Source organism: Pleurodeles waltl, chromosome 6, assembly GCF_031143425.1.
Source record: "Pleurodeles waltl isolate 20211129_DDA chromosome 6, aPleWal1.hap1.20221129, whole genome shotgun sequence".
In the NCBI taxonomy this organism is placed as follows: Eukaryota; Metazoa; Chordata; class Amphibia; order Caudata; family Salamandridae; genus Pleurodeles; species Pleurodeles waltl.
The window spans coordinates 584783101-585071458 of NC_090445.1; the positions used below are offsets into that span (position 1 = coordinate 584783101).

Below are 288358 nucleotides of genomic sequence, written 5' to 3' on the forward strand. Positions count from 1 at the left end.
TGTACTACAACCTGGCCTTGAGACGTCAGGTGCCTTTTCTGCAGGAGGATGAGGCTGGAGATGGTCTTGTGACAGCGGTGGAGCCTGTGGACAGTGAGGAAGAGGAGGCAGATGAAGAAGATGTGGACAACAAAACAAACATTATACAGCAGTACTTCCAGTGACACACAGGTAAGAGACTGTGACTCAACTTTACATTTCAGTAATCGTTTGGACATTTTACATGGCAGCCTCTTATCCTTTGTCTATGGACACTTACTGTACCCTTTGGATTCTCTATTTTCAGATCTGTGTGCCCCATTCTGGCTCCTGCTATATGTGCTGCTGCCCACCAAAGGTCATCCTGTAGTATATTTCACTGAACATATACGTTGCAATGCTTTGAGAATGTTGTACTAATACATTTTTCTATTTGTTATACTGACTCCAGTATGGTATTTGTTTCAAGGGTGTGTATTTCTGTTGCAATAAGTATGGGGGTATGTGCAAGGGGCTGGGGTGATGGTGGAGGAATGTCCAGTTGGAGTCCAGTCTATTGGTATCACAGGTGCATTGTCCAAGGGGGTATAGGAAGTTGAGCAATGGCAGTTCAAGGTGGACAGGGTGACATAGTGGGACAGAAGGGTGACAATCAGGAGAGTCTTATTTCCTGGCGGGGGTCTTGGCAATGTTCCCTGTCTCCTGCCTGGATCGCAGGGACCGTTTGCGGGGTGGTTCTGCAGGGTGTGGGGTGCTGGTGGCCTGTTGGTCCTGTGGCGGGCCTCCTGTCCACTAGCACCGGTGGAGGTGGAAGGCTGTTCCTCGGTTTGGCTAGTGTCAGGCACCCTTTGTTGTCCCACTGCCTCCCTCATGGTTTTGCCATGTCAGTCAGCACCCCTGGAATGGTGACCAGGATGGTGTATATTTTTGTTAGGTCCTCCCTGATCCCCAGGTACTGTCCCTCCTGCAGCCGCTGGGTCTCCTGTAACTTGGCCAGTACCTGGCCCATGGTCTCCTGGGAACGGTGGTATACTCCCATGATGTTTGAGAGTGCCTTGTGGAGAGTGGGTTCCCTGGGCTTGCCCTCCCCCTGTCGCACAGCAGTCCTCCCAGCTTCCCTGTTGTCCTGTGCCCCTGAACCGTGTGCCCACTGACCCCAGGTCCCTGATCATCCTGTGCTTGCGGGGTTGCCTGGTGTCCCTGTAGTGGTGGACACACTGCTGACTGATGCGTCCTGGGGACAGTGGCATGGGCCCGCTGGGTGGGTGCTGTGCTGGTGTTTCCTAAGGGGGGAGTCTCTGTGGTGGGTTGGGAGTTTGGCAGGGTAACTGACTGTCCAGAGGTCCCTGATGGGCCAGGTTGGTCATCCAGATCCAGGCGTGCAAAGCTGCTATTATCACTGTGGGCCTCTTCGGGTGGGGGACTAGATGTAGCTGGCACCTCCTCTCCGGTGACGCTGGGTAGGGGTCCTGTTGGGATGCAATGGCATTGTTAATGTATCTGTGTGTGCCCTCTTGTGCATGGCTGTATTTCCCTCTATGATTGTGATTTCCCTGTCGGCTTGGCCTTGTGTGAGTGGTGATTTTGTGGGCTGGGTGAGTCTCTCTATTGGGCATGCTGGGGTGATGGGTGCCCATGCAGGTCTGTGATGCGGGTCCATGCATTGGGGGTGCATGCAGGGCTTGGTATTGGGATGGGTGGGTTGTGCTAGTAGGGTATATGCGAGTTGGTAGAGTGATGGGGGTGGGGGTAGGAGTTTGTGATGGCACGCAGGTAGGGTGGGGGGGATGAAGTAGTAAAGATTTGCCTTACCAGAGTCCAGTCCTCCTGCTACTCCTGCAAGGCCCTCAGGATGAATGATTGCCAAGACTTGCCCCTCCCATGTTGTTAGTTGTGGGGGAGGAGGTGGGGGTCCACCGCCAGTCCTCTGTACAGCAATCTGGTGTCTTGAAACCACAGAACGCACCTTCCCCCTTATGTCGTTCCACCACTTCCTGATGTCATCCCTTGTTCTTGGGTGCTGTCCCACGGCGTTGACCCTGTCCATGATTCTCCGCCATAGCTCCATCTTCTTTGCTATGGATGTCTGCTGCACCTGTGATCCAAATAGCTGTGGCTCTACCCGGATGATTTCCTCCACCATGACCCTTAGGTCTTCCTCTGAAAACCTGGGGTGTCTTTGGTGTGCCATTGATGTGGTGCAAGTGATATGTGTGAGGATGTGTGGGGTGATGTGTTGGGGTGTATGCTGTGATGTGCGTAGATGGTGTATGTGTGACGGTGTTCTGTGGCTCAGATTGAGTGGGTGCTCCTGGCTTGTGTCTCTCTCTGTTGGCAATTGTTTGTAGTCGTAAAGGGCTGTGGGTAATGTGGGTGTGTGTTTTATAGTGGTGCGAGTGTGTGGGTGTGGTATGTGTATGTGTGTCAGGTGTGTGTAGTTTGAATTGTCCAATGTGGTGGTGTTTTGTAAGTGTGTGTGTATTTCAAGCGCGGCGGTGTGTACCGCCAATGGTTCACCGTGGTTGAAAGACCACTGGGTTGATTCGTGGGTCATGATACTGTGGGAGTATTCCTGTTGGCGTAACGTGTGGGTTTTGCTATTGCCAGTTTATCACTGACCTTTGGTCTGACGGACTTGTGTGGGTGTCTGTATTGTGGCGGTATTCTATGTGTGGGTCATTATACCCGTGGTGGATTACCGCCGCGGTCACGGTATGTTGGCAGCCGTCAGCACGGCGGGAGGTGGCGTTTACCGCCAGGGTTGTAATGAGGGCCAAAATATCCAAAACTCAAGAAAGATGTCACCAAATTCTCCCATGAAAAGGCATACCCTTACATCAGAGAGGATTATATCTCCTCAGGGAGGAACCCAGGGTACAAAACTGAGTCGGACTCATCCGACTCAGGTTTCATGAATTCTGACACCAATACAAAATCATTTTTTTCAAACAGGGGCCTTAATAGGAGAGCAAGGAGAACAGGTTTCAGCTTTGAGAGGGGGTGGCCTATGTACCCCATATACCTCTGCATGTAATGCAAGGCCCTTTTATACCGGTCCCCTTTCCACAAGGTCCCATGCCACCTCACGGGTATCCCCTTCCTTTCGAACAATGGGGCCCCCAGGGAGACCACCAGCCATAATACCGGCCTTTTTTAGGGATGGGCCAGGGACGTCCGAGGGGCAGGACCAAGAAGCAGTCACAAGTCCACTGGGCACAGGATGCACAGCAGGGGAGGATGCTGACCCGCAGCATGACAATGGAAACCTCACATGGTCGGGACACTCAGGCGGGCCCAAGCAAACACACAACCTAATTGTCAATCTAAGTAGCCTGACACTTACCCCTGCACAAACTAGTGTCCTGGAGAAATGTTTAGGCTTTGTCCCTACTATCCCGCTAGACAAATTCAAGCTGTGTATTGAGGTCAACTAATTTATAAGGAAGGTCAAACTGAGATCCTACCTCGGGGACCGCTCATCAAGTGAAGGCCCCAATTTGTGTGACACTGGTCTACGCAACAAATACTCCTTTACACCACCTAGCACTCTTATTCCAATAGAGATCTTGACATTCGAACAAGCAGTTATGAAGGATATCAATGACATCGATCCTACCTCTCTGAGGGTATTTCACAATACCACTAGGGAAGAAAAGAAAGCGCTTGAAGACCTGGCCAACAATACAAGCATAGTTATTAAGCCAGCAGACAGAGGAGGCGCCCTGGTCATTCAGACCACAGACAACTACAGGAATGAACGCTTAAGACTGCTGGGTGAGGCACGGAATTATGAGAAACTTCAGGAAGATTCCACAGGTTTCCTGCAAAAAAAGATTAGCAGTATGGTTGAGCAAGCACTGGCACACAACTGGATTTCCCAGAAAGAGGGTGGTTTCCTGATAAACAAGAATCCAGTGACCCCATACTTTTACACCATACCCAAAATGCACAAATACCTGGAATCACCACCAGGGAGACCCATTGTGTCCGGTATAAACTCATGCTTTGAGCCCTGTCCCATTTCACTAATGCTTTCCTAAGGCCTATAGTCCAAAACACGGACATGTATCTGAAGGATACAAAAGATGTACTATGCCTCCTTAAAGACAGGCTGTTCGACCCCACTAACGAGACACTTTTGGGTTTAGATGTAGAGAGCCTATACACCAGTCTACCCCACTCTGACACACTACGTATCATAGAAGAGGTCATATTCGATATAGACAGGGAATATCAGACCCCACGCAACCTGGTTCTGGAGTGCTGTTTCTGGGCACTAACCAAAAATTTATTTGGTTTTGAAGACACCCTGTACCTACAGAAACATGGCACCAGCATGGGAAGCACTTTTGCTCCAAGTCTAGCAGGTCTTTGTGTTCACCATCTGGAGAAAGAAATAATTCTTAAAGCCACCAACCCATATAGTTGATACATCAACGACATCCTAGTCATTTGGAAAGGGGAGGAAACACAGAGAGTCCCTTTCTTGGCATGGCTAAATGCACAGGATCAGTTCCTGAAATTCACTCTAACAAAGAGCAAAGCCCAGTTGGTTTTCCTTGACCTAAACATCATAGCAACGAATGGCACTCTCAAAACCATTACCCATGAGAAACCAACTGTTTGCTACTATTTGACAGCGCACACCCTCGCCATCTGAGAGAGAACCTCCCCCTTTGGCCAGTTTCTCAGACTCAGGAGAAATTGTTCAGAGGTGTCAGATTATAAGCAGCAAACTCAGAACCTAGCATCTAAATTGGTGGCTAGAAACTACCCCCCAAAAATCATCAGCCGTGCAATGAAACGAGCACGCAACAACAACAGGGAGGCCCTTTTGGACCCCCCCCCTGTGAAAGAGAAAGAAAAAAGGCCCATATGCATCACCACATTTAATGTAGCCTCTAATCTGGTACATAAGATTATCAATAAACATTGGTGCATTCTGAACAGCGGCCGCCTGGACCTTCAGAAACCCATGTTTTCCCATAGACGCGGCAAAAGCATAAGGGACATACTGGTGCACACCCGACCACGTCAACCCAAGAGAAGGCTGAACACCGCCAACCTCCTACCACCACCCACATGACATTATCCATGCGGTACCTGTAGTGTATGCCATTGACACGTGCGACCAAGAAGGTCACTTTAAACAACGACTCCACATGGGAAATCAGGAGTTTTACCAACTGTAATACCCAAGGAGTAGTTTATATGATTACATGCCCATGCAACCTTCACTACATTAAAATGACTACCCGCAAAGCAAAGATCCGCATAGGGGAACATCACAGCAACTTAAGGTGTGGCCGCACTGTGACAAAAATGTCCTCCCATTTCATCGATAACGCCCACACAGTAGATGACTACCAGTGGGTCATCCTTGAACATCACAAGGAGGTTAAGTCTGAGTCCTTCCTTCTTGAAAGGGAACAACGCTGGGTCTTCAAATTACGCACTCATCAACTAGGTCTGAACGAAAACATCCCATGGGACAACTAATGCAACATTAATTACTGTTCACACCCCTTGAGCAAGACACCTAGATGTCCAACACCATATGTGGACTTAACTTTTGTGGATTCCTCGATTACCATCACCCCTTTTTTACAGCCTTAACGAATGACAATTTTTTCTGTTACTTGCGTAAACCTCTGTCTCTCTCCTTCTCCTTTTTTTCCCACTTTTCCCCTCCCTTTTTCCCCTCCTTTTTCCTTTACTTGCTCCTCTCCCTCTCTCTCTTTTTATTTGGATTGTTTATTTTTTATATATTTTTTAATATATTTTTATATACTTTTTATTTTCCCTCTTCAATCTCCTTTTTCTTTTCCATTAGGCCCCCCCCTTCCCCCTCCTTTTTCCTCCTTTTCTTCGTTCCTTTTTTTACCCCTCTTTATTTTTTATTTATTATATTTTTTCTATATTTAGTATATATTTTCAACTTCTTTTCTTTTATTTCTTTTCTTTCCTTTTAGTTACTATATTATATTTGTTCTTGTCCTTTTTCTTTTTCCGTATGCCCCACTCCCACCTTCTTTCCCCTGTTTTTTTTTCACCCTCCCTCTCCCTTACCCGCCAACCCTCTCTCTCCCCCGTGACTTTTCCCTGTGTGTCGCCTTTCTTTTTCAAAGAGACAGGCATCTCGAGGGGCATCCCCTATTCAGGACCCTTCTAGCCCTTCACCGGGCCACCGATGACCGCCATCTTTGGAAGGTTGTCGGTCTAGTGTTCTCAGGTGCCGACAAGCCTGGTCATGTGAGAACTTCTCCAATACTTAAAACGGATCCCTAAAGGGATCGCAGTCTTATTTCGGCCACGGCGAGGTGAGGGGTAGGTTTTAAGTCGGGAGTGTCGCTTTGGGGAAGTAAGTACTTTGTATGCCCTAGACCACCAGCAGTGATTAGAACGTGCTCGTTGAGCTTGACCTTCACCGCATTTTCATTTGTGTATATTTTACAGCGTGTGACTATAAGCACACCCCCCTCCCGGAGGACCTATGATGCAATTAGCATAGACACTTAAGTAGGTCACGCATGCACCACGTGTGTTTTCCTAGATGTGCCTTACGTGTTTTAAGTGTTTTGTAGTGTTTCCTATATGTAGTACGTCTTGTATTCGTTTTTATGTATGAACTACTGAAGCCATTTGGCTGGGTGATGGTGACAACTCCACCACACCTCTGAGGGATGCATTTACGTCTACTATTTTCTCTTTTCTTCCACAGATTTGCCCAGGAGAGCATTGACACTGATGGGTAGTATTTATTTAATTTAATTTTAATGGTATATATCACCTTACCACAGTAAATAGTAAAAGTACTTCTACTTGTGTAAGGCGCACGAGGAGTGATACTAGGGAGATCACTTTGGTCCTGAAGAGGAGTTTAGGGGAAAACTCCGAAACATGTAGACCACTAAGGAGGACAGGTACATAATATACCCACCCTTTGACACCCCTTTTTAATCATACCACCCCTGTGAGACATATTAAACTAGTAATATCATCCAGAGGGGGGTATTTTAATTTACCAAGACCCTACCACTCCTATCCTTTTCTAGCATCCACATCGTTGATACCAATAGTGCTCCCACGTATTCTGTCGGTCGCAGCACGCCTCGTTCTGCAGCAGAACGGGTAGAAACCCAATGATGAAGCATGCCACCAAGGGGTAACCTTCGTGGGTGAGGGTATTTCTAACAAAAACATTTTTTTTCTGAGGAAGTTTTTTCCCCTCTGGGTTGGGTCTCTAAATACGTTTACTGAAGCTTCAAGTAGGATAGACCCTCCCCTTTAACCGTCCTTCTCCCTCTTTTGTTTTACCATGTAGCTGTTTTATGGCCGCTTATGTTCAGATTAAGATTGAAGAGACCTTCCTGATTGGAAAGATAATAAAGGTTTTCTGATGTAGCTGTTTTATGTGGACTTATGTTCACATTAAGATTGAAGAGACATTCCTGATTGGAAAGATAATAAAGGTTTTGGAAATGGTCTACACGTAAGAAGAGGTGTTCTTCTCAGATCACACTGAAGCAATATTCCCTATGGACACATATCTGGTTGAGGGGCCAGGGATCTGGGACTTTTGCGCTGGGCAATTATATCCTGAATTCCTCACTTTTTTATTGTAAATCAACAGCATTGTTTTTTTATCTTGTAGTATAAAGGGGGATCCGTCTGAGCCGAGTAAATACGCTGAATTTGTCCCAGTGTAATTTGCACAACACCAGGACACAATTCTGCAGCGCCCACATGTTGTCTGCTTTCTGTTTGGCGCAGCAATGGGCAGACGACAAGTGAGCTTCTTTATTTTTAATTAAAGCTGAACCTAAATCAAATGCCAAATTTAAACCCTTTGGTGCCTGGGACGTAACGGTTACGTCCTGGGCAGCACCGCTCGGGTGCCCAGGATGTAACCGTTACGTCCTGCACCCGGCCCTCGGGTGAAGCGCCCGTGCTCCCTCCAAGGACCTCCCTCCCAACCTGCCAGGGCAGGGCTGGAAGGGGAATTGCTTCCCCTTCCACCCCCCCCCAATCTAATGACATCAGCGTGCGATTACCCACTGGCATCATTAGAGGCCAACTGACATGCTAGAAGCCATTTGCTTCCAGCGCGTAGAGGGAGAAGAAGGTAAGTTTCTCCTCCGGCCGGGGCGTATTCTTCTAAAAGAGGCATCGGGGGAAAGGAAAGGGTTTTCCGTTCCCTCTATGTCACTTTCACCATTCCTGCTGCCCGATCGTGATGTGATCGGGCAGCAGGAATGCCCAATAGACACCAGGGATTATTGTTTATGTGTTTATTTTTTATGTTTCATGTGTCGGGGAGTGGCCCCTTAGGCAAGGGTCGCTCCCCTAAGGGGGCATGATGTTTTTCGCCGTTTCTGCCCTCCTTGGGGGCAGATCGACCTCTTATTTTTAGGCCGATCTGCCCCCAAGGGGAACAGAAGCCACTGGAATGCTTGGGATTTTGTTTTTTGTGTGTGGGGTTGGCCCCTTGGGCAAGGGTCACCCCCAAAAGGGGGCAAAGCATTTTTGGGCAATTCTGCCCCCTTGTGGGCAGATCGGCCTATTTCTTTTAGGCCCATCTGCCTCCAAGAGGGGTAGAATCCACTTAGCGCCATGGATCTTGTGTGTGAGACGCCAGGGATTGTTTTTGTGTGTGGGGGCAGCCCCTTGGACAAGGGTCGTTCCCCTCCAAAGGGGGCAAAGCACTGTTGGGCAGTTCTGCCCCCCTTAGGGAACAGAGCAGCCTATGTCTTTAGGCCCATCTGCCCCCAAGTGGGGGCAGAATCCACTTAGCGCTAGGGATCTTGTGTGTGCGTATTTTGTGTGGGGGGTGGCCCCTTGGGCAATGGTTGCCCCCAAAAGGGGCAATATATTTCATGCCATTTCTGCCCCCAAAGGGGGCAGATTAGCCTATTTTTTTAGGCCCATCTTCCCACAAGGCAGAAACGACTAAGGTGCCAGGGATTTTTTTTGTTTCGTTCTTTTTGTGGGGTGGGGGATCAGCCCCTTGGGCAAGGGTTTCAGCACAGTACTGGTGGCCATTTTTGCCCCCCTTTGGGGCAGTTCGGCCTAGTTTGTTTTAGGCTCACCTGCCCCCGAGGGGGGTAGAGACCACTAGACACCAGGGAAAATTTCTAAATGTTTGGTGGCGGGGTGTTTGTCAAAAGTATTTGCATTTGTGATTATAATAGTTTATTCCTCCTTTGTGTTCTAGTTCATAGCTTTTGCTTCCTTTGTTGTGGATTGTTGCGGTTTTGGTAGTGGTTGACCTGTGGTTTGCGTGGTTGCATGTTTTAGGTAAGTAAAAACAATTTACTCCAAAAGAGTATTGTTGCCATGCATGAATGGCATGTATGCAGATGGTGTACTAAATGCAGGATTGTGTGTGAAATTGTCCTTAGATTTGTGCACAATGATATTTGTGTTGTTTTATGTCTAATTTGCTTTTCTTTGTTCTTTTTGGTGGGATATCATTGGTGATTGCTGTGTCAGTGCAGAGTAGTTGCTGGTGAGTCTAGCTTTTTCAGACAAGTGAGAGGTATAGTTTTTGAGTACATAATGCTTTATGATAAAGCCACAGTTTGTTTATTACTTATTTTAGAGAGTGCTGGTTGTTGTTGGCACATTTGTCAGGTTACACTTCTTAGAAAGGATCATGGCTAGCCGCAGAGTGACCGCTCAGCACGTTGTTGGCATGCTTTTTGAGTCGTCTTCTGACCATTATTATGAGACTGACTCTGCATCTGAGGCAGAGGAGGAACTCCTGAGAGAAATCTTCTGATGAGGAAGCCACTCTCAGTGCGGATGAAGGGCCTGTTTTAGAGGAGGACACCGATGTGCTAATAGTGCAGCAGCCTGGGCTGAAAGGTTTCCCCACTGGAAGACCTGACACCTGGGTTGCCCCAAACATGGAGCAGCCACAGTTGCCTGACTTTACGAGCCTCCCAGGGTGTAGAGTAAATACGGAAAACTTTTTGCCTGTCAATTTCTTTGAGTTGTTTACGGACGATGTATTTTTGGTAGAGATTGTTGAGCAGACTAATTTGTATGCGGAGCAGTATTTGAGAAAGAACGCTGACAGACTTAGGCCTCTGTCTAGAGCTACCCAATGGACTCCCACAAATCTGGAAGAGATGAAAAAGTTCTTGGGTTTGACTTTTTTGATGGCGTTAATAAGGAAGCCGTCACTAGCTTCTAATTTGTCTACTAATCCCTTGATGGCAACATCTATATTTTCTGCAACCATGACACGTAATTGGTATTTGCTTCTTTTTGTGATGCTGCATTTTGTCTACAATGCTTTAGCCTTGCCACAAGATCACCCTGATTATGACCGTCTTTTAAGATTAGGCCTATCCTTGATCACTTTGTAGATCGGCTTTCAGAGGTGTATGTTCCAGGCAAAGAAATACGTATGGATGAGTCTTTGGTCCTGTTCAAGGGTCTGTGACAGGTAATAAGTCAGGATACTTGTTAAGGGTCCTTGGTATTCGTTTTTCTTTCTTTCTTTATGTCCTTATTTTCTATTCCATATTAATCAGTATATTTTACAGTCTTTATTTATATCCTTTGGGCATTCCTTTTCTCCTGGTAAGTCCCTCACATATCTTCCTTTGGTTCTTCTGTCTAGGTGCAGGTATTCACAGGCTCCGGAACGTCATCTAGACCATGAGTGGGAGAGAGGGAAGAAAAACACAAGGCCTTTAGTAGGTAAGTAAGGGGTGGTTTGATAATTTGTCACTTTCTTTATACTTGTACTTTCCCCTAAGAATCCCTTTTAACTTTTTGTGCCTTTGGGTGAGTTGTGCACTTGTTAATTCCTGTTGCTTCTTGCTCTTTTTGTATGTTAGTATTATAGGGTAAATTGTTTTGTTATTTTTCCCTTTTCTTTGTTTTCTTTTCTTAGACGTATATAACCATTTTTCCCTCCACCTTGTCCCCTTGTGCTCTTATTCTTTTCTTGCTTTTCTGTGATTGATTAGTGCCCAGCGCCTCCCCCCAGCCTCTCCCCGATCTCCTTCTCCCTCCCCTCTGATAATTCCACCTCCTTTCCCTGCCAGTCCTCGTACCTGGATAAGCCATGCTGCTCCAGGAACGTGACTGGCTTCCTCGTATGACACTCTCCCTATCGACCTCCTTTCGACAGACGCCCTCTGCTTTCCACGGCGTCTTCCTTCCAAAGCCACCTACTTCCCTTTGTCTTCCGTCTTCTCTGACACATCAGCACCTCGATGTGAGTCGTCCTGCTCTTCCAGGATGCACATCTTCCTCCTCGCTCTCCCCTCGTCAGCTTCTCTCCTTCTGGGCCTTCCGCCCCAGTTGTCTGTGCCCTGTCACAGGGTCGTTTGGTTTTTAGGCAGTACATTCCTAGCAATTGGGCACGGGATAGAATGAAATTGTATATGCTGTCTGAAAGTAGTACAGGATATGTTTATAATTTCCAGGTCTACACTGGTAGGGATTCAAGTATTGACCCCCCTGGTTGTCTGCCCACTTTTGGAGTTAATGAGAAAATTGTGTGGAAACTTGGTAGACGACTGTTTAACAAAGGTCACCATTTGAATGTAGATAACTTCTACACTGGAGTGCAGGTGTTCAGGGAATTGTTCAGAGTGGACACTGTTGCTTGTGGCACAATCCGCTCTAACCGTAAAGGCTATTCAAGGGAGCTTGTCTGTAGAAAACTTCAGAGAGGACAGTGCAGTGCCTTGTGAAATGATGAGCTGCTAGCTCTGAAAGACAGAAGGGATATCTCCATGCTAACTACCATCCATGATGAGAGTACTTCACCTGTGGCTGTTTGAGGTCAGTTGTTGTGGTGCGCAAACCTGCGTGCATTTTAGAGTACAATAAGCACATGGGTGGTGTTGACAGAGTAGATCAGAGGTTGGAACCTTACACTGCTGTTCGTAAGTCTTACGTTTGGTATAAAAAGTTGGCAATTCATTTGTTTAATCTAGCAACTTTTAATGCTTTTATTGTGTTCAGGGATTGTTCCCCTTAGTCAAGGATGAAATTTGATAAATGTCAGGAGTCAGTGATAGAGAGCCTTGTTTTGGTGGCTCATGCAAGAGTTCCTAGAGTAGCAGTGGTGGAGGATGTGGCTAAATTGAAAGATCGCCACTTTCCTGATCAGATTCCTCCCACTCCCAAAAAGACTTTCCCGCTAAGAAATGTAGAGTCTGTGCCAGAAGAGGTATCCGGAGGGAGACTTGGATATACTGCCCAATTGCCCTTCAAAGCCTGGGCTGTGCGTGGCCGGCTGTTTCAAGAATTACCACACCAAAAATAACTTTTGGGAAATACCATGAGCGTAAACAACCTGTTTTGTATTTTCATATGTTCAGTTTCACGTTGGCATTACTGCCATGTATTTAGTTAGAGCTTTTGTATTTGTAGTTTTGTACTTACTTATTATTAGTTAGTGGTTTCTTTGTTGTTTTAAAAAAATATTATGGCGGTGTGCGTGGAGTGGCGCTTGGCTGGTGGTGTGCGTGGAGTGACTCCTGGCTGGAGGTGTGCGTGGAGTGGCACTTGGCTGGTGGTGAGCGGAGTGGTGCTTGGCTGGCGGTGTGCGTAGAGTGGCGCTTGGCTGGCTGTGTGCGTGGAGGGCGCAAAGCCGGCGGTGTGCGTGGAGTGGCGCTTGGCAGGTGGTGTAAATAGTGACTTGCTGTTGGCGACTGCAACACACTGCTAGCCAAACACAAGTCCACACACTCCCATCAGCTGGTGTGATTGCTGTATCAGGCATATGGGCGTATGAAAGTGATGGGCCCTTGAATGGTGCTGTCTGTTTATGCAAGTGTTGTAACGTGCTGGGCCCGCTTGGCAGCGTGAATGGTCTTGTGCATGTCATGTATGAAAGGTGTGTGAATGGACTGTAAAGCGGTTGGTGCCATGACGCAGCTTTACAGCTCATGAGCTGTGAGTCATTGGTTCAGTTTTTTGGCCTTTCAGTTATTAACAGTGCGTTTCATTTTTGTGAAATCTCTTGTTAATACAATTTGATCTACTGAACCATCACTCACCTTCGTGCCAAATCCAACCATTATGCGTGGTAAAAATAACAAAATCTGCTCTGCTGTAATCAGGCGTCACAGCATGCTCGTGACATACTAGGTGTATCGGGTGGGACCCTGATGATGAAGCATGCCACTAACTTGGTTGGTGGGTAAGGGGTCTTTTTAGCATAACCTAAGTGCGTTTCTTTTCACAATTTTAGTGTTTGGAACATCACAGAAGGATGTGGATACATCAAAATGATCTATTACAAAACTAGTGCTTTTTCCAGGGGGGTCGGGGCACCTGCATTTTTGGTGCTGGGTGCGGCCTTCATCTAGGGAAACCCACCAAACCCAGACATTTTTTAAAACTAGACATTCCGTAGGATTCCAGGGAGGTGTTGCTTGCATGTATCCCCTAACATTTTCGTACTCATACTTCCTGCAAACCTCAAAGTTTGCTTAACAAAACATATTTTCCTCACTTTTCTTTGTAGGCTCACCATGCCGGCACAAAGTTCCCCTCAGCCTCCCAAATAAAATGATACAGAAATTTGAGGAAAAAGTGTTTTTGTTTGCCAAATTTTGAGGTTTGCAAAGGATTCTGGGTAACAGAACCTGGTCAGAGCCCCACAAGTCACCCCATTCTGAATTGCCCTGGGTTAGTTTAAAAAAATATATAGGTTTGCTAGGTTTCCCTAGGTGCCGGCTGAGCTAGAGGCCAAAATCCACAGCTAGGCACTTTGCAAAAAACAGGTCAGTTTTCGTTGGGAAAATGTGATGTGTCCATGTTGTGTTTTGGGGCATTTCCTGTCACGGGCACTAGGCCTACCCACACAAGTGAGGTACCATCTGTATCAAGAGACTTGGGGAAATGCTGGGTGGAAGGAAATTTGTGGCTCCTCTCAGATTCCAGAACTTTGTATTACCGAAATGTGAGGAAAAAGTTGTTTTTTTGCCAAATGTTGAGGTTTGCAAAGGATTCTGAGTAACAGAGAGCCCCAGAACTCACCCCATTCTGAATTCCCCTTGGTGTCCAGGTCTGCTAGGTTTTCCTAGATGATGGCTGAGCTGGGGGCCAAAATCCAAAGCTAGGCACTTTGCAAAAAAAGGTCAGTTTTCTTTGGGAAAATGTGATGTGTCCATGTTGCGTTTCCTGTTGCGGGCATTAGGCCTACCCATACAAGTGAGGTACCATTTTTATCAGGGGACCTGGGGAAACACAGAATAAAACAAGTGTTATGGCCCCTTGTCTTTCTCTACATTTTTTCCTTCTAAATGTAAGACAGTGTGTAAAAAAGACGTCTGCTTGAGAAATGCCCTGTAACTCACATGCTACTATGAGGACCCCCAGGATTCAGAGATGTGCAAATAACCACTGCTTCTCAACACCTTATCTAGTGCCCATTTTGGGAATACAAAGGTTTCCTAGATACCTATTTTTGACTCTTTATATTTTACCAAATAAAAAGCTGTATACTCGGTATACAATGAAAACCCATTGCAAGGTGCACCTCATTTATTGGCTCTGTGTACCTAGGGTTCTTGATGAACCTACAAGCCCTATATATCCCCGCAACCAGAAGAGTACAGCAGATGTAACGGTATATTGCTTTTGAAAATCTGACATGGCAGAAAAAAGTTACTGAGTAAAACGTGGAGAGAAAAAGCAGTTTTTTCCGCCTCAATTTCAATATTTTTGTATTTCAGCTGTTATTTTCTGAAGGAAAACCTTGTAGGATCTACACAAATGACCCCTTATTGAATTCAGAATGTTGTCTACTTTTCAGAAATGTTAGCTGTCCGGGATCCAGCTTTGGTTTCACACTATTTTCGCTAACTGGAAGGAGGCTAAAAGTACAAAAAAATAATAACAAGCATTTGCAATGCACTAGGGTCTCACATTTGTCCTAGTTACAGCTGTTACCAGTTGTAAACTCCCAACCGGATTTTTCTTGCCACGTTAAAAGAAAAAAACAGCGCAAACGCGCTGCTACAGTTCACTCGTAATGAAACCTATCGACAAAAGTGCAATTATGAACGTAACCGGCAAAAGTGCAATTAACTATGTAACAGGGTCAATATTATGCAAAGCACTCGACTTCTGCCAAGCGAGATTGCGCTGCAAAAATAGAGAAAAAGTAGTCCACAAACCTGACGGGAAACAGCGAGCCTCGCATGTTTTCAGTACTTGGTTGCTGCGCTCGAGGAGGGCTAACCACCGGAAAAGCCATGACGTATGCGTGCCACCCAGTAATTAAAGCAAGCAGATTTTAACAGGCAAGGCCACGAACCAATAAAAGACACTGACGTGACGTGGAAGGGGCTCTGAGCCCTTTTCTAATTCCTAAAGCGGCTCGCAAGTGATACATGCATGCGACGCAGGCTCGACCCTAAAAATGGGGTATGTCCCAGTAAAATGCCAAAATTGTGTTGAAAAATGTGGTTTTCTGATTCAAGTCTGCCTGTTCCTGAAAGCTGGGAAGATGGTGATTTTAGCACTGCAAACCCTTTGTTGTTGCCGTTTTCAGGGGTAAAAACAAAAGCTTTTTTCTGCAGCCCTTTTTTCCAATTTTTTGGAAAAAACTACATTTTCACTGTATTTTGTCTAATTTCTTGGTCTGCTTCAGGGGAACCCACAAACTCTGGGTACTTCTAGAATCCCTAGGATGTTGGAAAAAAGGACGCAATTTTGGCGTGGGTAGCTTATGTGAACAAATAGTTATGAAGGCCTAAGTGCAAACTGCCCCAAATAGACAAAAAAAGGCCTGCCACCTGATGGGGAAAAGGCCTGGCAGCGAAGGGGTTAAAGGGCCATCAGTCCTCCTTTTGTTTGAGTATAATCCTGGATGGGAGCTATTTGGAGCCTAACACCTAGACGTCCATGCGATAGAGGGGAAACAAAGACACACAGCTTTTGACTTTGTTCAGTCCCTGTACATAAGAGAAATGGAGGCACTTTAATATGCCAGAAGTACAGGTCTATATGAGTGTTTACACAAATAACAATTTAAAAGCACTTACAATTTTTTTATTTAATTCTTAAATAGCACAACTTATCTTAATGTAGGGTGTCTGAGCGCGCAACATCACAAGCATACGTTATACACTGACAATAATTCATACAAGTGTATAAATTAATATTCAGAATGTTACATAAAAACAATGAGGGCTTTAAGATGTAGGAGTCACACATCATCTTTATTGGTAGGAAATTATGTCAAAAGTGCATGGCCGGGAAAACACAGTTAGAATAAAAAATGTAACACAGTACATGGGGCTGTTTGTACTAATAAGACTTTGCTACTACGCAAAGAAGCTCATTTTAGCAGCCTTCTAATAAAAGATTGAAATAAAACAATAAGGTTCTAAACCTTATTGTTTAGAACCTTATTGTTGAAACAATGGGGTTCTTGAAGTTTGAATGCAGGCCATTGATGCTGGTTCATAGATCACTGTGCTATGTTAGAAGGATTGTGTTAGACCTGACACCCTTGGGTGGTAGTTCCCCAACTTTTTGCCTTCACCCCGTCCTGCTTTTCTGAATTAATTTTTGTTGGCTCTAGGACAATTTACCACTGCTGACCAGTGCTAACGTGATTGTGATCACTCCCTAAAATTAGCTTACATCCAATTGGCACATTTAATTTACTTATAAAACCCTGGTAAAGTGGTACTACATGTACCCAGGGTCTGTAAATTAAATGTTACTAGTGGGGCTGCAGCGCTTATTGTGCTACCGACTTAAGTACCTGTTAGAACTTGGTTCTTTAGTTGGCAGAGGCATGCACTGTGTCCAAGTCCAAGTAGGGACCACAATCCTAGTCAGGGTAAGTCAGGCTTACTTTAGACGGCAATGTGTAAAGTATATATACAATAACTCATACAGTAACACAGTGAAAATACCACAAAAAATACTCCACACCAGTTTAGGAAAATTGATAATATTTATTTTAATAAAATAAGACCAAAATGACAAGAATCCAATATGCACAAATCAAGATAGTTTTAGGAAGGTCTTAATCAATAGAAATCAATGGTTGTATCTTTTTAGCACAAAGTAACTGGGATGTGTCAAGCGGGCCGCAGCGGTGGTGACGCGTCGGAAAGTAAAGCGATGCAGCGATTTTTCTGGCTCGGCAGCAGTGATGGGTCGACTTTATCTTAACGGACAAGGTGATGTGTCGATTTCTGGGTGTGCAGCCTTGGCTCCATACTGCGGAGTGGGAATATTTTGACACCCAGGGACGATGTGTGGAAAATCCAAAATGTGCTGCGACGATAAAACAGGAGCTGCATCAATTTGGGAGGCACTGCAGTAATTTTTTGCCGCAAGACAGGTGCTCTGTCGATTCAGCAGGCAATGCATTGATTTTTGCTGCTGTTGCGTCGGTTTTCCCGTGCAGTGGATTTTCTCCCTCTTGTGAAGTCTTTGATGGCCCTGAGACTTCTTAACAGGAGGCAGGCTCTGTAAAAGCCCTTGGAGATCACTTGTGGGAGAAAGCAAAGTCCTTCCAGCACAGTTAGGGGGCAGCAGGGCAACAAGCAGGAGAGCAGCCCTTCCAGAAAAGCAGTCCAGATGAGTCCTTTGGGCAGCACGGCAGTCATTCTGAAAGAGTCCAGTTGTAGGTCCAGAAGTGTTTGATTTTAGGGGGTCACGACCCAGTACATATACCCAAATGTTCCTTTGAAGTAGGGGAAACTTCAAACTGTGGTTTTGAAGTGCCCCAGTTCCCCTTTCAACCCAGCCCTATCTACCAGGAGATCTGTGGGGGTTTATCAGTCCCTTGTGTGAGATCAGGCAACTAACCTTTGAAGTATAAGTGCGAGTCCCTCCACCCTTCCTGTCTAGGAAGACCAATCAGTATGCAGATAAATGCTGATGTAGCTGAGTGTCATTTGTTTACTGCATACTGGGTGGCATGCCCAAGGGGAGCTGTCAACCAGCACAGACCAGACATGGATTGGAGACAGGCTGTAGGCACAGAGGGCAGTAGGTTCAGAGACATGCCTACTTTCCAAAAGTGGCATTTCTAAAATAGTAATGTTAAATCCAACTTCTTCAGTAAGCAGGATTTCTCACTGCCATTCCAACCATTCCAAACATGACAATGCCACTCCTTTCAGATCAGAAATTACCACTTAAAAATATATAAGGACATTTCCAGTGCTGGCCTATGAGAGGAGCAGGCTTCACAGTAGTGAAAAATGACTTTGGGAGTTTTTCACCACCAGCACATGTAAAACTTACAAGTACATGGTGTGCCTTTTACTTACATAGCAATCTGCCATATGGGCTACCTATGGCCTAACTTAAGGGTGACATATGTAATAAGAGGTGAGTTTAAGGATTGGCAAGTAGATGTAATTGTCAAGTCGAAGTGGCAGTAAAAGTGCACACACAGGCCTTGCAATGGCAGGCCTGGGACATGGTTAAGAAGCTATTTATGGGGTGCATTTAATTTGCAGGCCCTGGGCACATGTAGTACAACACTTTACTAGGGACTTACAAGTAAATTAAATTTGCCAATTGGGTATGAGCCAATGTTACTGTGTTTTAGGGAGCGAGCACATGCACTTTAGCACTGGTTAGCAGTCGTTAAGTGCCCAGAGTCCTAAAGCCAACAAAAACAAGGTCAGTAAAAGAGGAGGAGGAAGGCAAAAAGCTTGGGATGACCCTTCAGAGAGGGAAATTTTACAACAATACCCTTGTTAAACATGTCTCAACCTGCCACTGCAACCTGTGATCAGTTTTAAGCTGCAAGTTCTAACTGATAAAATAATGCCTTGCCACGCATAAAACTCCCCTATTAAGTCACCCCCAGGGTAAACCCTATACAACCCATACATGCAGTGTATTTAAAAAGTTGGCCATGTACTTTTATGGTTTACATGTCCTGGTAGTGAAATGTGTTTTTCCCTACTATGAGACCTAACTCTCGCAAAGGACAACATTGCGTTACCTTATTACATTAAATAAATGATATTGTTTCTTTGGGAGAAAGTAGAAACTTCCTGTTGGCGTCTAAGAAATTGTAATTTAAAACACTCTTTAATGGTAAAGTAAGTTTTTTTTAGTCACAATTCTGATAATGCCCCTTTTAAAAAGTTGGCATTTTCTTGTTTTAACCATTTGGTGCCACCAGCCTGTTTCGGTGTAAAGTGCCTAAGGTCCGACTCCATTTTATGACACCTTGACTCCATCTTGTATAATGGAGGTCACCATCTTCTAAATCTTTCCTGACTTATGCAGAATCATTTGTCACATCTGCTATTTGACACAGATGTTGTCTGACAATATATTTTTAAGAACTGTGAACGCGTCAAGTCATTCGACTACTGACACTAACATCCGATGCAACATTAGTCTGGGACAGGTATCTACCCTTCACCATGTCAAGGCTGAATAAGAACAAATACAGGCATATAGTTGAGGTAGTGTAGTCTGAACTGACGTCCTTTTGCCTTATATGTTCATAAAGAAATGTCTGTGTTGCACACCTTAATGCACGTAATTTATGTCAGACGTTCCGAAACTTATGTCAGAAGTTACAATTTCTAAAAAGATTTAGTATATAAGGACTGCCACTTGGCCACTTCTCATGAGAGGTCCTTCACCTAGATTATCACACAAGATTCTGCCAGAGACGGCCTCACCTACTACCAGCACACTTTGGGGGTTATTCCAACTTTGGAGGAAGTGGTAATCCGTCCCAAAAGTGACGGTAAAGTGACGGATATACCACCAGCCGTATTACGAGTCCATTATATCCTATGGAACTCGTAATACGGCTGGTGGTAAATCCGTCACATTTGGGACGGATTACCACCTCCTCCAAAGTTGGAATAACCCCCTTTGTACTTCGCATATGCTACATCTTGCCTGAAGTCAATAAAGCAGAGTCCCGGAGGAAGACCGCTACCAAAGCATGTATCTACCCTTCACAAGTGACACTGTCATCATGCCTCCACTGACAAACACAGCCTTTACTCACCCATGCGCATGCACCCCCTACTATTATGTTATTTCCTTCTCTGCTGGCACTCGAGCACCGAACTACTGGGTTTTCCTCCATGAGGATTTGGACACACCCCCCTCTGTAGCAGGCTCGTCTACTGTATAGCATATCCATGGCCTAGCTGAGCGTAGTTATTCCTGCTGCCTCATCTACGCCACACTCGGCACCCTCTTGGCTCACTTTCCACGGCATGCCCAATTTTCACCTCACACAAGGCCATCCTGATTTCCCTGAGGTTGCTCGTATACATCAGCACAACATTCAACAATTTTGTAAGTGGGGTGATTCTGTATACTGCTGTTTATCTGTAGCCTTCCCAATTGATGTCTGTAATAAGTTGTTATTGTTTTTTTGCATTCAGGCCTCACACCGCCCCACCGAGGGTGAGAGTATAGTTGTTGGTGCCATATTGTCTGGCCTACTTTTTGATGCATTGCACTGCCTGATTATTGCTACTTACTCATTTGCTTGGGGTTGTTTTATCAGATAATTATACAGGCCCTGTTTTGCATGCATGATTTCATTTGTGATTACAGGTGCCATTCTGCTTATTACGGAACATGGAGTTATTAGTTTATTTTTTTATTTTTTCACTATTTCTTTCACACCGTGTTTGAGTCTGCGACTCTGTATCCTGGGTTTAGGTGCTGAGAATCAATATTTACCATCACAGCCTCTCTATTTATTATGGCCACCCACTGTATGTTTCGTGAACATCGTGCTTTACACATTTGACACAGGGTGATATGGTGTAAACTCTTGGATGATTTTACCTATATGCCATTAATTGAATTCTTCTTCTCTTTTCTTCTTTCTTTTTTACTTTTTTTCTTTTCTTCTCGTTTCTATTTTTTCTTCCTAGATTCTTACTTTAGCAGGCACTGGGATATGTGTTTTTATGTCCTGATGATGATTCCAGCATTGTACTAAGGGATCGAAACGTTGTTGACTGAAATACCTTGACTCCTTTTCTGAACAATTTTCTAAGTGTATATGAGCTAGGATACTGTATTACTGTGACCCCATCTCTTGATTTGCAATTTCTGTCACATTTGCAATGCCTGAGTATTTGTACTTTGTTTTTTACATGTTTGTTTTCTACATGTTGTATGTTATTTTTTGTGTGCTTGTGGTTCCCCACTACAATTGTTTTGAATTTAAATATATGATTTTACTTTTTACATTTGTACATTGAGCATAGATTCCAATGCATTTCTGTGGGACATTTGACTCTTACATTTTCACTTGAGGAACTGTTACTCCATTCATAAATAGCTTCTCTCACTGCACTACAGGGTTAGGAAAATGTCCGTCTCAACTAACGGAACTGTATTTGAAGAGCGCAAATTCCCATCCAAAGGCTAGATGTTTTTTGCTGTCAAGCTTGAAGCCGTGAAGTACGTGGGTCTGGAGTCACGACTCCTTTTCCACCATTTTGGAGACAACACCTTTTGCCATCTTCTTGCCTAAGACTAACCTATGTGCTTAGTTGGTGACCCTCCGGAGGTTATCAAGAGCATGCGCTATCGCCAAGTGTTAAGTTCTACTCAAGTCAGCTAGATATTGCACCCACTGCAGAGTTCTTGACAGAACGAGAACGTCTCAGATTACAATCCTGACATAGCTTTCTCACCTCTTCATATCTGCAAGGTTGATGTAAAGGAATTATAGCAATTTTGTTAAGAATGGCACCTGCTTTGCAGCACTATGAAATGGAAGAACCTGTATTACCAAGCGCTATATAAAAAAATGAGTTATTTCCAGACTGCCCCAACACGAACCAGATAAAGAACCATAGGGGAAAGGATGTGGCCTAAGGGCCAGCGCTGCTGACGTTGGAGTTTGGGAACATGGTTTGAGTCTCTGCACTGTTCAACATCCTGTGATTCTGGGCAAATCACTTAGGCCCTCAATATGAGTTTGGCGGTAATTACTGCTGGCGCCCGCCAAAAGATCTCCAGTAACAGCGGTAACCATACCGCTGTACTAAAAGGACAAAAACACAACCTTCCAAAAAACAGCCAATTTCATGAAACCACCAGGGCCAACAACGGCGGAAAGCCAGAAGTCAGCAACCCGCCATCACCATGCCAAGGACAGACCGCCCACCAAATTATGACCCACAAATCAGCACTGCAGTCATTCAACAGCGGTCCTCCATTGGCGGTAAGGACCGCCACGGTCAATAACAGCACCCACCAACAACAACTGCACACATAGGACATTACGAAACCCTCACACCCGAGACACATACAGACACTCAACACACCCACACACCATCATAAAACCATCATAAAACACACACACATCCCACCATCCTTTGCAACACCAATTTGATGGCAGCCAACTACTGGACACTCACTACACCCACAGACCATAAACCAATAACACACAAGTGCACACCACACACCTATCACACAAGTCTCACACACAAATCAACACGCACTACACAACAACAAACACCCACAATCCAGAACTTCACGTACACACACTGCACTATCTCCACTAACTCCCCTTCACCACACTACTCACATTACACACATTGGCACCCCGTAAGCACCCCCGCTTCACTGACAGGGAGCTGTGGACCATGGTGGACGACATACTCAGGGTCAAGTCACAGCTGTTTGGAGCACAGATACAGCAGACATCCATCGCCCAGAAAATGGATCTATGGCAGAGGATTGTCATTAAGGTCAATGTAGTGGAAAACCATCCACGCACAAGGGACGACATAATGAAGAGGTGGAACAACCTGCGGGGGAAGGTATGTTCCACAGCATCACAACATCGACTTGCAGTACAGAAGACTGGCAGTTGTCCCCCCTCCTCCACTCGAATACAGCAACTGGGAGGAGAAGGTGTTGGCTATCCTGCACCTGGAGGGCCTCAATGGACTCACTGGAGGACTGGACTCTAGTCATTTATACTCCCCTACCATTTGGTACGTATGTAATGCATGTCTCACCCTACATCGGTCACTATCACTAAACACCCTATCCTATACACATCCCCTATACACCCATACCCATATCCCCTGCATGCCCACACCTCACCACTAACCCCCAAACCATCCGTGTATACACAATGACCATCCCCAGCATGAAATGTAGGGTACACTACATTACCCACAATGAACCACCAGTCCCTCAACTAACAATGCATGACACCCATCCCTAAGGGCCCCTGCATGCAGACTACTGGGGATGTAAGCACACCAAACAGGTGGCAAGTACTGGAAGGGATATGGCAATGACAGGATAGGGTGCAGAAGACAAAAGATTTACATGCCATTGGCAACAACAAATACATAAACACATATACCACGTCTATGATACAAAGGGACAGTACTGTCAATGCCATATCCCCTCTACAACTACTACAACACTATCATCCACTAGCCACAATCCCATACATTGCTGGAGTCACAAAACAATAATTTTACTACCACACGGGTACCACTGGCCATGCCACCCAGCCGGAGGTGTCAAGAAGTGCCAGTCCACCAGCAGAAGAAGGTCCCAGTGACGACAGTCCAGCTGGATGTCTGGACCCAGATGACTACCCTGGCCCATCCCACAGCCCTGGACAGTCACCCTCCAGAAGCCACACCCAGGATACCACTGACAGCCCCACCACTCAGCCACCACCATCAGCTGTGGCCTAACGTCCCCACACCAGTGTCTCCAGGTCACTGACTGTCTGCCCACCTGTACAGGGACTGGAGTCACCACCCACTGCCAGGCAGGACGATGAAGGTGCCAGTGCAAGTGGGACTTGGCGGCCTATGCTGGGGACACAGGCACACGGAACTAGGACCACTGGGAGGGTATCAGTGGTCCAGGGGGTTGCTTCAAGGAGGGACTCGGCTGCCCATGAGGCCATCTCAGAGGTCGTGGGGGAATACCACCACTCCCAGGACAAAACGGGCCAGATCCTGGCCATGTTGCAGGAGAACCAGAGGCTGCAGGTGGCACATCAGCAGGGGGTCATGGAGCAATGGAAACAAATGAATTCCGGCATAGCCTCCATTGCACAAGTGCTGCTGAGGATGCCCAACATCATGCCTGAGTCCTCCACCCACCAGCAGGCCCCTTCCACTAGCCAGGATATAGCCCTGCTCTCAACATCAGCAGCAGCTAGTGGAATGGGGGCCCTGCCAGAGGACTCACAGGCCACCAGCACCCTTTCCCCTGTAGCCCAGGAACCCCCTCGCGAATGTGGCCGGAGAGAGCCAGACAGCACAGTGACACTGTAGCCAAGTCGAGGCCCACCGCAAGGAAGAGACTCTGCCCTGAACTCTCTCCCATGTGTGCCACTGATCCACCTTGTTGACTATCCACTGCCATATCTCCATTTACCTATGGCCCCATGGACTCTGCCCCTGTGCTACCAGCAGCTGTGGACATTAAACTGAGTATATCATTCACCATCTGCCCACTCCGTTGCACTGTCCCATCCCTTTAGTTTCACCCCTTTAATAAACACTGTTTGATCACACCAACAGATATTGTCATTTATTCAAAATGCATGCAACTGTAAAGTATCATTCATTGTCAAATATGTACATATGCAGGGAAATGTTGCAGGGATCCAATATACAGAGAGGGGTTTGGTAAGTTCTTGTCACAGCTTTGGCAGGAGTGTCCACACACATCACCTTTTCCTCCATGATGTAGCCATAGCAAAGGGGTAGGCACCGCTGCAACACCTGTCAGCAAAAGACATGTAACACATATTTACTGCACTATACTCATACAACATATGCCACATATGTAGTATGAAATAAACACGCAGCCCATTGCAGCATCTGATGCCAGAAGATATGTAGTAACACTCACAATTGTGCCCTACTCACTACACAAACCTGTTACATTACACTTTGGCCAACATAATCAGGTACAAAGGGCAGTAGAAAATGAAACACATCGACAACCACAATACTGTCTAGCCATTCCAGTAAGTGAATATTACTGTCACCCCTCATCGACCACAAGTAATGTATCCATAGCAACTATATACATAATACCTTCACACAAAACCCTTGTCATAAATGCATGGTAAAATAATACATACTGTCTCATGCAGCAATAGTTGCTGTGTAATACTACAGTAAGCAGTCTGAATATCATTCAGCAGATGGCTAACAGTGGGTCCCCACAAAATCTGACATACACAAACTCCTGCCCACACACCACAGTGTAGGTACAATGTCCACCAGCAACTGAAATCCTGCCCAGTGTAGTCAGATTCACAGTGCAACATTTACCTGAGACTTATTGGAAGTAGAGCTGAATCAGCTGATTCCTGGAGTCCACATCTTCCCCCTCTCCTTCTCCATCACTGTGCTCCATCCCCTGGGGCCCCACGGATGGCAGTCCTCCATCATCCACTTCCAGTAGTGGTACATGTCTCCTGATGGCCAAATTGTGCAGCGTACAGCAGGCTACTATGATCTGACACACCTTGTTTGGGGAGTAGCACAGGGATCCTCTGGACATATGCAGGCACCTGAATCTGGCCTTCAGGAGCACAAAGGTCCTCTCAATCACTCTTCTGGTACAACCATGCGCATCATTGTACTGGTTTTCCCCCCTGTCCTGGGATTTCTCACAGGTGTCAGCAGCTACTGCATGTTAGGATAGCCAGAATCACCTGGGAATAGGGGAGAAAGATAGCACATGACATACAGTTGTACAATGCCAAACATGAGAAAGTCAGGTAGCACTGCAGATCTGTCACATGCACACTCACCGTCTCTCCCTGTAGTTGTGCATTGAGTTGTGGGACACTGCTGTTCCTCAAAATGTAGGCATCATGGACTGATCCAGGGAATCTTGCTGCCACCTGTGAAATGTATTGATATGCAAGACACACCACCTGCACGTTTATAGAATATAAGTTTTTGTGATTCCAATACACTTGCTCAGTGGCTCTGGGGGGCATAAGGGGAATATGTGTGCCATCAATGGCACCAATCACATGAGGGATGTTGGCGATAGCGTAAAACTGCCCTTTTTGGAAATTGTATGTAATTCTGGAGGTGTTGCAATAAGGCAGTCAGGACATTTCCCAAGATGTTGCTGGACATTGGTTGTGACACACCAGATGCCAAGCCCACAGTCGCCTTAAAGGACCCAGTAGCCAAAAAATGTAGGACAGATATTACCTGTTCTGTGGGAGGGATAGCATAGGGGTGTCATTTGGCAGGCAGTAGATCAGACTCCAATTGGGAACACTGCTTACGAATTGTGGCATGGTTCAGTCGATAGCTGATGATAATGTGGTGCTCTTCCATGGTAGACAGGTCCACAAGGGGTCTGTACAGTGATTTAGCCCTCCCTCTCCACATGGGTCAATGGCTAAGTTGGAGAAAAACACAAGGTATCACATACATTCATATGTGTTGAATGCACACATATTACTGTTGAATGTTGAGTGTAGCCATTGTCCACATATATGACATGTGTAGAGATTGGTGTGCCAGGGACATATATACCTGTAGGCATACGTGCTACCATTATATTGGTCATGGCATATGTAATTTCACCTTTCAGACACTCATAGCTCCGCCATTAACACTGTGCCTGTACTGTATTTCCACAAGTTACCCTCTTAAAATAGCAGCCGCCTGTCCTACATGTGGTGGACAGTTGGAAGTGACATCATTCCGCTGGCGTTAGTTGTCATGGCGGTAGGCGGTCAGACCAGCCCTGCAACTCCTCATTGGTTGACATTGGTCTCTATGGGGAAGAGGGGCCAATCATGATCACTGCCGTCGGTGACGTTGCACACCGCTGTGGTCCTCACTGCCATTTTGCGTAGCCCTTGCCACTTGACTCCTGCACCTCGAAACAGCCACTACTCCACTGCGTGTGCTGCTGTGTACAGCCTCCGGGGAACGGGCCCCGACCTTTACCTCAGAGGAGTTGGAGAAGCTTGTGGACGGGATCCTACCCCTGTATGCCAAGCTATATGAGCAACCAGAGGACCAAGTGAGTGGCATTATAGCGTCCTAAGAGTGTGTTCCAATGCAGCGGATCCATGTGAGTGTGACTGTTGGATGTCCCAATGGATAGGTGTAGTGTGACAGGCCGTATGTGTGTACGGGCATGATTGGGAGTCATTGTTAGAGGTACAGATACAAGTTGTGTTGTGTCCCAAGTGCTAATAAGGCAGCTAAACCATACAGTAATTGTCTTCTATGTGTCCCCATGCAGGTTAGAGCCCATCAGAAGAAGGGGGTGTGGCGAGCCATCACCAAGGAAGTGCAGACCCTGGGGGTCTACAGCGGGCAGAGCATCCACTGCAGGAAGCGGTGGGGGACCCGAGACGCTGGGCCTGTAAGACCGCAGAGGCCCAGCTGGGAACGGCCTCCCAACGAGGAAGGGGTGCACATCGGACCCTGACCCCCCTAATGGCCTGCATACTGGCAGTGGCCAGTCCAGAATTGGATGGGTGCTTGAAGGCAGCACAGCAGCCACCAGGGGGTGAGTACCACCACTGTTCTGATTGCTCTTTGTACAGTGTAGCTGGGTGCAATAAGGTGGGTAGCAGGTAGTATCAGGGTCACGGACAGGTGTGGGCATGCTGCTGGCCCTCTAAGTCACTGGGATTGTGCAGTGATCTGGGAATGGGTGGGAATGTGGCCATGTAATGGGTCCTATGGGTAGGCCTGTGGATCTGATGTACCACCTCTTCGATTTGTCATATTGTAGTGCCACTGGATCACTCCCAGACTGCCACAGCGTGTCTGGATGGTGATGTACGGACTGGGTGGTGATGCGGTTGGCCAGTATAGCGTCAGTATGTCAGTGTAATGTGGGAGCTGGATTTCCTATCATAGGTACTTACATTCATCAGTAGTTGGTAATGGTGAGGGATAGGTTTTGGGATGTGAATTTCTGCATTTATTCCCACATTAAATATGTACAGTTATTGACAGCCTGCATCCCTTTCTTTTTCCACCCCACCCTCTCTGTCATCTCATCTCCTTGTGTGCATTAGCATCATCAGGCGAAAGAGAAGGGGCACCGGCGAGTGGGGATGCTGCAGCCCACAGGACCCAGGTGGCAGAGACCACCGACACCGAGGGGACCAGTGGGTTGGAGGGCGAGGGGAGCACCAGAAGGAGGAGAATACCACTGCTGGTGGTGACTCTGATACCTCCTCCGATGGCAGCTCCTTGGTGGTGGCAGACCCTTCTGGGACCACCCAATCTTTGTCATCCTCTGCCACCCCCGTGTCAGCACCGCCCTCCCAGTAGCTCCCCTGAGTTGCCTGTGCCCACTCCCCCAGGAGGGTGGGCGTCTCCTTCGCCCCAGTCAGCCCCGGTGCCCTCACTGAGGAGGCTATTGACCTGCTGAAATCCATCTCTGTAGGGCAGACAACCATCGTAAATGCCATCCAGGGGATGGCATCCCAGAAGCAGCAATGCAATGCCTACCTGGAAGACATTCACTGTGCCATGTCTGGCCTACAGAGATCTTTCAGGATCTGGCCTCCTCTTTGACGGCAGCCAGTGTTCCTGGTCTTTCCGTCCCCCACTTCCACCACCTCTGCCCCTTCCAGCACCCCTATCCCCTCACCCATCCCAAGCACACATACAGACAAGCATGCACCCAAAACAACATACAGGAAACACAATGGGAAACAAAAGCACCACATGTCCCACAACAAGCATGCACAAACTCCACATACAACTGCAAACACAACATCCACTTCCCCCACTGTGCCCCCCTCCTCCCTGTCTGTCACCTCACCACACCCCCCCACATTCACTGCACCCTCAGTCACTGCACCTGCCCCATTAGCAGTCACCACAACAGAAGTCGCCACACATGAACCCCAGACACCACACCCGCACTCACCACAACAACCTTCACAGACACTTGCAGCACACTCACCACACCAAGAGACACCACCACAACATCCATCTACACTAGCTGCCTGCCTTCTCCCACTCTTTCTACCTCCCTCCTCCCAAAAAACAAAAACGCTCACAATCATTCACTCAACATACATCCTCCAGACATAAGCAGACTCAGCATGTACCTGCATCCACTCACAGCAAACCTACACCACCTACAACCACTCCCTCAACCTCCACTCCCAAACCTGTCTCCAAAGCCCCTCCACCTGCACCTAAAACGCTTTTCTTTTCTCAAGTTGACATATTTGAACCCACTGGCCCACCCCGTCTTGTCCCCAAACGTTCCCATGGCCTCCCCAAATCCAGTCCTCCGTTCCTGGTCCCCTGCCCCTTCCCCAGTAAGAAAAATAATTTGTAAGAGGCCTGATCCCTCTCCCACCCCTCTCCCCAGTCCAAGACCAGTCCCTCTCCTTCCAAGGGCAAGCCCATACACCCACCCTCTCTGACTCCTAAGCCCAAATCCCCCTCTTCCAAACTTGAGTCCCCATCCCTTCCACCCCCTGAGGTGCATGCCTTGCCCATTGATGCCCCTTCCCTGTGGAGACCATGGTCGTGATAGGAGTCAAGTATGTGCCTTGTTGGCACTATCGGACATTTACTATGGACTGGCCTGTGGCCTTGTTTGTACATTGTTTATTTTTAGTTCTCACTATCATTTAATATATCTGTCCTACAGGCATGTTGGTGCAATAATATTCCATTGCCCTGTGTTTTAAAGTGGGAGGGTCGTGCACACAGGTATGTGCATCCATTCATTTATTTCTCTGCATGTGTGTGTGTGTATTTGTGTATGTGTGTGTGTGTGTGTGCGCCTGTTAGGGTGTTGGTGTAGAGGGTGTGTGTGTGTATGAGTGTTGGTGTGTGTGTATGTGGGCGTGGTAGTCGGTGTGGGGAATGCTTGTGGGTGTGTAATTGTCTCCTTCCCTCCCTTGTGTGCTAGGCACCTGTACTCACCATTGTCATTTTTGTCAGCAGTCACGGTCCTGGAGATGAATCGCAAGGATTAGCACTGGAAAGATCTCAAGAATACGCTCCATGTCGTCATTGGCCTCGTCTGTGTCCTTCTGGTGAGTGCTTCCTTTTATACAGGTCCGTTCCGCCAGGCTTTGTGTGGTGGTGGTTCCACCCCGGAAATCGTGGCGGTGTGGTGATTCGTAATATGGTGGGCAGGATGGACCTTTCCGCTGGCCTGAAGATGCCCTCCGCCGTCGTCGGCAGTCGTACCACACTGGCAGTACAGGCGGTGAAGTGGCTGTATTGCTCACAGTACACAGCTGCACTTATAATACGGCGGTCCTCACCACCACCCTGTTGGTGGTTCGCACCGCCGGCGGGGCAGTCCAGTACCGCAGTACCGCCAAACTCATAATGACCACCTTAATCTCCCTTTGCTACCAAAAACAAACGTGTTCTTGTGTAATGTAATTGGTGCTCTTGTAAAGTGCTGTAAAACTTTTGTATTGGGTTTGCGCTACATAAAACTGCAAAAAATCAAAATAAAGCGCTCCAATACCTTTGTGTCGAATTTGCAATACATAAAGTTGCAAAACAAAAAAGCACTCCAGTACCTCCGTGTCGAGTTTGTGCTAATATAAATATATATTTTTTTTTAAACGCAGATATCACAAAGAAACAGCAAGATGCCCGAAAACAAAGAAAAGGAAGAAAAAACATATGGTCACTCAGTGCGAAGCGGCGAGGCAAAAGAGAAAAATAGTGCACCACATTCATTTGCATGCCTAATCGTGCAATAATCCATGTAACAGGGTCAGTCTCCAAGGCGGTAACAAACCAGCCTCAAGGTGTCAGAAGATTATCTATTAATCAAACTTTCACAGGAGCAGATGCCTTTTACCCAACTCCCTCCAACAGATGCGTGCTCAGACTTTAACTGATTATCTGAACCCTGCATCTGCTACAGGGAAAGGGGAATGGGAATAGAAAAAGAGAGACCGCCTCCAGATCCAGTTCCAACCTGTGATTCCCACTTGAAGATAGGATATTCAGTGTGTGCCTCTGTAACCTGCACCTTTCTTCTTATTGGGATTTCTTTAAAGGAAGGACCTGCAGTTGGGTGCATAGATAAGTACATTCCTACTGTGCATTCAACTATTCAGCCATTCACATTCACCCAATTATATTGTTCTCCTAACCTGGATCTTTTGAGAGACTAGCCTAAGAGAACAATGTTAACTTAATATATTATTTTGTCCAGGAGTCAGAGGTTTCCAAGGTTCTCTGGAGAACAGTTCAAAAGTTCACAAATATAAAAACTACTAATGTCTTTTACAGGAAACGAAAAGTCCTTCTCTAGGTTCAGTTTTCTCAATCGCAATTTCTGGGAATAGTCTGAGCACTGAGGTTTGTCTCTAAGACTGACAAGTCTGCAAAGCAAATAGTTCTTGAATATATATGTACATATATATATATATATTGGCAAGTCTGGAAATCATACAAAAGGATTCCTTACTGCAGTTGCTTGAAGTCCTGTTAAGCCAAAACAAATTCTCTTCAGAAAGCCGATAGCCAGTTGTTGGAAGAAGGAAAAAAATCAGCTTTTTCAAAAGGGAAAAAGTAGCTGGTGCGCACACTGTAACAAGAAACATAATTATTTACTCAAAACTGGAAGAATTCTCTATGAAACGAAGCGCCTCAGGAACACTGCTCAGGTAGAAACATTAGAGCTGACCTCACAAGGATTTGCGGCCACCATCTTGAGCGGTAGTTAAACCTGAAGAGGCTAATTCTAAGAACAGCCTCCGCAAGAGCCACCGGGAGTGAGGACGCCGCTGCAACCAACGTGGGTACAAGGAAAAGGGGAATCGTTTTTGCTGAGGGAAGAACTTAACAACGCTGGCAATAGTTTTCCTGACAGCAACCCCCACCAAAGATCTCCCTCCCACAGAAGGTTTGTTGGGGAAAGTGTTGTGATATTTCTTTATCAACCTTGGGGCATGCACATTTTGGAAGGCTTCCCAAAACCTTTCTTCTGGGCCAAAACCTTTCCAATCAATGAGGTTATATAATGTTCCTTTTTTAAACTTTGAGTCTAAAATTCTATTCACTTCATATTCTAAATGTGAATCTACTTGGATAGGATCTGGAGGGGTGGTTGCCCTAACATTGGGAGGGCTTCTTTTAAGTACTGATACATGGAATACTGGATGAACCTTAATCTGAGGGGGCAAGGCGAGTTTGACTGTTACTGGATTTACAATTTTCTTTATTTTAAAGGGTCCTACATATCTAGGCTGGAATTTTTTGTTCCCTCTTAAATGTAAATGTCGAGTGGATAGCCAGACCTTCCCACCCTCGCAATAACCAGAGTTGCCTCCCCTCTTTTTGTCAGCATGTTTCTTGTAAGAGACCTTCGCCTTGGTCAAGTGTTCTCTAGCGGATTGGTAGGTCTTTTGAATTTTCGTACTGAATTAATCCGCAGCTGGAACCGAGCCTCCCGACCTTGGTAAGATAATGTTTGGGTGCCTACCAGAGTTCAAATAGAAAGGACAATAACCAGTGTAGGTATGAATGGCATTGTTGTACGCAAATTCTGCTGTCCAAAAAAAATCTGTCCAGTCATTATCTTGGTCCAGGAGATATAAGCGTAGGTACTGCTCTATCTCCTGATTAACTCTTTCTGTCTGTCCATCCGTTTCCAGATGATAACTGATAGAATGACGTGAGTCTATTCCAAGTTGTTTCATAAAGGCCCTCCAGAATTGGGAAACAAATTGGGGACCTCGATCTGAGATTACAACCACTGGAATGCCATGAGCTTTCACAATGTGCTGTGAAAATAACTGTGCTAACTGAGAGGCTCGAGGATCCTTCTTCAGAGGGATGAAATGACGCATTTTAGAAAAGGTGTCTACAAAAACTAGGGTTGTGTCAAAACCTTGACTTGAAGGTAAATCTACAATCAAATCCATAGTAATGGTGTGCCAGGGATATGGTGCAATGGGAAGAGGCTGAAGCTGACCTTCAGGAGCTAATTGTGTTGTCTTTCTCCAAATGCATTTATCACAGGTATGAACGTATTGTCTTATTTGAGGGATCCCCATCTTTGCTCCTACCAGTTAGCAGGGTTTTCCCAGGCAGTCCGTGTTGCTGCCATCCTACAGACAGGTTTCTGCCCTCCTGTTGCTTGATCAGCTCAAGCCCAAGACGGCAGAACAAAGGATTTCCTTCGGGAGTGGGAGGCAACACCCTCTCCCTTTGGGAATAGGTATTACATGGCTTGGGAGGGGTAGCCACCCCAAGCCACCAGTATGATTTGAAGGGCACATTTGGTGCCTTCCTTGCATAAACCTGTTTGCACCAGTCCAGGGACCCCTGGTCCCTCCTCTGGCGTGAAACTGGACAATGGAAAAGGGAGTGACCACTCCCTTGTCCATCACCTTCCCATGGGTGGTGCCCAGAGCTCCTCCAGGTGGCCACTTGATTCTGCCACCTTTTATTTATTTATTTATTTTTGCATTTATTGGTAACAGAACCCAAACAGAACAAAGCTCTGAGGTCAACAAGTACAGATTATAGTCAGCGTAGAGTACAAGACACAACTGGAGTCGCATGAACCATCATAAGTATAAGTCAAGGAGAAGGCGACATGTTGCCGCTAATCAATGTGTAAACAGAACCGCATCACTGCAACATCCTGATGCAGACAATGAAAGGAAAAGGTTAGGAATAGGAAAGGAGGAAGAAGAGAAAGATGAGGAACAAGAAAAAGAGAAAAAAAGGGGGGGGGACAAAGGAACACCACAGCCTTGAAATCACCAACATAAATGCAAGTAGTAATTGAATGGCATTTAAGGGGAACGTAGCTATTGCATAATCAGTGGGAAGGGTTGGGCAACCGTATGTTGTTCGATGCTTGGGACTCCAAAAAGGATCGCAGGGGGCCCATATATATCTCGCAGTCGGGAACCTTCAGGCATAAGTTCCCAGTATATCATTAGTTGTTCCTGACAGTACGCAGCGTCCTGTAACCAGACACAGCAACAGGAAGCCCGCCGTCGCCCCCAGCACATCGCGACCCTATGCTTAGCAGGCAGCAGTCCCCCAAGCCTCCTGTGCGCGGGGGTGATACCCTCGACACATCCCAAAAGAGCAAGCTTAGGGGAGTGCGGCAACAGGAGTCCAGTCATCTCCTAGGTCGCCCGCAACACCTACGTCCAGTATTCTCGCAGTGCCGAACAGCTCCATGCGAGATGCAAGAAGTCTGCCTCAGGAGCCAGACATCTCTTGCAGCGCGCATCAGCTCGAATATCCATACTCTTCAATCTACGGGGTGTATAATACAAGCAATGTAAAAAATTGAAGTGGATAAGGCGCAGTCTATAGTTAGGGGAAAATTCTATCATATGCACGCAGCATCATTGCCACACGTCATCAGGAATGATTTCGCCTATGTCCATCTCCCAGTGGGTTTTAGCTTTAATCTCAGCCTCAGACACCGCGTTCTGCATGCAAACATATAGACTCGTGAAAAGCCTGCGCAGGAATCGCATTTGATATATAAGTTCCAACACTCTGCACACCGGGGGCATTGCAGGAAAGCAGGGGTAATGCGCGCGTGGAGCATGGAACGAATTCTGAGAAAGAATAAACGGTGCAGTACAGTGTGATGCACATCATCAAGTGCAGCCTCCAAGGAGATAAACATCTCATCTGAAAACCAAGATCCCAAAGTATTTAAGATTGACTCTGGAAGGAACTCACAGACACGGACATCTTCCGACAATGGCATGTCTGCAACATCGTGCACTGACATCGAAGGTGCAAAGGGCTCCTGCACACCAGCGCGCCACTACAGCGCAGTCCAGGCCCTTGCCGTACAAGCCACAGTATCGACCCCTCGCGGTCTGGGTCTGATCGGGCCACCAATCACCCGCGGCAGCCTATCGGGCCACACTGCGTCACACTCAAGTGCCAAGTGTGACAGGTAACGTATAGGGTGCAGCCAAAAATGCGCAAAAGGAACCTGCGTGCAGTGACAATAAAGTTTTAGATCCGAGGCTGCCAAACCACTCAGTTCTAACGGAAGTGTCAGTTTTTCCCATGAAATTCTGGGCTGACGTCCAGCCCCGGCCAGAGTCACAAACACAGATTTGAGCTGCATCAGAAAACTCATCGTAAGGACAAGAGGCAGATTGATAAATAAATACAGGAATTTGGGCAGAATAGCCATCTTCGTTATTGCTATGCGGCCCGTCAGCGAGAGCAGCAATAAACACCACACCTCCACCTTATCTTCCAACCATGCAATAGCTTTGCCGTAATTTACTGACCAAAGCGTATTAATGTCCCTACTCAGCCAGATACCCAAATACCGCACCAGTCCATCAGACCAGCTGAGGGGATATCTAGAGGGTCACTGTACCATAGCCTCAGACAAGGGCAGCACCACCGACTTGGACCATGGTGATCCCAGAAATCTGCCCAAAGCAAACTATCTTATCTAGCAGAGCGTCAATGTGCAACTGCGGATCGCGAACGTATAGGGCGACATCGTCCGCATACTCATAGATCAGTATTAGACGCTGTTGAAATGCCAATCCCCTGTGGCTACAGTGCTACCTCAGGCATGCCGCAAGTGGTTCCATTGCGACTGCAAAAAGCAGCGTAGAGAGTGGGCATCCCTGGTGAGTGCCCCTAGCAATCGAAAAGGGGTCAGAAATAGTCCCATTGACTCTCAGCCGGGCTGACGGCTGTGAGCACAGCAGGCGAATCAGTTGAATGAACCTAGGACTCAACCCTACCCCAGCTAAGAAAGCAAACATATACAGCCATGCAAGAGAGTCAAAGGCCTTAGTGGCATCAAGGAACACCGCCGCACGGTCATCAGGATCGATCATGCTAGATATTGCAAAGTAGGTGCAGAGATTATACAAAGTAGAGCGCCCGGCACAAAGCCGGACTGATCCTGCAGCACCAAGGAAGGGAGCAGGGGCTGCAATCTGGCTGCAATAAGTTTATCCAGAATCTTATTATCTATGTTTATTAATGATAGGAGCCGATATGAATCGCAACAGCACGAGTCTTTCCCAAGCTTCAAAATAGTCATGATGAGAGCCTCCTGCAACGAGGCTGGGAGAACACTGTTCTCAAGTGCCTCCGCATAGATCTCCAGGAGGTGCAGTACTAATATATCTGCATATTCCTTATAGAAGGACGGTGTCAGGCCATCCAGCCCAGGGGCCTTATCACCCGGCAGACTGCGCATAGCCTGAATCACATCGTCCACCGAGAAGGGAGGGTCCAGATATTGCTTATGTGAATTCTCAAACCACAGCAGGCTGATATCCTCAAAGCAGTCAGTGGCAGCCGTGGATCTCAGCTCGAGTGCTCAGCCTACAGGTCAGAATAGAAGTCAGTGATGGCTCGCCTGATCTCCTCAGTGCCGGTATGCTGCACGCCAGTTGAATCAGTCACCTCTACAATATAATTACTTGCCCACAGCTTACGAAGCATTGCTGCCAGTGTTTGGCCGGCCCTCTCACCCTCACCATATCTCCTCGCCGTAGCATCTTTCCCTAGAAAACAAACCTGGCGAAGAGCGGCCTCCTCAGACTGTGTCATCTTTCCTCTCAGTTCAGCCAGAAGGTCACCAGAGCAGTCAGATACCAATTGTTTTTCGAGATCAGTGAGCTGGGCCTCCAGATTTGCTAAGTCCCGCCTTAGCACCTTCAGCACTCTGTGCTTTTTAGAAAGGCAGAGCCCGCAAATTACTACCTTAAAAGCCTCCCACACGGTGCCCGCAGAGGACACAGATCCCTGATTCTCAGCAAAGTAGTGCACAATGGCGTCACGGATCTCATCCCTAAAATCCTGATCTCTAAGCGCACCATGGGGCAGCCTCCACATAAAGGCACAACCGGGGCCTCCAGGAACAAGCAACTCCAGCATGACCAGCGAATGGTCCGACAAGGTACGGGCCTTATGCTCAATTGACTGCTTCCAGAGCTCTACGTCCCTGATGCGAGCCATCTATCTATACGGGACCAACTGCCATGCACATAATTGACACAGGTACCCTCCCTGTCAGTTCCATGTTTTGCCTCCATAAGTCCACCAAAGCACCTGCGACCATCACAAGAGACAAGGCCTTAGCAGCTGCCACGTGCTGTGGTCTAGCCTGGCTTTCAAGGTCTGCCACAAAGTCCAGTACCACGTTGAAGACCCCACCTCCCCCACAGCAGGGACCCGGAACCCAGTGAGCCAATCAGCTGCCACACTTCCCCCCAAAATTCAGGGCCATCAGTATCTGGGCCGCAGATCGATACCAACCTACATGGTCTATCTAGCAGTGTTCCTCTCAACATGACATAACAACCATTCGGATCCACAAGCATCTTTTCAGTACGCCATTGCAGCCCCTTCCGGACCAAGATTGCCACGCCCCGTGCATACCTCGAACATATCGCAGCATGACACTCACCAATCCAACCAGCTTTCATCCGGTGTTTCGTGGCTTCCACCAGGTGAGTCTCCTGCAGCATACAGATGTCTATTGCATGGCGCTGCATATAGGCAGATAGCAACCTCATATTTCGCCCATCATTCAGCCCACGAACAGTCCAAGTGTGGCAGCGTACAGGCATCACGCTTTTTCGCGCCATCCCAGCAATCTACCAAAACACACAACTCCCCATTCCATCTCATTTGAGGCATTGGCTGCATGCAAGGGAAGAAACAGGAGAGAAAGAAAAAAGACAAGGAGAGTAAACCAAGTACAAAACATTACAGACCCCCACCCATGCTGACCCCCCAATTGGGTCAGTACTACAATCCCGCCCAAACCCAAACACATATCCCACAACATGATAATAAACAGCTTGAATGGACTCATCCAATGGGGCGTCAGCGAGGCCATCCCGAGAACCATCCCAAATGGGATGGGTGGGCAAGGGGACTCACAATGTAAGGTGTATAGCAGAACAGACCGGACCAACATTTAAATCAACAACAAATTTGCATGCCTCAAAACACCGGACAGGGCCATGGGGACCCCAAACAGTAGAAAGAATTCAGTCATTGTCACTAAGAGCATCACCCTCTCCGCCAGCAGCTCGTGGGCACTCCAACGGTGCCTTTTTGGGTCAGATTTAGCGTCAGCCAGTTTCAGGTCAGTGAAAAAGTGCAGCTTGCCCTTATGCTGCACTCATAGTTTAGCAGGATAAATGAGGGAGTATTTGGCATTGGTCTGGCTCAGAGTGCGTTAAGCCAGTAAGAAAGCCTTACGGGCCGTCTGCACCCCAGGAGTGTAGTCTGGGAAGATACTCAGTTCAGTATTATTGTAGATCACAGGACGACACTCTCTGGCCAGTCTAAGTATGGTATACCTATCTCTGTAGTTCAGTAAGCGTACAATAATAGGATGTGCCAGAGCCCCCGGAGGAGGCTGCGGCCCCAGAGATCTGTGGGCCCTTTCCACCACTAACACCCGGGAGAGCTTGCTGGGGAATAACCAAAAAGCATGGTCTCAACATAGTCCTCCATGCACCACATGGGCGTCGACTCCGGGAGGCCCAAAATGCAGATGTTATTACGGTGGGAGCGGGCCTCAAAGTCCTCATTTTTATTCCGGATCACCTTCAGCACGCGCTCCATGCGCAGCAACTGTTCCCCGTCGATTGTCCTCCAGATCCGAGGTGCGTGATTCCAGCTGCTCAAAGCGGGCGTCATGAACCATCTACCCGTTTCCTTTAAACTACCCATTTGCTCAGTTAAATGGTCGAGTTTGGCGTAAATGCTGGCCAGGCTATGCTTGAGGTCTAAGAATATAGCCTTCACGGAGGACGCAGAGGCCTCCTCCTCAAGCAGCACGTCATCCGCCGACCAGCCGGCCTGGCCACTCTTCTTTTTCCCACCATCAAAAGTGATCTTTGGCTGCGTCTGGTCCGCCTTCCCCATCCTCTACGCAGCCGACTAGGCAAGCAGCCAAAGAGACGCCCACCACTCCACACCAGTAGAAGTCACCAGATAAGTAGGGCCACCAAAGGACAGAAGCTCCTCGCGGGCACTCACTCCCGCCCGTCGCTCACACCATGGCAAAGAAGGAGGGAGGGGAGGGCGCCAGGCACCAGAACTAGGCCCATGTCCGCCACCCACAGAAGTCCTTCACAGCACCCTACAGCAGCAACACTCCCACCCTCGAACCTCGCCATCGATCAGGCCCCGCAGGTCACCAGTAGCAGGGCCCCAGCCTTTCCAGAGAGGTCAGGCCCATGATCACCGGCCGCCCCCCCAGGAGAAGGGGAGGTGGGTAGGTCCACTCTTCAGGTGTCTCCAAGGGGGCCCTCCACGGCTACAGGCCACCAGCAGCCCCCTCGAGTCGGCCGAATAGGCTGGAGGGGCAGCCGCCGGGGTCCCCCGATTGCGGGGGAAAGAAAAGAAAGGGAGAAAGGGGCCCCACCCCAAGCCACTCACCAGCTCCAACCCCGGCAGCCGAAGAAGCAGGAGTCGCCGAGGCCTGCGCGGACTGCGCGCCAAGTTATAGCCTGCCCCGCAGGGCCACACAGGCCAGCGCGGCCCCTGTCACCTATCCAGCACCTCGCTGCGGCCTGCATCCTCGCCGAGCCTTCCCCTGCATCACTCGGGAAGGATTATGAGGCGGGCGGCCGGTCTTTAAGGATAAATAGGCCAATGAAGTCCCCCGCCAGGCAGAGCCTCAAAGTGTGGTGGCCATCTTGCGGGACGGCCAGGCCATGGCCCCCGATTCTGCCACCTTGAATGCCAGGTGGGCAGATGTCCCTGGGAGCAACTGAGTGGTCAGGTCAGGCAGGTGACGTCACAGCCCCCTCCTGATAGGTGGTCACCCTGCTAAGTGACCAATCCCCCTCCTTGGCCTATTTAGGGTCTCCCTCTTGGGTTGGTCCTCAGATTCAACATGCAAGATTAAGGCAGGACTCCTCTGATTCATTTACTTCATCTTCTGGCAACCGGAACTGCAACTGGACCCTCCAGGAACCGACAACCTGGAACTCCAGCGACAACTCTGCTTTGCAACATTGTTTTTCCGGCTCCTTCCCGCAATTGCAGCATTTCCCTGGCTGTGCACCCCTAAGGGCGACGAGTCTTCAGCCTGCACAAGAAGAAAGAAGGAATCTCCCTTGGAGTGAAGGAGTCACTCCCTTGCATCCGCAGGCACCAACTGCAACGACAACCGGCTGCGTGGATCTTCTCTCCTGCAAAACTGTGTGGATCCTGAAACACAGGTGGTGGTCTGGAGTGGTCCCCTTGGTCCTCTCTACCAGCTGTTTAAATTGGGAGATAGTAAGCCCTTGCTTCTCGTTGCAGGACAGTACCCCTGTGCACTGCCACTCTTGCAGCTACCAAGAATCCTTCTTCCACCGGATCTTCAGGCTCCGTGTAGCCTTGGCCTCCAGCACTCTTCCCTGCAAAGCACAGTCTCCTGCCTGCTGCTCCAGCGACATGGAACTCAGTCTCCAGGTGTGCTGAATGGGCCTCACTGCGACTCCTGTGCCTGCTGCCTGTGAGTTGCCTGTAGGGATTGCATCCTTGACTTCTGACACTCCTCACTGCTGAGGGTCGCCTGGGACTCCCTGCCTTGGGTTGAGTCCCCCCAGGCCTTCCTGGTCCCCAGCAGCTTTGCAACTCTTCTTTTGCAACTCTTGCCTTTGCCAAGGTTTTTTGGTGGTTTTTCCACACCACGGACTGATTGCAACTCTTCTTCTGACATGGGACATCAACTGCATCACTTCTAGAACTCTTCTACTGCTCCTGTGCTGAATAGCCGACTCCTGGTCTTTACCGTTGACCTGGTCCTGCATCTCCAGAAGGGTGGGTAGTGGCTCATGCCCCAACCGGAAACTCCAATTGGAACTGGACTTGGATCCCTTCATTTGCAGCCCCTCTTCTGTCAGGATCCATCTTCTGTTTCTTCCAGTCTTGTTTGAGTCTTGCACAGTCCTTTACCAAAGTTTACCTGTCGGTTTGGGGAAAAAAAACAGGTACTTACTTCTTTTCTTCTGGTCACTGGGGGGCACTCTGGTACTTACCTTTTGGGGTTCCTAGTTCCTCCAGCTCCCCTTTACAGGTTCCACTTCCTTGGGTGGGGGTCTGCCTTTCTCATTCCATTTATTTACTATATGGTTTTGTCTCCCCCTAGGCTCTCCATTATTTTCTGTTATTTCACCGTTTTCTACTTCTTTCTATGCCTATTCCTGATTACTAATGTGTGTATATGGTTACTCACCTGCTAGTAGAGTATTTCCTATACAGTATTTTAGTATTTGTGTTACCATAATGAAGTACCTTTATTTTTTAAACACTATGTGGTTCTTTCATGTGTGTAAGTGCTGTGTGACTACAGTGGTATTGCATATGCTTTCCATGTGTCCTAGATAAATCTTGACTGCTAATCCACAGCTACCTCTAGTGAGCCCTGGCTTCCTAGACACTATCTATACCTCACTAATAGGGGATACCTGGACCTGGTATAACACCATATGTGCTCAGCACATACCAGGCCAGCTTCCTACAGTGATGATTCCCCCCCCCTCAGGGATCACCATCTCACCCGCTGAGTCTATCTCTGAACTAAGGGAGATTATGGCATGGTCTATGACCTGCTCCTGGGGACTACTTTCCCCCTAAGGCCACATTGGCCACCCCTGTAGCAGTCCCACCAGTGGGTGGTTTCTTTGGACAGAGTCCCCCTGCTTGTCCTAGTTGAGAGCACTCAAAACAGCGGGGCTGGAAATGGGTGCCCTGGGTCACCACCCACCAGAACCACCACCCTGATTCTCAGATGGGGCAGGGGAAGCCAGTCCTCTCCCTTTACTTTGGGACTTGTCTGGTTTATCTTTAACCTCCCCCTCACTCTGCTGCGGGAGAACCTAAACCACCCTTCTTGGGGTCACTCCCAGGTACCTTCTTGGACACTCTGGTGCTAGCCCAAAGGTCTGCATCCTCAGAAAGCTTCCTGGGATCAGTCTGCTTACTGTCAACTAGGTGCTGGTGCACCTCAACAAAACAAATACTGAGCATGTGCTCTGTCAGAATTAAATTGTATAACCCAACATAATCACTGACTTTGCTACCCCACACCCAGCCAGTCAGTGCCTTACTTAAAAAATCAATTAAGTCTACCCAGGAGTAGTTGGGGAGCTTGTTACTATCCCTGAATGTTTGGCGATACTTCTCAGGGGTCAGTCTAAATTTAGCAATTAAAATGGCTTTCATAGGAGTGTACATGTTTGGTCCCCAACCTCTAATGTTAGAAGTGTGTCCCTTCAAAGTGTAGAAATGTGTTTCCACAGACATGCCCCAACGCAGTGCTCTTCAGGAACTCCATGTGCCCTCAGTGCAACTTCATAAGCAGAAAACCACTTGTCAATATCATCTCCCACCACTTAACTGGGCACCAAATCCTTGGGTATACAAACCTTCTTGTCTTCAGCGAGCCCTGCATGTGTATGCTGCCAGTATCACTGCTGGACTCAGACTACCTAGCCTTGAGGTACAGCTCTTTTAGACTCAGTTCATGAGCAGAAGTAATTTCTTTTCTGCCAAGGCTCTCTAAGCCTTCCTCTCCTCTGCCTCCATTTTTAATCTTGACAACTGAAGCCTGAATTCTCTCTCCTCTCCTATGTGTGCAAAAGACCTTCGGCTGGGGTACTGTGTACTCCTCCAGTTTAGCCAGGTCAAACTCCCCTGCTCCACTTGTGGACCCAGCCAGAGACATGATGTATGGGATTGATTAAAAAATATCAAGCGGGGAAAGACTGCAGAAGAAGAAAAACAAATCAATTTGATCTTTAAGTGTGGGTGGATAGTGTACACATAGCTATTGTATGGCACTGCACAAACACTAGTCCTATCCTCATCGTTGATCACCAATGTTAGAAATGAGGATCTCTAGTTGGCAGAGGTATACAACCTTGTCCAAGTAGGGACCACAGTCCTGGTCAGGGTAAGTCACAACACAATCCAAATTATCCTGTGCCCAACCTCTGGTAGCTTGGCACTGAGCAGTCAGGCTTATCTAAGAAGGCAATGTGAAAAGTATTTCTGCAATAAATCATAGAGTAACACAGTGCAAACAGTACAAAATACACCACACAGGTTTAGAAAAATAGATAATATTTATCTCAATAAAATAAGGTAACAATGATGAAAATCAAATGTACACAGGCAAAGTTATGAATTTTTAACAATTGAATCCCACTAAAGCGCTTAGAATCCCAATAGCTCCAAGTGGGGCTATCATGGTGTCGTTGATGGATTTGTTCCCAATAATCTGACACCACAGGTGCCGGTCACGGAGTTGCACCAACCCCCAGGCACAGTACCTTTGAAAACGAAGAAACAAAGACATTGCATGGAGTTGTGGAGATGAAGCGTTGTTGGAGCTGGTGAGGCGTCAGTCCCTTAAGGCGTTCGGGGAGGTGAGGTGTTGGTTCCGTAATGCGAGGCAGGGCAGGTGAGGCGTCGGTTGTATCTGGCTGTAGGGGGAGCTTGTGACCCGCCGGGGTCGATTAATCCAGTCAGTCAAGACATGATAAGTTGGCTTCGCACTGTCACGTTCATAATGCCTGACGTCAGTGTGGCCGAGGTCATTGCGTGCGGCGAGGACCACGGAGCCGGAGCAGGCAGTGGTGTGGCATCGGGCAGCTGCGCCTGTGCTGGAGTCGCTGAAGATGGTCCTAGAGTCGCCGAAGTTGGAAAACTAGCTAGAAGCTAGCAGGTGAAGTCTTTCACCTGCTACTTCAGAACAGGAGGCAAGCTCAATCCAAGCCCTTGGAGAGCAGTTTTGAGGAAGGCAGAGTCCTTCCAGCAAAGTCAGAGGCCAGCATGGCAGCAGGGCAAAAAGCAAGGCAGCAGTCTTTCCCAGCAAAGCAGTCCAGATGAGTCCTTTGAACAGCCGGGCAGCTCCTCTGGCAAGAGTGCAGGTGTAGATCCAGAAGTGTCTGATTTGGTGGGGTCAGAGACCCAGTCTATATACCCCAAAATCCCTTTGAAGTGGGGGAGACTTCAAAGAGTGGTTTAAAGTGCACAAGTTCCTCTTTCAGCCCAGTATTTTCTGCCAGGATCCCGGTGGAGGGTTATCAGTCCTTTGCATGAGGGCAGGCCACTGGTCTTTGAAATGTAAGAAAGAGCCCCTCCACCCTTCCTGCCCAAGGAGACCGATTCAGTGTGCAGATGAATGCAGATGTGACTGAGTGTCCTCTGTTTAGGGCTGTCTGTGTGGAATGCACAAGAGGAGCTCTTAACAAGCACAGACCAGATGTGATTTGGAGACAGGCTGTAAGGCGCAAATGGCAGTAAGTGCAGAGAAATATCCACTTTCTAAAAGTGACATTCCTCAAATAGAAATATTTAATCCAACTTCACCAATAAGTAGGATTTCCTATTACCATTCTGGCAATACCAAACATGACAGGGCCAGATCAGAATCTACCACTCAAAAGTATATGAAGGCAGTTCTAATGCTAGTCTATGAGAGGAGCAGGCCTCACAATAGTGGAAAACAAATTTATGAGTTTTTCACTACCAGGTCATGTAAAGCACACACGTACATGTCCTGCCTATGGGTTACTTAGGGCCTACCTTAGGGATGACATATGTAGAAGAAGGTGAGTGTAAGGCTTAGCAAGTAGTTTTGAATGCCAATTCGAAGTGGCAGTGAAACTGCACACACAGGCCTAGCAATGGCAGGCCTGAGACATGGTTAAGGGGCTACTTATGTAGGTAGTCCAATCAGTGCTGCAGGCTCACTAGTAGCATTTCATTTACAGACCCTGAGCCCATGCAGTGCACTTTACTAGGTACGTACAAGTAAATTAAATATGCCAATTGGGTATGAGCCAGTGTTACCATGTTTTTAGGGAGAGAGCAAATGCACTTTAGCACTGGTTAGCAGTGGTAACGTATCCAAAATTAGGTCAGAAAAAGAAGAGGAGGAAGGCAAAAAGTTTGGGGTGACCCTTCAGAGAGGCCATTTTCCAGCAATGACCACAAGTGTGAAATGCCCAGTGGGTAGTTCGAGAAATAAACAAAGCAATTTGGACGCCTCCCTCTAAAACCCTAGCAGTCTGACACATCTAGATTTGGCTAGTAGCAGAGGATGTAAATCGGAGAATACGTAAGTACAGAGGGCATGTCAATTCCGTAAACTCTTCCGACAGATATCGGATACATAGACCCCACATTTTATCAAAAAGGGCCAGCAAGCCAGCCGCAGCTGCAGTCAGTTTTTCCATCCCTAATATGTTCCATAATTTATGTAGCTAATTAGTGTGTGGGGGGTTTCATCGAAGCCCCAATGGGAGAGTAGCAGTTGCTTAGCCGCTCCTACAGCCAATGTGATAGCATGGCCTCTAGGAGAGCCAAGAAGATAAGATTGCGGGTTTTCAGAATCCTAACAACACTTAACTGGGGAATCTTGGTATGGCGGTATCATAGATATCATCTACAGCTTGTAAGACGGCTTTCCAAAAAGAATACATTTTTGGGCAATGCCACAGTATGTGTGTAGGTGTGCCGTCTTGGCCACAGTTATGCCAACATTTGATATCGCAACTCGTTCTCCACCTAGCAAACCTCACCGGTGTATAGTACCAGTAGTGGGCTATTTTAAGAAACGTTTCTTTAGTATTATTCGTGATGCGTGCGGTGACCTGTGCCGGATGTAAGATATCACGCCACTCTTTATCGGTAAATGAGCTGCCACACTCCAGCTCCCACCAACGCGATGCTGACGTTTGGGGCAGGTAGGGGAGGGTAATTAAAAAAGTGTATATGTCGGACAGAATTCGTTTATCAGATTTACGAGTAAGCAATCATCTTTTAAATTGTGTGAGGAGGCTGCTCGCATGTGGGCGAATTGTTGAGGAAGACACCCAGTGGCAGACAACCAAATACTCCAGTATGCTGTTTCTGGAAGACTGTGGGCCTGATTCTAACCGCGGCGGGCGGCGGTCGCCGCCCGCCATGCGGTTACCGCCAAATGACCGCACCGCGGTCACAAGACCGCGGCGGCCATTCTGGCTTTCCCGCTGTGCTGGCGGGCGACCGCCAAAAGGCCGCCCGCCAGCACAGCGGGAAAGACCCAGCAACGATGAAGCCGGCTCCGAATGGAGCCGGCGGAGTTGCTGGAGTGCGACGGGTGCATTAGCACCCGTTGCGAATTTCAGTGTCTGCTAGGCAGACACTGAAATTCCTTTTGGGGCCCTCTTACGGGGGCCCCTACAGTGCCCATGCCATTGGCATGGGCACTGCAGGGGCCCCCAGGGGCCCCGCGGCACCCCCTACTGCCATCCTGTTCCTGGCGGGAGACCCGCCAGGAACAGGATGGTGTTAGGGGGTGTCAGAATCCCCATGGCGGCGGAGCGCGCTCCGCCGCCATGGAGGATTCTCAAGGGCAGCGGAAAGTCGGCGGGACACCGCCGACTTTCCGTTTCTGGCCGCGGCTGAACCGCCGCGGTCAGAATGCCCAGCGGTGCACCGCCAGCCTGTTGCCGGTGCTACCGCGGTCATTCGCCCTGGCGGTTTTTACCGCCAGGGTTAGAATGACCCCCTGTATCCCTTATGAAGTTAGGCAAAGTCCATGATAACGTCTGTGTCAAAGAGGTCACCAGTTCTTTTACAATTGGCTTCTCGCCAGACAGCGAACAATGGTTTGTTCTGTGCAGGTGGGAAATCTGAGTTTCCAACGAGTGGGGTCTGCAAGGAGACTAGCGTGGGTAGCCCTTTTCTAACCTGAACCCTATCCCAGGTCCTTAGCGTAGCTTGCAAGATGGGGAAATGTGTACACCTGGTGGACAGTGTTTCTTTGGCAGCAAGGGAATCTTCCAAATATGTACACCGGCCACGGCTTGGTCATTAAAAGACCAATGCTTCTCAGCGTATGGGCATGACCATTCTACCATATAGCGTTGTTGGGCAGGTTGGTAGTAGCTCAACAGATGTGGGATTCCCAGCCTCCCTTGGCCTTGAGCCTTCCCCATTCTGGCTTTCTTGACAACCCAGATATAGTCCCAAATGTGCATTTGTAATTTGTCCAGTAAGTTGGGGGGGGGCAGTTGCAGGGGTAGGGTTTGCATAATATAGAGCACTTTAGGCAAGAGTGTCATCTTAACTGCGTCCAGGCGGCCAAGCCAAGAAAGGCCATATGCTTTCCACCCAGTTAAGTTCACACGGGGAATCTGCATAATCGCTTTATAATTGTGCTCTGCAGTGGCATCCAATATGGGGAGGATCTGCAGACCCAAATATTTAATCCCAGGCGTGGCCCAGGAGACAGGAAGGGATGCCTCCAGGGATGTCCTATCCGCCTCTGGTATAGTAAGATTTAGAATGGATGATTTATGTAGTTTAGTTTTTAAAACAGAGACTCCACCGAAGGGTGTCAGCTCCTCCATGACATCCAGGAGGGAAGTCCGTGGCTGGGACAGATGTAGTAGTACATTGTTTACATATATGGCCATCTTATGTGTTCTGCCACCCATAGTAATGCCTGTTATGCTTGGATGTTGTCGTATATGTTCAGCAAAGAGCTACATATGCAGAGCAAATAGTAAGGGCGAGAGGGGGCAGCCCTGTTGTGTGCTCCTAGAGGTAGGGAATTGCCGGGATAAAGTTCCATTCACACTCGCCATGGTCCTGGGCGAATCATATTTACAAATAATCCAGTTACAGAAGCTAAGGCCTAAGCCACAGTGGCCCAAGAGTGCATGGAGATATGGCCAGTGCACGTGGCCAAAGGCCTTCTCCACATCAATAGAAAGGAATAGGGTGGGTAATTGTGAGTGTTGAATTTTATTCAGTAGATGGCAAAAACGATTAGTGTTATCAGCACAAGATCTCTCTGGAACAAAACCGGTCTGGTCTGGGTCCACTAGGACTTGCATGTTAGGGCCCAGCCTCGGGCCAGTATGCCCATGAAGATCTTAGCGTCCACATTTAACAAGGTGATGGGACGGTATGAGGAGCACAGCCGTAGATCCTTCCCAGGCTTAGGGATGACTGTTATCGTACCCAGTTGCATCGTGGTGGGGGTAGGTAGACATGCTTGAGGTGGGATACAGCCTAGCCAGTACTAGAGCTAACAGTTTTCCAAAAATCCTGTAGAACGCCGAGCCAAAGCCATCAATATCTGGTGCTTTCCCTACTTGGAGGCATTGAATGGCCATGAGTACTTCAGTAGGAGTAATGTCTTTGTCTAGGTTTGTACTAGCCGACGAAGTGTCTGGGGCAGAGGGACTGAATCCAGGTAAGCCTCCACATAATCTAGATCATGCTCTCCCTGGGGTATAAAGGGCAGCACAGAACGATTCGAATTGCTTAAGAATCAAGTCTTCCCGGCATGTCAGGGTATCATCAGTCAACCTCAGCCCCCCCACCCTCCGCTTCATGGCCTGAGAGCAGAGACGATGGTCCAGCAAGCGACCTGCTTTATTCCCTCCCACGTAGTACTTCTGTTTTGTCCAGAGTAAGGCACATTCTGCCTTATCCATATATAGGTGGTCAGTACAACCCTGGTGGTCGGTGTTAAAGCGGCGGTAAGACCGCCAACAGGCCGGCGGTAAAAAGAAAATGTAATTACGACTGTGGCAGAAACCGCCAACAAAGACAGCCACTTTAACACTCCGACCGCCACAGCGGTACAGACAAACAGCTTGGCGGTCACCGCCAACAGACAGGCGGAAGACAAAGTAACGCCCACAGTATCACAACCTACCAATCCGCCAGCTTTTCCGGGGCGGATTCACCGCGGATAAAAACACGGCGGAAACAGGAATTTCGAAGGGAAAACGCTCACCTCTACACACTCCACGAGGAACGACGACACCATGGACCCGAACTCCAAATCCTACCTGCGATAGTCTTCCTGCTCCTCTACCAGGAGCACCAACGCCGGCGGCGAAGGCCACGGTGAGTACTGCACCTACGACATAGAGGAGGGGGGAGGCAAAAAACAGGGACACACACACGCAACACCCCCACCCACTACAACACACACACTAATACATATCTATACATTATAGTAACACCCCCCAACTCCCCCCCCGGAAGAATGCAAAGACAAAAGGAAATGAGTGTAACCATTGGAATATATTAAAATGCAGTACGCAAAAATATACATATATACACTATTAACAAAATATACACCAAGAATAGTAGTCCAGGTATTGCACCATTTATAGTCCGTGGCCCAAAATGCATGGGCGAGGCCCACTGGATGAGTGCACGACGCCAGATCCACGAGGGGGCTCCATGCCCAATGATGTATCCTGGGGAGTGCAAAGCCACAGTCTCTCAAGTCCATACAGTGGGTGGTTTGCCCACTGTTCAATCCTGGGGAGTGCAAAGCCACAGTCTCTCAAGTCTCTACAGTCGGTGGTATGCCCACTGTTACATCCTGGGGAGTGCAAAGCCACAGTCTCTCAAGTCTCTACAGTGGGTGGTTTGCCCACTGTTACATCCTGGGGAGTGCAAAGCCACAGTCTCACAAGTCTCTACAGTGGGTGGTTTGCCCACTGTTCAATCATGGGGAGTGCAAAGCCACAGTCTCTCAAGTCTCTACAGTGGGTGGTTTACCCACTGTTACATCCTGGGGAGTGCAAAGCCACAGTCTCTCAAGTCTCTACAGTGGGTGGGTTGCCCACTGCTTCATCCTGGGGAGTGCAAAGCCACAGTCTCTCAGGTAGATGCCTTTCTCCACTGGTTCTGGAGGGGGCCTTGTGCCCAGAGAGCTTCATCCTGTGAAGGACAGAGGTAGTGGATGCATGTCTCCACTGGTTCTGGAGGGGGCCTTGTGCCCAGAGTGCTTCATCCTGTGAAGGACAGACGGAGTGGATGCATGTCTCCACTGGTTCTGGAGAGGGCCTTGTGCCCAGAGTGCTTCATCCTGTGAAGGACAGACGGAGTGGATGCATGTCTCCACTGGTTCTTGAGGGGGCCTTGTGCCCAGAGTGCTTCATCCTGTGAAGGACAGACGGAGTGGATGCATGTCTCCACTGGTTCTGGAGGGGGACTGGTTCCCAGAGTGCTTTATCCTGTGAAGGACAGACGGAGTGGATGCATGTCTCCACTGGTTCTGGAGGGGGCCTTGTGCCCAGAGTGCTTCATCCTGTGAAGGACAGACGGAGTGGATGCATGTCTCCACTGGTTCTGGAGGGGGACTGGTGCCCAGAGTGCTTCATTCTGTGAAGGACAGAGGTAGTGGATGCATGTCTCCACTGGTTCTGGAGGGGGACTGGTGCCCAGAGTGCATCACGCACCCCGTCACGGTCCCAGTTGCGTCGGTGCCCCTGCCGTTCATGGGCTAGCAGTGCTTGAGTTGGCGGTGCCCTGTTCAGCGGTGCTTGAGTTGGCGGTGCCCTGTTCAGCGGTGCTTGAGTTGGCGGTGCCCTGTTTAGCGGTGCTTGAGTTGGCGGTGCCCTGTTCAGCGGTGCTTGAGTTGGCGGTGCCCTGTTCAGCGTTGCTTGAGTTGGCGGTGCCCTGTTCAGCGGTGCCTGAGTTGGCGGTCCTTCATTGCCCAGCTGGGCTGGGGCTGGCGGTCCTTCATTGGGCAGCTGGGCTGTGGCTGGCGGGGCCCTCCTGGGCAGCTGGGCTGTGGCTGGCGGGGCACTCCTGGGCAGCGAGGATGGGGCTGGCGGTGGCCTCCTGGGCAGCTGGGCTGTGGCTGGCGGGCCCTCCTGTGCAGTGAGGATGGGGCTGGCGGTGGCCTCCTGTGCAGCGAGGATGGGGCTGGCGGTGGCCTCCTGTGCAGCGAGGATGGGGCTGGCGGGGCCCTCCTGGGCAGCGGGGATGATGGCGGTCTTCTCCGCCGTGTTGCTCCTCCCAGACTTGCCGGGTTTCTTGTGGCCCTTCCCTACCTTGGGAGGAGTCACAGCTGAGTCCACACTCCCACTGGGACCCCTGGGAGCGGCCTGGGTGCCTGGAGTCTTCCCCCTCTCCCGCCGGGCACTGGCCAACTTCTGGTGCTTCACGGGGGGACTGGCTGTGCTGTGGCTCTGTGCCACACTGGCTGTCCTGCTGGCCGGTGCACTCCACATACCTGTGACCACAGGCACCACTGGTCCCGGAGATGTTGTGACTGAGGTGCAAGTTCGGGACCTATGAGTTGGACGGGGGTGGTAAATAGGTCAAGGCTGGACAGGAAAAGTTGTTTGGACACACTGGGACGGGTAGCTGGAGGGGGTTTGGGAGTGGAGGAAGAGGTGGTGGTTGTAGGAGGTGTACGTTTTGTGGCTTTGGGTGCAGGTGCAGGTGCATGCGCTGGAGGCTGTCGTGAGGTGGATGGCTGTTGGGTGAGTGTGTGCCTGCATTTGTGTATCTTCGGAGGGGGCGTCACAGACACACTGGGAGAGGACACAGGGGACGTGTGTATGGTAGTGGGGGTGGTGACTGCACGTGAGCGGGGTGTGCTGGTGGGTGTGCTGGTGCGGGACGTAGTGGCTGTAAAGGTAGTGCATGCAGGTGTGAGTGTAGACGTGACTGGGAGGGAAGAGGGAGACGACGACGAGGGGGACACAGTGGAGGCAGTGGATGCTGGTGTGTCTGTATGAGTGTGATGCTTGCCTGAGTGCCTGTGGGATGTGTGGTGCTTATGTTTGCCTGAGCTTCCCTTGTGTGGTGAGATGTGTGCAGGCTGGTCTGATGGTGTGCTTGGGATAGGCAGAGGTACAGGGGATTGGGTCTGGGTGGAGGAAGTTGGAGGGGGAAGGCTAGACACAGGGACAATGGCTGCCATCAGTGCTGAGGCCAGAGTTTGAAAGGCTCGGTGAAGGGCCATCTGACCAGAATGAATGCCCTCCAGGAGTGCATTGGTTTGTTGCAACTGCCTTTCTACACCCTGGATGGCATTCAAAATGGTAGACTGCCCAACAGTGAGGGACCTGAGGAGGTCAATGGCCTCCTCACTGAGGGCCGCAGGGGTGACAGGGGCAGGGGCTGAGGTGCCTGGGGCGAAGGTGATGCCCACCCTCCTAGGTGAGCGGGCATGGGGCGAAGGCTGAGGGGCTGCTGGGAGGGCGGTGCTGGTAGGGGGGTGGCGGCTGTACCTGTAGATGCGGGGGGCACAGATGTTGCCGCCACCACAAGGTAGCTCCCATCGGAGGACGAGTCCGTGTCGCTGGTTTCAGCTCCTGTCCCCGCCATGGTGCTCCCCTCTCCCTCCGTCCCAATGGTGTATTCTGAGTCCGTAGTGTGGCCCTCCATGGCCATGTGGGATGCAGCTCCCTCATGCTCCGGTGCCACTGCTCCTCCACCTGATGATGCTAATGCACACAAGAACAGGGAGACCACAAAAAAGGGGGGGGGACGGAACAGAAGAAAGACATGTTGAGTGCATGGATTACCGCTACCATTGGCGGACAAGACAGACACAGAAGCCCCCTGCACTACGTCGCGCTCTTGGGCTCTACATTGCAATTCCTGGGAAATGGCCTACAAGGCTATGGACGACATCTGCACACATAGATGACACAGGTGCATGAATAGCTGTACTTGGCACTCTACAGAGGTGGGTTGGGGGGCCACAGGGCCATGCCTTACGGAGGGGCCTAGCCTACGGAACTCGCCCTGGCCTAGGGAAACCCACAGTCCTCCTCCCCCACCCAGACACCTCCACTGCGCGCAAAGTCAGCTGAATGAGAGTGTACTCACCCCCTTGTGTCTGCTGTGATGCCCTCAAGCGCCCATCCAACTCCGGGTAGGCCACCGCCAGGATCCTGAACATCAGAGGGGTCATGGTTCGACGGGCACCCCTCCCACTTTGGGAGGCCATCCCCAGCTGAGCCTCCGCCGTCTTCTTGCTCCAGCGGCGAATGTCCTCCCATCTTTTCCGGCAGTGGGTGCTCTGTCTGTGGTGGACCCCCAGGGTCCGGACGTCCTTGGCGATGGCACGCCAAATATCCTTCTTCTGGTGGGCGCTGACCTAGATGAAATGTACAGGGCAAGAAGAGAAGTCATTACCAACTGCGCTGTCAAAGTGAGTGGCCCCCATCTCTACCCTTGCCATGTGGCACATGCACCCACCGTCTTTCATGCACGCAGAACTCTGCCCCCTTCCTTCTTACAACCAGCCCTCTCCAAACAGGCATAGCCCATACAACATGCTCCCTGTGTACTTACCTGTTGGTCTGGAGGACCGTAGAGTAGCGTGTACTGGGGGAGGACCCCATCGATGAGCTTCTCCAACTCCTCCGATGTGAAGGCAGGGGCCCTTTCCCCAGACGCACGAGCCATTGTCTCTTCAAGACCGAGGTCACAGCAGCACTTGCAGTGTAGGTCCTCTCCTATCGAAGATCAGGTATCGAGTGATTATACAGATAGAAAATGGCGGTCACGTCCGCGGCGGTGCGTACCATCACCGCCGGCGTACATCGTCATTGGCTCCTGGGACCCATAGGGTCCAATGTTAACCAATGCAGCATTGCGCCGCGGTCTTCGACTGCCTACCGTGACGGTGTACAACGCCAGCGCAGTTACCTCACATCCCATTGTCCCACTTTACAGGTCAGGCAGCCGCCATTTCAGGGGCCCACATGGCCTAATTACCAACTGCGTCACACATACCTAGGCCTAGTCTCACACACATACAGGCCACATTTTGTGTATGATTGGTGTTCTGTCTAGACTGTGGGTACATACCTCTGAGTTGTTTGACTCTGTGCTCGCTGTTGTCCTTCATAGGCACCGTCCGCTGGGACATGTGAGGAGATGGCGGAATCCTCCGGTGGACCGACCACTGGTGGACCTGTCGACAATGGAGGAAAGAAATTTGATTATCACCTACAGGTTTGACTGTGCCACAATCCAGGAACTGTGTACACAGTTGGAGCCTGACCTGATGTCAGCAATCCACCATCCCACAGGAATCCCCCCTCAAGTGCAGGTGCTATCAGTGCTCCATTTCCTTGCAAGTGGGTCTTTTCAAACAACTGTGGCCATGGCATCAGGGATGTCCCAGCCTATGTTTTCCAACGTATTGTCCAGAGTGTTGTCTGCCCTGCTGAAACACATGCGGAGCTACATCGTTTTCCCTCAGGTGGAGGATTTGCCTACAGTGAAAGGTGATTTCTATGCCCTTGGACATATCCCCAACATCAAAGGTGCCATTGATGGGACCCATGTAGCTTTGGTCCCCCCCCCACAGGAGTGAACATGTGTACAGGAACCGGAAGAGTTATCATTCCATGAATGTACAGATGGAATGTTTGGCATCTCCCATGTGAATGCCATGTTCCCTGGCTCAGTGCATGACGCCTACATCCTGCGGAATAGCAGCATCCCTTATGTGATGGGTCAACTCCAGAGGCACTGTGTGTGGCTATTAGGTGACTCTGGTTACCCCAACCTGTCATGGCTACTGACCCCAGTGAGGAATCCCAGGACAAGGGCAGAGGAACGCTACAATGAGGCCCATGGGCGAACTAGGAGGGTGATCGAGCAGACCTTCGGCCTCCTGAAGGCCAGGTTCAGGTGTCTGCATATGACAGGTGGATCCCTATTCTACTCACCAAAGAAGGTGTGCCAGATCATCGTGGCCTGCTGTATGCCTCACAACTTGGCTTTGCGACGACAGGTGCCTTTACTGCAGGAGGATGGTCCAGATGGCGGTGTTGTGGCAGCTGTGGAGCCTGTGGGCAGTGATGAGGAGGAAGCAGAGGAAGAAGACATGCAGAACAGGGACTCAGTGATCCAGCAACATTTCCAGTGAAACACAAGTGAGAATACATTCCTGCCTACTACATGTACTTTTACACTTCTACCTCTATCCTGTCTGTCGTTTTCACACAGTGTATAGTCACTGAGTTGTCACTTTCCCTTACGGTTTCACAGGTGTGGGTCCCAACGTGTGTCATCTGCTTAGATTCCTCATGGACTAGAGCTGTGTGACATAGGTATGTTGACATAACTATTTCAAGAACATTTTGTCACTGTAATTGCAAATACACTATTTCGAAATCACAGACAGACTCCAGATCTTTTGGTGCTTTAGGTGTGTTTATTTAAATGAAAAGATATTGGAGGGGGAAGTTAAATGGTGAGGGGTGATGGCGGAGGAGTGTCCATGGCAGAGTCCAGTCTATTAGTCTCACAGGTGCATTGCCCATATGGGCATAGGAAGTGGAGCTGGGGCAGTTTAATTATGGACAGGGTGACAAAGTGGGACAGTGGGATGACAATCAGGGTGGTCTCATTTCTTGGCGGGGGTCTTGGCATCGTGCTCTGTCTTGTTCCTGGATCTCAGGGACCGTTTGCTGGTGTGGTGGTCTTGTGGCAGTGCCTCCTGTCCACTAGCACCGGCAGAGGTGGTGGGCAGTTCATCGTCCATGCTAGTGTCAGGGGCCCCTTGTAGTGCCACTGTGTCCCTCCTGGTGTTGAGTACTTCCTTCAGCACCCCTACGATGGTGCCCAGGGCGGACCTGATGGTTCTGAGTTCCTCCCTGAACCCCAAATACTGTTCCTCCTGCATCCGCTGGGTCTCCTGAAACTTGGCCAGTACCGTAGCCATTGTGTCCTGGGAGTGGTGGGATGCTCCCATGATGGAGGAGAGGGCCTCGTGGAGAGTGAGTTCCCTTGGCCTGTCCGCCCCCTGTCGCATAGCAGCCCTCCCAGTTCCCTTGTGTTCCTGGGCCTCCGTCCCCTGGACATAGAAGAGTACACAAAGTGGGATCCAGATTTGTGAAATGGAAAGCTAATGTGACATGTCAGTGTCCATACACAGAGGTTAAAAGGCAGATTTATGCTATGTTCTACAGTAGTATGAAATGTGAGAAGCAGTGCCATCCTCTTACCTGTGTCTCACTGGAAGTATTGCATGATCATGTTGTTTCGGTTGTCTATATCTTCTGCCTCCTCTTCTTCACTGTCCACAGGCTCCACAGCTGCCACAAGACCAGCATCAGGCCCATCCTCCTGCAGAAAAGGCACCTGGCGGCGCAAAGCCAGGTTGTGCAACAATCAGCATGCCACGATGATCTGGCACACCTTCTACGGTGAGTAGTATAGGGATCCACCTGTCAGATGGAGGCACCGGAATCTGACCTTCAGGAGGCCGAAGGTGCGCTCTATTATCCTCCTAGTTCGCCCATGTGCCTCATTGTAGCTTTCCTCTGCCCTTGTCCTGGGATTCCTCACTGGGGTCAGTAGCCATGACAGGTTGGGGTAACCAGAGTCACCTGCAAATATCGAGCAACAACTGTTAGACAATCTCCAACCCTTAGGGACTCTCCCATACTCAGACACCTATTTAATCTGTGTGGGGACCTTGGGCTCACCTATTAGCCACACACGGTGCCTCTGGAGTTGCCCCATCACATAAGGGATGCTGCTATTCCTCAAAATGTAAGCGTCATGCACTGAGCCAGGATACTTGGCATTCACATGGGAGATGTACTGGTCTGCCAAACACACCATCTGCACATTCATTGAATGGTAGCTTTTCCGGTTTCTGTACACCTGTTCATTCCTGCGGGGGGGCAAATGCCACATGTATACCATCAATGGCACTAATAATGTTGGGAATATGTCCCAGGGCATAGAAGTCACCTTTCACTGTGGGCAAATCCCCCACCTGAGGGAAAACGATGTAGCTGCGCATGTGTTTCAGCAGGGCAGATAACACTCTGAACAACACGTTAGAGAACATTGGCTGTGACATCCCTGATGCCACGGTCACTGTTGTTTGAAAGGACCCATTTGCCAGGAAATGGAGCACAGAGAGGACCTGCACTAGAGGGGGGATACCTGTTGGATAGCGGATAGCTGACATCAGGTCTGCCTCCAATTGGGCACACAGTTCCTGGATTGTGGCACGATCAAGTCTGTAAGTGATAATGATGAGTTTGTCTTCCATTGTCTACAGGTCCACCAGGGGTCTGTACACCAGAGGATGCCGCCATCTCATCACCTGCCCCAGTGGACGTGCCCTATGGAGGAGAAGGGTGAGCAGAGGGTCATACACCACATAGGTTTCACAAGGCTGTTTAGCACAATCGTGAAATAATCTCTGTGTGCCTTTGTCTGTCCGTATTCCTGGCCAAAAGTGCTGTGACGCAGTTAGTTGGCCTGCCATGTGGCCCCCTGAAATGGCGGATGCCTGACCTGTACGGAGGGACAAGGGGAAATGAGGTAACTGCACTGGCATTGTGCAGCGTCGCGGTAGGCGGTCGAAGACCGCTGCACAATTCAGCATTGGGTATCATTGGGCCCTATGGGTTCCAGGAGCCAATGACGATGTACGCCGATGGTGATGGTACGCACCGCCATGGACGTGACCGCCATTTTCTATCAGTTCCCTTACTTGATACCTGACCTTCAACAGGAGAGGACCTACACTGCAAGTGCTGCTGTGACCTTCGTCTGGAAGCACCAATGGCTACAGTGTCCGGGGAAAGGGCCCCTGCCTTCACTGCGGAGGAGTTGGTGAAACTGGTGGATGGGGTCCTCCCCCAGTACACGCATCTCTACAGTCCTCCAGACAAACAGGTGAGTAAACTGTGTGCTGGCACATGATTATATGGAGTGTCGTGGATGGAAGAGACGGCGGGGGGGGACAGGCCAGCATGTGAGGATGGTGTGTGTATGTTTTTCTGGGCCAGGGTGGGAGGTTTGTGGCCAATGTGTGAGAAGAACTGTACGGGGGTAACATCCATTTTTCCTTCACTATTCCTCTAGGTCAGCGCCCACCAGAAGAAGGGTATTTGGCGTGCCATTGCCAAGGAAGTGCTGACCCTGGGGGTCTACCATAGACGGAGCACCCACTGCCGGAAAAGATGGGAGGACCTGCACCGCTGGAGCAAGAAGACGGCGGAGGCCCAGCTGGGGATGGCCTCCCAACATGGAAGGGGTGCCCGTCGCACCATGATCCCCCTGATGTACCGGATCCTGGCGGTGCCATATCCTGAGTTGGATCGGCGCTTGAGGGCATCACAGCAGCCACAAGGGGGTGAGTAGTCTTATTCAGCTGACTCTGTGCGGTTGATGAGGTGTCTGGGTGGGGAAGGTGGGCTGTGGGTTTCCTAGGCCAGGGCAGACTCGCCCAGGTACATCCATTGTTTTGCAGTCTCAGTGCCAGTCCAACCCCAAAGGTGGTAGTTGCCCTCTACACCTAGTCAAGCCCCTATGGGTTCCAGCCTTGCATGAAATGGGTCTAGACAGAGTCCCCCATGGGCATGTGCTTTTCCACTGCACTGTTAGTGCATGCGTTAGTGCATAGGGCTGCTCCCTGTGTGTTGTGTCTGCCAACGGTAGTGGTGTTGCAGGCACTGACCATGTGTCTATTGTGTCTTTCCCCCCCTTTTTGTTTTGTCACCCTGTCCTTGTGTGCATTAGCATCATCTGGCGGAGGAGCATTGGCACCGGAGCAGGAGGGAGCTGCAACCCACAGGGCCCAGGAGGGTGAATTTACAGAGTCTGAAGGCACCAGTGGGACGGAAGGCGAGGGGAGCTCCACGACGGGGACAGGAGCAGACACCAGTGACTCCTCCTCTGATGGGAGCTTCCTTGCGGTGGCGGGCACCTCTGTGCCCACCGCAACAACAGGTACAGCCGCCACACACCCCTACTAACACCTCCCTCCCAGCAGCCCCTCATCTAGTTTCCCATGCCCGCTCACCCAGGAGGATGGGCATCTCCTTCGCCCCAGGCACCTCAGGCCCTATCCCAGTCAGCTCTGATGCCCTCAGTGAGGAGGCTATTGACCTCATGAGATCCCTCACTGTTGGGCAATCAACCATTTTGAATGCCATCCAGGGTGGCGAGAGGCATTTGCAGCAAACAAATGCATACCTGGAGGGCATTCATTCTGGCATGGCGGCCCAACAGAGAGCATTTCAGGCTCTGGCCTCAGCACTGATGGCAGCCATTGTCCCTCTGTCCAGCCTCCTCCCTCCAACTTACTCTACCCAGACCCAATCCCCTCTACCTCAGCCTATCCCAAGCACACCATCAGACCAGCATGCACACTCATCAACACACAAGAGTGGACATGGCAAACATAAGCACCACACATCTCACAGGCACTCAAACAAGCACCATACCCATGCAGACACACCAACATCCACTGCCTCCACTGTGTCCCCCTCCTCCACGTCCTCTTCCTCACTCCCTGTCTCGTCTCCACTCACACCTGCATGCACTACATCCTCAGCCACTACCTCCATTACCAGCACACCCATCACCACACACCGCTCACGTGCAATTACCACCCCCACTACCATGCACACGTACGTCCCCTGTGTCCTCTCCCAGTGTGTCTGTGAGCCCTCCTCCCAAACTACACAAACACAGGCACACACCCACCCAACAGCCATCCACCTTACAACAGCCTCAGGCCCATGCACCTTCACCCAAATTCAGCAGACGTACACCTCCTACAACCACTACCTCTTCCTCCACTCCCAAACCCCCTCCATCTTCCCGTCCCAGTGTGTCTAAGAAACTCTTCCTGGCTAACAATGACCTCTTCCCTACACCTCCCCCCCCGTCCTTCCCCTAGGTCCAGGATGTCCAGGTCCCAGCCCAGCACCTCAGCCACCAAATCCTCCAGCACTGTGGTCTCAGCAAGTCCGGTCACATCACGGGCGGCACCCATCAGGGATGCCAGTGTGCCACCTAGCGAGGCCATGGATCAGCCCATTCCGCCACCTGCCAAGGTGAAGAAGGTGCCCACATGCCGTAGGGAAAAGCCGCACCAACCACCTAGCAAGGACTCGTCCAAGCCAAATGGGGACAGTGCCAATGGACCAGCGGCAACATCCAAGGTGGGAAGGGACACAAGGCAAAGGGGAAGTCAGGAGAGGGCACGGAGCCTCCGGCTGAGGGACCAGTCACCCTTTCTGGCAACCAGAACAGCAACCTGTACGGCACAGACACCGCCGCAACCACCGCCACCAGCCACCCAGTGGAGAAAAGCATCCACAACCCCAGTCCTTGGCAGGATGAAGCACTCTGGAAACAATGCCCCCTCCAGAACCAGTGGAGAAAAGCATCCACTCACACAGTCCTTGGCAGGATGAGGCACTCTGGCCACAATGCCCCCTCCAGAACCAGTGGAGAAAAGCATCCACTCACACAGTCCTAGGCAGGATGAAGCACTCTGGGCACCAAGCCCCCTCCAGAACCAGTGGAGAAAAAATCAGCTTGAGAGACTGTGGCTTTGCACTCCCCAGGACCAAACTGTGGGCATGGAGCCCCCGTGGAGCAGTGGCCTTGTCCGTTCATCCGGCAGAGGTGCCCCCCTCCCCCTGAGGTGCCTGTTTATTTTTGATCTGATGCCCCAGCAGTGTTCTCTCCGTTTCGAGTCAGGTATCATGTGTGGGCTTCGCCCATGCATTTTGGGACCACTGGTCCAAGGACAATGATTTCAATACTATCCGGACTTGTGTAGTTGCTGTACATATTTGTATATACTGATGATTTACATTTATCTTGGCCTATCTGATTTTTCAATGATTACACTTGTTCCGATCATTTCATTTTGTCCTTGCGTTCTTCCAGGGGGTGACGGGGTGTAAATGTAATGTTGTTGCATGTATTTGTGTGTATGTTGTTGTGGGTGTGGGTGAGGGTGGGGGTGGGGGTTAGGGTGTTGTATGTTGCGTGTGTGTGTCACTCTCTCTTTCCTCCCCGCCTCCCCTGTGTGCTAGGTGCAGTACTCACCGTGGTCATCGCCGGCGTCTTTGCTGCTCCTGGTAGAAGAGGAGGTAAACCAACATGGGCAGGACCTGTAACTCAGGCTCCATGGCGTCCTGGTTCCTCATTGGGTGTCGCGAGGTGAGTGGTTTCAGTTCCAAGTCCTGTTTCCGCCGTGCTTTTGATGGCGTTGGTACCACCCCGGAAAAGGTGGTGGATTGGTGCTTTGTAATACAATGGGCAGTACATTGTGTTCCGCCTGTCTGTTGGCGGTTACCGCTGCAGTGTTTGTTTCTACCGTCGTGGCAGTCGGAGTGTTAAAGTGGCTGTCTATGTTGACGGTTTCCGCCATGGCCGTGATTCCATTTTTTTTTACTGCCGCTTTAACACCAACCGCCAGGGATGTAATGAGGGCCTTAGTCTTAATGTCAGGGTCCTTAATGCTCTGGTGAAGCGGCTGCCCCTCCTCTCCTTATTCCGAGAAACGAAAAGCAACGTATGTCTATGCAGGAAACCTACTTGTTGAGAGTTGACTGGAAACAGTTGTGGTCACAATGGTATGACCGTCAGTACCACTCATCAGGATCAGGAAGGTGGGCAGGGGTGGTGATCTTGCCGGCTACACATTTCCCAGGGAGGGTGGTATACACACAAGCAGAGATACCTGGGATGCTTCTCTCTCTACACATCAACATACATGCTTGTATGATAATGGTAGCAAACTTCTATGGACCTAATAACTACCAAGAAAGCTTTCTTAAAGACAGGATAGGGCGAGTCCTCACCACACCAGATGTAGATATAATTGTAGGAAGAGATTTTAACATAGTTCCGGACTCCTAAATAGATAGATCTTCCCAATGACATGGTCAGACGGTGCCTTTTCAAAAGGTTTCCGGGAATGGCTGTGTGAGGCTGACCTGACGGACCTATGGCGCCTGTATCATCCCACAGACAGAACCTACACATTTTTCTCAGCAGCCCATCAAACGTACGCTCGCATAGTTCTCTTCCTCACCAAGCCATGCGTTACTAGTGCAGTGTCACGCTCAGAGATTGGGGTGTCCTCCATTTCCGATCATTCTCCTATTACCTTACATCTCACCCTCCCTACCTCCACATCGAACATGCGATCCTGGTGTCTCAACACTAAACATCTAACCTATGAAGACACCTTAACGGAAATTTGTGATACAATAGGCCAGTATTTGCTCACAAATGATACCCCAGTGACCAACATCACCACAGTATGGGAAACCCTCATGGCAGTTATCAGTGGCCAATTTATAGCATTAGCGGTGAGATTTAACACAATCAGATGCAATAGACAACATCAGCTAGAGGATGCTATTTGGGATCTGGAAGCCTCACATAGGCTTACGGGGTCGATGGCAACCAGGAGGCTCCTTACCACAACCTGGAAACGCTTGCAGGGTGAGGAGTTCTCGCTTGTGGCTGTCCAATTCTTCTTTGTGAGTGTTGTGCGTCTGCGCCAGTGATTCCATGCGTTGTCCCAGGTCGACTACATCTCTCCTAAGATCCTTAACTTCAGTCGCTATTTCCTGCTTCAATGTGGCAAAGTCCTCTCCAAGAAGACCGAAGAGTTGCTTAAGGAATGCCTTCGTTATTGGTGCATCATCGCCCTCTGAAGGCCCCTCCTGCAGCGCTCCCCCGTTCTACAACCGAGTCTTTAGGAGGATCTGTCTTTTTAGCAGAAGTCTCTGCGAAAAGATCCTTCAGAGGGCCTTCCTTCTTGGCATGTCTTTGTGAGGCCAAGTGCAGTTGGAGAGGAAAGTTGTTAATGGCGGGACAGCAATGTATCCAGGCTCCTGCAATCTGGGTATCTTAGGCTGTTGCGTCACAGCTAGGCGATCAGTGGGTCTCCCAGACTCTGCCAGCCCCGCACCATAAGGCAGGCAAACACTGTAGGAATGCACAGGCAGCTGTTAACTGTGTCTGTGAACTGGATTTCGGTGCTGATCCACTGGTGGGGGTTGGTCCACGCTGTCTACAGCAAGACCAAGGGGTAGGCCAAAATCACATCCACTCTTTTGTAGAGGAAGCAGCATATGAGGCTCTCTGTAGAGCATGGGGGGGTAGGAGTTGCCGTTAATTGCAGGTATGATTGGGCCTGTTTCTGCCCTACTGAGGAAGCTGTTACCGCGTCCTAGAGAAGTGCTTGTTTGCTGTGACTAGGCTGCACTGGCATCACCAATGTCGATCCAGTCGCCAGAAGGGCCCCGCAATGTTCAGCACCATTGGGCCAAAGCGTTCCAGCACTGCACCACTAGTGTCCTTTTTTTAAACAGAAATGGTTGTGTTGGAGCTCCTGAGATTCGGCCGAGTTGCAGGTCTACCGACATCTAGCGTGGAACCACTTGGTGTGGTGTGGGTGACACCCAGAGCATGGCGAGTGCTGACACCCAGAGCTTAGCTCGTTTTTTAAAGGGGGCAGTGTAATAATCTGTGCCGCCCCTCCCTCACCGTCCTCAGGCGCCCCTGTCCATAGCTTATTGCCTGGGTTGGCCCCCATTCGGTCGCCGATCCACCATGTGCTGCTCGGCCCAGGTGCCCAGGCCAGCCGCAGTGCTGAGGAGCTTGCCACCTTCACCGTTGGTTTTGCGTCTTGGCCTGTTGTGTAGCCATTTTAGTTATAGCTCCATGCACATTACTTTAACTTTCTAGGCCGCTGTGCACTTTAACCTAGATATATTTTATTTGGCTTTGTCTTATTATTGTTACAATAACCATTTTTACTGTCTTGTTTTATTTTCCGTTTATCTAACTGTTTTTACCTAGGCCAGCACTCTGTTCTCAAACAAGACATTCTTGATCAGTCTATGCCTCTTCCAAGGCTACAGCACGGTACATTGCCGGTGAACATGGTAGAAGTTTAGTCTTCAACATTCATAGAAAACACACATCCTTACGTAGGGACATTTCTCAGAACATCAGCTGTGTTATTATAAAAACACTTCCTTGTCCCTTACACGTTAGAGGGAGATTCCAGCCAGTGAACCACGACTCTATGCTGATTGCTGAATGCTTCGCTACAGATGCTAATGCAGACCGCAGGCCTTTGCTCAGGTATGGGGGTTGATGTCTTCCCAGGGGAACCTGAAGGGCAGAATTAGAGCTTAACATGCTGTGCTCTATCATAGCCTTGGTAGGAATTAATCCATTGATTATAGTGACAATATGATAGCGTTGTTCTTATGCTTCACCCTTCTCGTCACAATTTTACTACTGTCATGTTGTGTTGTCCTGGTTATTGCAGCACACACTTTGCTATCTAAGATGCAGTTGTTTTATTAAACTCATTATTGAAACCTATACTGCCTCTGTTTGTCATTTATATATGAGACTGAATTGTTAATGAGAGAAACGGATGAGACCTGACTGACCACGACTTCCCTGAGAAGCCAAGTATGTCATGCGCTCGGCTGCCCAGTCATCCCTATCCTTGGGTAGGGATGAGGCACTGCTAGTTAGCCGGAGCAAAACCTGCATTGGAGCGACAGGTGTCACCCGCAGTGGGTTAGACTTAGTCTCCCACACAGCGAGCGATTCTGCCGCTCAAAATCCAGTAGTCTCATTAGAATAATGAGAGCCTAAGCGACATGGTGTCCCCAACGTTTGGTCAGGCTCTAATTTTCGGGTGCTCCAGAGTATCTCTGTCTCATTATATACAATGACACCTCAATACAGTATGCGGAGACGTCCATGGTACTGAGGATTTCCACCCCAGCTACAGGGATAGGCTATCCTATCTGAGGCTGGAGGTTGTTCAAGCTTGAACTTTCAAAGGAAAGAACCCCATTTGGTGTGCCTTCTCTGAACATATAGTTTGTCTATGATGGCGAATCCACAGCAGATACAAATAGAAGTTAATATGAGACAACCTTTGACTGCACATTTATTAGCAAATGGCCTAACAGTCCAGGGGGGTCCAGTCACATTTGTGGTGGATGCCAATGCAGCTTATAGAACAGAATTGTTTTATTCTTGGGTCACATTTCCAGCAGTTGATGGGAACACAAATACATTTCATCATTATACACTTGCAAATGCCCCTGGACAATACAGAGCATACACATATTTAGAAATACCATTATCTTATCAAGAACATAATAATTGGCTTGATGGCGCCCTACCCCACACAATTTTACCAGTAAGGTTAGGTCCTCTAAGTAACGATGGTCCAACCTGGCCTTTATTGGCCACCTATACACTGCATCCTGCAGTTGGTAATTTAGTGGTAGCTGAGGTTCGTCGTTTATATACAGAATTAACAGCGATATATAGACGATTAGTACAATTCATAATGCAAACATTAAATACAAACCCAGCACGTGCTGCTCCAGCACATCCCCATGCAGTAACGCCAGGTATAAATCCTGTACATTCTATTATGGGTAAGGTACCCGCCAAATGAGAGGAAACTCCATTTTGGTTAGCACAGAAAATAAATGCGCTAGAGGCAGTATTTCCCCATACGGGATCTCAGGATAAACATAAAATATTAACGATGTGCTTGCTTTTTGGGATGGTCCCTACAGTGGATAACTGTAATACCTGGGGCACAGTATTTGCCACGCTCTATACAACTGCACACGGTACACAACACTTGCCAATTTACCAGAGGTGTTAAAACAAATTCAAGATGAATATGGGGCTGCCATGCCCTAGATTTGGGGATGCAATTGATGGGCAACTTTGCCACAGTATCCTCAATCATTTTAAGTGACCTTAAAGGGGAAGCGGTCACACTAGCAGTGTGCATGCAGCTACGTGACGTTCCGCAATAGAATCAGGAACACGAGCTGCCTAAGATAATCGCAGAGACCTATTCTAGCATTGGTCGAGACAGTTTAGGGGCCAGATCATCTAAACCACAATTTCAGGGCAAATCTAATAAAGATTTTCCCAAGCAAGCCCCTGAGGGTAATAAGAAATGCTGGGATAAAAAACAACAAACTCCTAAGAAAGAGAGGGGAGAATCTCCGCATACAGAGACCCCACAAAATAGGTATAATCTCAGAAATAGAGATAGTTTTAAAACGCCTGATGGATATCAATATACTGATACACACCAATCTCGTTCCTTTCAGGACTCATCGGAAAAAAGAAATGAGAGAGGTGGGCGGTCAGAGCGAAGAACAGAGTATGAGAAACTGAGACAGGAGTCACAACGCTCATCAGAGGTTTCTGTAAAAAAGGAAGAGAAACCCGCACAACAAAAATCCCAATTCAAAAAGAAAAAAGTCGCAGCAGTCACAGTCCGACATGCCACTCAGGAAGAGGGTCCTCTTGTAGAACAAGAAGTGGGCACTAGCACTGCTAGACAGTGCGGCAGAGGTCACAATAGTTCACCGGAGTCTTCTAGAGCAGCTGGAGGGGAAAGCAACTGATGACTGTATTCAAGTAGAAACAGCGGACATGCGTGTCTCCACGCCTAATAGGGTGTATAAAGTAACGCTACAGTTAGAAGGAGACATTGAGTGCATAATAGACGCAATCTTTTGGGATCGCGTAGTAAACATATATAATGTTTTATTGGCTGAACAAGATTGGCCGCCTGAATTTGTCCGTACCTGCCCATATGGAGAAGATGTCATTAAGCCTTCCTTCTCACCCCTTTTTCCAGAGGAAATCGCGAAATCCTATGCCATCGATTGGGCTTTGGCACAGGCACCTGCGTTTTACCGAAATCACGTAGGATGGGATAAGGAATCCCCCTACCATGTAATTCCAATTAAAAATGAACCTCAACCCCAACCTCAGTATCCAATAAAACATGAAGCAAAAGCACCTGTGAGAGAAATACTCACACAATTAGAGTACCAGGGCGTAATTGAACCCTGTGTCTCCCCAATGAATAATCCATTGTTCCCAGTAGCTAAACCAGACCATTCATATAGAATAGTCTTAGACTACAGACACTTAAACAGTCATACACGCACCTATGCTATCCAAAATTCACATAGCACAGCACTAATGAACAATATAATGTGTAGAAAATACAAAACAACACTGGATATTTCCAATGGTTTCTTCTGCCAGAATATAGCGCCTGAGAGTAGAGACTTAACAAGTTTTAGTGCACTAGGCTCCCAGAAAAAATTCTGTTGTTTACCTCAGGGGTGTAAGAAAAGCCCAGGACTGTTTGCAGCTTGTGTGACAGCAATTTTGCACAAGATTGATCCTGAAGCACTGTCCAATGTAGATGATATACAGGGAGTGCAGAATTATTAGGCAAGTTGTATTTTTGAGGATTAATTTTATTATTGAACAACAACCATGTACTCAATGAACCCAAAAAACTCATTAATAACAAAGCTGAATATTTTTGGAAGTAGTTTTTAGTTTGTTTTTAGTTTTAGCCATGTTAGGGGGATATCTGTGTGTGCAGGTGACTATTACTGTGCATAATTATTAGGCAACTTAACAACAAAAAAAATATATACCCATTTCAATTATTTATTATTACCAGTGAAACCAATATAACATCTCAACATTCACAAATATACATTTCTGACATTCAAAAACAAAACAAAAACAAATCAGTGACCAATATAGCCACCTTTCTTTGCAAGGACACTCAAAAGCCTGCCATCCATGGATTCTGTCAGGGTTTTGATCTGTTCACCATCAACATTGCGTGCAGCAGCAACCACAGCCTCCCAGACACTGTTCAGAGAGGTGTACTGTTTTCCCTCCTTGTAAATCTCACATTTGATGATGGACCACAGGTTCTCAATGGGGTTCAGATCAGGTGAACAAGGAGGCCATGTCATTAGATTTCCTTCTTTTATACCCTTTCTTGCCAGCCACGCTGTGGAGTACTTGGACGCGTGTGATGGAGCATTGTCCTGCATGAAAATCATGTTTTTCTTGAAGGATGCAGACTTCTTCCTGTACCACTGCTTGAAGAAGGTGTCTTCCAGGAACTGGCAGTAGGACTGGGAGTTGAGCTTGACTCCATCCTCAACCCGAAAAGGCCCCACAAGCTCATCTTTGATGATACCAGCCCAAACCAGTACTCCACCTCCACCTTGCTGGCGTCTGAGTCGGACTGGAGCTCTCGGCCCTTTACCAATCCAGCCACGGGCCCATCCATCTGGCCCATCAAGACTCACTCTCATTTCATCAGTCCATAAAACCTTAGAAAAATCAGTCTTGAGATATTTCTTGGCCCAGTCTTGACGTTTCAGCTTGTGTGTCTTGTTCAGTGGTGGTCGTCTTTCAGCCTTTCTTACCTTGGCCATGTCTCTGAGTATTGCACACCTTGTGCTTTTGGGCACTCCAGTGATGTTGCAGCTCTGAAATATGGCCAAACTGGTGGCAAGTGGCATCGTGGCAGCTGCACGCTTGACTTTTCTCAGTTCATGGGCAGTTATTTTGCGCCTTGGTTTTTCCACACGCTTCTTGCGACCCTGTTGACTATTTTGAATGAAACGCTTGATTGTTCGATGATCACGCTTCAGAAGCTTTGCAATTTTAAGAGTGCTGCATCCCTCTGCAAGATATCTCACTATTTTTGACTTTTCTGAGCCTGTCAAGTCCTTCTTTTGACCCATTTCGCCAAAGGAAAGGAAGTTGCCTAATAATTATGCACACCTGATATAGGGTGTTGATGTCATTAGACCACACCCCTTCTCATTACAGAGATGCACATCACCTAATATGCTTAATTGGTAGTAGGCTTTCGAGCCTATACAGCTTGGAGTAAGACAACATGCATAAAGAGGATGATGTGGTCAAAATACTCATTTGCCTAATAATTCTGCACTCCCTGTATATCTTACGGGTGATGAATTGCTACAACATTTAAGACGGGTAGTCCGCATTGGTGTAGGATTTGGTGAATTTGGCTACAAATTCAATTTAAAAAAACAAAAATAGCCTTCCTTAGCGTCCTGTTTCTGGAATATGAACTGTCAAGTGAAGGAAAGAGCCTAGCGACACAATTCGTAGAAAAATGCGCGCAGTTACAACCACCAAATACGTTTAAAAAACTTCAATCTCTACAGGGTTTCCTAAATTTTAGCAGAACTTACATTCCAGATTATGCTACATGCATAAAACCCTTAAATGATCTCATACGTCCTGATTTTTCAAGCAAATTTTGGACAATTGAACATACACGCATACTCAGAGAACTGCAAACAGACATGCTTGCAGCACAACACTTACACACAAGGGACAACAAAACACATTTGGTCATCAGAGTAATAGCTGGTGCCATTGGTTTCACCTATATGATATTTAATGAAGGTGAGACAGTCCTGATTGCGTACAAATCACACTTATATTCAGCGGCAGAACAACGCTTTGCTCCCACTGAGAAAATTCTTGCTTCTGTACAGATGTCTGTCATTAAAGAACGACCTCTTGCCCAAAAAAAACACATTATTGTCGTTTCTCCGATACCAGCTCTGGAGGCTGTTACAAAAGCCAGCGTTCCAAACGCAAAAGCATTACATCCACATTGGAAAGAATGGGCTACGTCTTTGACAGCCACTGATGTAGACTACATTTTTGACCCAAAGTTACAAACTCAAGAATGTTTGCAGTATGAAGTAGAATACCCAGTTCCAGCAAATACATTGCCTATCAAACAATATCATAGAGTCATGTACACCGATGGCTCAGCACAACCTGCGATTGGCACAAAACACCAATATTCTGCTGCTTGCGCGGTCGCAAGCGGCTATATGGAGGATGATAAATTTTGTCCCCTACATACATTTACGCAAACCCTAGATAATTGCACAGCACAATTGGCATACTGATACTGCACAGCCTACGCTGATTGTTTGTGATTCATATTATTGTGTCCAGTCCTTCAATGAATATCTGCATTACTGGTGCCAGAATGGGTTCAGAGATTCCAAAGCCAACACTATTAAACACAGTCTCCTGTGGGGAAAAGTAGCAGATCTGAAAGAGACGCTACCAAATGTCCATGTTGTACATGCACTTGGACACCAGTGAATTGGGATACACATTGCTGGAAATACATTGGCTGATGAAGCCGCAAAGTCAGCAGTGGCTGTGGCTGCTGTGGCTGCAGTGACTCATTTGAGTTCAAAACCGGACGCAGACATATGGGCTGCCGTGACAGCTACGGCTGATGGTACGCCCTATCCAAAAGGATTTCCTAACAAATATTCCTACTGAATGGGAGGTATGCTGAACGCTGAGGTTAAGATACCAGGCGTAGGGGTACGAGACATTCCCAATAGAGATATAAGATCACAATTGATTAAAGCAGCGCATGAGGGGGTGGCATCTGCCCATGCTGGTGTGGCGGATACAATTTCGATCTTGCAAGCCCGTAATTGGTGGCCAGGCCTCTACAAAGAGACCAAGCAGTAAGTCCTTTGCTGTGACATCTGCCAACAAATTCAAGTTTCCACTCTAAACGCCCGCCACAGACACCCCTCTTGATTTCAAACAAACCATTGCAGTGGTGTACTTGGACCATTGCGGTCCCCTAACACCGGATAGTGCATACAAGTATATATTAGTCGCTGTTGATTCATGCTCCAGATTTTTATGGGTGTGGCCACAACGCTCAGCTGACGCTCGGACTGTTATTAAAGATTTGTGAGTCTTTATCAGTACATATGCGGTTGCGGCTTTCTACTCGGGCCAGGGCCCTGCTTTCGCCTCAAGGGCATTCAGGGACGCCATGGCTTCGTTGGGGTCCAACTCCAGTACTCTTCTCCATTTCATCCCGAGGGAAATAGCGTTGTAGAGCGATTAAACCGTGATTTAAAGCAATCCTTAACGGCCAGAGTCTTGGGTACAGGTCATAGTTGGCTTAATCACCTGTATGGAGTACAGAGAGCACTTAATAATCTGCCTAGAAGGTCCCTGGAGGGTCGTACTTCATATGAGTGCCTGTTCGGAACGCAAATGTAGGTTCCTGATCTTGATAGTCCTGGCGTGGAGGCAGAGGAAAAACCTTTTGACATAAATGAAGGTGTCACTGTTTTACAAGAATTCCAACAGTTGGAATTCCAACAGTTCGGTGACGATAATTCTTCTATCAGTGCTGCCTCTACAGGAATCAAGGATGTGCCTGTAACATCCACCGGCTGGATTCCCAGAGTTGGGGATCTTGTATGCGAGAAGGTCGCTGTGAAAAAGGAATTTGGCCCTTCTTATCGAGCATCAGTCCCAGTATTGGGGATACACGGTACCAGAACTGTAATTCTACCACTGTTGGCAGGTGCCAAAGAAAATCGTTTTGTCTCCATCAACAATGTCAAACTACACCATGTGACCGATCCTCCACAGCAGACCAAGAGGAACATCCAGCAGTTCTCGAATCCCTTTTACTACTGGTCAAGAAGTCCCTCTACAAGTTGTTTATACCAACACTGACACCTCTCCGAGCTTGGGGAGGGTGCAAGATGATCTTGCATTGGTTCCACTAACATCGAACAATACAGAAATAATTGACCGAGTTGACTCAACTCCAACACAAAGGGATGGTGCTATCTATTGTGTGCCACCACAGGAAACACCAACTCGACCAATGGCCACAGCTCCAGCCTTTGCACGTACTGCTTCTGGATATTATGCCGACTTCAATGATGACATCTCAGACTCATTCGCCTCTTCGACACCTGAATTGTCAAAAACATGTAAGCTAACAAACTGGCTTAAAAAAAATATTTTATTTTTCCATTTTATTTTTCCATGGAACTTTGACTGTCTTAGCTTTCCTACTTTGGATTGGTTTTGTTATTACCTTTTTCTTGTTAATCCATGGTCATTTTCTCCCTGAAAAACAGTTGGACTGGTGGAGGAGGTCTTAAAACCACATTTTTCATCACACAAGGTCCGAAGAGACTTATCATTTGTGAACATTTCCGCAGTACCACTTCCTGATGGGATTGTTTGGGACAAAGTAATATTTGAAATATATGGTCCCGCAGAAGTAATTCAAATACCATATGTGTTCAAACTATCAATGAACGATATTATAATACCAGGCATTGTTTCTGATGATCGGGATGTGAAAACATTTGATTTGATGATGACTGAATTCCAGTATTACACTGTATTTGAAAACTAAGATGTTTATCAATCTAAACAGAATTATGGTGCTTTGTTTTGCTATACTTATTATGGCCACCATTTCATACATAGAGCAAGCAGCCCCAAAACTGTTTTTAATTATACACAATGGGAACATTGTCCGACTCCACCGCAAGGGAGTTCCAAAACATATTCTGAAAAGTTTACATATTTTTCTGGGCACAATGTGAAAAATGCTGAGTCTTATTATTGTAAAGTACCACCTACTAAAGATATACATATGCTATTGACGAATACTAAATTTATATATTCTGATTCCTTTGTTTCCCGGTTGTCTATCAAAGGCTATGAATATTAGCAGAAATCGATTGATCTGAAAAGTGTGGGAAACTAGAAATTGGTAAATTAGGGGAAAGGAAGCTTTATTTAGAGCATGCCTTATACCTGTACAAATGATATTCTTAAATGAAACAGTACAACAAACAAGATGTTTAGGCTTAGCTAAAATTAAGGAATTAAATATACCCAGCATACCTGCCCCTGCAAAGTTTAATAAATGGCAAAAATATACAAATGCAACTGAAGATCAGCTCGACGAATGGGTCCAGAATGGCACATTTAATGGCTCACTGACAAGTCCTGGCGGGTTGGTAGGCCGGACCCTCGCTATATATCATCAGAACATGCGGGTATAGTTACGACATATAGTGTAGGGAAATTATTCCAGCAGTGGTTAAGAACTTCCTCACTAGATGCGGTTAGAGAACACCTCAGTCTCCTGTCTAATAACACTGACTTACAGGACTTCCTGTTAGGCCCCAGCAAACACCGTAGGAAGAGTTTCTTATATGAAGTATATAATGAAATTTGGAAGCTTTCCCAACAGGAAGCAGCTACCCGGTTAAGGCAAATAGACCAGGAATATCTGAAAAAGGCATTAGCTGTTATGGATAATGGGATTAATACCTTGTCCGACCGGATATACACTTTACATAACATTGTTTCTTCTGCTATAGACATCATACAAACTGATATGTCTTCCTTATATCATGGACAAAGTCAGCTAAGGTCCGTTATGCAGTTGGGTTGGACACTTCAAACACTGAAGGCGGGTCGCGTTCCCTGGCAGCATGTCAGCGCGAAGGAGATTTTTGCTCCTTTAATTTAATGCGGCACAACAACTAATGGCTTAGAAAGAAGCGACTTATGTCATGCTTAATGTTGAAAAATTAGAAAAGTTGCCTTTTACTGTGGCTGAAATACCATCTGCTGAGTGGCTAATACACGGGGTCATCAATCTGCCTATTTCTACACTTCAGTTCACCTCCTGTTTAAAACACATTCCGGTAGGCAGATATGAAAGGCTGGGAGATAGTTACATCCATGAGGTGAGGGAGCTTCCCTCTCGTACAAATGTTTAAGTGGCATGAAAGAAGTCTTTCTTAGCGGTAGTGAATGCAAGTCTTCAGTCAGCCATTCGATGGTTTGTAAACAGCTGTCCTTGCATGGGGCGTGTAACGCTTCTGCAGCAAACTTAGCTTGTTATCTGAAGGGAGTTCCAGTCCCTATGATTAGACCTACGTTCCAGGTGCTTTCAAACGGCAGCTACGTCCTCCTCAATGGTGAAGACTGTTCTGGTATGGGCACCAGAATAGTTTACGTTGTTTCGGTCTCTAAGGTAGTTACATGCTGCAGGAACGTACTTTTTCCCCCCACTAAAATTAAGGAGGTAGCTGACATTTGGCCTCATATTGCTACTTCAAATGTGAATTTTGACAAGTTGAGCAGACTCAAGGCTTTACTGTTTCAAAAGCATGTGGCCCTTACATCTGCACGCGAGAACTACGCACTTCAGGTGGCAAGGTCATCAGCAGAAATACAGTCCCTTTTAAATAAAAACTTTCCGAGACACTTTGGTGAACTCGTAGGATGAATATTTAATGCGTCCAGTACAACTGGAATCGCACTTTTTTTTTTAAAGCTGTTGGTTCTGGTTTCATTCACACCTTCTCCGCTGTATTCGGTGTAATACCATCAGCAATCCACTGAATTTTCTCTAACATTTTCGGGGGATTTCCGATAACTTTGGCTTTATTAGCTGGCATCTTGCTGTTGCTATTTTTCATGCGCAATAGCTGCCCCACCTCAACAAGGAGGAATGAGGACGCTCCTATCAGCGCAGCTGTGTCGTGAACGAATGATGCAGTATTTTGGAGCAACACTCCTGGAGCAATTGGTGTGTGGCTGGTCTTTGTCATTCAGACTGGTTTTGCATTGTGTGCGGCCCGTGTTTCGGTACCTCTGGTGCTCTTTCGAACACGCACTGGAAGTCTGCCTTTCGACGCAGCGCTTGCCTACATTGGACACTGATCTGTTGATATTCTCGCTGAGGGTTCATTACCGGACATGGGCACTGAGGTTGCGTTTGCTACGAGAAGCTACTTATGAGTTGCCCTTCCTGGAGGATGTAGCACACGACTCATCACTGGGCACACCACAGAATGCCGCCTTGGCTGATGCTGAGGCTACGGAACACACCTGCTCCTTGACCCTTCTTGGCGATGACTTTCCAACTTTAACATCGACCGAAGTGGAAGATCGCCTGTCCTCTATAGTTCCAGAATCGATTGGAACTTTTCAAAATTGACTTTGCTTTTTGAAAATTGGTTTTATGCCACATGCTCATGTTTTAAATTGTCCCTTTACATACTCACGTGTCCCTTCGACTTGTCATCATTGACATTGCTTTTATATGTATATCTTAGGTTGAGCTTTTTAGTAACAAATTTTTATGCTTTTAGGCTTTGAACCACCTTCAACCGACAAGGGGAGGGTGTTGTGTAGCCATTTTAGTTATAGCTCCATGCACGTTATTTTAACACAATAGGCCGCTGTGCACTTTAACCTATATTTTATTCTGCTTCGTCTTATTATTGTTACAATAACCATTTTTACGGTCTTGTTTTATTTTCCGTTTATCTAACTGTTTTTGCCTAGGCCAGCACTCTGTTCTCAAACAAGACATTCTTAATCATTCTGTGATTCTTCCAAGGCTAAAGCACGGTACATTGCCGGTGAACATGGTAGAAGTTTAGTCTTCAACATTCGTAGAAAACACACATCCTTACGTAGGGACATTTCTCAGAACATCAGCTGTGTTATTATAAAAACACTTCCTTGTCCCTTACATGTTAGAGGGAGATTCCAGCCAGTGAACCACGACTGTATGCTGATTGCTGAATGCTTCGCTACAGATGCTAATGCAGACCGCAGGCCTTTGCTCAGGTATGGGGGTTGATGTCTTCCCAGGGGAACCTGGAGGGCAGAATTAGAGCTTAACATACTGTGCTCTATCATAGCCTAGGTAGGAATTAGTCCATTGATTATAGTGACAATATGATAGCGTTGGTCTTATGCTGCACCCTTCTCGTCACAATTTTAATACTGTAATGTTGTGTCATCCTGGTTATTGCAGCTCACGCTTTCCTAAGATGCATTTGTTTTATTAAACTCATTACTGAAACATATACTGCCTCTGTTTGTCATTTATATATGTGACTGAATTGTTAATGAGAGCTGAGTGACCACGACTTCCCTGAGAAGCCAAGTATGTCATGCGCTGGGCTGCCCAGTCATCCCTATCCTTGGGTAGGGGTGAGGCACTGCTAGTTAGCTGGAGCAAAACCCGGATTGGAGAGACAGGTGTCACCCGCAGTGGGTTAGACTTAGTCTCCGACACCGCAGGCGATTCTGCAGCTCAAAATCCAGTAGTTTCATTAGAATGAGAGCCTACGCGACATGCCAAGCCCACTGGCTCCAGGAGTCCCTAGAAAAGTGGATACAGCTCCGGATGGCCACTTTGGGTGCTCGGTCTAGTACCCAACAGATGCCGATGGCGGAGCTCCAGGGAAACGTTCCTACGCAGCTGCTACTTGGCCACACCCCCATGCTATTTTATGAGTGAAAACTGTAACTACACAAAACGCAGATCTCGCTAGCATGTGCATCAACCACTAGTTATTTTACCTTTATTATAATTCCCTGAGATTTTCTGGGCACACAAACACCACACACTCAAAACTGCTGTCTATCTAATCCCCAAGTCCTTCCATACTTCTCTGTCCACGAAGGCCAGCACAAGGGCATACCCACAATACTTTAATTAGCAAATTTAAGGAGAACGCACTTTAAAACGTGTTCTAGAGCAGCCTTAACAATCATAGACTGATAATTAAAGTAAAAGACAGAAAAGCTATTCTGAAAACGAAAACAAGCGATGCTATATAAAGTCTTACTTTAGCATAATGTCATGGCGTTTGCAATATCATAAAATGTGAACGTCTGTCCAGTATTTTCGCCTGTGAAAAGTGGCAACCACAGCAGTGACTGTCAAAAGTCTCACTTCTATATCTGTGGCATAACCAGTTTTTTTGGGGGAGGGGGCGGGTGTGGAGGGGCAGGTGGTCTGTCCACATTTTATCACCTGTCGTGTGAACCGCTTTTCGGCGAATGTATTTTACCAGACATCTTGATCAAGAAGACACAAAATGGAGGTGACAAGCACCACGAACAGGCGAGTAAGCAAACTTCCGCCTCTATCACTCCTCTCTGTCCGCACTATAAATAACGCATTTAGTCTTCCTATTACGACTTTACGTCAGACGCTCCCGCGCTGGACAGAGGAGAAAGCGCCGCATCCTTTGGTTACCATGGAGAAAGGGGCGGTTTGTTTTCAAAACATAGCCCGCCTCAGTGGGCGGAGCAGCCATTGTTTAGGGTAACTGTCAGACTGTACCATTCTGTTTCATAGATGGTGAATTATTCACTCCAACGTTCTCTTCAAAGCTCGCGAGGTGGCTAGAGAATGAAAATAGCTCCACTACCTATCCTTTAAGTGCCGTTTCTATTCGAATCCTTCGCGCACTCAACCAGCCTTCTTAGTCACCCCCGTTTACCGTAACGAGTAGTCGCGCCTGTTTTAAAGGGCTTTGTGGAGGTAAACAGAGCTTCTGTTCTGAATGTGAAGGTGAGTCCGAGGTTTGCGGGAACAATGCGAGAGTTTAACGTGATCTATGTGGAAGGAAGAAAGTGGTAGTCTTTCGGCGAGGACACTAAAGTTTTTTTTGGACAGAAAGGGGTCAGATCAGGGACCAATGGAGGGTTCCAATGTCCTTAGTAGGGGAGTGTTTGGGACGCTGGATCTTTACATATAAGTCAGCGTTCCTTAAACGACAAACAGTCGAAGCATTTGGAAAAAAACGGTAATGTGGCATACGTGGAATTTATGAATGTTTCTCTGTGGGAATAGGGCAGAGGAATTCTGGGAACATTGGAAGGTTCCAATGTGTTATACGGTCTTCCGAATCATCAACTATAGAAAATATGGGCGCTCAGCGACGTAATAATTGAATCTTTTAATGTGCGCTAATGCGCTTGCGAGATCAAGGTACCTGTATGTTCTCATGTCTCTTGTGATACACAAATGAGTCTTGGGAGCAGCTGGGGTTTCTATAAATACACTAGTGTCGTGGTTGGGAGCAACCGAAAAGTCTGCTTATTTTGGCTCGCGCGAATCTCGGAGTAGCAGGTTGAGGTGCTTTTACGGGTGAAAAGGTTTGTCAGAGTAGCTGGAAGGTCCTGTATCCTTGGGAGTAACTGAGTTGTACCACTTGTAAGTTGCATGTGAGTCCAGGAGATGGCTGTAGTTCCCATGAATGCCTCGGTAAATAGCTGCTCCTGGAAATTGTAGGTCACCGTGTACAGTGGCTCTTGTGATGGCAAAATGTTAGAGCAAAGGAGTGAGCACAATAATCCTGCGAGGGGTTGGGAGGGTATGTTGTCAAGGCCATGCAGGTTTCTCAACTCACCTGCAGTATTTAACTTGTGCAATTTGGAATTGTATTTATTTATATAGCGTTTACGACCCCTGACGAGGCATCAAGGCGTTTTTTGGCAAGTAGCACGCTACTCTCGTCCCCAAAAGGATTAGTGGTGGATTAGTATAGGGAAATAGGATTACAGTATTAATATAGGGAGGATTGAGTTAATTTGAGTGGAGGACATGTGAGTCTGCTAGTTGGATTGAATATAATAGTGGATGGAAAGAAGAGTGAAGAACCCAGAAGTGTTAATTGGGAGATCATAGTAGTAAAATGAGGTTTGGGATGAGTAAAGGATAGGTGGAGGAGCCAGATTCTGTAGAAAGAGATTAGGGAGATCATAGTAGTAAAATGACGTTTTGGACGAGTCAAAGGAGAGAGATACATAAGGGTTATTTGGGAGATCATAGTAGTAAACTGATGGTTGGTGAGCCAGGAGGGGTAGAGGACGGAATAGTCTAGGAAATATTATTTTGCAGATCATAGTATTAGAATGGGTTTGGGATTAGTCAGAGAGTGGAGATAGAGGATAGATTAATAGTGGTATAGGTTGATGGTGACACAGCCAATTTACCATTAGGTAATTTTCAACAGAATTGTCTGCACGTCTCAGCTGGTTCCCAACCTTTGATGAGGTATGCCAACTAAGATTTGAACCTCGCTGTATCCCACAAGCGTAGTACCTAGGCACAAAAAGAGACTGAGGGCTACTGGAACGGTCCCCATGTTCCGCATATCTTCTCTCTGCAGAGTTTAAGCCTTTACTGTTTTGCCCATAATATTTTTACATCTATTGAAACAAGTTACACTGATCTGACGAGGGCATTCCAGATTAGATCTGAATAGTAACTTATGTTTTTTTGTGCCAAAAGTGTTGTTTTAAACAACTCCTTGAGGCAGGCACAGATCTTAATTTAGTTGCAGTGCACAGCGGCTAAAATTAACAGAGGGATTGCATCTTGTCATAGTCTTAATGTCTTAACATTGCATACTTTTATTGTTTTCTTCGATATGGTAGTGCTTGGTGTACAGTTACAGCTATAAAAGTACCCAAGTAATATTTTCCCAGGAGTTTGATTCTATTTCTGTTGATGCAGACTCGTTCAGTTATGTTGAGGCCATCATTTTAAGAGGCCGCATTGTCTGGCATAAAACAGAGTACAAAAGAAATTAAACTGAATCCATGTGCAAGAGAGCAAGTGTGGGCCATAATCAAGAAGACACCAGGATACTCTTGGCTGCAAGCTTAGTTTATGGGTGTGGGAACCTAATATGTGGAGCTCAACCTGATGGCTATATATTAAGAATGTTATTTTAACAGTAAGCGAGAGGCACTTTAAGGATTGCCTTTAAAACCGTGCAGCTATTATCAGTGGTGCTTGTTAAATCTGATTTATCAGGTAGTTCACACATAATTCCCTTTGTAACAACGCTACCCCCCCCACCTTCTTTAAATGTAAGTATTTCTTAGTTTGTTCCTAAATAAATTACTAGGTGGTAACCCTTCAGACCTATATGTAAAGTGCTCTTCAAAATACATAATTTACCACTTATTTGATTATGGGATTGCTACTACCCATTCTCTTGTGACTCCGCCAAGGGAGTTTATAACAACAAATAAATATCCCCTAATTACCATCTGGAAAAGTTGACCGGTATGCCGGGGGGGGTGGGGGGGGGGCGTACAGTATTTCCAGTTCTGTTTCAGGCAAGTTCCGGAGAGCTGCAAAAGCAGGCGGAAAGCCCTTAATGTTTTAAGATCTGTGTCCCCCTAGAGACAGGCATGTTTTCTTAGTACTTCAGGATTCAAATGTTCCTGGAAAAAAGTGTGAGAGCTATTGTATGGTCGGTCTGACTGTTGAGTGGAGCACTCGGGGTTTGACCAGTGGTGGAATTAAGTTATGCTTGTTATGGGTCAGGTAATTTATAACGAGAATTGACAATCTTGTATTGCGTGATTGTGGAGTCACAAGGCATGTGGCAAGGTCTTATTGCTTGAGGCAGAGGTGAGACGAAAGAAGAGATTCAGATTTTCCTTTTTTTAAAATTGTTTATGTTTGTGTGTTTTGTGTTCTCCCCTTAACGTTTCCTAACACGCAATTTAATTTATTTTCTTAGGTGGGTAAGATGGCAGACTCTGGAGATGAACCTTCCACAGCTAATCAAATAGGTGTTGACTTTGAGCCTCAGGAAGGGGAGCAGCTTTCACACCATGATCTTCCAAGCCTCAACAAACCGGAACCCCCTGCATGTGAGTCCAGCTGATATGTTACCTAAGTTTGGAATTTTTTTATTTTTTATAAAGAACTTTATTGTTTTTTTGCAAAAACGGTGAATACACAATACAAAACAGGTCACATCCCGTACCCCTGAGCAAGCTACCATGCAGTACCATACATCAAAGATAGTTAGCACAGACACATTTTGAATGACAGGTAGCTTCTGCCTTAACTTCTCACCCTGCAACAGGTCGTTCACGGCCCAGGCGCAGACCTGGCACTGCAGGTGGCTTCCCACCTGTAAGGAAATGCCACCTTGGCATGGTTACCCCCTAAATGTTTGCCTTTGCTGATGCTAAGTTAGGATTTGAAAGTGTGCTGGGATCCTGCTAACCAGGCCCCAGCACCAGTGTTCTTTCCCTAAACTGTACCTTTGACTCCACAATTGGCACAACCCTGGCACTCAGGTAAGTCCCTTGTAACTGGTACCCCTGGTACCAAGGGCCCTGATGCCAGGGAAGGTATCTCTAAGGGCTGCAGCATGTCTTATACCACCCTGGGGACCCCTCACTCAGCACGTGCACACTGCCTCACAGCTTGTGTGTGCTGGTGGGGATAAAATGACTAAGTCGACATGGCACTCCCCTCAGAGTGCCATGCCAACCTCACACTGCCTGTGGCATAGGTAAGTCGCCCCTCTAGCAGGCCTTACAGCCCTAAGGCAGGGTGCACTATACCACAGGTGAGTGCATAAGTGCCCCTACTGTGTCTAAGCAAAACCTTAGACATTGTAAGTTCAGGGTAGCCAAAAGAGTATATGGTCTGGGAGTTTGTCATACACGAACTCCACAGTTCCTTAATGGCTACACTGAAAACTGGGAAGTTTGGTATCAAACTTCTCAGCACAATAAATGCACACAGATGCCAGTGTGCAATTTATTGTAACATACACCCAGAGAGCATCTTAGAGATGCCCCCTGAATACCAGCCAGACTTCTAGTGTAGGCTGACCAGTTTCTGCCAGCCTGCCACACCAGACATGTTGCTGGCCACATGGAGAGAGTGCCTTTGTCACTCTGTGGCCAGGAACAAAGCCTGTACTGGGTGGAGATGCTTCTCACCTCCCCCTGCAGGAACTGTAACACCTGGCGGTGAGCCTCAAAGGCTCACCCCTTGTGTTACAGCGCCCCAGGGCATCCCAGCTAGTGGAGATGCCCGCCCCTCCGGCCACTGCCCCCACTTGTGGTGGCAGGGCTGGAGGAGATAATGAGAAAAACAAGGAGGAGTCACCCACCAGTCAAGACAGCCCCTAAGGTGTCCTGAGCTGAGGTGACCCCTGCCTTGAGAAATCCTCCATATTGAGTTTGGAGGATTCCCCCAATAGGATTAGGGATGTGCCCCCCTCCCCACAGGGAGGAGGCACAAAGAGGGTGTAGCCACCCTCAAGGACAGTAGCCATTGGCTACTGCCCTCCCAGACCTAAACACACCCCTAAATTCAGTAGTTAGGGGCTCCCCAGATCCCAGGAAATCAGATTCCTGCAACCTGAAGAAAGAAAGACTGCTGACCTACAAGCCTGCAGAGAAGGAGGAAGATGACAACTGCTTTGGCCCCAGCCCTACCAGCCTGTCTCCAACTTCGAAAACCTGCTTCAGCGATGCATCCGACAGGGACCAGCAGCCTCTAAAACCTCAGAGGACTGCCCTGGACTACAGGACCAAGAAACTCCAGTGAACAGCGACCCTGTTCAAAACCAGCTACTTCTTTGCAACAAAGAAGCAACTTCCAAGGACTTCACGTTTCCTGCCGGAAGGGTGAGGCTCTACACTCTGCACCCGACGCCCCTGGCTCGACCTGCAGAAAACCAACACCTCAGGGAGGACTCCCCGGCGACTGCGAGCCCGTGAGTCACCAGAGACGACCCCCCTGAACCCCCGCAGCTACGCCTGCAGAGAGAATCCACAGGCTCCCCCTGACCACGACTGCCTGTAACAAGGGACCCGACGCCTGGAACCAACACTGCACCCGCAGCCCCCAGGACCTGAAGGAACCGAACTTCGACACAGGAGTGACCTCCCAGGCGACTCTCTGCCTTGTCCACATGGTGGCTGTCCCTAGAAGCCCCCCCCCTGTGCCTGTCCTGCTAGAGTGACCCCCCGGGGCCCTCCATTGAAACCTATACAAAACCCGACACCTGCTTTGCACACTGCACCCGGCCGCCCCTGTGCCGCTGAGGGTGTGTTTTGTGTGCCTACTTGTCCCACCCCCCCCCCCCCCCCCCCCAAGTGCTCTACAAAACCCCCATGGTCTGCCCCCCGAGGACGCAGGTACTTACCTGCTGGCAGACTGGAACCGGAGCACCCCTGTTCTCCATAGTCGCCTATGTGTTTTGGGCACCTCTTTGACCTCTGCACCTGACCGGCCCTGAGCTGCTGGTGTGGTAACTTTGGGGTTGCCTATGCCCCAGGACTGAGACTTGTAAGTGTTTTACTTACCTCCTAAGTTAACCTTTACTTACCTCCCGCATGAACTGTTGATTTTTGCACTAAGTTTCCACTTTGTAAATAGCTTATTGCCATTTTTACAAAGACTGTACATGATATTGTTTTCATTCAAAGTTCCTAAAGTATCTAAGTGAAGTACCTTACATTTAAAGTATTAACTGTAAATCTTGAACCTGTGATTCTTAAAATAAACTAAGAAAATATATTTTTCTATATAAAAACCTATTGGCCTGGCGTAAGTCTTTGAGTGTGTGTCCCTCATTTATTGCGTGTGTGTGTGTACAACAAATGCTTAACACTACCCTCTGATAAGCCTGCTGCTCGACCACACTACCACAAAATAGAGCATTAGAATAATCTACTTTTGCCACTATCTTACCTCTAAGGGGAACCCTTGGACTATGTGCACACTTTCTTATTTTGAAATAGTATATACAGAGCCAACTTCCTACACCACCACCCCCACACTCTCCTGTACTTGTTCGGGCATCCTCTCGCTTCATATACAAGTTTCTCTCGCTGGGCACACCAGTCCACCCCACGGCGCCACTTGGCCAAAGTCGGTGCCACCTTCGCTTTCCAATCTGCCACATTGTCTCTTTTGGCCACCAGACATGCCACTCCCAGGAAGATTCTATCAGCTCTTTTAGACCCTACTCCCTCCATAACCCCCAATAAGAGTGGCAATGGGGCCGCGACCACCTCCTCCTGTAAGACCCTGGAAATCTCTGTCACCACCGTTCTCCAGTAAGAGGCGATGATCGGACAGGACCACACCATATGATAGAAATCAGCATCAGGGCCAGAACATGGGGGACAATTAGCGTGGGGTCTGAGACCCGCCCTATGTAGTCTAATGGGTGTGAGGTAGGCTATGTGTAAATAGTATGTCTGTAATGCCAGAAAGCGGGTGGCCATGGCCAGGGCCCTAGGAACCATCAATGCCTCCCTCCAGTCCTCATCTTCCATGGGGCCCAGCCTCTCCTCCCACCTTCGACGGAGCTTGTCCAGTGGCTGAGTGATGTTAATAACTAGGGAGAGGTAAATCCGCGACCACTCCCGACCCAGACCCCCCATCAGCACCTTCACCTCCATGGGAACTCAGGAAGGATCTCCCCCGCCCAGACGTAATCGTGTAGCGCATGTCCGAGTTGCAGGTACCTATGGAACTGGGTTTTATTAAGTGAAAAGTGTAGTTGAAGCTCTTCAAAGGAGCGCATGTGCGACCCCTCCCAAGCATCGCCTGATTCCTATAAGGTCCCATCCTTGAAATCCCTCCAAGGCCGAAACTTCTGCCAACCACTCCTGTGCCACAATGGAGTCTGCTGGGTGAGACGGCCCGACACCTTCGGGGCCTCACGCCAGCCCATTAAAACCACCCTTGTCACATCAGGATTGCACGGGGGACGGGCAGCCATAGAGCGCCTCAAGCACTGTGGGGTAACCCATCGTCTGGAGTTCCAGTTGGTATGCCGGGTCTGACCAGCCCCCTTCCATCCAGTCATTTATCACCAGTAGGGGCATTGCGAGATAATAATAATAGATGTTAGACATCCCCAGTCCGCCCTCATAAACATCCCTCTGGCAAATGCCAAGGGCTAGCCTTGGTCCGGTACCACACCACAAAAACTGATTCGCTACTGCTTCCATGTCTCTGAACCATTTTGCGAGGTATTGGGTAAGGGAAATTCTGCAGCAGATAAAGGAACCTGGGGAGGATCATAATTTTATAGAGTGCTATTCTGCCTAGCAGGCTAAGGGGCAGGGTCTGCCAGCTTTGAAGATCCTCCTTGACTCGTTGGGTGAGTGGGGAGACTTTAAGCACCCAGGCCAGCTCTGGCAACAAGGCCACCTGGACACCCAGATATTTGAAACTGTTGTGCCTGATAGGAATGTCCTGCTGCCAGTCCACACAATCTCTGGAAGAGTGCAGAGGCACCAGCAGGGACTTGCTAGGATTGAGAGTCAAACCGGAGGACTCGGAGAACAGGCCCAGGATCTGCATCGTCCGGGGACCACTGCCAGCGGGGTTGGCCAGAAAAAGAACCATATCGTCCACGTAGTGTCACACGGTCTTCCCGCTCTGCAGGCCAAGACCATCCATCTATCCGGGGATCTTCTCTAAGTATCTTTGCCAAGGGCTCTATCACCAGCGCGATGAGACGCAGGGACAGGGGACACCCCTGGCGCGTGCCCCGACGTATGGGGAATGGGTCTGAGGTCACTCCGTTCACCTGCACTCGCGCAGTCGGATTGGAATAGAGAAGTTTCACTAGGCCGCGAAACCTGGGCCCGAGCCCAGTGCTCAGTAATACCTGGTCCAGGTAAGTCCAGTCCACAGTATCAAAGGCTTTCTCGAAGTCCAGTAGGAGGAGTGCTAATAGAGAGGTCAGGATGCTACGATGAGCCACTGCTACATGTAGGCGCCTAATGCAGTGCCTTGTGCTTCACGTGGGCATGAATCCGCATTGGTCTGGGTGAATCAGCGAGGGCAGCTCCCCTTTTCATTCTGGTTGCAAGGATCGTGAACAATACCTTGATCTCGGTATTGAGAAGGGAGATGGGGCGGTAGGCAGAGCAATACTGTGATGGGGGACGAGTCTTGGGAATCACCACTATGGTGGCTTGATCGATGCCCGGGCGAAAGCCGCCTGTCTCCTCGGCCTCCTCATACATAGCGAGCAAGTGGGGGCCTAGGATATCACCACATTTAGTATAAAGTTCTGCCGGGAAGCCGTCCGGTCCTGGCGTCTTACCCGATGATAGCTTCGCAATTGCATCCCCAACCTCCTCGAGGCTAATGCCCTCTATAGGAAGTTGGCTCTGTATGTACTATTTCAAAGTAAGAAATAGCATGCACAGAGTCCAAGGGTTCCCCTTAGATGTAAGATAGTGTCAAAAAGAGATCATTCTAATGCTCTATTTTGTGGTATTGTGGTCGAGCATTAGGCTTATCAGAGGGTAGTATTAAGCATTTGTTGTACACACAGAGGCAATAAATGAGGAATACACACTCAAAGACAATTCCAGGCCAATAGGTTTTTGTATAGAAAAATATCTTTTCTTAGTTTATTTTAAAAACCACAGGTTCAAGATTTACAATCAATACTTCAAATGAAAGGTACTTCACTTAGGTATCATAGGAACTTTGAATCAGCAAAATAGCATGTACAGTTTTGGCAAAAATGGCAATAAGCTATTTTAAAACTAGACAGTGCAAATTTCAACAGTTCCTGGGGAGGTAAGTATTTGTTAGTTTTGCAGTTAAGTAAACCACCTACAGGGTTCAAAGTTGGGTCCAAGGTAGCCCACCGTTGGGGGTTCAGAGCAACCCCAAAGTTACCACACCAGCAGCTCAGGGCCGGTCAGGTGCAGAGGTCAAAGTGGTGCCCAAAACACATGGGCTTCAGTGGAGAAGGGGGTGCCCTGGTTCCAGTCTGCCAGCAGGTAAGTACCCGCGACTTCGGAGGGCAGACCAGTGGGGTTTTGTAGGGCACCGGGGGACACACAAGCCAGCCCAAAAAGTACACCCTCAGCGGCACGGGGGCGGCCGGGTGCAGAGTGCAAACAGGCGTCCGGTTTGCAATGGAGTTCAATGGGAGACCCAGGGGTCTCTTCAACGAAGCAGGCAGGCAAGGGGCGGGGGGGGGGGGCTCCTCGGGGTAGCCACCACCTGGGCAAGGGAGAGGGCCACCTGGGGGTCGCTTCTGCACTGAAGGTCGGATCCTTCAGGTCCTGGGGGCTGCGAGTGCAGTGCCTTTACCAGGCGTCTGGTTCTTAGAAGCAGGCAGTCGCGGTCAGGGGGAGCCTCTGGATACCCTCTGCAGGCGTCGCTGGGGGGCCCAGGGGGGTCAACTCTGGCTACTCACAGGGTCGCAGTCGCCGGGGAGTCCTCCCTGTAGTGTTGTTTCTCTGCAGGTCGAGCCGGGGGAGTCGGGTGCAGAGTGGAAAGTCTCACGCTTCCGGCGGAAAACGTGCAGTCCTTTAAAGTTTGTTTCTTTGTTGCAAAGTTGTTTCTTCTTTGGAGCAGAACCGCTGTCCTCGGGAGTTCTTGGTCCTTTTAGATGCAGGGTAGTCCTCTGAGGCTTCAGAGGTCGCTGGAGCCTGGGGAGCGCGTCGCTGTTGCAGATTTTCTTGAAGTGGGGAGACAGGCCGGTAGGGCTGGGGCCAAAGCAGTTGGTGTCTCCGTCTTCTCTGCAGGGCTTTCAGGTCAGCAGTCCTTCTTCGTCTTCAGGTTGCAGGAATCTACCTTGCTTGGTTCTGGGGGCCTCTAAATACTCAATTTAGGGGTGTGTTTAGGTCTGGGGGGTTAGTAGCCAATGGCTACTAGCCCTGAGGGTGGCTACACCCTCTTTGTGCCTCCTCCCTGAGGGGAGGGGGGCATATCCCTAATCCTGTTGGGGAATCCTCCATCTGCAAGATGGAGGAGTTATAAAAGTCAGAGTCACCTCAGCTCAGGACACCTTAGGGGTTGTCCTGACGGGCCAGTGACTCCTCCTTGTTTTTCTCATTATCTCCTCCGGCCTTGCTGCCAAAATTGGGGCCGTGGCCGGAGGGGGCGGGCATCTCCAGTAGCTGGAATGCCCTGGGGCGCTGTAACAAAGGGGGTGAGCCTTTGAGGCTCACCGCCAGGTGTTACAGTTCCTGCAGGCGGAGGTGAGAAGCACCTCCACCCAGTACAGGCTTTGTTACTAGCCACAGAGTGACAAAGGCACTCTCCCCATGTGGCCAGCAACATGTCTGGTGTGTGGCAGGCTGGCAAAACTAGTCAGCCCACACTGGAAGTCGGGTATGTTTTCAGGGGGCATCTCTAAGATTCCCCCTGGGGTGTATTTCACAATAAAATGTACACTGGCATCAGTGTGCATTTATTGTGCTGACAAGTTTGATACCAAACTTCCCAGTTTTCAGTGTAGCCATTATGGTGCTGTGGAGTTCGTGTTTGACAGACTCCCAGACCATATATTCTTATGGCTACACTGCACTTACAATGTCTAAGGTTTTGCTTAGACACTGTAGGGGCATAGTGCTCATGCACCTATGCCCTCACCTATGGTATAGTGCACCCTGCCTTAGGGCTGTAAGGCCTGCTAGAGGGGTGACTTATCTATGCCATAGGCAGTGTGAGTTTGGCATGGCACCCTGAGGGGAGTGCCATGTCGACTTAGTCATTTTTCTCCCCACCAGCACACACAAGCTGGCAAGCAGTGTGTCTGTGCTGAGTGAGGGGTCCCCAGGGTGGCATAAGACATGCTGCAGCCCTTAGAGACCTCCCCTGGCATCAGGGCCCTTGGTACCAGGGACTTACCTGGATGCCAGGGTGTGAGAATTGTGGAAACAAAGGTACAGTTTTAGGGAAAGAACACTGGTGCTGGGGCCTGGTTAGCAGGCCTCAGCACACTTTCAAATCATAACTTGGCATCAGCAAAGGCAAAAATTCAGGGGGTAACCATGCCAAGGAGGCATTTCCTTACAGCCTCGTCCAGATTGCACCTTTCCATCGGTGAAAGCCGAGGGAGGACAACATCTCCCAGGTGGGGGTGGGAGGGTTGCCGCCGAAGTATGAGTGTACTGCCAGTCTCTGGGGTGCCACATTCGCCATACCTTGCACAGGCCAAGGCTCTCGGCCCGACGCCCGATGAGGGCGACTTGCGGACACAGGACCAGAGATATCCAACGTTGTGTTTAGAACAGAGTTGAAGTCTCCGCCCAGTAGAGTCAGCCCTGGCGGGAGCCCTGATAACACAGTGCGAAGAGCGTGCAAAAAGCAATCAAACGCGCTAGGAGGAGCATAGGTGCTTATAATAATCTGTTGCCCTCTGAGCATGCCGGACACCACAACATAGCGCCCTTGCGGATCTGACTCGGCAGCAGTTATTACTATGGGCAGGGAACGGTGCAGGAGAACCGCCACCCCCCTGGAACTCCTGGAAAACCCTGCATGGTAGACTTTGTCATATCCACCCGTGTGAGCATGGGGCATTTCGTGCCAAGCAGATGGGTCTCCTGGAGCAGAACCACGGAAGGGGCATACCTGCGAAGAGGATTAAAAACCGCGGATCTCTTGGTGTTGTCCAAGAGCCCGTTCACGGTCCATGAAAGGACCTGCGTCAACGAGGGCTGCGCGTGGGGTGCACCAATGAGGTTATGTGTTGCATGCCCGCCAGTGGGCCCAAGAGTGGCCGTCCAAAGAAAAGGGAAAGGGTAAGGTAACAACGGTTGAACCATACTGAAACATCACAACATAGTATCCTAATTAACTCCTCGCCCCCCCACCCCATACTTCTACCCTTGAAGCATCTGTCGCCCAAAGACCCAAGCAGAACCTTAGGACCAAATGGCCTGTCATTGGTGTGGAGTGGTGGACCCCTCCATTCAGCCAGATTATCTGCAATCTAGCCCCCGCCCATCCGCACCAGCTACTACCAGGGAGGATGAGCCCTCAAGTGAGTTCGGCGGTCGGAGACCATGTTTCTGCCCATCAGTTGAGCGCAGGAGTCTGGCTGAGATGATCTTCCTTCTCCGCTTATGCAGAACCCTGAACTCCGGGGGTGTCCAGGGAATTTTTTCCTATCGGGCGACCGGGTCCTGGTCCTGAATCCCTGTCAGCCGGGCTGGCCGGACCACTTCACCGCCTGCGGCAGGATCTGGTGCGTCTGCGTCCCCCTTGCGTGCCCGTCGGGGCAGCAGGGCCGTGACCTGAGGAGCCCCCGCAGTCCGGGATGGACCCCTCTGAGCTAAAACGCCCTCCTCAGTCAACCAGTCCCATACTTCCTCAGGGTACTCAAGGAAAAAGGACTTCCAAACCATAAGGACTTTCAGGTGAGCGGGGCAGAGGAGCGCATATGTGAGCTGCATCGCCCTGAGTTTTTGCTTAACACTTTCGTACGAGCTGCACCGGGCCTGGACCTCACGAGTGTAGTCTGGGAATACTAGAATCCTGTGGTTTTCTCATCGGAGGCCTGGACAGAGTCTGGCCTCTGTAAGGATGATATCACGGTCCTTAAAGTTTAGGAAGCGGGCGATCATTGGTCTCCTTGGTCCACCAGGTGGCGTTTGGGGTGCCAGAGCCCTATGCACCCGTTCTATTACAAACCAGGGGGAGAGATGCTGCTCCGGCATCCAGGATCGAATCCAGCTCTCCAAGAACTCAAGCACCTGGTTCGCCTCCGCCCCCTCCGGGAAGCCGACGAAGGGCAGGTTGTTACATCTGGAGCGGTTCTCCGTCTTCTGCACGGCAGTGCAACTCGCCTGTGCGGGTCAGCAGGTGGGCCACTTCAGTCTTGATCCCAGCAAGCTCAGCTGCGCTTGGGAAACACGGCCTTCTACCTCCGTAACTCGACCCACTGCAGTCCGGAGGTCTTGCCGCAACAAACCCATGTCCTCACGCACCTCACCAATCTTAGTTTCCACTGCGAGCTGCAAGGACTGGATGGCCTGGAGGATCGCGCTCACTCCTTCCAGTGCAGAATCCCCAGATGCCAGGTCTCCCACACCCTGGGGTGGTGCTTGCGTGGTGAACTGGTCAATCCACTGCTGGGTTGTCGGGGGCTGTCTTCCAGCTCTGTCCTTCCCCATATTGTCTCACTGAGCCAGGCAGACACCCCAACACTTCAACGTTATGATCTCCTCTCAGGGCCACCTCAACCGCTGCTACCCAGTATCGCAAAAGCAACGGATTCCGGGAAGGGGGGGATAAGTCTCCTTCACCTCTGGCACCCCTTACCGCACGCCTTGTATTTCACTCGGAGGGGCCTGCCCGGCCACAGCACTCCTCTTGGTGGCTCCCCTGCTTGCAGTCCCAGCGCTCCGGGTCCACCCCCCCCCGGGGGGCTTGTTTCCTTGTATGCTGGGTCCTCGACCCACCAGCCACGCACTCGGGCCCCCAATAGTACCTCAGGGCCCTGGGGGGCAGTCGGGCAGGCTGCCGTGGCCTCAACACCTCTGTTCAGTGCCCTCGTCCCATCCACAGCTTCCTCTCGCTCCTCTATCGCACGGGCTTGTGATAGAGGAGCGAGTCACACCGCCGCTGACCAGGCCCCTGCTCCTCCGCTCTCACCCACCTGCCTCTTGGGTCTTCTGCATTCGGCCACCCCAGCTTTGGGCTCAGTCTCAGGAGACTGCCACTTTGCCACTCCACTCCACAACCGAAGGGGCCGACCTGCCGTCGTCGCACCGCCGCCCACCAGGCCACGGGACCGGCCCCACTCCTCTCATGGGGTCCAGTCCGGCCCAGTCGGGATCTCAACTTGCCTCAGCGACGCTCTGGCTCCGCACCGCCTGGCGCGCCTCCGGATCGGGCCCTGGTCCACGGGCCGCCTCCACGCCTCCTCACCACTCTTTGAGGCAGCCGTGCCTCCGATGGACGGGCCCCGGCGTGGCGCTCGGGGGGGGGGGGGGGGGCGGCCCGCCCCAGTCTCCAGCCACTGCCACTGCCACCTAGGCCGTAACACCGGCCCGGGCCTCACGCGGCACTACTATCGCACCCTCGCGGCACTCACTCAACCAATACCGCCCCCACCAACTCAGGGATTGTCGGGGGCAAATTATAGTGCAGGATGGCAGGGGCTTCTGCCGGCGCATGACGGAGGGGTCTGGAGCACTCTTAGAGTGCGACCGCCATCTTGACGCCCAAAGCCACGCAATCAAAGTTTGGACAATTTTAAGGCATGAAAATAAATGTCTAAATGATTCCAAAATTAAAGCCAGAAAGTAAATATCACTGCCTGACTTGAGGTGTCGTAAGTATTCTGAACCCTTTTGCAGTTGCATTGCTGTATTTATGTAGCTTATGAGAAACCTGACAGCAATTCTACACACTTAAACTATATTGCCCTATTACATTTGTTAATGTATGTCTGTTATTGTGATCCGGCCACACAGGGATCTGATAGTTAAGAGTTTCTTGATCTAGCAAGCAGCCACCATTGGTAAATTATAGACTTTACCTGAGGTCTTGCACTCACTGTGACCAACAGCAATTAAATCGTAAAACACAGGATCCTGAAACCTTTGTGGTTCTGTATTCACTTTGAAATAACACATAACCTGCACTATCCTGAAAATTTGGTACCCCACTTTGGCGTCCTTTTTGTTTACTTTAGGATATTACATGTCTTCAAATTTGTGCATGCCATATGATTTAAAAAGCAGTTTAGTCTCATAATGTGGCATGTGTTGTGGAGGGGGGGGGGGGTCTCCTACCTCCAATAGATGTAGTCCAAGATCTGAATGTTAGTCACGTCTAACATGTTGGTAGAAGATGGTCAATTCCAGATCCACTTTTCTTTTTTGTTTTTTTTGTTTTTTTGTTGTTGTTGCTTACAGTGATGCTCTTAGAGGGTCCACTGGCAGTGTACTGAAAGGTTAATAGAAGCCTCTGTTGCCCTTGAAAAGTATGCTTTGGTTGGAGAGGTTGTAGACAATGCGAACTAGTCAAAAGATTTACAGCAATGATAAGTCAAAATTATTTCATAAAACTGAATCAACGGTATTGCTACCTCTCCCTTGTCATTAACAAAATCATCCAGGGCTATGGAGGTTTATTTAGCTCAAACCAAATCTTAAATGATTTTTTTTTTCTTCCCCTGTAAGGGCATCAAACTGGCCCAGACATCACCATTGTGTTTTGGACAACTCTAATCATGTGTAAGCTGTTTCTAACCTTGATGCAGTGGGTGTGTGTTAATGGCAGTTGTTACTTGATGGTTTGGAAACATAGTGGAATCTTGGTGATTGTTAAATCGGGGTTATGTGAAATGTGGGAGGAAAGTTAATCCCCCCCCCCAGTTCTTTTTGTTACTTGCTCAAACAAATGTTGTTATGAGTTACACGCAAGTATCCCCATGGCGAGTATGATGTAAATGTTTGTTGTTCTCATGATTAATCTGTACGTCGGTGACTGGAACAATGAAAATGGAGTACATGCAGTAGTCCCATAGTCTGGTGAAATAAAGCCTCATACAATTACCATTATGTTAAAAGGAAATGTGCTAATCCTTGCCTTGCTAACAGAGGTCCTAGACTCATACATTTCCTGGCTGCTATGAAGATTTTACTGTGTTGTAACAACTAAGGACTAGTTCTACAAATAGGTGGCTTAATCCGACATTCTTGGCAAGTCCATAGTAGAAGTGATTAAAATGATAAAGCAAAGGATGACTTTTAATCCTATATTTAGTTAAAAGTTGATGGTGATATTCATGGTTAGGATAAAGATTATGAAAAACAATATCATTAAAATTTTGGATAGTAAGCTTTAGGCTATCTACATGGGGAATTGCTAGGGAAAGGGGTAATTGTTACGCTTAGGCCTTTTCTAGGGATAGGGTGAGGGTCATGGTTAGGCTTAGGGGTCAAGCAAGTGAAGGTGTTACTGCGAGGGTGAAGGAGTGAGGTGTTTTACATCAATGGGTAGATGATGAGGTTAAAGGTAAAATAACTTTACAGCATGGATGAATACCAAAACGAAATATTTGACAAACTTGAAACTGTTGGAACCTTTGGCTTTCAAACAGAGGCATAATCACATAAACCATATAAATTTCCATACCTTTGTTTCTGGCATTTTATTTCAGATTTTCCAACATTTAATTTGGAATTTTCACTACTCGTACTCGGTATCCTCCTTGTTTCTCCCTTGGTATAGGTGGTTAAACACCAAGGCCAAAGTCAACACGAGGGAGGTAATGTCCATTTAGAAGATTTCCCTAAAAAGTAATTGCTCATTTAATCATACTTGAAAGTAGCACACAATGAAAGCATGTCAGTTAAAACAAGGTATCTGTAGCGTTAGCACTCCAAAGATCTGACCCAGGGTAGATTGGAGTCACTGGAATTAAATAGGGAGGATGGGGTGGAATGGCATGCTACTTTATGCTTTGATGCAAAGGGTAGTTCTTTTCATATCCAAAACACAATTGTTTTATTTAGAGTGCTGCAGCAAGGTGTGTGTTTTTTTTTGTTTGTTTTTTTTGGGTTATTTTATTTTTTATTAAAACAAAATTAAGAGCTCTTAAAGTTCTTTAGAGGCGGGTGTCAGAGAGCTGGGCTGCAAGATCGCTGCATCTTGGTGAGGCCCTACTGGCTGAGTCTGCGATGCAACATTAATCCTAGCCTGAATCACCTAGCCCTGCTCTAAATTCATGATCACAGAGATTATATCACACTGTATCTTATAGACCCCTAGACTAAAATCTCACTGACACTTCGGGAATTCATTAAATTGTACTGTCTCGCGGGGATAACTATAAACTGGACTAAGTTAATCATGTTCCATCTTACACATGCCACCAGCATGGTTGCTCCTGAATTCCTGCTGCGATGGTCGGACTCTACTGTCAGATACTTGGGAATATGGATTAGTTGAGACCTAGATGATTTCTGATGCAAGAATTATGGGAGGACACCGACCTGGTTATAAGACAATGTCTGTTTGGTTGAGACTGCAGATATCAATGGCAGGTGTCTTAATCTTAATTGCTAAGATGGTATTTCTCCCTAAGTTCCTACACCTTTTTGTAAACATCCTTATACCTTTCATTAGACACTACTTCAACCAAATACAGTCAAATCGTATTAGTTTAGCATTGACAGGGAAGCAGCTGAGTCACCTGGGTTTTGCTTAGACTACAGATTGAGCAGGGAGCACTGTGTACACCAGATTTGGAGTTATCTTATTACTGCCCCCCCCCCCCCAGCCTAGTTTGCTCACTGTTTGCACCACCACCACGCTGTTTTAAGTTGCATGTTGCTGTTGAGACCGATAATGCGGCACCACACCCACTCAATATGGCGTGCCCTACAACCGAAGGAGATGCGGTGAGATGCATGGTATGGGCATGAAATCACCTTCTGCAGTAGGCAAAATAAGACAACATATTCATGAGCATGATACCTACCATACAGAATCCGGCATTGCCACCGACTGAGGGTTTCAAAGTCTGCCTCCAAATGAGATGTTTAGCAGAAAGGAAGGGGATATCCCATTAGTCACTGTTCCTCTGGCAACCATGGGAAGCAGGGATAATCAATCATTTAAACCAAAAACGTTTAAGACAAACACACCCGTAAAAATTGTATAGAGGAATTATTATATAATTAATCTGGAATTGGCAACCACAGTACTTTGTTTTCAGCCTTTCATTTATTTAAATTTTTTTTTTGTCTTTACTATGATAACGTTGAAACACTTTTCTTACACTGTGGTACTGGCAAGGAGACCACCGGCACAAGTTTAAGTACCAAACCTTCCTGAATAGAAGACAAATGTAGTGTTTTTTTTAAGTTGCTTCCATCCTGATGTTTTTTTTTTTTTCCATCAGTAAATCAGTTATTTAGCTGATGCTCACAAAGTTTTTTTTTTTTATTAATGAGCCCCATCGAGCGTCCTGAAAGAATATACTATTTAATATATAATGTGGCTTAGACATTGTGATGTGTCAAGAAGTAAAGTCACCTATCAACCTTGGGTCCTGATGAGGCCTTAAATCTTTATACAGGCCGAAACGTGTCAACCCCTTTTTTTTAATTTTATTTAAAGGAGCCTATTCAAGATGAACAATTACAATCATTGTTGCTCAGTGAATTGACAGAAAAGAGGGTTTTGTGTCTTCTCTTTAGGCTTCCTTTTATGTGTATCATATTTTTGAAGGAATTTGTAGAACTGCTATGAATACACTGCTCCTGAAATAAGGTTTTAATAGGTTGTAACAAGTCTGTTTATTTTGTAACTATATAAGTCCTTGTGTTGTGATGTCTATATGAATGTTCTGAGCAATAGATGGGATTTTTAAAATGTTGTTGTATAATTCACAACTGTATCGTGGTAAAGGCATTTTTTTAATGAAATAAGTGAAAGGCTGAACAAAGTTTTGTGGTTGCTGATTCCAATTTAATTATAGATTAACTCCTTAACACAAATTTGCCTTGTGTCTCACAAACAAACGTAAGGGGGTTTGTCTGAACTGTTTTTGTTTTGAATGATTATCCCTGCTTCTAATGTTTTCATGGTCCAAATGAGGTGCTTGCAGCTGACCACCACACTGGGAAAGTCATTTGCGGATGCACCTTCATCCCAGTACAGGATATTAAAGAGTATTCCAGCTTTTTGCTGTTAAATGTCTTTATGTTCCGTAGACTTTGCGCCATTTGCAGAACAGTGTATAATGTTTCCTGATTGTTAGACCTGTCAGCCCTAAGGTGATCAACCCTAACCTCTTCCACCCTCCACCCCCCCAAACTTTTTGCCTGCTTACCTCGATTTTTGCTCTGTTGTCCTTAGGACTCTGTGCACTTTACCACTGCTGACCAGTGCTAAAGTGCTAACTATCCTCATCATGGTCTGATTGGCATACACCTGATTGGCATATTTAATTTACATGTAAGTCTCTTGTAGAGTGGTATAACATGTATCCAGGGCCTGTAAATTAAATGCTACTAGTGGGCCTGCAGTACTTATTATGCCACTCACTTAAGTAGCCCCTTTAAAACTAGTCCCAGGCCTGCCATTTATAACCCCTTGCCAAGCCTTAAACTCCCTTTTTATTAGGGTAGGCCTTAGGTAGCACATAGGGCAGGGTGTTGTGTTAAAAGTAGGACAATCACTTTTTTCCTCCATGTCCTAGTAGTGACTAAAATCTCACATTTGTTTTCTCCCTACTGAGAGGCCTACCCCTCGCATAGAGTAACATTGGGGATACCCTATTAAAAATAATAACCTGTATTACCTAAACCAGAGGTGGTAGATATGTCATGTTTGGTACCTATAAACTTACAATGATAAACCCTCTTTAATGGTAAAGTCATATTTATCATTACAAGTTTGAAAATGCAACTTTTAAAAAGTTGGCATTTTCCTACCCTTAGCGTTCTGTGCCTATAATCCACCTTAGGTCACATGACTGGGTCTAACTGATAGTAGGGACTTTGTGAATTCACCCCCCCCACCCCCCAACAGTCACACAATAGGGGGATTAGCAGAGCCTGAATGGACCATTAACTGACTTGATGGGGGGCCGAGCTAGGTACAGCTCCACTTGCTACTGAATAGACTAGTCTCTGCCACCACACAGTAGGCTTAATGGCCCTGCATTGTCAGACCAGCCAGGAGCTGGGGAATTCCTGTAACTTAGAGAACTCCTTTGGAAACTGTTCCCAACTTCTAGGGGCACCAGGGTATTAAATTGTGACTCTCAGAACTTCTCCTCAGTTCACTACCTGACCTGTGGAAGGTTTCCTGGAAGTTTGCCTGCTGTTGTGACCTGCTGTGCACTCTGCCAAACTGCTGTTGTGCCTGGAAGGACTGCTTCTGCTGCCTGGAGCCTGCTTGGGACCTTCAGAGCCCAGCCATGCTGCAGAGCCCTATGCCACCACCTACACCCAGAAGTGACTCCAAGGGCTAGTTCAGCTGGTCTCCTCTTTTGAGCTACAGGTACATAACAGGCTTCCACCATCTAAAACCTGCCCCTGGACCCAGCCCGAGTGAGTCTTGCACCCTAAGAGATCTCCACCCTCTCCTGGACCCTTAGTTGTGGTGTGAAAGGTGGCCATTTTCTAAAACTGAGGACTTGCTATTTTGACCTTAAAGATTAAAAATGTATACCTCTGGTTTTGCCAATTGGATTTTGATGGTTTTGGTGTCTAATAATGTATTATAATTTTCTCTATTTTTCTAAATTTGTTTGCAATTCTTTTTTTATTGTGTTGTGGTTTCATTGTGTTGCTGTTGGTGTACTGCATAAACACAATACTTAACACGTTGCTCAGGGTTAAGCAGAGGTAAATTTAGTGGTTTTTTTTTTTTTTTTTTTTGTTTTTTTTGGTGGTTCACCTTGCAAGGGGTTGTGGCTGTTGCTTGACCAGGTCTTCTTCCCCAGTCAACCAACAACCCAACTTCTGACAATGTTGTGTTCATCGTCCCCAAAGCAGTTTATTACCTGTTTAAATGCAACCATGTAGGAAAAAGCCTGTCTGTAAACCATAAGTGAGAGAGAGCCTTGTGGTAACTTAATCTAAACTCTGAATTTACAGATGGCTGTACTGCTGCACCCATACAAGTGCAGTCTCACCTAATGACTGATGCACATTAAATGCCTTAATAGAATGTACCACACCCATACTCCACATGACTCTCAAAATCTACAACTCGCATTGGCAAGTCTTATTTGATAAGATCGAGCTATTTTATTTAGGAATTACTCGCTCCTGGTGAGTTGATACTGAACATGTGTTCTGTTCTGTTGAAAAGTGGGAGGGCAATAAAAAAGACTTTAAATCTTGTTCTTATGTCACATTTGCTCTGTGTTGGCAGACAAAGGTCAAAAGTCAGTTTTCCTTACAATTATTTTTCCTTCTGACTGCAGAGTTCCAGGACTTTGTAAGGTGAACTGTGTGGCCTGCTGCTTAGAATGTAAAATAAAAGGATGTCAGGCTTTTCTTAACACCAATATTTAAATGACTAAGTCAACTGTGCAAACATTTCAAAATATATTTCAGTAGTAGTGAAAGCCCTTTTTTATATTTCTGTGTGATTGAAAAAAGTATTTTAATAGGATGAAAACAAATCAGAATACTTTGTGTTGATGTGCAAAGGATATGTTTTCTGAAACCCAATTTTTACAGATTGTTAATACACCATATAGTTTATATCATTAGAGCTGCAACTTGGTGGAGAGGTTTTTGGACATTTCTTGGAAAGTTACTGTGTGTAGATGGCAATATGTTACCACATTGTGGTTTAGTAATATATTTATTAAAATTGAGTGTTTAAACAAATTGGGAAACACTCCTGCCCTGATGACAATGTTGTTAGTAAAATAAAAGAAGTCCTGGGTTATGGGGCTAGACGTCATGAGGATGTGGGCTGGATTATTGTGATGCATGCAGCAAACTTTAGTCTACTTAATCAAACAAAAGAGGGTTTTTTGTACTGCAGAAATGCTGATCTCACATATTGGATGGTGCAATCATTTGTGGATCACACAATTTAAGACCTATTTATGGGTCAAGTACATTACAGTTAGGTCGAGTAGATTATTTGAGTTACTTGACCTGTAGGTCTAGTAACATTTTAATTATTTTTCGAGGACTGCTCTAATTTGTAAAATCGGCCTGGTGGAGGATATCTGCTGCAGGAGATGAAGTGTACTAGATTCACACTTTTTTGCTCTTTCCATGGGAGTGCCCTAGTGTTGCTGTTTTCTGGGCATCAGGGTAACAGCACCACAGGGCCTTTCCACATGCAACCTTGGCACAGGAAGGCACTGCAGTGAGCTATATTATTTTTGCTTGAGGTAATGGGAGAAATGGTACATTGAGTGCACTAATGACTAGGCAGAATTGCACTTAAGTAAACAAAAAAAAAGTGATGGGTGGGATGCTTGAGTGTTTGCCCTCAGTGCTACTTTAGATAGGACCCGGCCATACGCAAATCAGTCTTGATACTGCTCCGAATGGAACATTCCAGCACAAACGGCCAAGCCAACTCCTCACTGTACTGGAACCCAAGACATGTTTCACCCTAGTTTGGGCTTTTCAGTTGGGTGCAGGTTGGTTCCAATGTCCAAGTGAGGATGGGACCGACATCTGGGCATTTTCTTCCCACTTAAGTCTTCGCACCAAAGTGAACTGCTTAAATGAACCTCAGCCACTGTTTATTCCCTGGGTCTGCATTCCAGTCCATCAATTTTTTTTTATATGCCCACAATACCATCTTAGATTAGACTCCACCTAGATGTGGTTCCGTGCTCAATGTTCCCTATGAGTCCAGCTGCACCCAGTGATGTAGGTCAAAACCGGTTGGGGGTTGCCTCTGGTCCCTTCTGGAGGGGGCATTGCCTGGCAGTTCGGGATAGACTGTACCCGTAAGGAGCAGGGTCGGTACTTATTTGCACAAGGTAAGCCTTTGCCTAGAGTGACATAATGGGTGAAAATTTTAATATATTGTGTTATGGGAGCAAATAAAATTAACTTGAACAAACCAAATATCTTTGCGGTATAATTGTATTAGTAGGTAAGATTTAATTCTGCCCTACTGCAATGCACCCATTATTCTTTTGGTAGGAACCCTTACAATGCCCTCTAAAATCTAATGGGAACTGACATTTGGAGAGAAGTTCCTGGCACAGCTGTTTTTTTGGAGCAAATTGCTGGGCTGAATAGGGGAGCAGCAGGAACTACTGACCTTGAGAGTCCTCCAGAGATGGAACCAGGCCATACAGGAAAATGTAACTGCGACTACGATGGGGAACTGTGGACTGTGTGCCTCTTCACAGAATGCTTGTGCTTATACCACATCTCCCAGACCTCTCTATTGAGTCAAAGCCGTGTCTGAATGTAGAACACCGTTCTGAACACTCCAGCTCCTAGGAATCCTCCAGCAGTTAGCACTTTGGAGAAAAACATGACCGTAGCACAGAGTAGAAATCAAAGGCAGCAATTCAGACGTCACAAGTAACAGCAAGAGTTGCAGCTGGCCAAAACGACCTTAAAGACGCAGTTGCATAGGAAATATCAGAAATGTACGGGAAAAACACTTAGCCTTCAACAAACCAGCACACCAACAAATTAATAAGGTGCCCAAATCAACAGATTCACAATTGTCAAAAACATACCAGTGTTGCTCCAAACAACGAATAATGCTGGCTTTTCCAAGTTGCTTCTCATATAAGGCAGGTAAAGCTCTTTGTGTACTATAGCAGAATCAACCATTCCACTTCTCAGAGCAGCTGTTTATCCACTTGTAAGCAGCAATGTTGCCTGAAATGAGTTTCAGACTTTGTCCAAAGTGATTTGCTGCACCAGGCAGCAGCCCAAACTTCAAAGAGTCCATATAACCACCAACAGCCAAATGGAAACAGCGATACGGCATTTGAATGAATTTTCCTGGCCACCAGTAGCTTCTTGACATAACAAGACTCCACATCTCAGTCTGCTTCACTCCTGTGGCAACCCCCTCCTCCCATCATTATGCCCAGGATATCCTCCACAAAACACAGTCAAATCGATAAGAACATGGTGCAAGGTAGAGCCACTGAAGCTTCCGGGTCTCACACACAGGAGCCAATGACTCCAGGTACTGTGGTTGGGCTGAGCACCCATAAAGTAACAGCAGCAGAATACGCATCAAGACCTGCAGAGTTTAAAAAAGAAAAAAAAAAAACTTTAGACTTTCTGATGGATACAACTACCTGTGGATTCCTCACCTAATGAATACTCCCATGGCGCCAGCATTCGACGGAAATCTTCTTACTAGTCTCTGCACGTCGACGAGGACGTCACTCTAGCCCACGCGACGCCGTCTGACGTCATACAGGCAATAAGAGGTCCTCGCCGACGTGCCGATGACAGTTCCCTTTTTTCCGTGCATTCGAAACGGTTATCTTCGAGGGAGATACTGTTACGTTCGGGGTTACAGTGTATTGTCTGCTGCGTAGTCTTCTCTGCGGTAATAATGTCTCAGAGGAAGTCGGGTTTCAAGCCCTGTCGAGAGTGTGGGGGCAAGATGTCAGTTACAGATCCTCACTCCGACTGTCTATGGTGTTTGAGCTCCGACCACGACGTCTCGACTTGCGATTCATGTCAACACATGAATCCGAAGGCCCTCAAAGAGCGTGAGACCAAGTTATTCATGGCAAAGTCAAAGAAGAAGGAGAAACATCATAAGAAGTCTTCTTCGCCAAGGTCTCACCGGCGTCATCGAGACTCCCGGCGCCGTAGAGACTCACGACGTCATTCCAGCAAGGAGTCTCGTTCGCGGTCACCTTCGGCTCGGCGTCGGAGGACTTGGGAGGTCAGCCCCACGGTCACGCCGCATCCATCGACGCCGTTGCCCTCTCCGGCGTCACCGACTTCGCCTGGTCAGGCGTCGGTGATTGAGGTGGTGCAGCCTCTTGTGTTTTCTCCGGCGTCGCAGACGTCGAGGCCGGCGTCGGGGTCGCCCTCGATCCAGGCACCCCAGTATCCAGCTTTTCCCACTCCTGGAGCCGATAGTACCGCGTTTCTTAATGCGATGTATACCATCTTTCAGCAGATGGCTCCAGGAGCTGCTCCGGCTGGTCCTTCGGGGCCCTTGGCCTTTTCGTTGGGTGATCCTGCGCCTCTTCGGCCGGCACCCTTTATGCCCTTTCTCCCTTTTGGGAATGTGGGCTCGGCGCCGGTGCCGGCGTCGGTGGCCGCTCCGGTGGCTTCGGATGTTTCGGCCCCGGAGGTTGCCCTTCCGTCGAAGTTTTGCCCTGTGACTCCGGTTGGTCCATCGGCTCCAAGACCTCGTCCTCCGGCTCCTACCTCGGCGCCGAAGCTGCCTGTGGCGCCGGACGCGGCGTCAGATGCTTCTGGAGATCGGCGCCGTTCTTCGACGTCGGCGGAGGCCATGTCGACTCCGCGTATCGAGGAGAGACTTCATTCGAGGAGGCGTGCTCTCCGTCTTTTAGAAGAACAGGAGTACCAGCGAGTCTTAGAGGAGGGAGAGATTGAGGACTCTGGAGACGGACTACATGGTCTGGATACAGCCAGTGGGCTGGACACTTCCCCTGAGTGGGACCTTTCATCTCCAGGGGAATATACGGAGGAGGCTGCTTCCTTTCATGCTGTGGTGAGGAAGGCAGCGAGCTTTTTGGACCTGCCTTTGCCGGTGGCAGAGGCGAAGCAGAATTTGCTGACAGAGGTATTGCATCCGGCCTCTGCTGCAGCTGAGCCTCTCTTGCCATTTAATGAGGCTTTGCTGGATCCGGTGTTGGAGGTGTGGAAGAAGCCGGTGTCTTCCTCGGCCGTTCATAGGGCTGTGGCCAGGAGGTATCGAGCTGCACCATCTGACCCTGGCTTTCTCTCTAGACACCCTACGCCGGAGAGCTTGGTGGTGCAAGCCTCCTGTTCCTCAAAGTCAGCGCCTGGTTCCTTCCCGACGGTGCCTGGAGACAGAGACTCCAAGAAACTGGATGCGCAGTCCAAGAAAATATTTTCGTCACGCAGTTTGGCGTTGAAGGCCACCAACGCAACGTGCATTCTGGGGAGGTACATCCATGCTCTGATGGATGATATTTCGTCTTCATTTACGGAGCTCCCCCAGGGTCTCTTGGATGTGGTCTCGGACGCCCAGGCTGCCGCAACCCAGATTATCCAGTCTGGGCTGGACACGACCGACTCGGTGGCCAGGGCGATGGGCACGGCTGTGGTGGCAAGAAGACAGGCCTGGCTCCGAAACTCAAGGTTTTCTGCGGATGTGCAGTCGACCCTGCTGGACCTCCCGTTTGATGGGGACAGACTGTTTGGAGCCAAGGCAGATTCGGCCTTGGAACGATTTAAGGAGAGCAGAGCCACAGCCAAATCGTTAGGACTGCAAGCTCCTTCTTCCTCTGCCTCTTCTAGATTTTTCAGGAGGTTTCGGGGATTTGGGCGTGGCTCTTCTTCCTCTTCCTTTCGGGGGAGGTTCCAGCAACCCGCCTCTTCCCTCCCCTATAGGTCATTTAGAGGGAGGGGGAGGGGTGGGGCCCGTACCAGAGGAGCCTCTCAACAGCACTCTGCCTCTTCCTCGTCCTCTGGAGGGGTGCAGCAGGGGAAGCAGCCTTAGGCTTCCACCGTTTCCCACTCACTCCTCTCCTGTAGGGGGAAGATTACAGCATTTTCTCCACAAGTGGAAGTCTATCACAACGGACACTTGGGTTCTCGGCATTGTGGGGAAAGGCTACGCCCTTCCCTTTCGGGAGTTCCCGCCCCTCATCCCGCCCCGCCCATCTTATTGTTCAGAAGAACACCTCCTGTTGCTAGAACAGGAGGTTCAAGTCCTCCTTTCAAAGGGCGCGGTAGAGTTGGTCCCAGAGCATGAAAAGGGTCGAGGTTGTTACTCAAGATACTTCCTGATTCCCAAAAAGGATGGTCAGTTGAGACCAATCCTGGATCTGAGGATCTTGAATTGGTTCCTCAAACAGGAAAAGTTCAAGATGCTGACCCTAGCACAGGTGCTTTTGGCGTTGAACAAGGAAGATTGGATGGTGTCTGTCGACTTGCAGGATGCTTACTTTCATATCCCGATACTCAAGTCGCACAGGAAGTATCTCCGGTTTGTGGTAGGGTCGCAGCACTATCAGTTTGCGGTCCTCCCGTTTGGTCTTACTTCAGCACCTCGAGTCTTCACAAAGGTGATGTCAGTGGTTGCGGCGGAGCTCAGAAGGAAGGGGATAGCAGTATTCCCTTACTTGGACGACTGGTTGATCAAAGCCAAGTCCCCGGAGCTTGTGTCGCATCATCTGCAGTCAACAACCCAGTTGTTGTTCGACCTGGGCTTTTCGGTGAACGTGCCCAAATCTCACCTGTAGCCCTCTCAGCGCCTCCTGTTCATAGGGGCAGTACTGGATACAACATTGGGTCGAGCCTTTCCTCCGCCTCAGCGGATTCAAGATATTCAGGAATTGGTTCCAATGTTTCGAAATGGAGCGGTAGTTCCAGTCCTCAAGGTCCTTCGTCTGCTCGGTCTGTTCGCCTCCTGCATTCTGTTGGTCACGCATGCTCGCTGGCACATGAGGGCTCTTGAGTGGTGCCTCCGAAGGCAGTGGTCTCAACACAAGGGAGATTTAGAAGGTACTGTCAAGATCTCCAGAGATGCTGCTGTGGAATTGAAGTGGTGGATTGCGGGCAACAATCTTTCACAGGGAAAGCCGTTCGCGCAGTCGCCACCAGTTGCCACGGTCATAACGGATGCTTCCACCCTAGGATGGGGAGCTCATCTGGGGGATCTGGAGATCAAAGGGCTTTGGTCTCCAGAGGAACAGGTGTTTCATATCAATCTGTTGGAGTTACGGGCTGTACGTCTGGCTCTCAAGGCCTTCCTCCCATCCCTTCGTGGTCAGTCGGTACAGGTCCTGACGGACAATACTACCACGATGTGGTACATAAACAAACAGGGAGGAGTAGGGTCGTACCTTCTCTGCAGAGAAGCTCTTCGGCTATGGTCCTGGGCAAAGGACCATCAGATTTGCTTGGTGGCAAATCATCTGGCCGGGGTCTTGAATGTACGTGCGGACAGTCTCAGTCGCCAATTCTCGGCAGACCACGAGTGGCGTCTCCATCCAGATCAGGTCTGTCTAATCTTCCAGATATGGGGGTTTCCTCGAATAGATCTGTTTGCCACTCTAGAGAACGCGCATTGCCCGTTATTCTGCAGCCTCCAGTATCCGATGCAGGGAGCGTTGGGGGACGCGTTTCAGATAACCTGGTGCGACCAGTTGCTTTACGCGTTTCCCCCCATACCCTTGATTCCTCAAGTGTTGAGGAAAATTCGCCAAGACCGGGCCCAAGTCATCTTAATAGCTCCGGATTGGCCAAGGAGGGTATGGTACTCCGACCTTCTCCAACTCTCACTGTGCCCTCCGCTCCGTCTCCCTCTCAGGGCAGACCTCCTCTCGCAGTCGCAGGGGCAGGTTTTACACCCCAACCTCCAGAGTCTGCACCTACATGCTTGGAGATTGAACGGGGCAACCTGAGTTCCTTCTCTCTCCCGCCTGATGTAGTGGATGTTATCTTAGCGGCCAGGCGACACTCCACTAAATCTATCTACGCTAATAGGTGGTCTAAATTTGTTATGTGGTGTGGAGAGAGACAGATTGATCCTTTACATGCTCATCTGTCACATGTTTTGTCTTTTGCACTGTCTCTAGCGCAGAAAGGTTGTGCAGTGGCTACCATTAAGGGTTATTTGTCGGCCTTGTCAGCCTTCATTTGTCTTCCAGACCAACCATCGTTATTTAAATCCCCTATTGTTCTCAGATTCTTGAAAGGTCTTCTGAATCAATATCCTCCAAAACCATTCGTTATGCCTCAATGGGATTTGTCCTTGGTCCTGACTTTCCTTATGGGGTCCCCTTTTGAGCCTATGCATTCTTGCCCCTTAAGGTATTTGGTTATTAAAACAGTATTCCTGGTAGCTATAACATCTGCAAGGAGAGTGAGTGAGTTGCAGGCCTTATCGGTTAAACCCCCTTATATAACGTTTTATGGGGATAAGGTGGTGTTGAGGACCAAGGCTGCTTTCCTTCCGAAGGTTGTTTCACCCTTCCATTTGGCTCAGACAATCACTTTGTCCACGTTTTATCCTCCGCCTCATCCTTCAAAGGAGGAAGAAAGACTACATCGCCTGGACCCAAAAAGGGCGTTGAGCTTCTATATCGACAGAATGAAGGATATCAGGCTGGAGGATCAGCTGTTTGTCGGATACGTGGGCAAGAGGAGAGGAAAGGCAGTCCACAAGAGAACACTCTCCAGGTGGGTTGTTCTTTGCATTAAAATCTGTTACTCTTTGGCAAAGAAGGATCCGCCTGAGGGCATTAGGGCTCACTCCACCAGAGCTAAGTCGGCCTCTTCGGCCTTGGCCAGGGGTGTTCCTGTGGTCGACATCTGCAAGGCCGCAACTTGGTCGTCCCTTCACACTTTTGTGAAACATTACTGTTTGGACTCTGAGGTCAGAAGGGACGGTCATTTTGCACGGTCAGTGCTGCAGGATTTCTTGGTTTGACCATTTAGGCACCCACCGCCGGGCGTGGTACTGCTTTGGGACTCTATTCATTAGGTGAGGAATCCACAGGTAGTTGTATCCATCAGAAGAACGAGTTACTTACCTTCGGTAACGATTTTTCTGGTGGCTACATTAGCTACCTGTGGATTCCTCACGGTCCCACCCGCCTCCCCGTTGCCTTTTTGGTCTCTCCAAGCAATCCTTGAGTGTGCTCCTTTTGGTCTTCAAAGTTGCAATACATTTTGCATATATGATATTTGTATATATGTGTATATTTATATATAAATCTATATATATTGTGTATATACATGATTCGTATGTATAAATATATTTATTTGTTTAAAAAAAAAAAAAAAGTTATATTAAATCTACAGCTATTTTATTGCAATGTTGTGTGATTTACAATATTAAGAGATGTTGCTTTGCTCTTTCATTACATTGGGTTATTATTATTCTCATGCACGTAAAAAATGTTGGTACTGTCATCGGCACGTCGGCGAGGACCTCTTATTGCCTGTATGACGTCAGACGGCGTTGCGTGGGCTAGAGTGACGTCCTCGTCGACGTGCAGAGACTAGTAAGAAGATTTCCGTCGAATGCTGGCACCATGGGAGTATTCATTAGGTGAGGAATCCACAGGTAGCTAATGTATCCACCAGAAAAATCGTTACCGAAGGTAAGTAACTCGTTCATCTGACCCTGCCTGTAAATGACTTATGGGTAAGGAATAAAATGGGAAGTGAGTAGGAGCATATGGTCTCTTGTAGGGAGGCTTTAGGGTCGAGTTATGTTTAAATTCCATTCTATCTGCTTGTTATTTGTCTGTGCACACAAGGTAATACCTCATAAGGACTGGCATAGGGAAGAGTGGACAATAGGGCAATGGCGTTTGCTTTTCTGAAACCGTAATATGTTACGTAATACGGTCTTGCTAAAATTCCACAACTGAAAGAAATTAAATTGTAAACGGAAGTTCCAATTATAATGCAAGACAATTTGGTTCCAGGACACAGGTCAAGCATAACCGCATACAAATTACTGCCAGTCCTTGCCTTACATGCTCAAATCCTTTTGATTTCCTTCTCCCCTCATGTACTCCTTACTTCAAGTAACTTGGATATTATATTTTGACTCATGTTTGGGGTTTTGGGAGTATGCATGTATACAAATGCCAAGGTTTCCCATGTTGGGGAGGCCTTGTTCTAAGAACGAACAAAAGTTGAGATAACCAGTTTCAAACGAAGGATCACAATATTGATATCTAGTGTTTTGATATATTTTTTATTAGGTTCTATTAGGCCTGGAGAAAGCTTTAATATAAGTAGAATGCAATGTGCCATGTCCTGCCTGTGCCTGGACTCTGGCAACCAGTGTTACAGTACAAGATCTTGCAATGAAGGTCCATTTTCTGACTCTAAAATAAAAAATAAAAAAAATACTTCCAAGATGTTGAGCTTAACTGTATAGAAACTTTGAGACCCTTTTTTTTTTTTTTTTTTTTTTTTTTTTTAAACTTTCCTTCCCACTATGTTATTTGCCACAATGAATGTCCTTAAGCATTTATTCATATGTTTTGACCAGTTACTCAAACAGATTACTCCAAGTACCAGCATTTATTTCACACCTGCCTCTGACAAAATTGGTTAGCTGTACACTCGCCTTACCTCTGATTTACACTGGGGCACTGATACCTCCTTATTTATTTAGAGTCTAAGAACCCGAAACCCCAGATTTTTTTCATTGCCCACACAGTTCCTTCTCTACCAGGAACATTCCTTTAAGTTCCCTAGCATTGTTCCATATCTGTGAGGATAAAATACATGTGTTGTAGATACCCATACCCACTTGCTTTTGAAACAATTCAGTAGTGTAAAAAAAAAAAAAACAAGAGATCAAGTATTTTTTAGAGATTTTTTGGGAATAGAGCCAAATACACAGCGTCCCTCTTACCTCTCGCATGCTTGCTCCCTCTCTCTCATAGGCCCCACACATGCATATGCATGAATAATCTCTGTTCTAGTTTATAATTTAATATCTAATTTCTTCTCTTGATACAGAAAAACACATAAGCTATAACAAGAATGCAAACCCATAGGGTATGGTGGATCATACAGAGCATTTCATGGAGCCTCACAGTGTACTTATAGCTCAAGTCCTCGCTTGAAATCTGCTTCTCCCATACCTCTGTAGTCACTAAGCTACAGTACTCCAGTCATCAGAGTTGCGCAACCATGGCTGGCAGCAAGACAATGTGTTGAGATTGACACACTCACCCAAGCTGCACTTATCTGTGCGTTTTCCCTTACTGTGCGCTCGGGGATAATCCTGCCTGCAGCTAGCACAGGCTTCATGCATGCACTTGTGTAGTTGACCATGCTCACTCGCTGTACATTTCCATTCTCGCTCTTTATCTGTGACAGAGCCCAGCCTCAAAGGTACCCTCTAAATAGCAGCCTTTTTGGAGCATAGTAATATAATGAAATATTGTTTTTCTTCCCGCAGCGGATTCTACTCAGCTTCTGTCAGCCAATGACCTAATGGAAATAGCCCAAGGAGTCTCTGATCTGACTATTGCCCACGAAATAATAATGAACAAAAACTTCCAGCTGAAAGAAATAGTCTTCCCTTCAGACAGGTAAGTCCTAAAAACTAAATGTTCATCCTGCTTTTTCAAAACTGTCTTTTATTTATTTACCCATACAGACTTGTAAAAAAGTGCCATTGTCCTCTGAGTCACTTCTGAGCGCCGCACTTATCCTATTCAAAACTTTGCTATAAATATTTTAAGGCTGTCCTCTAGTACGGTGTGGCTGCAATCCAGCCTGAATTACATTTTAGAATTATCAGAAGGGTTAAAAAGTGTAATTCTTCTAAGGAGTCTGAGGTGTTAGGCTTCTCTAGGTAAAATATTGAAATGGTTCAGATTCAGAAATATTGAAATGGTTCAGATTCAGGCTATTTTCAAGAATGAATCATAGTGGCAGGACATAGCTCAGAATTGAACATGTTTCTTGTGCGCTTCTCATCCAATCTACTGATTTGGGGGTGATTTTTCCTAACACTGGAGATCTTTAGCACCTCAGCGTAACCTTGCTGGTTGGTGAAGAGATTGTGGTTTCTTGTACGCAATCCATACTGGCAGATATGCTCACCAACTGATTAACGAACACTTTAAGCCATTGCTCCCCAGCACATTGAAGGGCTCTTAAGACAGCGGCTGCAGTCAGAACACAACAATGCTTCCCTAAAAAGTGACCTCTTCACTGGGAAGGTGTGTGGTGTTGACCATGAGAAGTGAAGCTAGAACAGTGAACAGGTGATTAAGGGTGGGGGAGAACTCTAAGCATCCTGCATGTGTTTCCGTGACTGAGACTGCGCTCCACACCAACTCTCTAATCCAGTGAGTAAGGGTTTATTATGTTGCTCCTAAAACTTGGGCATGGAGATAGTTCTGCTATTAATGCCTGTGGGGATGCCCTGGTGTAGTGGGTTCAAAGATGCTGGGAAAGCTGATTCATGGTGTATTTCAGTGACAGTGGTGACAGCGTGGATGTCTTTTAGGTTGGCGCTCTATGCCAAACTTGCTCTGTGGTCCCTTGAGGCAGTTTTTTGATGGAATGGGTGAACCTTTTTGACTGCTTACTGTGAAAGACAATGTTGTGATCGTAGGCACTGATGTCCATCTGGAAGCATTGTTCTGTACTTTTTCTGGTGTCACTTTGAATATTCTTGGCTGTATTATAGTGGCTATGCTTAATATTGCTGTTTCATTGACTTGAGTTCACTGTTCTGTACCCTAACCAGTTCTGATGGAATGGCATCTGACACCTGTCATCTCTGCATGGTGCCATCTTCTGGGAGCTAGACGCTAATCTACCCATGAATGTGTACAATGATGAGTGTGCAGAAGGGCTTGCTGAGATATTGCGCACCAGCAAGATAGACTAAATCAATGTAGTGCGGTGTGAGGGCCTTTGGCATGGAGACATGTTCAGCCTTCAAGGAATCCATTATAGCTATAACCAAGACAGATCTCCGGCACTGTCAAACTTTAAAGGAACACTGCTGAAGGCTGTCATCCTAGAAGGAATTTCTGAGATAGAACTTCGGATCAGGAAAACAAAATCACTCAAGCCTCACAGGTTCAGAGGCATCCTGAGTAATTGAACTCCTACAGACTAAAGCATACTTGGTACTTGTGACAAGTGAGGAGGTGGAGAATCACCTCAAGAGAGCATATATGAGAGGAGGAGCAGAGGGTCCTGAACAAGAGTTGTTTATTGTGGGCATGTTATCCCTTTTGGGGAACGATCAAGTGTAATTTTGATGGAACTAACCCAAAATGCCCAGAGCATGACCAGGAGACTGACGGATGTCCTAGCAAAATTCCATCATTACCTAAAGTGGTATTTAAAGCTACCTGAAAAGTCGAGAAGATCTCCATCCTAGAATACTTGCGCATGCTTTTTGTGGTCATTTCCACAGTGACCGTACAAAGGAGACTTTTGTAAAAGTCCATCGCAGACTAGCTTAAAGAGATTTAGAAACCACATCAATGGACATTTACATTTTGGGACCACTTTCAAGGAGGATGATCAGACTCTTCACTTTTGAAGTTAGGTGGCAGCTGTCCAATTCCTGTATACCTTACTGCAGGACATTGGTACTGCTGAAGTCTCCAGCTCATCTGATCTCTTCCTTCTTTCACAACACCATATTCTGTCTCTGCTGCATGTGCCACCCCTTAGGGAATGCAGTTTTAGAGGTTCCTAAGCCCACATGCACATTTATACACCCAATAACAATCATGTGGGATACAGCACTTCCAAATATACAGGAAAAGAATATTGGGAGTTGTGGAAGAGTTTGGAGCAAGTTGGAAGAGCTTCATCAATCCTGATCAGGCTGGAGCAGAGAATCTACTACTTCTTCTGGTATGCTCTTTATGCTAACTAGGTAGGAGCAGTGTGTGGATATGGTGGATCGCTGATCACATTGAGTCTTCTTCACTGTTTCATATGATTTGTGTTGCTTCCTAACCAGCTTTGTGCAGTCTGTGAAGACCATGACACAGACAGATGCAAACATTTGTCTCATCTTCCTGGCCATCCTTAGCACACTGTTGGAGTAGGTCTATTTTAAGACTTTGACAATGACAAGCTTGCCATAGCTGCAGAAGGGCTGAGTTGTTGATACCCCATTGGATCTCTCAATAATAAAACCCAGTGGTTGCTCCACTTTCGGCAGCCATGTGTGGAGCCAGGACTTAATATTTGTGTAGGTTACTCACTCCCATGTTTGGAGTTTTCAATGACAAGATCGCTGACACTTGGATCACTCCCCTGTGCATCATAAACCCGCTCTTTAAGTGATTTTAAGTAGCAGAAGTATGCATTGCCATGGTAGACTGAAACTTTAAGTATCATCAAGCGCCATTGGTCGCAGGGGGATGAAAAACAAGACTGTCTCAAAAGCTGGAATGATGGGTGGCCACAGTTGACCCAACCAGAGGAACCCTGGGTTTTACTGTACCAGTTCTGTCTTCATCAATACGGACTTGGTCTTAAGACAAAATTTTGTCTACTGAGTGGTTGTCAGTAAACATGGGGGTAATCTGAAACGGCTTCAGTTGATATGAAATAGGATAAATTGTAAGTTATAGGGGTTTCTACTCAGAGCCCCTCCTTTATATGTCTACCGTATTGGTTCACCAGGCCATATCAAACATTATTGCTGTTCAAGATTCTGAGACAAAGCATTTGCTTTTTAGTTTTTGAGTGTGGTAATGTTGAATGTTGTTGGCTTCAGTAATTTTTATCTATTTGCAATGTTCTTTGTATTGTGTGGGTGATCTTTGGATGATCTCGACACCTCCCCTTAATTTGTCCCTGTCCTCTTCCTCTACACCCCCACCGCCCCACCTCCAACCTCCCTCCCAGCCACGCTGGCTATCCCATGGGTCAAAATTGTCTATGAAGCCTATAAGCCAAGTTTCCATAGGGAATAATGTCTTGGTGTTTTGACTCTAACAAATCTGTAATTTCTACACTGTTTAGCTGCCGATTTACAGTTGTAGAGTACACTTTTGGGAGGCAGTGGCAATTTTCTGTAAGGGGCAGAAAGGTATTCACATTGGTTCTTTTGGGATGTGATGTATGATGTTGCTCATAGCAATTGGGATCTCAGAAAGGGCTGTGGTAGGTTCCGTAGACACTGCTATGTTCTATGATAGTCATATATTGATGTCCTCTAGTAATGATTGTGGCCATACTGTGTGTTGTGTTCATAATTATTTGTTTTAGCATGGTCCTGAGATTTTTCATGGAAGAAAAGGACCATTGGTGATAGTTGACACTATTTTCTAGAACAGTCATATTTTGTTGCTGTGAGGCTATGGGGATAGCCAGAGAATTTATTTATGGCAGAAGTATGTCTAGTTTCTTGGCAATAGAGTAGATTAAATAATGAGTGGAAAGGTTATATTTTGAGGTCTATTGGTGAGGAGACAGACTTGCCTATTTGGCAATAACATCTGATCCTTGAATGTTTCACTACAGAGGATGTCCTCTCTCTTCCCTTATGGGGCCTCTCACTTCTAATCTTATGGAAATACCCTGAAACCTGGATACAAGCAAATATTATTGCATGTGGTTTGTTTTCTATGTGTTTCAAACTCACTTGAATTTCCAGTACTAGGTGAGACATATAGGGCTTATCAGCCAATTTCCTGTTTCTTGCACTTTTTGATTATTTTTTTTTTCTGTCCAAATGATGCCAGGAGACAGTAAATCTTTGGCACTGTTTCTAGACATCTCTATGGTTCAAATCTGTATTATTGATGATTTAAAAATGTTTTTTTTTTTTTTTGTTTAGATGTTAAACCAGACATTACAAATCAGCTTTCACCGACATCCACCTGCCGGTAGGGCAATGGTAGCATATGCTTATACAGATGAGGGATGATGGCGCAGTGAAACAGTATAGTGGAGAAGTAAGATACAACATTGAAAAACACAGAAGGGATTTACTCGATATCGCTTGAGAACTTGGATTGCAATACAGTCAACATTACAGAGATTACAGCCATATTAGAGAGCAGTATCTGGGTCATCATGTGGGTTATATTCTGTAACGGTAAAGCGAAGCACTCTGAGGTGTCTCGGGCACAAGAGTTCCCAAAACTCCTCAGAGAGGAATCGTAGACAGGGCCCCATATCTTATCATAACACAGCAACTTGTGTTCAATTGCCGCTGTTAGCTTTTCCATACCCAATAATTTCCAGAGCTTGTATTGCCAGTCCAACTTTATCTGTGCCCTGTTTAGCCAAAATAACAGGTTTAGCCCTGCAGAGGGCAAGGGTGATAGCCCAGCCCGTGCTGGGTAATGAGCCACTTCTTGTGAGTGGGTTACTAGCATATTTTTTGACTTGGGGTTGTAGGATCCAGTTTCGGATGGCAAAATATTGCCAGTGGAAGGAAGAACATAATCTGACTGAAGCTGTGTAAAGGAAGGCCATCCTGGTTAAAGAGGTCTCCGATTCTTTTACAGCCAGCGGTTTGTCATTGTAAGGAATGCTGTGTGTCTCGCAGGGCTGGTGACTGGGGGGTGAGTCTGGATTCCCTATTAGCCATGTCTGTGGTGGCATACGTGTATATAAGGACTTTGCAAGCTGTACCTTATCCCAAACTTCTACTGTCGCTCTTAACACTGGGGAAATGTAAACTCCCTCTGGTCTGTGTGATTTGGGGAGCCAGGGTATCTTCCAAATGTGGATCCCTGAATCTGCCTGATCAGTAAAGCATCAGCGTTTCTCAGTCGGGGGTTTCAGCCGCTCCTCTATTAATCTAGGTTGTGCTGCCTAGTAGTAGTGTAGTAAGTGTGGAATTCCCAGCCAACCCTCTTGAAGGGGCCAGTAAGCCTGTTTGTTTGACTTGCGGGCCCTCTTCCCTCCCCAGATATAGGTTTCAATGAGACACTGCATTTTCTCAAGAACATGTGGAGGGGTTTGGAGTGGTAATGTTTGCATCACGTATAATATTTTGGGAAGGAAGGCCATTTTGGCCGCTGCTAATCTTCCCTGCCAGGAGAGGGTACCGCCGGTTCATTTGCCCTAGTGGTGGAAATGAGTGCGCGTAGTTGCATTCAGCTGTTTTCTCTAGTGTAGAGTGGACTTGTAGACATAATTAGGGGACTCCCTGTGTGGCACATTCCAAACGAAATAGTTAAGCAGTCTGTGGGATTCTAAGCCCTAGGATTTGCAGCTTCTATTGATTAACCTTAGAGCCTGACACTTTCCAGAAAGTCTCTAACTCTGGAAGCAATGGTGGAAGGAATGTTCGAGGTTTAGCGGGTGAAATCATGACTTCATCAGCATACATGGCTAATTTGTGTTCCCCCCCACCCATTGGGAGGCCTGCTATTTGAGAGTTATTCCGTATCTTCTGATAGATACAACTACCTGTGGATTCCTCATCTAATGAATTCTCCCCATGCGCAGCATTCAACGGAAACTTCTTTCCAGCTCTGCACATCGGCGAGGACGTCACAATTGCCCGACTCCACGTGGCTCCGTCTGACGTCATCGTGGCAATAAGAGGTCCTCGCCGGCGTGCGGACGTCAGTTCTCTTTTTATTTTCTGTGCCTTCGATAACGGTTATTTCTCCAGCTCTTGTATCGTTTGCTGTTGAAAGGGATACTTTGTGTTTTTTCGGGATGTCTGCTCCAAAGAAGTCAGGGTTCAAGCCTTGCAGAGAATGCGGAGGTCGAAGGTCAGTCACTGACCCCCATAACGACTGTCTGTGGAATCTGAGCTCAGACCACGACGTCCAGGAGTGTGGTTCGTGCCAGAAAATAAACCCCAAAGTTCTGAAGGAACGTGAAGCCAAACTATTTTTAGCAAAAGCTAAAAAGGAGAAGAGTAGTCACCATAGGTCTTCGTCGGGGAAGTCGGTGAAGAGTCATAAGAAACGGCTCCATCACGATTCCCGGCGTCGTTCCAGAGGAAGCCGTTCGAGGTCGAGGTCTCCATCTGCTCGGCGCCATAAGTCCTGGGAGGTCAGCCTGACGGTGACTCCTCAGCCTTCGACTCCGCAATCTTCTCCGGCGCTGTCAAACTTTGAGGTGGTGGAGCCTCAGAGTCCTCGCTCATCTCCGGCGCATCCGGATGTACAGGATCCGAGTCCGGCTCCTCGGGAGTATCATGCTTTCCCTGCTCCGGGGACGGATCCAGCGGCATTCCTCAATGCCATGTTTGCCATGTTTCAGAGCATGGTGCCGGGAAATGGTGAGCCGGCTGGTCCCACTGATCCCTTGGCGTTTAATTAAGGCGCTCTGGCTTCTTATAGACAGACGCCGTTCATGCCATTCTGTCCGGCAGCAGACACTAGCCCGGCGCCGGTTCTGGCGGTGCAGCCATCGACATCGGTGGGTGGAGATCGAGTGTCCACGGCGCCGATGGATCCATCTCTGGCGTCGGAGGGGTCCAGAGATTGTGTGGTGACGCCTTCTCAATGCCGTTCTCCGACGTCGGCCAACTCTTTGTCAACGCTGGGGCTGGAAGCGAAATTGCGTTCCCGAAGGAAGGCCCTCAGATTGTTGGAGGACAGAGAATACCAGAGACAGCTCCTTGAGGAAGGGGAGATTGTGGAGCCCCTAGGTGACTTTCAGGGGTTGGACCCTGCCAGTGGGCTGGATACTTCCCCGGAGTGGGATTTGGCCTCGCCAGGGGAATATACTGAGGAGGAAGCATCGTTTCATTTTGTCATCAGGAAGGCTGCTGATTTCTTAGAACTCCCACTTCTGATGGCCCAGGTCAAGACGAATATCCTGACGGAGGTGCTACATCCTGTCACTGCTATTGCGGATCTGTTGTTGCCTTTTAATGAAGGTCTTATGGATCCCATAGTTGAGGTTTGGAAAAAGTCTGTTTCTTCGTCAGCAGTGAACAGGTCGGTGACCAGATGGTATAGGTCAGCGCCTGGGGACCCTGAATTCCTTTCCAAATATCCGTCTCCTGAGAGTCTGGTGGTGCAGACGTGTTGTTCGCCGCGGTCTGCTCCTGGCTCCTTCCCTGGTGTGCCATCCGACAGGGAGTCCAAATGCATGGAGCAGTCTGCAAAGAAGGTTTTCTCGTCATGCAGCATGGCACTTAAATCAGCTAATGCCACGTGTATCCTGGGTAGATTCATTCATGCTATAATGGATGCAGCTAAAGCAGCGTTGACTGATATCCCCCAAGACTTGCAAGGACTCCTCACGGATGCCCAGGCGGCGACGCAGGTCATACAATCAGGGCTGGACACCACGGACTCTGTTGCTAGAGCCATGGGGACCTCCATCGCTACCAGACGTCATGCTTGGTTGCGTACGTCTGGGTTTTCGTCGGATGTCCAAGCCACTCTCTTAAACTTGCCCTTTGATGGCGATAAATTATTTGGCACTAAAGCTGACTCTGCGTTGGAGCGCTTTAAGGAGTGTAGGGCAACGGTGAAATCCTTGGGCCTGCAGGCTGTTTCGACCCCTTTTAGATCATTTAGACATTCTAGAGTATTTGGACGAAGGGTGTCCTTTTGTGGGAGATCGCAGCAGGCAGGCCAGCAGCCCTCAAGTCTCCCTTACAGATCTTTTAGGGGCGGGGGTAGAGTCTGCACTAGAGGGGCCACCCAACAGCAGCACCCTACCTCTTCCTCTTCCTCTTCCTCAGGGGGGATGCAACAGGGAAAGCAACCCTAGTCCTCTAACCATTGCGTCCCATGTATCTCCGGTGGGGGGAAGGTTGTCTCTTTTTCTTCCTATGTGGGAGTCGATAACATCAGACTCCTGGGTTATCAGTGTGGTAAGGAAAGGCTATGCCCTTACCTTTCGGGAGATTCCTCCTCTCTGCCCTCTCCGTCCTTCCTTTTTGTTCAGAACATCATCTCCTGTTGTTAGAACAGGAGGTTCTATCCCTACTGTCAAAAGGTGCAGTAGAGTTGGTTCCCGAGCAGGAGAGGGGTCAGGGATGTTATTCAAGGTATTTTCTGATCCCCAAAAAGGATGGTTGTTTGAGGCCTATCCTGGACCTGAGGATTTTGAATTGGTTTCTCAAACAGGAGAAATTAAAAATGTTGACTCTAGCACAGGTACTTATGGCGTTGAACAAGGAGGATTGGATGGTGTCTGTCAACTTGCAGGATGCTTATTTCCATATTCCCATTCTCAATTCTCACAGGAAGTATCTCCGTTTTGTGGTGGGGTCGCAACACTACTAGTTTGCAGTCCTTCCTTTTGGTCTTACTTCCGCACCTCGAGTCTTCACGAAGGTGATGGTGGTGGTTGCAGCGCACCTCAGGAGGAAGGGAAAAGCAGTATTATTTTACCTGGACGATTGGTTGATCAAAGCCAAGTTTCCGGAGCTTGTGCTGCATCACCTGCAGATGACAACCCAGTTGTTGTTCAGTTTGGGCTTTTTGATAAATGTGCCCAAGTCTCATCTGGAGCCCTCTCAACGTCTCCTATTCATAGGGGCAGTACTGGACACTACATTGAATCGAGCCTTTCCTCCGCCACAGCGGATTCAGGACATTTAGGCGTTTGATTCCAATGTTTCAAGAAGGAGCGGTTGTTTCAGGACATTCAGGCGTTTGATTCCAATGTTTCAAGAAGGAGCGTTTGTTCCAGTCCTCAAGGTCCTTCGTCTGCTCGGTCTGTTCGCTTCTTGCATTCTGTTGGTCACTCATGCACGCTGGCACATGAGGGCTCTTCAGTGGTGTCTCCGCAGGCAGTGGTTTCAGCACAAGGGGGATCACAAGGAGTCGATAAGGATTTCCAGGGACACTGCAGTGGATCTTCAATGGTGGGCTGCGGTCGGCAACCTGTCTCAAGGAAAGCCGTTCTCGTTGCCACCTCCAGTGGCCACAGTGATAACGGATGCCTCCACTTTGGGGTGGGGAGCTCACCTGGGGGACCTGGAGATCAAAGGTCGGTCTCCAGTGGAGCAGGTGTTTCATATCAACCTGCTGGAAATGCGGGCGATATGTTTTGCTCTAAAGGCCTTCCTCACTTCCATTCTTGGTCAGTCGGTTCAAGTCTTGACAGACAACATGACCGCAATGTGGTACATCAACAAGCAGGGAGGAGTAGGGTTGTATCGTCTCTGCAGAGAGGCTCTGTGGCTCTGGTCCTGGGCAAAGGACCATCGGATTTGCTTAATTGCAAACCATCTGGCCGGGGTTCAAAACATGCGTGCGGACAGTCTGTCGGCTACTCTTGGCCGATCACGAGTGGCGTCTTCAGCCAGATCTGGTCCTTTCCATCTTCTGGATGTGGGGGTTACCCCACGTAGACCTGTTTGCCACTCGGGAGAAAGCGCACTGCCCATTGTTCTGCAGCCTCCAGTATCCGGTGCAGGAAGCGTTGGGGGACGCGTTTCAGATGTCCTGGAACAGCCAGTTGCTTTATGCGTTCCCCCCCCCCCCCCTCCCCCTCCCCCCCCCCCCAATACCCTTGATTCCTCGAGTTCTGAGGAAGATTCGCCAAGACCGGGCCCAAGTCATATTAATAGCTCCGGATTGGCCAAGAAGGGTGTGGTACACTGACCTTCTCCAACTCTCAATGTGCCCTCCACTCCGTCTCCCTTTCAGGGTAGACCTCCTCTCGCAGTCGCAGGGACAGGTTCTACACCCCCACCTCCAGAGCCTGCACCTTCATGCTTGGAGATTGAATGGGGCAATCTGAGTTCTTTTTCTCTCCCACCGGATGTGGTGGACGTTATTTTATCGGCCTGGCGACACTCCACCAAATTTGTCTATGCGAGCAGATGGGCTAGATTCGTTGGTTGGTGTGGAGAGAGACAAATTAATCCCTTAAGTGCCCATTTGTCGGACATATTGATGTTTGCATTGTCCTTGGCACAGCAAGGCTGCGCTGTTGCTACTGTCCAGGGCTATCTTTCGGCCCTCTCAGCCTTCTTATGCCTTTCTGATCAAACCTCTTTGTTCAAATCCCCTTTAGTGTTGAGGTTTTTGAAGGGGCTTACCAATAGGTTTCCTCCCACTCCATTTCTTATGCCCCAGTGGGATTTAAATCTGGTCTTAACCTTTTTGATGGGCTCTCCTTTTGAACCACTACATTCTTGCCCTTTAAGATTTTTTGTCACGGTTTCGGGCGGGTCTGATCAGGACTTTGGTTGGGACACCCCTTGAGGTCACCGAATATCCTAAAGAGGTAGTACACTGGGGCAGAGGAGCAGCTAAAGGCAGACAGGGAAAGGACAGCTATGGATAGGCACAGGAAACAGGAAAGTAAAAGCAGAGCAACCCTTGTGTGAACAAACAGGAAACGGATTACCAGTGGACAAACACGCTGGTGTTGTACACAGAGTAAGGCTCAGAACCTCCCACAGTGACAGGGAATCTCAATGCGTCTGTGCAGTTTGCTCTTACAGATAGTCACCCTGCCAGCCCCATAGAAAGGAGGCAGCAGAAGTGATTCTGTCTCTGGACCCTAGAGCACAAACAAGGATAGTACTTACATACACAGGACACGCTCTTGTGGGTCCAGCTGGAAACACAGTGGCGATTCCTGGGAAAACAGCAATAGCACACTGTCACTGTTAGGCACGGAATACAACGTATAACACTGGACAAGGATGGGGGCTGGAATTGCCTCCTGGAACCAGGAGACAACCCCAGTACACAGGAGGACACGTATACACTGGTGAAGACTGATAGAACACTTACCAGACACAAAGAACCAAGAAGAAACAGAAACAGAAGGGAACAAACAAAGAGGCAGAGGCAAGAACTAGGAACAGGCTCAGGCTGAAGCAAAGGCGGGTCTAGGAGTTGAAAACAGGGCGCAAACTTCTGTCTGGGACAGACAGAGACAGGACTGGGAAACTGAGAACAGGCTCTGGCTGGAACAGGCAAGGACAGGACTGGAATACAGGGAGTAGGAAATGAGCAGTAAACAGGACTGGGAAACAGAGAGAAGGTTCAGGCTGAAACAAGGCAGGAGCAAGGCAGAGAAACAGGGAGCAGGCTTTGGAAGAAACAAACAGGTACAAAGCTAAGAAGTAGGGAGCAGACTCTGGCTGGAACAATCAGGAGCAGGGCAGAGAAACAGGAAACAGGATCAGGCTGGAACAGAACAGGAACAAAACTGGAACACCATCCGACAAGGGGTCTGTAACACAAAGGAATTGAAGTCCGATGCACGACGGGGAGCTTGAGGAAATGGCTGCTTATAAGCAGTTCCAAGCTGGGCTGCACAGGAGAGGTTTCAGGTGTGTGTGGTTTCGGACACTTGCAAGTCCTGGAGGAGAGGATCCAGTGAAAAGGAGCAACTGGACTTCTCCCATTGAAAACAGTGGGAAACAGAATCCGGGTTTTCCTGACTACCAAGCTGTGCATTATGGGATTTGCAGTCCCAAGAAGCAAATGTAGTCCTACACAAGTGTACCATGGAGAAAAGAGAAACAAACAGGAGTCAGCAAGGGACTCTAGATAGGTGTTCAAGGTGATTCCCAGGCTTCTGACAGTCCCCTTACAGCGCCCCCTGGAAATGGGACGACCGAGTCGTAACATTTTTAGTCCTAAAGACTGTTTCTTACGACCATCACGTCTGCTAGGCATGTAAGTGAGCTTCAAGCTCTTTGTGTTAACCCTCCTTTTACAACCTTTCATAAGGACAAAGTGGTGCTGAGGACCAGGGCGGCTTTCCTCCCCAAGGTAGTGACACTCTCTCATCATTCTATCCTCCTCCACCTCCATCTAAGGAGGAGGAGAGGCTCCATCGACTGGACCCAAGGAGGGCTCTCAGTTTTTACATAGCCAGGGCGAGAGAGTTCCACTTGGACGGCCTGCTCTTTGTCGGATACGTGGGGAAGAAGAAGGGGAAGGCTGTCCACAAACTAACGCTATCCAGGTGGGTCGTTCTTTGTATTAAGATATGTTATTCATTGGTGAAGAAAGATCCGCCTGAAGGTATAAGAGCCCATTCCACAAGGGCTAAGTCGGCCACATCGGCCCTGGCTAGAGGTGTTCCAATGGCAGACATTTGTAAGGCCGCGACTTGGGCGTCCCTCCAAACCTTTGTAAAGCATTATTGTTTGGACTCTGAGGTGAGGGGGGATGGTCTTTTTGCGCGGTCTGTGCTGTATGATCAGCCAGACTCCCACCTCCGAGGCGGTACTGCTTTGGGGCTCTATTAATTAGGTGAGGAATCCACAGGTAGTTGTATCCATCAGAAGAGCAAGTTACTTACCTTCAGTAACGCTTTTTCTGGTGGATACACTAGCTACCTGTGGATTCCCCACGGTCCCTCCCGCCTCCCCATAGTCTGTCTGGTCATACCGGGATTTCATTGGGTGTGTACATGTATATTTGATTGTTTCTGCATTATGAGGGTATACATTTATATATATTTGTATATATGTTTATATTTGTATGTATTGGTATACATTGATGGCTATGTAAATTTTTTACGAATGTGTTGATACTGTTGCCATTATTAATTATTTACATTTTCTATAAAAGTTTTCTTGAATATGGTCATGATGAGTATGGAATGTCAATATTCACCTATTCGCCTCAAAGGCACGTCAAAAAATGGCGTAAACTGACATCAGCACGCCGGTGAGGACCTCTTATTGCCACGATGACGTCAGACAGAGCCGCGTGGAGTCGGGCAATTGTGACTTCCTCGCCGACATGCAGAGCTGGAAAGAAGTTTCCTTTGAATGCTGTGCATGGGGAGAATTCATTAGGTGAGGAATCCACAGGTAGCAAGCTAGTGTATCCACCAGAAAAAGCGTTACCGAAGGTAGGTAACTTGCTCTTCTAAGCTAATGGCTCCATATATAAGGCAAACAGGAAAGGGGATGGGGACAGCCCTGTCTGGTGCCGTGAATTATTGCGAAGGGCCGTTTCCTCATGCCATTTACCCTGGCCTGTGTCCTCGGTTCAGCATAGCTACACCACATCCCCTTCTGAAAGTGAGGACCGATGCCAGTCTTAGCCGAGAGTAGGAGTACTGGTGTGTGGGAACAGTGAACTTTATCTATGATGTAGGAAGTAGGCTCTGTATGTACTACTTCAAAGAAAGAAATAGCATGCACAGAGTCCAAGGGTTCCCCTTAGAGGTAAGATAGTGGCAAAAAGAGATCATTCTAATGCTCTATTTTGTGGTAGTGTGGTCAAGCAGTAGGCTTATCAGAGGGTAGTGTTAAGCATTTGTTGTACACACACAGGCAATAAATGAGGAACACACACTCAAAGACAATTCCAGGCCAATACGTTTTTGTATAGAAAAATATATTTTCTTAGTTTATTTTAAGAACCACAGGTTCAAGATTTACAAGTAATAATTCAAATGAAAGGTATTTCACTTAGGTAACTTAGGAACATTCAATCATCAAAATAGCATGTACAGTTTTCACCAAAAATGGCAATAAGCTATTTTAAAACTAGGCACTGCAATTTTCAACAGTTCCTGGGGGAGGTAAGTGTTTGTTTTGCAGGTAAGTAAACCACCTACAGGGTTCAAAGTTGGGTCCAAGGTAGCCCACCGTTGGGGGTTCAGGGCAACCCTAAAGTTACCACACCAGCAGCTCAGGGCCGGTCAGGTGCAGAGGTCAAAGTGGTGCCCAAAACACATAGGCTTCAATGGAGAAGGGGGTGCCCCGGTTCCAGTCTGCCAGCAGGTAAGTACCTGCGACTTCGGCGGGCAGACCAGCGGGGTTTTGTAGGGCACCGGGGGGGACACAAGTTAGCACAAAAAGTACACCCTCAGCGGCACGGGAGCGGGCGGGTGCAGAGTGCAAACAGGCGTCGGGTTTGCAATGGAGGGCAATGGGAGACCCAGGGGTCTCTTCAACGAAGCAGGCAGGCAAGGGGGGGAGGGGCTCCTCGGGGTAGCCACCACCTGGGCAAGGGAGAGGACCACCTGGGGGTCGCTTCTGCACTGGAGGCCGGATCCTTTAGGTCCTGGGGGCTGCGGGTGCAGTGTCTTTACCAGGCGTCGGGTTCTTAGAAGCAGGCTGTCACGGTCAGGGGGAGCCTCTGGATTCCCTCTGCAGGCGTCGCTGGGGGGTCTCGGGGGGGGTCAACTCTGGCTACTCACAGGGTCGCAGTCGCCGGGGAGTCCTCCCTGTAGTGTTGTTTCTCCGCAGGTTGAGCCGGGGGCGTCGGGTGCAGAGTGCAAAGTCTCACGCTTCCGGCGGGAAACGTGTTGTCTTTAAAAGTTGCTTCTTTGTTGCAAAGATGTTTCTTCTTTGGAGCAGAACCGCTGTAGTCGTGAGTTCTTGGTCCTTTTAGATGCAGGGTAGTCCTCTGTGGCTTCAGAGGTCGCTGGACCCTGTGGAACGCGTTGCTGTTGCAGTTTTTCTTGAAGTGGGGAGACAGGCCGGTAGGGCTGGGGCCAAAGCAGTTGGTGTCTCTGTCTTCTCTGCAGGGCTTCAGGTCAGCAGTCCTTCTTCGTCTTCAGGTTGCAGGAATCTGTCTTGCTAGGTTCTGGGAGCCCCTAAATACTCAATTTAGGGGTGTGTTTAGGTCTGGGGGGTTAGTAGCCAATGGCTACTAGCCCTGAGGGTGGTTACACCCTCTTTGTGCCTCCTCCCTGAGGGGAGGGGGGCATATCCCTAATCCTATTGGGGAATCCTCCATCTGCAAGATGGAGGATTTCTAAAAGTCAAAGTCACCTCAGCTCAGGACATCTTAGGGGCTGTCCTGACTGGCCAGTGACTCCTCCTTGTTTTTCTCATTATCTCCTCCGGCCTTGCTGGCAAAAGTGGGGCCGTGGCCGGAGGGGGCAGGCATCTCCACTAGCTGGAGTGCCCGGGGGTGAGCCTTTGAGGCTCACCGCCAGGTGTTACAGTTCCTGCAGGGGGAGGTGAGAAGCACCTCCACCCAGTACAGGCTTTGTTACTAGCCACAGAGTGACAAAGGCACTCTCCCCATGTGGCCAGCAACATGTCTGGTGTGTGGCAGGCTGGTAAAATTAGTCAGCCCACACTGGAAGTCGGGTATGTTTTCAGGGGGCATCTCTAAGATGCCCTCTGGGGTGTATTTCACAATAAAATGTACACTGGCATCAGTGTGCATTTATTGTGCTGAGAAGTTTGATACCAAACTTCCCAGTTTTCAGTGTAGCCATTATGGTGCTGTTGAGTTCGTGTTTGACAGACTCCCAGACCATATACTCTTATGGCTACCCTGCACTTACAATGTCTAAGGTTTTGCTTAGACACTGTAGGGGCATAGTGCTCATGCGCCTATGCCCTCACCTATGGTATAGTGCACCCTGCCTTAGGGCTGTAAGGCCTGCTAGAGGGGTGACTTATCTATGCCATAGGCAGTGTGAGGTTGGCATGGCACCCTGAAGGGAGTGCCATGTCGACTTAGTCATTTTTCTCCCCACCAGGACACACAAGCCTCAGCACACTTTCAAATCATAACTTGGCATCAGCAAAGGCAAAAAGTCAGGGGGTAACCATGCCAAGGAGGCATTTCCTTACATATGAGGTGACAGTCACTTAGTGTTGTTGCTTCTGCTCGTGTTCAATCAGTCCCTGCATAAAAGGAGCTAAGCGCTCTGCTAATATGTTGGTGAAACGTTTGGCATCAACGTTCAATAAAGAAATAGGGCGGCAGGATGCACATAAGGTTGGGTCCGTCCCTGGTTTCAGGGATGGCCCCACTTGTATCTAATTCCTGCTTCACTGAGGAAGACCCTGGCCGGATGCAGTGTCCAGTGCCTTTGGAGCCTGATTGGTGATCGGTCCTGGAAGATCCCAAGCTTCACCCCCTCGAAGGTGATAGTGAATATGTCTAGGATGGCTGCCATGATAATTTCCTTCTGTTTGTAGGAGTGGAGGCATGTGAAAATGTCCTGGGGTGTGCCGGGGTCCTTGGTTGGTCTAGCTGCTCTGTGGGTGCAGTAGAGCTCAATATCTTTGTCTGTCAATTCTGGTGCTACCTGGTGGATAGGTCACACTACCACGTCCTCCAGTTTCCCAGCATTTGCCTGCTGAGGGGCACCCCTGATGTGGATATTGGAGCATTTGAGACCTATTTTCAAGGTCCCCTAGACTGCAGAGTAAGTCGCCATTTCTCTCCTGTAGCTCTAGGAGTCGCCCCCTCTCTCCCCAGTGGTTGTTAAGCTGTTCCTCTCGTTGGTCTCCTGAGCGCTCTAGTGTGTCCAGCCGTTGGCCCAGGTCATTCAAGTCCCTTTAAATATCTTTGACATCAGCTGCTATGTCTTGTTAAAGAGACGCAGTGTCATTCCTCAGGGTCCCAAACAGATGTTCCAGGAACATGTGTCAAAGGCTCCTCAGGGGGCATGGTGTCGCTGTCAGATGCTGCTGTTGGAGGGGAGGCAGCTGGCGATGTGACCAGGTGCTGTTCTAGTCTTTTTTTTTTTTTTTTTTTCTTTTTTCGGAGGGGTGGAGATGGGTTTCTGCTCAGCATATCTTTCAAATGGGTGTCCCTCTTTGATGGGTGTGCGGTCACGGTACAGTGCAGGGCCAGTCCATCCAAAAATTGAGGGTAGCCCTCTACTATGCAGCTATGCAGATCGCCAGCAGGCAGCACCAGCCGTCCTCCACGTTGGTATCACAAAGTGTAGAGCCTCTAACTGAATGATAGGTGTATATCCAGGACACCTTAGTGGGGCCTCTGCAGCACTCCAAGAAGCCCTACTGCTGCTAAGCTTGGCTGTGGCTAACATAGTGCTATTGAGGTATGTGTGGTACATGTGCCGGGAGATGCTGGATGCCAGGTCAGAGCGCCAACTTTGCAGGCCAAAATATAGGATATAGGCTTCACTGTGCTCTCTAGCACCAAAGCAGGTGTCTCTCCGTACTCCTGCAGGCCTTTCATGAAGGTTTAGACGATTGGCCCCAAAGTTATGGCATGAAGTCCATAGGGAGTGCCCAGCGTGGTCCATAGTCAAGTCAAGTCAAAACTATCTTTATTCGGTCAAAGATATGATCATAAAAGCTCCATAGTCTCTCGGGAGCATCAACCCTTGCTCATGCTGGGTGAGGGAGGGAAGCATCTGGTTGCACATGAGGAAAGTATGGCACAGTCCCAGCTTTAATTTGCAATGGTAGACCCTCCCGCCGTGCTGCTTCTCCCACCTCCTGACCTGCAGAACTCTCCACCTCTGCAAGCCCTTTCTTTATTCAGGGCCTCTCGAGATGCCACAGTGTTTAGGCCCCTGCAGGGACGCACTCACCAGCAGTGCAATTCTGGCGTGGTTTATATGGCTGCCTCCATCGTCTCTCCTCTGCACCCCTGCCCCCAACCCCCAAGATTTGAAGCAGATTTTGAATGAAAGTGCCTTGGCAATTCTTTTGGTCCCCCTGTTACTCCCTCGTAAATAGTACCCCTGGTACCTAGGGCATGGGTACCAAAGAGGGTCCCCAAGGGCTGCAGCACGTATTGTGCCACCCCCAGGGACCACTCACCTAGCACATGCAGACTGCCATTGCAGGCTGTGTGTCTTGGTGCAGCTAAAAGTGAAAACATGACAAAGCACACAGCCTGTGTACCATGCCCCCTAACAATGCATGTAATATATGTAAGTCACCCCTACATCAGGCCTTACATCCCTAAGGTAGAGTGCATTATATTACATGTGAGGACATATCTGCACAAGCAGATATTCCCCCACTATGTCTTTGTCGATTCTTATACATAGTGAGTGAACCAGTGTGGGGATTGACTAGTCGTAGCCAGCCTGCCACCATCAGACACAAATTTGACCCCCCCTCCCTCCAGGGTGAGAGCCTTTGCTCTTGGACAAGCCTGCTCTGAGAAGGGTGCTTGCAACCCCCTCCAACAGGATGACCTGTGAATCTGCTTTCCAAGACAGGGGGCTGCAGATTTGCTTACACAAGTTGCAGATGAATACCCCATCCCACCCCAGGGCCCATTTGGCACCTGGACATGTGGAAAATTGAGTATTTAGGGAGGTGTATCCACCACTCCCGTCAGTCCCACTCCTAAGGTGCGCTGCCTGTTGTGTACACAATGTTTTAGAAATCTGCCATCTTGGTGTTGGCAGATTTAGGAACTCTTTGGCAGGGTTATGCCCACTTGTAGGAAAGTACCCTCTTTCTTGGCATTGTTACCTCCATTTTCTGCCTGTTTTCAGTGCGTTTGACTGTGTTCAGTGGGATCCCACTAACCAGGACCGCAGTGATTATGCCCTCTCCCTTTTAACTTGGTAACTTGTACCAATTTTTACCCCACATTTGGCATACTGGTGCCCCCATGCAAGTCCTTAGTATATGGTACGCAGGTACCCAGGGCATAAGGGGTACCAGATGGTCCCAGTTGGCTGCAGCATGTATTATGTCACCCCTGGGGAGCCCATGCAAAGTGTTCTGCCGGCCTGTAATTGCAGCCTGAGTGAAAGGGTGCATGCACCCTTTCTCACCATAGGTCACTGCACCAGGTTACTATGTTACTCCTATGGCAGGCCCCCCCAAGCCAGAGGGCAGGGTGCAAGTACCTGTGTGTGAGAGCACCCTTGCATTATCAGAGGTGCCCCCATGAACTCCAGTGCCATTTTCCTGGACTTAGTGAGTGCGGGGATGCCATTTTACGTGTGTACTGCTACATAATAGTAACTCCGAACCTAGGCATGTTTGGTATCAAACATGTTTGGATCATACCCCAATACCGTTGTCAGTATTGGAAGTATGATTCCATGCACTCTGGGGGCTCCTTAGAGGACCCACAGCATTGCTCCTACCAGCATTCTAGGGTTCACCAGGCAGCCTAAGCTGCTGCCACCCCTTAGACAGATTTCGGCCCGTTCTGCTGCTTGAACAGCTCAGGCCCAGGAAGACAGAACAAAGCATTTCCTGTAGGAAATGGGGGGAGGGTAACACCCTTTCCCTTTGGAAATAGGTGTTACATGGCTTCGGAGAGGTAGCCTCCCCAAGCCACTGGTATGCTTTCAAGGGCACATAAACCTCTCCATGCATAAACCAGTCTACACCGGTTCAGGGACCTCCAGTCCCTCCTCTAGTGCTCACCTGTCCATCGCCACCCCAGGGGTGGTGCCCAGAGCTCCTCCAGAGAGGTCCTTGGGTTCTGCCATATTGAATCCAAGGTTGGCAGGGATCTCTGGGAGCATTTGAGTGGCCAGGGCAGGCAGATGACGTCCGAGCCCCCTTCTGATAGGTGGTCACCTGGCTAGATGGCCAATTCCCCTTTCAAGGCTATTTAGGGTCTCTCTCTTGGGTGGGTCCTCAGATTTGGCTTGCAAGATTCCAGCCAGACCGCTCTGCAACCTAGCCACTGGAATCGCGACTGGACCTTCCAGGAACCGACAATCTGCATCCAAGAGGAAGTCTGTAAGGAAATGGCTCCCTGTTGCAGTTACCCCCACTTTTTGCCTGATACTGATGCTGACTTGACTGAGAAGTGTGCTGGGACCCTGCTAACCAGGCCCCAGCACCAGTGTTCTTTCACCTAAAATGTACCATTGTTTCCACAATTGGCACACCCCTGGCACACAGATAAGTCCCTTGTAAATGGTACCAGTGGTACCAAGGGCCCTGTGACCAGGGAAGGTCCCTAAGGGCTGCAGCATATGTTGTGCCACCCTAAGGGACCCCTCACCTAACGCATGCACACTGCCATTGCAGAATTTGTGTGTTGGTGGGGAGAAAAAGGCAAAGTTGACATGGCATCCCCCTTGGGATGCCATGCACACAAAATACTGCCTGTGGCATAGGTAAGTCACCCCTCTAGCAAGCCTTACAGCCCTAAGGCAGGGTGCACTATACCACAGGTGAGGGCATAGCTGCATGAGCAATATGCCACTACAGTGTCTAAGTCTATTCTTAGACATTGTAAGTACAGTTGTGGCCATATTAAGTATATGGTCTGGGAGTTTGTCAAAAACGAACTCCACAGCTCCATAATGGCTACACTGAATACTGGGAAGTTTGGTATCAAACTTCTCAGAAAAATAAACCCACACTGATGGCAGTGTTGGATTTATTTAAAAATGCACGCAGAGGGAATCTTAGAGATGCCCCCTGTATTTTACCCAATTGTTCAGTGCAGGACTGACTGGTCTGTGCCAGCCTGCTGCTGAGAGATGAGTTTCTGACCCTATGTGGTGAGGGCCTTTGTGCTCTCTGAGGACAGAAACAAAAGCTTGCTCTGGGTGGAGGTGCTTCACCTCCCCCCCCCCCCCCCACCCCCTTGCAGGAACTGTAACACCTAGCAGTGAGCCTCAAAGGCTCAGGCTTCGTGTTACAATGCCCCAGGGCACTCCAGCTAGTGGAGATGCCCGCCCCTGGACACAGCCCCCACTTTTGGCGGCAAGGCCAGGGGATATAATGAGAAAAAACAAGGAGTCGTCACCCACCAGTCAGGACAGCCCCTAAGGTGTCCTGAGCTGAGGTGACCCCTGCCTTTAGAAATCCTCCATCTTGACTTTGGAGGATTCCCCCAATAGGAATAGGGATGTGCCCCCCTCCCCTCAGGGAGGAGGCACAAAGAGGGTGTAGCCACCCTCAAGGACAGTAGCCATTGGCTACTGCCCTCCCAGACCTAAACACACCCCTAAATTCAGTATTTAGGGGCTCCCCAGAACCTAGGAAGCTAGATTCCTGCAACCTAAGACGAAGAAGGACTGCTGACCTGAAGCCCTGCAGAGAAGACAGACACACCAACTGCTTTGGCCCCAGCCCTACCGGCCTGTCTCCCCACTTAAAAAAAAATAAACTGCAACAGCGACGCGTTCCCCAGGGTCCAGCGACCTCTGAAGTCTCAGAGGACTACTCTACATCCAAAAGGACCAAGAACTCCCGAGGACAGCGGCTCTGCTCCAAAGAAGAAACAACTTTGCAACAAAGAAACAACTTTTAAAGGACTGCACGTTTCCCGCCGGAAGTGTGAGACTTTCCACTCTGCACCCGACGCCCCCGGCTCGACCTGCGGAGAAACAACACTACAGGGAGGACTCCCCGGCGACTGCGACTCTGTGAGTAGCCAGAGTTGACCCCCCTGAACCCCCCCAGTGACGCCTGCAGAGGGAATCCAGAGGCTCCTCCTGACCGCGACTGCCTGCTTCTAAGAACCCGACGCCTGGTAAAGACACTGCACCCGCAGCCCCCAGAACCTGAAGGATCCGACCTCCAGTGCAGAAGCGACCCCCAGGTGGCCCTCTCCCTTGCCCAGGTGGTGGCTACCCCGAGGAGCACCCCCCCCCCCCCCCCTCCCACCCCGCCTGCCTGCTTCGCTGAAGAGACCCCCGGGTCTCCCATTGAACTCCATTGCAAACCCGGCGCCTGTTTGCACTCTGCACCCGGCCACCCCTGTGCCGCTGAGGGTGTACTTTTTGTGTTGACTTGTGTCCCCCCCCCGGTGCCCTACAAAACCCCCCTGGTCGGCCCTCCGAAGTCGCAGGTACCTACCTGCTGGCAGACTGGAACCGGGGCACCCCCTTCTCCATTGAAGCCTATGTGTTTTGGGCACCACTTTGACCTCTGCACCTGACCGGCCCTGAGCTGCTGGAGTGGTAACTTTGGGGTTGCCCTGAACCCCCAACGGTGGGCTATCTTGGACCCAACTTTGAACCCTGTAGGTGGTTTACTTACCTGCAAAACTAACAAACACTTACCTCCCCCAGGAACTGTTGAAATTTGCACTGTCTAGTTTTAAAATAGCTTATTGCCATTTTTGTGAAAACTGTACATGCTATTTTGCTGATTCAAAGTTCCTACGTTACCTAAGTGAAATACCTTTCATTTGAAGTATTGATTGTAAATCTTGAACCTGTGGTTCTTAAAATAAACTAAGAAAATATATTTTTCTATACAAAAACCTATTGGCCTGGAATTGTCTTTGAGTGTGTGTTCCTCATTTATTGCCTGTGTGTGTACAACAAATGCTTAACACTACCCTCTGATAAGCCTACTGCTCGACCACACTGCCACAAAATAGAGCATTAGAATTATCTCTTTTTGCCACTATCTTACCTCTAAGGGGAACCCTTGGATTCTTTGCATGCTATTTCTTACTTTGAAATAGTACATACAGAGCCAACTTCCTACAAAGTCTGTTCTTGAAACATTGTTTCCACGTCTCCTTCCAGCTTCTGTAACATTTCCCCGGCTGTGCACCATCTGAGGGTGGCAAGTCTTCAGTCTGCACAAGAAGGAATCTCCCTTGGAGTGAAGGAGTCACTCCCTTCCGTCCGCATGCACCTACTGCAACGATGGCCAGCTGTGTGAATCTCCTCTCATCCTGAGCTGTGTGGATCCTGCATTACGGTGTGGTCCGGAGTAGTCCTCTTGGTCCTCTCTGCCAGCTGTCCAACTTTGGTGGAGTTAAGCCCTTGCCTTCCCACGCAGGACAGTACCCCTGTTACCATGTCCCTTACAGCTGCCAAGGCTTGTTTGCATATCTTCCAAGGGATCTACAGGCGATGTGTAGCTCCAGCCCCCAGCACTCCTTATTGCAATGCACAGCCCTGTGCATGGTTCTCCTGCAGCGTGGGACCCTTCTCCCATTGTGCTGCGTGGGCTCTTCTGCGACTCCAGTGTCCCCATCCTGTGGGTGCTGCCTATGCTCCTGTAGGCTCTCTGTGTCGCTGAGGGTCCTCTCTGACTCCCCCTCCTGGGTTGAGTCCTCCTGGGCCTTGCTGGTCCGCGACAGCACCACGTTCTGCCAACCGTGTCATTTGCCTTTGCCAAGGCTTGTTGGTGGAATTCCTGCACCAACACACAACTGCAATTCTTCTTCCATGGTGGAATGTCTGCATCCCTCAGGAACTCTTCACCGACTCCAGGGCTGCAGTGCTGACCGTCTTCACATCACTGTCAACCAACTCCTGCATCTACATCTGGGTGGGCAGTAGCTCCTACTCCTTCTGGACTCTTCTGTGACTTTTGGACTTGGTCCCCTTCTTCCACAGGTCTTCCTCTTCAGGAATCCACTGCTGGTTTCTTGTAGTCTTGTTTGGGTGTTACATTTTCTTCCTTTTGGGTGGTTTGGGGAAAATCTAGTAATTTACCCGTGGTCACTGGGGGGCCATGGTGGTACTTAACTTTTGGGGTTTTCTAGTACCCCAGCTCCCTTCTACACATTCCACTTACCTAGGTGGGGGTCCTGTGTTCGCATTCCATTTTTTAAAATGTGTTTTTTTAGGAAATGGTTTGGGCTCCCGGATGGTCACTATTGTCTAACTGCATTTGCACTGTTTTCTATCACTTTCTATGCCTATTGCTGATAAACAGTGTGTATATTTAGTGTTACTTACCTCCTATTGGAGGGTTGGCTCTCTAGTACTTTTTGGTATTGTGTCACTAAAATAAATGACCTTTTATTTCTTGTAACACAGAGTGTTTTCTTTCATGTGTGTGAGTGCTGTGTGACTACAGTGGTATTGCATGCGCTTTGCATGTCTCCTAGATAAGCCTTGGCTGCTCGTCCACAGCTACATCTAGAGAGCCTGGCTTCTAGACACTGCCTACACTACACTAATAGGGGATACCTGGTATAAGGTGTACGAACCTTAGGTACCCACCACACACCCGGCCAGCTTCCTACACCACTTCTCAGAGGAAGTGGTCATATAGCGGGTGTAGTGACCCCAGCGGTAAGTAACCCTTTGACTACTACCCTACGGTCCCAGAAACATCCCTTATTGCACTATCTAGGGCAGTCCTTGGCACAAAGAAAGGAGATCCCGCTGACCTGAAGGACACTCAAGACTCCAGAACTGAAGATCGGTTTCGAACCATGTGGCATCTGTCACTTTGCCATGTCAGTTACAGACCCTCATTTGGTCTGTTTGTGGTGTTTCGCCTGCGACTTCGACTCCAAGTCATGCTCGGATTGCCGGGCCATGGCACCGAAGGCTTTGAGGGAGCAGTCCCTGAATCTGCTAGCAGCCTGGATCCCTCCAGTAGTCCTAAGTCCTCTTTGTCCCGCTCTTACATCCTTGGGACACTCTGGCAAGAAGTTGAAGTGTGCTTCAACTTCTCCTTTTCCTTTGGCCGAGACAAGGACAAAAGAACACCAGAGTTCGATGCACAGTTTTATGGAGCCGTCACCAGGTTTGACTTTCTGCCTCCCCACTTTTCCGGGAGCTGGAGCAACTCCCGCTCAGCTGAAAGAGTTTTACGAGGCCATGCACTGCTTATTTGAATGGGGCGACCCCTCCTGAGTGCCTCTGGGTCCCGCGGGGTCAGATGGGCTCCATCAGGTTCTGCGTCAACAGCTTTGGCCTCTGCTACGATGGGCCCCTGTAGATCTGATCATTGATCCGGACCACTGCTGATAGTGTCACCTGGACTTTACCGGTGCCGATTCTCCTCTTTTTGGATTACTGAATCCGACATAATGTTGCAATAGAATCGACCAGCCCTGGCAGGACCCATATGACCTAGGTTGGTGCCTGAGCCCTATGCTGAAGAACTAGGCCTGTGGGAAGAATTGGAGAGGTTGCTGTACCTTTTAGAATACCAACTAGAAGGCTAGGAATCCATGGACTGGTGTGAGGAATTGGGAAATGCCAGTTGACTGGATACATCTCCAGACACTGGTTTGCTTTCTCCCACTACCATGGCTTGGAGGAGGGAGCATCGTATGCTACGGTGGTGAAGAGGGCGGCTGAGGTCTTGGATCTCTAACTACCCTTAGTGGCAGTCAAGACTAACATCTTGACTGATGTGCTTCAACCAGGAGCTTCCTCATCTGAATCCTTGCTCCCTTTTAATGACGCAGTTCCCTGCTGGGAACCTGGTCCAAGCCCAGGACAAGGGCTCCTGTGAACAAGACGATTGCCCACCGTCATTTCCCCACGCCTGAGGACTCAACTTTTTTAAATCCACATCCCATCCCTGACAGCTTGGTTGTCCAAGCCTTGACTTCAGATGGCATGTACCCTGCCGTTCCCCCGGACAAGGAATCCAAGAGGCTGGATACCTTGGGCATGAAGATGTTTTCTTCAACCAGCTTGGCATTGAGGTCAGTGAACACTGCATGCTTATTGGGCTGCTATTCCCAAAACACTGTGGGATAGAGTTGTGACGGTGCTGCCACAGGTCCAGGTGGAGGCCTGGGCCATTCTCTTCCAAGCATTCAAGTCTGGAGAGATGCAGCTAACTTCACCATTATTTGTGGTGTGGATACGACTGACTCACCAGTCAGGGCGGTTTCATCGACTTTAGCACTTGGACAGCCTGGCTGACTGAGGACGTCTGGCTATTCGGGGGATGTCCAGGCAAACCTTATGGACATGTCCTTCGATAGTACTCGTCTCTTCGGACAGAAGGCAGACTCGGCGCTGGAGTGCTTTAAGGACTTGTGGGCTATGGCTGAATCCATTGGCCTATGTGGCCCCACATCTCCAGTCTGCCTTTGGATATGGAAGGTGTTCCACCGCACCAACCCTATGCCAATCACTGTCCTGCGCGGGCTTCCTAAGCTGTGTGTGAAAACATGGTGCGTAGCGGCTCCATGGGTCACGTAGCCAGAGGTCTGCCATAATCACCAACCCCCTGGCAGCCTCCAATCCCTCCTAGTCTTACCCTGAAAGATAACAGGTGTGCAGTTGGTGGAAGAATGCGCCGTTATCTCCACCACTGGCAATCCATAACACTGGACAGGTGGGTCTTGCAGATGATTTGGAGGGGGCTACTCCCTCCTCTTTCCCCCTGTTCCTCCAACATACGATCGGGTAATGGAGGATCATCTATACTTGCTCCTCAAGGAAGTCACAGCTCTCTTGTCCATGGGAGCCATAAAGAGGATTCAGATATCAGAACTAGGTAGTGGTTGCTATACTTGCTGCTTTCTGATACTCAGAAAGAACAAGGATCTTCTGCATATACTAGACCTCCGAACCCTCCATCTCTTCCTCAAAAAGGAGAAAATCAAGATGCGCACTTTGGTCTAGGGCAGACATGACCTGAGCCACGGAGACTGGATGGTAGTGTTGGACTTGCAGTACACTCATTTCCATGTTCCCATCCTGCCTGCCCACAGACGTTAAGTGCAGTTTAAAGTAGGCCACAAGCACTTTTAGTTCACAGTGCTCCCCTTTGGCCTTACCAGCTCCCCCCGGTGTTCACCAAGGTGATGGTGGTGATCGCAGCTGATTTGCACAGATCAGGGATTTCAGTATTCCTCTGTCGACGACTGGCTGAAGGCAGGCTCGCCTCAGGCTGTCATCTCCCACCTCCTGACTACGGACCTCCTGCATTTGCTGGGGTTCACAGTAAATGTGTCAAAGTCACTCCTCCTCAGGTGCTCCCTTTCATCGGAGCAGTTCTGGACACACTGCAGTTTTGGGCTTATCCTCCCGAGCAGCGAGTCCAGGCTATGATACAGATGTCTCAGCCTCTGTCCTGGATTTCAGTGAGAATGACTTTGAGGCTGCTGTGCCTCATGGCCTCCTGCATCCTACTGGTGACACATGCCAGATGGCATATGCAGGCTCTGCAGTGGGACCTGAAGTTCCAGTGTTCGCAGCATCAGGGAAATCTCTGACATGATCCAGCTCTGAGGGAACTGCAAAAGAGCTGCAGTGGTGGCTTGGGAACTGTGATTGTGTCAGTGGCAGACTCCTCTCGCTTCCCCAACCAGATCACACAGTAATGACAGGTGCACCCCTCCTAGGATGGGGCAGCCATCTGGGAGAGGTGGAGATCGGAGGACTCTGGTTCTGGCAAAATGCAAACTCCACATCAACTTGCTGGAGCACCAGGTGATCCAACTGGCATTGAAAGCCCTTCTACCCTCCATCAAGGGAAGGCTAGTGCAGGTGTTCATGGACAACACCACCACCCTGTGGTTCTGCAACAAACTAGACAGGGTGGGGTCCTGGACCCTTTGTCAATAGGCTGTACATCTCTGTACATGACTGGAACAGCAGGGCATATCACTGGTGGTTCAATGTCTGGCAGGTTCTCTGAACTCTTGGGCGGACAAACTCTGCTGTTGATGTCTAGCAGATAATCAGTAGCGTTTCCATTCGGATGTGGTGCAACATCTCCTTCAGCAGTGGGGAAAGCCTGGGATAGATCTGTTCGCCTATGAAGAGAACGCGCAACAGTTTTTTGCGTGCTGGAGTTTCCAAGACGGCTATCGCTCTGAGACTCTTTATCTCGAGTGGAGCTCAAGCCTTCTGTACGTCTTTGCACCCATACCACTCCTGCCCAGAGTTCTCAAGAGTGGTCAGGAATGACCGGACCCAAGTCATCCTTGTGCCTCCAGAGAGGGCACGTAGTGTCTGGTTTCCCAGGCTTCTGCACTAGAGCATTGATCCTTCGATCAGTCTTCCCCTTCGGCAGGATCTTCTGCTGCAGCAGCAGGCAAGGGTCCTCCACCCGAAACTGTCAACTCTCCGCCTTCTTGCATGAGGATTGAGCAGCAACAGTTGACACTACTCAACCTTCCTCCTGAAGTCTGCAGTGTTATTCTGGCAGCCAGGCGTCCCTCCACCAAGACCGTATATGCCTGCCAATGGAACAAATTTGTAAATTATTGTACATAAAATTCTACCACAACTCTGCTTCTCTTTCTGTTGTCCTTCTGTTTAGTCTCACCCTTGCCTAGCAGGGCTCTGCTCTGGGCACTCTTAAGAGTTCCTTTCTGCAACTGACTAACCAACCCTCTTTATTTAGGTCCCCTATTGTAAATAGATTCCTAAAAGTACTTGTACATATGTTCCTCTCCCCTTCATTATGCGTTGGTGGGACCTTTATTTGGTTCTCCCTTACCTAGTGTGTGCTCCTTTCAAGCCTATTCAAAATCGTCCCTCCAGCTGCTCACCTTCAAGACAGCCTTTCTAGTGGCAATAACATATGCTCTGAGGGTGAGTGAGCTGCAGGCCATCAGCCAAGCCTCCATTCCTGTCTGTTGTCTCAGACAAACTAGGGCTTAGCACTAGGGCCTCTTTCCTTCCAAAAGTGGTGTCTCCATTCCATGTGGGTCAATCAGTCATTGTGCCCACCTACTACACTCCTCCCCATCCCTCCAAAGAAGAGGTGGAACCCCACCATCTGGACCCAAAAAGAGCATTATCGTTCTACCTTGACCGCCCAGAAGAGTTCCGGGTGGACGACCAACTCTTTGTGGGCGATATTGAAGCAAAGAACGGTCGCAGTGCCAAAACAAACCAATTTGCGCTTGGTTGTTCCCTGTTTTAAAATCTGCTGCGCATTGGCCAAAAAGCAGCCTCCTGAGGGCTTTCAGGCTCATTCTACCAGGGGCAAAACTGCAACCACAGCGTTAGTGCACGGAGTCCCAGTCCTGGACATCTGCCAGGCAGCAACATGGGCGTCCCTGCACACATTTATCAAGCACTATTGCCTAGACAGCCAGGTCTGTAGGAACGGCCATTTCACCCATTCGGTTCTGCAGGACTTTTAAGTTTAGAAAATTTGTCCGCAGCTCACCACCGGGGATGTGATTGCTTTGGTATCAATTCAAAGGTAAGGACTCTGTGGCTAAATGTCTCTCAGATGAACGTTATTTTCAGTAGCGCATTATCTGGTAGACACAATATCTAGCGGTAGATTCCATTCCGACTTAACCATCCTCCCCGTTATGTGAACAGATTTGTAGGGCTAAGGATACTCACTTTTATGGCTCTAGTTTAGACACCCAGTGTCAGTACACTTCATGGCTCTGTGCTTCTGACATGGAATGTTGTGAAAAAGTAATTAACTTAAGCGTGCCGAAATGGTGCCTATGTAGATGACCGCAGCATCACTTCCAGCACGGATGCCTACCAGGGACTGCTCACACAAAAAAATCCTGGATGCAGTAACACCTGTGTAAATTAAAATTTAAGGAATTTGCAGATAGATATTGTCTCTAGCAGATAATCCATTGCCGAAGGTTAGTAACTTGTTTGTTTGTCAGGTGGTCCATTAATGGTTTTAGCCCTGGGTTCTGTGCTTTTGCCCTGTCGAGGCATTGCAGCAAATTCTGGTTGCCTTGGAAAGAGAAGGCACATATTAGTCTCTATGCAGTGGTTTGTGAAGCTGCAGCCTTCGCAGCAGAGTAGTTGCCGCAGTCCAGAACACATGTATAAAAGTGAATACTAAACCACCAGCAAATGTACATTTCTCTTTTCTATACTGTCAGGTTTCTGTCTGTGTTGGGTGGTGCAAAATGAACCTAATTCTTTCTTCTGATGGCAATAGATGCAAATAATAGCTGTTAAGCTCAATATCCCTTGGCACATGCAGCTTGGATGAGCCCCCTTCGTCTGCCGACTTTGCAACTGAAATTCTCCCAGCCTCTTGTCCCATCTTATGAAATGCAATCTTAACATGCAGTTGTAAAAGGGCCCTGGAGGCACAGAAAGACAGAATGGTGGAGTGGGGGCGGGGGGAGCACCGGGAATGGATACAACAATTTTGAGTTTAAGTCAACTGGAAGGAGTGACTGGAATGTCCTTCAATAAATACAATGTTGTCAATGAATAGAAAAGAGACTGCGTCCGAACAGTTTTTCAGCTTTTTTGTATGTAACAAATTCGTTCTGCTTGCCTGGCGTCCTTCTTCCGTTGAATCATTGTTTGCATTTACAAGCTTTTGTACACCATGCTTTTAGCAGTGTGCACTTCAGAGCATCCTTTACTCTGAGGCAGTAAATGGGAATGCATGCCATGAATTCCAATCCACTCCTTTAATACCGATTCAAACCATGAATAGTGTTTTTTTCAAACATATACTGTGTCCAAGTTCTCATAGAACTCAGTAAATACTCTAACTAACAGTACTTGTAACTCTTAGTAAGTCCAGTGCTTTGTATGATATTAGTATGTTCTCTGAACCCTAAACTCCAAAACCACATACTTTTCAGAAAATCTTAACCCTCCTATAAATTCATGCCGCCAACCTTTTTTTTTTTTTAGAACTTTTCTACTTCATAAGGAATTGTTGCTGATCCCTTAGCCTTTATGTACCATAGATGTTACCCTCTCAACAAACAGTATATTTTACCAAACCCCACTTATAATAAGAACTTCCACAACTTACCAAAGACTCTTAATGCTTGTGACCAGTAACATATCTAGCACCTCAGTGCCAGGGCCGGGCTGACCTTGAAGCCCAATAAATTTGTTTTTTCCTCCTGGAGTTTTCAGCCAGTAAAATCAGTGCAGAGAAATCCGGGTGCAGGAAAACCAGATCATTAATAGGGCCATGTGTATCTTCTCTGAAAATTGTGTTTTTCTTGCCAGATGATGTGAACATATATTCAGAAAGATTAGAATGGTCTCTTTCTTATTATTTTTTGTTTTTCAGTCTGGAACATAAAGTGAAGGAGATTGTGCACAAGCTATTCTGGGACAGACTGCGGGATCAGCTCTCTGCAAATCCTCCAGACCATAGTCAAGCAATCAAACTTCTGGAAGAAATCAAGGAGGCAAGTGAAACCTGGGAGCTTTGTGTGTGTGTGTGTATGTGTATGTGTATGTGTATGTGTATATAATATATTATTATAGATTCTGCACATTCAAAGACTCTTGTTGGCTGATGGTCTGATATCTAACAAACAACCAGTAGAAATGCTCCACATGGAAATCAACATTGTTGAGTATATTTGATATAAAAACTTTATTTCCCATTTTTCAGGATTCGGTATAGGTTTATTATCTGCCCATGGCATCATATTAAATCAGAATACACTGAATTAAGCAAGTGACCTCGTATAAAGTGACATCAGTCCAAGGTAATGGCTCATTTCGCTTCCTTGAATGAGCTCGAAATACAGATGATGTTGTAATAAGCTCCTGATAGAGCGGTCCGTAGTAATAATTTGACTGTGTTCGGACGCTCTTTAGGCCGATGAATCGTTTGACTAAGTGGGAACTCTCTGTACTCTTAATCGGCCACCTTAATCAAATCAATAATCAATAACGAACATAAGCAATACCTTGATCAACATAACACTTAACAATTAATCCAGAGTACATTTCGGCGAACCCTGACCTTTCAGTCAGGAATAACCACACCAGTTTATTGCAAAGTTAGTGAATTTATTTCCCTATATTAACAAAGCTAGCACAATATAAATGTGTCTCAACACCAAATGATAAACGTAAATGAACATTAATAGCTGTCCATAGCGGCGAAACAAGTGCAATCTATGCAGCATTTGAATAACAAGGCATTCGATAATAGCAATGCAAATCACTAATACTATGATCTGTAATGAACTTATTGCATACATTGGTCAGCATAGCAAGGTCTCAAATTGCATCGTGCGACAAAAGGAATCCTCGTCTAACCTCAAATTAGCATCGGCATGTGGGACTTCATGCAAAAACAATTTAGCAACATTAATTTAGAAAACTCCTAACTAGGGACCTTATCAAAATCAGCAGTTGGTTACCTAAAAGAAACACAATGCAATTGTACAATTTCCTTTCATATTTACCAATTACGATCAGCAATCAAGGAAGTCTTCGTCTCACAGGTACCGTTTCTCGATCAGCATGGGTACCGTCTCGATCGACATGGGACGGGGCAAAGGGGCAGGGGTGGACGGGGCAATTGCCTCACGGCGGCAAGGTAAAACTATTACTTCATGCAAAGGGACAAATCAAAGTTAAAGTATCTAGGGCCAGAATCATTTAAAGTCTCTTTCTCTCGATTAGAGAAAGCATCAAAGTCTCTCAAAATGGCGTCGCAGCAAAGTGGGCCATAATAGCTACGAAGTCTGCAAAATGGCGGGTATCGAGCTGGAAATGGCTGCAATGGCGGGTAATGGCTACTTTCTTCTCGTGCACCTGATTTTTATAGACAACAGTTCGAATCCAGTAGGGTCTTCCATTGGAGGGTTCATAGGTTAGCTTCAAATTGTCCAATCAAAAACGACAGTTCTCAAGCCTTTACTTAAGCATACATTATCCTTGGAGATGGGTACGCAAGTTGCAACATTGTATACCAATTAGCTCACTTTCAGAGCCTCCATTGTCCGCACCTGCAAATCGACCTTGGAGTAAAGAGAAAATATGCCAGGCTGGCACGAAACCTTAAGATAAGCATGTGAACGGTTTCTGTGGAAAAGTACAGCTTCAAGCAAAAATACACGTTTATTAGCACAGTGGAAAAATACGAGCATCTAAACCGTGAGACCAGGCAACTAGGCCAAAGCCTCCGCTAAAGTAATGCTAAGCTAAAGCATTTCAAACAAGCAAATCGTAGCACACGTTTATGATTATGTCGGATTAGTGCAATTCTAATACACCACGTTATATAAAGCACGCTTATAAATGTTGGCAAACTACTCTAAGGGCACATTTTGTCCCCGTACAATCTTTATTAGTTCGGTTAAAGTCACACATGATTATTGCAGCACTACGTTTAAGCTCTAATAAATCAAAACCTTCATTTTCTGCTTCATCAATCCCTCCTCTGATGACTACTAGTCATCACACAAATCATGCCCACAAATTTTATTCCATTAAAATTCTGTCAGTTCTCTTTTCCTTTTAGTTCCCCTAGTTTGCGCTTTGTATTCTTCTGCCATTCTTTTCATAATTTTCTCTTCTTTTCTTCTTTTAAGTCTTTCCATAATCATTATTATTCCCCTTTTTATTCCCCAAATTCCAAATATGCAAATTATAACTATTAAAATTCCCTCTATTATTTTTAGCAATATTCCATTCCAAATTCCCCCAATCCAATGTCCCACTGAAGCAAGTCCTTTTCCAACCTTCTCCCACACTCCTGGTTCTTTCAGTTCCTTCAAATCTGCACTCTCTTTTGTTAGATTAGCAAGCATAGTTTTAATTTTCACACTATTGTCAGGAATATAAGTACAACAGTGTCGTGCACCAAGCATTTTGCAAACACCACCATCCTTTGCTAAAAGAATGTCTAAAGCAAGCCTATTTTGAAGAGTCATAGCTCTTTCCGCTGCAAGTTCAGCATCTATCAGGATTATAGCACCTGAAAACTTTGTCAACATGTTATCCACTATAGTAGACCACTTTCGTATTTTGATGGAATTTAACACAACTCCCAATGAAGGAATCATGGCTCCAAATATATCTCCTACCACAGCAGCTGCGGTCTCTCTTTTCTGGATACGATGGGATCCAGATGTCTTTTGAATCATCGATAGGTCATCCAGTTGATAAACCTTTGGGAACACTATACCCAAATAACATCTCCCCCACCATCCCTTTGGAAGACGATAATAGGCATTGTACCCACAAATGTAATATACACCTGGAATGACAGGGTCAAGTCCGTTCATCATGAATGTCCATTTGGCCTTAAAGATAAACGTATGTTTACACTCACTCGCCCCTACAAAAATATTGTCATAATAAGATTCACCTCGATATATACAAAATTTCCCTACATGCCAAGCATCTAAAGCTATTTTCCCTTGTGTCTTTATTGCAGCAAAATCATAATTATCTACTGAAGCCCTCTTATGTAGCTCTTTTTCTAATTTCGCATTCATTTGTGCCCTTCTATCATCTGTGCGATCTAAAAAGCTTATCTCTACTGCAGAGAGCGAGCAGGTAAGATTTTCCCTATGAGCGTGAGCCGTTTCAAAAGGTTGCATTGGCTCGAAAAATTCCCTCATTATCTTAGCATCCCAATCTTTAGCAATCTGGTTTAGCTGCGCTATTATAGGAACATAAGCAAAGGTAACATCATAATTCGAGTAAAAATACTGTATGTTAGTTTGACCATAAAATCTAGACATTACTATACTACATGTAATCCCGTATGTAAGAGGCATGTGGTGATAAGTCACCCCTTCCTTTACTGAGGTCGGTATTTGTGTACACACATAACAATCCTTCGCATCCATAGTCTCAACATATTCTGTTAGCAAGCGATAGAAAACATTATACGAAAGTTCTTTCTTATCATGCAAGAGACTCTCATCCAATGCTAGTCTTTTCAATGCGGTTAGTTCAGTGACAGTGACAGGAGCAAGAGTAGAAGCATCAATTGTCTCATTCTCACCCTTACCATGCATTCCAAGTACAATTGCCATTATTATTAGTACACATGCAATTATTAAGCCTATACACACATATTTACAATATTTCTTTCTACTGTTTTGCGTCATGATCTGTATAGAATCAGAGAGCTAGAAGCACCTATAAAGAAACTATTTAGCAATTCAGTTACAAAGCTGAACGAGCGCAATGTTCACACCGTCTTCTTCAAGAGGCCAAGTCACTTATCGGTTAGCAGCATTTGTCTCAATTCGGCAATAACTCAGTCTTTATCGGTTTAGCAAATGTCTCATCCGGTTTAGCAATATCTCAGCTGGTTTTAGTACTTTAGATTGTAGCAAACAATGTCATTTTTCACCCTTTCAATCAACACTGTCCATAAAACTTTTCTTTTCTATTGGTATCTCTTCTTCTTCTTCGTTCTCGATGCTTAGAGATACAAACTCGTCAGTCCAATCGTCATTGACTGCATATGCCCATTCAGGACCGGAATATCTTCTGTTCGGTATCCTTTTCCTTTTCAATTTTGCTTCTCTTTTTGATTCTGCTTCGCTGGTACTTTCCTCTTTTGTCAAGTCTTTTTCCTCACTTGAGGTTGGTACCACGACAGACACTTCTTTTCTCTTTCACTTTTGGCCTTTCTCCGTCGTTCAAACCTTCTCCAGTCCTTTGTTTTACTGGCGATATACTTAGTCTCCTCTTTGCACCATGTCCATTTGTCGGACCTACAACCTTTTCTGTAGAAGTTTGAACTGTTTCGTTCTGTTCTGCCTTGTCCCCTCTTTCTGGGGAATCAATCACGTTCTCCTTTTCTTTTTCTGTATCGTCTGCTTCTGGGAAAGCCCTCCTCTGATCAGGCTCTCCTGCCTTTTCACCTTTTTCGAGCCCTTCGTCACCGTTACTTTCGTCAGGCTCTGTATCACTTTCAGCTGCTTCAGGTTCCTTGTCACCTTCAGCTGCTTCAGGCTTTTTGCTACCCTCAGCTGCTTCAGGCTTTTTGCTACCCTCAGCTTCTTCGTCGCTGTCTGAACTTTCTCCTTGGTCTTCCCCAAGTGTGTCGGACTCTTCGCCCTTCAATAATATCTCTCTCTCTCCTGCTTCTGCCTGTTCGCTTTCAGTTCGGTTTTGTTCTGTCTCAGCACTCAGCACTGTTTTATCAGGCACTGGCAGTTTCAGCGCTTCAACTTCCTCATCTGTGGGACACAACACCTTCTTTGTGTGACTGGCGTGGATCCAGTTGGGAACCCCCGCACACTTCACCGCGGTAGTTGTCGTCAGGATCACTTGGAAAGGGCCTTTCCAACGGGGTTCCAGACACGACTTCCTCACGTGCTTCTTTACCACGACCCAGTCACCTGCTTTCAGTGCGTGTCCTGGACCTTGGATCGGTGGCAAGGTGGTTGCTTCCACCTGGTGAGAGAAAGAGCGAACCACGTCAGCCAGACCCTTGCAGTAGTCTAACACCATATCATCTGTAATATTCAAAAGCGCGTTTGCGGGAACTGCAGGAAGTCTCATAGCCCTGCCCATGAGAATTTCGTGCGGGGACAATCCAGTCTTTCTATCAGGAGTGTTTCTCATTGACATTAGCACTAAGGGCAATGCGTTAGGCCATTTCAGATTTGTCGATGCACATATTTTCGCCATTCTTGATTTCAGTGTGCCATTCATTTGCTCCACCAGTCCTGATGCTTCAGGGCGATAGCTACAATGCAGCTTTTGCTCAATGTTCAGCGCTTCGCAGAGTAACTTTATCACCTCGTTATTGAAGTGACTTCCCCTATCTGATTCTAAAGAGATCGGGAATCCGAAACGTGGTATCAACTCCCTCAACAATAGCTTTGCAACTGTAAGGCTGTCATTTCTACGTGTGGGGTATGCCTCAATCCAGTGACTAAAAATGCACACAATCACCAACACATATTTCAGACCTCCATGCACAGGCATCTCAATGAAGTCCACCTGCATACGACTAAAAGGCCCGCTTGCCCTACCAATGTGACTCGCGTTCACAACCGTTCCCTTTCCTGGGTTCATCTGCTGGCAAGTGACACATCGATGGCAAACTGCTTCTGCAGCTTGACGAAATCTGGGGTTAAACCAATCAGTTTTGAACAATCTTATCATGGCATCTCTCCCTAGGTGAGCTTGCCCATGATAAAACCGCGCAAGCTGTGATAAGAGACTGTTTGGCAAAACAAATTTTCCCTCATGTGAAACCCATAACTCGTCTGGTCTCTTTATACATTGTGATTTAATCCAGGAATCTCTTTCATCCTCCCTGACATTATTCTGTAATGCTTTTAGTTCCTCTATTGTATCTACGACCTTCAAGGCAAATGCTTCAGCTGGTTCGAGTTCTGGTTCACTTATTGAATTCCATTCATCTCTGAGTAATATACAGTTCAAGGCACAAAATCTTGCGACTTGATCCGCATATGCATTTCCCAGAGAAACATAGTCCTGTCCTTTCGTATGAGCACTACACTTTACCACTGCAACTTCGGCTGGCACTTGAATGGCGTGTAACAATTCCCTTATTCTCTCCCCGTTTTTCACTGGGGATCCTGAAGAAGTCAGGAAACCTCTCTGTGACCATAGTTGTCCAAAGTCATGCACAATCCCAAACCCGTACTGACTATCAGTGTAAATGGTGACTTTCATCAATGCAGACAATTGACATGCTCTTGTAAGGGCTACAAGTTCTGCTACTTTTGCAGAATAGACCCCTTGAAGCCATCCCGCTTCCAAGACCCCTGTTACAGTGCATACAGCATATCCTGCTTTCAAAATTCCCATCCCATCTCTTAGACATGAACCATCAACAAAAAGAATTTGGTCATTTTCATCAAGTTTAGTATCCTTGATGTCCGGTCGAGGTTTTGTGCAAAATTCAGTCACCTGAAGGCAGTCATGCTCGACGTCTTCAGCGTTCTCAATTTCAGCATTTTCTCCAGGGAGCAAGGTTGCTGGGTTCAACGTAGTGCCCCTTTTCAGCTGCACATTCGGTGAGCCCAGAATTATCGTTTCATACCTTGTGAGTCTTGCTCCGGTCATGTGTTGCGTTCGGGAGCGGGTCAAAAGTATCTCAACTGAGTGAGGGACCATGACTGTTACTGGGTGTCCCATCACTATTCCTTCACTCTGAGTGAGGCTGATACCAACTGCTGCTACGGCGCGCAAACACCCTGGGAGTGCTGCTGCGACCGGATCCAAAGTAGCTGAAAAATACGCTACTGGTCTGTTTACGCCACCATGGGCTTGGGTCAAGACAGACAAAGAAAATGCATCACGTTCATGGCAAAACAATGTGAAAGGCTTTGTGTAATCAGTCATACCTAAAGCTGGAGCCCTGCACATGCACTCTTTCAATTCAACAAAAGCATCCATCTCATCTCCTTTCAGCTCAATTTGATCCAAGGCATCCTTCTGGGTCAGTTTCAGTAAAGGCTTCGCTAGAGTGGAGAAGTTGGGAATCCACTGGCGACAATAGCCCACCATTCCCAAAAACTTCCTCACCTCCCTCCTCGTCTTTGGTGGACTCATTTGAAGTACACTTGTTATTCTTTCCTTCATTATTTTCCTTGACCCTTTCTCTATCTGGTGACCCAAGTATTTCACCTTCTTCTGACAGAACTGCAACTTGGAAGGAGACACCTTATGTCCATTCCTTCCCAAATGGTTCAACAGAGCAATGGTATCGGCTGTGCAGCCACTTTCTGTCTTTGATGCAACCAGTAAGTCATCAATGTACTGTACTAGGGTTGACTCGAATGGCAATTCTAATGCTTCCAAATCTTTCTTTAGAATCTGATTGAAGATTGACGGTGACTCAGAAAACCCTTGAGGAATTCGACACCAACTGTACACTCTGTCTAAGAATTTGAAACAAAAGAGAAATTGGCTGTCCTCATGAAGAGGCACCGAGAAGAACGCTTGTGACAAATCAATGACTGAGAACCATTCGGCATCGCAAGGGACTTGAAACATTATCACAGCTGGATTCGGTACTACTGGGCAGCATTTGACTATGATGTCATTTATTTTCCTCAAGTCCTGCACGAGTCGGACCTTTCCACTCGGCTATATTAGTCCCATTATTGGTGAATTACATGGACTGCTTAACACTTCTTTCAGTACTCCCTGTTTTACAAATTCGTCAATAAGTTGAGCAACTTTCATGAGGGTATCTTGTGGCATGTGGTATTGTGGGGTCTGGGGAAAGATTGCATTGGGCTTTACAGTCACTTTCACTGGTTCCACTCCTTTCATCAATCCCACCTCTTTCCCTGTCATGTCCCACACTTCCTTTCCGACTGTTTCCCGTAATTCGGCTGGAATATCTTCTTCAGTTATCATCGGGAAAAGGCAAATCAGAGGATACTCTTCATCGACAGTTTCCATCTCATCCCCCTCTACGCTGTCCTCTTCTTCCCCATCACTGCTCGTCTGGATTGTTATTCCTTCGTTCGAACACATGATTGAACAACCCAATTTGCACAACAAGTCCCTCCCTAACAGTGCTATCGGGCTTGAGTCACATACCACAAACTGATGTACCCCTTGATAGTTACCGATACTGACTGGTACCGGATCTGTTATTGGGTTCGTCAGGTGCCTGTTTGCTACTCCCACCACCTGAACTGTCCTCCCTGAGAGTGGCAAATTTGGTACTTCACTGCTCTTAACAGTTGAACGTGTGGCTCCTGTGTCAACCAAGAATGAAACACGATGACCCATTACTCTTCCCTCTACGTACGGACCCTTTTGATCAACTTCCAAGGATGCTGCAAGCACACAATCTCCTTCTTCTTCTGAACTTTCACTCTCCCATACATTGTTTATTCCACTCTCACTGTGTAATGGGAACTGTTGTACGGTGCCATTTGTACTCATTACCTGACCCGAGACCTGTGGAGGAACCATCACTTGCTGCTGACTCATTGGTGCCAAGGGTATTTGCATTTGCTGATTAGGTACCATGGGTAACTGCTGTTGCATTGGCTGCATTTGCGTCATCTGCATACGAGGCATCTGCATCTGCTGCGGCTGCATAGGTTGTAATCCCTGCAATTGATTTATGGTCTGAAAATTTGGGCTTGGACCTCTCATTTTCGGTCCCCTCATTGTCTGAAATGCATTGACATCATTGTTTTGCTGACCAACGCCTGCACCTGCTCCTGCACCTTCCTGCACCACCATCGGGCACTCGCGTTTCCAATGACCGACAATTCCGCACACGTGACACGGCATCACCTTCTTCATTGCCTGCACACCAGTCACAACAGTGTTCAAATCCGGACCATTATTCGCAAAACCTCCTCTGCCTCTGCCCTGTGGCTGAAACGCCATGTTTCCCTGCAACTGCGGCTGCGGTTGCCGCACCTGCTGTTGGAACCCTTGCATCCCTTGCAAACCTTGTAAACCTGTCTGAGCTGCTTTAAGCTGCATCATCATCACCTTCTCTTTCAACCTTTTCTGTTTCACTTCAATTTCGTCGCTACAGTATTTCGCATAATTCAACACCTCATCAATCGGTTTCGACTGCCAGCAAATCAAATGCAACTTTATCATTTGACTTATTTCCGGTCTCAGCCCTTCCACAAATCTAAACACAAAATGAAGCATGTCCTTCGCCTCTATTGTCTCTGTGCCACTGTAGTTCTTAAACGCCTTTAACAACCTCTCATAGTAACTATGAATCGACTCTTTAGCCTCTTGGGCCGTTCGATCAATCTTCTGCCAATCCACATTTTTTGCGGCAACTTTCGTCTTCAAATGCTCAATCACCTTGTAGTACAAGCTCATCACCATAGGTGATGGTGCACCTGTCTCCCTGTCTCTTTCTGGTTCACTTGTCGGCCAACCTACAGCTCTTTTGCAATCCTCCCACAAATCTGCCGGAACCACAATCTCAAAGAGAGTGTTCAGATCTTCCCAGAGACATTTTGCAAGCTTCACAAACCTGTCGGTCTGCTGATACCATTCAATCGGTTTCTCTCTCAGTTTGGGAAAATCGTCCGTAAAAGACTGAATGTCACTTCTGTGCCATGGTACATGTATTAATTTTCCCCCTGCTGTCTCCCTCATTGGCAACATGGTTACTGTCTCGCTGCTTTGTGGTCTTTTCTCATTATGCTCTGTAGCACTGTCCCTCCTCTTTTCCTTTCTCTTTACCCACCTGCTTTCCCACTTGTCTAAACACCTCCACACTTGTGCACTCTGCAGCAATTCCCTAAGGTGTGCCTTCATGCCTGCTGACCTCATGTGTTCAAAATCTGTGGTTCCAAAATCCAACCTGTAGCTTCTGCTCAAGTGTTTCATCTTGTCTATGTCAACCCCGTTTCTGTCAGCTGCTTCCTGCAAGCTTTTATGTACCTTGTTCACTTCCTTCGTAATCCTGGGACATAGATACCTCAGCTCTTCTTCCGTGTAGGACTCTAACCTATTCACACCCATAGTCCCTTCCACCAATTTTTGTGCTTCCATGTTCAACCTGACCCTATTCATATAGTCTTCTCCTTTCCCACTGGCTGAACTTTGTGTGGAATTTAGACTGTTGAACCATTGTGTCAGCTGTTGCGCATTCACCCCCATCAGTGTAGCGTTCACATCGACTGCCATTGATGGTTGCGGCAACTTTTCAGTATTCGATGTTAAAGGTATTATCAGTGGGGGACTCGACCTCACCAGTGTCGACTGAGCACATACGGGACTAAACTCCATCAATGATCCAGATCCAGTTGGCTGAGCCGCTATCGGAGTTATCCCTGGAGTGTTTTCTATGCACCTCCTCTCTGTCCCATTCTGCAGCATTGATCCCTGACCGCTCATACCTAAGTTAGGCTGACTATACAAAGGTACCGGTGGACCTACAGTAATGGGTAGTGATATCGCATCTGGATTCTGTCCATTCCCCATGTTCTGAGGCATATTCATGCCCACACCATGGGTCATCATTGCCGGCATGCCCATCTGGCTCCCCGTCATCTGAGTATGTGCGTTTCCCCCTTGTATCTGCTTTTGAGGCATCAAAAAGTGGGTTGATTCGCCTTGTGACACTGTCTGGTTGTGACCATTCTGTACTCCCCCCCCCCCCCCCCCCCCCCCTTACGGTTGGATCTAGAATCATTCCTGCACTATTATCACTGTTGTAGTACCCTGGCATCTGCGGCTGATAATTTTCTGCTGGTTTCAACACGGGCACATCTGGATATATTCTCCTAACCTGCGGTATCTGCGGGGTGAACAATAAACTCGGGTCCCTAGACCCCGATGATGCTCCTGAACTCTGAGTTTCACTGTTCTGTACCGATGCCGGAGGGGCAGAACTGGTACTTGGACCTTGTCCATTCTCTGCATAAGGTGGTGGACGGTCGTTCAGCAATTGCATTATTAACTCCTCATCCTCTAACTCCTCCTCTCTTCTCATCTTTTCCTCGTCCTCTCTATCCTTGGAACACTTCCTGTCTGTCTTACAGGTAGCTTTCTTACCTGTCTCCTCTTCTTCCTTAGTAATTGCGGGGAACAATTTTATCCCCTGCAATACATCTGACCTCCACACCTTCTGTGCATTATCCCACCTAGCGTCCGCTAGTGTCTTTTTTCTACCTTTCTCATCCTGGTCTCAAACTTCTTCTGCTGTTGCTGTCTGGCCATTAGTTCCCAAATCGCTAGAGCCTCAAACTGGGCTGGCCTTGGAGGTACCTTCATGTCGTACATCGTGAACCTCAAATTCTCTAGGATCCTTATATTGAATGTCCCATGTATCGGGAACGCTACGCTCCCATGTTTCTCTGTCAGTTTGTGCCATTGCTTTAACCAAAGACACGGAGCTACCCCCTTCTCTTCCATTACAATGTAAGCTGGTGTACCCTCAGGCGGCGTCTCCTCTCCTACGCTCGCTTTAATGTAAGACTCCCTCTTCATCGCGCTCCTGAATGCTTTAAAGAATTTCATTTTCTCGTCTTTTATTTCACAAAGTTTGTAATCAATAGGTGACTTTAATTCCCGAAATACTCTTCGCTTGCCTTTCCCCTTCCAATCGAGCCCCACGGACTGCGTCCAATCCGTGCGCGACCCTTCTCTGCAACCAACCTATCCCAGCGCGGCTCCTAGTGACGTCACACTCACACACACTGCGGCTGACAAAGCCTCGCGGCTAGTCCTCCTTCACTCACCTCTTTTCGTAACAACTTTTTGCATGTATCGCGAGCTACCAAAAAATAAAACAGATCTGTCGGTTTACTACAGGAAGGGTAACACAGTCGCTTCAGGACCTTAGGGACCTTTCACTAGCCTCGGCCGCTATTCCGTCTTTCTCAGTCCCCACGTTCGCAAGCAAATCGGACCCGCAGACCTACTCTCAACTTGTCAATGATCTATTCTAGTGCACTTAGAATCTTGTCAAAGCCCGAAGTCGAAGTTTCTTTCACTCCCTAACACACATACCGACTCGTTGACCACGCCCGATCAACCTACTAAACCGCCCAGACCACAACATGGATCAACATACTCCGGAGTCTCTTGACCTCGCAGGGCCCGTCTCAACAACCACAACCACGTGGACCTTTTTATGCACAAAGCGCCACACGCACATGAAGTTCGACGACTCCCCTACTCTCACACTCGGAACCGCACCTCCGCTATTTCTATGAAGTTCGACGACTTCTCTACTTCTACACTCGGGGTCGCACCCCCGCTATCCTTTAAAAGAAAAAAATCCTCGCAACCTTTTCACACACCCTGCGGCAATAAGCTGTGCAAGCGCAAAACCCTAACTTCACTCAAACCATCACTAGTACCGCCAACGCTGTTTCCACACCTCCGTTCTCTCCATTCGCAAGCTCCGAGATCCCGGGAAAGTCGCGGTGGACCTAGCCCATCATCATTCTGTCAATCTGTTTTACCCAAGAAAAATCTAATTCAACTTCTCGAATGGGGTCTCAAAATGCGTAACCGTTAATTCAACACCATGTACTCTAGGAGTACAGGGTCCCAAAAGACGAAACCGTCCTCTGCTACCATCTACTGATAGAGCGGTCCGTAGTAATAATTTGACTGTGTTCTGACGCTCTTTAGGCCGATGAATCTTTTGACTAAGTGGGAACTCTCTGTACTCTTAATCGGCCACCTTAATCAAATCAATAATCAATAACGAACATAAGCAATACCTTGATCAACATAACAATTAATCCAGAGTACATTTCGGCGAACCCTGACCTTTCAGTCAGGAATAACCACACCAGTTTATTGCAAAGTTAGTGAATTTATTTCCCTATATTAACAAAGCTAGCACAATATAAATGTGTCTCAACACCAAATGATAAACGTAAATGAACATTAATAGCTGTCCATAGCGGCGAAACAAGTGCAATCTATGCAGCATTTGAATAACAAGGCATTCGATAATAGCAATGCAAATCACTAATACTATGATCTGTAATGAACTTATTGCATACATTGGTCAGCCTAGCAAGGTCTCAAATTGCATCGTGCGACAAAAGGAATCCTCGTCTAACCTCAAATTAGCATCGGCATGTGGGACTTCATGCAAAAACAATTTAGCAACATTAATTTAGAAAACTCCTAACTAGGGACCTTATCAAAATCAGCAGTTGGTTAGCTAAAAGAAACACAATGCAATTGTACAATTTCCTTTCATATTTACCAATTACGATCAGCAATCAAGGAAGTCTTCGTCTCACAGGTACCGTTTCTCGATCAGCATGGGTACCGTCTCGATCGACATGGGACGGGGCAAAGGGGCAGGTGTGGACGGGGCAATTGCCTCACGGCGGCAAGGTAAAACTATTACTTCATGCAAAGGGACAAATCAAAGTTAAAGTCTCTAGGGCCAGAATCATTTAAAGTCTCTTTCTCTCGATTAGAGAAAGCATCAAAGTCTCTCAAAATGGCGTCGCAGCAAAGTGGGCCATAATAGCTACGAAGTCTGCAAAATGGCGGGTATCGAGCTGGTAATGGCTGCAATGGCGGGTAATGGCTACTTTCTTCTCGTGCACCTGATTTTTATAGACAACAGTTCGAATCCAGTAGGGTCTTCCATTGGAGGGTTCATAGGTTAGCTTCAAATTGTCCAATCAAAAACGACAGTTCTCAAGCCTTTACTTAAGCATACATTATCCTTGGAGATGGGTACGCAAGTTGCAACATTGTATACCAATTAGCTCACTTTCAGAGCCTCCATTGTCCGCACCTGCAAATCGACCTTGGAGTAAAGAGAAAATATGCCAGGCTGGCACGAAACCTTAAGATAAGCATGTGAACGGTTTCTGTGGAAAAGTACAGCTTCAAGCAAAAATACACGTTTATTAGCACAGTGGAAAAATACGAGCATCTAAACCGTGAGACCAGGCAACTAGGCCAAAGCCTCCGCTAAAGTAATGCTAAGCTAAAGCATTTCAAACAAGCAAATCGTAGCACACGTTTATGATTATGTCGGATTAGTGCAATTCTAATACACCACGTTATATAAAGCACGCTTATAAATGTTGGCAAACTACTCTAAGGGCACATTTTGTCCCCGTACAATCTTTATTAGTTCGGTTAAAGTCACACATGATTATTGCAGCACTACGTTTAAGCTCTAATAAATCAAAACCTTCATTTTCTGCTTCATCACTCCCAAGATTAGTTTTCTCTGTTTCACTCACTGATGGCATTATCACTTTGGTGGGCCAGTGTGAGCCACAAAATGCCACATCAGGAACCTTCTCCCACCCTCCCCCACACACCTAGAGCGAGAGAGCAGTAAGAGAAGTAAGAGGGAAACTCATAGATGACTACAAGGAAAGGGAAAAATCGACATGCATGAATACATTCAGGTATGTTACATTGCTGACTATTTTTATTGCACAAAAGGTAGTGTTACAAAATCTATATTTCATGAGAATAAAGTCAAGCCGCCTGTAAATTGTGCTTATGAATTTTCGATTTCATCCACTGGGAGATCTAGCTTCAGTCTGGTTTCCTTCCCATCAGCTAATTAGTCTCTAAGCATAACCGTGCATTCAGATAAAGAACACTTTAGACTTGGCTGCTGAGCTTCACACATTGTTTTTCATTTGAGTGTCTTTTCCGTGTAATAGTCTCATTGTAATGAAGGCCTTTTGTTATTTGAACATTGCAGATAGACAAATCTTAGTTCTACATAGAGAATGTGCTTTTCATCATAGCTGAGACTAAAAGGCACAGACGGAAATAAAGGGGAGGGAGGGTCTGACCAATTGGGGGAAGAGGGGGGTGGCCGACCTCAAGACAAGGGGCAGTGAGTGAGTGGCTTGGGAGGAAAGGCAGAGAAAATATAGAAATGTATCTTTACCAAAAGACAAGCATATGTATGCAAGTCCCATTTACTCTGTTAGACATATGACAGAGTAAATGCTCTCTAAACATTCTCCTGCCAGTCACTTGTGTAGTTTTGAAAATTCATATTTTGCAGTGTGAATCTTTCTGGATTCAGAAGCTGTGCTTTAACCGCTATCTAGTGGCTGGGTCCGGAACTCTCTTCTTGGGCATCAAGTGTTTTCACTATTTGCTGCCTAGTCCAACCTTCTCCTGACGTCGGACAGCTACCTCGGAAGGAAGCTATCTTCAGATTATTTTTTCTGCAGTTGGATCCAGAAGCATTGCTTAAAGCTCTTAAAACATCAAACGACAAAATAAAGAAAACAACGGATCATCAAAGCAAAATCCAAGTTCCGGAGGAAAAAAAACATCACCATAGCAGAAGGAAAGGAGTCTTGTAGAAGCCATTCACAGATTTCCACCAAAAGACACCAAAGTAGGAGGCATGTGAGTGGCCGATGAGAAGGCTGGTGAATGCATGAGTGGATTGGTGCCTTTACACTGAGGGAGATGGAGAACATACATTTCCTATTTTGCCACAAGTATGCCCATAGGGACTGCCACCAGGAGTGTTATCTCTGCCTACCGAGAGACCACAACAGCAAGGGCTGTGAGGCTTGCACAGAGTTCAAGCCCAAAACACAGGGATCAAGGGAGAAGCAAAGGCAGGCATATTACGCCATGCAGGGGCAGAAGGAACTCCATCACTGAGAGACCTTGGGCTGTCGACTGAGGAGGAGGACAACACTGATGAAGAGGGGGAAGGCTCAGATGTAAAAAAAAAAAAAAAAAAAGAGCTCAATCGGGAGCACAAAAATTGCAAAGAAAAACATGGAAAGGTAATTCTAAAGAATACAAGGCGTAAGCAAGCTGAGAACTGTGGACTCCTAAACCCAAAAGATTGTCTTGGTGCTGTAATTCTTGCAGACGAAAGGCAAGTTGAGGTTGAAAGAGCCCATTGTATCGCACACCAAGGCTGCTGGAGGAGGCTGAAACTCTGAAAAGAAGCCAGGGACAAAGGATGACAGAAGTTGAGACAAGCCGAAGTTGACAACATGTTGATGCCGAAAATTAGGCCACCAGCCATGGTCGATGTGAAAAAGGCACGCTCCAAATCAAGGGGGGAAAAAAAGAGGCACCTCAAGACCGAAATGGCAGTGATCCTTCAAAAGAAGAAGGACTTTGACTCTGACCTCAGAGAGTTCCATATCCCATCAAGACTTTGGACAGAAAACGTACAGGAGGAGAAAGGCAGCGGGGAATTGAAATCCTCATTAACTCCAGAGCCACAGGACCTCACAGCTGATTGTCCAGAAGAGGGAGTAAACACATCTGTTGAGTCCTTCGCCTCTGGATGACATTGCCATGTAGAATTAAATTGTCAGGAGGGCGGCAGACCATTATGGGTCTATTTGGAGGAAGAATAGTCGCAGACTTGTTTTTTTTTTTTCCCTCGTCTCTCCTACCCTCACAAAGCAAAAGCCAGTGCTTCAAAGCATTCTGGACTGGGGAGAGAAACTTTTAAAAAGCCAGCAACCTTTATGTCAGTGACACCCAGGGTGAAGAAGAAATATAGCCATTCTTCGAAAGATCCTGCTTACATATGGAGCAATGCAGTAACAGACTCCATCATTTTGGCCACCACTAGAAAAAGAATGAATGTGCCAACTACTTCTGGACCATCCCCAGACAAGAAAGCAAAAGAATAGTAGTTGTGGGGTAGAAGTTCATTGGAGACGGGGGCTGCCGCAAAATGGCTGCAAATTCTAATGCTCTGTTAAACAGATGTGCCCACGCTGAGAGAAGATGGCAGAACTGATAAAACATCTGCCAGAGCTGTACTAGAAGAGAGCGAACTCTCTTGGGAAAGAATATTGCAAACACGTGCTTAAAATCGGCACTAGGTGCCCCATACGCAGTGAGTAGACAACTGGTGTCAGGAACAACATTGAGAAGACCTGCCTGGCTGTGGATTTCAGGCTTCAAGAATGAAGTCCAGGCCAACACACAATTCAACAGGGAACACTGCAGCAAGTAACAAGGGACGGCGACACAGCAAAGTCGATGGGAGTCCTGCTTTTTACAGGCCGAAAGAGAATTACCTCCCTCCGGACTCCCCAGCCCCAACAAAGGCTGATATGAAATGAGAGTTCTCAAGCCATAACAGCACATCAGGCCTTCCAGCACACAAATCATGCACCTAGAAGGGTGAAAATACTTTCTGGCCATGCCCTATTCAAAGCTGTCTTGGATGCACCCACTGAGTTATCCCACATTTGCACTACCTTCAGAAAATAAAGAAAAATGTGCTTCTTATGTGATCAGTCCAGGCTTGGCTGTGCTCTACACTGACCCAGCTGCTCATTATGCTCATGTAATAAAACTATTCTGCACTCCTGTACTACTCATACAATAGTCTGCTACGCAAGTGCTACATTTACCTCTGCCTGCACAGAAACTGAGAGGGCTCAGACACGCAGGACGGGCATCGCACCCCACGTTAGATCATGTGATAAAAAGTGCTTCTTCTGTGTGTTGAGTTATGTTATGTGTAATAAAGCGAAACTTGGGTTCTTTTGCTTATTGTCGCAAATAGTGTTGACCGTATTCTTGCTGCAGTTTCCTCAGGTTGTTTAACCCTAAAACCAATTTTTAAGTATTTTCTTAAAAGCCCCACTTGTTAACTACTATGGGTGTTTAAAGCTGTGACGGAGTCGAGGAAGGGGATGAAAGTGATGGCAGCAAAAGGGAGCTGTGCAGCCAGCCCATGAAAATAAGTAGACTTGGAATAAATATAGCCAATGATTGGCAGAGCATACAAGAAGGCAGTCACGGAGGAAAAAGGACGACTCAAAGTACATGTTCAAGTCACTATATCTGTGGAAAAGAGTCTGAATGTTATTTCTGAGCTTAGAACGGCTGTGGGATAAAATGGTGTCCTATTCTTTATTTAAGGCAGAAATTAAAAATTAATAAAAATAGAATTGCATGAGGGTGATTTGGAAACTTTCAACACTAGAAAGCACGTACAATTTGTTGATGAATCACTTACTTCCTTAAGAGATCAAGTGTGTCGTATTAGACATCTGAGACTGCATATAAAACAAGCCCTAAGCTTTGAAGAACAACCTAATGTATGCTGTGAAACATAGTGTTTTTGCTTCCACTGAGCCAATGAGAGAGCAGCAACAACCACACTGATGTTTATTTTGCATTTTTAAAAGGTTTGTACTCAAGTGAACATAATTAATTACATGTAAAGTGGCTAAACTGAAAGCCCCGATCATCTTTGTTTTTTTTTTTTTTTTTTTTTTTAAATAAAACCTAACAAAGTCTTAGAAAGTAATCATACATTCACAAACGTTGAATCATCTCTCAACGTAGAAATCAGTTTTCCGGGCTGCCATACAACCCAAGCGCTGGTGAGGAAAGCATATGAATTGCCTGGAGATAGTGAGCTAGCTAATAAAAATAAATATGAGATTTACAGGCCTGTTTTCAATTGTTTGCACAGCTGCTCCCCCTGCCTTTGTATTGTAAGCACGCAAAGAAAATGGTACTTTCCTGAAACTCATGCAATAGCAAAAATTAGTGCACAGAAACAAGCCTCAGTGCACACAAGTGAAAGGTTACAAGTAATATGGCCATGCTCCATAGGAGGGAGCAACCGTCAAGAAGGAAGGATGTAAAGGGAAGATTAAACACTTGCAAGCAAGTCTCTGAAAGGGCACTCGAACACTGAAATGAACAGCAATGGGTGGGCTGTAAGCCCACAAAGTATATACAATATGACACAATGAGACAGCGCAAGCGCTGTCCAGCTGAGACCCTAAAAAGGAGAAGGAGAATAGAGACTGCTACGGAGTGTTCCAGACCCAACCACTAGAGGGTGGAATAATGCACAGCATGTGAATACAAAGCTGCAAAACTACTTCTGTCGGTAAGTGTAAGGAAATGCCTCCTTGGCATGGTTACCCCCTGACTTTTTGCCTTTGCTGATGCTAAGTTATGACTTTAAAGTGTGCTGGGACCCTGATAACCAGGCCCCAGCACCAGTGTTCTTTCCCTAAACTGTACCTTTGACTCCACAATTGGCACAACCCTGGCACTCAGGTAAGTCCCTTCTAACTGGTACCACTGGTACCAAGGGCCCTGATGCCAGGGAAGGTCTCAAAGGGCTGCAGCATGGTTTATGCCACCCTGGGGACCCCTCGCTCAGCACATGCACACTGCTTCACAGCTGGTGTGGAGAAAATGACTAAGTCGACATGGCTCTCACCTCAGAGTGCCATGCCAACCTCACACTGCCTGTGGCATAGGTAAGTCACCCCTCTAGCAGGCCTTATAGCCCTAAGGCAGGGTGACCTATACCACAGGTGAGGGCATAGGGGCATGAGCACTATGCCCCTACAGTGTCTAAGCCAAACAGACATTGTAAGTGCAGGGTAGCCATAAGAGTATATGGTCTGGGAGTTTGTCAAACACGAGCTCCACAGTACCATAATGGCTACACTGAAAACTGGGATGTTTGGTATCAAACTTCTCAGCACAATAAATGCACACTGACGCCAGTGTGCAATTTATTGTAAAATACACCCAGAGGGCATCTTAGAGATGCCCCCTGAAAACATACCCAACTTCCAGTGTAGGCTGACCAGTTTCTGCCAGCCTGCCCCACACCAGACCTGTTGCTGGCCACATGGGGAGAGTGTCTTTGTCACTCTGTGGCCAGGAACAAAGCCTGTACTGGGTGGAGGTGCTTCTCGCCTCCCTCTGCAGGAACTGTATCACCTGGCGGTGAGCCTCAAAGGCTCACCCCTTTTGTTACAGCGCCACAGGGCATCCCAGCTAGTGGAGATGCCCGCCCCTCTGGCCACTGCCCCCACTTTTGTCAGCAAGGCTGGAGGAGAAAATTAGAAAAACAAGGAGGAGTCACCCACCAGTCAGGACAGCCCCTAAGGTGTCCTGAGCTGAGGTGACCCTTACTTTTCGAAATCCTCCATCTTGTGGTTCGAGGTTTCCCCCAATAGGATTAGGGTTGTGCCCCCCTCCCCAGAGGGAGGAGGCACAAAGAGGGTGTAGCCACCCTCAAGGACAGTAGCCATTGGCTACTGCCCTCCCAGACCTAAACACACCCCTAAATTCAGTATTTAGGACCCCCCCCCCCCCAGAACCTAGGAAACTAGATTCCTGCAACCTTAACAAGAAGGACTGCTGACCTGAAGCCCTGCAGTGAAGACTGAGACGACAACTGCTTTGGCCCCAACCCTACTGGCTTGTCTCACAACTTCGAAGAAAACTGCAACAGCGACACATCCAACGGGGACCAGCGACACCTGAAGCCTCAGAGGACTGCCCTGCAACCAAGGACCAAGAAACTCCTGTGAACAGCGGCCCTGTTCAACAACCTGCAACTTTCCTGCAACAAAGAAACAACTTTAAAGACTTCACGTTTCTCGCCGGAAGCGTGAGACTTTCCACTCTGCACCCGACGCCCCCGGCTCGACCTGCGGAAAACCAACACCTCAGGGAGGACTCCCCGGCGACTGCGAGCCCATGAGTAGCCAGAGATGACCCCTCTGAGCCCCCACTGCAACGCCTGCAGAGCAAATCCAGAGGCTCTCCCCTGACCGCGACTGCCTGTAACATGGGACCCGACGCCTGGAAACAACACGGCAACTGCAGCCCCCAGGACCTGAACGAACCGAACTCCAGTGCAGGAGCGACCCCCAGGCGACCCTCTGCCTAGCCCAGGTGGTGACTACCCCGAGGAGCCCCCCTGTGCCTGCTTGCATCGTTGAAGAGACCCCCGGGTCTCCCCATTACTTCCTATCTAAAACCAGATGCCTGTTTGCACTCTGCACCCGGCCTCCCCTGTGCCGCTGAGGGTGTACTTTCTGTGCCTGCTTGTCCCTCCCCCGGTGCCCTACAAAACCCCCCTGGTCTGCCCCCGAGGACGCCGGTACTTACCTGCTGGCAGACTGGAACCGGGGCACCCCTGTTCTCCATTGAAGCCTATGTGTTTTGGGCACCTCTTTGACCTCTGCACCTGACCGGCCCTGAGCTGCTGGTGTCATAACTTTGGGGTTGCCTTGAACCCCCAATGGTGGGCTACCTTGGACCCAACCTTGAGACTTGTAAGTGTTTTACTTACCTGCAAACTTAACCTTTACTTACCTCCCCCAGGAACTGTTGATTTTTGCACTGTGTCCACTTCTAAAATTGCTTATTGCCATTTTTACAAAGACTGTACATGCTATTGTGATTATTCAAAGTTTCTAAAGTATCTAAGTGAAATACCTTTCATTTGAAGTATTACTTGTAAATCTTGAATCTGTGGTTCTTAAAATAAACTAAGAAAATATATTTTTCAATATAAAAACCTATTGGCCTGGAGTAAGTCTTTGAGTCTGTGTTCCTCATTTATTGCCTGTGTGTATACAACAAATGCTTAACACTACTCTCTGACAAGCCTACTGCTCTACCACACTACCACAAAATAGAGCATTAGAATTATCTCTTTTTGCCACTATGTTACCTGTAAGGGGAACCCTTGGACTCTGTGCACACTATTTCTTACTTTGAAATAGTATATACAGAGCCAACTTCCTACAGTAAGTAACTATTTTATTCTTTACAAAGTCATGATATTGTAAGCAAACCTCAACTTTGGCACCAGAAATAATTATACACTCACCCCTAATAACAGCATGAACTAGCTTTATCTGATAGAGACTTCTAGCTGCAGATTGCTTACCTTAGAATTTCCTGGCGTCGGCTTGGAATCTGGAATTTTTTGATGAGCAGTACTCTGCGTGCGCCGTTGGGTGGTGTAGTTCAGATTCGCGTCATTGGAGCCGTCTGTGACGTCACAGTCACCTATAAAGGCCCCACCCCAGCACGCATACGTCTGTTCTTTTTCTTCCACTCTGGTTAAGCGCAGGTCGGGATTCAAGCTACCCTCTGCCTTTTTTTGCAGACCTTTTTGTCATCGCTTTCGAGTCTGTGTGAGGATGTCATTGAGGAAGACTGGGTTCAAGCCATGTGATGCATGCCATCGCGCCATGTCAGTGACGGACCCCCTTCAGGTATGTCTCTGGTTCCTCGACTGAAACCAAAATTCGAAGTCGTGTTCTGACTGCTGGGCCATGGCCCAGAAAGCTTTGAGAGAGCTTTCTCTGAAGCTCATGGCAGCCTGGCAGTCAACTTCGGTTGGACGACTTCTAGGTAGTCATGGTCCCAATCGAGGAGGAGGTCGCAGGACTGCTCCTGGAGCCCTCAGTCCTCTTCATCGCACTCGAGGTCCTCTGGGCAGTCGGGGAAGAGGCACAAAAAGTAGACTTTGACCTCACCATGCCCGTCTGCTGACAAGGCGTCTCGGGAATGTTGACGTTCTGAGCACGGTTACCCGGAACGGATGCCAGGGCCGACTTCAGGTCGACCCCTCCCTCCCCCCACTCCCTTCCCCATTTTCTGGGAGCCAGAGTGACCCCCACTTAGCTCATGGAGTTTTTCAACACCATGCACCTCGGATTTGAGCGGGCCAACCCCGCTGGTGCATCTTGGGGGTCGGCAGGAGCCCCATCGGATTCCACGTCTGCGGCTTCAGCCTTGGCTCCTTTGGGGGGGGGTGGACTCTCAAGATCCGATACCGGATCCGTAACAATGCCGAATGCACAGAGTCTGCCTCTTTCGGCATTGTTCCTGATGTTGATGCTCTGCTGGTGCCCATCGGTGGTGCGAGCCCCATCCTCATTCCAAATGACCCGGAACGATGTCGTACAACGCCGATTCCGACTTTGACTGTGCCGACAGGGGCCAGATCAGTGCCTGAGGCTTATTTTAATCAGCCATGTACAGGTGAGGAATGGGAGGGGTCCCATGACTCTCTAGAATATGGTTTGGAGGATAGGGACTTGTGTGAGGAATTAGGGGAAGCCAGTGGACTGGATACTTCTCCAGATACTGGCATGCTCTCACCTCCTACTGTGGCTAGGGGAGGGAGTGTCCTATGCTATGGTGGTGTGTAGGACAGCTGAGGTCTTGGACCTAGATTTGCCTACAGTGCCAGTCAGGACTAACTTCCTGGCTGAGGTGCTTCAGTCAGAGGTTTCCACATCAGAACCGATGTTACCCTTTAATCAAGCCCCCACTGATTCCCTGCTGGGGTCGTGGTCCAAACCCAGCACAGGGGCTCCTGTTAATAGGACATTCATCCGCTGCCACAGACCAGCTCCTAATAATCCTAGTTTCCTCACCCAACACCCCACCCCGATGAGCTTGGTGGTCCAGGCCTCCACTTCCCATGGTGCCTTCTCTCCTGCTCCCCTGGATAGGAAATCCAGGAGCCCGGATCAGCTTGGAAAGAAAATATTTTCTTCCTCCAGCCTGGCATTGAGGTCGAAAAAAACACCTCATGCCTGTTGGGCCGTTTTTCCCATACTTTAGGGCATACAGTGGCACAGGTGCTGCCCCAGGTCTGGAGGACGTGCAGGACACTCTCACATGATGTTAACGCTGGGAGAGATGCAGCAAAGTTTACAAACGGTGTGGTTAGGACATGACCATCTCGCTCGGTTGGGCGATTTCTTCGAAGGTGGCCCTTCGTCGCCACGCCTGGCTCCATATATCTGGCTTTTCGGGGATTGTCCTGGCAAACCTCATGGACATGCCCTTCGATGGCTTACGCCTATTTGGAGAAAAGGCAGACTCTGCGCTTGAGCCGTTCAAGGGCTCTTGGGCTATGGCCAGATCCTTGGGCCTCTCAGCGCCTGCTCGCCAGAAGTTTGCCTTTCGAGGCTGCGGGTGTGGTGTGGTACCACGCCACCCACAAATCGGCCACCTTCCTGCGTCAACTCCACATCCAGGACGAGGTCATGGTACCTTTAGACCCAGATGGTCTAGCCAGAGGTTGGCCACCACACAGCTCCCCTCCTCCACAGCTCCCAAGTCCTCCTAGTATAATTCTGCAAGACCACTCGCGTCCAGTTGGAGGTAGGATTCTTTTTCAACTCACTCACTGGACAAATGGATCTTGCAGATCATACAGAATGGCGGGCTATTCTCTTTCCCTCCCTCTATGCTTCCATTAAAAGAGCCGCTGATGGAGGATCATTTAGTTTTGCTCTGTGAGGAAGTTGCGGCTCTCTTGGCCAAGAGAGCCATAGAAAGGGTCAGAAGTAGGCAGTGGTTGTTATTCCCACTACTTTCTGATTCCCAAAAAGAACAAGGGTCTTCACCCTATTTTGAATTTACGCGACATCAGTCCCTTCCTCACGAAGGAGAAATTAAAGATGCTCACTCTTACTCAGGTCTTGTCTTCCCTAGGCCAAGGAGACTGGATGGTAGCTCTGCTCTGGACTTGCAGGATGCGTATTTTCACATCCCCATCCTGCCTGCCCACAGGCATTAATTGCGGTTCAAAGTGTGCAGTGAGCACTTTCAGTTTACTGTGCTTCCCTTCAGTCTCACCAGTGCCCCTCGGGTGTTCACCAAAGTGATGGCGGTGGTAGCAGCTTATCTGCGCAGGTTGGGATTTCAGTCTTCCCTTACCTAGGTGACTGGCTGTTGAGGGCTCCTAAGCCCCAGGGTCTCGTCACCCACCTTCAGACTACAGCGAAACTCCTGCATTTGCTGGGGTTCACTATAAATGTGCCGAAGTCACACCTGACTTCCTCTCAGAAGCTCCCTTTCATCAGAGGTGTTCTGAACACATTGCAGTTTCGGGCTTATCCTCCCAAACAGCGAGTCCAGGATATTCAGGTTCTGATACCAATGTTTTGGCCTCTGTCCTGGATTTCGGTGAGACAGACTCTGAGGCTGCTAGGCCTCATGGCCTCCTGCATCCTGTTAGTTAAACATGCCAGATGGCATATGAGGGCTCTGCTTTGGACCTGAAGTTCCTGTGGGCTCAGCAGATCTCGAAGGGAACTGCAGAAGATCTGCAGTGGTGGTTAATGAACTGCGATTGAGTCAGAGGCAGACTCCTCTCCCTTCCCCAACCAGATCTCAGTGGTGACAGATGCATCACTTCTGGGATGGGGCAGCCATCTGGGAGAGGTGGAGATCAGAAGCCTCTGGTCTCCAGCGGAATCCAGATTCCATATCAGTGTACTGCAGTTTCGGGCGATCCGACTTGCATTGAAAGAATTTCTTCCTGTTGCAAAAAGGAAGATGGTGCAGGTGGTCATGGACAACACTACCGCAATATGGTACTGCAACAAGCAGGGCAGTGTGGGGTTGTGGACCCTTTGTGAAGATGCCCTGTGTCTCTGGACATAGCTATAACAGCAGGGCATAACCCTGGTGGTTCAACACCTGGCAGGTTCTCTGAACGCCAGGGTGGGCAAATTCAGCCGTTGATGCCTAGCGGATCACGAATGGTGTCTCCACCCGGAGGTGGTGCAAGGACTCTTTCAACAGTGGGGAGAGACTTCGTTTGATATATTCGTTTCTGCAGAGAATGCTCAATGTCAGCAGTATTGCGTGTTGGAGTTTCCAAGGCGGCAATTGCTCGGTGGCACTTTTGGTTGTGAGTGGAATTCAGGCCTCCTGTGCGCCTTTCCTCCCATAACACTTCTGTCCAGAGTTCTCAAGAAGATCAAGAACCACTGGGCTCAAGTAATCCTAGTGGCTCCAGACTGAGCACGGAGAGTCTGGTATCCTGAGCTTCTGAAAATGAGCATTGATCCATCGATCAGGGTACCCCCTCACTAGGATCTTCTGTCGCAGGGAAGGTTCTGCACCCCAACCTGTCAACTCTGTGCCTTCATGCATGGAGCTTGAGCAGCAGCAGTTGATGGCTTTTGACCTTCCTCCCGAAGTCTGTAAAGTTATTTTGGCAGCCAGGCATCCCACCACTAAAACGGTATACCCCTGCCATTGGAAACGTTTTGTGTATTAATGTGCAGAAAGATCTATTGATCCTCTTTCTGCTTCTCTTTCTGAAATCCTTCTATTTATACTATTTCTTATCCACCAGGGTTCTACTTTGGGTATTCTCAAGGGCTATCTTTTGAGCTTTATCGGCATTCCTTTGGCTGCCTGATCAGCCTTCTCTGTTCAAATAACCCATTGTACATAGATTCCTCAAAGGACTTGTACATATGTTTCCCCCTACGGCCTTTGTTATGCCTCAATGGGACTTAAATGTTGTCCTCACATTTCTTATGTGTGCTTCCTTTGAGCCTTTACATAATTGTCCTCTTCAGCTGCTCACCATCAAGACAGCCTTCTTAGTGGCAATAACATCTGCCAGGAGGGTGAACAAGATGCAAGCTCTATCATCTAAGCCACTGTATCTCACTATGTATCCAGACAAGGTGGTTCTCCAAACACATGCCTCTTTCCTTCCCAAGATGGTGAACCCCATTTCATCTGGGTCAGAGTATCACCCTGGCCACCTTCTTTGCCACCTCATCCGTCTAAGGACTGAACCCAAAAAGAGTGTGGTCATTCTACCTTGACCGCACAAAAGAGTTCCTGGTGGATGACCAACTCCTTATGGGGCACGTGGGAGCAAAGCAGGGTCAGGCAGTGCAGAAACGAACCATTTTGTGCTGGGTCATTCTCTGCATTAAGATCTGCTACACACTGGTTAAGAAGCAGCCTCCTGAGGGCTCACTCCACCAGGAGCAGGGCTGCGACCACTGCGCTAGCATGAGGTTTTCCAGTCCTGAATATCTGTCAGGAAGGAACATTGGCATCTTTGCACACGTTTGCAAAACACTGCTGTCTGGACAATCGGGTCCGGAGAGATGGACACTTTGCCCGTTCGATCCCACAGGACTTTCTAGTGTGAGAAGATTTATCCGCAGCCCACCACCAAGAGGTTATGGCTCAGTAATCTATTCTAAGGTAAGGAATCTGCAGCTAGAAGTCTCTAACAGATGAATAAGAGACTTAACTTTTGGTAACACATTATCTGGTAGAGACTCTATCAAGCTGTAGATTCCGTACACCCACCCATGCATCCCCGCTTTGCGGATTTGTCTAATAGGGTTAAGGTTTATCCCTTTCAGGGCCCTAGTTATGCTCAGACGAACTGTTGGTTCTATCCATGACTGCGCTTCTGGCATGGAAGTTTGTGGGTAAAAGAACTGATGTACACGTGCCGGGGTGGTGCCTTTATAGGCGACCGTGACGTTGGACTGCTCCAATGACACCGACAATGCCATGCGGATCAGAATGACACCTCCTGATGGCGCGCACAGGGTACTACTCAGCAAAATATTCCAGGTTCCAAGCTGATGTCAGGAAATTCTAAGGCAAGGAATCTGCAGCTAGATAGTCTCTACCAGATAATGCGTTAACGAAGGTAAGTAACTTATTCTGCACATCCATGTGAACACGATATTGTAGGCATTTTTTTTTTAAATAAAAGCTAAACATTGGCCTTCTTTTCTTTCAGGCACTGCTCTCAGTTTTGCTGCCCAGTCATGGCCGTCTGAAGGCCCTAATAGAGGAAGTACTGGACTTGGATCTAATCCACCAAGGAGCTGAGCATGGGGCACTGGATGTACCTCAACTGGTGCGTTTCATCCTGGACATGATGGCCATGCTATGTGCCCCTGTCCGAGATGAAGAAGTGCAGAGGCTCAGGAGTCTAACTGATACAGTGGAGCTATTCAGGTGAGTTAGAATGTATGTAGGGTGTAGTGATGGAACCTTGTAAACCAGGTAGGCCACTCCAGGATTTCCTCTAAGATAGACCAGGCTACCTTGGATCTGTCTGCTATGCATCCTTAACGCAAAAGATTGGATGATTGGAATACTGGTCTGGATATTGGTACTGGTTATCATGAAGACGGGCACCTGACCTTACACTGCCATTTGGTTGTGGCCAAGGATATGGAGCCATTATCCATCAAAGTTCTGCTATTGCTATCAGAACAATATGGCATTTATTCTCTGATGGCAGATACTGCTTTCCAACCAAGGTCTGCCCTGACTATTGAGCCAGACAGTGGGCCTCATTCTGACTTTGGCGGGCGGCAGAGGCCGCCCGCCAAAGTACCGCCGTCAGAATACCGCTGCGCGGTCAAAAGACCGCCGCGGTAATTCTGAGTTTCCCGCTGGGCTGGCGGGCGACCGCCAGAAGGCTGCCCGCCAGCCCAGCGGGAAACAGTGGAAGGGGTGCGACGGGTGCAGTTGCACCCGTCGCGATTTTCAGTGTCTGCTTGGCAGACACTGAAAATCTTGGTGGGGCCCTGTTAGGGTGCCCCGCAACACCCGTTACCGCCAGCCAGGTTCTGGCGGTCAAAACCGCCAGAGCCAGGCTGGCGGTAAGGGGGTCGGAATCCCCATGGCGGCGCTGCCTGCAGCGCCCCAGGGAGGATTCCCCAGGGCAGCGGGAAACCGGCGGGACACCGCCGGTTTTCCGTTTCTGACTGCGGCGGTACCGCCGCGGTCAGAATGTCCATGGATGCACCGCCAGCCTGTTGGCGGTGCATCCGCGGTCGTTGGCCTGGCGGTAGCCTACCGCCAGGGTCAGAATGACCCCCAGTGTCTTTGATGTGGGACACCACCAGCTAAATCTGTGGTGGGAGTTACTGCTTCCCTGAATGGCAAAGCATTGATAAAGGGGGGAAATGTCTTAAAGCATTCAGGAAGACAAGGTACAAGTCTGGCAGTTTTTCCCTCATGCATGCACGCCTGCCAGTGCCATTGCCATTGCCATCCTGGCCAGCTATGGGCTCCAGTTGTGGTAAAGGTTTAACAGGTACAGCTTAACTCCCGGCTGTTCCCAGGAGAAGTATACATTTCTCCAGCAATGGATCCTTCATAAATTCACATGCTTTAATATAGTTCAAAATCTGTTGAGACTGTGCACGTTGCCATTATTCTGTCATTTCTGGACTCTTTATTTGAAATAATGATAGCAGACAATTAGATGAAGCAGTCCCTCACCCTAATCATTCATAGTAAAGCTTGTCGAGATCTCTGTTCCTCTTTTTACAATTCAACTCAAGAAAAAGATCAGATTTGTTGCCAGCCAAGGAACCAAAATATGAGTTGTCTGTCGCTTTTGCAGAGCGACCCACTGAGTCTACTGTTCAGGTAAGGTCACCTGGTTAGACCTCTATTTTTGGACTGAAAAGGGAAAAAATTGAATTGGGGGCATTCCTCACACTTTAATCATTCTACAGGATCCAAAGAGCGTTAAAAACATGGACAAGAGAGGTGGTTCACCAAGTGCCGTGGATTTTCCAATCACAAAATAAAAAAAGCTAATTTGTCATCCTCATTGATGACCAAGAAGATGAGTTTCTCCCACAACAACTTTGTGGATGCAGTGCTGACAACAGTTACGCTCCAGTTATATTATCAACTTACAAGACGCCAGGAGCAACGGGCTCCACTTTGAGAGCAGAAACATGTTGTAGAGTAGTCTGTCAATGACTTTGTCAGCCGAAGCAGGTCCGCTGTTTTCAACAACAGTTAATATGAAAATAGGTATACATAATCAGCATCAGGAGGCTGTTTTGATGATGGAGACAATCTTAGTGCAAACAAGTAGCCTCTTATCAATTGTCCTTCCAGCTTCTTCTCTGCCAGATGTTTTGCTAATTCAGTCTATGGTTATCTTGAAGTTGAATGTCCCTTCAATCTCAAGAATTAATACTGCAGCGTACAGTAGTTAAACAAAATGAAGATAGTCGAGAGGAACATGTGTAGCCTGTGGAAGCCTTCTTGAGGGAACGAGATGATGATAATAATAAGATTTTAACCTAATGTCAGCGCCTAGTGAATTTCTCCCACACATCCTAGAATTCTTGCTTAGAAAAATGTGTTAATTGAATTGTTACCGTTTCAATATACAAGCAGGGAAAGAAGCAGAAGTGGGGGAAATTGCATATAAGCTTTTTTCTTTTTTTTTCATAAGGTAAGTCTCATTCCTATTTAAAGTACTGCTTTGATCATTTTAATTTGAGCATGTGAATCTATGAAACATGCTATGCTGGAAAATAAAATTACTTGTAACTCTCGTTTGCCAGCATTTGTACCTGTCGTGGATTTATATTGAACCAGCTGCCTCCCCTTTCATGAGCCTTTTGCTTGATTACGGACACACTGCACAAGCTAGAACATCTGGCAGCTGGAAGCCTCTGTCAGGGGAAGGGCTGTGGATCTTGGCAGCTGATTGGCTGAAGTTCAGGTTGCACATAAAGATCTGGACAGCTGCATGTGTTCTATAGATATCTTAGTGTTATGGAGTGTAATGGTACACTGCTATAACATTGACTACCAAACCTTCCCAGCCTGATGACAGGGAATGATTGAAACATGTGAATCTATGAAAGATCCTGTAGGTCTTTACCTTACTCAATTCTCCTGTCGGTGAACCTGAATTATTTTGAGGTTTTTTTTCCGCCCAGGTGAGGAGAAGCCCAAGTGTTGTCTCATCTAGAAAGATGGCAAAATCTGTAGCAGACAGTGACTTACTGAACAAATATTATCTTTTGTAAGGAATTGTCCATAACATTTCTTTAACTATAATGTGTTTTCTATAAGTTTGAAAAGTTTAGGCTCTGGGTGAACTAGCTCCCAGATTGAAGCTAGTAGTTTGGGGAGTTTGGGCAGGGGATGTAGCACAATAAATGGTCAAGAAAAAAGTTAATGTTGGTTCTTCCCTTTCTCCCCCCACTTCCTGTCCCCTGACCCCTGCAGGGAGATTTTCCATGTGCTGGACCTCATGAAACTTGACATGGCAAACTTTGCGGTCTTCAGTCTCCGGCCCCACCTGCAGCACCAATCTGTGGAATATGAGAGAGGAAAGTTCCAGGAGCTGCTTGACAGGCAGCCAGGTAGGTGGTCCATAAATCATCATGTGAGGGTGAGAGAAATGCTTCCTATTTACCCAGTTACTCAACAATTCTCTACCAGATAATCCTCATCAAAGTCGTAAGTACGGAAATGTCCAGCCTATGTGCACATATATATAAAAAACAATGGCCACATGTAGCAACTTTCAGATTTGCGACCCGCAAATTGCGAGTCAGAGTGACTCGAAGTTTGCTAGACACGAATCCGAATGTAGGATGGTGTCCCTGTACATGTGGCCCAATATCCTTTGTAGCCTAAAGAAGGCTAGTCATTTTCAAAAATATCTCCAATTATAGGGAAATAGCCACTACATCTAAAGTAACTAGAAACATCACTCAAAGACCTCTTAAAAACAAAAAGGAAAAAATAAAGGGAATGCATGTCAATGTTAGCAGGTAGGCTACACATGTAAAGCAGAAGAACCTTGCATTGTGCCTATTAGATAATAATTTTCCATCTTACTCAATATCCCTCAGAACTAGAGACTTTTTTCATCTAATTTCTGACTGGAATTGTTTATTTTTCCAGTCAGAATGCTTTCACTTTTGGTTATGTGCTCTGCTTGGGGCCAGGAAAAAAAAAAAACCCTGTTAAACCCCTATGACAGCAGTATAGTATGCTTTCCGGAGGATCACCAACCTTGAAGACTGGAGACCTAGTAAAAAATTATCCAGGAGGGCTCTGTAGGATAGATAGATAGATAGATAGATAAGGCTGAATGGCCTGCAGGAGAGACTTCAGAAGGCAAGGTTAGGATTTGACAAAACGTAAAGAAAAGTTTAGCCCTCTAACTCGGCACCTCGACTCCAATTGCACAAGTTGACTACCCAAGGGGTAGCTCTGAAAAGCGTGCAATAAAAGAAAATAAAGACAAGCTCTCTATTCAACATAGAGGCCTTCAACATAAAGAACAGGTACTGTGATAACATCTTCGCCGTCAAGACATGGTACGTACATGACATCGAGAAAGCACAGCAAGTCAAAGTCAAGGCCACCTCCTGTGATATTGATGCTACCTCCATCGACATCAACACTAAGAAGACCCTCTTTGCCAACATCTACCAACAAGACCATCATCTGCTTCTCCTTCACAGACATCTTCGGTGGATTGGCTCTGTGGCCTTAAAAGGGGATGAGTACAATGTTCTTCAGACTCTTGAGTACCGCAGGGTGTAGTCACCACCTGAGAAGTAACAACAGTGGTCAGTTTGTCACCTACTCCATCATGAAGGTCTGCCTCTTCATGTTTCTTTCCACTGACATCTGCTCCTCCTTTACCTTTGAGGTCAAGCAGCAATTGAAGTCACTAGTGGTTCCTCTGGTGCCACCTAAGCCTGCTTCTAAGGCAACTCCACAAAAAAGGAGAACACACTCTTAATCTCCTCTAAGGCACTGTAGACTCCGTAGTGCAAGGTGAGGTTCCATCAGCACCTTTAAAAGATGTGCGTGCTACCGATCCCAACTCCTACCAGATGGATTTAATGGGAAGAAACATCTGTGGCACATCAACCACAGGCTAGTGCTTTGTATGGCAGGTACAGTGGACCCCCTTGGGACTCTATAGAGGTTTACAGAAAAGCTACCAATGGAGGACTTAAAAGATTTTCAGAAAATCTTTCTGGAAGAAGGAATGCTGGTGTCCAATCAAGGTACAAGTATTGCAGAAGATTTCTCTGATTTACCTGCTCATCGGTACTGCCACTGAATTGGTCTTAGGTGCAATGCCAGGTTGTTGTTTACGAGCTTAAAACCAGAAACAAATCGAGAGTTTTTAACTTTACATTTCAGGCACTCCACTTTTTGACCCTTGTGCAGATGATGCTCATGAAGTCAGAAACTGACATTTTAAAAGCAATCAGTCTTGAGAAGAATAAGAAATTCAGGTGACACTATAAGCCTTGTAATGGGAGTTATTTCCCACATAAAGGTCAAGTCTATCAGTGCCAACCACAATAGCAGCAATAACAAAGGCAACCTTTTCACAAAAGAAGGACTTCGAAAAGCAGAGAAGGCCAGTTAACAACAAGAAAACTTCCCAAAAAGGAATTAAACTTTACTTCCCTCTTCTCTGTTAGTCACTCTGGTGGGGGCAAATAGCTCAACTCTCCTACAAGAGTGGCAGAATACATCAAGAGATCAATGGGTCTTTCAGTATTGTTCAGAATGGGTATTCAGTCAAGATCATTTCTCCGCGACCTACTATGCCACCCAAAAAAATCTTTCCAACATTAACAAGATTTGTTTACAAAGGAAGGGAACACCCTACTTCAAAGGAAAGCATGGAGGAAGTGCCTTCTTACCAAAAGGGAACCACAATTTATTGCCGTTACTTTCTGACACAAAAAAAGGACCAAAACATGAATTGAGGTCCATTCTCGATCCAAGACTAACAAAAAACATGGATAAAGAAAGAAAGGTTGAGAAAGTAGCCATTGTGCCAAATCCCTAATTACATCGAAGGGACTGGATTTCTCCATTAGTTCTTCAAGATGCATATTTCCATATTCGGCTTAAAAGAAACAGTGTGTAGAAAAGTACCCCCTTGCTTGGCATGGTTACCCCCATTTTCTGCCTGTTGTCAGTTTGTTTGACTGTGTCTACTGTGTTCCTGCTAACCAGGACCCCAGTAGTTTTGCTGTCTCTTCTAAATAATACCTTTTTCTTCCCATAATTGGCATACTGCCCCCCCCTGTAAGTCCCTAGTATATGGTACCGAGGTACTCAGGGCATTGGGATTCCAGGGTATCTCTATGGGCTGCAGCAGTTATTCTGCCACCCATAGGGAGCCCATGCAAAGGGTTCTGCAGGCCTGCCATTGCAGCCTGATTGAAGTGGGTGCATGCACCCGTTTTCACTACATCTCACAACTCCTGGTTACTATAAGTCACCCCTATGGTAGGCCCTCTCAGCCCAAAGGGAAGGGTGCAGGTACCTGTGTGTGAGGGCACCCCTGCACTAGCAGAGGTGTCCCCACAAACTCCAGATCCATTTTCCTAGACGTTGTGAGTGCGGGGACGCCATTTTATACTTGTACTTTACATAGGTCACTACCTATGTCCAGCTTCATAATGGTAACTCCGAACCTGGGCATGTTTGGTATCAAACATGTTGGAATCATACCCCAATACTGTTACAAGTATTGGAACTATGATTCCATGCACTCTGGGGGCTCCTTAGAGTTCCACCCAGCATTGATACCACCATTCTTACAGGGTTTTCCGGCCAGCCCAGCTGCTGCCACCCCTCAGACCGGTTTCTGCCCTCTTGCTGATTGATCTGCTCAAGCCCAGTAAGGCAGAACTAAGGATTTCCTTTTGGAGAGGGAGGTAACACCCTCTCTCTTTAGAAATAGGTGTGACTGGCTTGAAGGTGGGTGAAAAGAGATCTGAAACATTGGTCTCACTGCCACCTCAGCCTTTGTCTGAACATTGGTGCAGTAATGCTTTGTGAAACTGCACCATTCTCCATATCTCTGCTTTGCAGAGTTTTTTTTACAGGAGACGTCTGCAAAGAGAGCAGCAGTAGCACATATGGTTCTCATGGGATACTCTCCACATCTTCCAGAAAGTGATCAGTTTATTCTCATGTGAACCAGTGTGATGCCTCAAGTGGTAAATCTTTTTTTGATTAAAGGTTCAAAGAAACATAAGCTATGAAAACAATGGTCAGGCTGAAGAAAACACTGGTATTTTGTAACTGTCAACTACTTTTACTGTCCAGAGAATAACATGTCCTCTCTGCTGCAGTGGCAGGATTCAAAAATAATGTTGGTAAATAAATATTCTCATCTAAATGAATTGCAGTATGAAACTCAGGGATGTAGCTAAAGAGTTAGCCACCTTGTCCATAAAGAATCGCAAGTATGGTCCTTTGCAAGAAAATGTTTGCAAATCAGTCACCCTCCTTGCAGGTGTAAGTGCTAATAAAAAACAGTTCCCATGAAAGATGTTGAAAACAAACTCAATGAATTAGCTCGGAGTTAGGTCTCACTAGCACAGTTAAAACTGTATTGAGCTTCCAAGCCTGCACACTTCATGTTCTTGGAGGTAAATTTCAAAATACACCCTTCTGAATTCTTTAATTAGCCTTGGTAAAAAAAAAAATATATAGGGTCTTGCCTGGTCATCAGATTTATCTCTAAATTGCCACTAAGTGAACCTATACTGAAGCTTATCTACAACCTCATTTTACCATTTTCAGGAGGTATGTTAATAATTGATGCAGAGACATACAAGCAGGATACAAATTCTCCACCTGGGTCAATAGTACAAAATCCATTTTAAGTCATAGGTTTTAACAGCCGATTGTGTTCTGGTGGCTTTAGGTATTTCACTACAGCCCTCAGAAATGTTCATATACCCAAACACTAGCTCCTTATGAGCCAAGCTGTCAACTGAATGGACTGTGGCGAAGTATTTGCTCTTTGGGCATGGGTGGCGGTTGCTCTACATAAAACTTTGTCCTCTGAAATGGTTCTCCTTTCATCTTTCACAACTACAACATGCCCTTCATCTGGAGAATAACCAAGATAATATCATCCCAGTCTCTGCTTACTTGCTAACATTGTATGTTCAGTTTCTCTTTAATTATTCTCCTGCAGAGGCGAAATTGAGGTAGCAGCAGTATACACAACATGCTGCACAACACATTTGAATTTTCAGACCGTCCTGTTTGCCTTTGATATAAATTTAGAAACTCGTCTCTCTAGAATAGAAACACTGTCCCTTCTTTGGTGAAAATTCCGCCATCCCTTGCTCCATGAAATACAGTGCACTTTGGTGTCCAACAGCATAAGTGCAGCCCCTACCTTTAAGCTCTTCTGTGTGACAGATGTTCCTATTGAGAAACATGTGGGTCATGGTAAGCCACTTAAAAGACGTATGTGACCATCCACAAGGTCCCTGGACCTACTAACCTCTACTTTTGGGAACCTTGCTCAACTTTGGTGGCTTCAGCTCACTATTCACTGCACGTTGCTGTGCAGTGGCCGGAGGATCTGTGAATCACCACTGACATGGCTACTCCAGAGTTAAAATAATCCTTCTTGCTGTGGAATATTGTAGCTTCAGCAACACTGTTGGGATAAGTGTGATGGGAGGAAATGTGTAGATACATTTCTCTAACCAACTCAAAGGGCATTTCCCATGGAATCCGGCTGGTAATATCTTGAGGAAAAGTTTGGGCAATTTTTGCTGTTTGCCTCTACAAACGGGCCTACTTGTGGATAATCCCATTCTTCGTAGATGGCTCTCAGCACTTCTTTATCAGGATCCAGTTGATTTTCTTGCATTAGTCGACAGAGTATTAGTTTGTTCATTTTGAATCTCTGGTACATGGACTGATTTAATAGTCAGACCTCTCGCCAACAGCTATTCCAAACAGTTTGTGTTTCGAGGGACAATGGTCTTAAGTGTTCCCCCCCCTGCTTGCTCAGATAATACTTTGTGGCTTTGTCTGTAGAAACAGGAACAGGGCACGTGTCCTGAAACATGGGAAGAATTATTTCAGAGTTAAATGGACAGCTCTCGACTCCAACAGGTTGATATGGTAGGACTTCTTCCTCGCTGACTGTCTTGCCTAAATTTGTAGATGGTCTATATGAGCACCACATCCTAGTAGTAGAGTATGGGACTCTGTGGTTTACGATAGGCCCTGATGAAAAGATACTCCCTTCAGTATGCTGTTTTCTTGACACCACCAAGGGAATGATTGGCGTGCTTCCTGGGATAGTGCTACCCTGTTCTCCTAGCTCCCAAATTTCTGGTACCACTGGTCTTTCAACTTGCTGTAATGACCTCATGTGGAGTCAATAATTCAGAAATGCACTATTTCAAGAACCCTAGTAATGAGGAAATCCGTCAAGCAGTTGGATGGAGTGTTTACTTCAGACAGCAACATTTCTGTTTGATAGATTTGATGATCTGTCCCCAAGGACACACTTTGACAATGATGTCAAATGTTGCCCCCAAATACGGAATTCTTTGCACTGGAGTATTTTTTGACTTCTGAAAGTTGCTTGGTAAAGTAAAACTTTGCATCACATCCTCTGCTTCTCTGAAATGCCTCATTACTACGTCTGGAAAGGACTCTTTTACTAACCAGCTTTCCAGGTATGGGTAAATGCTTACATTTTGGAGGTAAGCAGCTACTACTACCATGCGCTTCGAAAAAGTGTGAGGGGCTGACTTTAGTCCAATTGGTGGTAATCTTCTCCTACCACGAATCGTAAAAACTTCCTCAGTGTAGGAAGCTAGCCTGGTGTGTGGTGGGCACCTATGGTACTTATACCAGGTTCAGGTATCCCCTCTTAGTGAAGTGTATGCGGAGTCTAGAAGCCAGGCTCTCTAGAGGTAGCTGTGGATGAGCAGCCAAGGCTTATCTAGGAGGCATGCAAAACTTTGCATGCAATACCACTGTAGTTACACAGCACTTAAACACTTGAAAGAAAACACTCAGTTAAACTGTACTTTATTTTTGGAAGAAATCACCACAAAATACTAGAAAAGTTGACCCACCCTTAGGAGGTAATCAGTACACTAAATATATACACTAGCCATAAACAATAGTGACCCTAGGGGGAGCACAAACCATACATTAAAAAAAATAGAATGCGAATAAGGTACCCCACCTAGGTAAGTAAAATGTGTAGAGGGGGCCTGGGTGGGGTGGGGGGTGGCTATCAGAAAACCACAAAGGTATGTAACACAGTACCCCTCCAGCGACCAGGAATGCAGGAGTAAAACACTGGATTTTCCCCAAACCACCCAAAAGGAGGAACAAGACACCCAGACAAGACTACAAGGAAAACCAGGTGCGGATTCCTGAAGATAGAGTCACAGTGGAGTCCAGGGGGAGTAGAGGCTACTACCCACCCAGCTGTGGATGTGGTCCACGGTGATGAAGAACAGGTCAGCACTGTAGCCCTGGAGCGGGAGAAGAGGTCCTGATGGATGCAGATGAAGTCCCACGCTGGAAGGAAGATTGCAGATAGGTGTCCGTGCAGGAATTCCACCAGCAAGCCTTGGCAAAGGCAGACTCGCATTTAGTGGAAAAGTGATGCTGCCGGGGACCAGCAAGGCCCAGGAGGACTCAACCCAGGAGGGAGATTCACAGAGGATCCTCAGCATCGCAGAGAGTCCACAGGAGCAGAGGCAGCACCCACAGGAGTCCCACAGGAGTCCCACAGGATAGGAACACAGGAGTAGCAGAAGAAGCCCATGCAGGCTTACGAGAGGATCCCACGCAGGAGGCTGTGCTTTGCAGGATAGAGTGCTGGGGGCTTGAGCTACACATCTCCTGAAGATCCCTTGCAGGAGATGCAAACAAGCCTTAGCAGCTGCAAGAGACGCAGTACACGGGTGTATACTCCTGCGTGGGAAGGCAAAGGCTTACCTCCACCAAAGTTGGACAGCTGGCAGAGAGGACCATAAGGACTACTCCAGACCACCACCCATGATGCAGGATCCATGCAGCTCAATATGAGAGGAGATCCATGCAGCCGGTTGTCGCTTGCTGTAGGTGCATGCGGTTGCAGGGAAGTGTCTCCTTCACTCCAAGGGTGGTCCTCCACCCCTCTTATGAGGATCTAATTTCACTGATTGTACACTGCAGCATGCTTGAAAATCTGGTAACTGGAAGCCTCTGGTAGGGGACGGGTTCTCAGTCATGTTACCTAAAGTTTTGGTCTCATGAAGTTGACTACATACAGTCTACGGCTGTTTTGAATTTTATTTACTGTACATGTACACTACTATTGTAAGTTGACTGAGTCTTCTCAGAACCTGATGACAGAGAATAATTCAAGCATGTGAATCTTTTGGATATACATATGTTAGAGAATCACAGTTACAGGTATGTAACTTTTAATTACCCATGGCACCTACTTCTTGTTTTAATTCTGTAGAATAGTTTATACAAACAATTTGCCAGCCAAGTACTAAACATTTTGCACCTTTCTTTGCGATACAGATATAAAAATACGTTTTTTTCAATTGAAAATTAGATCTAGAATATTGCGGTTGGGTGAAGATGTTATACTGCAAATACAGCTAACAAAAATAAACATGATGAAGCATTGTAAGTAACCTTTCGATTCTCCCAATTAATAACCTTTTTTGGGACACATGGCATTGCATGTGAAATTTGTACACTTAGAAAGACAGATGAACATGTGCCTCCCTTTTTATGTACTGTGTGTGACCATGTTAACATTTTAATCAGGCGCATAAAAAGAAGAGCTCTAAAGTTGAACCAATAATCTTGAAATTCCAATGAAACAACGGAGAACAGTTCTCAAACATCAGGCCCTTACATTGCACCAAATAATATGTAATATTTCTCTGCTATTGGGTGGTTTCTTTATACTTGATAATGGGTTAAATCAAATAGGATTATAAAAAAATCGCATTGTGGTTACCCATTGTTAACCAACCTTTACATGTCTTCACCCTCAAGCTTTTCTTTTGCTTTACCTGGGTTTCAGGATCCCTGGATGACACAACAGCGTGGCTTCAAAAGGCAGCAGCAGAGGTGACCATTGTCAAAATGTCAACATCTGCAGAAGTCAATGGGTTGTCAACATCACCAGTTAAAGGGAACATGATGGTGCCAAGTCCGACTATGGTATTAAACCAAGCCTACATGAATTTGCTTCGCTGGAACAGCGAAGATGACAAATATCCAGAGGTATGCAAAGAATGACTAGCTGCCTAGAGCCTAACATGTTTTTTTTCTGTACTCATTTAAAATAAATTGCTTGTACTTTTTTCCATGGCTTCAAGACTGGCTGTTCTCCCTCACTATTTTGCAGACTCTTCTGCTTGACCGGGGTCGACTGCAGGAGATTCAAATCCATGTCACTCAGCTGGGAGTCATAGCTGCTATACTCCTAGTCACCGGCAGTGTGTGTGGTAGCACAATATTCAGATGTGAGGGGTTTGTAGACCGCTTGAAGCGAGTAACTAAAGTCCTTTTGGAAGGTCTTGATCACAGGTGGGTGACAACATTTTGTCTGTAAAGTTTATGGTCTTAAATTTTTATTTTATTTTTAAACTGTGATAAGTGTTTAAAAAATGGGACCAAGGTTCAGTATACCAGAGAGTAAATTAAAATAAAATACATCTCAAAAAAGAATTCTGTTACTCTATATTTTTGCAAAGGGACCCCTCAAAGCTTTTTTATCTCAGACTTGCTTGGCCTTCTACTGTAGGCCACCAGCCTCTTCTCCCCAATTCCTACTTCTTCTGTCAAAGTCAGCTTGACTTGGAGAAAGCCTCCTGATTCTGTTTATGTAGCAAGTCCTGCTTGCATGAGTGCAGTATTGCTACTGGTTTCAGTGGTAAACTGAGAAATACATTTTATAGGATAGCGATATCTAATTGCATATTTTACCTTAGAATTTTCTGTCAGTCTGAATCCAGAGATTTTTCTCGAGCAGTAGCCACGTGTGCTTTTATGTGGCATCGATCAGTTCTGCATTCAGCGGCGTTCGGGCGAGATATGACATGGCCGATTCTATATAGTGACCAATCTAGAGTGTTGATGTCAGTTCTGTTCTTTCTGTGCCAGCCACTGCTGATACGAAGAAAGAGCTACCCCATATCACTTTTTGACTGTTTTTTAAATTTTTATTTTTTTTACTTTTTATTTTTTTGTATTTCCACTCCTGTGCATTGCTGTATGTCTCCTCGCAAGACCTGGTTCAAGCCCTGCGGATCCTGCCATCGGGTGATGTCCATGACTGATCCACACCTCGTGTGCCTTTGGTGTCTGGTCCACGACCTGAAGTTGTGCTCTGAGTGCCAGGTGCATCTGCAGGCACCTTGACAATGACAACTGGCTTGTGGATCCTGCTGTCCCACCGACTCTTCAAGGCTCTACAACACAGGTGGTGGTTCTGTGGCTCTCCAAAGGTCTGACCTATCATCCTTGCAACTGGGAAGTCTGTGGTCCCTCGCTGGAGCCGCTTGGCTGTAACCCCTGTGCACTGCGTCTGCTTGTCGTTGCCAAGGCTTGTTGGCTCTTCAGTCAGAAGACCTTCTAGCTCCAAGAAGCCCCCATCTCCAGCTTCAAGAACGACATCCTCTCTGCAACTCCTGCGACATGGGCATCCTCTTTCCTGCTGGGGGCTCCATCGATTCCTGCTGACCCTTCTGATTGTTGAGGGCTGGCCCTGACCTACCTGCCAAGGTTGGGTCACCTGGACCTTGCTCATCCCCCCACAAATCCTGGAAATTTTGTGCAGTGCTTCCCTGCATTTGCCAAGGCTTATTGGTGGCCCCTCTGACTCCTCTGCAATTTGATGATTGGCATGGGACAGCTCATGAATGTCTCCTGGGATCTTTCTGCATCCCCTGGACGCTACAGCTGCACTTCTTCATCCAACAGGAAAGCAACTCCAAGAAGGGTGGGCATTGCCCTCCCGCACCGCCTAGGCACCTTTGGGTGGTCTGGACTCTGTCCCCTCTTTCCTTATGTCCTCTTCTTCAGGAATCCACGCCTGGGTTCAAATGACCTGGGTCATGGCAGCAGCTGGACAACCGAGGTCCCCATTGACTTCAACAGGAGGTTCTGACACAAATTCACTCCTGTGCACCTGGGCTCCCTGGTGTAGGTACTGCATTGTTCTGGATATCCACAGGTGGGGGCACTAGCCAACCTCACTTGTTCCAACGGGGTTCTATGGAGTCCTCTGGGAAGAAAAATCCAACTGCGTCTTCCCATGTTATCCTATGGACGCTGACCTGGAATTACAACTCTGCACACAGGCGAGTGGGAATCCTATCTGCTTACCTTTAACAATCACTCTCTGCCCCTTCAGCTCACTCTTGCAGCTTTCTGCTTTCTCCCTTTTTGACACTTTTCTGTCTTTCTCTTCCTATGTATTTCCCATAAGTGTCTTTTGCTCGCAGTAAATGCCTGATGCAAAAAACATAAGTGCCGGCCCCCAAAAATAAGTGCTAATGTCCCCTGCTGACAACCACGAGCTCAAATTAAGTACTGCTCAACACCCACAGAAACGCCTCCCCAACTCAAAGTAAGGCAACACAGCGACATGCGCTGCATTGCCCTATTCCATAACTACAAGGCCATGTAAAGCCACACAAAGTGGCTTCACGTGTCCTTGTAGGTATGGGTCTGGAGCCTGTGCCGCCAATGCCTCAAAAAAAGTGATGCATCAGTGGCACAGGCCGCTTGTAAATATGGGGCAGTTGTACCTAAACAGTGCTGCAGTTCTAATTCTACCTGCAATCACTTTGGTCTCAATCAAGCAGCATAAAAAGAAAACTTTGCAGCAATTCATCTTGCAGGACTGTGCTAATCAAACTCCAAAAATAAATGCACAGTCCAAAGCTTAAATTCCTTATGTGACGAATAAAAGAGAACTGGCAGCTGTATTTACTTACCGGACTCTGTCTTCCAAAGACGAAATCTGGAATCACCAACTCGTCATTTTGTTCTGGGGGTTGCCAGGTAAGATAGTTGGTGGTGTGCCCAGTGCTTAATTTGTAAATAAAAAGGTGCCGGTGCCCAAACCCCTCCTCTTAAACACGGGGCTGCTGCAATTATATTTGCGAACACGGAATACTGAGGCAGCGTAATCCCGAAGCCATCTCAAATATCTTCAATCCATTTACAGCCACTCCTTGTCCCATCGGCGCACACCTGCAGCTTTCTGCTTTCTCTCATTGTGATGCTTTTTCGTTTTTCGTTCCATCTGTCTTTCCCAAACGTGTCTTTTGCTCGCAGCAAATGATTAAGGCAGAAGACTGAGCGCCGGCTCTCAAAAATAAGTGCCGGTGCTCAGCACCAGAAACTACATGCACAAATTAAGCACTGGGTGCTTTGGTGGTAGTGTGGGTTGGGAGTGATTTTCGCATTCCATTTATTTAGTATGTGACTTGCCCCACCCCCCCATGGGGGCCCATGTTATTTTATGCCTTTACTTACCTGTTGCTAAGTATATTTCTGATGGATACAACTACCTGTGGATTCCTCACCTTATGAATTCGTCCTTGCGCCAGCATCCGACGGAAAGTCTTCTTCCTAGCTGTCCACGTCGACGAGGACGTGATAATGGCACGGCTCCACGTGACTCCGTCTGATGTCACCGTGCCAATAAGAGGTCCTCGTCGGTGTGCTGATGTCAGTTTTCCTTTTTTCCGTGCCTTCGACGCCAACGGTTTTTCTTCCTGGCTCGTTGATTACTGTTGCGTTTTTTGGTGGTTACAATGTCGCCTCCAAAGAAGTCTGGTTTCAAGCCATGTAGAGAATGTGGGGGTCGGATGTCAGTGACCGATCCACATTCGGATTGTATTTGGTGCCTTAGTTCTGAGCATGATGTTAAAGGGTGCTCATCATGCCAGAGTATGAACCCTAAGGCTCTAAAAGAGCGTGAGGCAAAGCTTTTTCTGGTGAAAGCGAAGAAGAAGGGCCATAAGAGGGATTCCTCCCATGCTTCACCAAAGAAGCATAAGAAACGGCGTCATCTTGATTCACAGCGCCGTCATGACTCTCGGCGCCGGTCGGAGCGGAGCCGGTCGAGATCTCGGTCTTCTCGACGCCAGAAGACATGGGAGATGAGCCCTACTGTGATGCCTCAGCCCAGGAGTCCGGAGTTGTCGCCGGCGCCGTCTGTCTTTGAGGTTGCTCATCATAGCCCTCAATTTTTGCCGGCGTCGAGGGAGCCTGATGTACAGCAGTCATCTACTCTGCAATATCCTGCTTTCCCGGCTCCAGGGGCGGATCCGGCTGCATTTTTTTAATGCATTGTATGCCGTTTTTGAGTCAATGGGCCCTGCTGGTGCACCGGCGGGTCCCACAGGGCCATTGGCATTTGATTTGGGCTCTCCGGCGCCGTATAAGGCGGCTCCATCAATGCCCTTTTGTCCGGCGGAGAGTGTCGGATCGGCCCGAGGGTATCTCCTTGTGGGAGTTCACCACCTGTGACGGTGGCTCCACCATCGCGTCAGCCGACGCCATCGCCGCGCCATTCGACTTCGATGATGTCTCCTTCCAGAAGGGCTCCATCGCCTTCCTGCCAACCGACTCCGCGGAGGTCATCGTTGGACTCCGTGTCGGAGCCGGTGCCGGGTGAGGCTAGGAGTCACCCATCTCTTCCTGGGCCTTTCCGAGGTACGAAGTCTTCGCCGTCGATGGATTCATTATAGACGCCGGCTTTGGAGACACATCTTCGGTCTCGTAGGAAGGCTTTAAGACTCTTGGAGGAGGAAGAGTACAGACAGCTGGAGGACGGTGAGATTGAGCCTTTGGATGAATTCCAAAGTCTGGCCACTGCAAGTGGGCTGGATACTTTCGCGGAGTGGGACATTGCGTCTCCGGGGGAGTTTGCAGAAGAGGCCGCATCCTTCCATACAGTGGTAAGGAAGGCAGCAGGAGTTTCTGGACTTGCCCTTGTCTGTGGCGGAGGTGAAAACTAACCTGCTCACAGAGGTGTTGCATCCGTCTGCATCCAGTGCTGATCCTTTTCTGCCTTTCAATGAGGCTTTAACTGAGCCTATATTGGACTTGTGGAGGAAGCCAGTTACGATTCCTGCAGTGAACAGGGCAGTGGCGAGGAGACATAGGGGCGCACCAGGAGATCCGGTTTTCCTGTCACGTCATCCGACTCCTGAAAGTTTAGTAGTCCAGTCGTCTTGCTCCGCGAAGTCTGCTCCTGGAACATTCCCTGGAGTCCCAACTGATAGGTAGTCCAAGAGGATGGAGCAGTCTTCGAAGATCTTTTCATCCTGTAGTATGGCGCTCAAGGCTACTAATTCTATCTGTGTGCTGGGCAGATATGTCCACGCTCTTATGGACTCCGCTAAAGAGATGGCCAAGGATCTGCGCCAGGAGGTGCAAAGGTCCTTTGGGTCTCTTTTTACGGATGCACAGGCGGCTGCACAACAAATTATACAGTCTGGCCTGGACACGTCTGATTCGGTAGCCAGGGCCATGGGAACATCTGTGGCTACTAGGAGGCATGCCTGGTTAAGGTCCTCTGGATTTTCATCGGACGTTCAATCCACCTTATTAGATCTACCATTCGATGGGGAAAAGCTGTTTGGAGAGAAGGTGGATTCTGCCCTTGAATGGTTTAAGGACAGTCGGGCAACAGCTAAGTCTTTGGGCTCACAGGCTGCTGCTGCTGCATCTTATAGACCTTTTCGCAGGTTTAGGGGGTTTACACGTGGCTCTGCCTTTCGGAGGTCCCAATACTTGGCCCAGCAACCTGCCAATCCGCAGTATCGTGCCTTTAGAGGGCGGGGTAGGGGCAGAGCTAGAGGGCCAGTTCAGCAGCCTTCATCTTCATACTCCTCCTCCGGTGGACAACAGCAGAAGCAGCCCTAGTTTTCCCCACTTTATCATCCATACTTCTCCTGTAGGGGGAAGATTGAGTCTTTTTCTCCAAAAGTGGGAGTCGATTACAACGGACTCGTAGTTGTTAAGAATTGTGGAAAAAGGTTATGCTCTCCCCTTTCAGGAGTCCCCTCCTCCCTTCCCCCCCCACCCCTCATTTTGTTCAGAAGACCATCTTCTGTTGTTGCAACAGGAGGTTATGACCATGTTGTCAAAGGGCGCAATAGAGTTGGTGCCGTTGCAGGAAAGGGGTCAGGGGTGTTATTCAAGATATTTCCTGATTCCCAAAGCGGACGGTCGTCTAAGACCGATCATAGACTTGAGGATTTTGAATTTGTTCCTCAAACAGGAGAAATTCAAAATGCTGACCCTAGCGCAGGTACTATTGGCATTGAACGAAGGAGACTGGATGGTGTCTGTCGACTTGCAGGATGCGTACTTTCATATTCCAATAATCATGTCGCACAGGAAGTATCTCTGGTTTGTGGTCGGGACGCTACACAACCAGTTTGCGGTCCTTCCATTTGGACTTACTTCAGCACCTCAGGTTTTTACGAAGGTGATGGTGGTTGTTGCAGCACATCTCAGAAGGAGGGAAGTAGCGGTTTTTCCCTACCTGGACGATTGGTTGATCAAAGCCAAGACTCCAGAGCTTGTGTTGTCTCATCTGCGAATGACAACCCAGTTGTTGTTCGATCTGGGTTTTTCAGTATATGTACCCAAATCTCACCTTGAGCCCTTTCAACGCATCCTGTTCATAGGGGCAGTACTGGACACAACATTGTTTCGGGCCTACCCCCCGCCTCAGCGGGTTCGGGACATTCAGGCGCTGATTCCAATGTTTCAAATTGGAGCAGCAGTTCCAGTCCTCAAGGTCTTATGCCTGCTAGGTCTGTTTGCTTCTTGCATTCTGTTGGTCACTCACGCTCGCTGGCATATGAGGGCTCTTCAGTGGTGCCTCCGCAGGCAGTGGTTCCAGCACAAAGGAGATCTCGGGGATTCGATAAGGATCTCCAGGGACAATGCAGCAGATATTCATTGGTGGACGGCAACCTTTCCCAAGGAAAAACTTTTTTGCTACCACCGCCTGTGGCCACAGTAATATCGGATTTTTCCACTCTAGGGTGGGGAGCTCATCTGGGGGACCTGGAGATCAAGGGTTGTTGGTCTCCAGCGGAACAGATGTTGCACATCAATCTGTTGGAGTTGCGGCCGGTACGTTTGGCGCTCAAGGCCTTCCTCCCTTCCCTTCGCGGTCAGTCAGTTCGGGTCCTGACAGACAACACTACCGTGATGTGGTATATAAACAAGCAGGGAGGAGTAGGGTGGTACCTTCTCTGCAGAGAGGCTCTGCGACTCTGGTCCTGGGTTCAGGACCATCAGATTTGCTTAATGGCAAATCATTTGGCCGGAGTACTGAAGGTACGTGCGGACAGTCTCAGTCGTCTCTTCCCAGTAGATCACGAGTGGCGTCTCCATCCAGACCTGGTCCTCTACATCTTCGGGATGTGGGCTACGCCTCGGGTGGATCTATTCGCCACTCGGGAGAACGTGCACTGTCTGTTGTTCTGCAGCCTCCAGTATCCGTTGCAAGGAGCGTTGGGGGACGCGTTTCAGATGTCCTGGAGCTGCCAGTTGCTGTACGCGTTTCCCCCCCATACCCTTGATTCCTCGGGTTCTCAGGAAGGTTCGTCAAGACCGGGCCCAAGTCATCTTGGTGGCACCGGACAGGCCGAGAAGGGTATGGTACACAGACCTGCTTCAACTCTCTGTGCCCTCCGCTCTGTCTCCCGCTCAGGGCAGACCTCCTCTCACAGTCGCAGGGGCAGGTTCTACACCCCCACCTCAAGAGCCTGCACCTTCATGCCTGGAGATTGAACGGGGCAACCGGAGTTCCTTTTCTCTCCCACCGGATGTAGTGGATGTTATTCTATCATCCAGGCGACACTCCACTAAATCCATTTATGCCGGTAGGTGGGCAAAATTTGTGGTTTGGTGCGGAGAGAATCAAAAAGATCCCTTAAAAGGCCCACCTTTCAGATGTTCTTTTGTTTGCTCTTGATTTAGCAAAGAAAGGCTGTACGGTAGCTACGGTTAAAAGTTATTTGGCGGCTCTGTCGGCTTTTCTTTGCCTTCCGGACCAGCCTTCTTTATTTAAATCTCCGATTGTAAATAGGTTCATGTAGTAATCAAAGAAGCCGTAGTATTCTTAAATACTTTATTCTGGTAAATGTAGATTAAATCAGTACAAGTAACTCCCAGCTGTTTCCTCTCTCCAACTCCTCCAGGACTCTTCTCCAGCTTCTCTCTAGGTCTCCTTCCACATTCCATTCCATCTGTATTGACATATCATTACACATCTTCCCCCTTACAAATTTTCAATTGCAAATTCATAAAAGAAGAACTTTATCAACTATGTACATCATTTATACATGACCAAAATAAACTACATAGACTTGCTCAATTAACTATATACAATTTATAAACATAATTATCTTAAACTACGTTTACTTTACACAAATTTCCCATACTCCATTCATTTCCATTCTCAAACTTGACAATTGAATTGGTTACCTTCACCACTCGCTGAGGTTCACTAAATTTGCTGTCACCTTTCTTTATGATACCGCTTTTCTTCACCACCACCCAATCACCTTTCTCCACACTGACATTCTTCACACCTTTCCTATTATCATAACGTGAATTATTACGTTCTTGTGAACTCATAACTCTCACCTTCATGCCTTCACCATCAACCCACACCTGTTTCTTCTCTTGCAACCACCACAGGGACTCCTTCGACGCCGGTTCCCTTCCCTTAAGAGCTACAAAGGGTGACACACCAGTTACGGAATGAGGAGTTATCCTAGGTGCCCACAGCATCTTGTTTAATTCTTCATTCCAATTTAATCCATTGGCCAACGATAGTTGAAAATTCTCCATAACCATCCTGTTCACCCTCTCCACTAAACCATTCGCTTGTGGTCGGTACAGTGCCACCCTCTCATGCTTGATTCCTAATCTGGTAAGGAAATTCGTCATGGCCGCAGACACTATCTGTACTCCATTATCTGTAATTATAACCTTGGGTACACCCTCTTCTAGAAATACTTCCTTGAGAAATTCAATGACCTTAACAATTGTGATCTGCTCCGCACCCTTGACTACAAACCACTTACTGTGATAATCCACCAGAGTTTAAGGAACCGATTTCTCCTACCAAGTCTTTCTACTGGACCAAGGAAATCTAAAGCTAATTTTTCCCACGGTTTATCAGGAAATTGTACGTTTCCCAAAGGCGGTTGCCTAACAATTTTTGTTTTATCACTATTACTACAAGCCTGACGATCATTTACAACTGCTTCAACCTCCTTGTCCATTCCAGGCCACCAATAGAATTGCTGTAGCCTTCTTTTAGTTAAACTCCTCCCCAGATGTCCTTCATGCACAATTTTTATCAATCTTGCCCTTAATTTTACAGGAGGAACAATCCTGTCACGCCTCAATATCTTTTTTTCCATGCACACTCAATTCATTCTTAACTTCTGTGTACCGTCTCAAGCTTCCTTGCCATGCCCCATCATCAGAACCACTTATTACTTTCTTTAGTTCACTATACTCTACATCCTCTTTTATAGCCTCATCCCATTCATCCTGTCCCAAGGCCCGTTCACCCATCCCTGGCAACTTCTCTCCACCCATTTCGTATATTCCCACCTGGTCACCCTCAATTGGCATTCGTGACAAACAATCAGCCAATACATTCCTATCACCTTTCACATATTCTACCGCAAAATTAAACTCTATGATTGATATTAACCATCTTGAAATACGAGGCGTTATGCTTCCTTCCCGTCATGACCACATTTAAAAATCTGTATCAAAGGTTTATGATCAGTGCGAAGCACAAATGGCAATCCCCAGAGATAGTATCTATAGTGACTTATGCCCCAGCAACAGGCCAGTGCTTCTTTTTCTATAGCCGAATATGATCGTTCAGCACCTTGCAATCTCTTGGACGCAAACCCAATGATTATTTCTTCATTACCTTCCATTTGCAATAGTACTGCACCCAGTCCCACACTACTTGCATCTGTCATTACAATAGTTTTCTTTTTTACATCAAAATGCCCTAGTGTTGGAGCCTTAGCATTTGACTGCTTAATTTTTGTAAACGCTATTCTGCACTCATCTCCCCATTCAAATGCTGCGGTTTTCTTCAATATCATTCTTAAGGGCTCAACCGAATCTGCAAAGTTATGTACAAACTTAGAGCAATATTCCGCCAGTCCTAGGAATAATCTTAGTTGCTCCTTAGTATTAGGCTCAGGAGCTTCATTGATAGCTTTCACTATACTTTTCTTTGGTTTGATTCTGTTCGCCGATATTTCATGTCCTAGATAATTCACACAATCTCTCCTCAATTGGCATTTTTCTTTTTGTACCGTTAGTCCAAATTTACCAATCCTCTTCACGACTTCCATCAACAAATTGTCATGTTCATCAAACGACTTCCCAATCACTATGATATCGTCTTGGAAACATAGCACATTGTCTAAGCCTTTTAAAATGTTTTGCATTATACATTGAAATACGGCAGATGCAGATGCAAGGCCAAATGGCATTCTACAATAACGATAAGCCCCTAAAGGCGTCACAAAAGAAGTCAAATGGCGAGACTCAACATGCAAGTTGACTTGGTGATATGCCACCGACATGTCCAATACACTGAATATTTTACCATCACCCATCATACTCAACATTTCATTGATATTGGGTAAAGGTTGCCTATCTACCCAAATGTTTTTGTTGAGATCTCTTTAGTCAATACACAAAAAAAAATTGTTATTATCCTTTGGTGCTACAACAATTGGTGCCAACCATTCCGAAGATTCAATCGGCTCAATTATGCCTTCACTAAGCAATCTTTCTAATTTTAGTTGGAGCGGTTCCCTCATTAAAAATGGTATAGGTCTCACTTTATGTACTACTGGTATTGCACCCTTCTTTAAAATTTATTTTATGTGTGAAGCTCTTCAGTTTGCCTAGCTTATCGGTTTAAACCTCAGGAAATGTTCTCGTTAAACTTGTACACCACTGTAGATTCAACACTTGACTTTCCACACATTCCATTTGCTCCATTATCATAACTGGCTCACTAGCATTAGGATCTAGCACAATACCCAAGTCCTTCTGGTTTCTCCACCTCAATAGATTTGATCCTTCATCACAAACATATACCTTACCATACACCCCATTCTCTTTAAATATGATATCCATCCAACACATTCCAAGCATCTCAATTCTTTTTCCCCCAGAACCAACAGCTGTCACATCAGTTTTTTGTAGATCCTCAAGATTTCTCTTCAAAGTATCTTTGTACACTTCCTTAGATATTAGTGTATACAAACTTCCAGAGTCTGCCAACATCCTTACATGTGTAGACCCTAGGGTTATATCGCAATGGGGTTTTTGCAAATCTCCAACACTCTCCCTTTTCAAATTACTGTTATTCACTGACTCTACACTCTTCCAATCAGACACCGCTTCGCCACTAATTGTGAGTACAATTTCCTTGCTAACCTCCTTAATGTCGTCCACATATTTTACAGTGTTGGTCAACATTTTACCCTTTGATCTGCATACTTTGGCTAGGTGACCTTTTCTACCACACAATCTACATGTTAGGGTTCGTGCTGTGCATGTTGGGTTCGAAGCTATGTGCCCAGGACACCCACACCTAAAGCATGCAATATTTGTATTTTTGCTCTCTGCGGCATTTTATGTCCGCTTCTTTAATTTGAATTCATTCACCTCAACAGCCCTTTCTTTGTTGAAGTCCTTCATACAGTTCTTTGTCATGTCAATTTCTCTCATCCACGCTTCTGTGTGCTCCATGCTTCTAGCAATTTGTATTGATTCCTCCAATGATGGATCAATTGATAGTAATTTCTCTCTAACTTTCTTGTTATTTGTACAGCGTACTATCTGATCACGTATTCAGGAATCGCTTAAGTCACGGAAATCACAAGTTACTGCTAAGCCTCTTAGAGCTGCAACAAAAGACATTATATCCTCATCGTGACCTTGAATGCGAGAGAAACATTTATGGCGTTCAAATACAGTATTCATTTTAGGAGTGAAATGTTTCTCTAACATTTGTAATGACATTTCGTAAACATTTGCAGGCTGACCATCCCCCATGCCCAGAGGTATCTCTGGCAAATCATCATAAATTCTTCTACCTTCTGCTCCCAAGTGGTGCAATAAAATTGCTTGTTTCCTAAGTGGATTGTATTTGTCCCCTGCAATAGCTAATTAGTACGTTATGAATATGTTCTTCCATCTTTTCCATGTCACTGCTGGTTCACCGGGTAAGGGTAAAAAGCACGGTGGTGACGAGATACCTTGTTCTGCCATGCCTGTGAAAGAAGCTAAAATAATCTAAAGTAATAATTTAAAGCAAACTAAAATAATGAACTATCACAATTTACTAAAATAACAATCTAAAATAACAATCTAAAGTATTAATATTACTGTGAAATAATTTTCCATCACAGCCAATAGAAGTCTTTTTTCTTGTTCTATGCAGTCTTCTCACTTTTTCCTTAGTCCTTTTACAGTTTCTTCAATGTTAGTGGGATGCTTCCAGGGTTAAGACTTGTGACCGAGATGTCTCGACAAGACTCGTGAGTTCGTTCTTGAAGGAAAAAGGTATTTCCCTCTATCTGCCGCGAGTTCTGAATTGTAATTTGTGCTTAAATCGCACGCGTTGTAAAACGCGCTGGAGAGAGGTTAAAACGTGTGAATGATGCGTGCAGAGTTTCAGCACGCTCCGTTCACGTGTTGATGAACGTGCTAAAAGAATTCAGAACAGCGCGTGGACGGCGCTTCAGACTCACGCTCCTTTGTTCCGTGCCGAAGATCCATGCGCTGTGATTTGTTTACTTTCACCGATCGATTACAACAGCAACCACAGTTCACAATACTTTCTTCAGAAGAGGGCAAATCCAAAAAACAAAACAATTTAAGCTGAGATTACGCTGTGCACTAATACTTATGACAAATTGAACAACAACGGAAAGAAAAAGGAGGAATATAAGACGATGCCAGTCAATTTTATTAAGAATTGGCAAACTCACGATCGGGTTCAGTTGTTTTTAGATTTCCTCTCCTGACTTTCTTTTTGTCAATCTTCTGCTCTTCTTCTGTTCACTTCCAGAGCCAGTTATTTCTGCGTTTCTCGTCGGGGGTTGGGAGTTACAACATCTGCTCTGCCCCCTGCACAGAGATCCCACTCCTCGCCAATTCTGTAGTAATCAAAGAAGCCGTAGTATTCTTAAATACTTTATTCTGGTAAATGTAGATTAAATCAGTACAAGTAACTCCCAGCTGTTTCCTCTCTCCAACTCCTCCAGGACTCTTCTCCAGCTTCTCTCTAGGTCTCCTTCCACATTCTACATTCCATTCCATCTGTATTGACATATCATTACAGTTCATTAAGGGTTTAGTTAATAAGTTTCCTCCCACGCCCTTTCACATGCCTCAGTGGGACCTGAATCTGGTACTGACATTTCTGATGGGTTCGCCTTTCGAGCCTATGCATTCATGCCCGTTGAGATACTTAGTCTTAAAGACTGTTTTCTTGATTGCGATTACTTCTGCTAGGAGGGTTGGGGAACATCAAGCCTTTTCTGTTAAACCTCCATTTACCATGTTTTTCCCTGATAAAGTGGTGTTGAAAACCAGGGCAGCTTTTCTGCCAAAAGTTGTCACTCCTTTTCATATGGGTCAGGCTATTACCCTTCCCTCGTTCTACCCTCCTCCCCACCCCTCTAAGGATGAAGAGAGGCTCCATCGGTTGGACCCTAAGAGGGCTCTGAGTTTCTACCTGGAGAGAACAAAAGACTTTCGTCTGGATGATCAGCTGTTCGTAGGGTATGTTGGACAGCGGAAGGGCAGAGCGGTCCAGAAACGAACAATCTCCAGGTGGGTCATCCTGTGTATAAATGTTTGTTACTCTCTGGCGAAGAAAGTTCCCCCTAAGGGTATCAGGGCTCATTCTACTAGGGCTAAGTCGGCCACTTCGGCCCTAGCAAGAGGAGTTCCATTAGCGACATTTTGCTCGCTCGGTATTGCAAGATTTCTTGGTGTAATCAGGCGGGCACCCACCACCGAGTGCGGTACGACTTTGGGACTCTATTCATAAGGTGAGGAATCCACAGGTAGTTTTATCCATCAGAAGAACAAGTTAGTTACCTTCGGTAATGCTTTTTCTGGTGGATACACTAGCTACCTGTGGATTCCTCACGGTCCCTCCCGCCTCCCCGTTGCCTGCCTGATTTCACGGATATCTTGTAAATGGTTTATATTTGTTATGTGTGTGTGTGTGTGTGTGTGTGTGTGTATATATATATATATATATATATATATATATTTATATATATATATTTATATTTATATATTTATGGGTGTAATCTAATACTTCTATTTCATGTGAATATATAGGCATTAATGGGAAGTGTTCTTGTGTATATGTATTTTTCTTTACGTTTTTTATGGGTCGGTTCTCACCTGTTCGCCTCAAAGGCACGAAAAAAAATGAGGTGAAACTGACGTTAGCACGCCATCGAGGACCTCTTATTGGCAGAGCCACGTGGAGCTGTGCCATTATGACGTCCTCGTCGACGTGGACAGGCTTTCCGTCGGATGCTGGCACAAGGACGAATTCATAAGGTGAGGAATCCACAGGTAGCTAGTGTATCCACCAGAAAAAGCGTTACCGAAGGTAAGTAACTTGTTCTTTTGTATGTTCATATCTCCAGGTAGGAGATATACCAAAGTTAGGTTATATTTATTGTAACACACACTTTAGAACTATTTTTCTAACACTGGTGTGGTTCTTTCCTGTGTTTACATCACTGTCTGTCCTATGTGGTACTTGCTGCTGCTTTGCACCCTCCTGGATAAACCTTAGCTGCGCTCCATAGCTACCCTTATGAGAGCACTGGTTATCTAGAGCTGCCTAGACTATCACTAAGGGTTGCCTGGACTTGGTGCAGGGGGCCTCATCTATAGGTGTACACCATATACTGAGCCAGCCTCCTACAGGTCACACTACCACAAAAGAGAGCATTTGGGTGTCATGTATGCCTCTAATTCCTCTGGGGTTTGTCTGCACAGTGTACATCTTTTTGGTCCACTATATAAAGAGCCCACTTCCTACAATTATTTATAGACTTTCAGTGATGTCTTAATCAGGGGTGCTACAAAACTGAACATAGACATCACAACACTAGCTAAAATGCCCTTGGGTATCTTTGAAACCTTACACCACAGGGTAGTGTCACATCCACTCTTGCCTCTTGTACCTGGGCTTATAGAACCTGCAGTGCAGCTGTTCCTAACACCAACAACCCTAAAGTCCACACCTTCTTGGATCCTTAAAAAAAATAAAAAGCTCCAGATCAGGGTGACACTCCTCTGTATTCTATTTTTGTGGCAGCTGCACGTAAAGCCATTCTGCCTCCTCCTCTTCTTCCTTGGTACCACCGAACAAATAAAGCAAGCAGATAGATGCATTGGGAAAGAAAATGTGTGGAACGTCTGCATCCTTCATGAAGCAGGCTAGTGCATCTGCACTATTCGGGCAATGTAACAGATCCCTTTAGGAATCACTGTCACGGTTCACTGAAAAGCTGCCCAAAGAGGACAGACAGGATTTCACAAAGGTTCTCTATGAAGGTGTTTTTTGGTCTCAAACCAGATCATAAGTGCAGCTGCGGATGCATCAGATCTTGCCGCACACTGATGTGTACATAGGATATGTGCAAGACGGTCTTCCTGGCTATGACCCACAAAGCTAAAGCCGGAGGCTCACCACTGCCTAATGAACCTCTCATTCTCTGGCAACACCCTCTTTGCTTCTTATGTGGATAAAGTGATGTCCAGCATGAAGAGCTGGACACTCTTAAGGCTGTAGGTCTTGAAAAGAGGAAAGAATTCCATATGTGTAACATGCCCTACAATAGGAGTTTCTATAAGCAAAGGGTTCAGTCCCCTCACTGGCAACAGCAGCAGACAAGATCCCACTACCACCCTCATAAGCCATCTAGAGGAAGGGGTGCACTACAATAGCCTGTAGCCCCAGGAAAGCCCACTAAAAAAACAATGAAGTGTTCCTTCCCCGATCACTGTTCCCTGCTTTGGTGAGGGGAAGTATTACCAATCACTGGGAAGAGTGGCAATCTGTTACGAAAGACAGATGGGTCTTGAAATTTGTGCAGAATGGCTTTTCTCTCCAGTTCAAGTCCTCTCCTCCGACGGTCCGTCTTTCAAAAACATCCCAGTATCAACTAGACCTCTTGTAGTCCGAAATCAATGCCGTACTGTAAAAAGAGGCAATAGAGGAGGTCCTGTGTCATCAAAGGGAATTGGGAATCTATTTCTGTTACTTTCTAGTGAAAAAGAAAGGACCAAAGCAAGAGTTTAGACCCATCTTAGATGTCCGAGTACTCAACAAGTACATCCACCACAAAAAAATCAGAATGCTGGCTCTGCAGCATATCTACCCATAGTACCAGCAAGGGGACTAGGTGTATGCAATCGACCTTCAAGATGCATATTTCCATATCTCAATCTCCACAAGGCATCGACAATTCCACAGTTTCAAGGTGGGATCTCAGCACTACCAGTACAAAGTACTCCCATTCTGCCTCAAATCAGTCCCAGAAACAATCTCAAAGTGCATGACCATGGTCGCAGCATTCTTAAGGAGAAAGAAGATCTTTGTGTATCCTTACCCAGATGACTGGCTGATAACAAGCTCCTCTCCATCCCAAACAAATGAGCATGTTCACATTTGTGGATAGTCTCTCTCAGACCTGGGCCTTCAGATCAGGTTTCAAAAATAGACAGTCCATCCAGTCCAAAAACTACACTACTTAGGGTCCATTCTGGATACACAGTCCGCAAGAGTGTATCCTTCGGAGGAGAGAGTATCATCCTTGGCTCTAAAATGTTGCACTCTTCTGCAGTCTCATCATCCTTCTGCAAGAAAGCGTCTCTGCTGGTATCCATGGCTTCTTGCATCTTCATAGTACGAAACGCAAGATTACACATGAGGCCCCTACAGCAGTGACTGGAGGATCAGTGGAACCAGCTTTCCAACTGCTGCGAGGACAAGCTCAAGCTATCACAAACCACACAACAATCTCTCTCATGTTGGTCTGAGCAGAACAATCTCATGGTGGGGTACCATTTCACCAGAAACCACCCACTCAGACTGATTACAGATGCCTCCCTTCAGGGATGGGGAACCCACATGGATTCCCTTCATACTCGGGTGTGTGGACGAACAAACAACATGCTGGAGCTCAGAGCAGTCTACCTAGCTCTGAAGTCTTTCTTTCCAGCACTCAGGACCAATTGCATCATCATACAGACCGACAACACGACAACCTGCATTATCTGAACCAGCAGTGAGGGACTTATTCTCGTCATTTCTCCCAAGAGGCTCAGACCGTCTGGAAATGGCTACTAGCCAGGAATCTCACAATAACGACCATTCATCTGCCAGGAGTTAAAAACAAGCATGCAGACAATCTCAGTCACAATTTACAAGACAATCACAACTGGGATATTCTCACTTAGACTTGTTTGGAGATGTCAACAACAAGAAATGCCATGTCTATGCATCCAGGTTCTCCCAGCTAGGGTCGCAGGGTTGATAAGTTGGTCAGCAAAATTTCTCTACACATTTCCGCCAGTTCCTCTCATTCCAACAGTGATTCCCATACCCCCGAGTGGCCTCACCAGTGGTGGTTAATAGACTGACTACATCTCTCGTAGAGACCTCACAAGAGGCTTCCTTGCCAACAGGATCTACTGTCAAGGTTCAGAGGACAGATACTACTTCCCAACCTCTCATCCAGAAACTTGCCAGCATGGCTTCTCAATTCCTGAAATATGGCCATTCAGGACATAGGCCAGGAGACCCTCCACTAGACTGTCATAAGCTTTCAAATGAAAGAGGTTTCATTTGTGGCGTACACAGAATGGTCATTGCTCAGTTTTATGTCAAAAAGATGTGCTCTTTCCATATCTCCTTTACTTGGCTAAATCAGGGCGACAATTCTCTTCCATCAGAGTACACCTGGCAGCCATTACAGCTTACAGGAAATCTCTCTCACAAGCATCTTTTTTTCAGACTCCCTGTAGTGAAAGACGTTTGTGAAGGATTTGAAAAGGTGCATCTCCCAGTCAGGAATCCCTCTCCTCCATGAAAACTCAACATTGTCCTTTCCTAATCAAAGGCTTTCCCTTCAAGTTGATACATGAAGCCACTTTGCAACATTTAACTTGTAAAGCAGCTTTTTTGGTGGCTACAAATTCCACCCATAGGGTAAGTGAAGTTCAAGCTCCGTGTTCAGAGCTACCATTTACTTTTTTCCATTCCAACATGGTAGTTATGAGGACTCATCACAGTTTTCTACCAAGGGGTGGATGGCGATCTTGTTGCCCGCGATCTACCGTGACTTGACCTCGACTGTCCGTGCATCGACGGGGCTTTCAAGGATTGTCTTGATGGCAATTTCTCCACAGTCTGTCTCTTCGACGATGGCTGAATTGGCACCCTCAACGATAATCCTGACGCAGATGGCGAACAGATAGGGATTTCTTTTTGTTGTGGATCTCATACCTGTGGATGGTGATACCGAATGGTGTTTTTTGTGTTCTTGTGCTCTTTGAAGGAGGCTCTTGACCACCCCCCCGATCCCCTGCAACTCCCCCCTCCTCTTCCCAGGCCACTTGAAGGTACTACTTTTCCTCTCTCTTTGATTGCATGCAGTCTGCTCTTTTCCCAGTCTTTCTGAGTTCTTGTGGGAAAATCTTTGCATTGATAGCGTGTTTCAGGCTGAAACTGGCAGGCAGAGTGTGGATCAGAAATTGCCATCTTTCTCCCACAGGAGGGGCATTTGTTAAAAAGAGATGACATTTTGAGACTAAAAAGTATACCACGTACTTAAATATGTTCAATAAAGAGAAAATCATGTTCTTTTGTAGTAATTATTTCCTAAGTTAGTCAAAAGACTGAAGTGCTCTGAAGGAGCCAGAAAAAAGAACTGACCTAACTGTCACCCAGCTGTTGCCGCCTCTGGGGCATGATAGGATACAGAAGATCCTGGAGGTCTTAAAGGCACGGTGCAACTTTTTCTTTGTTATGCTTTTAAATGCAGTCTATTGGCTAATAGTGGTAGTGGATTTCTCTTCATTTGTCGCTTTAATAAAAGATGCAGTTTTGCGCTATATACTCTTCTGTTTTTACACAAATGTTTGAGTCTGATAACAGGTTTATTAAAGGAAAAGCTAATGTAAGTGGCACTTTTAGCCTTTACTACAGGCTGCATAGATGTATATAAATATGTTTTATACATATGTATATTATATGTTTATATATTTGATATGTACTCCGGGGTCCCATCACATGGACGGGAATATTCAATGCGCATAACTTTGAGGATTCCCATGGAAGAGGACTAGAATTACAGGTAAGCAATTTAACCTTCCTTATATTTACTGATCTAAGTTGCATCCACTATGTTGGGTTTGTACATAAAAAAAAAAAGAAAATGATGCCTGTGTCATTCTGTAGGTGCATGCATACATTATCCTGCATGTGTGTACCTACGAAATGACGCATTCGTACCATTGCAGCTTTTTTTGTTTTCATGCCCATAACCACTCCCCAACCCAAAATGGATGCTGCACAGTATTTAAAAAATAAGCATTGGCAAAGCCAGTGGGTCAAAAAAAGAGAGACCTTTTGGCTTTGCCTATGATTGTAGCCACCTACTTACTTCAGTTCTCCTGACCCACACTGGTTTTGACAAAAAAGATCTAGCAGTGAGACTGCCCTGCACAATTAATAATTTCATATGGATAGAGTTCAGTCTGGACACTAATACCGGTGTCCGCAATGTGCTCCAGCGGAATCTGTTCTGAGTTTAATGTCTATTTTTTGTTGTGAAGCCTACTTGAATTGCTTTTAAAAAGCAGTTGCACAACAAAGCTATCAGATGGAAGTTAATTAATTCATTTTTCCTTGAAGGAGGAAACTGCTTGGTGCAAGTGAAACCATGCCTTTTTTATATTGAGAGACTTTGCTGAGAGTATTTTCTCTTTTGAAACACTTATGTTTTCAGATGTTCCAGGCTGGAAGAGGTTTTGCAAGACATTGGAGAACAAGTGCAGCAGGAAGTGGGGCATACCCTTTCTAAACTAGGCTACAGTACCTGGAGCTGTGAGAAAGCTGCTTCCCTGAAAGGGCAGATAGCAGACATTGCAGAAGAGGGCAATCCAGTCCGATCAATAACAGGTATGAACCTTGTGCAGAAAGTGCTGCAGCTATGCAATTAAAATCATAGTGGATGTGACATTAAAGAACCATTGTAAACTTGAACATGTATAAACTGAGTCAGCTTAAGATAAACAACGATGTAGGCAAACCAGAATTGTAAAAGTAATGAGAATTAATTTCAAAAGGAGTGAATATGAACAGAAGTAACCCCCAGTGGCAGTAGGAACGGCACTTGGTTAGATTATGTAAGGAAATGAGGGCTTTTATCACTCCAAGAAGGGGTGGGAGGTGGAACTCGGCCAGGTTACCAGAAGTCCCCATTGTAATAAACTTGTATTAAAGAAAGACTTCACAATGTCAAGCGTTGTGATGATGATGTTTGTATATATTTTTCTTGATATCCAGAGATGCGTTGTATTAAACAGGATTCTTTTATCAGGAGCACTGACACACAAATTCTACATGATGTTACTTCCAAAAGTTGTAACAGTTAGGACAGTAGAGGCAGTGCTTAATTTGAGCCGGTCGTTTCCGGTGCGGAGCACCAGCACTTATTTTTGAGGGCCAGCAGCTATTTTTCTACCGCAAGCATTTACTATGAGCAACAGACCCTTATGAGTAAGATGGAGGAAGAGAAAAACGAAGGGAGAAAGCAGAAATCTGCAAGTGTGAGCAGAAGGGGTAGGGAGTGGCAGTAAATGGATTAAAGGGGCCCAAGATGGCTATAGGATTACACTGCCCCCTTTAGTCCGTGCTCGCACATTTAATTGCTGCAGCCGTGTTTTTCAGGCACTGGCACATTTTTATTTACAAATTAAACACTGAGTAGAGGAATTCCCCCCAGACAGATGATGGGTCTGGAAAGGATAAAGGAATACACAAGGCATCATAGATCGGATTATAGATTTTCTATCAGAAGGTTCAAACCCTTCAATGGCTACATCAGCTAAAACAGCAGAGACCATGTTGAGAGCACAGATGACTTGTCAAAGGATATGGTGCAAGCAACTGTTTATAACTGCAGGAAAGCTACCCCCAAAGTGGTGACTCCCATACCCTCTCCCCTTCTCTGCATGTCATTCTGATGGTTTGTGGGAGGGAGAAGTATTGTAAGAGTGGCAACTAATAACAAAAGACAAATGCGTCCTGAATATTTTTCCAGATTGTCAATTCTCTCAAATTCAGGTTTACTGTACCTATTGTACCAACAAAGAAATCTTGCTAAGAACATCTAGACATGCTTTGGGGGTTGGGCAGAGTCACCCCGGCATCCAAAATGGCCATGCGTTGTTGAAGCTTCAGTGGGCCAGCCCTGACGACTCGCTTGAGGATCCTTCGCTTGGATCTCCGACCCCCTCCTCCATCCTCCCCCCACAACCTTCCAACCTCTACCACCCCAGTGCTGCCTAGACTCCATGCATGGCGGGGGAGCCTGTTGTATGGTGCAAGAGTATCTCTGCTGCATATTCAGTGGCCACGCCTGAAGCCAGCTCGTACCTTGGAGGCCCTGTGGCGGGCATCACAGTGCAGCCCTTGTACTCATACCCAGACCCCCCAAACCCCTACTCTGTGGCTTTGGAGGGTGATCACATAACTGGAGGCAGCCTTGACGGATTTCAAGATGACGCCCACCTCATTTTGATAGCTTAGCCACCCTCGTTGTCACGGTTTCCTTGGCCTAGGATGGTAAGGTAGATGCTTCACTTCATCCCCTGCCCCATCAGTGCTCTGCGACTACTCTGTGCAATCTTTGCCACGGATCACCAAGAACCTTTGCCCATCAGCAGTGAGATAGATTACCTAACCTGGCGGCTGCAGCTCCCACTAACTTCAGCACATACTTTTTGCAGTGCTTAGTTGCCTGATGCCCAGTGCAAACTATTTGGCACATAAGGGCTGCCTAGCCCCTTTCTGAGGGTGCCACGCTTTGCGCATCTTTGCCCCACTGGCAACAGGGCTGCCTTAGGTGCTCTGGAGGATGGAGAAGAGTGCCCCTGGGGACAGATTTGCGTGTCTCTTCTACAATAGCTCTATTTCCACCCCCCCAGCTTCCACCCGGTATGGGTTGACGCAGCGGTTATCTCCACCACCACGTGCGATGGTTTGCGGAGATCAAAAACCGCGGAAGCTCCCCTTTGAGAAATCCAGCCCACCACCTCGCTAGCTACCACTACTACCATGGAGGGTAGCACGACTGGGGGGCCTGGGGGGGGTGGGGGTGGGAGCTACAGAGGAGCCTGCATATATGGATTCCATTATGGCTGAACTCCGCTTTAAGCTCCGTGCAATCAACTCCTGCTTTGATGCTCTTGCTTCCTGCCTGGATCATATGGGGGAGCACCTAGACAGCCAAGACAAGAGGATGGAGGGGGGCGGGGCAGAGGGCCACATATCCACACTTGAAGATGCTACCCCTGCAGCAGAGAAGAGAATGTCAATGCTGGAATCCAAACTACACACTGTAGCTATTAAGAATGAAGAGCTGCAGGTGCGGGAACAACGTATCGACCTTTGTTTATTGGGCCTTACCGAATCCACGAACACAGGGCACCTGGATCTCTTCATTGAAAAATGATTAACTGAGCTTCTAGGCCGCCAAAAGTTCACTGCTATGTTTGTGGTGGAGTGAGCCCTAGGTCATTGACATCCCGCCCAGTCCTTGGTGCACTGCATAGACCAATCATTGCCAGACTTTGCCCTATGCCTGACCTCGAGAACTAGGGCATGCCGAATACCTGGGCATGGCCATCTCACTCTTCCCTGACTTAACCCTTGCGGTATTCACAGACTGAAAAACAATTTTGCACAAGCTGGGACTGCGCTATGGAATGCTGTATCTCGCGGGACTCTGAGTGGATGTCAACGGCAAAACACGCATCTTCAACACTCTTGGTGATGCCCTGGATTTCTGTAAAACATATACTAAGGCTTGCTACCCCACGAACAGGGCTCACCTGCTCAATCTCCCCCAGATACCCAGAACATCACCAGTATGGACCTTTTCCCTTTCAATTGACAGTGCACTCCAACTCTGGATCCCAGTGCCTGATTCCTAGGCCACGTATCTCTAGCATATTCTCACTGCAGCAATTGTGCCTGTGTCTGGTTAACTGCATCTGTGTCACACACATTTCTTCAATTGTCACTGGTCATCTTCGCACTGCTTGTTGCATTATTAGTCCCATAGGGCCACACCATAGTGTTCCTCCCCACAATGGCCAAACCACTCCAACTACCTTTTTTTTGTCCTCATCATGGGAATTCACCTGGCCCGTTCTCACCAATTGTGGGTGGGGTGTTGGAAATTGTATTCTTAATGTTGTCACTGATTACTGTTTGGTTAGCATGTATCCATGCCTTGTATACTGCAGTATTTACCTATCCATGCTTATATAGAGGATGAGTAATACATATCAAGGGAGGACCAATCTAGACATCACTCATCTCTTGGAACATTAAGGGATTCAGTAATTTCTACGTAAGGGTAAATGGGTACAGTATCTGAACAGGTATAACTCAGTCTTCCTTCAGGAAACCCACTTGTTGCCGCACTCCACCTACACGTTCGCTGCTCCCTGGGGCTCCCATCAATATTTCTCCAGCTATAGCTCCTATTCTCGAGGGGTGCGTATCCTCATCCACAAACAGAGCCTTTACACCCATATTCCACTTCTGCAGATGACCAAGTTAGATTTATACTGGTTGCGGGCATGCTTACCGGTGTGAATATACTTCTGGCACATGTGTATGCCTCAAACATGGACAATGTCAACTTTTTTCAGATACTTAATGCCCAAATGCCCATTTCGATCGCATGGATGCAGATCACATTGTACTAGGTGGTGATTTCAATGTGCTCTTAGATCCACGGCTTGATACCGCCTCGCTCCTTTTCACGTTCTATGAGACATGTGCGATGCCTACTCACTACGCTGCCCCTCAGTCCCAGCATACACTTCTTAATCAGCTCCTCATAATAATGGTCATGCATTTGCCTATTGGCTAGTGTCTCTCTGTGTTGTCCCATTGATAAGCGCCATCACCCACCTACCACACATCCTCTCTGACCACTCCCCGGATAGGATGACCTGCTCCTTTCCCCAGGTGAGAGAACATGAACATTCATGAAGATTCTCTGAGATCGCACTTCATGACTCTATATTCCATACTGAGCTCTGTACCGCCATCATGGAGTACTTTGACTTTAAAAAAGACTCAGCAACCTCATGGGCTACCCAAGACTATGCGAGGGGCATCTGCATATCAAAATGTTCTGGGCTCCTCAAGGACATAGTCTTACCTGGTTGGAGGCCGCATTGTTGGAGCTAGACTAGGCCGACACACTTCACTCTGGTGGCCCTCACCTCCTGAAACAAACCGCCCTGATGAAGGAGTTTAGCGACCTGGCAGAATGAGGGTCACATTACTTAGGAAAATACGCTAGAGCTCGCTGATATGGTGAAGGCCAATACTTGTGACGTACCCTGGCACACCTGCTTAGACCTCCCAGCTCCTTCTCCTATTGCCCTGAACTACTGGCGGCTGACGGCATGCATATCTACGACCCAAAGGATATTCCCGATGAATTACTTCCCTATTATACACAACTTTACACCACCAGAACACTGTCATGACACCTCTGGAATGGTTCAATATTTGGAGGAAGTGGCCATGGTCTGGCTCACTACGGCTCAGCAACAATTTCTCAGTGACACCCTGGACAGATCCAATGCCCCTGGCCTAGATGGCTTCACAGGCACATTTTACAAGGTATACAAGCACATCCTGGCGCCACACTTATTAGCTGTATACACCAAAGCCCTGGAAATGGGTGTCTTGCCCCCTACTGTACATGAAGCAGTGATCACACTACTGCCCAAGCCAGACAGACTGCGGGCTATGCAGCTCTTACCGACCCCTGCCCCTGTTGAATTTCGATAATAAGATACTGGCTAAACTTGTGGCCATGCGTCTGTCTGTTGATGGACTAAATCATATCACCGGCCCAATCAGGCTTTGTCCCACACGATCTACATCCATCAGTCTCCGCACAATGTTCGCAGGACTGAACCAGATATAACCCATCGCCACAGCTGCGGTAGCTCTACTCGACATTGAAAATGCATTTAACTCACTTGAATGGCAATTTTCACTTGCAGCCCTACTCACATTGGGAATGTCCTGCATCTTAACATCATTGATTATGCTGCTATACTTGCAGCCTACAGCCCGCATTTGACTTTACAGTTTCATCTCAGCCCCCTTTTCTCCCCTCCCCCCCCCCGTTGGTGCCCCCTTTTCCCACTAATATTTATCATAGCCATGGACCCACTGGTTCACCATCTACAAGGGCAAACCCCTCCATAGCGGATTACAATTCAAACCTGGCCCACTACATATGTTGCTTTGCGCGGATGACATTCTCTTATTCATTCGCCACCCCATGGACAACCTGGATCCTCTCCTACGCAAGATTGTTCGCTCAGGACTCTGCATTAACTGGGCAAAATCAGAGCTGTCCCCTCTAACTGCCATACCTTCCCCAGCCAACTCTGATTTCCCACTCCATTGGTGTGCTGACTCGGTCATATATCTCGGTGTGTACATACACCGAGACAAGGAGCAGGTCCTACACATGAATTACGGCCCAGCACTTGACAAATTAGTGATGCATTTTGACTGGTGGCTTTGCTTGCCATTGTCAGTGGCGGGCTGTATTCCCAAACTTTAAGATGGTGGTCCTTCCCCACTTCTTGTATTTATTAAATAATATTCGTATCCCTCTCACCAACTCCTTCTCATCCCTTAGGAGCTTACGGATACGGTTTGTCTGGGCAGACAGGCAACCAAGGATTCATTGAGACGTCCTGGTGCTCCCTTTTGAATAGGACCGATTCAGAGTTCCTCATTTTCACTTGTATTACCTGGCTGCACAATGCCACAACGCACATTATTGGTATCACATAGACGCTCGTCTGCCATATGCCATACCCGAGAAGGATCTTAACTCCTCTGACCCCCTCCCCCCACCCCCCCAGCCACACCCACACCCTCAAGACTGTCAACAACATGCTTGATGTGGCACCGACTTGTTAAACTCCTGCAAAGGGGGATGCTATACTGACCTGCGATACCCAAAGATGCTGTAGGATGGGTCCAGGGAGTCAGTTGCAGAGCACCAAAGACTGGATAGGTAGGAGAGAAGCATGCTGGATGTTACTGGACTGTCAGTTGGATTCCCCAAGGCTAGGGGGCTGCAGATGCAGGGGATGCCTTTAGGTGTCATGAATCTTCATCTGATCCAGTTGCGGTCAGGGAGATTCTCCAGATTTAGGCAGCGCAGGCGTTGTCGTGTTGGCCAGGAGGGGCCAACCCAGGCTGGACTCGAGGCTGGAATCACCTGGGGACTTTCTCTGGACTGGTCGGCCTCCTGGGCTCTGGCCGTGGCTGTCAGGTGCAGGTGCAGAGTGGGCAGGACTCGTGGATCCGGGGAGGCTCTGGAGTCCTTTTAGAAGGTTTCTTGTGGACTGGGCCGCTCTCCTCGGGAGATCATGGTCCTTGGGTAGGCAGGCAGTTCTCTGGGGCTTTGTAGAGGTCGCTGGTCCTGCGGGACGAGTCGTCTTCTTTTAGCAGGGGTCTTTGAAGCTGCAGACAGGCCAGTACGGCTGGGGCCAAGTTATTTGTCATCTGGACTCCTCTCTGCTGGTGCGGCTCTTCAGTCCTTCTTGTTAGGTCGCCAAGAATCTGAGGAGCAAGGTTCTGGGGTGCCCCTAAATACTGGATTTAGGGGCATTATAGTGGCCAGCAGCCAATGGCTACTGACCCCGAGGGTGGCTACACCCCTCTTGTGCCCACTCCCTTTGGGGAGGAGGGCACATTCCTAATCCTGTTGGCTAATGTCCTCCAAAGCAAGATGGAAGATTCTGCCAGGACGGGTGGTCCCAGCTGGGGTGGACACTCTTCCTGGTGTTTACTAATTTTCCTGCTGGACCTGACTCCAAAAGTGGGGCCCAGTCTGGGGTGGGCACCTCCACTAGCTGGAGTGCCCTAGGGCACTATAACACAAGGCGGGAGCCTTTGAGGCTCATGCAAAGTATTGCAGTTCTTGCAGGGAAAAGGTGTGAAGCACCTCCAGCCAGAGCAGGTTTTGTTCCTGACCCCAGCGAGCATAAAGGCTCTCACTCCATGGGGTCAGAAACTTGTCTGTTAGTGGCAGTCTGGCACAGACCCATCAGCCTTACACTAGAGGGTTTGGTGAAATACAAGGGGCATCTCTAAGATGCCCTCTGTGTGCATTTTTCAGTAAACCTAACACTGGCTTCAGTGTGGGTTTATTGTGCTGAGAAGTTTGATACCAAACTTCCCAGTATTCAGTGAAGCCATTATGGAGGTGTGGAGTTCGTAATGACCAACTCCCAGCCCATGTACTCAATGTGGTCACACTGCACTTTCCATGTCTAAGAATGGACTTGGATACTGTAGGGCCATATTGCTAATGCAGCTATGCCCTCACCTGTGGTACAGTGCACCCTGCCTTAGGGCTGTAAAGCCTTTGTGAGGGGTGACTTGTCTATGCCACAGGATTGGTTTGTGGGCATGGCACTCTGAGAGGGATGCCATGTCGATTTTACTTTTGTATCCCCATCAACACACACAATCTGCAGATCATAATCCCTTATTGATTTCTTTGGCCTGGTGCGGCGAGAGACCTTTGATTCCCACTTGGCGTCTGAGAGCAGAGTCACTTGAAGACGAGGCTTTTAGAGCCCAACTGGGCACGCAGATTCTTCGAGAACAATGCTGGAACTGCCTTGTCCAGATCTGTCGAATGGGATTCCTTTAAAACAGTGATCAAGGGATATTGTATTAGCACAATTGTGGGAGTACGGAAGGTGCTAGAGATAGAACTAACCGATCTCGAGAACTCCCTTAGGCATCTCGAACATAGGCACCCAACACAACCCGACCTCTCAACACAACTAGAAGAGACAAGGGCTAGAATAATAGAAACTAACACTAGACTGTCTTGCTTTGATTACAAACAATTCTTGCAGAAGCAACATACAGAGGGCGACAGAGCAGGTGCCCTACTGGCCTGGCTGGCCAAACCGCCCCAACATCAAACCATAGTGGTGGAGTTAGAGACCACCCCGGGTATTAAAGTATATGGACAGAAGGAGATCAATGCCACCTTTCTTAAATATTACTCAGAGCTATATGCGCCCCCCACCGAAGTACTCAACGACGCTCAATTACAAGATCTGGGGAACGTCAACCTGCCGGCATTGAAAGGGGAAGATAGAATAGCCCTGGCGACTCCCATATCGCTTACAGAAATAAAGACTGCAATCCAGAGTATGGCAAGGGGCAAGGTATCGGGAGCAGATGGTCTCCCTTTGGAGTTCTATCTTACGTATCAGGACTCATTAACCTCCCAGCTCAGCATCTTATATGCAGAGGCATGGAATAACAACAGCTTGCCTCCTTCCACTACAGAGGCCATAATGATTCCCCTTCTGAAACCCACCAAACCCCCCACAGAAGTTCGATCATACCGCCCACTATCAATAATGAACTTAGATTATAAAATACTAAGCAGGGTACTAGCTAACAGACTTCTACCATACGTGTCCTCATTAATCCATCAGGACCAATCGGGATTCATCCCAAAGCGAAGCACTGCCCAAAATATCCGTCAATTGATTTCACTCCTTCATGCCCTGCCCTCTGACGCAAATAGAGCAGTAATCATCTCAATAGATGTCGAGAAAGCTTTTGATAGCCTAGGATGGGACTACCTAGAACGAGTGATGCTGCAGCTAGGACTAGGAGAAGGGTTTGTCAAATGGACGAGGCTTCTCTACACAAACCCCACAGCGAGAGTACGCACTGGCCGTACAATATCCCCTTCCTTTGCCATAGGTAGGGGTACAAGACAGGGCTGCCCGCTATCACCTTTGCTTTTTACGTTGGCAGTTGAGCCTCTCGTCCAATCAGCTAGGTCCCAGAGGTTCTACGAAGGCATTACAATCAATGCATGGACGCATCATATTGCTCTCTGTGCGGATGACATGTTACTCTTCCTCCGGAACGCAGAGACCGATCTACCTAGAGCAATGACAATGTTAGACAACTTTGGGGCTGCATCTGGGCTCCAGATAAACTGGGGGAAGTCCATTTTTCCAGCTACTAGAGGTATCGAAGAACCAGTGGACAATCGGGGTCTACCGTGGTCCCCATCCACATTCCAATATTTAGGGGTCAATATCTATCACTCCGCTGAGGATTTACTAGAAGGGAACATTCAGAGGACGATTAGGAGTATCAAAAACAGCATGATATTCTGGCAGACACTTCCGCTAGCGGTCACTGGGAGAATTGCACTAATCAAAATGATAGTATTACCTAGAATGTTATATTACTTCGCAACCATCCCACTCATTATACCGAGGGTGGTATTTAAAACAATTTCGTCCTTGATTACAGGATTTATATGGGGAACCAACAGACAAAGGATAGCATTTCGCACCCTCCAAAGAACAACAACAGAAGGTGGTTTGGCTGTTCCTGACTTTGAATTATACTATTGGGCGAGCCAACTCCAATGGCTGGCACGATTCATCAGAGCACCCCCAGTGGGGGAAGCACTGAGAGCCCCTTCCCACTGCTCCCGCAATAGAATTCTGGGCATTCTACTAAACCCCAAGAAACAGAATAAACCACTGCCGATAGAATGGGAAGCATCGCGTCGCTGCTGGGAACAATACCTAAAACAAACACATACCAGAACACGGTACTCACCAGAGGCCCCCCTGATCTGTATAGGAACCATCACAGGAAATCATATGATAAGGGGCATCACCCAACTCATGGCACTTCAGATCGACACCATAGGGGCTCTATATAATAATGGGAAACTGTGCACTTATGCAGAACTGCAGGAAAGGTTCCAGATACCACCAGGGCTGTTCCTAACCTTTAACGCAATTTCGTAGACAATGGGGCACAGGACTAGAAGAACCCCCCAGACATAATACCTGTGACCAAATATGCACTATAGGAGACCAAGGGAAGTTGATATCCGGGATATATACATCTCTACTAACCAGCATATGTCTTCCCTTAAATAAACTTAAGACCAAATGGCAGGGGGAACTAGATGTTACAATAGATGACGCACAGTGGACCAGAATAACCACACACATATATACAGTTTCCTGAAATGCCAGGTTTAAATTAATAAACATATATGTTTATCACAGAGCTTACTTAACCCCATATATGATATCAAAGATTTATGGTGTAGAAAATGCCAGCTGCCCTCGGTGTGCAGAACTAGCAGCAGAGTTGCTGCACATGCTCTGGAGTTGCCCACTAATCGGGGACTACTGGACGGGGATATTTGAGGCACTCTCCACTTGCACGGGCAGAACATTATCCCGATCAGCCATGGTGGCGGTTTTGGGAGATTTCCCCCGCCCCAGCAAGCATAAAATCACAAACTGATTCATAGACCTGGCTCTGATACTAGCAAGGAGAGAAATAACGTCACACTGGAAAGATCCGAAGGGCCCAGAGATAAATCGTTGGAGAAATGCATTAATCAAGTGGGCGGAAACTGAAGGGACAGTATTACTAAGGGAAACACTCAGGGGCCTAGGAACTAGAGACAATGCTCAGCATTGGAACACGATACTGGACAATTTTAGAACACCTGACACTTCTAACTCTGATGCAGAGGCAAATTTATCAGAATCAGATCAGGTATAGTTGACCAAGATATTCCAGTAGAAGATCGTACAAGAGACCAAATAAGTGACTTATTTGTGAACCGAACAAACACCTCTGTATAATTGAAGGGAAGTGCGGAGAGGGAGAGGGAGGGGGAGGGGGTTACAAAAAGTTGGGAAGTTATTTTGTTCTGTATGTGTTTTCATGCAATTATAAAGCAATAAAAGAGATCTTTAAAAAAAAAAAAAAAAAACACACAATCTGCAATGGCAGTGTGCATGTGTGTCTGAGGGGTCCCTTAGGGTGGCACAGTACACCTGCAGCCCTTAGGGACCCTTCCTGGTCACATGCCCCTTGGTACCACTGGTACCTTTTACAAGGAACTTAGCTGTGTGTCAGTTGTGCAAGCAATGGTACATTTTAGGGAAAGAACACAGGTGCTGGGGCCTAACATACACTCAGTCAAGTTAGCATCAAATATCAGGCAAAATGTTGGGAGGAGGGGTGGTGACTGCAACAAGGGGCTAGTTTCGTGTAGTCACAATGAACCATTGCCACAAACATATACACTTCAGGTTTCCACGCTGCGCTTAAACCACCCTCTGAAACATTGGATAAGAATGACCACACTTGCTCCCGAGCTTGCCCTTCTCCCACGGCGGACTTCTCACACCTCACATGGACTTGCCCCACTATTGCTCAATCCTGAGAGAACATGTTCACCCGACTAGCTTTCTTGACTGACATCAGCATGGACCCCAGCCCCCTCATAGCTTTATTGGAATATTATGTTCTCGATTATTCTCAAATCAGTCTGGTGCTACGTAGCCATGGCCCTACTCTTAGCCAAGTGTGCGGTTGCCATTCATTTAGGTATCAAACTCCCCTGCACCCCTTCGCCCCCATCCTCCTCACCCAGTAGAGGCCTGGCTCCATAGCTTCATCTACTGCAACAGCACCAGTGAAATATACACTTCTCTTCAACCACCCACATCCCAACCTAAATCTATTTGGCAACGCTTAAGGAGCTATCTATTAACGATTGACACACCCCACACATGGTTAGTGACTTGGCAGGCCTAATGCCCCTGTGATGTGCACCTTGCTGTTTGTGGGTACTGATGCTCTCCCTTCTGTTATCTCCCTCAGTTCCTATTAGCTACCTTCTCACAGCATGGCCTTCCTCTCATATACGATGCTATTGTTGTGTTGTCCATCTTTATAGTTTAATGCTGTAATCATTGCACCACACATGTTCAGTCATTCCTCCCGAGAACCGGTTGGTTGTCTTTGTTATGTACGGTATGGCAACATAATTAAGTTTAAATAAAAAACAAAAGACTTGCTTTGGGGGAACAGCAAACACTTTATTTCAAAAGCAGGCAGTAGAGAGAGCCCTGACTCACCAAAAAGTAACATGAATTTATTCCCATTCTGTTAGGGTTTAAAATATAGGACCAAAGAGAGAATTGAGACCCATACTCTCACCTCAGATTAATAAACAGATGGATCTGAAAAATAAAATCAGAATGCTTGTGGTGCACCAGATTAACTCCCAATTACATCAGAGAGACTGGATGTGTCCCTAGATTTACAAGGCACCTACTTTACCATTCCAATCACAAGCCTCAAGAGGTTTCTACAATTAGATGTAGGCAAGAACAATTTCTCCAGTATTGGATCTTTCCCCGTCGTCGAGATGGGTGTCCCCGGTAATTTAATAAAGCAGTATATATATCACTATCATAGGCTATAATGGCAATGAAAAGGTCAGTTTAATAGCCTATCCATGTCCTTTTTTTAAATTAATTTTTTCCTTTTTTTTTAAAAAAAAGGACCAAACTTGAACTATAACCAATCAGTCGACCGCACCCTCTAGAACACTCCCAACAGAGGCTGAGTCCTTCAGATTTTCTACTGCACGTTGTGTGAAGGGAGTCTCCCTGAGCTCTGCTCAGTTCTTCAGCTTTTACTTCTTTTGGATCATCAAAGATTATATTTCCTGTTTCATTTCTCTAAGTAAACAAGGTAAAGACTACATAAATATGTCTAACCTTTTCCTCAAAAACTCATGTTTTGAGAGATGAGGCTGTTACTGGCTGGGATTATAAAATCTTAAATCCCTCACTATTAATGAGGACAGTGAGGATTCCTTCACCTCACATTAGGAGTCACAGGCAGACGTTGCGCCAGGCTCTCCAGAAGGCACACACAAAAGCCATAAAAAGACTTACCATGAGTCTTCATAAGGCACTTCTCACAGAGAGAAAGAAAAAAAGTGGAAAAAGACCCTCAACTCCCCCTTCAACTCTGACAATACATCAGAGAAACCCTCCTAACCTTACAATGGGGCATCTGAAAACAGCCTGTAAAATCGCCATTCACAGGAATTACTTTAAGGTGGTTGACAATGTTGACTATTATTACCACGTCTATGAAGGGCCTCGTCTATGATGGCATCTTCTACAGATGGCTTCATCTACGATGGTCATCTATGACTGCCTCACCTATGACGGTCGTCTACGACGGTCATCTACAGTCATCTACATTGGTCTATGATGGCCTCATCTATGAAGGGCCTCATCTACGGTGGTCTCACCTATGATGGTCATGTACTATCGCTTACGAGGGCCTCATCTACGATGTACGCCTACGACAGCCTCCTCTACGACAGTCATCCACAACAGCCTCATCTATGACGGTTGTCTATGACATCCTCATCTATGACGGTAATCTATAACATCCTCATTTATGATGGTTCTGTGTGACAGCCTAATCTATGATGGCAGTATCATCTACGACGGTCGTCTATGACGGTCATAGACGATGGCCTCTTCTATGATAGTCATCTGTGACAGTCTCATTTACGATGTTCATCTGCGACAGCCTCTTCTGATGGTTGTCTACTACTACGGCCTCGCCTACATTGACCTAGTCTACGGAACCACATCTACGATGGCCTTGTCCCTGTATGCTTTGTCAACGTCGGCCTTGTCTATGACTGCATCCTCTACAAAGGCCTAGTCTGTGACTGAGGCCTCGTCAACAACAAACATTGTCTGCATGAGCCTAGTCTCTTACATCTGCCTCGTCGAACTTGATCACAATCGAAAACATGTAATTGTCAACAAGAGCAAAAAACACATAATCCAGAATAATTTAGTGTCAAGCATTGAGGTACCAATATAAGCATGTCTTCAACAGTCAATAAATTGAGGAGCAATATATGGAGCAATTACACCACTCCAACTCCAACTGCAGAGAATGGGTCAGGTCCATGTATCTCATACTAGAGCTTCAGAGCATATTACAGCCGCAACTGGTGGATTTCCCCACCAGATTTATTTTGGGTTTTCCATACCCTTCGGAGCGAGCGGCCAAACACTTCCAGTTTCCTATAGCAAGCAAGAAATTAGTTTGTTTTTTCTTCATAAATTTAAATTGGAAAGCTGTAAAACCTATTCCAATTGCTCAAATATCCAGGAGGAATTACCATCATGGAAAACCCTATCATTCATAATTCCTCCTAACCACCAAGGACGAGTTCTCATTTAGGTCCAGACTACTGTACGGGCTGCCAATTCACTGGTAATACGGGCAGGTATAGCCACCAGATGTGGTCAGGCATGGCCACGTAAATAAAATGTTTGCCGGGAGATGAAAAAAAAAAATGAACAACGCTGCGGTAGCGGAGTGAGATGTCAGCATAGTTTGTGCGATAGATAATGCTTCAATAGTATTCCCACAACTGGCAGGGTCAGTTGTCCTTTGGATATTATGGATCAAGGCCACAACATTTAAAAAATTTGAGGTACAAATATATCTAATATTTTATAGCACCATGACGACGCTCTATATGCTTGTTGACGACTACTTGGAAGCACTCAACGGTGACTCTTGACACTGCATGATCTTTTGAAGCATTACAATTTTGAATGAAACAATCCTTAGAGGGACCCAAAAAAGACAATTATCAATTGATAAGTATCTGACTTAGCAACCCTCTCAGTAGCACTTAGGCTAGCTTACCTACAGTGACAAAGTTCTGGTGCTGATTACACCATCCAGTGGGAAAAACCATTCCAAAAATGTCATCTTTGGTAGAAAATAGCAACGGACAAATAAGTGCTGGATCTCATCACATATAGATATGTTGCAGTTCACCCAGATTCCGCCATCTACCTTCGGAAGGAAGTGCTAGCTAGTCTGACCAAAGGGTCTATAGAGAGAAACCCACATTCTCAGCAAGAAAGAGGCTTCTATTCTTGGTTTTGCCTCATAAACCAGAAAACAACATAGTGTCCATCCAGCATACACCTCCAGAAATTAACAAGTATTTCCGGAAACAACTCTTTTATATGGTCCCCTTAAGCACAGGATATATATTTTTGTTTTTGCATTCCCACTCATCATAGTTCTTCCATTTGGCTTCAGATCAGCTTTTTTCAGGAAGGGTTTTCCCCAGCTTCGAGAACTCGTTGATAAAAGCACCAATGGCATTTCAAGCATCCAAGGCCACAGAGGCTTGCCTAAAGTTGTTTCACAGGCTGTCTCCTTGTGAATTATCAGAGATAATCAACTCCTCCATCAAAGATGATACTTTCTGTTCACTTAGCTTTTGGGCGTCAGGTCCTCAGCGATCACTAGGGATCTGAAAATGCCTGAAAATATATGCCTTACAGGCGCAGCTGCAAAAACAATAGATTCAATCAAACAAATAATTTGAGGGCCTGATGAATTTTCACATAGGTGATGGACGCTCTAGTCTGGTAGTCTTAGACTACAAATACTTCCCTGGAAATCTGGGCCAGTCATCTACAGAACCTCTAATTCGAGGAAAGTGGTCTCTGCTCCAGAAGAGCATACAGATCACTCACCTAGATCTCAAAGCCAGCTGTTCAATCTCCAAAGTTTCTTCTCAATGTAGCAGAGTCTCCGGACAGTACTACCAGCATGCAATACGTGAATAAACGAAGCAGCACAAGATCCATGGCACTGTCTAAGGAAGACCAGGAAATTTGGTGTCAGCTAATGACACACAGGATAACTCTTCGGGCTGAACATAATCCCTGGACTAGAAATCCCATAGCAGACATGCTAAAGAAAACTGGAAACAGCCTCCAAGAAGGAGAGTTTGATCATTCGGCTCAAAGCATGATCTTCTTGTTCTGGGCAAACTGGCTCTACCTCCCTTTGCAACAAATGAAACCGGCAATTGCCAGTTCTGTGCAAGTTGGCATCCACATCCAGGATCTTGGTAGAATGCCTTTTGACAGATGCTCCAGGATCTATATCTACCTTTTCCCCAATACCTTTAATACCAAAGATTTTCACCAAGAGGAAAGCAAAGCAGTGTTCTCTTGTCCTGATAGCCCCCAGGTTCAGCATTGGTTCACTGAGTTTCTCCTGCTATCAGAATACAACCACATTCACCTACCAACATTCTGTAAACCTTTGATGATAAACTAAGGCCTGGCGGTTCATCCTGACCTGACTTCTCTCCTCTTAGGCGCATAGCTCCTAAATTCCATCAATCCAAAGATCTTCGTATTCCTCAGGACTGCACATGTATGCTCTCCAAGTCAAGGAGGAAGCCATGATAAGGACACCTAAACATTAATGTGAAAGCTTCTGCCTTTGGCGCCAGAAAATCAAACCTACATCCTCTACTAGCATAATCGGACAAATAACTACCCTATCTCCTATCACTAGCTCAGTCACAGTTGGTGCATGTGTCTGTTAAGGTACACCTTACAGCATTATCAAGATATGGTTGTTCATCACATTTTTACTTTCTACTCTTGCAGAATCATCAAACAATTCATAAAAGATTTATTCAGTGCTTTCCTACAGAAAGGGCTGCTTCCTCGGACTGGCACTTGAACATACTTCTATTTCAACTCATGAAGAGTTATTGAACCCATTCTCCGAGCACACCTCATTTCTCGCATGGAAGGTCGTCTTGTTACTGGCGCTCACCTCGAAAAGTAGGTTAGAGAAGATGCAGGCTTTATCAACACAAGAGTCTTCTTGCATCTTACAGGCAATTTAGTTCTTCTCTGAACCAATCCACAGACTTATTCCCAAGGTTCCTTCAGATTTTGCCTCAATAAGCATATAATATTTCAGACGTTTCTCCTGAATTCAACATCACCAGAGGAGAGGTCTATTCATACTCTAGTTATCAAGTGATATCTAAAATTTCTACTTACATTGCACTAAAGAACTCATGTGAACTGACCAACTGTTGGACTCAGATAGTCACACTCGTAAGGGTGCTCCAGTCACAATGGCAACCATCACTGAATGAATTTCAGCTGCAATCTAGTTCTACCACTCAGACTAGCAATCCCCTCACAGAGAAAAGTAGGGTGCATTCAACTTGGGCAGTTCCAATTCAACTACTTTGTTTGTGTAAGTACCTCTGAAGGAGATGTATTGTGATGCAACTTGGAAAAGTGTGCATATTATTCATGCATCATTATTACCTGGAATCGGCGCAGCGCAATCATACAGCAGTTGGATTGGTTTTACTATACCACTTCCTCTTTTGGTTTCATGTGTTTATGTATTCATGCAGATTTTAATGTAGGATGTGTATATATGTATATAATATGTATGAATGTATTATATTTCCTATTAACGTTATCCACTATTTGCGCTAATACTATAAGATATACAAATACAGTAACTGCTTGCTATTCTGATTTAAGCATGTGACTCTATGAAAGATGCAATACTGGAGAAAAAAATAAGTTACTTACCTGTAACTGCAGTTCTCCAGTATTGGTATCTTTCATAGATTCACATGCGACCCACCCACCCACATCCCCAGAGAGGCTCCCCTTATAGCTCAGGATTATCTATTCCCACTTGTCCTTGAGAATCTGAGGGACTCAGCCTCTGTTGGGAGTGTTCTAGAGGGTGCTGTCACCTGATTGGTTATAGTTCAAGTTTGGTACTTTTTCAAAAAAGGACATGGATAGGCTATTAAACTGACCTTTTCATTGCCATTATAGTCTATGCTAGTGATATATATACTGCTTTATTAAATTACCGGGGACACCCATCTCGACGACGGGGAATGATTCAAGCATGTGAATCTATGAAAGTGTAGTGTGTGCAGAATCGCTGAGAGAGTAAGAATACAGTAGAGGTAAGTAAATTACCCCACCCCAGAGCCCAGAAAAGCAGGAGTAAAGTACTGCAATTTTCCTTAGGACACATTACACCTCGTGATTGGGATTTTGCAGTAACCAACCAAGTCTGCAAACAACAACTGCTGGATTCCTAGACCTGAAGACCTGCAAAAGAAGGAGACCAAGTCCAGAAGTCAGAAGACTGGAGAACTGCAGTTACAGGTAAGTAACTTATTTTCTTCTATTTCAAGTTTTTTTTTTCCTTTGGCCTGGAGTTGGGACCTCACAGTTTCTCAGAGCGTATAGCAGTGGAAGTGACTATCCACAAATAAACTAAATTGTGGACACAAACAACAAAAATGTCCAAACTTTGCCTATTAACCAGATCCCATTAAGAATGACCTTTGAATAGAATAGTCAGGGAAATGTCTCTATGCTTTATCCCCGTTATGAAGATACTAACTACAGTCATCATCTGTACCATTGCAAGACAAAATGATACTTGTAGCCTTGGAATGGCCGTGTCAGTGGTGGTTAAGGATCTCTCACACCAGTTTGGCTTCTGAATTTTTGCAATATAGACATCAAACGTGTCAACAAAAATGTATGGACATTTTGAAATTTTCTATGACCGCTCTCAATGCCAAGATATGGTGCTTTCGTACATTTTGCATCTTGTAAGGTTTGTGCTTTGAATTACATCAATAAAGGTACTAATTGCAGTGATCACCGCATATAAGTAATCTCCTTCACAAACCTCTTCGTTTAAGGTGCCTGAATTGAAAATTGTTTAGGGGTTATTAGTAAGGTATTTCTTCTGATTACAATTCCTCTTTTAGCTTAGGATTTGAATATTGTGCTTTCAAAATTAAGGGATCCACTATTTGAACCAATACACAGGACAGCACTACAGCATTTAGCATGGAATGGTCCTATCCCTTCGGTTTACAGTGTAAGTGAAATTAAGTCTGTGTTCACAAGAGCCATACATGTGTTTTATGGGGAACAGGTTGGTAATGAGAACCCATCCGAGTTTCCTACCAACAGTACTATTTGATTTCCATGTAAATCTAGCAGTCTCTTTACCAACCTTTTTCCCAAACCCTTCCACTCCAGCAAAAAGGACTATTTACTTAGGACAGTCACGATTCTAAAATTCTGTCTGGAAAGGACAACAGATGAGACAATCTGGCCAATGATGGTCCTGTAAGGAAAGGCTTGGCTGTAAAAGAAACAATCGATTGGCTACTTTCTTGTGTTATCAGCCAACAAATCAGCTCCTTTCCTGGAAAACCTAAGGCACATTCAACCTGGGAAAAGCCTGCCACTTTAGCTCTGTTAAGAAATGCCCTTATTTCAGGAGTATATAAAGCTGCTGACTGCCAATCCACTGATAATTTACAAACACTATTTTTTGGGCTTTGGACTCTAGGACGAATGCTCAAATAGATCAGGCCTATTTAAGGAATTTGTTTGGGTGAGAAGTGCTGTTTCTTATTCACAGTTTCTAATGGGATGGGCTTGTTACTCTGTTTACTGCTCATATTTATTCATGAGGACCACCTGGAAGAGGAAGAAATGTTACCTGTAATCCTAGTTCTCTTCAAAGAGAACCCTCATCAAATTCATTAGCACTTCTTCCACCTCCCTGAACAATACAGAGTACATCATTTTGTCCATGTAACCAGCTTCCTCTTCAGTCTGTAAAAAGTGAAATGAGCTGAGAGGCATGATGGGACACAGCCGGAGGGGTGAGGCCATTAAAAGCACAGTGATATATATATATATATATATATATATATATATATATATATATATATATATTTTTTTTTTTTGCTTTCATGCATAGTACAGCCTTTCTGCTAACATTGCTCTCCATTTCCTTTCTTTTTCCTCAAACAAAAAAGTTAAGCAAATTTTTTTTCTGTCACTTTTGTTGATATAGTGACTATTTAGATTAATTGGATGCCTTTTCTAAAATAAATGAAATTTTAAAATTTTTAGCCTGTAATAGGCTGCAAGGACATTTGATTTTTCTACTGGAAAGCTTTGCACCAATGCACATGTGTACCTTTGTATACACCTTTTTAGGAAAGTACTCTGGGATCCTGCACATTGGCAGGACAATTCATCGCTCATGATTTTGATGAGAATTCTCCTAGAACAGAACTAAAATTACAAGTAGGTAACTGTTCTTTAAGCATGAGAGTGAGTCTGCTCCTCCTTTTAAATATCCAATATTTTTGTGCAGCTATTCTAACCACTTGGAAGTGATACATAATGAAAAGAAGAAGGGTAATAGAGTGGTTGTACATGTGTTCTAGATTGGGGTGAATGGGTAACTAACTGCTGTCACCTCAAAGTTAATTGCAGTTTCTGTTGTTTCATCATATACAGACCAAAGGATCATGTCTTTTCTGGAGAGTTGTCTCTCACCTCCGAACCAAAAAACTGTTCAGAATCCTGCTGGGGGCCTTGCTTTGATTCACGAGGAGCTGAAAGACGTTGGCCGTCACTTTACTGCGGTGATTCACCATAACCGGTTGGTTTTTGGGCCTTACTACTCAAGAATTCTAAAGAAACTGCTTCTGCCCGAGATGGAGTCTGAGATGGGGATAGATTCCCGCTAGAACTTGCTTGGATGGGATCTACCACATGGTTTTCCTTCCTAACCCACAAGGACAACACCTTTCTGATGTGCCCTGTGGCTGGGGACATTAAAGACTTTCATCAGTTTAGTGGCATTGTCAGTATTTATACAGGCCACAGAGCGATATCTTCTCACCAGTCCTTGTGCCAGTGTTTCAAGACTTTGCTAGTCAATTTTGACATTTTGTATCTCTTTTTTTAAGTGAAATTACTTAGTGGGAATTGCTTTTGGCTCAAAATGGGAGAGTCCTTTTTTGTAACTGCTGATTTATTTCTGTAGTCTTGTTTACTTGAACATTTTTAAACCTTTATAAATATTCTAAATATCCCCATAACTGTTCGAATTTGTGGTCATCATGCACAATTCAAAATTTTATGTAGGATGCTTTGTCGCTGTATTTTTGTGACCTCATTTACTGGTTTGAGGTGGAAGGCCTTTTTTCCATGTTTATCGCTTTATAGTATGGAGGGATGCAAAGATGCAAGTACAGCAGCTGTATGGTCTGGCGTGATACAAGATGTAACAGACAACTATGTATTATGACTATACAATGGCAATATGGTCCTAAAGTGACATAACTACTAATGGTGACCTAAGTGGTCTGTAAATGCCCCTGGAACCATCACCATTCCCTCCCCTAGGCGTTTCCCCAAAGGTGGTTGTATAGGTCAAATATGTATTGTTTTCTGTTATATGCATAATTCACTGGAATAACCAGCGCATAATTGAGGTCATTGTGAGTTTTTAGTTATGAACACACTTGGTTAAAACACACTACCCAAACCTCTGAATACCTCCATTGTCCACTGACATCCTGTTTTCCCTTCTGTCCATTATTCTAATAACCATGCCTGCTTCTCAGTCGGGCTTGTCCTGGAGAACAAAAACTAGATTAAATGTTAAATTTACCTTAATCACAATGAGATCATTTCACTGCCATGTCTAATAAAAATGTCTGAGGACTCATGAGAGTGCCTTGCTCATTTGCCTCTTCATGGTTTTAACCGTTCCTTTTCAGAGTTTCCTATATTTTGCTTAGCACCAGGAAGCAAATACAAACATAGGGCAAATATGAGACTGCTGTAACATCACATTGTGAGGAGCTCTTCAAGTTCCAGGTTTTGACTTTTGCAAAATCATTGTGGGGACACGTTTTGTGCTGCATTTTAGAGGATTGTTCTGCTTATTATTTCAATATCTAGGGCATATCTGTACATTTAGACTCCAATCCGGAGTTTCTCCCTGGGCCCTGACCAGATTTTCAAAACAAATTTGATCAACTGTGCAATAGACATGTCACTCCCTAAAACCACAGGGTTTAAACTGTGCAGGGCTTGTGGTGCCTGGGGTTGACTTATGACTCCAAGACCTGCAGCAATTGCCCTCAGATGAACCTCAAAGCCAAACTCTATGTTGCCAGACATAAGAAGGTTCTGCCGCGTGACCATTCGAAGTAATAACAACGGTTCCTTTCCTGCTTCCGAAGTTGGTCCCACGGCACGTCGTTGTCACTGTTGAAGCCTTTGGGAACGTCAAAGAAAACACTCTAAGCAGGAAATGGCCCCTTCTGCATTGTAAGCTTTTCATTGGTAGTCCTAAATGCTGAATAATTCCCTGCTGCCTGCATGGACCTCGGAACACCTTTGAAAATATAGCCTTTTATGACATCTTTGACAGCCTAACATTGGATTTTCATTAGAAATTAACTTGGCTTTAGAACATTCTACAAAGTTTATTCCATTAAATACTATATTTTCAAAGGTGTTCGGGTGTCCTTTCAGGCAGAAGATTCCTACAATGCAGAACTAGGACCCACAGGTATGTAACCTCTCCTTCCTGCTACATTCACGTTTCTGGGAGGGCTCCAGGGCATCAGCATGTATCTCGGTCTCACTCCCATCACCTGTAGAGCTGATTCTGGGACTGGTCCAGATGCACTCTGATTTTCCAGGACAACCGGTGACCTCATAGCAAGTAGATGCCTTCAGGGAGGATGCGCTGCATATTTTTGCCACTTTACTGGATCCCTCTGGAACACCTTCAGATCCCAAGAATCCATAGGAGCCTTCAAGTTGGACTTCCTCTGGTAGGTCCGCCCTCGGTGCATCCTGCGCCCCTTGGACCCGTTTCAGAGTCAGTACAGACTCTGGGGCCTGCTCCAGTTCCGGTGCCATCCCCTGTGCCGATCCCGCTGCATTGAAGTTAATGCCAGATGAAGATTTACAGCCTATTTTTCTATCTGACTCCGTGCCTGGAAACCTACCTGATTCTGATATTTTGCCCTTACCACAAGGTAGGGCCCAGATTTTACATAACTTATTTGTTATGTGTAGGGAAGTGCCCTCTTTCTTGGCATGGTTACCCCCATTTTCTGCCTGTTGTCAGTATGTTTGACTGTGTCTACTGGGTTCCTGCTAACAAGGATCCCAGTAATTTTGCTCTCTCCTCTAAATGACACCTTTTTTTCTTCCCACAATTGGCATACTGCTTCTGCCATGGAAGTCCCTAGTATATGGTACCTAGGGCACTTGGGATTCCAGTGGATCCCTATGGGCTGCAACATTTATTCTGCCACCCATAGGGAGCCCATGCAAAGGGTTCAGCAGGCCTGCCATTGCAGTCTGCGTGAACTGGGTGCACGCACCCGGTTTTACTACAGGTCACTGCACTAGGTCACTGTAAGTCCCCCCCTATGGTAGGCACTCTCAGCCCAACAGGCAGGGTGCAGGTACCTGTGTGTGTGAGGGCACCCCTGCACTAGCAAAGGGGCCCCCATGAACTTCAGCACCATTTTTCTGGACTTCGTGAGTGGGGGGGATGCCATTTTATATATGTACTGGACATAGGTCACTACCTTGTCCAGCTACTAATGGTAACTCCGAACCTGGGCATGTTTGGTATCAAACATTTCTGAATCATACCCCAATACTATTGCAGATATTGGAAGTATGATTCCACGCACTCTGGGGGCTCCTTAGAGCCAGTCTTACAGGGTGCTGCTGCCACCCCTCAGACAGTTTTCTGCCCTCCTGCTGCTTAATCTGATCAAGCCCAGGAAGGCAGAACAAAGGATTTCCTTTGGGAGAGGGAGGTAACACCCTCTCCCTTTGGAAATAGTTGTGACTGGTTTGGGAAGTGTAGCCTTCAAAAAGGGCTCATTTGGTGCCATCCATGCATAAACCAGTCCACACCGGTTCAGGGACCTCCAGTCTCTGCTCTGACGCAAAACTGGACAATGGGAAGGGGAGGGTCCCTGGGTTCTGCCATCTTGATTCTAAGGTTGGCAGGAAACCCTGGGAGCATCTGAGTGGCCATGCCAGGCAGGTGACATCAGAGCCCTCTCCTGATAGGTGCTTACCTGGTTAGGTCACCAAATCCCCCTTTCAGGGCTATTTATGGTCTCTCTTGGGTGGGTCCTCAGATTCGGCTTGCAAGATTCCAGCAGGACTCCTCTGCAACCTTTACTTCGACCTCTGGCCTCCAGGAATCTACAAAGCTGCAGATCCACAAGGAAGACTCCTCTGCAACATTTTTTCCAGAGTTCCTGCCAGTTTTGCAACAGTTTCCTCACTGTGCATCCTCAGAAGACTGCAACTTTTCATCCTGCACAAGATGAAGATGAAGAAGAAGGAATCTCCCTTGGAGTGAAGGAGTCACTTCCCTGCAACCGAAGGCACCTACAACAAGTGACTACCGGCTGTGTGGTTCCCCTCTCCTGCTGAGCTGCATGGATCCTGCATCACAGGTGGTGGTCTGGAGTAGTCCTCTTGGTCCTCTCTGCCAGCTGTCCAACTTTGGTGGAGGTAAGCCTTTGCCTTCCCACACAGGACAGTACCCCCATGCACCACTTCTCTTGCTGCTTCCGTGGCTTGTTTGTGTCTCCTCCAAGGGATCTTCAGGTGACATACAGCTCCAGTACCCAGCACTCCTTCTGGAAAATACCAGCCACTTGCATGGTTCTCCTGCGGTGTGGGATCCACTTTTGTAGTGCTGGGTGGGCTTCTTCTGTGGCTTCTGTGTCCCCGTCCTGTGGGACTTCTGTGGGTGCTGTGTCTGCTCATGTGGACTCTGCGATGCTGTGGGTCTCCTGTGACTCCTCCTCCTGTGTTGAATCCTCCTGGGCCTTGCTGTAACCTCACCACCACTGTTTTTTTCTTGCAGTCTTCTCTGGGTGCCTTCTTTTCCTCCTTTGAAAATCCAGTGATTTACCCCTGCTACTTACCTTTGTGGTTTTCTAATACCCCCAGCTTCCCTCTACACATTTTACTTACCTAGGTGGGGGTACCTTGTTCGCATTCCATGTTTTTTTTTTTTTTTTTTTAGTATATGGTTTGTGCTCCCCCTAGGATCACTATTGGTTATTACTGTTTGCACTGTTTTCTAACCTTTCCTATGCCTGTTTCTGATTGCTAGTGTATTACTTACCTCCTAAGGGTGTGTCACCTGTCAAGTGATTTGTGATAATCTGTGCCAAAAAGTACCTTTAATTATGTGCCACTGAGTGTTTTCTTTCATGTGTGTAAGTGTTGTGTGACTACAGTGGTATTGCATGAACTATGCATGTCTCCTAGATAAGCATTTGGCTGCTCATCCACAGCTACCTCTAGAGAGCCTGACTTCTAGACACTGCCTACACTTCACTAAGCGGGTTACCTGGATCTGGTATATGGTATAAGTACCTTGGGTAGCCACCACACACCAGGCGAGCTTCCTACAGTATGGATACTGACAACAACTATGAAGAAGGGGATGATTATGTTCCCTAATATGATCAGGACAACTGGTATGAGGGTGCCAGTGGGCTTGACACTTTGCCTGATGCTGGACTCTCCACCAGGTCCTGCCACAGAGAAAAGCACCCTTTTCGCTGTCATGATGTGAAGTGTCTTTCCACCTCTCCTCTCAAGATTGAGTCCAGAAAAATTGAAATGTTTGGCAAAAGAATAATCTCCTCCATGAGCCATTCTTTAAAATCAGTAAGTTCCAGCAGTCTCCTCTGCCCTCTGGGACACTGCTTCAGTTTTACCAACTGTTATCAAGGTATCCCTTGCTTAGGTTATTCAGGATGGCTGCAATGTTGTTAAATCCATGATACGATCAGGACTGAACACGACTGACTGCTTAGGGCATGCCATGGGTACCTGTGTAGCCCTACAGCTACAATGGCTTCTCTGGAAATGCCCATGCCTCTTTAATGGACATGCCCTTTGACGGATCTCACCTTTTTGGTGACAAAACAGACTCGGCCTTCAAACATTTCAACCAGAGCCACAGCATGCCTCTTAGGCCTTTCTGCCCCGACAAGGCAATTCCACCAACAATTTCGCTCTAATCATGGCTACTGTAGAGGTTTTTCCATCAACCCCAGACTCCTCCTCCAGCCTAAACAGGCTTTTTTGCTGTTTTGTGACAAAAGCTGCTGCTCTCAAAGACACAGAGGACAGCAGGGGCAGAGTGTTGCTCAGTTTCTTGCAAAAGTGAGTAGCCACTATAGGATGTCCTTACCAGCACACAGCCACCCTGGTGGAGGCAGGATCTGATATTTCCTCCAAGGTTGACATGCCATTACGAAAGACAAGTAGGTCCTCTAAATTGTCCATCGCAGCTATCCTCTCCCATTCCTTTCTACCCCTCCGCCCCCTGCAACTCGGGGCAGCTGATGGAGGACCATCTGTCCATATTAAGGCAGGAAATGAAGGTCCTTTTGGTCAAAGAGGCCATAGAGAGGATTCCGGTCTCTGAAGTAAGAACCTGGTGTTACTTCCTTTACTTCTCTGTGCTGAAGGAGATGGAGTCCTTTGTCTTATTTTAGATCTTCGCCCTCTAAGCATCTTCCTCCGAAAGGACAAATTCAAGATGCTAACACTAGCCTAAGTCCTGTCTGCCGTGGACCTTGGAGACTGGTTGGTAGCATTGGACCTGCAGGCCGCCTATTGTTACATCCAGTTGTGCAGGCTCCAGATGCTGCTTGTAGGAAGCTGGCTCTGTTTATACTATATCAAAATAAGATATAGCGAGCACAGAGTCCAGGTGTTCCCCAGAGGCTTAACAGAGGCTAAAGTAGATAATACTAATGCTCTCTTTTGTGGAAGTGTGGTCGAGCAGTTAGGCTTATCTGAGGGTAGTGCAAAGCATTTGTTGTACACACACAGACAATAGAAGAAGCACATACTCAATGACTTAACTCTAGACCAATGGTTTTATCTATCAAAATATATTTTCCTAATTTATTTTTAGAACCACCAGATTAAAGTTGCAGGTAAGTACTTCAATGGATTCTTATTTCACACATTTATCAACAGTACTTTGTTTGCAATCAATGAGTTATACAGTTCTTGAAATGCTGGCAATAATCTGTTTTAAAAATGGACACAGTGTTTTTTTTTTAGAAACAGTTCCTGAAAAGGGGGGGGGGGAAGTTAGATTGTTTTACTGGTAAGTACATCACTTACAGTTCCAGTCTCTGGGGGTTAGGAAGTCCACAGGATGGGGTTCAAGTTAACCCCAAACACACACCACCAGCAACACGCTGCCGGCGGCCGGATGCAGAGGTCAAAGTGTAGGCAAAATCAACATGGGGTCCTATGGAGACTGTGAGCATTCGGTTTCAGATCTGCAGACCTGGGGGGGTTTAGAGGAGCACTGGAGGGGGTGGGGGGGCTCAAGTAGGTACCAAACATACACCCTCAGCGGCACTGGGGTGGCTGGGTGCAAGGTGCAAACAAGATGTCGGGGCTCCAATGATTCTCTATGAGGGGACATCGGGGTCACTCAGTGGCTACAGGCGAGGTCCGGGGGGGAGGGGGATGTCTCAGGCACACCACCGGTTAGAGAGGGAGAAGCGCCGCCTGCTGAACGTGGCTGCACTGGGTGTTGGTTTTTCCAAGGCCTGAGGGTTGCGGGTGCAGTGGGTCCTTTGGCGTTCGATATCTTCATCTGGAGCTTTCGCAGTCAGGAGGGTCCTCGGGATTCCCTCTGCAGGCGTTGTCGTGGAGAGGTCAACCCAGGTTGGGCACTTGCCCGGAATCGCCTAGGGATCCTCTCTAGCTAGTTAGGCCAGGCCGTGGGCATCGGGTACAGAGTGGGTATGATTCACGCATTCAGAGTGAGGTGGGAGTCCTTGGTCATTGTTTCTTTCTTGGACAAGGCTGCTGTCCACAGGAGCTCTTGGTCCTTTTGGGTGCAGGGCAGTCCTCTGGAGCTTGGCAGAGGTTGCTGGTCCCACAGGATGCATCACCTTTTTGTTGCAGGTTCCTTGAAGCAGGAGGCAGGCCAGTAGAGCTGGGGCCAAATCAGTTGTCATCTTCCTTCTTCTCTGCTAGGGATTTCAGCTAGGCAGTCCTTCTTGTCTGGTTGCCAGAAATCTGACGACTTGGGTTCAGGGAGTCCCTTAAACCCTGGATTTAGGGGTCAGAGGGCAGTAACCAAAGGCTACTGTCTCTGAGGGTGGCTACAGCCTCCTTGTGCTCACTCCCTTTGGGGAGGGGGGGCATAAACCTAATTCTATTGGTCCCTGTCCTCTAAACAAAGATGGAGGATTCTGCAGGGAGGGGAAGTCACCTCAGCTCTGGACACCTTAGGGGTGGTCCTGGCTGGGGTGGTCACTCCTCCGTTTTCCCTAATTTTCCCGGTGTACTTGCCGCCAAAAGTGGGGCTTTGTCCGGTGAGCGGGCAACTCCACTAGCTGGAGTGCCCTGGGGCACTGTAATCCGAGGCTTGAGCCTTTGAGCCTCACCGCCAGGAATTAGTTATTGTAGGGGGAGAGGTGTGAAGCACCTCCACCCAGGACAGGCTTGGTTTCTGACCAGTGAGAGCACAAAGGCCCTCCACACATGTGGTCAGAAACTTGTCTGAGTGGCAGGCTGGCACAGACTGGTCAGTCCTACACTAGCAGTTTTGCTAACATACAGGGGGCATCTCTAAGAGGCCCTCTGTGTGCATTTTTTCAATAAATCCCACACTGGCATCAGTGTGGGTTTATTGTGCTGAGAAGTTTGATACCAAACTTCCCAGTATTCAGTGAAGCCATTATGGAGCTGTGGAATTCGTAAATGACAAACTCCCAGACCACATACTCAATATGGCTACACTGTACTTACAATGTCTAAGAATGGACTTAAACTCTGTAGGGGCATATTGCTCATGCAGCTATGCCCTCACCTGTGGTATAGTGCACCCTGCCTTAGGGCTGTAAGGCCTGCTAGAGGGGTGGCTTACCTATGCCAAAGGCAGTAGTTTGTGGGCACAGCACCCTGAGAGGGGTGCCATGTCGACTTTGTCTTTTTCACGCCACCAGCGCACACACAAGCTGGAAGGCAGCATGCATGTGCTTGGTGAGGGGTCCCCTAGGGTGGCATAATACATGCTGCAGCCCTTAGGGACCTTCCTTGGCCACAGGGCCCTTCGTACCATGGGTACCTTTTATAAGGGACTTAACTGTGTGCCAGGGTTGTGGCAATTGTGGAAACAAAGGTACAGTTTTTGGGAAAGAACACTGGTGCTGGGGTCTGGTTAGCAGGATCCCAGCACACCTTCAATCAAAGTTGGCATCAACACTAGGCAAAAAGCGGGGGGGTTAACCATGCCAACAGTGGCACTTTCCTACACTACCTGCGGTTCACATTGGCCCAGGAGACGCTTCAGTTTGCAGTGATCCCCTTTAACCTCATAAGTGCCCTTCAAGACTTCAAAATTTTTATATAGGTGGTAGGGGCTTCTGGCTGCAGAAGACTGGCTGTTGAAGGCAGGCTTGTCTAAGCCAGTCCTCAACTACCATCCAAAAACAGTGGACCTTCTAACAGTGTTGGGGTTCACTATCAGTATGCAAAAGCCACACCTGACTCCTTTGTAGACACCTCCTTTTATCAGAGCTATTCTGGATATGGTACAGTTTTGTTACTTTCCTCCAGAACAGACAGTCCAGAACATTCAGGCTATGATCCCAATTTTTCATTTTCTGCCCTGGATCTCAGTGCAGATGGCTCTGAGACTGCTGGGATTGTTGACCTTTTGCATCCTGTTAGTGATGTCCGCCAGATGGCACATGCAGACTCTTTAGTGGGACCTAAAATCTTAGTGGACACATCAAGAAAATCTGTTGAATTGGATAATATCCAGATTTCAGAGGATATTGTGAAAGGTCTGCAATAATGACTGCTGGGCCACAATTGGGGTCAATGGCAGCCCCCTCTCCTTACCTCACCCAAAGCTGATGGTGGACATAGATGAAACACTGCTGGGTTGGGGATGCAATGCCTGAGAGGTGGATAGCAGAAGCCTCTGGTCTTTGACTGAGGCTTGAAACCACATGAACTTGTTGGAGTTGAGGGAGATTCACTTGGTGTTGAAGGCCTTCCTTCTTACCATCAAAGGAAGGCTGGTTGCAGATACTGCAACAAAAAGGGAGGGGTGGGGTCATGGACCCTGTGTGAGGAGGCCTTGCGCCTCTGGCAATTACTGGACCTGCAAGGTATTTTCCTGGTTGCAAACCGTCTGGCAGGCTCACTGAATTCTAGGAGAATAAACTCAGCCTTCGGAGCTTAGTGGATCACGAGTGACAGTTACACCCAGAGGTGGAGCACAGTCTCTTCTGCGAATGGGGAGAACCTTGGCTTGATCTGTCTGCCACCGGCAAGAACACGCATTGTCCTCACTTCTTCATGTTGGAATTTCCAAGGCACGTCCCGCTCAGAGATGCATTCCACCTCGAGTGGAACTTTGTACTCCTGTGTACATTTCCACAGATGCAACTCCTACCCCAAGTTCTCAAGAAGATCAAGACAGATTGTACCCAAGGCATCCTAGTGGGTTTGAACTGGGCACGGGGAGTATGGTATCCAGAACTCCTGGGAATAAGCATCTGTCATCTGATCAGGCTCCCTTCTGGGAGGATCGGCTGTCTCAGCAGAACAGTTGTGTTCTCCACCCCGGCCTTCGTGATATCCATTGTCATGCGTGAAGATTGAGAGGTGATATTTGAACATCTTCACCCTTCCTTTGAAGATGGTTGATGTCATCCTGGCAGCCAGGTGTTCCTTGACAAAACTGTTTACCCCTGTCACTGGGACAAATCTGTGGTTTGGTGCGTACCAGATTGACCTCGTTTGTGCTGTCTCTTGCCTGGCAAGACCTTTCTCTGGGCACAGTTAAAGGTTATATTTTGGCCTTCTCAGCCGTCCTACAGTAGCCTGATTGCCTCCTCTGCCTCCTTTATTTAAATCACCTTCTATTCTGCATTTATTTGAAAGGAGTGCAGCATATGTTTCTCCCGTCCCCATTTGTGATGCTCCAATGGGACCACAATCTTGTACTTAAATATAAGAGGAGTATTCCATTCAAGCATCTTCATAGTTGTCAAATCATCTAAACTGTTCCTAGTTGCCTTCTCTTCAGTATGGTATGAGAGTGAGCTTCAGGCTTTGTGTGTTCATCTTCCTTACACCACCTTCTTCCACGAAGGGCTGATTCTGCATACTAGAGCATCCTTTCTCCTGAAAAATGTGATGCAGTTCCACATCTGCTAATCCATCATTCTTTCAGTGTTCTGTGCTCCACCTCACCCCTTTAAGGATTAGGAGAGGCTTTATCTCTTGGACTCTGAGAGAGCACACAACTTCTACATCAATTGCACCAAAGTCCACTGGGTGGACATTCAGCTATTAATGCAGAGCGAAAAAAAGAAAGAGGCTGTGCAAAAGCATACCATCTCACCCTGGATCATGGTCTGCTTTAAGATCTCTTACACACTGGCGATGAAGCAGCCTCCAAAATAATTACACGTTCTAGTCCCACACATCAGCCAGACAACTACATGAGCTTCTGTCCATATGTTCACAAAGCACTTTTGTCTGGACAGCCAAGTCTGCAGAGAAGGGCACTTTGCTGGCTTGGTCCTGCAGGTCTTTCTGGTTTGAGTCCATCCACAGCTCTGTTTCCTTAGGCACTGCTTTGGTATCAATTCAGAAGGTGGGGAATCTGTGGCTAGAGAGCGGTAACGCTCTTTCTGACTCAACACCGCTGCAGAGTCACCGATCCTCCACCATCTGTGGTTGGGCTCTATCTTTTAATATCTCACATCTAGGAATCTGCACACTGATATCTTGATTTGCTTTTGGGGCTCTATGTCTGGAGGCAGTCTCGAAAGCAACAGATGTCACCATGTAGGAGAGGCGCCTTCACAGGCACTGCAAATCATTTCTGAAGTGGAACGGCATCATTGTGGAACTGCACAGTGCCACCTTTCAGTGCACAAAGGTACTATGAAAATGTTTTCAGACCTAGGCATATGCCTGTAGAATATACAAAAGGCGAGTAATCTATGGCTAGATAGAATCTCTATCAGAAATGGTGTTACCCGAAGGTAAGTAAATTGTTAATCCATCGACAAGACACCACTCAATGTCGAAGGATCACATGTCGCCATCCCACCGCAGACATATGACATTGAAGTGTCTTGTCGTGAAGTGTTGGTTTGCTGTCGACAAGGCGTGGTTGATAGACACCGAGAACCAAACATTGACGGAAGAGGTCGACGAGAGAGACAAGGAAGAGAAGGAGATTTTTTTTTTCTTCTACTGATTCTTCACCTTCCCTGGTGGTTCTACCATCTCAATCACCACCGTCATCACCTCTTCCACAAGCTACGAATCCTCCACCATCAATGTCTCCACTGCTACCTCTGCATTCTCCTCGGGTGCTTCCTCCACCAACAGCACCTCCAAGGGTCCTGCCTTCTCCAGTTCCCAGTACAACACCAGTTTCCAGAACACCACCAGTTTCCAGAACACCAACACGTTCCAGATCGTGCCACCACTCCCATCTTCATACACCAGGACATTCCTCTATTATGCCAAGACACCACCATCATGGTTCTCGACATAGAAAAAGGTTCTGATTATTCCACCTCTTCCACGAGAGGCTATTCTCTTACCTTAACAGACTTTCCTCTGCCTCGTGTCTCTCCAGTGGACAACATTAATACTTTTCCAGAGGTTGTAGTCCATGGGGCTGCTAAGCGTAATATACCAATGTTGGTCCCCACACCTTCACATCAGTAATGGTTGAAACGCAATATCAGTGTACAGCTTCAAGACCATTGCTTCCATTAGTACCAGGGCTCCTTGAACCAGCAATGGCTTTGTTCCTCACATTAGCCATAATCAAGCCTGCTCCATCCTGGCTTCAGATGAAATATAGGCATCTGGAGAAAGACCCATTATGTTTTCGTTCGGATCATCCACCTGACTCTGTAGTTATGGTAACTGCAAAGAAGGTCCATTCCACCTCTCTGTCTCCTCCAGATAAGGAGAGTAAAAAGTTGGACTCTGCAGGCTTCAAAGTTTGTGGTACTGTGGCCACTTCAATGAAGGCAGCTAGTGCTACAGCCTTCTCGGGGAGGTATGACTGTGCACTATGGGATTCAATCACAACAATTCTCTGATCATCTACCAAAATACAAGCAAGAAGATTTCTTAGAAATCATACATGATGGTGCAATGGTTTCCAACCAGATCATGAGCACAGCTGCAGATTCAGCTATTCTTGCCTCGCGTAGCTATTGCCATGGAGTTACCATGCGCAGACCGGTTTGGCTCCGACTAACATCCCTAAATCCAGTGGTGCAACACTCCATTCAAAATTTGCCATTCTCAGGTACCACTTTATTCTGATGATGAGATGGCAAGAATGAAAGCCGAATTGGACATGTTAAAAGCTGTGAGTCCAGAAAAACTTAGAGCGCAACGGAAATCATTCCAACCACATCAGCGTACATTTTATTTTCAGAGGGTTCAACCCCCTCACAGGAACCCAAGTAGATCTCTGCAACACCAAAATCAGAGTTCCTACCAGTCACAGCACAAACACACAAGAGCCTGTTCTGCCACCCAAGATTTAAAACAAATAGCTTCAAAACCTTGAGACTTTCCTTCCCACATTATCAGCTCTCAGTACTACCATTCAGCCTCAAGTCTGCACCTAGAACATTCTCCAAATGCATGGCTGTGGCAGCAGCTCATCTAAGAAAACATTGAACCTTCATCTACCCATACCTAGATGATTGGCTTATAAAGGTATCCACTTCTCACTCTTTCATCGCTGGGGTCTTCCCGTCAATCTTACCAAGCCAACTTCAACACCAGTGCAAACATTGAACTACTTGGGGGCCACCATCGACATCATTCATGCAAAGTTGTTTTCTTCAGAGGAGAGACGCTTATCAATCCATCAGAAGTGTCATGCTCTCAAGAAAAATCCTCAGCCAACAGCAAGAGAAGTCTCATCTCTCCTAGGTTCGATGGCCTGCTGCATCTTTCTTACTCCCAATGCTCACCTCCATATGTGACCTCTTCAGGAGTGTCTAGTGGACCAGTGGGATCAGCTGATAGACTACTGGGAGGACAGGATCACGCTCTCTCTACATGCGATATGATTCCTCAAGTGTTCGTCTTCCCCGAGCAATCTCCTCAAGGGGGTGCCGTTCCACTGCCAAGTCCCTGCTCAACCAGTTGAATTGGACGCTTCATTGGTAGGATGGGGAGCCCACATGGATCTCCTCCAGATTCAAGGCTCTTGGTCTCAGAGGGAAATGATGTACCACATCGATCTCCTCGAGCTCTGTGCAGTACATCTGGCACTCAAAGCCTTTCACACATCATTCACCATCAATACCCTGCTAGTTCAATTGGACAATACCACCACCATGTATTACCTGAACAACCAGGGGGACACCAGATCCAGAGCCTTATCACTAGAGACCCACACAATAAGGAACCTGAACATAATATCAACATACCTCCCAGGGACCCAGAATGTCCAAGCAGAGACTCTCAGCAGAACTCTCGAATTTTGGAGGCCAGATGGTACACCCCAATCTCTCCCCCTTGAATTTGGAAGCATGGCTCCTGAGTTAGTGCAGTATGGATACTTGTACTTGCCACAAGACTGCATGGAGATCCTCAGGGAGGCTAAGCAACCTTCCACTTGCCCCACTTACGCCTACAAATGGAAGAGATTTTGCATCTGGTGCTCCTCCAAGAACATGCACCCTACTACTTGCCAAGAAGATGTGATTCTGCCATGCCTTCTACATTTGGCTAGATCTGGCTTGCAATTCTCTTCCATAAAAGTTCACCTGGCAGCTTTTGCTGCCTACAGGAAATGTCCGTCACAACCCTCTTGTTTCCAAATCCCAGTCATAAAGGTTTTTAGAAGGGTAGAAGAAGGTGTTTCCTCCGATTAGACGACCCTCGCCTCCTTGGAAACGTAATAAGGTGCTTTCGCTCCTTATGAGAGATCCCTTTGAATTCATCCATTAGGCCTCCCTACAACATCTCATGTGGAAGGCAGCTTTCCTGGTAGCGACAACTTCAGCTTGCCGGGTTAGCGATATACAAGCACTATGCTCCCATGAACCATATACTGTCTTTTCATTCCAGCAAAGTGGTTATGAGAACGCACTCGATATTCCTTCCTAAAGTAGTGTCTGATTTTCATGTAAACCAAACCTTCTCATTGCCTACTTTCTTTCACAGTCCTTCTACTCCAGCTGAAAGATCTTGCTACTCTCTGGATGTTAGGAGGGTTCTGAAATTTTATCTTGATAAAACAAAAGATATTCGCAGAACGGAGCAGTTGTGTATTAACCATGGCCCACTACGTACTGGTTTGGCTTTGTCCAAACAATCAATCTCTAGATGGATAGTTTCATGTATTTTATCGTGCTATTTGGCCATTGTAGCCTACATGCATAGGCTGTATTATGTCTTTTTCTTAAGTTTCTTTACAGGCCTTCGTGAAGAAAGGCGAACATTTCCACTTAAGAACACATGCTGAAGATCTGCTCCGTGGTCAGTGCACGTGGGCGGGACTATTCAGTGCTTATGACATCATCAAAATTCCCCTATGAGAGAACAGGAGTTACAGATACGAAAGTATCCCTTCCTCACTAACCCTCCCACCTCCTCATTCTGTGAAGTGGGTTGTTTTTACATCTGAAAAGGACCCAAGTTTAGAGATCTGACAATCTGCTGATGGGCTTTGTGTTTAAGGGGACGGACAGCCTAGAAAGCACCTGACGTCAGCTTGCATGGGTATCACTTACTTGTTAGCTCTGAAGCAGAACAACACTGGTGCAGAGCCACACAACACCACCTATCTGCACATAGGAGACCTGCTCATAGTGTTTGGATCCTGTCTACCACCTGGGGATTATTCACAAGGTGAGGAATACAAAGTTAAAGTATACACCAGAAACATTATTACTGAAGGTAAGCAACTTGCTTGCCGGGGATCAGCTATAAACCCATGGTCTTTTTACGTTTTTACATACCAGGAGGTCATGAAAATGCTTCACTTAGGTTTTGATTGAAGTACTACACCAAGGTATCACAATTATACATGCATAAGGTCCTGTGGAGAGAGGGGACCAAGTCAAAAAGTAACAGTGGAGTCCAGGAGGAGTAGGAGCTACTACCTAGCTGTACTTGCAGGAGTTGGTCAACCGTGAGGAAGAATCAAATCAAATCATTAACATTTATAAAGCGCGCTACTCACCTGTGCGGGTCTCAAGAACAGGTCAGCACTGCAGCCCTGGAGCCGGAGAAGAGTTCTTGATAGATGCAGAAGATGTCCCACGCTGGAGTGAAGATTGCAGATGGGTGTTGATGCAGGAATTCCACCAACAAGTCTTTGCAAAGGCAAACTTGTGGTTAGTGGAAAGGTGGTGCTTCTGGGGACCAGCAAGGCCCAGGAGGGGGAGTCACAGGGGGCCCTCAGTGACACAGAGGACTCACAGAAGCAGAGGCAGCACCCACAAGGGTTCCACAGGACAGGGACTCAGGAGTTTCAGAAGGAGCCCACGCAGCACTACAGAAAGGGATCCGACGCCACAGAAGAATCACGCAGAGGGCTGTGCGTTGCAGGCAGGAGTGCTGGGTACTGGAGCTCCACGTCGCTAGAGGATCACTTGGAGGAAATGCAAACAAGCCTTGGCAGCTTCAAGAGACGCAGTGCACGGGGGTACAGTCCTGCATGGGAAGGCAAAGGCTTACCTCCACCAAAGCATGGTGGACTGGTTTATGCACGCACGGAGGGCACCAAATGTGCCCTTCAAAGCATACCATGGGCTTGGGGAGCTTCCCCTCCCATGCCAGTCACACCTATTCCCAAAGGGAGAGGGTGTTACCTCCCTCTGCCAAAGGAAATCCTTTGTTCTGCCTTCCTGGGATTGATCAGATTAAGCAGGAGGAGAGCAGAAACCTGTCTGAGGGGTGGCAGCAGCTTGGGCTGCCTAGAAAGACCTGTAAGACTGGTGGTAGCAATGCAGGGGGTCCTCTAAGAAGCCCCCATAGTGCATGGAATCATACTTCCAATACATGCAACAGTATTGGGGTATGATTCTGACATGTTTGATACCAAACATGCCCAGGTTCGGAACTACTATTACGTAGCTGGACATAGGTAGTAACCTATGTCCAGTATACATGAAAAATGGCGTCCCGCACTCACAAAGTCCAGGAAAATGGGCCTGGAGTTAGTTGGGGCACCTCTGCTGTGCAGGGGTGCCCTCACACACAGCTCCCTGCAGCGTGCCCTCTGGGCTCAGAGGGCCTACCATATGGGTGACTTGCAGTGACCTGTAGCGAAAACTGGTGCATGCACCCGTTTCACGCAGCCTGCAATGGCAGGCCTGCAGAACCCTTTGTGTGGGTTCCCTATGGGTGGCAGAATACCTGATGCAGCCCATAGGGATCTCCTGGTACCCCAATGCCCTGGGTACCTAGTTACCATATACTAGAGACTTACATGGGGGGGACCAGTACGCCAGTTGTGGGCAGAAAAATGTACAGTTACCAAGTTAGAAGAGAGAAAGCATAATCACTGGGGCCCTGGTTAGTAGGATACCAGTGTACACAGTCAAACACACTGACAGTAGACAGAAAATGGGGATATCCATGCCAAGAAAGAGGGTACTTTCGTATACAACTCTTCCTCCCCCACCTACCCACAGATGCAGAGCACATGGCCTGTTTGAGGCCCTCAAAAACTTTTTGACAGCTAGCTATCCATTAAACTTTTTAGGCATTCTTTTAGAGGTGAGGTCATTAAGAGGAGCCATTGTTCTTAATGAACCTCCTGTAGTACCCTGTGAGGCGTAAGAAGGCTCTCACCTGGGTTTGTGTAGTAGGGGGAGTCCAATCTAAAATAGTTTGGATCTTCCCCTGCAGTGGATGCATCTGGCTTCCACCTACCAGGTGGCCCAGATACCTAACATCCCCCTGCCCTATCTGGCACTTAGAGGCCTTGATAGTCAGGCCTGCTTTTTGCACAACATTCCAGAGGTGGACCAGGTGGTCATCCCAGGTGGAGCTAAAGACAGCTATGCCATCGAGATAGGCTGCAATATAGGCTTCCAAATCTTGGAGGACTGTCTTCACCAGCCTCTTAAAAGTGGCAGGTGCATTACTCAAACCAAAGGGAATCACTGTTAAGTGATAATACCCCCCAATGGTTGAGAATGCAGTTTTTGCTTTAGCATCATCTGATAACTTGATTTGCCAATAACCTGCAGTCAGATCAAATATGGTGAGATACTTGGTAGATGCCAGTGTATCAGTGAGCTCATCTGCCCTTTCAATAGGGAGAGCATCAGTCTTTGTGACAGTGTTGAGCCCTCTGTAATCAACACAGAACCTCATCTCTCTCTTCCCATTTTTAGAGTGAGGTTTAGGAACCAGCACCACTGGGCTAGCCCAGGGGCTGTCGGAGTGCTCTATGACTCCTAGGTCTAGTATCTTTTGCACCTCTGCTTTGATGTAGTCTCTAACATAGTCAGGTTGCCTGTAAATTTGACGTTTAATAGACAAACTGTCCCCTGTATCAATGGTGTGTTTACACCGTGTTGTCTGACCAGGTGTCAGAGAAAACAGTTCTAAGAACTGCCCCAGGAGATTCCTGCAGTCTTCCTTCTGAGACTCAGAAAGGCAATCTGGTAGGATAACTCCATCCACTGAGCCATCCGTTGCAGTGTTGGAGAAGAGATCAGGGAGAAGGTCACTCTCTTCTTCCTACCCTTCATTAGTGGCCATGAGCAGGATCATGTCACCCCTGTCATAGTAGGGCTTAAGGCGGTTCACATGAAGCACCCTGAGGGGGCTTCTGGGAGTACCAATGTCAACCAAATAGGTGTCATCACCCTTTTTCTCCACTATAGAATAGGCACCACTCCACTTGTCTTGGAGTGCCCTGGGAGCCACAGGCTCCTGGACCCACACTCTCTACCCTGGCTGGTAACAGTTAGGAGAGCCTTCTCATCATGCCTCTGCTTCTACAGTTCTTGGCTGGCCTGAAGGTGTTTAGTGGCCTTTTTCATGTACTCAGCCATCCTGTATCTGAAGCTAAGTACATAATCCACAATGTCTTGTTTAGGGAGCTTGAGGGTAGCTCCCAGCTCTCCCTTACAAGAGCAAGAAGTTCAAATGGGCTGTAGCCTACTCTGAGGAACCGCCCTGTATACAAAAAGGAGGCATGGCAGTAAGACATCCCATCTCCTTTTGAGTTTTTGAGAGGGTCCCATGATGATGCCCTTGAGAGTTTTATTAAACCTCTCTACCAAACTATTGGTTTGGGGGTGGAAGTGGGTGATGAACACCACATTCCTTCCACATGGCCTTAAGGTGTGCAGACAAAGTTTGTATCTCTGTCTGATACCACCTCATTTGGGAAGCCCACTCTGGAGACAATTCCCAGGAGGGCGTTTTCCACTGCAGGAGCTGTAGTGATCCTTATAGAGGTATAGACTCTGGAGACCTGGTGGCATGGTCCACCACCACCAGTATGAATCTGTTTCCAGAGGCAGTGGACGGGTCTAGGGGGCCAAAAATATCTACCCCAGCCCTCTCCATGGGAACCCCAACCACTGGCAGTGGAATTAGGGGGGGCCTGTGGGGATGCCACCTGTTTTGCCACTGTCTTGACACGTGACACAGGAGTGACAACATTCTTTTGTATCTTCAGACATATGGGGCCACTGAAAGTGTGGAACAAGTCTGTCCCAAGTCTTCCTTTGCCCCAGGTTACCTGTCAGGGGACTGTCATGGGCAAGGGTCAACAAAAATTCTCTATACTGCAGAGGTACTACCAACTGCCTTGTGGCACCAGGTTTGGGTTCCCTTGGCTCTGAGTGTAAGAGGTTGTGTTCCCAATACACCTTGTGGGTGCCATTGACATCCCCTGCTCCCTGAAGGACAGCTTGCTGTCTTAACCCTTCTAGTGTGGGACAGGTTTTCTGTGCCATACTGAATTCCTCCCAGGCAGGTCCCCCCTACACTTAAGAGTTCAGCTGTGTCAGATTTCAACTCTTCAGGTGTAGGTTCTTCCAGGGGAGTGAATGCCTCCTCCTCAAAAGGGGAATCCTCACTGTAGGGTGGGGTAGGGGGCAACTTTTGCCTTTCCTACCCTTGGCTTTAGGATACTCTTGGGCCATTATTTCAGGCTCCAAGTTTCCTTTTTCTTTGTGCACCTAGTTAAAGCAAAAATATGCCCTGGGATGCCCAGCATTGCTGCAACTCCACTTCAGCCCAAGCTGAAGTCTCCAAGTCATTCTCTACTAGACACTCTACAGGTAGGTCTGTGGACACTACAACCTTCTTTCGGCCGGTCCCCTACCCCCCCCCCCCCCCCCCCCAGCTGAAATCAACAACTGCCCTGGGGGTGGTATACAGTGTCATTGTGGGCGTCAGTCGCTTGGTACTGCTGACCAAGTAGGTGTTGCTCAGGGGACACCCGTTCTTCAGTCACCATAGTGACACTGGTACATGTGTCCCTGTAGGCCTCTGCCTGAACACCATTTATCAAGGGCAGCTGTGTGTTCTTACCCATATTAAGGGGACAGGCAGCAAGGGTGGCAAAATCAATGCCCCATCTGAGATTACAACTGCCTCAGTTGTTTCCCTAACTAAGCCAGCCCTCGCCCCACTTCCTAAAGTGAGCCCAGTTACACCCTTGGAATTGCTGTTGCTGCCTGACCCACCACTGCTATTGTTACTAAGGGCACTAGTGATAGAGGTGGGGGCTGTAGTGGTGGGTGGTTTGGTGCTTTTCTTAGAGCAGCAGCTGTCTCCTGGCCTATGGCCCTTGTTACTACAGACATAGCACCAAGGTGTTTTGTTGTGGGAAGAGGAAGAGGATTTGGACCCACCCACAAAGGAATTTTGTGGGCCTGATGAAGACTCTTTAGGTTAGTTTTTGTCCCCACCTTTGTCCTGAGACTTACCTGCATCATTTGTCTTGTCTTTGTCACCCCCTGTGTGAGCTTTTCTGCTTACCCTTGTTCTGACCTACTTGTCTGCCTTCTTTCTCAATTCTTGGGGAGAGGTCAGATCTGAGTTTACCAAGTATTGGTGCAACAAATCAGATACACAATTGTTAAGTATCTGCTCTCTCAGAATAAGATTGTATAAACCCTCATAGTAACTTACTTTGCTACCTTGTATCCAGCCCTCCAAAGATTTTACAGAGTAGTCCACAAAATCAACCTCATCTTGGGAGGACTCTTTCCTGGTGTCCCCGAACTTAATTCTGTACTGTTCAGTGGTAAGACCAAATCCTTCTAACAGAGCAGACTTTAAAACTGTGTAATTAGCAGCATCCTCCTCTCTGACATAAAGAAGCCTATCCCTACCATTGTCAGAGAAGGAGAGCCAAAGAATAGCAGCCCACAGTCTCTGGGGGACCATCTGAATTTTACAGGCCCTCTCCACTCCAGAGCGCCAAACCACTTCTGGATGTCATCCCCCCCCCCTCCCATGTTGTATGGGGGAACAACCTTGCTAAGATTTCTGGAATCAAGAGTCCTCCCTGGCCCTAGATTCCCTGAAACCAGTTACTGCTGCCACCGTGGGGTGCTAACCCCAATCCCTGTGTGTCTCCCCTCTCTCCTCTCTCCCATCCCCTCCCCTCCTCTCTCCCTTCCCCTCCCCTCCTCTCCCCCTTCCCCTACTCTCTCCCTTCTCCTCCCCCCTTCTCTCCCCCTTCCCCACCCCTCCCCGGGCTAGCTGTTGCAGCCTCAGCCTGGCCTCCTCCAGCCTTAGTTTCCTAAGTTCACTATCTGAGGAGTCATCTGGAGTTGAGCAATTTGGCCCCTCTGATACAGAGGTGACATGAGAGTGGCAGGATGAGGATCTGTCCTTAGGTTTGGTAACACTCTGCACTAGTACCCTAGGAACAAAGGTGGGCCTACTGACATGGCCACCCTTGGCACTACCTGTAGTGCTCCCAGCTACACTAGGGGGTTTACTAGAGACCCTGTGACCCTCCTGACCCTCCTCAGTGTTCAGATCCTCTCTTTCTTACACAGGGGTAGACTCTTCCTCTTCTTCCTCCTCTTTTTCTTCCTCCTCTTTTTCTTCCTCCTCCTCTTCTTCCTCCTCCTCTTGGATACAAGCTTGTTTCTGGTCACCCTGGCCAAGAAGCAGAGTCTTATTAGGATTCCTCCCTGTCTTCAGGTTCCTACTCTTGCACACTTACCTCAGTTCCAGGAAGGTGAAACCCTCATAGGGAGAATACATGTTCTGACATGTACTAGGCACTAAAGACATGTCAGATTGGTGTAGGGTGTGCCTAACCTCCGTAACTTCTAGTCTCTTTCGGTAGATGTTTGGAGCAAAGGCGATGCCAGACCCCTCTCTTACCCAAACATTGAGACAATCCCTGCTACTAGGTATAAGTGTAAACCTAACTAGTAAGTGGTCTTTCTTGCAGAAAGCACCGAGTGAAAGAGTGGTAAGGCAATTGCAAGTGCTTATCCCACCGCTGCATCACCATTGTAGGAAGCTGGCCTGGTATGTGGTGGGTACCTATGGTACTTAAACCTTATACCCGGTCCAGGTATCCCCTCTCAGTGAAGTGTAGGCAGTGTGTAGAAGCCAGGCTCTCTAGAGGTAGGTGTGGATGAGCAGCCAAGGCTTATCTAGGAAACTTTCAAAGCTCATGAAATACCACTAAAGTCACACAGTACTTACACACAAGAAAGAAAACACTTGGTTGTACAAAAATAAAGGTACTTTATTTTTTGGAACACCGTATCAGAAAATACTGGAGAGGCAACTCTCCAATAGGAGGTAAGTAAATACACTATCTATCTATCTATACATATATAGTTCGATGGCATGTGTAGCTGCAGATACACATGCTGTGCATATGGATTCCGACATCTAGTGTTGGGCTCGGAGTGTTACAAGTTGTTTTTCTTCAAAGAAGTCTTTTCGAGCCACGAGATCGAGTGACTCCTCCCCTTTGGTTCCATTGCGAATGGGCATCGACTCCATTGTTAGATTTATTTATTTCTGCCGTAGGGTTTGGCTTTGTTTCCTTCTCGCTCCGTGATTTCAATTTGGAAAACTTTAACAAACTTTCATTTCTTTGGTATTGTATCGATCGGGTTAATAATCTTCCATCAACACAGAAGTACCATTGGGGAAACAACTTTGTTCGCCCTTCGGGGCTCGCGCACCCAACTCGGGCCGACCGCGTGGAGGGCCTCATGGATCGGACTCTATTCCGATTCTGCCCTCGGTGCCACGCAAAGTACCCATATACAGACCAGCATCTGGTTTGCAACCTCTGCCTTTCTCCAGACCATCGGGAGGAAAACTGTGAGGCCTGTCGATCCTTCCGATTGAAAAAGACTCTAAGAGACAGAAGAGCAAGAAGGCTCGAAATGGTGTCGAAGAGCGGGGAACATTTCGATGTAGAAGAAGAAGAAAAACTGCAGACAGCGGTCTCAGTCCGAGATTCGGAGTCTGAGCAGGAATTTGAGGAAGACAGACCCGTCACAGCCGGCCAGCATGCGAGTACGTCTGCCCTTGCACCCTCACATAAGAAAAAACAGAAGGCCTTGGGTAAGCCACTGCCGGAAGGCCATGGCTCGGTTCGAAAAAAGACTGTCGGTAACTGGCCCTCTGTTTCAGACTCCGGTAAACACCAATTTTCGGAGTAAAACATTAGAAAACCTGTTTCGGAGCGGAAAACTTCCCTTTTTTTTTCTATCCCGAAAAAACACACTTCGGTCCGAAAAAAACTACATTTACAGAGGAACACGGACTTTCTAAAAAACTTAAAGAAAGCCACAACACCTCTGAAGAGGAGTCAGAGGTTGAACCAATACTAAAAATTATGGATGGGAAGCAATCCAGGATCCACATCCATAAAGAAACATGGAGAATTATCACAGCACTGCCTTTAAAAACAAAGAGGAAGCTAGCATTTCAGGTGGAATCTGACACTATGCAGCCTCCAGCAAAAGTGCCAAAATAGAAAGAGAAGCCACCACCTCCTCAGTCTTCTCCACCTCATTCTCCGCACTTACCTACCTCTCCTCACACCAGGCCTACACCAATGCATTTGCCCACTCATTTAGATGACTCGCAACAGGACACTGTTGATCCATGGGATCTTTATGACCCTGATCCCATCCCAAGCAATGATCCAGACAGCTACCCCTCTAAACCATCACCATCTGAGGATACTACTGTATATAACCAGGTCATAGCTAGGGCTGCGGCCTATCGTGGGGTTACAATGCATACAGAACCACTAGAAGAGGATTATTTATTCAACACATTATCCTCAACTCATTCCAGAAACCAATGCCTCCCGATGCTCCCAGGCATGGTAAAACCTGCAGATAAAATTTTTAGCGACCCGGTAAAAGCACACATTATAACACCGAGAATAGAAAAGAGGTACAAACCTGCACCTTTCGACCCTGATTATATCACCCATCAGGTACCACCTGATTCTATTGTAGTTAGTGCTGCCAGGAAGAGGGCAAATAGTCAGTCCTCAGGAGATGCATGTCCTCCTGATAAGGAAAGAAGAAAATTTGATGCTGCGGGGAAAAGTGTTGCGTCTCAAGTAGCAAACCAATGGAGAATAGCAAACTCACTAGCACTAGTAGCGCGTTATGATAGTGCCCATTGGGACGAGATGCAAGATATAATACAGCACCTCCCCAAAGAACACCAGAAAAGGGCTCAACAGGTAGTGGAGGAACAGCAAGCTATCACAAATAACCAAATAAGATACTGCTGCTAGGAGTGTCAACACAGCAGTCACTATACGTAGACATGCATGGCTCTAATCTTCTGGATTCAAGCCAGAAATACAACAGGCTGTGTTAAACATGCCCTTCGATTAAAAAAAAAAAAAACATCTTTTTGGGCCAGAGGTAGACACAGTAATAGAAAAGCTACAAAAAGACTTTGACACGGCTAAAGCAATGGGTGCACTCTATTCTACACCATAGAGAGGGTCATTTCGTAAACCTCAATTTCAAGGTGGTTTCAGACCCTAGCTCTCAGAGGCATCAACCTCTCAAACAAAAGCAGCCTACCAAACACAGTACCAACAAGGTAGTTTTAGAGGCGCATATAGAGGACAATACTCCAGAAATAGAGTAAAATTCCAGACCTCTAAGCAGCCTGCAACACACCCAAAACAGTGACTTCCCTCACTCCCTTCCACTCCACACCTCTCCTGTCAGAAGACTACAGCAGTTCCACACACATTGGCAAAATATTACCACAGACAACTGGGTGCTATCAATTATCTGCAATGTTTATTGCCTAGAATTGATAAACACCCCTCCAACTATTCCACCAATGTTTCACAAGCTAACCACAGAACACACAATTCTGTTACAAGAAGAGGTCCAATCTCTACTACTCAAACAAGCACTAGAGTTAGTTCCACAGTCTCAGATAGGAGTTTATTCACTGTACTTTCTAATTCCAAAAAAAGATGTCACCCTCAGGCCCCTCAATCTGTACATCCTGTCAGAACATTTTCACATGGTAACTTTACAGAATGTCATCCCACTTCTATAAAAACAAGATTTTAGGACAGCCTTAGACCTCAAGGATGCGTATTTTCACATACCATCCCTCCTGCCCACAGAAAATACCTCAGGTTTGTCAATCAGGGAAAACACAACCAATTCAAAAGTGTTACCCTTTGGAATAACAACAGTGCCAAGGGTATTCACAAAGTGCTTGGCGGTAGTGGCAGCTTACCTAAGAAGACAACATATACAAGTCTTTCCATATCTAGACGATTGGCTAATAAAATCAAGCAGTCGTATACAATGCCAAGATCATACGCGTTATGGAATACAAACCTTACACACACTAGGTGTCTCAATAAACTACCAAAAATCACACCTCCAACCAGCACAATTACAACCGTATTTAGGTGTGATACTAAATACTCAACAAGCTCTAGCATATCCAAACACAAAGGATACAAGCTTTCCAAAACCTAATTCCACAAATGCAACCAAATCAGCAATACACTGTAAGATGTGTCATGAAAATTCTAGAAATGATGGCATCCTGCATTGCAATTGTTCCACACGCAAAATTAAACATGCAGCCCTTACAACAGTGCCTTGCTCAACAATGGTCACAGGCACACTGTCAACTCCAAGATCTAGTGTTGATAGACTGCCAAACATGTATGTCCCTTCAGTGGTGGAATTCTACCAATCTAATCAAAGGGCAGTCATTTCAGGACCCTGTGCCTCGCACCATAATTACAACAGATCTATCAATGATTGGTTGGGGAGCTCACTTAAACAAGCACAACATTCAAGGACAATGGGATGTCAAACAGAAACAGCTACACATAAACCACTTGGAGTTATCTGTCTTTATAGCACTCAAAGCTTTTCAACCTCTTTTCACACAGAAGAATGTTCTTATTAAAACAGACAACATGACAACCATGTATTATCTCAACAAACAGGGAGGGACACATTCATCCCAACTGTCCTTTCTAGCCCAAAAAATTTAGAAATGGGCAATCCACAACCACATTCATCTATTAGCACAGTACATCCCAGGAATAGACAATCAGTTGGCAGATATCCTCAGCAGAAATCACCAACAAACTCACGAATGGGAAATTCATCCTCAAGTACTTCAAAAATACTTTCAAAAGTGGGGAACACCAACATAGACCTGTTCGCAACAAGCAAAAACACAAAATGACAAAACTTCGCATCCAGACACCCACATCCCCTATCCAAGGGAAATGCTCTATGGATCAATTGGTCAGGGATATTTGCATATGCTTTTCCCCCTTTCCCACTCCTTCTGTTTCTAGTCAACAAGTTGCATCAAACTTCACTCAACATGATACTCATAGCACCAACATGGGCACGTCAGCCATGGTACACAACATTACTAGATCTATCAGTAGTACCACTCTCCAAACTCCCATGCAGACCTGATCTGTTGACACAAAGCAGAGGTCAGATCAGGCATCCAAACCCCAAGGTCCTCAATCTAGCAATTTGTCTCATGAGGTCATAGAGTTTGGATATTTACAACTCCCATCAGAATGTATGGAAGTTATTAAACAAGCAAGAAATCCCACTACTAGACAGTGCTATGTAAACAAAGGGAAAAGATTTGTATATTACTGTACAAAGATATTGTATGTTATTTACTTCATTTACAAAAATCAGGCTTAGCATTTTCTTCAATAAAAATACATCTTACTGCAATTTCTGCATATTTACAAAATATACAACATAGCTCTCTAGTTAGAGTTCCTGTCATTAAAGCTTTCATGGAAGGCTTAAAACGCATCATTTCACCCAGAACGCCACCAGTTCCATCTTGGCATCTAAATATGGTGCTTACAAGACTTATGGGTCCACCATTTGAGCCAATGCACTTGTGTCAACTTCAATTTCTAACATTGAAAGTTGCCTTCCTAGTGTCAATTACTTCTTTAAGAAGAGTAAGTGAAATCCAAGCCTTTATTCTTGAGGAACCTTCCTTCCAAGTGCACAAACATAAAGTTGTACTAAGAACAAATCCAAAGTTTCTACCAAACGTTGTATCACCATTTCATATTAATCGAACAGTGGAACTGCCAGTCTTCTTTCCACAGCCAGATTCTGTGGCAGAAAGAGCTCTATGTACATTGGACATCAAAAGAGCTTTAATGTACTACATAGACAGAACTACACCATTTAGAAGGACTAAACAACTATTTGTAGCTTTCCAACAACCACATACAGGCAATCCTATATCAAAACAAGGTTTAGCAAGATGGATTGTAAGGTGCATCAAAACCTGCTATATCACATCTTCTCATTACTCCCTAAGCACATTCTACAAGAAAGAAAGGTGCAACAATGGCTTTTTTAGGGAATATACCAATGGCTGAAATATGTAAAGCAGCTACATGGTCAACACCACATACTTTCACTAAACACTACTGTGTAGACGTATTATCACAACAACAAGCCACAGTAGGTCAAGCTGTCCTAAGAACATTATTTCAAACAACTTCAACTCCTACAGGCTAGCCACCGCTATTTCTTGGGAGGACAAACTGCTTTGTAGTCTATACACAGCATGTGTATCTGCAGCTACACATGCCATCCAACGGAAAATGTCACTTACCCAGTGTACATCTGTTCGTGGCATGTTCTGCTGCAGATTCACATGCACCATTCCTCCTCCCCGGAAGCCTGTAGTTGTTTAAGTTAATACATTTGTATATACATTTACATTTGTATGGACATCTCTTACTTTATACCTATATACTCTATGACTCCTTCCTTTACCCTCTGCGGGGAAAACAATCTAACAATGGAGTCGATGCCTATGTGCAATGGAACCTAAGAGGAGGAGTCACTCGATCTTGTGACTCGAAAAGACTTGTTCGAAGGAAAAACAACTTGTAACACTCTGAGCCCAACACTAGATGTCGGAATCCATATGCACAGCATGTGAATCTGCAGAACATGCCATGAACAGATGTACACTGTGTAAGTGACATTATATATATATATATATCAAAACAAGGCCCTTTCAGGGTTAGAGTGATGCATAAATTATGCAAAAAGCAAGAGAGAACTTTGGGAAGTTCCCAAATTTAGGTGGAGAGCAGCTCTAGTAAGGAGCACCCTGCAACACCAGCGACACTCTAGATTTGCTCACCTCAAATGTCTGCTTATCTAGCAAAGTTTTTAAGCATACGATCAGCACACTGCTATCCTCGCCTTGACTTATACTGGGTGCTCCCTTGTGTCTGGACAAAGCTAAACCCCTCTAAAGAGCTCTAATGAGAGCGAAAAACGTGTTAGGGGTTGCTTTACTCATTCCAAGTTGGCTTGGACGGTATTTGACCAGTCCAAAGCTGTAATACTGTGTCTGGAGTAGTAAATGGCTTTTGTCATTTTACAGCTCGGCGAGGATGACACTGGGTCAATCTTATGCTTAAAGATTTTGCTGTACAAATGGCAAAAGACTTTGTCACTATCTAGCTCGGCGAGGATAGCAGTGTGCTGATCCTATGCTTAAAAACTTTGCTAGATAAGCAGACATTTGAGGTGAGCAAATATAGAGTGTCGCTGGTGTTGCAGGGTGCTCCTTACTAGAGCCGCTCTCCAACTAAATTTGGGAACTTCCCAGAGTTCTCTCTTGTTTTTTGCATATATATATATATATATATATATTTTATTTTTTTCTTTCTCTCTCTCTCGAAAAAAAACAGTGTGAAATAGTAGCCCTAGGGGGAGCCCAAACCATATACTAAGCAAGTGGAATGTGAACACAGGGCCCCCACCTAGGTAAGTAAATCGTGTAGAGGGGAGCTGGGAGTACTAGGAAATCACACACTTAAGTAATGTAGTGCCCCCCACCCTGCAACCTGGAATGCAGGAGTAAAATACTGGATTTCCCCCAAAACCACCACAAGGGATGAAAAGAAGACACCCAGAACAGCCTGCAAGGAACCAACAGTAGAATACCGAAGATGGATACCTGTGGACACAGGGGACCAAGTCCAGAAGTGTCTGTGGAGTCCAGGGGGAGTAGGAGATACTACCCACCCAGAGGTACCTTTCGGAGTTGGTCGACGAAGAAGGAAGACAGGCAAGCACAGGAGCTGGAGAAGAGTTCCCGATGCATGCAAAAGGTGTCCCACGCTGGAAGCTGGATTGCAGATGGGTGTCGGTGAAGGATTTCCACCAACAAGCCTTGGCAAAGGCAAACTCGTGTTTGGAGGAAACGGGGTGCTGCTGGGGATCATCAAGGTCCAGGAGGACTCTACACAGGCGGGGGTGTCGCAGAAGGCCCATAGGAGCAGAGGCAGCACCCACAGGTGCCCCACAGGACAGGGACACCAAAGTCACAGAATCAGCCCAGACAGCTCCACAGATGTTGCTCCCATGTCATCAGAGGAACATGCAGAGGCCCAGGAGTTGCAGGAGGGAGTGCTGGGGGCTGGAGCTACACGTCACCTGAAGTTCCCCTTGGAGGTGAAGCAATCAAGCCTTGGCAGCTGCAATGGATGCAGTGCACGGGGGTACTGTCTTGTGTGGCGTGGAAAGGACTTAACCACCACTAAAGTGTGACAGCTGGTAGAGTGGACCAAGGGCAACTCTCCGGACCACCACTTGTGATGTAGGACCCACGCCACTCAGGATGAGGGGAGATCCACGTAGTCGGTCGTCGTTGCAGCCAGGTAACTGTAGTTACAGGGGCGTGATGCCTTTACCCCAAGGGAGATTCCTTCTTCTTCTTGTGCAGGCTGAAGAGTTGCAGTCTTCTGAGGATGCACAGCCCGGGAAATGTTGCAAAGCTGGCAGGAATTCTGGATACAATGTTGCAGAAGAAGAGTCTTCCTTGTGGATCTGCGGCTTGTAGGTTCCTGAAGGGACAAGTCGTGGGTCTGGAGTCCAGAAGTCAAAGCAGAGGTTGCAGAGGAGTCCTGCTGGAATCTTGCAAGCCGAATCTGAGGACCCACCGAAGAGAGACCCTAAATATTACTGAAAAGGGGATTGGTCATCTAACCAGGTAAGCACCTATCAGGAGGGGGCTCTGACGTCACCTGCCTGGCCCGGCCACTCAGATGCTCCCAGAGTTCCCTGCCAACCTTGGAAACAAGATGGCAGAACCCAGGGACCTTCTGGAGGAGCTCTGGGCACCACCCCTGGGGTGTTGATGGACTGGGGAGTGGTCACTCCCCTTTCCATTGTCCAGTTCCGTGCCAGGGCAGGGACTGGGGATCACTGAACCCGTGTGGACTAGTTTATGCACAGAGGTCACCAAATGTGCCCTTCAAAGCAAAACCACTGGCTCGGGGAGGCTACCCCTCCCAAGTCAATCACACCTATTTCCAAAGGGAGATGCTGTTACCTCCCTCTCCTAAAGGAAATCCTTTGTTCTGCTTCACTGGGCTTAATCAGATCAAGCAGCAGGAGGGCAGAAACCTGTCTGAGGGGTGGCCGCAGTTGAGCAGCCCTGGAAAACCCTGTAAGACTGGTGGTAGCAATGCTGGGGGTCCTCTAAGAAGCCCCCAGAGTGCATGGAATCATAATTCCAATACTTGCAACAGAATTGGGGTATGATTCCGACATGTTTGATATCAAACCTGGCCAGGTTCGGAATTACCATTATGTAACTGGACATAGGTAGTGACCTATGTCCAATACACATGAAAAATAAAGTCCCCACAATCACAAAGTCCAGGAAAATGGGCCTTGAGTTTGTGGGGGCACCTCTGCTATTGCATGGGTGCCCTCACACAGGTACATGCACCCTGCCCTCTGGGCTGAGAGGGCCTTCCATACGGGTGACTTACAGTGACCTGTAGTGAAAAACGGGTGCATGCAACTGATACACAGACTGCAATGGCAGGCCTGCAGAACCCTTTGCATGGGCTCTCCATTGGTGGCAGAATAACTCCTGCAGCCCACAGGGATCGCCTGGTACTCCAATGCCCTGGGTAGCGAGGTACCATATACTAGTGATTTACATGGAGGGGGGGGCAATATGCCACTTGTGGAAGGAAAAGATACAGCTACCAAGTTAGAAGGGAGAGAGCGTAATCACTGGGGTCCTGGTTAGCAGGATCCCAGTGAACACAGTCAAACACACTGACAACAGGCAGAAAATGAAAGAGGGTACTTTCCGACATGTAACTACTGAGCAGTCCATTCAGTGCCAAAAGGCAACAAATCCCCCTTGTCGAATTTGAAAGACAGTAAATAAGACAAACCTTCACACTCGAACTAGACTCCAGAAAGGGGTTAAGGTCGTAGGTAAAAACAGCACCTCACTTGAAAGAGGGGACACAGCACCTTCTCTGAGCAAAAAAAAAAATCCATGCAGATGCACAATGTCAAGAAGAAAGTAGAGGGTGAAAAAAAAAAAAAAAGAGTCTTGAGGTTGAAGTAACAGTACTGCTCCCAAAGGAAAAGAATGTTTTGAAGAGATCCTTATGGCATTGAATACTTCCACTCAAGCCAAATGGCCTAGGGAAGAGAGAGTGCTAGAATAATAGGAGGAATTACCCCTATTGACTACTGAGCCAAGGGCAAAGGCACAAAGGTTGTTTGAGGAGAAGTCAAGAGGTCACCCTAGTGGAGGAAAGACAGGGCAAATACATTTTGTAAAAACAAATGGGGACACACTCCCCTATAGAGGTGGTTGACTCTTATACACTAAGGCCACCCCCACCTGATCTATCTCCTTGTACCCCGTATTGGTGAAGAAGGCACCTGTGTCGTACAATTGGAGGAAGAGAAATGTCCTGCTTCCTTTTAGAAACCCCTCTGCCACCCCCTGAAAAGTAGCCAATTCCTTCCAATGCTGCCCATTTTCACACACCTAGGGAGTCAGGACTTCAGAGAATTTGCATCGTGGAAGGCAGTAACTCCTAAGGAGGAGAAGTATAAAGCCTCCCTCAGAACCCACCATACATACAAACTAATATGCTGGCAGACTCCCTGATAGTCAACACTGCTTTCAAAAGTGTTAATGCCCAGTCTTCCATGGGGGCACCCTCCAAAGAACGACAGCAAGTGGTTGGAGGCAGTTGGTGGAAAGATATAGAGAGCAACACAATAGAGATTAGCTGTCTCATATAATCTGCTCAGCAGTTGTTGCCACCGCAATGTGTAGGAATTAGAGAACTCTTACAGCATCAGCCTGTGGAGTTTCAGAAAAGAGCAGTCTGTTATGTAAGAGAGAAAGGCTAATTATAACACCTGCATTACAACCTCACTAGATGCTCCTGAAACAGCAAGTAGGCAGCTTTGCAGAGGCACAATCTTGAGAAGGCATCAATTTATAAGAATCTCGGGATTTAAACCTAACAGGCTGCAATCATAAATACACTGCGTCAAGTAGACAATGTAATTGGTTCTGCTGCTTGAGTGATTACAACAAATATCAAGCATTTTCAATGCAACAGGTCTCGCATTTGCTCAAGTTAGAGCTATTAACGTTGGAAAGAAAAAAATGCAGCGCAATCATGCTGCGTGGAAAATAAACAGATAAAGTAGTCAGACAGCATGCTGAAAACATCTAGCCTCGTATGTTTTTAGTAGTTTACCGGTGCTGTGTAGGTGGGCTGAACACCAGAAAAGGCATGATGTATGCATGCCTTTCACAAATGAAAGCAAGCAGATTTTAAAAGGCAAGCCCATGAACCAATGAAAGTGACTGATGTGACATGGGCGTGGTTGAAGGCCCAAAAAGATATTACAGAATGGGACGGAGCGCTTGCCGAGGCCCTACAAGCCACAGGATCCTTCAGAAGGGGGCACCATATTCTAGACCGGGGACAGGGCGTATACCCTTTCAATAACTGCAGCTGTTCCAAAGTAGTCAACCCTAAGGACCACAAACAAAACCAGCTTAATGACTCCTATCTGGCGAGGCAAAACATTCCTTTGCTAGAGCAAAAGGAAGAGGCCGGAATTAAAGAAGGTCAGGCCAAACCATATGAGTTGCACGCAGACTGCTTCCAACACCTGCAGGGCACACTGGGGAAGCTCCTAAAATGGAAAATGATAACCTCTCATTAATGGCTTGTAACATTGCAATACAGAGATTCGGATGAGTTAGAAAATACATCTCTCAAAATCCCACTAAAAAGACAAAGGAGCAAACATGAACAAAGGGAGCAATAGAAGTACTGAAGAGCAGTTACAGCTAAGGGATTTCTTCAGTATAGTTTTAGATACCAAAGTAAGACCTAATTTTAAGATTATCATCAATCTGAGGTTTCTAAACAAGATTGTCTACTCAAAAGCTCAAATTGACAAAAGATAAGAAGGAATGCTAATGCTACAAGAGGGAGACTACAATGGAAACCTACAGTTAAGGGACACCTACTTCTGTACATCTGTCAAGACGAGTCACATAAAATATTTCAGGTTTGTAAGGCAAGAAATTCATTACCGGCTGTCCTATGGCATAAAGTTGGAGTCAAGAATGTTTACGAAATGCCTAGCAATAGTTGCTGCTTACTTAAGGTGCTAGTGAATAAATGTCTAGCTGTAGATTGATGACTCCCTGGTGAAAGTGAATTTGCTTGTCATGCATGTTAAACATTAAGCAAGTGATAAAAAATACTCTTCGCTTTTGAATTCTCCATCAATTTTGGAAAATTATCAATCAGTCCCTCCCGACAGAAATTTTCTTGGTAGTGGACTTGGACTCCGTAAAGGCCCATGCATTACCAATACAGAAGAGGGTACTGGTGGAGTATGTTTCTCTTTGCGAGACATCACAATCTGATAGTGAGTTGTGATACTAATGTTAAGGATGCTAGTGTCTTGCATTCTTCTTTCTCCTTTTACAGGTTACATTTAAGACTGATGCAGGAGTGGCTGTCAAATCAATGGTGCAAGGTTTTGGGAGACTGGGGTGATGTAGTGGTTGCCACAAGGAAATTGATGCAGTAAGTGAGGTGGTGTGCAATACAACACAGGACAAAGGGCAAGAGGCTAAAATACCCAACACAAATCATTACAAGAGATACATCACATTTAGGGTGATCACAGCGAATCTAAAGATCAGAGGACGAATAACAGTGGAAGAAGCAGCCAAGCGCACAGATACATTGAAAGTGAAGACGTTTGTGGCACTAAAGGCCTTCCATGAACAAGTAACAGGAAAGGTAGTGCAAATACAAATAGCCAACACAACCATGATGTACTTCAATAAGTGGGGGCACAAAGTCATACATACTATTAAAGCTAGCACAAGACGTCTAGGTGTGGCATTGCCTTTACAGCTTGTTCCACCGGTAAATGTAAACATTCAGCACACAAATAGGAATCCTGAATGCGTCTGAAAAATCGGATCAAGAGGTGCTAAAGACAGTTTTCAAAGCATGGGCAACACTGGGCACATACTTTTTTGCAAACCATGCAAATCATAGTGCCAAAATACATCTAGGTTTCCAGACTACCAAAAGTATGGTTGAAGAATCTGTCCAAGATCTTATGCTTCTCCAGCACTGGATCATCCTTAACTTCACATGCCTAAGATATTCCCTGTAGTTAGACTGGGAATTCTTGGAAACAATTTTAGTACAGTAATGTATCTTTACACTCAATACCATTGAACTTTTCCACTAACTCCAAAACTGATCATCAAATTCTGATACGCAGAGGGCACTCTTATTTTTATAGTCCCACAGTGAACATGACGGATGGTTTTCAAACCTAGATGATGCTGTCCGCGCTTTCCTTCTGTCAAAAATGCCCAATCCTCAGGATCAGAGGGGGGCAAAGTGGATTCAAAATTGTGTCATAAATAATTTAGAAGCAATCGTTCACTAGATTTATTCAGTGACTATAGATAAAATTACAGCAGTAAGGTAGCCAACAAGAATAGTACAGAACTGAAAATCTATTTAATGCACACTGCACATGCCCAAAAAAATAAGCCAACAGTACCAAGTACGTTAAAATAAGCCTGCCAAAAACAGAGCTTCAAAGCAATAATGTGATTTAAAATGAGCCCTGGAAACAAAGAACAGATGTGCAAAGATCTGAATGCAGCCCAAATGAACACCTGTACCAAAAAGGACTCTGGAAAGAAAAGAGAGCAACTGAGAATAACTTCAGTCCATTTATACAGTTTTACACAATGCATATTATACAGATCAAATGATAACATTTTAAATGCATAACATTCTGTCAGCTACGGATTTAGTAAGTAAGATGTTACACAAAATAAAAACCATTCTTTCGTTTCACGTTCGACACTTGTATCGCTAAAGTACATTTACTATAATATTCTACAAGCATTTGTTATTAACGTAATCTTTGCACCAGAAGTAAAACAACTTTAAAATACATTGCAAAAATAAATGTTTTTTTTGCATAGTTCCTCCTACACTTATCTTGCTGAAAGAAGCTTCACATAATAGACAATGAAATCACTCACTTCTGCCAACATGCTATAGCCTTTCCCTTTAATTGTAAATCTTATTTCCTAAGGAAAGATATAGAGACCAGCAACTACCAAACAGATGAAACCTATTTCACTATATATATATATATATATATATATATATATATATATATATATATATATATATATATATGTTCGATGGCATGTGTAGCTGCAGATACACATGCTGTGCACATCCTCGTTTTTCTTCGAAGAAGTCTTTTTTCGAGTCACGAGACCGAGGGACTCCTCCCATTTCGACTCCATTGCGCATGGGCGTCGACTCCATCTTAGATTGTTTTTTTTCCACCATCGGGTTCGGACGTGTTCCTTTTCGCTCCGTGTTTCGGGTCGGAAAGTTAGTTAGAATCTCGGAAAAATCGTCGGTATTGTTTGCGTTCGGTATCGGGTTAGTTACAACAGATCGACACCGAATTAAGAAGAGCTCCGGTGGCCCTTCGGGGTTTTCTTCCATCCCCGTCGGGGCCTGGTCGGCCCGGCCACGTGTCTCTTCAAGGCTGATGGAACAGACCCCATTCCGCTTCTGTCCAAAATGCCACAACAATTATCCATATACAGATCAACATCTGGTCTGTAACTTGTGTTTGTCACCAGAACACAAGGAGGATACTTGTGAGGCCTGTCGAGCGTTTCGGTCCAGGAAGACACTCAGCGACCGAAGAGCAAGAAGACTGCAAATGGCGTTGGCGCCGACAGGACAAGAGCGTTTCGAGGAGGAGGAAGAAACATTCTCCACCCAGGAGTCGGACTCTGAGGAGATCGATCCCGAGGAAACGCCGAAAACCGTGAGTAAGACGTCGAAACCAAGAACTCACGAGAAAAGCGCTAAAAGCCCAGGGGACGCCACCGCCAACAGGCCATGGCTTAACCCGAAAAGTAGGTGACCGTTCATCGGCACCGAAAAAGGGCGAGCTGGTGTCGAAGTCATCCTACTCCGGTCGAGATACCGGCACACAGCAATCTCGGGCCCGAGATAGTGGCTCAGGGAAGATTCGGCACCGAGACAGCGGCACCGAAACGGGTCGGCACTGAGAGAGCACGACGCCGAAAGTAAAAAAGGTTTCGTCGGAGCCGAAAAAAGCAGCCGAAAAGGTTTCGGTACCAAAATATCCGGCCTCGGAACCGAAAACAAGTTCCTACACTGAGGAACAAGGACTGTCCACACAAATGAAGACACATAGATTTGGACAGGAATTACAGGCAATAGAGCCAGATCACACACAAAGACGGCTCTTTATTCAAAAAGATACAGGGAAGATCAGCACTCTTCCTCCAGTCAAAATGAAACGCAAGCTTGCCTTCCAAGACAAAGACAAACAGCCACACGCAAAGGTGGCTAAACAAGTAACACCGCCACCATCCCCACATCACTCTCCACAACCATCACCGGTAGCCACTCCACCAATGATGCAATCCCCAACTCATACAGAAATGAGTTAAGATGACCCTGACGCATGGGACCTTTATGACGCACCAGTGTCAGATAATAGTCCAGAATGCTATCCAGCTAAACCATCGCCACCAGAGGATAGTACAAGCTACGCACAGGTGGTGTCAAGAGCAGCTGCATTTCATAATGTCAGCCTTCATTCAGAGCCCATTGAAGACGACTTTCTTTTTAATACACTGTCGTCCACACACAGCCAATATCAGAGTCTTCCTATGCTACCCGGAATGCTAAAACACTCCAAACAAGTGTTTGAGGAGCCTGTTAAAGGGAGAGCCATTACTCCAAGAGTAGATAAAAAATATAAACCGCCACCAACAGACCCAGTGTACATTACACAACAGCTAACACCAGACTCTGTTGTAGTGGGAGCATCGCGCAAAAGAGCCAACTCTCATACTTCCGGAGATGCACCACCTCCAGATAAAGAAAGTCGAAAATTCGATGCTGCAGGCAAAAGGGTGGCGGCACAGGCAGCAAACCAGTGGCGTATTGCAAATTCGCAAGCTTTGCTAGCCAGATATGATAGGGCCCATTGGGATGAGATGCAACACCTTATTGAACATTTACCCAAGGAGTTCCAAAAAAGAGCGCAGCAAGTAGTAGAAGAAGGACAGGGTATCTCCAATAATCAGATACGGTCAGCAATGGATGCTGCAGACACAGCTGCTAGAACTGTCAACACAGCTGTAACAATAAGGAGACATGCATGGCTGCGTACATCAGGATTTAAACCAGAGATACCGCAAGCTGTGCTGAATATGCCATTCAACGGACAGCAGTTGTTTGGGCCGGAGGTGGACACTGCGATCGAAAAACTTAAAAAAGACACTGATACGGCAAAAGCCATGGGCGCACTCTACTCCCCACAGAGCAGAGGCACATTTCGAAAGACACAATTTCGAGGGGGGTTTCGAGGGCAAACCACAGAAGCCACAACCTCACAAACAAAGCCCACTTACCAGAGCCAGTATCAGCGGGGAGGTTTTCGGGGACAATATAGAGGGGGACAATTTCAAAGGAATAGGGGAAAGTTCCAAAGTCCCAAAACTCCTCCAAACAAGCAGTGACTTCAAGGTCACAAATCCCCAACACATAACACTTGGGTCTTAGCAATTATCCAGCATGGTTATTGCATAGAATTTCTCAAATTCTCTCCAAACATCCCACCGAAAACACACAATGGGGGTCATTCCAACCCTGGCGGTCGGTGATAAAGCGGCGGCCAACCCGCCAACAGGCTGGCGGTCCAAAAAATGGAATTCTGACCCTGGCTGGAACCGCCAACAGAGACCGCCACTTTAACACTCCGACCGCCACGGCGGGACAAACAAACAGCGCGGCGGTCACCGCCAACAGGCAGGCGGCAGACAATGTACCGCCCACCCTATCACAACTCACCAATCCGCCACCTTTTCCGGGGCGGGAGCCCCGCCGATAAAAACACGGCGGAAACAGACTACGAACAGGAAAACGCTCACCTCTACGCACTCCACGAGGACGGAGGACAGCATGGAACCCGAATTGAACATCCTACCTGCTCTCGTCTACCTGCTCATCTACCATGAGTACGAACTCCGCCGCAGACGTCAACGGTGAGTACTGCACCTACGACACACGGGAGGGGGGGAGGAGGAAAGGTTATGGGCACACACATATGCGACCCCCACCACCACCCCAAGATGTACACACCAATGCAGAGCAACAAGTCACAGTGACACCACCCAAACACCCGTAAAAAATTACAATCACATAACCAAATTGAGAAAAAATATTTATGTACAAAATAGTGTCAGAAAAGTATTTTTCAACCAGCAATTTTTTTTCGGATAAACAAATTATTTACACAGCAGTGGATAACTGAAGCAAGTAGTCCTGCACATCTTACGAATCCATCATGTCCGTGGGCCAAAGTGTAGCGAAACAAGGGCAAAGCCCACACAGGAGACCTGAGTCCTTTGGAGAGAACACTGCAGGGGCATCTGGTGACAAAACTACAGGCACCTCAGGGGGAAGGGAAGGGGGGGGGCACCACAGCTACATGAGTCCACGACGCCAGATCCACGAAGGGCCCACCATGCCCACTGCCATATCCTGGGGAGTGCAAAGCCACAGTCTCGCAAAGTCTCTACAGTGGGTGGATTGCCCACTGTGCCATCCTGGGGAGTGCAAAGCCACAGTCTCTCAAGTCTCTACAGTGGGCGGCTTGCCCACTGTGCCATCCTGGGGTGTGCAAAGCCACAGTCCATCAGGTGGATAAATGTCCCCACTGGACAAGGAGGATGCATGGTGGGCACAGTGAACCCTGAACAGTGCCTGACAGGAAGGGCCCAGCGGAGCGGTGCTTGAGACGGCGGGGCCCAGCGGAGCGGTGCTTGTGATGAAGGGCCCAGCGGAGCGGTGCTTGTGATGAAGGGCCCAGCGGAGCGGTGCTTGAGACGGCGGGGCCCAGCGGAGCGGTGCTTGTGATGAAGGGCCCAGCGGAGCGGTGCTTGTGATGAAGGGCCCAGCGGAGTGGTGCTTGAGACGGCGGGGCCCAGCGGAGCAGTGCTTGTGATGAAGGGCCCAGCGGAGCTGTGCTTGTGATGAAGGGCCCAGCGGAGCGGTGCTTGAGACGGCGGGGCCCAGCGGAGCGGTGCTTGTGATGAAGGGCCCAGCGGAGCGGTGCTTGAGACGGCGGGGCCCAGCGGAGCGGTGCTTGTGATGAAGGGCCTAGCGGAGCGGTGCTTGTGATGAAGGGCCCAGCGGAGCGGTGCTTGAGACGGCGGGGCCCAGCGGAGCGGTGCTTGTGATGAAGGGCCCAGCGGAGCAGTGCTTGTGATGAAGGGCCTAGCGGAACGGTGCTTGTGATGAAGGGCCCAGCGGAGCGGTGCTTGAGACGGCGGGGCCCAGAGGAGCGGTGCTTGTGATGAAGGGCCTAGCGGAGCGGTGCTTGTGATGAAGGGCCCAGCGGAGTGGTGCTTGAGACGGCGGGGCCCAGCGGAGCGGTGCTTGTTATGAAGGGCCCAGCGGAGCGGTGCTTGTGATGAAGGGCCTAGCGGAGCGGTGCTTGTGATGAAGGGCCCAGCGGAGCGGTGCTTGAGACGGCGGGGCCCAGCGGAGCGGTGCTTGTGATGAAGGGCCCAGCGGAGCGGTGCTTGTGATGCAGGGCCCAGCGGAGCGGTGCTTGAGACGGCGGGGCCCAGCGGAGCGGTGCTTGTGATGAAGGGCCCAGCGGAGCGGTGCTTGTGATGCAGGGCCCAGCGGAGCGGTGCTTGAGACGGCGGGGCCCAGCGGAGCGGTGCTTGTGATGAAGGGCCCAGCGGAGCGGTGCTTGTGATGAAGGGCCCAGCGGAGCGGGGCTTGAGACGGCGGGGCCCAGCGGAGCGGTGCTCTTCTGCACGGCGGGGCCCTGTTCAGCGGTGCTTGTCTTCACGGCGGGGCCCTGTTCAGCGGTGCTTGTCTTCACGGCGGGGCCCTGTTCAGCGGTGCTTGTCTTCACGGCGGGGCCCTGTTCAGCGGTGCTTGTCTTCACGGCGGGGCCCGGTTCAGCGGTGCTCTTCTGCACGGCGGGGCCCTGTTCAGCGGTGCTCGTCTTCACGGCGGGGCCCTGTTCAGCGGTGCTTGTCTTCACGGCGGGGCCCGGTTCAGCGGTGCTCTTCTGCACGGCGGGGCCCTGTTCAGCGGTGCTTGTCTTCACGGCGGGGCCCGGTTCAGCGGTGCTCTTCTGCACGGCGGGCCCTGTTCAGCTGTGCTCTTCTGCACGGCGGGGCCCTGTTCAGCGGTGCTTGTCTTCACGGCGGGGCCCGGTTCAGCGGTGCTCTTCTGCACGGCGGGGCCCTGTTCAGCGGTGCTTGTCTTCACGGCGGGGCCCGGTTCAGCGGTGCTCTTCTGCACGGCGGGGCCCTGTTCAGCGGTGCTTGTCTTCACGGCGGGGCCCGGTTCAGCGGTGCTCTTCTGCACGGCGGGGCCCTGTTCAGCGGTGCTCTTCTGCACGGCGGGGCCCTGTTCAGCGGTGCTTGTCTTCACGGCAGGGCCCGGTTCAGCGGTGCTCTTCTGCACGGCGGGGCCCTGTTCAGCGGTGCTTGTCTTCACGGCGGGGCCCGGTTCAGCGGTGCTTGTCTTCACGGCGGGGCCCGGTTCAGCGGTGCTCTTCTGCACGGCGGGGCCCTGTTCAGCGGTGCTCTTCTGCACGGCGGGGCCCTGTTCAGCGGTGCTTGTCTTCACGGCGGGGCCCTGTTCAGCGGTGCTTGTCTTCACGGCGGGGCCCTGTTCAGCGGTGCTCTTCTGCACGGCGGGGCCCTGTTCAGCGGTGCTTGTCTTCACGGCGGGGCCCGGTTCAGCGGTGCTCTTCTGCACGGCGGGGCCCGGTTCAGCGGTGCTCTTCTGCACGGCGGGGCCCGGTTCAGCGGTGCTCTTCTGCACGGCGGGGCCCTGTTCAGCGGTGCCTGTCTTCACGGCGGGGCCCGGTTCAGCGGTGCTCTTCTGCACGGCGGGGCCCTGTTCAGCGGTGCCTGTCTTCACGGCGGGGCCATGTTCAGCGGTGCCTGTCTTCACGGCGGGGCCCTGTTCAGCGGTGCCTGTCTTCACGGCGGGGCCCTGTTCAGCGGTGCCTGTCTTCACGGCGGGGCCCGGTTCAGCGGTGCTCTTCTGCACGGCGGGGCCCGGTTCAGCGGTGCTCTTCTGCACGGCAGGGCCCTGTTCAGCGGTGCTCTTCCAGTCAGTGTAGGGAGTCAGACCTGGCCTGGACAACCTGCTCACTCGCCCTCCGAACGTGCAGTGTCAGGCCCCTTCGGAGACGGAGTCCTGGGCCCTTTGGTGTCGTCCCTTGCAGCCGGGATGGGGCGTGTGGGGCCCTCCTGCTCCGCGCTCCTGCTGGCTGGCCTCTCCGCCCTGCTGCCCTTCCGCTCCTTAGATGGTGCTCTCGGGCCCTTGCCTCCCCTGGCTGTTGTGGCAGGTGAAGTGGCCGGAGTCACCTCCTTGGGGGCAGCCGTCTCAGTCCGCTCACGGCGGCCCTTCACTTTCCGGGTCCTCTTGTCTGGGGGGGGGGCTGCCAGTCCCCTTGCTGCTCAGTGAAGTGTCACTGCCGCCAAAGGGTGGACTCCATATTCCATGCACCACTTGTACCTTAGAAGCTGGGCTGGTGGTGGCTGAGGTGCCTTTGGGACTTTTCCCAGATGGAGGGGGTGGGTCAGGGGAGGGAAAGAGGTCAACATTTGAGAGGTAATATTTCTTTGGACCAAGGTAAAGGGTAGGAGTAGTGGAGATAGAAGTGGAGGAAGAGGATGTGGTTGTAGGAGAGTCAGGTGTGCTGTCTTTGGGTGCAGGTGACTTAGACGTAGGCTGTCGTGAGGTGGTTGGCTGTTGTTTGGGTGTCTGCCTGCGTTTATGTGTCTTGGAAGAGGGGGTGACAGACACAGTGGGAGAGGACACAGGGGACGTGTACATGGCAGTGGGGGTGGTGACTGCACGTGTGAGGACTGTAGTGGAGTGTGTGCTGGTGATGGAAGAACTGGCTGATGTTGGTGTGCATGCAGGTGTGAGTGTAGACGTCACAGGGAAGGAGGAGGGAGACGAGGAGGAGGGGGACACAGAGGTGGTAGTGACTGTTGGTATGTCTGCATCTGGGTGTTGCTTGGGTGAATGCTTGTGTGTTCTGTGGTGCTTATGTTTGGATGAGCTGGCCTTGGGTGTTGAGGTGTGTGCAGGCTGGTCAGATGGTGTGGATGGGATAGGCTGAGGAACAGGAGACAGAGAAAGGCTGGAGGCAGTTAGAAGAGGGAGACTGGAGACAGGGACAATGGCTGCTGTCAGTGCTGAGGCCAGAGAAGTGAACGCTCATTGATGGGCAGCCTGACCCGAATGAATGCCCTCCAGGTAGGCATTGCTCTGTTGCACCTCCCTTTGCACCCCCTGGATGGCATTCAAAAGGGTAGTCTGCCCAACAATGAGCGTCCTCACGAGGTCAATGTGCTCAGCACTGAGGGCAGCAGCGGTAACAGAGGCAGGGGCTGAGGTGCCTGGGGCGAAGGAGACGCGCGCCTTCCTGGGCGAACGGGCACGGAGCGAAGACTGAGGGGCTGCTGGGAGGGCGGTGCTGGTGCGCTGGGTGGCGGCTGTACCTGTTGTTGCGGGGGGCACAGAGGTTGCCGCCCCCGCTAGGGAGCTCCCACACGAGGACGTGTCCGTGTCGCTGGTGTCTCCACCGGCCCCCGTTGTGGTGCTCCCCTCACCCTCCGGATCACTGGTGCCCTCGGTGTCTGTGTCAGTGCCCACCGGGGCCTGGTGACCTGCAGCTCCCTCGTGCTCCGACGCCAATTCTCCTCCGCCTGATGATGCTAATGCACAAGAAACAAAGAATAAGGGTGGGGGGAGAAATATAACAAAGTTGAGTGCATGCCTTGTCAATAGCCTTGGCGGAGAGGACAGACACAGGTGCCTCATGCACTAAGCCGCGAACTTGGGGTACACTACTCTGTACTTCTGACTAGGCTAACAGGTCTAGGGACAACAGACGCGCTCATGAGTGATGTTGGACCATGGATAGCTGCACTTGGCACCCTACAGAGGTGGTGGGCGGGGCACAGGGCCATGTCTAAGGGAGGGGACTACACTACAGAAAGAGCCCTGGCCTACTGTCACCCACAGCCCTCCTCCCCCACCCAGACGCCTCCACTGCGCGTAAAGATAGGAGAATGTGCTGATACTCACCCCCTTGTGTCTGCTGTGATGTCCTCAAGCGCCCATCCAAATCAGGGTAGGCCACCGCCAGGATCCGGGACATCAGAGGGGTCAGGGTACGACTGGCACCCCTCCTAGGTCGGGAGGCCATCCCCAGCAGTGACTCGGCGGTCTTTCGGGTTCCGCGGCGGATGTCCTCCCACCTCTTCTGACAGTGGGTGCCCCGTCTGGTGTAGACCCCCAGGGCCCGGACTTCCTTGGCGATGGCACGCCAAATATCGATTTTCTGATGGGCGCTCACCTGTTTGACATGTACAGGGTGGGAAAGAGAAAACGTCACATTTCTGCATGTTTGGAGTACATGCCCCCCCTCCCCAACCTTGCCATGTGGCCCATACTCTCATCAGTCGTGCGTTGCATTCCTCATTTTCTCCCCACCCCACCAACTGACAGCCACCCCACTCCACACAGGCATTACCCATTCAATGTGCACTCAGTGTACTCACCTGTTGGTCTGGAGGACCGTAGAGTAGCGCATACTGGGGGAGGACCCCGTCCACAAGTTTCTCCAACTCTTCAGACGTGAAGGCAGGGGCCCTTTCCCCAGTCGCAGCAGGCATTGTCACTTCCAGACCGAGTTCACAGTAGCACTTGCAGTATAGGTCCTCTCCTGTGGATGATCAGGTCTCGAGTGATTAATCAGATAGAAAATGGCGGTCACGCCCGCGGCGGTGCGTACTGCGACCGCCGGCGCACATCGTCATTGGCTCCTGAATCCCATAGGGTTCAATGTTAACCAATGCGACTTCGTACAGCGGTCTTCGACCGCCTACCGCCACGGTGTGCTCCGCCAGCGCGTTGACCTCACATCCCATTGTCCCACTTCACAGGTCAGGCAGCCGCCATTTCAAGGGCCCACATGGCTTAAATTCTACTGCGTCACACAGGCCTAGGCCTTGCTTTTGCACACATACAAACATAGCAATCAATACATTTTCGTGTACTGTGCAAGCTGTGTTGTACGTACCTGTGAGTTGATTGACTCAGTGCTCCATGTTGTCCTTCCTAGGCACCGTCTGCAGGGACTTGCGAGGAGAAGGAGGAATCCTCCTGTGTACCGGCCGCTGGTTGACCTGTCGACAATGGAAGAACGCCATATAATACTCCGATACCGACTTGACCGAGCCACTATACATGAACTGTGTGCCCAGCTGGAGCCAGACCTGATGTCACCCATTCGCCAACCCACAGGAATTCCCCCTCTAGTGCAGGTTCTATCAGTCCTCCATTTCTTGGCAAGTGGCTCATTCCAGACAACAGTGGCCATGTCATCTGGAATGTCTCAGCCTATGTTTTCAAAAATCTTGTCTAGAGTGTTATCTGCCCTGATGAAACTCATGAGAAGCTACATCATATTCCCAGAAGAGGCTGATTTGGCCACAGTGAAGGGTGATTTCTATGCCCTTGGACATATCCCCAACATCATTGGTGCCATTGATGGGACCCATGTGGCATTAGTACCCCCAAACGACGATGAACAGGTGTACAGAAATAGGAAAAATTACCATTCTATGAATGTGCAGGTGGTCTGTTTGGCAGACCAGTACATCTCCCATGTGAATGCCAAGTTCCCTGGGTCAGTGCATGACGTGTATGTTATGCGTAATAGCAGCGTCCCCTATGTGATGGAACAGCTACAGAGACAGCGTGTGTGGCTAATAGGTGACTCTGGTTACCCCAACCTGCCGTGGCTATTGACCCCAGTGAGGAATCCCAGGACCAGGGCAGAGGAACGGTACAATGAGGCCCATGGGCGTACTAGGAGGGTCATAGAAAGGACCTTCGGCCTCCTGAAGGCCAGGTTTAGGTGCCTGCATATGACAGGTGGATCCCTAATGTACTCACCAAAGAAGGTGTGCCACATCATCGTGGCCTGCTGTATGCTTCACAACCTGGCTTTGCGACGCCAGGTGCCTTTCCTACAGGAGGATGGTCCAGATGGTGGTGTCGTAGAAGCCGTGGAGCCTGTGGAGAGTGAAGAGGAGGAAGACGACGGTGAGGAAACAGACAACAGGGAAGCTGTCATACAACAGTATTTTCAGTAGCACACAGGTAAGGTTCAGCCACGCCATTTCCCATTTACTTAGAGCCTCATGCATCTCAACTTTATGTATTTCCCCCCAGCTCTTTTGAATAACATATTCTTTTTCCCTTCCCTTCTCAGTGCTTAATGACTCATAGCCCGACTTCTGCTTGGTTTGGCCATGTACTACAGCGTATTGACATTGGTATGTTGTCATCACTAACTGACATCACATATTGTGAACTGTTATGTGTTGTACACATTTTTGAGAATACAGCATGACTCCAAACGGTTTTCTGTGCAATAATTGTTTTATTTTGTGTGCTTAGATAATGGTACATTATGTTAAAACGGTGATGGGTGGGGGTGGAGTAATGTCCATGGCAGAGTCCAGTTCTCAGTCTGACAGGTGTATTGTCCATATGCCTGTGGAAGGATGGAGCAGGGGCTGTTTGAGTTTGGACAGGGTGGCAATGTGGGACAGTGGGATGACTTCTGGGGGTATCTCATGCTGGCGGTGGTCTTGGCATGCTACTCTGGGTTTTTTTGGGGTCTTAGGCTCCTCTTGCGGGGTGGTTGTTCTTCAGCAGGAGGTGGGGTTCTTGTGGCCTGTCGTTGTGTGTGGGCCTCCTGTCCACTAGCGCCGGCGGAGGAGGTAGGCTGTTCCTGGCTAGTGACAGTGGGCCTGTGTGGTGCCACATGGTCCTGCAACGTGTCTTCTATCCTGTTGAGGGCCTGGACCATGCTCCCCATGGCGGTAGCGATGGTGGTGAGTTGGTTGCTGAACCCCATGTAGCGTTCTTCCTGCTGAGCCTGGATCTCGGTGAACCTGGCCAGTACCGTCGCCATCGTCTCTTGGGAGTGGTGGTATGCTCCCATGATGGTAGTGAGGGCCTCTTGGAGAGTGGGTTCCCTGGGCCTCTCCTCCCCCCCTGTCGCACGGCAGCCCTCCGAGTTGCCCTGTTTGCCTGGGCCTCCGTCCCCTGGACGGTGTGCCCACTACCACTGCCCCCAGGTCCCTGTTGTTGTTGGGGTGTTGGGTTAGCCTGGGTGCCCTGTAGTGGCAGACACACCGCTGCTTGACCTGTCCTAGAGACAGAGGCATGGGCCCGCTGGGTGGGAGCTGTGCTGTTGTTCCCAGGGGGGTTTGGGTCTGCTGTGGCCTGTGTCTGTGTTTGGGGAACCCACTGCCCAGAGGTCCCTGATGGTCCGGGCTGGTCATCAGCTTCCAGGTCGACCGAGCTGCTGTCATCACTGGGGGCCTGTTCCGGGGGTGGGATGGACATTTGAGGACCCTCCTGACTGGTGTGTTGGCGTTCGGGTCCTGCATGGGGTGAGAGAGTATGGTTATTGTTTCTGTGTGTGAAATAGCGTGCAATTTATGGGTGCCCTTGTCCCCCAGTGCAGGCATTCCCTTGTGGGTGGTGTTGTGAGGGTGGTTTGTGGGGGGGATGGGTATGTGCAGTGGTCATGCTTAGGTAATGGGTGTCCAATGTTTGTGGTGGCATGCAAGGGTTGGTGAGGGGTTGGGTGGGTTGTGCTAGGGAAACATTCTCAGGGATGATGTGTGATGGGGGTTGGGGGTGAGGGTGGGGGTGTGGGTTGGCATGCTGGTGGGGTGGGGGGGATGAAGTATATGAGATAGGACTTACCAGAGTCCATTCCTCCGGGTACTCCAGCGAGGCCCTCAGGATGCAGGATGTTTAATACTTCTTGCTCCCAAGCTGTGAATTCTGGTGGGGTGGGTGGGGGTCCTCCGCCAGTCTTCTGCACCGCGATGTTGTGTCGCGACACCATCGAGCGCACCTTCCCCCGTAGGTCGTTCCATCGTTTGCGGATGTCGTCCCTATTTCTGGGATGCTGTCCCACCGCGTTGACCCTGTCCACGATCCGCTGCCATAGCTCCGCCTTCCTTGCTATAGTGGTGTGCTGCACCTGTGAGCCGAAGAGCTGGGGTTCCACTCTTACGATTTCCTCCACCATCACCCTGAGTTCTTGGTCCGTAAAGCGTGGGTGTCTTTGTGGTGCCATGGGGTGGTGTGGATGAGGTGTGGGGTGGTGTATGTGGTGATGAGTGTGTTGGTGTGTGGTGCTTTGTGCTACTATGTGGTGTGTGTGATGTTGTAGTGTGCCTCTGTGTGTCTGGCTCTCTATTCTCTGATGTGTCTCTCTCTCCTTCGTCTCTGATTTTTGGTTGTAGGGGTTTGTGGGTGATGTGGGTGTGTGTTTTATATTGTGTTGGGTGTGTGGGAGTGGTGTTTGTATGTGTATCAGGTGTGTGTATTTCAAATTGTCCAATGTGGTAGTGTTTTGTAAAGGTGTGTGTATTTTGACCGCGGCGGTGTGTACCGCCAATAGACTACCGCGTTTGAAAGACCGCCGCGTGGATTTGTGGATCGTAATGGCATGGGCGTATTTCTGTTGGTGTGGCGGTGGAGGTTTGGTCATCTCCAGTTTATCGCTGGCCGCTGATGTGGCGGACTGCAATGGAGGTCGGATTTTTGGAGGTTTGGCAGTTGTGGGTCAGAATGTCCGTAGCGGCTGACCGCGGCCGTGGCGGTATTGTGGCGGTCTTCTGACCGGCGGTAAGCGGCTTTTACCGCCGAGGTCAGAATGACCCCCAATATGTCAAAACAACATATAGATCTTCTAGGACTAGAAGTTCAGGCATTGCTACAAAAAAGAAGCAATAGAGTTAGTACCAAAACAACAAATAAACACAGGAGTTTACTCCCTGTACTTTCTGATACCCAAAAAAGACAAGAGTCTGAGACCTATACTAGATCTCAGAACATTAAGGCCCTTATTTATACTTTTTTAGCGCCGCGTTTGCGCCGTTTTTTGATGCAAAAACGACGCAAACTTAGAAAATACAATTGTATTTTTTAAGTTTACGCCATTTTTGCGTCAAAAAGCGGCGCAAATGCAGCGCTAAAAAAGTATAAATATGGCCATAAATACTTACATCAAATCAGATCACTTTCACATGGTTACATTACAAGACGTAATCCCACTGCTCAAACAACAAGACTACATGACAACACTAGACCTAAAGGATGCATATTTCCATATACCAATACATCCTTCACACAGAAAGTACCTAAGGTTTGTATTCCAAGGGATACATTACCAATTCAAAGTGTTGCCATTCGGAATAACAACTGCACCAAGAGTTTTTACAAAATGCCTAGCAGTAGTAGCTGCACATATCAGAAGGCAGCGAATACATGTGTTCCCGTACCTAGGCGATTGGTTAATCAAAACCAACACGCTAAGACGGTGTTCACAACACACAAAATATGTCATAGAAATCCTCCACAAACTAGGTTTCTCAATCAATTACACAAAGTCACACCTTCTGCCATGTCAAACACAGCAATACTTAGGAGCAACAATCAACACAGCAAAAGGGATTGCCACTCCAAGTCCACAAAGAGTTCACACATTTCACATAAATCACTTAGAACTGTTAGCGGTATTTCTAGCGCTCAAAGCATTTCAACCCATAATAAGACACAAACACATTCTTGTCAAAACAGACAACATGACAACAATGTATTACCTAAACAAACAGGGAGGCACACACTCGACACAGTTGTGTCTCCTAACACAGAAAATATGGCATTGGGCGATTCACAACCACATTCGCCTAATAGCACAATTTATTCCAGGAATTCAGAACCAGTTAGCAGACAATCTCTCTCGGGATCACCAACAGATCCACGAATGGGAGATTCACCCCCAAATACTAAACACTTACTTCCAAATGTGGGGAACACCACAAATAGATCTATTTGCAACAAAAGAAAACTCAAAATGCCAAAACTTCGCATCCAGGTACCCACAAGATCAGTCTCAGGGCAATGCGTTATGGATGAGCTGGTCAGGGATATTTGCTTACGCTTTTCCCCCTCTCCCACTCCTTCCATATCTAGTAAACAAATTGAGTCAAAACAAACTCAAACTCACACTAATAGCACCGACATGGGCAAGACAACCTTGGAACACAACACTACTAGACCTCTCAGTAGTACCTCATGTCAAACTACCAAACAGACCAGATCTGTTAACACAACACAAACAACAGATGAGACATCCAAATCCAGCATCGCTGAATCTAGCAATTTGGCTCCTGAAATCCTAGAATTCGGACACTTAGACCTCACACAAGAATGTATGGAGGTCATAAGACAAGCTAGGAAACCTACCACTAGACACTGCTATGCTAATAAGTGGAAAAGATTTGTTTATTACTGCCATAATAATCAAATTCAACCCTTACACGCATCTGCCAAAGATATAGTAGGATACTTACTACAATTGCAAAAGTCAAAGCTAGCTTTCTCTTCAATAAAGATACATCTAACTGCAATTTCAGCCTACCTGCAAATTACGCACTCAACTTCATTATTTAGGATACCAGTCATAAAAGCATTTATGGAAGGCCTAAAAAGAATTATACCACCACGAACACCACCAGTTCCTTCATGGAACCTCAACATTGTCTTAACACGACTCATGGGTCCACCTTTTGAGCCCATGCACTCTTGTGAAATGCAATATTTAACATGGAAAGTTGCATTTTTATTTGCGATCACATCTCTAAGAAGAGTGAGTGAAATTCAAGCATTTACCATACAAGAACCATTTATTCAAATACACAAGCATAAAGTAGTTCTACGGACAAATCCAAAATTTTTACCAAAAGTGATCTCACCGTTCCACTTGAATCAAACGTTAGAATTACCAGTGCTCTTCCCACAGCCAGATTCTGTAGCTGAAAGAGCACTGCATACATTAGACATCAAAAGAGCACTAATGTACTACATTAACAGAACAAAACTAATTCGAAAAACAAAACTAACTATTTATTGCTTTCCAAAAACCTCATACAGGGAATCCAATTTCTAAACAAGGCATTGCTAGATTAAGTGTATTCAAACCTGCTATCTTAAAGCAAAGAGAGAGCTGCCTATTACACCAAAGGCACACTCAACCAGAAAAAAAAGGTGCTACCATGGCCTTTCTAGGAAATATTCCAATGAACGAAATATGTAAGGCAGCAACATGGTCTACGCCTCATACATTTACCAAACACTACTGTGTAGATGTGTTAACGGCACAACAAGCCACAGTACGTCAAGCTGTACTACGAACATTATTTCAAACAACTTCAACTCCTACAGGCTGAACCACCGCTTTTGGGGAGATAACTGCTTACTAGTCTATGCACAGCATGTGTATCTGCAGCTACACATGCCATCGAACGGAAAATGTCACTTACCCAGTGTACATCTGTTCGTGGCATTAGTCGCTGCAGATTCACATGCGCCCACCCGCCTCCCCGGGAGCCTGTAGCCGTTTAGAAGTTGATCTTGAACATTTGTAAATTTGTAAATATATTACTTTAAACTTCATTATGTACATACGTATTCACTCCATTGCATGGGCACTATTACTAGCATACACAACTCCTACCTCACCCTCTGCGGGGAAAACAATCTAAGATGGAGTCGACGCCCATGCGCAATGGAGTCGAAATGGGAGGATTCCCTCGGTCTTGTGACTCGAAAAAAGACTTCTTTGAAAAAAAACAACTTGTAACACTCCGAGCGCAACACCAGATGGCGGGATGTGCACAGCATGTGAATCTGCAGCGACTAATGCCACGAACAGATGTACACTGGGTAAGTGACATTTTCCATATATATATATATATATATATATATATATATATATATGTTCGATGGCATGTGTAGCTGCAGATTCATATGCTGTGCACTGTTCCTGCCATCTAGTGTTGGGCTCGGAGTGTTACAAGTTGTTTTTCTTCCAAGAAGTCTTTTCAAGTCACGGGACCAAGTGACTCCTCCCTTTCGGCTCCATTGCGCATGGCCATCTACTCCATCTTAGATTTTTTTCTTTCCGCCATCGGGTTCGGACGTGTTCCTCTTCGCTCCGTGATTCGAATCGGGAGAAGAATGAAAATTCATGAAAAGCGTTGGTATTGTTTGCGATCGGGAAACATCTTCCATCGACACCGACGAGACAACCGTTTCGGTCGCCCTTTGGGGCTTCTGCGCCCAGCCGAGGCGTGGTTGGCCCGACCACAGACGTTGTTGAAGCCTAATGGACCAGACCCCTTTCCGTTTCTGTCCGAAGTGTCACGCTAAGTATCCATATACAGACCAGCATCGGGTCTGTAATCTGTGTCTGTCACTGGAGCACAGAGAAGATACTTGCGAGGCCTGCAAGTCCTTTCGATCAAAAAAGACCTTGAGGGATCGGAGGGCGAGGCGGATGCAAATGGCGTCTAAATCGTCGGAACACCTCGACGTCGAAGAGGAGGAGATGACTATCTCTATACAGGGATCGGACTCAAATGACTCCAGAGACCGACCGCCTACAGCAGGCCAACAAGTGAGTACGCCTGCCCCGACCCAACCCCATAGTTAACCGAAGAAACATAAGGCCTCAGGGACGCCACTGCCTGAAGGCCATGGCTCGTCCCATAAAAAACAAAGCGGTGACCAAGCAACACCTTTGGCACTGAGAAAGGCCAAAATCGTGCCGAAGTCTTCCGACTCGAGCTGAGAACCCGGCGTAGAAAAATCTCGACATCGCCTTGTCGAATCGACTAAGCCTCGAAAGAGCCTTTCGGAGCCAAGGCCATCCATCACCATGGGCATTTCGGTGCCGAGAAAACCGGCTTTGGAGCCGAAAAAGACCTCTTACACAGAGGAACATGGGCTCTCTAAACAGCTAAAGGAGAGAAACAGATTTGAAGAGGAGTTTCAAATTGAAGAGTTTGACTAAACGCAGGCACGAACACAGATCCATAAGGATACTGGAAAGATCCAAACTGCCCCTCCTCTCAAATTCAAGAGAAAGCTGGCTTTCCAACCACAATCAGAGACTGAGACTGATCAGCCAAGAGCTAAAGTGGCTTGGGAAAAATCACCAACTCGCTATTTTTCGCCAGAACTTTCTCCCTTGCATTCGCCACAAAGGACAGGGTCACCAATTGGCACGCCCACTGCCCAGTCACCCACACATACTGAGCAGTCGCAAGATAATGTAGACCCCTGGGACCTCTATGATCCCCCTGTGTCGGACAATAGTCCTGAGTACTACCCCTCAAAACCGTCTCCACCGGAGGATAGCACCTCGTACACCCAAGTCTTGGCCAGGGCTGCTGCATTCCATAATGTTAGTATGCATTCAGAGCCATTGGAGGATGACTTCCTCTTTAATACCCTGGCCTCCACGCATGCCTCATACCAGAGCCTGCCTATGCTCCCAGGCATGCTTAAACATGCTCAGCAAGTTTTTCAAGAGCTGGTAAAAGGAAGAGCCATCACACCGCGGGTGGAAAAAAGTACAAACCACCCCCGTCGGACCCAGTGTTCATCACGCAACAGCTGCCACCGGACTCTGTAGTGGTTGGTGCTGCAAGGAAAAGAGCCAACTCACAATCATCGGGAGATGCACCACCTCCAGATAAAGAGAGTCGCAAATTTGACACTGCGGGAAAGAGAGTGGCGTCACAGCCTGCCAACCAGTGGCATATCGCAAATTCACAAGCCCTCCTCGCACGGTATGACCGAGCTCACTGGGATGAGATGAGTGATATCATCCAGCATCTCCCCACGGAATATCAAAAACAGGCACAACAGGTGGTAGAGGAAGGGCAAGCGATATCCAACAATCAAATTTGTTCGGCATTGGATTCCGCCGATACTGCCGCAAGAACTGTGAACACGGCAGTCACAATTAGACGGCACGCTTGGATAAAGGTCCTCAGGGTTCAAACCTGAGATACAGCAGGCAGTACTGAACATGCCATTTAACCAGCAACAACTGTTTGGGCCACAAGTTGACACAGCCATCGAAAAGATGAAGAAAGACACTGACACGGCCAAAGCCATGGGCGCGCTCTACTCCTCCCAATATAGAGGGACATTCAGGAAACCGCAATTTAGGGGAGGGTTCAGACAACAGCCTTCAGAGGCATACACCTCTCAAGCAAAACCCACCTACCAATCCCAATATCAGAAAGGGGGGTTTTGCGGCTCCTTCATGGGACAATTCCCAAGATCAAGGGGAAAGTTTCGTCCCACCAAGCAGGCCACTAATAACAAACAGTGACTTGACTGTCACCCTTCCCCAACACACATCACCAGTAGGGGGAAGACTAACATTTTACCACAAACATTGGTTAGACAGAACCACGGACACATGGGTCCTATCAATTATCCAACATGGTTACTGTATAGAATTCACACATTTCCTTCCAGATATTCCCCCAAGAGCGAACAAACTGTTGGTGCAACATCTAGACATGTTACAAATAGAGGTGCAAGCACTATTAAGAAAACAAGCCATAGAACTAGTACCTCACCAACAAAAAGGAACAGGTGTTTATTCCCTATATTTCCTTATTCCCAAAAAGGACAAAACACTAAGACCAATTTTAGATCTCAGAACTCTAAACCTGTTCATCAAATCAGAACACTTCCACACGGTCACACTACAAGATGTAGTCCCTTTACTAAAACACAGAGAATACATGTCAACACTGGATCTAAAAGATGCGTATTTCCATATACCCATCCATCCATCCATCTCACAGAAAATACCTCAGGTTTCTCATACAGGGCAAACATTACCAATTCAAGGTATTGCCCTTCGGGATAACAACAGCACCCAGAGTATTTACAAAATGCCTCGCTGTAGTAGTAGCTCATATAAAGAGACATCACATGCATGTATTCCCATATCTCGACGATTGGCTAATGAAAGCCAACACTCAACATCGGTGTCAAAATCACACACAGTACGTAATAGATACCCTACACAAACTAGGGTTCTCTATAAATTACCAAAAATCTCACTTACAACCATCCCAACTACAACAATACTTGGGAGCAACACTCAACACACAAAGAGCAATTGCCACTCCAAGCCCACAAAGAGTTCAATCATTCCAAACCATGGTATCAAACATACAACCAAATCAGCACTACACAGTCAGATTTGTCATGAAACTCCTAGGCATGATGGCATCATTCATCGCAATTGTCCCAAAAGTGCTGCTACACATGCGGCCCTTACAGCAGTGCCTTGCAAAACAATGGACGCAGGCACAGGGTCAACTTCAAGATCTAGTGTCGATAGACCGCCAAACACACTATTCGCTTCAATGGTGGAACCCGGTAAATTTAAACAAAGGGCGGCCTTTTCAAGACCCTGAACCTCACGCTGTTCTCACAACAGATGCTTCAATGAATGGGTGGGGAGCACACCTCAACAATCACAATACACAAGGGCAATGGGACAGTCAAGAAAGACAATTGCACATAAATCACTTAGAACTGCTAGCGGTCTCCCTAGCACTAAAAGCTTTTCAACCCCTTCTAGTTCACAAACACATTCTTGTCAAAACAGACAATATGACAACAATGTACTACCTAAACAAAACCATGGGGGGACACTCGTCACAACTATGCCTCCTAGCACAAAAAAATTGGCATTGGGCAATTCACAACAACATTTGCCTAATAGCGCAATAAATACCAGGCATTCACAATCAATTAGCCGACAATATCAGTCGAGATCACCAGCAAACTCACGAGTGGGAAATAAATCCCCAGATTCTACAAGAATACTTTCACCACTGGGGAACACCAGACATAGATCTGTTCGCAACAAAACGCAAAATGCCAAAACTTCGCATTCAGGTACCCGCACCCTCAGTCCAAGGGCAATGCTCTATGGATCAATTGGTCAGGGATATTTGCTTACTCTTTTCCCCCTCTCCCACTCATTCCTTTCCTAGTCAACAAACTGAGTCAAAACAAACTCAAACTAATACTCATAGCACCAACCTGGGCATGCCAGCAGTGGTACACCACACTGTTGGACCTCTTAGTAGTACCTCACATCAAACTCCCAAACAGACCAGATCTGTTAACACAACACAAACAACAGATCAGACACCCCAATCCAGCAACGCTCAACCTGGCAATCTGGCTCCTGAAATCTTAGAGTCTGGCTATCTAAATCTTTCAAATGAGTGTATGGAAGTCATTAAACAGACAAGAAAACTGACCACAAGGCATTGCTATGCTAATAAATGGAAAAGGTTTGTTTTCTACTGCCAAGCAAACCAAATCACACCGTTAGATGCCTCCATACAAAACATTGTGAGTTATTTACTACACCTACAAAAAGCAAATCTCGTTTTTCTTCCATCAAAATTCATCTCACTGCAATCTCTGCTTACTTGCAGATTAAACACACAAAATAAATTTTTAGAATACCAGTTATTAAAGCCTTTATGGAAGGACTAAAAAGAATCATACCTCCAAGAACCCCACCGGTACCCTGGGGGAATCTTAATATTGTACTTAAAAGACTCATGGGTCCACCTTTTGAACCCATGCATTCTTGCCAAATCCAATTCTTAACTTGGAAGGTAGCATTTCTAATAGCCGTCACTTCACTACGAAGAGTCAGCGAAATACAGGCGTTCACTATAGAAGAACCCTTTATAGAAGTACACAAACATAAAGTGGTTCTCCACACAAATCCCAAATTTCTGCCAAAAGTAATTTCACCGTTTCATTTAAACCAAACTGTGGAGCTCCCAGTCTTCTTCCCACAGCCAGACTCAGTAGCATAAAGAGCACTACATACATTAGACATAAAAAGAGCACTAATGTATTATATAGACAGAACTAAACCATTTCGCAAAACTAAGCAATTGTTCGTCGCTTTCCAAAAACCCCATGCTGGTAACCCTATATCCAAACAGGGCATAGCCAGATGGATAGTCAAATGCATACAAACTTGTTACCTAAAAGCTAAAAGAGAGCTACTCATTACACCAAAGGCACACTCCACTAGGAAGAAAGGAGCAACAATGGCCTTTTTAGGTAACATACCAATGACAGAGATTTGTAAGGCAGCCACTTGGTCTGCACCTCATACATTTACCAAACACTACTGTGTAGATGTGTTAGCAACACAACAAGCCACAGTAGGACAGGCTGTACTAAGAACATTATTTCAAACAACTTCAACTTCTACAGGCTGACCACCGCTTTTGGGAGGATTACTGCTTTGTAGTCTATGCACAGCATGTGCATCTGCAGCTACACATGCCATCGAACGGAAAATGTCACTTACCCAGTTGACATCTGTTTGTGGAATGTTCTGCTGCAGATTCATATGCGCCCTCCCACCTCCCCGGGAGCCTGTAGCCGTTTAAGTTGCAATTAGAAATTGTATATATGTAAATAAACATTCCTTTAGCACAAACTATGTACATACATATCTATTCCATTGCATGGACATCTTTACTATTCTCATTCTACCACTCCTACCTCACCCTATGTGGGAAAACAATCTAAGATGGAGTCGATGCCCATGCGCAATGGAGCCGAAAGGGAGGAGTCACTCGGTCCCGTGACTCGAAAAGACTTCTGCGAAGAAAAACAACTTGTAACACTCCGAGCCCAACACTAGAATGCAGGAACAGTGCACAGCATGTGAATCTGCAGCGGAACATGCCACGAACAGATGTACACTGGGTAATTTATTTATTTTACATGCAATGAAACCTGTGCAAATGTATTTGTTGTGCACGTTTTTAAAGGCCAACATGAAAATTATGTCAAGTTCATTTATAATTTAACCGGCTTTCTCTCTTCCGCCCTCTGATAATTGAAAATGATCACATTATCACCACAACCTCACAATATTTTTGTCATCTTATATGACCCATTGGATTCTTTTCAAATAGTTCAAACTTTCGTATTCTTCAGCTCTTCTTTGATCCAGTTCATTTTCTTCCTGTCTTTCATCTTCACTTAGGCCCATATATTCAAGAAAAATAACACACAACTGCGCTAGCGCAGTTGTGCGTCATTTTTCCTAACGGGAGCTACCACCATTCCCTAAACCATCTGTGCGCCATATTTAAGAAATGACGCACGATGGGGCTAAAGAATGGCTAGCGTCTCAAAGGAAGAGGCTAGCTGGTGATGGGTGCCGTTAGGGGAAATGACGCTAGTGGGTCAAAAATGATGGTACGCTGATTAGCAGCAAAATATCTACCGCTAATCAGCCTAGCGTCATTTTTCAATGCATAAGCAGCCAAAAAATTAATCCTGTCTAAGTACAGACAGGAGCCATTACTACTACCTCAATGCCCACCACAGGGGACCAGTGTCCCCAGGGCAAGGCCAACATACCTAGTGCCAGGCAGGGGGCCCCATGTATGGGGCCCCCAGTGGCACACCACACTTACACACATACACTTACCTGCAACTTACCTGGGATGGGCCCCACCCTTCAGTGGTGTCCCGGTGGTGGTGATGCTGGGGATTGGCATCTTTGTGCCCATTCCATGATGTTTCCCCATGGAAATGGGCCTACCACCACATTAACGCCTGGATCGGACCAGGCGTTAAATAATGACGCTAATTGGGCTTAGTGCCATTATTTAGGTCTGCCTCCAACTTGCGTGTAGTTTCTGTGCCGGGCGTTAGATATGGCACGGGGGTAGCGTCGTTTTTAAGAAGGGAATGCCTACCTTTCATCTCATTGACGTAAGGTGGGTTGGTGCTTCCTATAAATTGCGCTAACTCCAATATTTTGACTTTAGACGGATCTAGCGTCAAAATATAATTATGGAGTTAAGTTAGCGACGCTTTCGCGTCAAAATGAATGAGGCTAAGGCGACACTAACCTTCCTTAAATATGGGACTTAATTTTCAAACATATGCTAAAAGTAACACCAAAAACAATCATAAGTTAGATAAACGTAACACAACTAATAATACTATATCACATGATATGCCAACTACTTTTAATACCCATTTACGTCATTCACCTACCCATGACGATCCCAGATCCTGCTAATTGGTGAATTCCTTGTGCAATATCAAATTGTTAATACGGTTATTATTTTTCTGAGAATTACCTGTCCCACGTATGCAGCACTGTGTTTTAATCACTTTAGACATGCATCCCTCTTTTATTAAAAGTATATCTACAGCCATTCTTTTTCAAATTACCATAATTATTGTGAGCATCTCTTCATTAATACTAGCTAAAGCACCTGCCATGTTTTAGTTAAAAACTTAACATATTTCTAAGTTTCATATTAGTTAAATCAACCCCCATAGAAGGAACCAGATAAAGAAAATATCACTCTTCATTCTACTATATCACGTCTTTCAAACTATTCCCATATTAAATTTTACGAAACAATAATGCTAAATAACAACTATCTGTCTGGTCCATAGGAAGTGTGAAACAAGCAGTCTTCTTACATATGTGATTAATACCTCTAAACATGGGACCAGCACCTAAACAATAATGCCTAATTATACATTTACTATTTTCTTCTTAACCATTTCATTACATATAATACATGTGTCCTTCTTCTTTCCAAATCTTGAGACTAGGGTGTATTTGTAAGTTTTTAATCACAGCTTCTTCTTTAGAATGGCGTCTTAACGCCAGAACCTACACGTTTACCATTCTGGTTTTTATTAGTTTGTTCTCTAATTAAACAACCTTCCTCTTCAGTTAATGTGCACATACCTATCTCTGGAAAAGAAATAGTCGTCGTGTTTATACTTTTTGTGCTGGCATTGTTAATCTTCATAGGATCTGACATAAACTCAATTGCTCCAGAATTTTAAAAGTAAATAATTCATATATGGGAACATCACTGTCTTTCTAAACTTCCTCTAAAAAATTCCTATTCATCAATTTATGTTTTTGTGACTGTTGTTCCTTCTGACAGGGGTTTCACCGAATTGGGTGGTACTCAGTGTGGGTGGAGGGTGGGGTTGTTCTATTTTCATTGCTGTTCACTGTATTAACTGCTGCAATTTCACTGTCCAAAGAAACATTATGTATTAGGCTGTTTTTGGTTGTACTGCACTGACAAGATATGTTTGGTCCCTTGTTTTCCCATCGCTTACACTCCTGGCACCATGCATAATACCTCTACGACATCTGACCTCAATCCTCAAATGTGTGAAGCCTTAATGACCCTCAGAAAAACCCGAATGTATTATCTTATCTGACCCATCGTAATATTGACATTGCTGTCCTGCAGTAGGCGCATCTAAAGCCCTCACGTGACATACCGTTCGCTTATAACTGGGAATTTCACAGATTATTTCCCACATATTCGACATATGCTATGGGGTGGTTTTATTGATGGTCAATCTACTGGCTGAAGTTACCAACTCCCAGGTGATTTTTGTAATCCTGCAGCTAATGACACAGGGGAAACATCTCACCATCATCAATACCTATGGACGAAACATGGATGACCCTGTCACCTGGCGGTTTACTCTTGGGCGGTGCGTGATCTTACTCTTTTCTTGTACCATGATGTTGATTGCTCTAACCCAGCTTCCGACACACACCATTCCATTGCTGCTGTACTGTGGGTCCTTATGAACACTAATGATCTAGTAGACCTCTGGAGGGCGCGCCATCCCCAGAGTAAGGAGGGTACACACGTATCCACTGTCCACAAATCTTGGGCTAGGCTCGATTACTGGTTGGGAACCCCTGATATTGGCAGCTGGACCACATGCGTGGAACACATGCCGCGGACTGTTTCCAATCATTCACCCGTTCTACTTACTCTTGTTTTCCCTACTTCCAAACATGCAGCATTTACTGGAAGCTTTCCCCTCAGGTGCTGTTGGATCCCATCTTTCGCTCGGACATACACCATGACCTTACTGGCTTTTTATACAGCGAACAAAGGCTTGGTGAACTCTGCACAGTTTGGGGAACCTTTAAGTTGTACATTAGAGGCATATGCATGTCTAAATAGTTCTCAATTCGGAAAACGTTAAATAGTCAGTTAGATTTAATGGAACAGTGACACTCTTGAAGCCTGACAAGCCTCCTGATTCCCCAGATTCCTACCACCCTCTCTGCCTCATCAACACCGATGATCAAATTTTTGCCAAAGTGCTGGCTGACTAATTGATCTTGTTGCTTCCTGATTTAGTCTTGACTGATCAGTCTGCCTTTATCCCAGACTGCCCCACTTCCCACATTCTCTGTATGCTTTTTCCTTTTTGTTGCACCAGTTGGAACCTGAGGAGATGGCTGTGGCTGTCGTTTTTTATGCCACTAAAGCTTTAGACTCTAGAGTGGTCCTTTTTGTTTGCGGTTCTTCACAGAATCGGGATCACTGATCCTTTTTTGTGCTTGATCCAGTTACTCTACACCGCGCCTCTGACTCGGATCTGGGCAAATGGTTTACTGTCAGACCCCATTCCCAGCTGCAGATGTACTCGTCAGGGATGCCCTCTTTTGCCTTTTCTTCACTCCTTGGCAACTGAACCACTGGCCTCGGCCGTACGACAATGGCATGGCCGTAAGGACCTGGCGTTTTCGCAACGCAATATAGTGATCTCTCTACATGCAGACAATATCACCCTCTATTTGAGTAACCCGAAGGAGAATCTTGATCCCATTATATGAGCATTCTCCTTGTTTCGGGGTGGTCGCCAGCAAAGCTATCAATTGAACTAAATCCTACATTTTAATTGCCCTTATGATAGATAACTGACACTCCAATACTTGGGGATCTGAGTCATTGCTAGCAAATCAGATGTTATACTTGAGAATTATAGAGTAGTGATTCATTATTTGGAAGAACAGATCCGCGGCTGGATTAAATTACCCCTCTCATTGATGGGACGCATCACCATAATGAAAATGGTCATACTTCTGTGGCTACTTCCTTTTCTTAAACATACCTATTCCTCTCCCTCGCTACATTTTCCGCACCTTGGGCACCCTTATGGTGCGACTTGCATGGGGGGGGGTTCCAACCTCATCTCTACACTAACCTTACCGTATGATTTAGGTGGCCCTGCATCCCCTGATTGTGAACTTTATTACCTTTGTGCTCAGACCTCCTTTGCCTACTATTGGCTGTGACCTCCTTCTACCAGGTGCACTATGCTTCTGAACATAAACAGGTGTACCCTACTGCACTCCCAGTTCTTATTGGCCAAACACCATGCCAGTCACGCTGCAATATTGACATAGTAGCATGTATGCAACAGGCTATGTGAGTTTTTTTCCCCCCAAGTAAGCAGTTTTGCGAGCACCTCACAACTTATGCTAGTGTACCGCTAGACTCTCTAGCTCTCTTCACCTTTTTTCGTACCAGAGTACTGCTTCTGGAATGCTATCCAGATTTCTCAACATCGCCTAGACAGTGTAAGACCTTTACCAGCGCTTAATTTGTAAATAAAAATGTGTCGGTATGCAAATCTCTTCTCTGATACATGTGGATATTGCGATTAAATGTGAGAGCACAGAATACTGAGGTAGCGTGATCCTAAAGCCATCTCGGGCCTCTTTAATCCATTTACAGCCACTCACTGCACCTTCAGCTCACTCTTGCAGCTTTCTCCCATTGTGACGCTTTTTCGTCTTTCTCTTCCTTCGTCTTTCTCATGTGTCTTTTGCTAGCAGTAAATTCTTGAGGAGGAAAAAGAAGTGCCGGCCCTCAAAAATAAGTGCTGACACTGGAAACAAGCAAACATTAAGCACTGACCTTTACCCTCCTCTCGTGGCGTAATCCCTAAGGCACCTCTTCTCTCACCTCTATGCTTCTTCACAATCTGAATTGCATATGGGCTCCCAGCCTGCTGGGCTTCGTTGGGAGGTAGATCTGGGAAAATCTATCACTGACAAAGAGTGAGCAGGCATATGTGGTCTGATTCAGTCACTTTCTCCCAGTGAGACTGAGATGTACACTTCTGTTTCATACATCATATCTACTACACCCCATCCAAACTCTACAAACATAAACTTCATGCCCACGATGAATACGTTGGATACCATGGCGAGGGGCAGATTTTCTCCATTTGGCCTGGCTGTGCCCTCCCATTGCGGCCTACTGGTTTGCTGTATTCTCCATCCTCTCAGACATGTTACGGATGCACTTGCGCTCATCTCCTGGTTTGGGGCTTTTATGCCTCCCAATGGAACTGCCTGGTGATAATAAAAAGCTTATTTACATAGCGCTAGTCCTTGCTAAACACCGAGTGGCCTGCATGTGGGGATGCAAGTGGACACCTGCTTTTCGAGATTGGTTAGTAGCTTAGGCCCAGTGTCAGAAATAATTGGATATATAATATTCCGTGCTTTCGTTGTCTAGTCGGCCCAAAATTGTCTGGGGTCTCATACAAACTTAGCTTTTAACACAAATGCCCAATTTAACTTCATGAACACAAACCCATTTATTAAGCTTATGGGGCCCTCTACCCCTGTTGCTCTTCCTCCCTTATTGTCGCCCTCCGACCTCCTTTTTACTGTATTTTGATCATAGCGTTGTCCATATGAATGCTTTTTGGCCCTTGCGCTACCGTACTGCATTCCTATCCAGTACACTGCTTTTAATATGCATGCCATGTATGACTGGGAGTATAATAGTACTATGAATTTATTTAACAAGTGGATGATTCCTTGTTACTGGTTGTATTCTTTGTAGAGCTGCAGCTGTTGTTTTATTGTTGTAATTTGCTTTGGAAATTATAAATACATTTATTTAAAAAAAAAAAAAAAAAAAAGGATTCTTATTCATTATTATGGAGTAATATACTGACTGAGCAGAGCAAAACACCTGGCTTGGCAGTTCGGGCTGGACTGTTCCCATGGGGAACAGGGTCAAGACTGATTTGCATATGGCTGGGTCCAAACTGGAATGGCATGGGTGGCAAAAAAAACGATGGATTTAGGCCCAGATCTCTGTACTGGGGGTGAATGTTTCACATTATTCAGCATTCCGTCCATCACTTGTTCTTTTTGTAATATACTGAGCAGGCCAGAGCACAGGATAAAGGTAGCTGTATGTACGTCACACCTCTAGAAACAGAAGTAGTGAGACGTACAAATTTAACAATTAGTAACAATCACGATCTCTCTTTAATTATTTAACAATACTATATATGTGTTTTCTAAATAATCATTCTCAATATTATGTCTAACATCTGATAGAGACTACTAGCTACTGAATCCTTACCTTTGATTTTCCCAGGCGTCAGGCTGGTGCCGGAAACTTTTGCTGAGCAATATCCCTTGCATGAGTCATCAGGGTGGCTCCACTCAGCTCCGCGTGGCATCGTTGGCGCCAGATGTGACGTCGCAGCCACCTGTATAGACGCAACCAGTTCTTTTCTTTTTGCGCCAGTTAGTGCAGATCGAGAGAGAGTTACCCCTCTGTCGCTTTTTGACAGTCTTTTTTTTTTTTTTTTTTTTCTAACTTTTTGTTGAGTTCTTTCTCAAGTGTGTCAATATGTTCTCGAGGAAGGTGGAGTTCAAATGGTGTGGGTCCTGTCATTGTGCCATGTCGGTCACTGACCCCCACCTCGTTTGCCTCTGGTGCCTCGAGTGTGACCATGACTCCTAGTCGTGCTCCAACTGCAGGGCCTTGGCACCAAAGGCTTTGAGGGAGCGGTCCCTAAAGCTGCTTGCAGCCCGGCAGTTGGCAACACCGGCGCATGTGACTCTGAGAAGGTCTCTGTTGCGGAGGAGGTCTCAGGACTGATCCTGGAGCCCCAAGTCCTCTTCTTCCCTTTCAATGTCCTTGGGACACTCGGGAAAGAGGCATAAGAAGAAAAAGGCGTCCAAGAGGACTTCAACTTCACCTGACAAGACAAACTGGGAACATTGGTGTCTCCGGCATGGTTCTGTGGAGCCATTAGCCAGTTCGACTCCGTGCCTCCCACCTTTTCCGGGAGCCGGATCGACACCCGCTGAGATAAAGGAGTTCTATGAGGCCATGCGCCACATATTCGAGCAGACCGACCCCTCTGGCACACCTTGAGGCCGGCGGGGTCAGATGAATCTTCAACCAGATCCATGCCTGTGGCTTCGGCCTCAGCTCTAGCGGAGTCTCAAGGATCTGAGTCTGGATCCGTACCAGCGCCAGTCATTTCCAGGGGACCTTCCCTGGTACTGGTCACGATGTCGGTGCTCCCGGTGCCGCCAGCCCCATTCTCATCCCCGATGATCCTGAACTGGAATGCTGATTCCGGCACCAACGGCTCCCACAGGTGCCAGATTATTGCCTGAGCCTTAATCTACACAGCCAGGCATGGGGGAAGAGTGCGAGGGGTCACTGGACCCTTTAGAATACCAGTTGGCAAGATCTTTGGACTGGTATGAGGAGCTAGGAGAGGCTACTGGCTTGCTTCCCCTCCCCCTTGTGTCTATGGAGGAGGGAGCATTCTATGAAGTGGTGGTGCGTAGGGCAGAGGAGGTCCTCAACCTTGAACTGCCCTCAGTGACTGTCAAGACCAACATCTTGACAGAAGTGCTTCAGCCTGGGGCTTCTACATCTGAACCCTGTTTGCCCTTAACTGAGGCACTCACATATGTCCTGCTGGGAACTTGGTCCAAGCCCAGCATAGGGGCTCCTGTAAACAGGACAATTGCCTGCCGCCATCGACCTGCTCCTGGTGACCCTAGCTTTCTCAGCCAACACCCGTCCTCTGAGGGTATGGTTGTCCAAGCCTCCATGTCATTTGGTGCATTCCCTTCCGCTCCCCCTGATAGGGAATCCAAGAGGCTGGGCCATCTTTGAAAAAAGTTGTTTTCTTCCACCAGCCTAAAACTGATGTTGGTGAACACCTTGTGCTTATTGGGCTGTTTCTCCCATACTATTTGGGACAGTGTAGGAAGTTGGCTCTGTATGTGCTATTTCAAAGTAAGGAATAGCATGCACAGAGTCCAAGGGTTCCCCTTAGAGGTAAAATAGTGGTAAAAATAGATAATACTAATGCTCTATTTTGTGGTAGTGTGGTCGAGCAGTAGGCTTATCCAAGGAGTAGTGTTAAGCATTTGTTGTACATACACATAGACAATAAATGAGGTACACACACTCAGAGACAAATCCAGCCAATAGGTTTTGTTATAGAAAAATATCTTTTCTTAGTTTATTTTAAGAACCACAGGTTCAAATTTAACATGTAATATCTTGTTTGAAAGGTATTGCAGGTAAGTACATTAGGAACTTTGAATCATTTCAATTGCATGTATACTTTTCAAGTTATTGACAAATAGCTATTTTAAAAGTGGACACAGTGCAATTTTCAAAGTTCCTGGGGGAGGTAAGTTTTTGTTAGTTTTACCAGGTAAGTAAGACACTTACAGGGTTCAGTTCTTGGTCCAAGGTAGCCCACCGTTGGGGGTTCAGAGCAACCCCAAAGTCACCACACCAGCAGCTCTGGGCCGGTCAGGTGCAGAGTTCAAAGTGGTGCCCAAAACGCATAGGCTGCAATGGAGAGAAGGGGGTGCCCCGGTTCCGGTCTGCTTGCAGGTAAGTACCCGTGTCTTCGGAGGGCAGACCAGGGGGGTTTTGTAGGGCACCGGGGGGGACACAAGCCCACACAGAAATTTCACCCTCAGCGGCGCGGGGGCGGCCGGGTGCAGTGTTAGAACAAGCGTCGGGTTCGCAATGTTAGTCAATGCGAGATCAAGGGATCTCTTCAGCGCTGCAGGCAGGCAAGGGGGGGCTTCCTCGGGGAAACCTCCACTTGGGCAAGGGAGAGGGACTCCTGGGGGTCACTTCTCCAGTGAAAGTCCGGTCCTTCAGGTCCTGGGGGCTGCGGGTGCAGGGTCTTTTCCAGGCGTCGGGACTTAGGTTTCAGAGAGTCGCGGTCAGGGGAAGCCTCGGGATTCCCTCTGCAGGCGGCGCTGTGGGGGCTCAGGGGGGACAGGTTTTGGTACTCACAGTCGTAGAGTAGTCCGGGGGTCCTCCCTGAGGTGTTGGTTCTCCACCAGCCGAGTCGGGGTCGCCGGGTGCAGTGTTGCAAGTCTCACGCTTCTTGCGGGGAGATTGCAGGGTCTTTAAAGCTGCTCCTTGAAACAAAGTTGCAGTCTTTTTGGAGCAGGTCCGCTGTCCTCGGGAGTTTCTTGTCTTTTTCGAAGCAGGGCAGTCCTCAGAGGATTCAGAGGTCGCTGGTCCCTTGGAAGGCGTCGCTGGAGCAGAGTTCTTTGGAAGGCAGGAGACAGGCCGGTGAGTTTCTGGAGCCAAGGCAGTTGTCGTCTTCTGGTCTTCCTCTGCAGGGGTTTTCAGCTAGGCAGTCCTTCTTCTTGTTGTTGCAGGAATCTAATTTTCTAGGGTTCAGGGTAGCCCTTAAATACTAAATTTAAGGGCGTGTTTAGGTCTGGGGGGTTAGTAGCCAATGGCTACTAGCCCTGAGGGTGGGTACACCCTCTTTGTGCCTCCTCCCAAGGGGAGGGGGTCACAATCCTAACCCTATTGGGGGAATCCTCCATCTGCAAGATGGAGGATTTCTAAAAGTTAGAGTCACCTCAGCTCAGGACACCTTAGGGGCTGTCCTGACTGGCCAGTGACTCCTCCTTGTTGCTTTCTTTGTTCCCTCCAGCCTTGCCGCCAAAAGTGGGGGCCGTGGCCGGAGGGGGCGGGCAACTCCACTAAGCTGGAGTGCCCTGCTGGGCTGTGACAAAGGGGTGAGCCTTTGAGGCTCACCGCCAGGTGTCACAGCTCCTGCCTGGGGGAGGTGTTAGCATCTCCACCCAGTGCAGGCTTTGTTACTGGCCTCAGAGTGACAAAGGCACTCTCCCCATGGGGCCAGCAACATGTCTCTAGTGTGGCAGGCTGCTGGAACTAGTCAGCCTACACAGACAGTCGGTTAAGTTTCAGGGGGCACCTCTAAGGTGCCCTCTGGGGTGTATTTTGCAATAAAATGTACACTGGCATCAGTGTGCATTTATTGTGCTGAGAAGTTTGATACCAAACTTCCCAGTTTTCAGTGTAGCCATTATGGTGCTGTGGAGTTCGTGTTTGACAGACTCCCAGACCATATACTCTTATGGCTACCCTGCACTTACAATGTCTAAGGTTTTGTTTAGACACTGTAGGGGCACCATGCTCATGCACTGGTACCCTCACCTATGGTATAGTGCACCCTGCCTTAGGGCTGTAAGGCCTGCTAGAGGGGTGTCTTACCTATACTGCATAGGCAGTGAGAGGCTGGCATGGCACCCTGAGGGGAGTGCCATGTCGACTTACTCGTTTTGTCCTCACTAGCACACACAAGCTGGCAAGCAGTGTGTCTGTGCTGAGTGAGAGGTCTCCAGGGTGGCATAAGACATGCTGCAGCCCTTAGAGACCTTCCTTGGCATCAGGGCCCTTGGTACTAGAAGTACCAGTTACAAGGGACTTATCTGGATGCCAGGGTCTGCCAATTGTGGATACAAAAGTACAGGTTAGGGAAAGAACACTGGTGCTGGGGCCTGGTTAGCAGGCCTCAGCTCACTTTCAATTGTAAACATAGCATCAGCAAAGGCAAAAAGTCAGGGGGCAACCATGCCAAGGAGGCATTTCCTTACACAACCCCCCCCCAAACGAAAGAGGATGAGACTAACCTTTCCCAAGAGAGTCTTCATTTTCTAAGTGGAAGAACCTGGAAAGGCCATCTGCATTGGCATGGGCAGTCCCAGGTCTGTGTTCCACTATAAAGTCCATTCCCTGTAGGGAGATGGACCACCTCAACAGTTTAGGATTTTCACCTTTCATTTGCATCAGCCATTTGAGAGGTCTGTGGTCAGTTTGAACTAGGAAGTGAGTCCCAAAGAGGTATGGTCTCAGCTTCTTCAGGGACCAAACCACAGCAAAGGCCTCCCTCTCAATGGCACTCCAACGCTGCTCCCTGGGGAGTAACCTCCTGCTAATGAAAGCAACAGGCTGGTCAAGGCCATCATCATTTGTTTGGGACAAAACTGCCCCTATCCCATGTTCAGAGGCATCTGTCTGCACAATGAACTGCTTAGAATAATCTGGAGCTTTTAGAACTGGTGCTGAGCACATTGCTTGTTTCAGGGTGTCAAAGGCCTGTTGGCATTCCACAGTCCAGTTCACTTTCTTGGGCATTTTCTTGGAGGTGAGTTCAGTGAGGGCTGTCACTATGGATCCATATCCCTTCACAAACCTCCTGTAATACCCAGTCAAGCCAAGGAATGCCCTGACTTGAGTCTGGGTTTTTGGAGCTACCCAGTCCAGAATAGTCTGGATCTTGGGTTGGAGTGGCTGAACTTGGCCTCCACATACAAGGTGTCCCAAGTAAACCACAGTTCCCTGCCCTATCTGGCATTTGGATGCCTTGATAGAGAGGCCTGCAGATTGCAGGGCCTTCAAAACCTTCTTCAGGTGGACCAGGTGATCCTGCCAGGTGGAGCTAAAGACAGCAATATCATCAAGATAAGCTGTGCTAAAGGACTCCAAGCCAGCAAGGACTTGATTCACCAACCTTTGGAAGGTGGCAGGGGCATTCTTTAAACCAAAGGGCATAACAGTAAACTGATAATGCCCATCAGGTGTGGAGAATGCTGTTTTCTCTTTTGCTCCAGGTGCCATTTTTATTTGCCAGTACCCTGCTGTCAAGTCAAAGGTACTTAAGAATTTGGCAGCACCTAATTTATCTATGAGCTCATCAGCTCTAGGAATTGGATGAGCATCTGTCTTGGTGACAGAATTGAGCCCTCTGTAATCCACACAAAACCTCATCTCTTTCTTTCCATCTTGGGTGTGAGGTTTGGGGACTAAGACCACTGGGCTAGCCCAGGGGCTGTCAGAGCGCTCAATTACTCCCAATTCTAGCATCTTGTGGACTTCCACCTTGATGCTTTCCTTAACATGGTCAGACTGTCTAAAGATTTTGTTTTTGACAGGCATGCTGTCTCCTG

General features: G+C 47.3%; 1 protein-coding gene across 2 annotated transcripts; it reads left to right on the forward strand.

Moving 5' to 3' along the window:
* Window positions 1–76404: 76404 nt before the first annotated feature.
* TCP11 (t-complex 11) lies at window positions 76405–220068 on the forward strand. Of its 2 annotated transcripts, none has more exons than XM_069238812.1 (10): window positions 76405–76629; window positions 79601–79733; window positions 108211–108343; window positions 138985–139105; window positions 166447–166667; window positions 169707–169843; window positions 178345–178547; window positions 178672–178853; window positions 198425–198597; window positions 218847–220068. In XM_069238812.1, the coding sequence occupies exons 2-10, from the start codon at window positions 79610–79612 to the stop codon at window positions 219077–219079; spliced, it is 1527 nt and encodes a 508-aa protein (XP_069094913.1). In that variant the 5' UTR covers window positions 76405–76629; window positions 79601–79609; the 3' UTR covers window positions 219080–220068. The 2 variants fall into 2 exon arrangements, with proteins under 2 accessions (XP_069094913.1, XP_069094914.1); XM_069238813.1 differs by lacking the exon at window positions 76405–76629 and adding an exon at window positions 76734–76864.
* Window positions 220069–288358: the final 68290 nt, after the last annotated feature.

What these genes read in the sequence shown, in the direction of transcription:
- TCP11 (XM_069238812.1), top strand. Translation starts at nt 79,610, where the DNA reads ATGGCAGACTCTGGAGATGAACCTTCCACAGCTAATCAAATAGGTGTT. An exon ending in AAGATGACAAATATCCAGAG is followed by an intron (nt 178,548 to 178,671) that starts GTATGCAAAGAA and finishes ACTATTTTGCAG; the next exon opens with ACTCTTCTGCTTGACCGGGG. An exon ending in TTGGAAGGTCTTGATCACAG is followed by an intron (nt 178,854 to 198,424) that starts GTGGGTGACAAC and finishes TTATGTTTTCAG; the next exon opens with ATGTTCCAGGCTGGAAGAGG.